Source organism: Bos grunniens, chromosome 5 (genome assembly GCF_055505025.1).
Source record: "Bos grunniens cultivar Pamir isolate PY7600 chromosome 5, Bosgru_T2T1.0, whole genome shotgun sequence".
Taxonomy (NCBI): Eukaryota; Metazoa; Chordata; class Mammalia; order Artiodactyla; family Bovidae; genus Bos; species Bos grunniens.
In genome coordinates this window covers 106,728,896-107,014,827 of record NC_141169.1, presented here as the reverse complement: position 1 = coordinate 107,014,827, position 285,932 = coordinate 106,728,896, and the positions used below count along the sequence as shown (strand labels likewise).

The following is a 285,932-nucleotide window of genomic DNA, read 5'->3' as shown; positions in this document are numbered from 1 at the left end:
TTTACACCTTTGGTTTCCCAAGCACAATTATATTTGCCAATCAAGAAGCACATAACACATTCTATAAGGAAGAAGTCCATCTATGTGTAAAAATAAGGTTAAAAATATAACTCATGCTATTTCCTATTATTTTCCAAATTTTGTTACTTTTCTCCCTCCACCCTCCTAATTGCTGTGTATGAATTTAAAATGTTTTTAATCAAGAATTATGTATTATATAATTTTTGTTGCTTTGTTATTGTTATTTAGCTGGGTTTTTCCAATTAAAAATGACTGCTGCTGCTACTAAGTCGCTTCAGTCGTGTCCGACTCTGTGCGACCCCACAGATGGCAGCCCACCAGGCTCCTCCATCCATGGGAGTTTCCAGGCAAGAGTACTGGAGTGGGGTGCCATTGCCTTCTCCAAAAATGACTAGAAGACCATAAAAATGTCAAGATGTGTTACCTTCCTGGCATTCCTGGAGATCAGAGGGCCCCATAGTAACCCTGGGGAAGGAGTAGGGAGGGTCAGGTCGGATGGAGAAGAACAGAGGTGGCCAGTGAGTGCTGGTGGCCACAGCTCACTAATTCGTGGGATGCGTCAGGATGGATGTGAGAGCGGACCATAAAGAAGCTTGAGCGCCAAAGAACAGATGCCTTCAAAATGTGGTGCTGGAGAAGACTCTTGAGAGTCCCTTGGACAGCAAGGTGATCCAACCAGTCCATCCTAAAGGAAATCAACCTTGAATACTGATTGGAAGGACTGATGCTAAAGCTGAAGCTCCAATACTTTGGCCACCTGATGGGAAGAGCCAACTCATTGGAAAAGACCCTGATGCTGAGAAAGAGTGAGTGCAGGAGAGAAGGGGGCAGCAGAGGATGAGATGGTTAAACATCACTGACTCAGTGAGTTTGAGCAAACTCCGGGAGGTAGTAAAGGACAGGGAAGCCTGGAATGCTGCAGTCCATGGGGTCACAGAATCGGACACAACTTAGCAACTAAACAGCAAGGAACAATTTAGGGATAAGATTTTGAACAAGAGTCCTGCTGGCTGGGATGGGATGGATGGGGGCAGGAGCAGGGCGGGGGTTGGGGAAGGATTCTGACGCAGGTTTGAGAAGGTAACAGAGACTGTGGTGACAGAGAAGAGGAAGGACCTGTGGGGCCTTCACTTCATTTCCCTTGGGTCTTACTCACCTGCCCCTCACATTCCTCCTTCCACCCAGGAACACTCATCTGGCTTTCAGATGTGAACTCCTCATCTGCCCAGCCTCCTCTCTGGACAGTCATCCATTGCCCACTGCCCTATCCCGTCCGCACAGGACTTCCGGGGGATGCAGAAGAGGAGCAAGGGGTGCTTCTCTCAGAGCCTTCCTGCCTCACCTGGGTCTCCAGGGAGAGTCAGTGATGAATTTCAGGCTGAGCAAGGGACTTCCCTGATGGTCCAGTGGTTAGGACTCTGCACTTCCACTGCTGAGGGTGTGGGTTCAATCCCTGGTCAGGGAACTAAGATCCCATAAGTGGCGTGATGCAGCAAAAAAAAAAAAAAGAAAGAAAGAAATTTTAGGCCAAGTGAGAGGGGCGCCCGTACCTGTCTGCAGGTTCTCTGTGGTCGGGGCTGTGCTGGGTACTGTAGCAGCCCTGGTCTATATCCATAAGATACAATAAAAGCCCACACCCCTACTTGTGAAGGTCAAAAATGTCTTCAGAAATCGCCTAAGGTCCTAGTCGTCCTCAACAGAGATTATTGCCTATGTTGTGAGCATGCTCAGTCACCCAGTCGTGTCTGACTCTTCCCTCAGCCCCACCTGCCCCTTCAAACACCTGCAACAGCCTCCCTCCCCTAGAGCATCCATCCTCCCCTGACCTCACCTACCCACTCACTCACCTGAATTCTGACTGACGCCCCTCACAGCTCAGCTCTCGCTGGAATGAGTCCCCTTATCCACCCTGGGCCCTGATCTGTGCCCCCATGGGACCCCTGGACTTCCTCAATCATGCCTCTTAATCACAAATTGCTGAATTATTCCTTTAATATCTGTCTTCCTTGCTAGTATATGAGCCCACAGATAACTGATCACAGCAATATTGTTGGGGCCAGTGTGGTATCTGGGCACACAGCAGGAGCTCAGAGATGTTAACTGCATGGATAAACACAAGGGTGAGATAAAGAGGGCACGGGACCAGGTGGCTCTTCCAGCAGAAAGTGAAAGTGTCCTTCGCTCAGTCGTGTCCGACTCTTTTGCAACACATGGACGGTAGCCTGCCAGGCTCCTCTGTCCATGGGATTCTCCAGGCAAGAATACTGCAGTGGGTTGCCATGCCCTTCTCCAGGGGATCTTCCCCACCTAGGGATCGAATCCAGGTCTCCTGCACTGCAGGTGGATTCTTTACCATCTGAGCCACCAGGGAAGCCCTCTTCTAAGAGTGTAGGTTTATTCAGAACCCATCATTGCTCAGCTGAAGACACACTGCCATTCATCCCCCCCAGGGCCTGTGGAGGAGGCAGAAGAGGGTGGGGTGTGGGTGCAGGGGTGAGGGGTGGGGTGGAGGGGCTGATGATGGTGGGGGCCAGCGCACAGAAAGGAGAGAAGGGGTCTCTCTCTCACCAGGCTGGGTGATCTTGGGTAAGAAACTTACACTCCCTAGCCTTTTTCTTCTTTTAACCCATGAAAAGATTTTTAAAAATGATTTATAAAGTCTCTCTTGGCCCAAATGTTCTACAAGTTCAGTCATCCTTCTAGACCAGGGCTCTGCAATGTCGGGGTTGCCTGGGTAGATTCCTGGGCCCACCCAGGCCTAGATGCTGGGAGTGTGGCTTGGAATCTACACTTTAATACATTCACGGGTGATTTTTATATTTTTAATGCAAGTCCGTGAGAGGCTAGGGAACTGTTTCTGCCTTGTTCACTCACATGCCTGCCCCCAAATCTAGCCCAGGGCAGCCCAGAGACAGGTGCCCCCAAACTATTAATAATCCTGGATGGGCGAATACGTGGATGAGTAACGAAGATGATTGATGGCCCCAGAAGTGTGCACAACCAGGCTCCTGGCACACTGTGTGTGTGCACATGCTCAGCTGTGTCCAAGTCTTTGTGACCCCAGGACTGTAGCCCGCCAGGCTCCTCTGTCCATGGGATTTCCCAGGCAAGAATACTGGAGTGGGTTGCCATTTCCCCCTCCAGGGGATCTTCCCAGCCCAGGGATCGAACCCAGGTCTCCTGCATTGCAGGTGGATTCTTTATCAGCTGAGCCACCAGGGAAGCGTCTGGCCCACCAGGGCTTCCCTGGTCTACCATGGCTGACAGTATCGTCCTTCTCCCTCCTTGGCTGTATTTCCCCTTCTGTAAAATACAGAATGGATGAAGCGACCCATGTGACTACTTCCAGCCTTAAAAATCCACAGCACCATGCACTCCTGCTTTCTCTCTCCAATTTGCCTTCCTCCTCGAGAGGAGAAAAAGAATCCACAGCCCAAAGATTTGTTGTCGGTTTTAATAGGAGGGGTGGAGTCCAACAGTTTAGAGGAACGTATAAAAAGACCTTTTCCTTTTTGCTGGAACACGATATGGTTTGTGCATAGCACATACATATTAAAAAAAAAATAGAAGCATCACATTTTACAAGCACATGACTGAACAAATTCTGCGTTTTCCTACCCGCTAAACCCAGGCTCTGCCCTGGGATGCAGCCTGAGGTACTGATTGATTTATATGAATAGGAAGGAGAACCCACGTGAGGACCCAGCGGTGTGGGTGCTGGACTCTGCCGTTCAGTGGGGCATCCCCACACGGTCTGTGTGAGCTGTCTGCCGGGTGGACCAGATTCGGGAGGCTGTGGGCACAGTCACTCCTGCCTCCTGTCCAGGGCAGAGGACACACCGGTTCTGGGGCAAGCACAGATGCCAGTGTTTCCATCTACTCTTCTGGCCCTGACCCTAACTTTCCTACTGTTGGCATTTTCCTGGGAGGTAGCACAATGAATGGTTGGGTTCTTGCTGAAAGGAGAGTGTAGAAATACTAGCTACCCACTTCGCAGGTGCGGGAGGGGTGGGGGGCAGAGAACACCTCCTTGGTGGTGACGGACCCAGAGCCCTTGGGGGAAAGCGTTGGGATAGAAAGAGGAAGGAGCGATCTAGCTTGTGTCCACGTGAAAAGGGGCAAAAAGGAAAGGGAGAGCAGAGAGCTCATCCCCGAGGCCAGTGCCCGCGTCTGGTTTGTACTCGCAGCCGTGGCCCAGAGTGGGCAAAGGCGAGGGAAGTCCAACTCTGGGGGGAAGGAGGCTGGCAGCTTACGACCTCGTGCATTTCCTTCCTCCCCTAGGACTCTCTCAGGATGAGGAAGGGTCCGAGATCCAGGACGAGAGAGGGGCGGAGCCAGCCTGGGCTGGAGAGTCCCACCTGCCTCTGGATAGGATGGGAACTAGGAGAGAATTCCGGGCCTGGGGAGAAAGCGGTGTGCCTGAAGGAGAGAAGTTTGTCGCCTGGAGCAGAGGACAGGAGAACCTCTCCTCTTTCTTAAGCCCCAGAACAGCCCTGACCACGGGCCTGGGGTGTGCGTTGGAGGTGTGGTGGGATGTGGGGGCGGAGGGGAAGGTACGAAGGAGAAGAATGATGGAGTGTCCATCACAAAGTTGTACGCTGCTTTTCCACTGGGAAGTGGGGATGGAGGGGTCAGGAGGCAGTGAGTGACCTACAGGAACAAGCAGGGCGTTTTCTGGTTTCCTCTGCGGTCCACCCATGGCTGCCCGAGGAGGGGGTAGATTCTTCAGGGGCCTGGCCCCCCTTCTTTGTCCTGAGCTAAGTCGTCCAGCTGAGAAGCCACCTTCAGGGGGTGCACCTTGCTGCTCTCTTCTGCATCGTTTGTTCTTGAAGGGGTAACAAGGCAGTCTCTGGGCTCCTGGAGCCCCGCCTTTGCCTGGAGCTCCTGGAGGTGGTTTGGGATGGAACAGAGGCCATTTAGCTATAAAAACTGCATGAACCAGGGTCACAGCTTAGGATCTGGTGGAGGGAGGACCCAAGACATTCTTAGTCCATGCTTGGCGGGAAGGTGGGGTCCACCTCTGTTCCCCTGCTTCTGCCACCTCCCTGCAGCCGTTTGGATCCAATGGGGCTGACAGCTGAGCATGGGCCTCGGTTGGGGATGAGCAAGGAGAGAACTCTGCACACCGGTGCAGACCTCCCTCTGTTTCTGCCCCGATCCCATGTCTATGGATGGGGGTTGATTTTCCCCTAAGCTCAGTTGCTCACAGGTCAGAGGGAAAGCCCTGGGAGAATTCCTCTGGATGGGAAGGATGTTAAAGAGTCAGTGATTCAGCCGTACATCAGAGGTGATCTTTGAAGTATGGAAACTCTAGTACACCATGGGCCCGGGTACCAGTGAGAACAGACACCCAGCTGCCCGCAGGGACGTCAGACAATGCGTTATACTGGAGTGACGGGCATCAAGCCTGCCCGGTCCCGGGCATTTGAGAGCTTCTCATCCTCCCTTCCAGCATCAGAGATGGGAGTGGACATTTGGGGAAACTCCTGGTCAGGATTTGGGCACTTTTATAAGCCTCTAAGGGGCTGCAGGAAAGATCTAACCATCTGAGGCCTCATGGCTCTCCTTAGAAGAGCCTTCTCCTGCCAAGAGAGTGCAGCACCTGGGGGAGAAGGGAACCAATATTTTGGGACCTGTGACTTCCTTCTCCTCTTCAGATTGTGGTCCATCCGTCCCCACCCAGAACCCCTACACGCCACTGCACCCTATTGGGAGCTGACCCACCACTCAGGTTGTGAGTGCATCGGTTTCCAACGTACCCTGTTAAACAGACCAGTTACTCAGGACAAGACCTCCTGAAGAACAACCTGTTTTGTCCCCTGCCTCCAAGCAGACCTACACTTGAAATATTCCAAACAGTCAAGATGGACCAATGGTTTCCCCTTCTGCTTGACCAAGACCCCAGCTCCATCCAGTTTCTATTCAAGACTTGGCTGTGTTCTCTCTCATCTTGAGCTCTCATTGTCTGTTGTATCTTCGCTCACTTTGGTGCAGCCTCTTGTCCCTCCCCCAGCACATGTCTGCCCTGATATGTGCCGGGCAGAGGAGGTGACCAGCAGGGTGTCTCTCCCTTGGATCGTCAGCCCCTGACTTCAGCTCATCCCGGCTCTATCTATAGCTGGACACATCTGCAAATAGAGAGGTGTGTCAAAGGTGAGGATATTTGCAGCAGAGGAAGGGCTGGTCTTGCTGGCCGGGGCCTCTGAGAGTCACAGAGGGTGTCAGCTCATTTTGTAACCCGCCCGTCCACGTCCGCCGAAAATATGTGTGCTCCGACACGGGTCTCTCTGGTTTCAGATTTAGGAACGTCCCAATGGCTCAGGCATCCAAAGGCTTCAGGCGGACAACATTTATAGTCACTTGGGGCACCTCTGCTTTAAATACTCTCAAAGGCCAGGAGGCAAGAAGGCATTGTGGCAGCAAGGAGCCGCTTCAGCTGGGCTGCTCCATTTCACCGGATTATCACTCTTCTCCTACTGGAGGGGGTTAGGGGGGCAAACTCCGGACATCACGATGCCCAATTCCGCTGCATCCAGGCACCGGTGCGTGTGTGGGGGAGGTCGGCTGAGAAGGAAGTGAGAGTATCAGATGAGAACTTGGGTGAGTTTCCTGGACGTTACTGGAGAGGAATTAGCATCTGAAGTCTGAAACCTCTCTACTTCCTTCATGACCTATTTTGTGCCCCTCGATGCTCGCCAAAGAGGTTGCCATTATTAGGATCCTTGTCATCTGAGGTTAAAATAAGACCCAGTTCAACGTGGAAAAGTTACGGGCAGGCAGCCTGGCCCCAGCTTGTTCTTGGAGCCGCGTGCAGCACTTGAGTCCTCCGGGCAGAAAGGTTCTCTCTAGGACGCCCCATCCACTCTGCTGCTTCTAGCTAGTTTTCTACCAGTTGCCTCACACACTGCTCCGACCTTCTCCTCCAAAAAAAAGGGGACATTGTCTCCCCCAGCTTCCCCAACAATGTGTCCCAGGGCCCCAGAGCCCTCACACCCAGGATGCCTCGAGTGCCCGCTCAGTCTTTCTGTCTGCAGCTAAATCTTACGCCCTGTCACCCTGTCCTCTCTGCACTTTAGAGGACAGCTGCTTCCTGCCCCCGCCTCCGAGGCAACCCATGCGGTCAGCAGCCTCTGCGAGGGAAGGTGATTGGAAAGAGGCAGAATGGGAGCACGCATCGATCCTGCTGGCTGACAGGTGACATTCTTGCAGGCAGATTCCGGTGATGCCTGGAGGAAGAAACCTGTTCGGAGATGCCCAGATGCCTCGGCTCTGATGATATAGACTGAGATGTCTGTACGTATAGACTGAGATGTATGGATATACATCAGCACACACACTTCGTCCCCTCCTTTTCCAGCGCCCAGGGTCCTCTTCCACGAGTTTCTCTGGACTTTCTCCCCTCAGTTGAGGTCAGAGCGTGGGATCAATCCATTGCCATTCTAGGAGCCCGTCTGCAACCCCTCCCTTGGGTGGGTCACACGCCATGGGGTCCGGTGGCTCTGGGTACCGGCTCAGGTCTCCCCTCTCCCAAGCAGAGAAGGAGCTCGACTCAGGAGGCATAGGGGGAAGGGGAACTGTCCACTTGTGCAAAATTCCAACAGAAGACGTTGCTTTCCACCTGTGAGCCTTCCTCCGGGGTCCTCATATCCTAGGGAGGAAGTGCGTGACAGTCATGGTGGGGGACACCTTGCTGCCCCGCTTCACCCTTCCGTATTTGCTCAGCGCGATGTAGGCGCCTCGGTACAGGTCCGACTCGTAGGCATTGTAGTTGTTGGGCAGGAGGGTCTCTCTGAACTTGCACTCTTCTTGGAAGCTGGGCTGTGGAGGAAACGAACAAACGGCAGAGCATCAGTGATGAACGAAGCCCAGCAGGCCTCGGGCTCCTCGCCTCCCTGAATCGGATGACCGCTGGAAGCTCTGAGCTACCCTGGGTAAGCAGAAGCCTGGAGCTGAAAACAGGAGGGCCTTCGGAGCTCTTGTGGGCCCCCCTCACCTTCCCCCTCTTCATTATGAGAAAACTCAGGCCCAGGGATGTGGGTGGACGGCCTGTGTCACATGGAGAATGGGGGTGCTCCGGGCTGCCAGTCGTGGGCACTCAGTCTCCTAAACACCTGGATGATAATTTATTATGTTCAGAGACAGGACCAGGAAGGGACAGAGAAAGCTGTCTTCTCGAGTCTGCTGGGAGAGGATCTAGTGGAGCAGGACTGGGGACTGGGGTTTGATCAATGGCTCCACTTGTGTGGCCTTGGGGCAGCCGTCTCTCCTCCAGACCTGTTTCCCTTCTCTGCACTCCGCGTGCTGGGGGACCATCAAGAGGGGCAGGTGAGTGGAGGTTGAGACGGACAACTTTCTAAGGCCTTCCCAGCACTCCTGTGTCTGGTTATTATGGTAATTCTCTCTGCAGTTGGATCCCTCCTCCCATCTTTCCCAGGTTAAGGCCCAGGTGTGCTGCCCTTCAAAGGCCCATCTTCGGCTTTGATTTTGAGCCCGGAGGTGCCTGGTGTCACCTGTGTGTGCGTTCTCAGTCATGTCCGACTCTTGGCGACCCCATGGACTGTAGCCCACCAGGCTCCTTTGTCCATGGGATTCTGCAGGCAAGAATACTGGACTGGGTTGCCATGACCTCCTCCAGGGGATCTTCCTGACCCAGGGATAGAACCCGTGTCTCATTATGTCTCTTGCATTGGCAGGTGGGTTCTTTACCACTGAGCCACCTGGGAAGCCCTGGTGCCCTCTAGGAATCCACCATTCTCCAGAGAAAGGCAGGAATGAGACGGTGATGGGCAGAGACTTTATGGGGAACAGAGCCTGGTTCCTTCTGTGACCCATGGTGCCGTGGAGTCTGGGGCTGCTGATGAAGGGTCCCTGCTGGAGCGAGTTGTGTGAGGACCAACTTGTTCAGAAACTGAGGGCCAGGCTTCCTGCCACACATCGACAAGTTCAGCCCCAATAAATCACCCACGTCCTCCTTTATTCCTAGAAGAGGGGGCCCTCCATTCAAAACCACCCAGGTCACTGCCCCCGGCTGGGGGGATTTCTGGGCTTCAGGTGGAGGTCGCTCCCTTGGGGGGCCAGAAAGCCTGGGATCTGGTCTTTAGAGAAATGCAGAATGAAACAGAGACAGAGCTGAGCATAATACCTGACTCCTTCCTGCCGGCTGAGGCCATCGGCTATAAAAAACCCACTCAATGGCTGAGCGGCTGTGCCAGGGGTGTCGTCTGACCTTCTCAAGAGGAATCGTACTACGAGCGCCTGGCCTTACCCTGCCGGTGTGGGATGGACGAGAGCCTCTTTCTCTGATGAACAAGGGTGATGAGCTGGCTCCTCAGGACTCCGAGTGGACCAGTCTGACAGCACTGAAAACAATGCACCATCCCAGGGGACTCCTAAACACAGTTCCCTGAGACAAGGACTGCGTCCTTTTGAGCAGGTGACACTGGATGAATGATGCTGTGATAGGGGCTCATGGATGCCCACAAAGGGATAGCTCTTGGATGCAGCGAGAGCCAGTGAGGGGCAATGGGCATTGTCTAGGTAATACGCTGGGTACCACTCACCCATCCCTCTGCCACCCCTCGTTGAATGAAGGTCCCCTCTCTTTCCCTCACACACCCCTGGGTTACTGTTGACAAGGCACCTCCCTGTGATGTTCATTTCCTGGAGACGACCCTGCAAGTCTGCACCAGCCGTGTCAACTGGCTTCTGAATATCGCACCAGGGAGTTCTGTTTTTCACAAGTTTTTATCTTTCTTGCCATGGGTGCTCAAAAATATTTGCAGAATGAAGAAAGGAATGTCCCAAAGCAGGAAAAAGAAACTAATCAAAGTAGGCGAAGCATATGTGACGACTCACCTCTTATTTAGCTATGTGAACTTGACAAGTGATTTCACCTCCTAAACCTCAGCTTCCTCATCCGTAAAATGGGAGCAGTGAGGACAGTTCTGTCACAGAATTGGAGGGAGCATTCACTGAAATAATGCATGGTATAAAGTGAAAAATAATTGCTATTGCCATAATGATTCTCCTCCAACTGATTCATAGATTAGTTGAAAGTAAAAGCACTGAAGGCTTTGTCTTACCTGGGATCATCATTCCTGTAAAACTTGCTGTGGAGGCTTACCTGGTGGTCTAGTGGTTAAGAATCTACCTGCTAATGCAGGGGACATAGGTTTTCCAGACATCCCTGGTCTGGAAAGAGTCCATGCACCTTGGAGCATCTGAGCCCGTGAGCCACAACTATTGAGCCTGTGTTCTAGAGTCTGGGAGTGGCAACAGCTGAAGCCTGCACACCCTAGAGCCCGTGCTCCGAAACAAGAGAAGTCACCACAGTGAGAAGCCCGCGAACCACAACGGAGAGCAGACCCCGCTCTCCACATCTAGAGAAATGTCCCCACAGCAACCAAGACCCAGAGCGGCCAAAAATAAACAAAGTTTAAAAAAAGCTGCAGTGGGTTGTAGGACAAGTTAGCTTCTAAGCCCTGCATTTATTGCCTGAGTGGTGGTAGGGGGTGAGCCTGGGGGAGGGGGGCACAGAGCTGACCGGACTCTGGCCCCACACTCCTGGGGCCTCTCGGGACACAGGGGGTCGGGGGAACCACAGGACCTAAGGCTGTCCATGGGTAAAGCTCCAGGGAAAAGTGAATTTGGGATCAATCCTCAAAGTTGAGCAGAAATAATGCTGCATAAATTAACAGTCTGGTGCAGCTCAACAAACAGAATACGATCCAGAAGTAAATCCAAACATGAACATAAAATGCATATAAAATAAAAGTGGCAATTCCAATCACCGGAGAAAACATGGTGTTGGAAGAACTGGATACTATCTTATATGATAATAATAATGGAATAATAATAAAATTTGATGTATGATTTTATTCCTAACTCTAAAATAAATTCCAAAGGAACAAATAACTTAAATGCTAAAAAGAGAAACTTAAGGAGAGTTCCCTGGTCGCCTAGTGGCGCTTTCACTGCCAAGGCCCAGGTTCAATCCCCAGTCTGGAAACTGAGATACCACAAGCCATGCAGGTGGGACCAAAGACAAGAAAAAAAGAGAGAAGAGAATCTTACAAAAAAGTCAGAAAGCTCTTTCTAAGCAGGACACAAAAACTAGAGGCCATTATTGAAACCCAAGAGGAATAAATTAGACTTCTGCCTGGAAAAAAAAAAATCAACTTAAAGAAAATAAGAATGTAAATAGCAAACTGAATAAAAAAACATTTACAATGCATTATACTTTATAATATAGTTTGCAATAGATTAAATTTTGCTATTATACTCAGAACCATGAACTGACTGAAAAATGGATGTTTTTAGACAGTTCACAGAAAAGGAAATACAAGTAGCATTTAAACATAAGAAAATATGCCTAACTCAGTTGTGTCCGACTCTTTGTGACCCCGTGGACTGTAGCCCGCCAGACTCCTCTGTCCATGGAAATCTCCAGGCCAGAATACTGGAGTGGGTAGCCATTCCCTTCTCCAGGGGATCTTCCCAGCCTGGGAACCTGGGTCTCCTGCATTGCAGGTGGATTCTTTACCATCTGAGCCACCAGGGAAGCCCTAAAGGAAAGATAAACCACAACTGTGTGATCACATTTTTAATTGCCGGATTGCAAAGAGAACTGTGTTGGATAAGAGGCATTCATTGGTGAGGGCATGGGGACTAGGAGTTCTCGTTGGATGTGCTGGTGTGTGTATTGTTGTAACTTCTATCAAGAGAAAATTTACAATATGTATTAGAATAAAATAATAACTACAGTTTTGGTTAGTGCTTCCACTTCTAGGAATTTATCTTACAGGCTCACTCCCACGCGTGTATAAAAGTCACGCACTGCAGCAGCATCTATAACAGTGAGAGACCGGAAACAGCCTTAGCGTCTATCAGGCGGGCGGCGCTCCGCTCAGTGATGGGACAGCCACACACAGAATGCTCTCAGTCATAAAAAACCAGAACCCCTCTGTGCACTGTTTGGAGATGGCCCCTAAGGCATACGGTTCAGTGGAGAAGCAAGATTCAAACACTGAGTAGTTTGCTCCTGTTTGTGTGATTTTAAAATATGATGCCAACATAAGCACACACATAGGGATGCTGGTTCTTCCTAGGATGGTTGGCACACGAGGGCTAGGGACAGTGCTGCCCTGGGGACAGTCTGGGTCTTTGAGACAACACTGTAAGGGACGAACTTCCCTGGTGGTCCAGTGCTTAGGACTCTTGAGCTCCCAATGCAGCAGGCATGGGTTCGCTCCCTGGTCAGGGAACTAAGATCCCATATACTGCATGGCATGGCCAACGCCCCCGCCCCCCCCCCAAAAAAAAAACCCCACAAAAAACAGTGAGAGTGAGACTTCATCTCCATGGTGTATTCTTCTGCACCTCCCCAACTCTTAAACCATGTTCATGTATTGGTATTACCTTGTCATGTTAGTGGATCAGTGAAAATGGGGAGGGAATTGAAGATAGAAGATGGCCCAGAAAATGGACTGAGAGAAGCTTTGTATCAGAGACTGGTCTGTGCTCTCTCTCTAGTCCTGTCCAGCCCCCTGTCCACCCACCAATTTGTTCTAACTTTTTATGACCCTGAAGAGCACCCCGCCCGCCAGTTTCCAGAAGAATTCATTTCTGATCTAAACGGTGGTCAAGGGAGAGGTTTCACGTGAGGCTTGCAAACTCTGATTCCCTCGTGGCTCAGATGGTAAAGCCTTTACCTGCAATGAGGGAGACCTGGGTTTGATCCCTGTGTCGGGAAGATCCCCTGGAGAAGGAAATGGCAACCTGCTCCAGTACCCTTGCCTAGAAAATTCCATGGATGGAGGAGCCTGGTGGGCTGCAGTCCATGGGGTCGCAAAGAGATGGACACGACTGAGCGACTTCACTTTCTTTGCAAACTCTAGAGAGGAAATCAGATCTTGGGCAGAGGTCTCCAGGGACAGGACAGGAAGAGAGAGGAATTGAGCCAGATTGGAGCCAGAAATTCAGAGCATTTGCCCTGATCCAATACAAGAATCTAGCTTTTGCTAAGGTCTAGATCTTCTAAAACATATTTGTTTAAATGTGCACGATGGTGGTGTTATACATGGTGCTTTGGTCTCTGCTCATCAGGTTTTGATATTCAACTTCCACCCCCAGCTTTTCAGAAAGTTTCCAACCTCTGTTTCTTTCCTCCAGCCCACTTCACGTCCCTAGCCTTCCCCACGTTGTGTGAGTTGCTCAGTTGTGTCATAGTCTTTCCAGTCCCACGGACTGCAGCCCTCCAGGCTCCTCTGTCCATGGGATTCTCCAAGCAAGAATACTGGAGTGGGTTGCCATTCCCTTCTCCAGGGGCGCTTCCTGACCCAGGGATCGAATCCGGGTGACCCACATTGCAGGCAGATTCTTTACTGTCTGAAGCCTTCCCCAGAATTCTGTGTGAATCCAAAGTGAGAAGAGACATGGATGAAGTTGCTTTGAAAGCCTCTCTGCCTCTCCCTGGCCCCTTCCTCTCTGAGCCCCTCTGCTCCATCCCTGGTGTTCAGGTGGCCACGCGGCTGGGGGCAGGAGGCCAAGACCGTGGCCCTGAACTCTTCCCTCCAGCTGATGCTCCACGGCCCCACGGATGCTCAGGCTGGCATCGGGACCAGCCCCTCACTTCATCTCACCATTTGTGTCCCTGAGCCGAGTCTCATGGCTCAGGAATGTTGGCTCCTCAGCTCTGGTGAGAAAAGCCAAGCAAACGCCGTGTTAAGAAAAGCAGCTACCGTATATTATTACTTGAACAAATGAAAATAATTCCCCTGGATCACATTGCCGGGGCCTGCCAGGCCCCAAGCTCCAGCATGACAATGTCTTAAATCCCACGTAGGTCTAATCGGACTTCTGAGGACCCGAGCTCTAAAGCGTTTAGCTCTGGCAGTGGAGAGGGGGCATTTTGCATGGGTGGGTGGGACATACAGGGGTCTTGGCATGAGTTACTGCTGGTGGAAATGCCCCTCAGAGTCTGAGGTGGACCAGACAGCCATCCCAGACTCTGGTCTTTGTTCACTAGGTCACCGGACTGATGGAAGTGTCTCCTTGTCTTTAAAGTTCTTTCTTCTAGGGCTGCCTAGGCCATTTTCCCCCTTTACTCTTGGTTGTCTATGGGCATGGGAGTTGGGGAGGGGGTTGCATGGATAAGGAGTGGGGAGGTAAGAAGAAACCCAGAGAACTCTTTGTCCCAAGACCCTCTCCTCCTGGAGCCCAACTGCTGCTTTCTCAGTCCCTAGCTGAAATGGAGAAACAGCACCTCCTGGCTCTGAAGACGCCTGTCCTTTCTAATCCCCGTTCCTAACACACAATTGCATAGGCAACTTGGAAGCGTTTGAAGATGCCTCCACCGGGCCTGTCGTGCTTCTCACTCCTCGTTCCTGCATCGCCCTGGGTAGCAGGAAGGCTGCAGACAAAGCCATTTGGGAGACCGTCTGCAGGGCTCCTCAGGCCCCTGGCTGCAGTGCAAGCCGCCCCCAGCTCTGGGGTCCCATCTCTGACCCTTCCACATATTGTCAGCACCAGTGACCCTTTGCCCCATCCGCTCAGACTCCATCTCCCGCTAGGGGAGAGAAGCAGTTAAGAGCAAGAGAAAGACCTGATCCTCCCCTCCCTGCAGGTTAACGCCCCAGGTAATGACCAAAGGCCTCTGTGGATGAAATAAATGCTGTGTTTCCCTTTTGTCATGATGCCATTGATGAAAAGGATGGAGACAGTTATTCTGAATAAAACCAAAATCACTGAGAAGCATAACTGAATCCCTAGTAGATTTTCATCACTATGTACTTTTCTCAGCTAAAGGATTATAACAGTACCACTGTTACGTGGAGATCTTTGATTTTTTTCTTTTTTAATTTTAAAAAGATCAAGGAGATTGGAACTCACTGATTCCTGCCTCCGTCCCCATCAGAGGGAGCAGAGGTCTGCGCTCAGAGATGGTTAGAGACTTTGCCAGAAGTAAGATAGTGGCTGGAGGCTAGGAGCTGAAACCTGGGTGTCAGTCTGCACAGCTGGTACGTTTCTGCTGCAGGCCTAGGGCATCACCTGTGGAGGCAGGTCTGCACACAAGCCTGATCCACCTGAGACCTCAGAGACCCAGGGTCCCATCTTCAAAACGGAGATGAAAATCAGACACGCCTCCCAGCTGTGCTGAGGGGTGCTGTCCAGAGAGCATCCCCAGGGCACCTGGCAAATAGTAGGTGCTCAATACGGGTGAGCTGTTTATATTGTCTAAACACTGCCACAGGCTCTGCACCCTTCCTTCCAAGGGATGAGACCCGTGGGAGTCCACTCTTTAGGTGGGTTTTCTTGGCGCTTATTTTCCTACCTTGGATTTCCCTGTAAAGAATCTGCCTGCAATGCAGGAGATGTGAGTTCAGTCCCCGGGTTGGGAAGATCCCCTGGAGAAGGGAATGGTAATCCATCCCAGTATTCTTGCCTGGAGAATCCCATGGACAGAGGAGCCTGGTGGGCTACAGTCCATGGGGTTGTAAAAGAGTCTGAGACGACCTAGCGAATAACACTGTTACTCATTTTCCTACCTTGCCCCCTGCCCCTCCGTCTCTCCCCCCAGCAGGGCTCCCCACCCCGAGAAGAAACCCCACTCAGGGACCACAGTAGCAGCTGAGCGTGCAGGGAAGGGAGACAGTTCCAGGGGCTTAAAGGGAAATAGTGTGAATGAAATCACCATCCATCAGGAGTCTTCCTGGCTCCAGAATCAGCTGGCAATTGTTCTTTCAGACTGTGATAACGGTCCCTGGGGGGCACTGCAGGGTAAGGGGAGGGGGTTTAGGAGCATCTGGTGGGTCTGGGACTCCAGGGAGGACATCTCCCCTCCAAGAAGGTGCCCTTGGGCAGACGCCCCTGGGAGGTATATGAGGGGAGGAGGTGGAGGTGTACATGGTGGGCAGGGCTCTTCCCAGGGAAGCCCCCCTTTTTCCTGGACTTTGTCTCTTCAGTGAGTCCTGTGGACCTCCTTTGAAGTCATCTGCCCAGGAGTGAGGGGTCAGCCTATGCTTCAGAGTCTCCCCCTCCTCGTGGTCCCAGAATGCTCTGTCCACTCTCAGTGCTCCTGCTGGTCCCAGTCTCCCTGGCTTCTCCTACGGAGACCCCAGGTTTCAAGTGGGAAGTGGTCACAGTGACCCTCTGTTTGCACCCTTCCCCCACCTCACAGTTAAATTTTTTTCAGGATAAGGAGAAAGAAATACTAAATAGCTTGTTAATGATGGTGGCAGAGATAAGTGTTGATGTAATCTGTGCTTCCTTCCAAAAGATTCACTTTGCGGAGAAGCTCAGAGCCAACTGCCCCCATTCCTGGCTCTGCAACCAGTGGGATCCAGGCAACACTCACGTGGCTGGGAAGGGGCTGTTGGGGACCATCCTCTGTACCAGGCGGGGCACTGGCTCCATCAAAGCCCTGCTGGCCCCAGGGACCACCGCCCTCTCCATCACACATGCAGAGAGCGGTGAAAAGGACATCTGAGGATCCCCGTTGCAGACCAGTTTCATCTCCCTGCAGCCTTCAGCACTGGTGTGACCCTCGGCCAGCGAGAATTCCCTGCCCTGCAAAGCCCATGTAGCCTGGTGGCCCCTAAGCCTGCTTGCACCTCAGAAATACCTGGGAAACTTGAATAAAAACAAACATATGCAGCCCGATCCAGCCCTAATGACTGAGCATCTCTGAGGAGGGACCCAAGAAACCTGGCCTGTGACAAGTTCCCAAGGTGGCGTGGATGCAGAGATTCCTCCCAGGAGACTCATCTCTAGAAGGAGAGAGGTGGAGCCTGTGGCAGTGCTGAGACACCATAAATGATTCCCCTGTACTGAGCACCTACTGTTGGTCAGGAGCCCTGGGGATGCTCTCTAGGCACTCTTCCCCAGCAGCCCCGAGAGGTGCATCTGATCTTCATCCTCACTTTGCAGGTGGGACCCTGGGTCTGTGTGCAGACCTGCCTCTGTGCTCTGCAGGTGATGGCTGTAGGCCCTCAGCAGAAGCGCCTCTCATGGTACAGACTAGGACGCGGTTCCAACTCCAGCCTACCTGCCTCCAGCCACTTGTCCTCAGAGGCTCACGGATTCTGACGCACGCCTGGTCTCCACACAAACCAACACAGACAGAGAGGAGTTAGCGCTGCAGATCACAGGCCGAGGCCACCTGGGCTCCCATTTCGGGCGTTTCACAGCCCTGGTCTGTTGGGACAGCCTCCCTGGACGCCGGCCCTGGGTCCCAGAGCCTCCGCATTCACTTCCTGCTCCCGTCTGTCCCCACGCAGGGGTAGAACGGCCCTCCACGCCCTCCCCAGAAATAGTCACTCTGCTATTCTTCGACCATGGCTCACAGGTCTTCCTTTTTAGCCTTCTTATTTCGGTCGCGAGAACTCCCAGTGTCTCTGCCTTCACAGGAATGCTTTCCCCGTCCACATTTTGGAACATGGCAAAATTATGGGCTGGGAGACCCAGGAAGGAAGGGGTCAGAGAGAGCAGAGAAGTGGGGAAACGTGGAAGTTGGGGAGGTTAACCCAAGTGCTAGCATTGTCCCCACCAGTGGTGACGGGTGATGGGAGAAGGCAGAGGTGGGGGCTGGTGCCAGCCAAGGGGGTACAGTGCGGGGCATGGTTCTCTAGTGGCTGGGATCAGAGGTCAGTGGGCTTAAAATCTTAAAGTGAGATGTCCACACACTGATAAAGGTGAGAAAAAGAGCTTCATCTCTTCCCGAGCTGTGCTTGTGGCTGGAGGGTGGCTCATGGGAGCAGTGTGTCTAGGCTGACACACAGGCCTGCTTCTCTGGGCCTCTCCAGCTCACGGCCTGACCGTAAGCTTGGACAACAGCTTTATGCAGAACTCCGGCTTCCCTTGGACCCTATGGCCCTCTGAGCTACGGTTCCTTTCTTGCTACAAGGCTCTGATGGGTGGGATCAAGAAAAACACGATCCAGCACAGAGTGGCAAGCACCTTACTCGCACCGGCTCCTCCCACAGCCCCCCTCCTCATTCTAGATAAATATGCACATCTCTGCTCAAGAGTTTGCATTACTTTCCTCAATGCACGGGCTTCCTGGGTGGCTCAGTGGTAAAGAGTCCACCTGCCAATGCAGGAGGTACGGGTTCGATCCCTGAGTAGGGAAGATCCCCTGGAGGGGGAAACGGCAACCCACTTCAGCCTGGAGAATCCCATGGACAGAGAAGCCTGGCAGGAGACTGAGCTACTGAGCATGCAGGCAGGCCTCGTGTGCGGCCTGAAAGCTTCCCTTGGCCTGATGGACTCACCGTGGCGTATAATTTTCCTTTACTGTTCATGGCGACGAAGAGGGCGCTCTTCACCCCAAAGAGGCTCACCACGCCTCGCTCCACCGTGGAAATCTCCAGCAGGCCTGCCAAAGAGACAGGGGCTGTGTTACCCCAGGATTGTGCAAAGCGGTGTGGGATGTCAACCTAAAGGTGACCCCCCCCCGCAAGTGCATCTAGGCCCACCCTCCTGCTTCTAGAAAGCCAGGCCTTCTGTCGCCTCCACCCTGATCTCACTTTAGGAGCTGAGTTGCCAGTCTGGTCCATTCTACTGAACTGTTAACAATCGAGTTTTGCAAGGGGGAAGTTCTGACATCGGAGTTAGAGATTCCAGTGGCCACCTGGGCATCAACCTAAGGGTAGCTTCGAATCTGGGCCTAATCACATGAGGTCCTTGACATGGATAAAAAAAATGAATTCTGATTAGCTTTGTTTAAAATGTCTCCTCGCATTTCAACACATCTCAGCCCATCTAATCTTGCAAACACCGCAGCCACACAGACCCTGTCGGCTGCCCTGGGTCCTCCAGCCCCATCCCCTCCTGGGGAGAGCCCATCTAGACATCAACCCACCAACTTGTAGGGCGGGCGTGGGGGGTGGGGGCAAGCTGAACTAGAAAGAAGGATAAGCTGCAGCTGGAAAATCTGCAAATGACTTGCCTTTCCTCTCAAAGAGGGAAGTAAAATAAAAAGCAGCTCATATCTAATCTGGTCTAAGCATCCTTGCCAGTTCTCTCCACCCTCATTTTGTGGCTCCCCCTGGCTGGGGGTTCCCGGTTGTCCTATGAGGCCACAGTGGTGCCTGAAATACTGAAGGAATTAATGCCTCAGGGGCATGCTGATGGCAGAGGATGCTCAGACCTCAGCCTATGCATCCTGCAGGAGCAAAGCGAGTTGGGGGAGGTGGCTAAGCTAGTGGGCACCCAAGTGTAGAATCCCCCCCACTTTATCACAGGACCCCAGGCACCAGAGACCTGCTGGAGTCCCAGCCCCCCGCTTCCCCAACCGGCTGCGGCTGGCACTCACTGTAGGGGTTCTCCTCGTGGGTCCCGCTGATCCGGCCGTCGGGGGGCACCTGAAGGTGGAAGCCGATGCCCACGTTGCAGTACAGCCTCCGCTGCCGCTTGATCCCCACCAAGTAGCCACTCTCCCAGTTCACGCCAGCGATCTCTCCGGCCAGCCCGGCTCGAGACCTGGACAGCAGGGTGCCCCAGCCCCTCGAGGCCAGCAGTGTGCCGTTGGCTCTCGTGCCCGCAGGAGAGGGCACCACCATGCCCACTAGGACGCCGAGGAAGACGAGAGCCCGCAGCGTGCCCTGCGGACGTCCTGCTCCCCGGGACATAGTGATGAGCGGCGTCTGTCCCCGGGCCATCCACCTTGCCTCTCAGGCACGTGGTCAGAATTAATGGCCCTAAAAATACCGCCCTTCTTGTTTTTCTCCCCTCGGCATGGCGGCAGGGGCTTATTTTTGGAAGGCAGTTGAAGGCTGCTGACATGAAACCAAAGCCGGCTTTGGGCACTTGGGTCTGGAGCAGAGGGACCCAGGCTGAGCCGCGGCCGGTAGGGACCATGGCTTGGGGACGCTGCCTGGCTGGCCCGCTCGCTCCGACCCGAGTTGATTATATCGGATTGGACCTGTCTTTATAGTTCAGCCATCCGGCCCTCCCTGCCACCCATCATCACCCTGACGTCAAGTGGGCCACCTCACTTATCCAGGGCTGTAACATTAACCTGCTCCAGGGCCTGGCTGCCTCCCCAGACCCCCGGCACCCCCCCCCAACACACCCCACAGATTCTGGGAGCCGCTGTCATTCCAACTATGAGGCAGGAATGAAGTGAGCAGGGTGCATCTCTGAGGGAGGGGGAGTTGGCTGGGGGCCCAGGGGAAGAGGGAGGCGAGAGGCCACCCAGGACCCAAATTGGGCAGAAGTCCTGGGCCTGGCAGTGCTGGCTTCCTTATTTAGAGGGCAAAGGGTAAAGCCAGGGATGGGGGAGGCGTGGTGGCAGGTGATGACCGGGGCCTTTGAGTCACCCTGTTCATGGAAAGAGCTCACTGTTAAGGGCCACTGAGGCCGGGAGGATGCTGGAAGGTGGCACCCCTTCAGCAAGAGAGGACAGGGATTGGACGGGAGGTCTCCAAGGGTCTTGAGGATTGTGGAGGGAGGTGGGGCTAGGGTTGGGCTTCTGTTCTCCACACAGGTCCTGGCGTGCAGCCAGCCAGAGGGTAGGAGCTAGGTCCAGCCCTGGACAGAGTCACCAGCCCTTTTCCTACCGGGGTTCGCCCTTGGCACCTGACTGCTGTCATTCCCATTTCACAGATGAGGAAGGTGAGGCAGGGCCAAGCTTAAGTGACTTGCCCAAATGATGACAGCTAGTAAGCTGCAAAGCCAGAACATACAAAGTCGGCCGAAGTCCAAAGCCAGTGCTTGCAACCTCTGCATGACGCCTGTCATAGAAGTGAAATGTCCATGAATCGAGTGAGCTTGCTCTAGGCCAAGGGTACCTCATAGAATCATTTCAATAGCACTCACTCACAGTGGAGGCTGCGGGCAGCGTGGGGAAGGTTTCTAGGCTGAGGCCTGCTGCCCAGGGCCTTCGCTAAGACCCCACGCCTTCCCCTCCAACTAGAAGCTCCAGCCTTGGCCTGGGTCCCCACCTGCAGTCCATGGTGTCCACCTGCCTTCTGCCCTGCTGCTCAGTTCACCTGGGTGACGCTTTGGTTAGGATTTTCGCCAAGCCTTGCATGTCCGCTTTGTCCTCTCAGAATCCTTGAAGCCCAGCGGTCTTCTGTGATTACTTTCATCTGGTAAAATGCGGGAAACAGGGGAGGGAATACGTGAACTTCCACTCTGCCATCGGCCTCACCCTTGGGCGCCCAGCCTCCTGGGCCCCTACCCCTGTCACCTGGACCACCATCTTATCCACAAGGAAAGACTGGAACCCAGTGGGTACAGAGCGGGTTGACTATGTAAGCCTTGTTAGAAAATTAGTTTAAATATATATATATACACACACACATGCTGCTGCTGCTAAGTTGCGTCAGTCGTGTCCGGCTCTGTGCGACCCCATAGACAGCAGCCCACCAGGCTCCCCCGTCCCTGGGATTCTCCAGGCAAGAACACTGGAGTGGGTTTCCATTTCCTTATGTAATTTTTAAAAAGTATCTCTCTGCAAAATAGGAAGGTCTTGAATAATCAAAAACAGAACTGTCAAGAAATGGACTTTCAACTTGGACTTCCAGGTAGATTGCACACATTGACCCTTTCAACATCCAGCAGCAGTGGAGGCATCCTCTAACCCGTGGCCACTTTGGAATCTTGTGTTCATGCTGCTGCTGCTTGGACTTCAGGAAGAGGCAGCCCTTCGGATGGTGAGAAGCTAGTTTGAGATGAATGAATGCTTGCCTCGGTTGATTGGAGAGGCGCACATGAGCAGGGGGCCAGAATCTCTGTGGATTTCTTCCTGGAACCCATCCGCTTTGGGACCCCTTTGGAGGAGAGATTCAACCATCACAAGGTGTTTGCCAGGTATCAACAAAAGTAGTGAATCTCTTTAGGTTCGCCTCATTGCAGATTCTTTGTTCAGAGATGGTGGTTGGCATCTTACAAAGCAAAGGGGTTTGGAATGCGGGATGCCTGGATTTAAATCCTGACTCCACCACTTGTTAGCTGTGTGACCTTGGAAAATTTCTGAACATCTCTGAGCCTCGTCTGCAAAATGAGACCATTACCATGCAGGGTTATTATATATTAGTGACGATATATGCAAAGGGCTGGGTGCAGAACACAGTACAGTCTTTTCTCAGAAACACATTGAAAATTGCTCAACCAATTCAAGGAGGACAGACCCAAAGTGAGAAGGACCATCTCTCAGCTCAAGGATGGGAGAGACACGTGGACTTCTACTTCCTAACTGCCGGCCACCCGAGTATATATTGTGATGGCTGCTAACATATGCAGAAGCAGGCAGCTCGGATTCCTAAAATATTCTGAAAACCAGTAATAGCTTTGGTATCGTCCCCTGTTAAATATAAAACTTAAGTAATTCATTCTATTAAAAAGCCTGGGTCTTATTTTTATCGCGTGATGTGATGAGGCCCTGTTCTAAATGCGCCTCCTGGGCCTGTCTCCATAGCAACCCTGCTGTGCTCATATAGCCATAGATTTTTCCTGAAGGCTAATTAAGTTGACAACTGCTAGGGCTTCTTGGTTTACCAGATTTGCACCTGACCCTTCTCCTGGGGCTTAGGGACCCCTATGGATGTGAAGTGATAGAGAAAAAGAGTAACAGGTGGAGGAGGCCTCTCCGTGGACCCCTCTTTCAAATAGTTGCCCAGCAGCCTCTGGGGCTGTCAATCACTCTCTCTGGATGAGCCAAGAGTTGGTAGAGGTGAGCAGAGGAAAAAATGCTAATGTCCATCTCCTTCCATGACAGTCCTTGTCCTTGGGTGGGGTTGGGGGGCAGGTACCACGCAGTAGACATTGATCAAGTTTGACCTGCCTGGTGGAACCCCTTCTATCACAACCAGGTGGGTTGCCTTCTGTGTGCTGTGTGCTCAGTCACTGAGTCGTGTCCAGCTCTTTGCAACCCCATGGACTGTAGCCTGCCAGGCTTCTCTGTGCATGGGATTTCCCAGGCAAGAATACTGGAGTGGGTTGCCATTTCCTTCTCCAGGTGGTCTTCCCAACACAGGGATCGGGCTAGTGTCTCCAGTGTCTCCTTCATTGCAGGCAGATTTTTTATCTGCTGAGCCATCAGGGAAGCCCTGTTGCCTTCTATGCCTCCTAGTTATCACTTCATGAATTTCAAACACCCTAGGAGTGACCATAAGGGAAAGCTCAGAAAGCTCACCTAGACTGTCAAAAGTGCTGTTTACCTGAACTTTTGACATTTGATTTTGAAAAAAGTTAACACTTGCCTTTTTTTTATAATTTGGAAAACACAGAAAGTTATCAGGTATAAAATGACACAGCTATGTTGAGCATTTCTGGTGGTCTTTCTGAGTTACCTGGGCCGTGGGACTGCCGCCTCCTTTACCTTCTCCCTCCCTCTTGCTCAGACACCTGTGCGCTCACACCTGTTCTGCAGAGGTAGTGTTAGCTCAGGGGGCTTGGCGGGTCAGAGGTGGGCTTGGGCTGAGGGGAGGGACTAGCAGGAACCCTGCCCAAAGCCAACATTTAGGGCCTGTGACACTTGCTACAAATAGGAAGATTCAAGGGAGAGAAAACATTTCCAGGGACATCCCTGATGGTTCAGTGTTTAAGACTTTGCCTTCCAATGCAGAGGGTGCGAGTTTGATCCCTGGTCGGGGAGCTAAGATTCCACATGCAGAAAGCTCAAGTGGAGCTTCAGCACACTGTAAGTGGCCCCTAGTTATTTCTGGAAGTCCAGAGTGTGCCTTATATGTGTGGGTGAGCACGTGGCTGCTCCTGCCTGGGACCACTGCAGGGCACCTGTCGGGAGTCCCATCCATCAGCCTTCCACCTCCTGCTTACAGCCAATGGGTATTTCTTTTTCCTCCAACGCTGAAGACCCAAAGCCCTCAAGGAGCCAATGTTCTGTTTCAACACCAGGACGAGTATCTGGGTCCCCTCCTATAGTGATGCTTGTTAGAGAAGTGCCCGACTAGAACTATTGATCCCTGCACCCTGGGGATTCCTCTTTGGGGTTTTATTTCCAGACTCTTCATTTGATATGGGTCAAGCCCAGACACTGAGTTCTCTTCACCTCCAGGATGGATTCTGTCTCGGGAGGCCCCTCAACGCTCAGGCAGGTGGACTTCTGCTGGGCCAGCCCATCAGTAATCTCCAGGCAGGCGTTCAGACTGGAAACCCTGCTCTTCTCCCTGCCATCCCTCACTGGGGACATCCCACCCTGCTCAGCTTTGTGTCCTGGTGGCCCAAGGATTTGCAGAGTCCTCTGGATGGGGGCATGTCCTCCTCTCCACCCCAGAAATCACCACCTTGGATCACAGGGCTTCCTGGTCTGTGCCTCCAGCCCGAGCCTCATCCCGCTGCATCTCCCAGCCTACCCCCACTTGCTTCTCTCCTTCTCACTCCCCTCTCTTCCTGACTATTATTCTCCAGCCACACACACAAGCCTAGAGGGTTCACCAGCTGCCAAGGAGGCGACACCTCAGGGCTGGCTGACCACTGTGGCCACACATCTCAGCTGAATTTGCAAAGGGGCAAAGGAGTCAGATAACTTTCTGGAGCCTTAGAACGTAAGGGGTTTGGCTCTGCTCAGAGTTTTGAGGTTCTCAGGTTTGCCTTTCACGATCATCGTCTAATAATACCTATTGCGTGCTGAGGCGGGCATGCATCCTGCCAGCCACCGTGCAGTTATGTAAAAGACTCAGCCCGCGGTGGCAGGCTCCCCAGTGTGGCAGGACAGGCCCTCCACGTCCTGACCTCTGCTGGCCTCTGCGGCTCCATCCCCTGCCTCTCCTTTGGGAATTTTTACTGAAATGGCCCACGTCTCTCGAGGCCCACTTTGTGCTCCTTCTGCCTGCGTGCTTTCGCTCAAACTGTCCTCTCTTTGCCTGGCGGATGGCTTCCCATCCTTAAAGACTCCGCTGAAATGTCACCACCGGAAGCTATGGTTGACAGCCTTCCACCTGTCCCCAAGCTGGACTTGGTGCCCCTGCCTCGCGTCCTCCTACCCTCTCTTCAATAATGTTGTGTATATTTCTCTATCACTGCCTTTACCAGCTTGTAGCATCATAATCTGATTCGGCACTCATTCTGATAGGGAAATCCTGATGGTAGCAATGGAGCCGTACTCATCTCTCTGTGTTCAGAACCTAGCCCAGTGCCAGCTGCATAATAAAGGCCATGAAATGTCTGAATCAATGGTGTTCAATTAAAGGCTTGGAATCTGGATTTCACTAGATGAGTGATTCTCAAACACATGCCAAGCCCTCTGTGTGTGTGGCGGGGGGGGGGGGGGGGTTGTGATCAGTTTTGATGGGGCATTTTAATTTGTAAAACCACTTTAAAAGTATTTTTATTTATCTATTTGGCTGTGGTACAGTGAGAGATGATTATCTTCAAACCAAATGCTGCTCAATACCTAAAAAATATTAAAAAACAAAACAAACAAACAAAAAAAACCCAAAAGGATTCATGTGTTTCCAAGTATAAAATTCTCTCCAGGAGAAAAGCTCAAGAGTACCCATAAAAATACAAGACCATTCAAACCCCAACAGGGCAATTTTCAAATGTCTGGCATACAATAAAAACGTACCAATGGCTTCCCTGGTGGCTCAGTGGGTGAAGAATCTACCTGCCAATGCAAGAGACATGGCTTCAATCCCTGATCTGGGAAGATCCCACACGCCATGTGTGGAGCACTAAGCCCCGTGTACCACAGCTACTGGGCCTGTGCTCTAGAGCCTGGGAAGCGCAACTACTGAGCCCCCGTGCCCACAACTACTGAAGCCCGAATACCTAGAGCCTGTGCGCCGCCACCAGAGAAGCCACCACGGTGAGAAGCCCGCACACTGTAACTAGCGAGCAGCCCCACTTGCCACAACTAGAGCAAAGCCCACGCAGCAACAAAGGCTCAGCACTGCCAAAGATGAATAAGTAAAAATAATTGTAAAAAATAATGGCTATATTAAAAAAAAAATTACCAGTAATACAAGGAAGCAGGACAGTGTGAGGCATAAGAAGAAAAAAAAATTTTTAAGTAGAAACTAACCCCAAACTGACACACGTGTTAGTATTTTCAGGCGACCACATTCAAATAGTTTCTATTTTATATGTTCAAAATGCTAGAGGCAAAAATAAAAAATGTTACATAGAGATATAGATGATATAAGAAAGACCCAAAATGAACTTACAGATATGAAAACACAATGCTTAAGATGAAAGATGCACTGCGTGGGATCAATGACAGATGAGACAATGCAGAAGAAAAGATCAGTAAAATGAAAGCAACAGAGACTATTCAAAATAACCACAGAGAGAAAAGACAGCTTTTAAAATGTACAGAACATCATTAAAGCAACTTGAAATATGTAGAATTTGAGTCTCGATATATGTAGAATTTGATGAAGGGGAAGGGACAAAAAGTATTTGCTAAAATAATGTTTAAATTTTTCCAAATTCAAAGGAAACTCTAAAGTCATAGATCCAAGAAGCTCAATAAACCCCAAGCATAAGAAATATAAAAGAAAACTATAATGCTATCACGGAGAAGGCATTGGCACCCCACTCCAGTACTCTTGCCTGGAAAATCCCATGGACGGAGGAGCCTGGTAGGCTGCAGTCCATGGGGTCGCTAAGAGTCGGACATGACTGAGTGACTTCACTTTCACTTTTCACTTTCATGCATTGGAGGAGGAAATGGCAACCCACTCCAGTGTTCTTGCCTGGAGAATCCCAGGGACGGCGGGGCCTGGTGGGCTGCCGTCTATGGGGTTGCACAGAGTCGGACACGACTGAAGCGACTTAGCAGCAGCAGCAGCATAATGCTATCATGGAGAAGGAAATGGCAACCTACTCCAGTATTCTTGCCTGGGAAGTCCCATGGTCAGAGGAACCTAGGGCTACATACAGCCCATGGGGTCGCAAAAAATCGGACACACCTTAGCAACTGAACAACAAATAATGCCACCATAATCAGATTACTGGGTGGCTCAGACAGTAAAGAATCCATGGGCTATATAGTCCATGGGGTCCCAAAGAGTCAGACTCGACTGAGCGACTAACTTATTTATGGTCATATAGGATAAAAAAATCACGACAATGGATGCTGCCTGGGAAAAACCCACTGTAAATATAATATTAAAATACATCAAAAATAAATCTCAAACTGGAATGTCTATATTAGTGTCAGTCATAGTAGATTCCATTTTAAAAATAGCATAAAAATAAAGATGGTTGTTTCAAAATGGAAAAAAGATGTTAATCAACAGGACATAAAAACCATAAATCATTATGCACTTGACATTAGAATTTCAGGAAAATGAAGTAAAAGCTGATACAACTACAGAGAGAAATAGGCAAGTCCACAATTACAGCCAAAGATTATAATCTTTGCAATTGTTCATGGAACAAGGAGATAGAAAAGTAAGTAAGGATGGAGAAGACCTGCACAGCCATTTCAACCAACGTGACCTAGCGGACATTTGTAAAGCTCTCCATCCCACAATAGCTGAATGTTGTTATTGTCAGGTACGTCTTCATAATACACAAAAAGATTATATTATGGGCCAGAAAACAAGTATTGGTAGGATCTGAGTCATATAAAGTATGTTCTCTGACAATAGTAAAATTAGAAATCAATAACAAAAAAATCTGGAAGAACCTCAGATGTTCGAAAACTAAATAACACAGTTCTAAGCAATCCATTGGTAAAAGGATAAATCTGAAGGGAAATTTAAAAGTGTTTTGAATTGAATGAAAAGGATAATATGACTTGCCAAAAGTGTGCGGAATTCTATTAAAATAGTGTTTAGAGGAAAATGCATAGCACTGAACACCTATATTTGAAAAGAAGAAAGATTTCAAATCAATGATTTCAGCTTTGTTTTCCAAAAACTAGAAAAAAGAAGAGTAAATTAAACCCAAACTAAGAAAAAGAAAGGAAATAATAAAGATTAGAGAGATCAGTAACATAGAAAACAGGGGGGAAAAGAGAATATCAATGAAATTAAAAGTTGATTTTTTAGAAGATAAATAAAATTAATAACCTTGAGTAAAGTCATGAGGAAAATAAGAGACAAAATGCAAATTAACAGTGTCATGAATAAAAGAGGTAACATCCCTAGAGATTTTGCAGATATTAAAAGGATAATAAGGACTATTATGAACAACTTCATAACAATAAATTTGGCAATTTCATTGAAATGGACATATTCTTTGAAAGACTCAGACTACCAAAGCGCACTCAAGTAGAAATAGATAACTTGAATAGCCCTATATCTAGTAAAAATTTTATAACTGAAAACTTTCCCAATAAGAAGACTTTGGACTCAGATGGCTTCACTAGCAAATTCTACTAAATATTTAAGGAAGATATAATGTCAAACTCTTGCAGAAAATCGATAGAGAGAAAAACTTACCAACTTATTCCATGTCACCAGCATTACCACTTACAAAACTTGATAAAGACATTACAACGGGAAAAAAATGCTGTAGACCAATATCGCTCATGAATGGATGCAAAAGTCCTTAAGGAAGTTTTAGCAAGTCAATTACAATAACATATAGAAACAATAACCATCATGATAAGTGTGGGATTTACCTCAATAATGCAATCTTGGTTTAACATTCAAAAATCAATCATTATAATTCATTGAACAATGCAATTCATTTAACAAACTGAAACATGGTTATCTCAATAAAAGCAGAAAAAAATGTGTCAAAATCAACAACTATTTCTGATTAAATCTCTTGAACAAGTAAGGATAAACTGGAACTTCCTCAGCTTGATAAACGGCATCTATGAAAAAGCTGTGCTCACCTTATACTTAATGGTGAAAACTGAACGTTTTTACCCTAATATCAGGAGCAAGGCAAACATGCTTTCTCTTTCACTTCCACCGAGTGAGAGGTTCTAACCAGTGCAGCTAGGCAAGAAAAAGTAAAAGGTAACCATTGAAAGCGAAGCGAAAGTCACTCAGTCGTGTCTGACTCTTTGTGACCCCATGGACTGTATAGTCCATGGAATTCTCTAGGCCAGAATACTGGAGTGGGTAGCCTTTCCCTTCGCCAGGGGATCTTCCCAACCCGGGGATCGAACCCAGGTCTCCCACATTGGGTGCAGATTCTCTACCAGCTGAGTCACCAGGGAAGCCCTTGAAATCACTGAAAAGAAGTTAGCAAAACTGTTTTTATTTGCAGATGACATTATACTGTAGGTAAAAAATCTCAAGAAGTAAAACACACACACACACACACACACACACATACACACAAACTATTAAAACTAATAAGCAAGTTTCAAAAGGCTATAGGATACAATGTCTACTTACTAAAATCGACTGTATTTCTATGTACTAACAATGAATAGCCTGCAAATGAAAAACTAAGAAAACAATTCCATTCACAATAGCACGAAAAAGAATATAGTACTTAGGAATAAATTTAACTAATGACATTCAAGACTTGTACACTGAAAAAACAAAACACTGCTGAAAGACATTAAAGATGTAAATAAATGGATAGACATTCCATGACTATGGATCCCTAAGAAAATAACAGGAATCACAGACCTGGAAAAGTATTTGCAAATCATCTATCTGATAAAGAACTGATATCTATCTGATAAAGGAGTATATAAAGACCTCTTACTACTCAATTATAAGAGGACAAATAGCACAATTAAAAACAGGCAAGAGATTTTAGTGAATGAGTTACCACTAAAATGTATGAAGAGCCAAAAAGCAAATGAAAGGATGCTTAAGACGCTCAAGTCATTCAAGAAACACAAATTCAAATTACAAGATAAGTCTTCACGCCCACAAGAATGATTCTAAAATTAAAAAAAAAAAAAAAAAAGACAATAACAAGAGTCTGGGAAAAAAATGGAACCCTTAACGTTGCTGGTGGGAACGTAAAATGACGCAATCTTGAAAACTAGATTACAGATCCCCCAAGAGTTAAATATAAAGAGAAATTAAAATATATGTCCATAGAAAGATTCGTGTGTGAATACTCACAGCAGTATCATTCACAGTTGTCCCAAAGTGGAAACCATCCAACGTCCATCAACTGGTGAGTGTGAAAACAACACGTGGTCTGTTCTTACAATGGAATACTATTTGGCAATGAACTGTTACAAAGCACTGACACATGCTACAAAATTGAAGAGCTTTGAAAACCCTATGCTAATGAAAGACAAAAAGTATCACTGCTATGTGACTCTCTTTACCTGAGACGTCCCTAAAAGGCAAATTTACAGAGACAGAGCAGATTACTGATTGCCTGGGGATGGCGGTTGGAAAGGGGAATTACAGCAAATGTACATGAGGAATCCTTTAGGGATGACGGTAATGTTCTAAAATTGAATTGTGATGATGGCTCTATAAACTACTGAAGTTCTTTGGATTTTACCCTTACAATGCATAAATTCTATGGTATGGAAATTATACCTCGGTAAACCTGTTTTCTCCTTAAAAAGAGGGCTTCTTGTTGAAGGTGATGATTTGCTTCTAAAATTTATAGGAAATGTAGAGGACGTCCCTGGTGGTCCAGTGGCTAGGACTCTGCACTTCAGTGCAGGGGGCCTGGGTTCAATCCCCAGACAGGGACCCCAGATTTGTTCCCTGATTAGGGAACTAGATTCCGCGTGACACAGCTAAGAGCCTGTATGCCGCAACTGAAGACCCCACGTGCTGCAACTAAGACTCAGTGCAGCCAAACAAATTAAAAAATTAGGAGCTATATGTCTAAAATTCATAGGACATGTAAAGGTTCTTATAATAGCCAAAAAATTTTTTTTTGAAAGAACAAAATTGGAAAACTTAACACCAGCTGATTTCAATACTTTAAAGCTACAGAAGTCAAGAGTGGGTGGTATTGGCTTGAGACAGATACACAGAATGGTGGAACTGAATGTGGTCCAGAAGTAGATTCATACACGTAAAAACAGCTGATTTCCTCAGAGATGTGAAGGTAATCCCAATTTATTGGGGGTTTTACTGTTACTGACATTTAGGGGGATGTGCCTCACCTGAAACTCACTTTCAGGGCAGGAGAGACATCAAGCTCCATGGTGGTCAGAGTGCCGTCCCTAAGAAAAGGCTCCATTCACGCTTACAGGACTTCTGCTACCAGCCAGTGCTCAGGGATCGTACCTCAACTACCTCAGCCTCAACTCTACCTTTCTAGCTATTCTGCCCTTTGACCTAGAGGCTCTGTTATATAATTACAGTGCCCAAGCTAATTTACGGAGAAGGCAATGGCACCCCACTCCAGTACTCTTGCCTGGAAAATCCCATGGACGGAGGAGCCTGGTAGGCTGCAGTCAGTCTGTGGGGTTGCAAAGAGTCGGACACGACTGAGTGACTTCACTTCACTTCATTTCAAGCTAATTTAGTAATGGGAGAGGAAATTGTGGTATACAGCAAGGTCCCCTGGATTCAATAGAAGGGATGAAAACATCAGATGGAAACTGGACTTGGTGACTCTGAGATCCTGTGGCTCTAGAAAGTTACAAGTGCACTGTTCATATTAGTCAATTCAGTGTGTCACATGTGGCCATATACCTATCAGTTTATTGTGACAAGCAATGTTAGCCAGCTACCCAACAGACTTCCTTTCTTTCTGCTTTCACATGCAGGGGTGTATGCATGTAGTGTGAGCAGCGGCAACCCTTTTGTGACCATGAAGCTTCCATGAAGCCAAGAAGACTGCAGGAGGCTGAACAAGAGCCTGCCACTGTTGAGCTGCTGAATTAAGTGGCCCTGAAATCTCCTGCATCTAGACAGTGAAATAAATCTCATTGTTGAAGCAACTTTAAGTTGGGTGGTATATTTTGCTCTTTCCCTCGATGTAGGCAAACACACATTTGTAGATCCTCCTAACGTGCAGATCCCAGACTGAGACCAGAGACACATCTTTTAGCTGTCCTTGTATTTAGGTGGTAGGTAGCCAGCCTCTAAGATGGGCCCCTTGGCTGGCCTTTTCCCACATTGAATCAAGACAGGTCCCTGTGACCAGAGGAGTACGGCAGATGTGAAGGTGTATGAGGTCTGATGCTGGGTCATGAAAAGACGGTGGCTCCCATTTGGGTCTCTTGGTTTGCTCTGCCCCAGCCATGTGGTGAGGACACTCAAGCAGCACTGTGGAGAGGCCACGTGGAAAAGAGCTGAGGACTCCAGCCAACAGCCGCGCCAGCTGGTCAGGCACTTGGGTGCAACAGCTCCTCCAGTTTCGGTCAAGCCTTGGAAGACAGTGGCTCTGGCTGACCTCTGACTCCACCTTGTAAGAAAACATGAGCCAGAGCACTTGGCCAGGCCACACTTGACTTTCCTGACCCCCCAGAAACATGGAAGATGATCCATATTTATTTATTTATTAAGGGTTGATTATTTATTTCATGGTGGCAAAATATACATAAAATGAAATTTACCGTTTTAACTATTCTAAAGTGCACAATTCAGTGGCATTGAGTACATTTACCTTGTTATGCAACCTCTGCCACCATCCATCTCCACCGAGTTTTTCATCTTCCCGAACTGAAACTCTGTACTCATTAAACAATAACTTCCCACTCCCTCCCAGGTCTTGGCAACCAACCACCACGTCTACCTTCTCTATGAATCTGGGTACTCTGGATATCTTGTAGCAGTAGAATCACACAGTATTTGGATCAAGATTTAAGTCACTAAATTTGGAGTGAATTTGTGGCAATGAATACAGGGACTTGTTATGACAGGACTCTACTCCTCAGCACTTGGTCACAAATGTTCTCCTTGCAACTACTCAAAGCCCCACTTGATTTCCTAAATTTCACCCAGAAACGATTCAAACAGAAATTTTTCTTCCTTCTGCACCCAGCCCGTCAGTCCAGATGCTCCTCCTGGCCCCTGTTCTAAAAACAACTATTGCCCACTCTCCAGCTCTTCCTGGTCTTCCTTTCCTTCTCCTGCCTTTCTATCTTTTAGTCTTGACTCTAAAAGTATCAAGATTTTTCAAAACCGGGTCCTCATAGAATTAAATCGCTTGGGGCAGGAGTCAGGGCAAACTGTCCTGAGGACCGAACCACAGCATCTGCCTGTTTTCGTGCTGACGTTTGTTTGGATCACAGGCATTTGTCTACCTGCTGTCTGTGTCTCCTTTTGCACTACAGAGCTGATTAGTTGTGACAGAGATCAGATGTCTCACAAAGCCTAAAATATGTGCTACTTGACCTTCAATAGAAACAGCTTGCAACCCCAGACTTAGGGTTTCTAATATTTTATATGTGTAGCAAAACTCCAGCGGAGAATGAATCATGACTGCCTTTGTGTGGCAGCGTTCACCTTCCAATTCAGGGAGTCTGTTCCTCTCTGGTCCTCGCCTCCCATTCTACAGATATCAGCTCATCCCAGCCCCCCACCTAATTCAGCTTTTCTGTTCTGTTGATACTGGAGTTATCAATCCGCATGCAGGGTTGCAAGGTGGGGGCATGGCTGTTTCTATTTTCTCCCACGTCCCATACTCCTTCCTCCTTCCCCTCCTGGCCCCTCCTCTCCCCCTCCCAATTCCTTCCTTCTCACCTCCTTCCCTCTTCTCCCTGCCCCTTCTCTTCCCCTTCCTGACTTCCCTCTCCTCTCCTTCCCTCTCTCCATCTTCTCTCTCTCTCTCTCCCTCCCCTCCCCGCCCCCTTTCTCTCCCTTCCTTCCCTTCTTTCCTTCCTTCCACTAAAGATGGGGGAAGAGGCAACAATATTTTAATTCATTCCTTATGAATTAAGAAACCATGCAAGGAGGTGGGAAATTTTTATTCCAGAAGTGCATGCACATGCATATCCACACATGCATGTGCACACCCACACACATGCATACACACACATGTGCGTACACACACACCCTCACACAGCAAACCAGTCCAAGCCTGTCTGGTGTGGAGATGCCATACCCTGAGCCATAATCACAGGGCACTTCTCAGCTCTGGCCCTTCGAGAGGAAGAGGAACAAGGGTAATTCCAGCTATTACAGGCTCCTGGGCACCAAATGACATGCTCTGCTGTAAATTGTATATAATCAGGGAGGAAGACTTTTATTTGTCTGTGGTTATGAATGGAACTTTTCCTTCCTCTCCTCTAGGAGGAAAGGAACAGGTTTAGATCAGTCCGGGGGAGTTTCCTTGAGCTGAGGTGACCAGAACTCTCTCTCTCTGGGTACGAACGGGGCCCCTGTCCTATATTCAGGACGTGTGTAAACAGAGAATCTCATGTCTCTTTTCTTAACCAAGATTTCCCTTCTCCTCACCACACAATTTCTGTCCTTAGGACAAAGCATGCTTACTGCAAGGTAGTGGAGATTTTCAGATGCTTGAAAGTGATGGAGACAGAATATAAGCGCCTGTTCATCCTATAACATTTTTGCAACTTTACCTACATAGTCTCTGCCCTGTGGGAGCTCACAGTTTTGAAGGGGAGACCAATTATTTATAGGAAATGCTGAATTACAGAGGGAAGATGCCCTGGAGAAGGGAACAGCTACCCACTCCAGGGTTCTTGCCTGGAGAATCCCATGAACAGAGGAGCCTGGTGGGCTGTAGTCGATGGGATCACAAAGAGTTGGCCATGACTGAGTGACTTACACACACACAGACCCTTGAGAAGCACAAGCTGGGGGAAGGGGTGCTTCATGCATTTTCTGTGCTGGGGCAGGCTGAACAATCTCCCCTAGACCAAGCTTTTAGAGATGACCCTTCCAGAGGTGACTGGTGATGTCTGGCAGGGAGGAGACAGTGGCAGTTGGAAGTGGGGTTGTCCCCAGGATTCTCACTTCCATTCCAGAACTTTTCCTTTAACAGATTGTCTCCCAACCCCATAGGAGGCAGCATACCAAGAAAGTGTGGAGTGAGGGGTGGACCTATGCTCGTTAGGGAAATAGGCTTCTGGAGCAAAGACAGGAATTGCATCCACAAAGCAATTGGAAAACCAGACAGAAGAGCATCCATTTCTGAACTGCGTAGTACACAGAACGGGGAGTTCCCAAGTGGAGGAGCATGGTGTAGAATCCAGAGAAGACCGGGCTGAGCTCCGAGGAGTGGAGTGGGTGGAGAGGAGGGGGCAGGGCGAGGCAGGGGGCCCAGGCCCCTCCACCCGCAGACTGAAGCCACCAGTTACCTGCTCCTCACCAACACCCTTCCTTTGGTTTTCCCTGTGTGCTTTTTTCCTTTTAGCACCTGAGGCTATTTTCTTGTTTCATTCTGAGTTTATCCCTTGTATTAGTTGATCTCTGTCACGTATCATTGTACCAGTTACTTTTTGCCACTGCTTTTCTACTTCTATAACATTTTCATTATGTGATCTATTTCTCAATCCCATTTTATGTCCTTTCTAACTCTATTTATCGTCTATCTACTATCAGCCATCTATCATCTACCTATCATCTATTTTTCTATCATCTACTAAACCATCTATTTCTCCCTCCTAATTCATCTTCATTCTGTTTTTATTATCTTGTCCTTTCTCCTTCACGTCTAAACAGTTATCTATCTCTTAATTCAGTCTTTCATCATTATTCCCCCTATTTCGCCTCTTTATCCCCTCCACTCTTTTCCCCACCCTTATTTCCACACAATCACACATCAGTTATCTTCTGTCAATGTCTACATTCTTCCCTCCCTCCAACTATTTGTTTTCATCTCATTAGTTAGTGATAACAAGCAAGAACATTGGAGTGAGTTGCTATTCCCTTCTCTAGGGGAATCGTCCTGACCCCAGGATCAAACCCAGGTCTCCTGCATTGCAGGCAGATTCTTAACAACCTGAGGCACCAGTGAAACCTGTAACAAGCAAACTTTTGCATAGCCTTTTTTATGTGCCAGGCAAGGTTGTAACTGTTTTACTTACATTTATTCACTTCACCCCCAGGACAACACTGTGAGGTAGCTGACTCTCATTATCCCCATTTGGAGGAGACCCAGGTCCAGAGAGGTTTATAAGATGCTAAGCTCTCCAGCTAACAAATAGCAGAGCCAAGGCTCAGTCCTCCAGCTCTGCTGTAACCACTACGCTTGCCAGCTCTCGAGAAGGTCCACAGTCCCTCAGCTTGTCGGAGCCCCATCCTGCCCACTGGGTTGATGCAGACTCCATCATCACGGGGGCTCCTCACTCTGCAGGACAGGACAGAATCCTGGGAGTTTTGTGCACAACAGAATGCTTAGGAGAGAGGTCCTTCTGGCCTTTGGTCCACCTGGCTGAGCTGATATGTTCACTTGCAAAAAGGAGTCATTTTGGAGGTTCGGAGCCCTGGAGCTCTAGCACCTGGGGTCATGCTTCTGGGAGGCAGCACCATCACCTTTTCTGAGCTCCCTACTAGTCTCAGAACCAGAGATCACTGATTCTTCAAAGTCTGGGCAAATCTCCTGCCCTGCTCTGTTCTCTCTGATCACTCAGTTTCAGCTCCCACCGTCCCCAGAGGGTCTCCCCTTCCCAACAGAATCCCAACCTTGAGTTCAGAATTTCTAGACGGAAGTCAGGAAGGAGGGTTGTCTACAGGTAACTTGCTTTTGGCCTCACTTCTCATGCTGCATCGATGTGGGGACACAATGTCTGCACCATCTAGGAATGCAAGAGGGTGATACAGAGGGAAGAAGACATAGTTGATCATCTCAGTAAATTACCCTGGCGCCTGTCCTGCTGTCCTGGATGGAGCGAGATGATCGTAGGCAGGAGGTGGCAGCAGGTCCTATTCCATCCAGGCCTCCATGCCTCGGGCCTCTTAGCTTGTTTCCATGTCCTATTTCTCCTCACGTTATCCCTGCTTTTGTAGCTGGGGTGATCTTCTTGAAACAGTTTCACCCCATGCACTTTTTCTTTAGAAATGCACAGAAGGATACTCTCAGTTCTGGAATTAGATCATGGTGATGGTTGCATACCTTTGTGAAGATGGTAAAAACTTACACTTTAAAAAGGTGAGTTTTATGGCATGTGAAATACAGCTCAATTTTTAAAAAGAAGGCTTTTATCATCGTTGGCCTTGGAGTTAAGTGCACAGTCTTCAAGGTCTCCCCTGATCTCTCCAGCCTTACTTCTTTCCACTCACCTTTCTTTTCACCACTCTCAACTCTCCCTGCCTCTGGTCCTGTCACTTCCTTGACCTAAAATCCTCTCCCTCTTCAGTCCATAAATCTCTGTCTCGTAGTTTCTTCAAGACTAGTTCAAGTTCGGCCTCCTTGATGGAACTTTGATGTCAGTCTTCACTGACATCTTCTACTCTAAGCTCCCTTACACGATCGATCTGTTCCTACTTCGGCATAAACTTTAGAAGACGGACCATTCCTTGAGTGAAGGGCTTCTTCTTTTTCATCTTTGTGACTCTGCACCCCACAGTACCTGGCACAGAGGCCACCTTAAAAAGTGATAAATGCATTCTTCTAATCTCTAATTGATTCACATGTGCCTTTTTTGTTGTTGTTTTGTTTTGTTTTCAACTAGATTATAAGATCCTACAGGAAGGGTCCAGGTCTTCACCTGAGATTTAGCACTGGATAAGAAGAGAATACCTGGTTGACCATTCAGCTCCTTACTTACCTGATGGCTCAGCCGAGAAAGTCACCCATTCTATTTCACTGGTGATGGGCGGGAAAGGGAGGATACTGACAGGCAGGGAGAGTCCCCAGGATGCTGGTTGAATGGTGGTTGCTCCACCCTTAACCACAAATGGTTCATTGACCACCGCTTTGGCATCTACAAGGGACTTTGGAAAGAGATGTAGCAATTTCCCCCCTCGCGGCTTATTTTTAAAATCAGTGGCTGAGAAAGCCTTCCAGAAGTGGGGTCAGACAGCCCTGAGCTGCCAGGTGGACGGAATGGGTGCTGTCTGAGAGGAGATGCAGTGGTTGGTCCTTAATTTCGGACCTCTACTTCCCTGGAAGCGGAAGCTGGGTCAAAGGGAAGGAGTGGCTTACCCCAAACAGATCACAGCTTCCATGGTGATACAAGCATCTAGCCAGGCAATTTTCCCAGTCCTGAAGTTTGAAGGCTGGGGCTCGGCCAGCTAGAGAGCTACTGGCCTTCTAGTCACTCGAGCGAAAAAAAAAAAAATAAATAAATAAAAGTTTTATTGAGTTCTTACATATGCCAAGCACTCTTCTAGGCACTAGGGATTGAGGTGTGGACTTGATACAGTTTCTACCCTCCAGAGGCTCATAAATTAGCAGGAGAAGACAGAGAAGTACACATGTAAATACATTAGTAGGTAAACACATCAGCACAGTAAGTGCAACAATGGAGGTAGAGGAGAAAGAGAGTCCCTGGAGTCTTTAAATAAGTGGCATCCAGGTTGAGACCTGGTGATGAATAAAGGTCAAAGGACAAAGGAAAGAGGCATTCCAGACAGCAGACTGTGAAGTGCTCGTGAGATGAAAAAAATGCCTTGTCCACAGGTAGTTCAATTGTTTAAAGCAGGGGTCACCGCATAGTGGCTCAAGAGACAAATTCAGCCAGCTGCTTGTTTTTGTAATTAAAGTTTTATTTTCACATAGTTCCACCCATGTATCTACATATTGCCCATGGCTCATTTGTGTTACAACTGGAGTTGAGTCCTTGTGACAGAGAACATGTGACCCTGAAAGTCTACAATACTATACTGGTCAAAAGAAAGTGGTCTGGGAGAGACTGGAGAGTGGCAACAGGCTGGGAAAGTGAGGGGAGGCAGACTATGAAAGGGCTTGTAACCAAGCTAAAGGGTTCACTCTTTAAACGCTAGGAGGGAGCAAAAGGAGAATGGGCAACCACCTGTACTCAACGTTTACCATTTCACTTTGTCTTCTTCCATCCTGATCTCCTAAGTTTCTTCCTGAATCTCTAATGTCTGAAGAACTTCTTTTAGCGATATATTTAAAGCAGGTCTTCTGACAACAAATTTTCTTAGTCTTTCTTCATCAGAGAAGGCCTTTATTTCACTCAATTCCTGAAGATATTTTCACTAGGTATAGAATTCTGGACAGTCTTTTTCCACTTCTTCCTGCTTCCATGGTTTCTAATGAGAAACCTGATGCCACTTATGTTGGGGTTGCCCTGTGGGTAATGCATTGTTTTTTCCTGGCTGCTTTCAAGAATTTTGTTTGTTTGGTTTTAGCTTTCAGCAGTTTGATGTGTCTGGATGTAGATTTCATTGAATTTATCTTATTTGGGATTTATGGAAATTCTTGAATCTTTAAATTTATATCATTCACTAAATCGGGGAGTTTTCAGCCAATATTTCTTCAAATATTGTTTCAGCACCACAGTCTTTTTCCTCCTGGGACTCTAACAGCATGAATGTCAGACACTTTACTATTTACCCACCGTCCCCTGAGGTTTAGCTTATTTTCCTAATTTTTTTTTTCTGTTGTTTAGCATCAAGAATTTCTTTTTATCTGTCTTCAAGCTCACAGACTCCTCTCTTCATCATCTCCATTCTGCTTCTGACCCTATCCAGTGATTTCTTCCTTTATTTTGGAGATTGAATTTTTCATTTCTAAAGTTTCCCTGTGGTTCTTCTTTATATCTATTTATTGGCTAAGAATTTTTAAATTCATCTTAAGAGAGTTTGTATTTATTTCATAAAGCATTTTTTCCCTAATAGCTTGGTGGTGTAATCCCAACATCTGAGTGATTTTAGGTTGTCTGGGAGTTGAGATTTTTCTTGTTCTTTGTATGGCAAGTGTTTTTAGATTGTGTTCAGGACATTTACAATATTATATTATCAGATTCTAGGTTTTATTTAAATCCTATGGAGAATGTTGTTATTTTTCTCCTAGCAGACAACCAACCCATTTTATAATTTCAGGTCACAAGTTCAGACAAACCTTTTTGTGGGTTATGGCTTGAATGTTAGTTCTATTTTCAAAGCCTTTGAGGTGCTATTTGAAATTTTCTTGCAATGGTGCTGCTCAGCAGACAGCCTGGAATCTGGGTGGTGATCTATCTCATCATTCAGTTCTCAAAGTTTTTAGTAAGATGTTTAAGATCAGATCCATGCTGACACATCTCTGGAGTAAGTCCAGGAGCTCACAAACTATTTCGTGGTACAGGTTCCAGCTTTTCCCTCTCTATGACTTCCCTAGTTCTTTCCGTGTCTCCCATTTTTGGCCCTTTAACCAGAAATCTGCGAATTTATTTTCCCTACTCAGTGTACTTACCTCAACTACTCTTTTTTAAAATTTTTTCTTGTTTCATTTTATTTCCTCAGCCTGGGAAAGCATCTTCCTGTCTGGCTAACTAATATTAATTTTTCAGGTTGTAGCTTATACATCATCTTATCCTAAAAGCCTTCCCTTATTGTCATGTCAATTATGTTTACCCCTTTTCCATAGGACCCAGCATGGTTTATAGTTACATATGTATTTGTTTATTGATCTAATATATCTCTCCTACTAGCCAGGGGATGAGATCATGTGTTTTGTTCATCTTTATGTAACATTTCTATATTTTAAACAGTGTATGACACAAAAGACACACTCAATATTTAATTTCCTTCCATCTACCCACCCACCCATCCATGTCCTGCCTCACCTCCCAAAAGATATTAAGATCCTTGTATTCAAATATGGCTTGGCTTTTAACAATAAAATTAAATCTTATCTTTTTATAACTTTATAATTTATAAAGCATTCTTGCATTTCCTTTTTCTTCTTGCCTGATTTTATGAAGCTGAGAGGGAGAAAGCTAAATGAACAACTTAACCTCACATCTCAAGCAACTAGAAAAAGAAGAGCAATGTAAGCCCAAAGCTAGTAGAAGTAACAAAATAACAAAGATCAGGGCAGAAATAAATGAAATAGACACTAAAAAGAACCATGAAAAAAATAAAGCTAAGAGCTGTTTTTTTAAAATGATAAGCAAAATAGCTAAACCTTCAGTCAAACTTACCAAGAATAAAAGAGAGAAGATTCAGATAAAATTAGGAATGAAAGAAGAGACATTGTAACTAATGCCACACAAATACAAAGAATCATAAGCGACTACTATGAACAACTATATGCAAAAAAAAAAAAAAAATCAGACAACTTATAAGAAATGGTAAAATCCTGGAAACATTAGTCTGCCAAGACTAAATCATAAAGAAATAGAAAACCCGAACAGATCAATTACTAGTAAGGAGACTGAAGCCATAATCAAAAATCTCCCAACAGGGAGTTTCGGGTGGACATGTACACGCTGCTATACTTAAAATGGATAATCAACAAGGACTTGCTACACGGTTTTTAAAATTTCAAACTATATTACAATGCAGGCAATGGCAACCCACTCCAGTACTCTTGCCTGGAAAATCCCATAGATGGAGGGGCCTGGTAGGCTGCAGTCCATGGGGTCGCTAGGAGTCGGATACAACTGAGCGACTTCACTTTCACTTTTCACTTTCATGCACTGGAGAAGGAAATGGCAACCCACTCCGGTGTTCTTGCCTGGAGAATCCCAGGGACAGGGAGCCTGGTGGGCTGCCATCTATGGGGTCGCACACAGTCGGATACGACTGAAGCAACTTAGCAGCAGCAGCAGCATAGTACTCAGAAGAGTATACTACCGGCATAAAAAAATGAAACAGAATAGAGAGCCCAGAAATAGATCCACACATCTATGGTCAATTAATTTATGACAAAGGAACCAAGAATATACAATGGGGAAAGGACAGGCTCTTCAATAAATGGTGTTGGGAAAACCGCACAGTTGCAAGCAAAAGAATAAAATTGCACCTTCATCTTAAACCACTCACAAAATTCAACTTGAAATGGATTAAAAACTCGAATGTTAAGATCTGAAACCATAAAACTCCTAGAAGAAAACAGGGCATAAGCTCCATGACATTGGTCCTGGCAATGATATTTTTGGGTTTGACACCAAAAGGCAGGCAACGAAAGCAGAGATAAACAAGCGGGACTACTCCAAAGCAAAAAGCTGCTCAGAAACGGAAACCATCAACCTTGGGCTTCCCTGGTGGCTCAGACAGTAAAGAATCTGCCTGCAGTGTTGGAGACCTGGGTTTGATCCCTGGGTTTGGAAGATCCCCTGGAGGAGGGCATGGCAACCCACTCCAGTATTCTTGCCCGGAGAATCCCATGGACAGAGGAGACTGGCAGGCTACAGTCAATGGGGTTGCAAAGAGTCGGACAGGACTTAGCAACTAAGCCCAAAGCACAATTAAAAGGCAACTTATGGAATGGGAGAAAATATTTGCAAATCAGTTCAGTTCAGTTCAGTTCAGTCACTCAGTCATGTCCGACTCTTTGCGACCCCATGAATCATAGCATGCCAGGCCTCCCTGTCCCTCACCAACTCCCCGAGTTCACTCAAACTCATGTCCATCGAATCAGTGATGCCATCCAGCCATCTCATCCTCTCTCGTCTGCTTCTTCTCCTGCCTCCAATCCCTCCCAGCATCAGAGTCTTTTCCAATGAGTCAACTCTTCGCATGAGGTGGCCAAAGTACTGGAGTTTCAGCTTTAGCATCAGTCCTTCCAAAGAAATCCCAGGGCTGATCTCCTTCAGAATGGACTGGTTGGATCTCCTTGCAGTCCAAGGGACTCTCAAGAGTCTTCCCAACACCACAGTTCAAAAGCATCAATTCTTCGGCGCTCAGCTTTCTTCACAGTCCAACTCTTACATCCATACATGACCACTGGAAAAACCATAGCCTTGACTAGACGGACCTTTGTGGTCAAAGTAATGTCTCTGCTTTTTAATATGCTGTCTAGGTTGGTCATAACTTTCCTTCCAAGGAGTAAGCATCTTTTAATTTCATGGCTGCAATCACCATCTGCAGTGATTTTGGAGCCCCCCAAAATAAAGTCTGACACTGTTTCCACTGTCTCCCCATCTATTTCCCATGAAGTGATGGGACCAGATGTTATGATCTTTGTTTTCTGAATGTTGAGCTTTAAGCCAATGTTTTCACTCTCCTCTTTCACTTCCATCAGGCTTTTTAGTTCCTCTTTACTTTCTGCCATAAGGGTGGTGTCATCTGCATATCAGAGGTTATTGATATTTCTCCCGGCAATCTTGATTCCAGCTTGTGCTTCTTCCAGCCCAGCTGTTTCTCATGATGTACTCTGCATATAAGTTAAATAAGCAGGGTGACAAAATACAGCCTTGAAGTCCTCCTTTTCCTATTTGGAACCAGTCTGTTGTTCCATGTCCAGTTCTAACTGTTGCTTCCTGACCTGCATATAGGTTTCTCAAGAGGCAGGTCAGGTGGTCTGGTATTCCCATCTCTTTCAGAATTTTCCACAGTTTATTGTGATCCACACAGTCAAAGGCTTTGGTGTCAGGATTCTTCAGCGCCACTGTTCAGGCCCTGTTCAGGCGCCACTTGCCGGGGTCCAGCCCCGGTGGATCCAGGGAATTCGAAGCGGGGACGGCGTCGGCGAGGATCAGGAAACAATTGCTTAATTAAACGTTAATTAAGGATATAAAGAGTAATAGAATGAGGATAGCTCAGTGAGGAAATTCAGTGTAGAAAAGAGGCTGAATAATTCAGCCAGAAGGTAAGAGAAAGAACGACATGGTGAGACCAAGTTTCAGTGAACAAGGCCCGCACTTTATTTTCCAAAGTAGTTTTTATACCTTAAGTTATGCATAGAGGATAATGGGGGAAGGGGTAGAGTCATGCAGTAAGCCAGGCTTTCTTCCTGCAAACTTATCATATGCAAAAGTTTAGGTGATTTGCATCATCTTCTGGCCTGGAGGCCTTTTTCTCTAAAGGTGATTATTCTCAAGTCAGGCGCCAGCCTCCAAAAAGCATTAGATAAAGTTGCATTCCTACAGAGCAAAGGTGTGGTGGGCTATAACAAGAAAAAGAATTAACTCAAGGGTCCCAGGTTACAAACATTAAAGCTACTATTTACACCAATTATATTAATCAATACACTGCCAGGGACACAGCAGGTAAGGGATATGGAGACTTAGCAGCAAACATTGGCCCAACAAGTGAAAATCCCTTCACCAATACAATTTCTAATCAATCTTTTGACTGCTCAAAGGAATCTGTATTTAGACAGTTTAGAACATCTCATGCCTCTCACAGTTTGGAGGCTCTGAGCAATCACATGTGGCCAGAAAAACCTATTCAGGCAGGCTAGAGGACTTCCAAGGGAGTTTGTAGGTTGAAACACTGTCACACCCAGGAATTATTAACTGGAGCTATAAGCTAACTCTTTTTTCAGAGAGGTAGTGGGGGACAGCCCCCCGTAAAGTCAGAAGTGTAGGTGAAAGCACAAAGCAGAAAGTAGGCAGACTCTGGTTTTGGGGGTAGATTGCTCGAGAATTTCCAGGGAGACTCCTGAGGCTTGATCCCGCCTTTGCGTATGCCAAGCCTCCTTCCTCATGACCTTTGCCAGAGGCGGAGCTCGCTCCCCGCACTTTGGCATAGTCAATACTGGACTATAAGCCTATATAATTCAGAGTATTCAAAAATAATATACAGCAGCTGAAATGAAGGAAGTAGCTCTATTTGTATCAATAGGGCTGAATCTCAAAAGCATCGTATTGAGTTTTTAAAAAGTGAGTTGTTAGGATTTCCCTGGTGGTCCAGTGGTTAAAGACTCCACACTCCCAATGCAGGGGATTCCCTGGTGGCTCAGAGGGTAAAGAGTCTGCCTGCAATGCAGGAGACCTGAGTTCGATCCCTGGGTCAGGAAGATCCCCTGAAGGAGGAACCTGGAGGGCTACAGTCCATGGGGTCGCAAAGAGCTGGATATGACTGAGCGACTTCGCTTTCACCTTCCCAATGCAGGGAGCCTGGGTTCCATCTCTTCTATGGAAACCAGATCCCACATGCCAGAGTTAAGAGTTCACATGCCATAACTAAAGATCTCGCATGTTGCAACTAAGACCCAGAACAGCCAAATAAAAAATAATTTTGTAAAAGCAAGCTGTTGAATGATACTCAGAAGATAATGTTTTCCTTATGAAAGCTTTTGCACATCTTGATATGACACACTTTATGGATACACTATATAGAGATGGATATACACTCTACAGACATGCCTTAAAACTATAAATAAGCCCATGAGAATGAAGAACATCGAAACCAAGATGGCAATCACTACTTGGGAGAGACGGATATACTGGCAGCACAAATAGACTCCGTGTTTCTCCCCATCCTGCATCTGTGCTTTTTGCTATGTAACTTCAGGAACACTTCTCATCAAGAAGTGAACCTGTTCCCTCACTCCTAGAAGATACAGTGGGTTTGCGAATTGCTTTAACCGACAGCATGTAGTACAAGTGACGTGTCATTTCTGAATCGAGGCCTCAGAAGCATTGCACGATTCCACTGTCTATTCTAACCAACCTGCTTCCGCAGGGAAGCAAGTCTGGGCCACGTCCTGGAGGAGGAGACCCAGTGAAGGACCATCCAGGTGTCCCAGCTGAGGTCAGCCTATTCCAGCATGCAGCCAGCCGACCTCCAAACACCCGAGAGAGATGATGATCTTCAGAGCTGCCCACCTGACCTCTGAGGCCTGTCTGAAAACTCATGAAAGAGCCCAGGTAAGACCAGAGCAACTGAGGTGACCAAGGAGCTGTAAGGAGTCAGAAGGCTTATTGTCTCGGCCACTAAGTGTCCGGGTAGTTTGTTACTGAGAAGTAGCCGATATAAAGGGGGAGTATGGAATGGGGGAGGGGCAGAAAGGACAAGCGTTCAATTGTATTGCTCATGTTTCATGTCTTCTTAAAAAAAGAGACTTGGGACTTCCCTGATGGTCCAGTGGTGAAGAATCCACCTTGCAATGCAGAGGATGCTGGTTCCATTCCTGATCAAGGAACTAAGATCCCACGTGCCACAGGACAGCTAAGCCCACACACCATAATGAGTCTGTGTGCCCCCAGCGAGGAGCCCAGTCCTGCAACTAAGACCCGATGCAGCCAAATGAACTTTTTTAAAAAACAGAGACCTGAAGCAAACATAGCAAAATGTTAAGATTTCCCATATACAGGGAGTAGAAAAATGAGGACTGGCTATCTAATTCTCCTAATGCTCCTAACTGTATGCTTGAAGTATTTCACATTAAAAGAAAACTTACACAGAAGAGTAAATATCCAGTGTGCTACGCCAGACAAGATGGCCAAGATTTTTTAGAAAGCATTTTTTTTATTATTTTGACTGTACCACCCAGCACATGGGATCCTAGTTTTCTGATCAGGGGTCAAACCTGCGACCCCTGCATTGGAAGCCGGGAGTCTTAACCACTGGACCACCAGGGAAGCCCTGGCCAAGATGATTTTAAAGAGAGGAACAAAAAGAAGCAGCTTCCCTCTCGCCTCCTCCCTACTTCACTGGCACCACACACACAGAGCAGAGCAAGTGGACCAGGGATGGTAGAGTTCCTATCCTCTTCTCTCATCCCCGGGACGTCTTCCCTAACCTCCTGGCACTGGATCCCTTGCCAGCTTTTAATCCTCCAGCCTTAGTGAGTCATTCATGAGACAGCACACATCTGATGAACTCTCAGACAGATCCTCAGAGATGAGCCGGGGGAGCATCACAGGGGTGAATTCTATACGGCTGCTTTGGGGGCAGCGAACCTGAAACCTCATAACTACTTCATACTATTGTTATGTTCAAAATCCAGGTTCACCAGATAAAAATGTGAGTCCTTCCTGCTGCACTCAAATACGGGGTTAGTCACCTCCCCTGTGACTTCCTCCTGACACTCTAACCTGCCCCGTCCTTTGTGTCTGAAGTTGCTGCCACTCCTGGCAAAGGTGGCAGGGTGTGTCTGCCAGGAGACTCGTGCTGGCCCATCAAGAGACGAGGGCTCCCAGGGGATATGCACTTCATGCCAGAGAGAGCCAGGGCCAAGCTGGCTGCTCTCGAGGGGCTCAGCATCCCTCTCGGCCCGATGCATCGCTCCTGTCTCTTCTGATGTCCAAGCCCACTGGGGGCGCCGTGGCCACAGGCCACTGTGTGCACAGCATTCTGTGCTGACTGTGTGAACACCTTCCTGCGTGCATGCTGGTCCTGCAGGTTACCCTGAATGCTTGTCCCGACTCCACTGGGCTGCACGCTGTCCAGGGACACAGTGTGCTAAGTGACTTCGTGTCCTTACCATGCAGTGAAAGGAAAGAAGGAAAAGAGGAGAAAGGTCAGACAGGAAGGAAGAAAGGGAGAAAGGGGAGGCAGCAGGAAGGAAGGATAATAGCAGCGTGTATTTATAGAATGACGATACACCAGGTCGTGTGCACTTTCTTATTCAGTCCTCCAACTACTCGGTGAGGCAGACACTATTATTAATTTTTCCTAGCTTACAGATGAGGAAACATCCTTCCGAGGGTTGGGTAACATGCCCGGTGGTACAAGCCATGGAGACTGAATCGCAGAGGCAGTCTGTGAACAAGGTTTGTTTAACTATGTTCCCATCTCTGACGCCAGACTGTCCAGCTGTGTTCCCATCTCTGCTGCTAGACTGTCATGTTGGGTAGTTTTGAGCACAGAGGAGCAGATAACGGGGAACCAGGACGTGACTCTAAAGAAAGAAAAAGGGAGAGAAGAGAAGGCAGAAGAGAACATAGATGAAAGGGGAGATCTACACACAGATCTCACACTGGGCCTGCGACAGCGTGGTTTCTGCTTCATTCCTCGACATCTCCAGAAAGGAAGCATGTGCTTCCCGATGATGTGTTCCGGGTTTCATTCTCCACGTGCCAAAGGCATCCACAGAGAGCCCGTTCTGCCCGCCTGCCTGTGAGAGAAGACGGGTAGACAGCTGACTGTGGGGCTGTACCCCAAGTCAGCAAGTCCTGGACCACTGCTCGGGGCGGGGAGTTAGGAGAATACAAGGCTCTCATGACATTCTCATCAGCCAATCGATACATAACCTTTCTTATGTTCGTTTCTGTTTAAAGACACCTGATTTTAAGAAATTGTTGACTCACTATGTACAGTGAACTCAGGACCAGCAGCACCATAACTGATGCTTGGGTGGAGCTTGTGCTCCCAGACCTGTATTTCCCCATAAGGCACATCACAGCCTTCTAGCAGTGAGGAATCTTAGATCCTTGCCTGTAAAACCATCAACAAAATTGTCAAAAATGTGGCAGGAAATAGACTGTGTAAAGCACACTTGGTTATGTTGGTGAAGCTGAAATCAGAAGGCAGAGGGTAACCCTGCTCTTCTCGGCTGGGAGTGTGCTTGTCTGCTGACTCAGTTTTCCACCGTTCTGCTTGTGTGTGTGCACATACGATGCCCAAAGTGGTTGCAAAGGCCTCCCATTTCATCCTGAGGGTCAGTTACAACATCCAAGCAACTTGGAATTGATGAGACTATTGCTTTTGCTCAGTGGCTAAGTCGTGTCTGACTCTTTGCAACGTCACGAACTGCAGCATGCCAGGCTTCCCTGTCCTTCACTATCTCTTGGAGTTTGCTCAAACTCATGTCCATTGAGTTGGTGATGCCATACAACCATCTCATCCTCTGTCAGCCCCTTCTTCTCTGGCCCTCAATATTTCCCAGCATCAGGGTCTTTTCCAGGGAGTCATTTCGTGAATCACATGGCCGAAGTATTGGAGTTTCAGCTTCAGCATCAGTCTTTCCAAATGAATATTCAGGATTGATTCCCTTTAGGATTGACTAGTTTGATCTCCTTGCTGTTCAAGAGACTCTCAAGGGTCTTTCCAGTACCACAATTTGAAAGCGTCAATTCTACGGTGCTCAGCCTTCTTCATGATAGATGCCTGATTACTTCTGGGGTTACAAATAAATGTTAGCAAGCTGGAGAATCTGCAAATATAGAGGCCACGATGAATGAAGATTCACTGCAGGCAGTATTAAGATCGACCAGTTCTCAGACTTGGACATTCCAGGAACTTGGCCGTCCTCTGGGAAAACAGGAAAGGAACAGAGCCCTGGGGGGCATGGCAGTAACTGCAGGTGTATGTGTAAGAGGGCATCACATACTTGTCCGGCAGGGACCCTCAAAGGCCAGCCATCCATGCTGGGATTTAGCCAGGATTCTGTTCTGGTCATTAGAGGTGGTCAGCTGCGCAGATCCTAGAAGAGCCTACCAAGTCTTCTCACTTGAATCAAATAGCTCCTTGAATCCATTGTCTTTGTATAGGCTTCTGGAGGCTGGATCTTGCTCAGCCCTGTGCCTGTGTGGAAGAAACTCTGCAAACACAGGCTGTGAATTGAATGAGGCTAGGCCGGATCTGACCCTACACTGTCTTATCCCTCCCCTTCCTTTGTAATGTACCCTCAAGGAAATATTTCTAAGTTTGAGGTTCCTCGAATTGGTAGTCCTTAAAGGTTTCTTAATGATGTCACTGAGCTACTGAAAAAAAATCTTTCCCAAGATACATTTCACCGGGACAAGACTTCACAGGTGAACAGAAAATGTCAAGGATGTTTCTGACTTTGTGAACTTGCCAGGAATGACAGTGAGCATGGCATGCCATGATGCTGCGTACCGCTTGCTGATTCCCATTCAATTTCACCTGAATGGGAAAACTCAATCCTGAAGGAAATCAACCCTGAATATTCATTGGAAGGACCGATGCTGAAGCTGAAGCTCCAATAGTTTGGCTACCTGAGGTGAAGAGCTGACTCACAGGAAAAGACTCTGAAGCTGGGAAAGATTGAGAGCGGGAGAGGGGGACGACAGAGGATGAGATGGTTGGATGGCATCACTGACTCAATGCCTGTGAGTTTGAACAAACTCTGGGAGATAATGAAGGACAGAGAAGCCTGGCTGAGTCCATGGGGTCGCAAAGAGTTGGACATGACTGAGCAAATGAAGAACAGCAGCAACAGAAGAGATATTCTTTACCTAAAAACAACAGGCCCGAGGAGCCACCCTCTCCGCTCTGCTCATTCCTTCAGCACAGCTTGGCTGATTCTTCCGAGGGCCTCTGAAACAGGCCTCTTTCCATGAATTCATCTTTCCTTTGTGGAACGTTTTCTTCCTCCTCGTGAGACTCAGCCAGGATCCAACTGCAGTGACACAGACGGCACGTGCTTTGCCAGATCAGCTCAGCCAGCGCCCAGGCAACCTAAGCTGCGTTTCCCTTCAAATTCCTCTTCATGCCTTTCCCCCACTCCAGTCACACTGCCATGCTGCGCAACAGCTGGGGCCACCCTTCCCCATTGCAGCGAGCTTACAGCCTTGCTGGGTTTTGAGTATGTAAGTGGGGGCAGGGGGGGAGAGGGCAGTAGGGACCAGAGACCTCAGGCTCAGCGCCTGCCTCATCTCCAGGGTGTGCTTTTAAAGCCTTGAGGACATCATCATCTCTCCTCAGGATCCTTAACTGTACAAATTAAGAACCTGAAGCTCACTGAGATGGTCTTTACCATTGCCCCATGGTCTGCGCTGAGGCCCCAGGGTCTGCACAGTATCCCCTGAAGGCCCTTGCAGTCAGTTTGCTTTTCCCAGCTTCCTGGCGGTGTTGCACCACCTCCCTTCACTCCACCCCTGCTCCCGTCTGGACCTCATACAGTAGGCGCTCCTCCTCTTCTCAGCCTGCCAAGCCGCTGCCTCCTCATCATTCATGGAGTGTCTGAAACCACTTCCACCCAAGAAGCTTCCAAGAACACGCCGGGTACAGTCTTAATCTCATCTGTCTCAGTCCAAACGCAACCCCACAGACTCCCTCATCTACTGCTGCACTAAAATCCCTACCATTTGGTACTTTTAACTACACACGTGACCAGCTTAGAGTTTGGCGTGTCTTTGTAAGAATGGAACTCTGCTCAATGTTATGTGGCAGGCTGGATGGGAGGGGAGTTTGGGGGAGAACGGATACATGTGTATGTATGGCTGAGTCACTCTGCAATCCACCTGAAACTACCACAACACTGCTAATCCGCTACACCCCAATACAAACTATAAAGTGAAAAAAACGGTAGGTAGCGTCATTGCTCGACCTTTCCAATTTTGGCTGCCGTCTAGTGGCTAAGTCCTGTCCGACTCTGCGACCTTGTGGACTGTATGGACTGCAGCCCACCACAGAAGCTTGCATCTGCTAATCCCAAACAATTTACTGAATAGGCATACATTTTAACTGTTTTTTTGAGGCAGACCATTTTTCCAGTCTTTATTGAATCTGCTAATATTACTTCTGTTTTACTTTTTTGTTTTTTTGGCCATGAGGCACGGGGAAGCTTTGCTTCTGACCAGGGAGCGAACCCGTACGCCTTGGACTGGAAGGTGAAGTCTTAACCACTGGACCCCCAGAGAAGTCCTGGCATTAATGCCAATGCCTTTTACTGATCACACTACACCACCTCCAACGCGACCTGTCACAGTACGAACCCCAGCAGGCCCTGAGCCCGTACCAGCACACCCCATTTTCTACCTACCTTGCTGTGTGAGAATCAGTCGCAATGGTAGCATTCGTGCTTGGAAGACAATCTCTTGCTCCAAGGGCAGAACACCTACCTTCTTCTCGGGGGGACCGCCAGGCTCTTTGGAAAAGGGTTTGTAAAGTGTTAGTGAGTCGTGGACCCAGCGTGGAGTGGTGCTCTCCTCGGGGCTGTTATTGGACAGTTGCTGCCTTGAGTAGAAGATCAAGACACATTCTGTGTTATGAGAAAGCACTGTCTCTGCCAAATGCGTTTCTGTAAGTGATTATGTGTAGGCGTACCAGTAAGAGTGCTTTTTGTTTCCTGCGGCTTCCCAGATGGCCCGGGTGGTAAAGAACCTGTCTGTCGATGCAGCAGACGTAAGAGACGCACGTTCAGTCCCTGGGTGGGGAAGATTCCCTGGAGGAGGGCATGGTAACCAACTCCAGTATCCTTGTCTGGAGCGTTCTAGCCCGTCAGGCTCTGCTGTCCATGGGATCACATGGAGTAAGACACTCATTGACTCAGCCTTATACCCGGATACGATTCAAACTTTTGGAAAGTCAAGTATTTCCATGAAATTGTAGTGAATAATCTCCTACATCAAATGCCCATGTGTGAAACAGACAAAGTTTTAACTCACTAATATTCACAGATAGGACAGTAGGGAAACAGTAGGGAAAAAAAAACCAAGACTCTTTTTTTTCCCCCGTAAACAGAGCTTAAGAATGAATGTATAAGTAAGGGGCTGATCACCAGTCTGTACAACATATGGGTTTTTGGAATGTTTAGCAGACATTTATCATGATCGGATTTGTGCCTTGGGTGTCAAGTTCTCTTTCTGGGCATCTTTTGCTTGACAGGATCCCAGCATCTTCTTCAGTGTGTTGGTCTGTGGGGACTCAGTGCTTGGAGGTCAAGGTCAGTGTCGATGACACCCGGAAGATCTGGGGAAGCATGTTACTAAGTTGGTAAAACATCTCTTCAGAAATACTCTGTAAGACGTAACAACAAAAAAAAAGAGAAGAGTTTGCATTTGTTAAACTATCAGTGATTTTTTAAAAATGTTTTAAGTGTTTTAAAATATGGAAGTAACGCAAGTAGTTCCGGACATGAGGTGGAACGTGAGAATCTCATCTTCGGGAACTGATTCAACTGCGTGGCTCTGGGCAGGGGCGTATCTCTGAGAACCCACGCTGTGTCTGTCAAGCAGTAAGCCTGATTACCAGAAAAAGCCCTCGATAACACTAGTGTAATCAGAGATAAAAGTACCACTCGTTGTGCTGAATTCTACACAGAAGACAGAATCGTTTCCTGCTCACGTCCTCCTTTATGAACTCTTTGGACTCTATATAACATAAATGTGGGGGAAAAAACAGAAAGAGGAGTCAAGTTCAGCTTTGGGTTAAATCAAAGAACCCTCGAGTGGTAGACGCTAACATCTTCAACAGTAAACGGAGTGCCTTGATAACTCCAAACACTTCTCCCCCTAAAACACAGAAACCTGTGAGCATTTTGTCATGTAGTAATGAGTTGAGGGCAGGGCTTCCCTTCCCACTGTTTCCCTACTGTCCTATCTGTGAATATTAGTGAGTTAAAACTTTCTCAGTGGGTAGCCATTCCAATATTCTTGCCTGGAGAATCCCATGGACAGAGGACCCTGGCGGGCTGCAGTCCATGGGGTCGTGAATAGTCGGACACGACCGAAAGACTAAACGACAACGATGATACCGTGGGCAGGGCAGAGTGCCTGGCCCTGTCTGTAAGGAATACTATAGCAGAGCTGGACTGGGTGAGATCTACCCAGGTCACACACCTGTGGCACCAGAAACTGCACTGTCCTAGAAATCCCTCCGTCCCACGAGGCCATTTCCATCATGAAACCTGGAACAGAGCAACAGATGTGGCTGAATGATGAGCTCTGGTTCAAGCCCACCTGTCCTTTACTGAAAGTAAACTGGACGTTTACAGTCAGGCTACCCGTCTCCACGTTTTAGGTGCCCACTTTCCTGTGGGAGAGGCAAGCCTGAGGGCCAGACACACTTCTGTAATCCTTAATTCTCCACACCAGCACGGTTCCCCACAGTGCTGTCAAAACACCTGGAATGATCATTTCTTGAGTTCTATTTTGTCTCCACACAATGAAGCCAAAACAAGTCATTAAAAATTCCATAAATATGTGGTTCTATTTTCTTTTCGGGAAAATGAAAGGTAGCTGAGAGTAAGTTCTATCAATGTTCAAATACCGTTGCATTTCAAGAGGGTTGGAGACGTCCCTGGTGGCCTAATGGTTAGGACTGGGTGCTTTTCACTGATGCGGCCCAGGTTCAAGCCTTGGTCGGGGAATTGATCTTACAAACTGCATAGTGTGACCCGAAACAAACAAAAAAGAGGGCTGGAGGTTTTGTTTTCTGATTGGAAAAGGTTAAAAAATCCATTATGAAGGATTTGCTCATTAAACCCTACAACTGGGGCACCAGGTGACCACAGGAATGCCCACATTCTTTCACCTGGCTTGCTCAGCTGTCAAGATTTTCGAGGAAGAAATACAGGTCCTTGTTATTAAACATAAGGTTGTATCTTACCTTTGACACACTTAAACACAAGTTCCGCTCTCCTTAAGCACCATGGTATAGTCATTTCCTAAAAACAGAAACAAAATAAATCGTATGTTTTTGATAGGACATTGCAGGAAAAAGACACCTAATTAACCTGTGCTTTTCAAAGTGAAAACAGCGGCTACCCTCGTGGAGGGAACAGTGGAGAGGATGTGGGTTAAGCGGCTGGACGGGAGCCTGGGGCGGCTCCTGGGGTGCTGGCTGGTGACGTTCTGCTTCATCACCTGGGCGCTGCTGATGTCAGTGGTCAGTCGGGGAACGTGCGAGCCGTTTCTGTGTGCTTTTCCCGAGGTGTATTATACGCTGCTGCTGCTGCTGCTAAGTTGCTTCAGTCGTGTCCGACTCTTTTCGACCCCATAGACAGCAGCCCACCAGTCTCCCCTGTCCCTGGGATTCTCCAGGCAAGAACACTGGAGTGGGTTGCCATTTCCTTCTCCAATACATGAAAGTGAAAAGTGAGAGTGAAGTTGCTCAGTTGTGTCCGACTCTTAGCGACCCCATGGACTGCAGCCTACCAGGCTCCTCTGTCCATGGGATTTTCCAGGCAAGAGTACTGGAGTGGGGTGCCGTTGCCTTCTCCGGTATTACATGCTAAGAAAGGTTAAAAGGGCTTCCGGGATGGCTCAGTGGTGAAGAATCCGCCTGCCAATGCAGGAGACGTGGGTTTTCGATCCCTGGGTTAGGAAGATCCCCTGGAGAAAGAAATGGCAACCCATTCCAGTATTCTTGCCTGGAAAACCCCACGGACAGAGAAGCCTGGTGGGCTACAGTACAGGGGGTGGCAAAAGAGTCGGACATGGCTGAGTAACTAAACAACAAGGGAAAGTTAAAAACAAAGAACAACATCCGCGTCTACCACAACCACGACAACTAAAACCTGGCGAGTCCCAAACGAATCAACAAGTTCACAGCACAGACAAGAGGAAAAGCCGGGAACTCGGGCTTCGTGGCCTGCTGGTTCACTCCCCGTACGGCAGGTTAGACTGATTCCAGGATGACACTGTCTCCAGGTCGCAAAGGTCTACGGGGGTAGAACTGCTAAGAGTAGGATGTCTTCCTTCCGGCTGATGGATTATTTTTTCCTTTTTTTTTTTTTAAATTGCAATTCATTTTATCAACCCCAGGCCAGGACCATTTCCAACAGCAGTGTCACCTCACATGTGCTGCAGCGTGGGCATGAGTGGGGCAAGTCTGTCTGTCACAGGAAGAAAACAAGAGACAAAATGCTGTGGGACCCTTTTGTGAAAGCTAAGACAAACACTGCCTCTATATCCTGGGCAGTGTCGTCTGAGTTTGCAGGATAGACTCTGTGACCTGAATGGATGTTTAAATATGACTGATGGGAGGAGTGTGGCTTGATATACTCTTGTGAATTAAAACGGGACTCTGGACGCAGGCTTAATGTTCTGCAGCTGGCCGTCCCGATTTAAAACATGCAACTTCTGTGACACTGTGGGAGAGGGCACACTGCTAGTGTCAGATGTCTGGGAGTGAGGCCGAACCTGGTGACTTTTGGAAATGCTGCCTTCGAGGTCGTTTCCCACCTACATAGAACCATTTTTATAAACTGGTTAACCAGGAGTCCAGCTGCAGGCATGTCTGGATACTTTCGTGGGGCCGGACCTCGTCACAAACTTTCTTTGTTTCTCCCCAAAGACTCTGCTATAGATGGGCTGGTCTGTGATGAGAAGGATGGCTACAAGTTCCTGGTGGGACTGAGACTTTATAAAGCGACAGTGGAAGGAAAGGAAACAACAAAACACGTTGGTCAGTCACTCCTGCTGCCGAATTGGGTATGACTGAGGCTAAGAGGCTGAGAACACGGACGCACTGCTCATTAAATGAGTCAGAGCTCTCTTAATCAAAACGGTGTGTGTCTGGTAAAAACACACATGGATGGTCAGTGGGAAATCATCTAAACCACCCTGTCTTACATGGACTTGAGCTGTGTGTGTGTTTATACAGAGAACTGCATTTAAAGTGAGGCCTCCTGAATACGATGAGTCTAAGCGGGGACTCAGTCACTCTGAAAAGTACAACATAAAATTTTCTGCACCACTTCTTTACGGTAAGAGGGTTTACACACATCTGCTACTCTGGTAAATAACTTTTAATAATCAAGGAGTGAACGCCCTTCCTTTCACAATCTGTCCTTGCCGGCTAGCCATTTTGCTTTTTAAAGAATGCCACTCAAAACCAGCAGCACCGTGCTGCTGATACAGGTCCTTCACCCCGTTGGCCACGGGCTCTCCCGGAAGGACCAGCTGACACCTGCTTGGAGGCTGTTTCACTCCTCCAGACTCTCTTAACTAAAGTTGGATCTAACCTCTGTATTATGTCCACAACTTAGCCCCTCTAACTAGCTTTCATGGAGGGGAGGGAAGAAAGCATGAGAGAAAGCAGTCATGGGAAGAGAGTTTTTTTTTTAATTTAAAAGCATAAAATACAGTCCATCGCAAAAGGAGCGAACGATTGTGCCACATTTTAGTTGTAGAAGCCGCCAGTATGTGCTTTATAGCAACAGTGTCCTTGAGAACCTGGTGAAAGGAGGCTGGCTTCTTCCTGCCAACGAGCAAGCATCTCTTTCTATTGCCTGTCAATGCCTACTCAGAGAGTGCTAAGTAATTTTAACGGTGGTCTAGGCCAATACAAATGTGGAGGTAAACCTGCTGCTGCTGCTGCTAAGTCGCTTCAGTCGTGTCCGACTCTGTGCGACCCCACAGACTGCAGCCCACCAGGCTCCCCCGTCCCTGGGATTCTCCAGGCAAGAACACTGGAGTGGGCTGCCATTTCCTTCTCCAATGCAGGAAAGTGAAAAGTGAAAGGGAAGTTGCTCAGTCATGTCCGACTCTTAGTGACCCCATGGACCACAGCCCACCAGGCTCCTCCATCCACGGGATTTTCCAGGCAGGAGTCCTGGAGTGGGGTGCCATTGCCTTCTCCACAAATGTAAAGCGGATGATGCTTATTCTACAGTGTTGCCACATTCTCAGAAAATGCCGGCACTTTTCCCACCTGCTTACCTCTGACATATCGTGCACCAGCAGGAGGGGAATACTGACGGTCGTGATGTCGTGGGTACAGCAAACCTTGAGGATGTTTCGGAGCCCCATGATGGCGGGGTCCCGAGCAGTGATGTTTCCCGATTTCACGTTGTCATCCACACAAAGGTGGAAAGCGACATGTATTTCTGAGAGGTTAGAGTGCCGTGTGATGTAAAATTCTCCTGTGAACAGCAGATAACAATCGTGACTTTCAGAAACACAAAGCGTGTTCACTAGTGGGCTTCAGAGACGACTGTGACAGGCAGCCAGTGTGCTGAACCAGCAGAGGAGTTTATCAGGGACCTGTGTGGAACTCAGGAAGCAAATAGGATTAGTGCTACTTAATTCTTGGAAAGAAGGTGATGGAAAAGAGAGGTGATGGCCAAATTCATCTTAGGTTCATAAATTGGTATGAAGAGACCACCAAGCAGTATGTAAATCAAATCAGTGCCCATCATCGCAGTTTTGATATAAATGCTCAAAGCGCTCTAATCATTCAAAATTAATATGTCAAGACAGGCTACTTGAAGATCTGTCTTCCCCACACCCTGCACCTGCTCTTCTCCATCTCAGTTTAGGGGCCCAGTTTCCTTCCATTAGCTGCAAAGACAGAAACACACGAGTTGGCCTTCATTACTCTCTTTTTCTCATGACATCCTCCCCAATCCAATTCACCACCAACTATTTTCAGTGTTGTTGTTCAGTCGCTAAGTTGTATCCAACTCTTTGAGACCCCACGGACTGTAGCACAACAGGCTTCCCTGCCTTCCACTATCCCCTGGAATTTGCTCAAATTTCACGTCCATTGAATCCGTGATGCTATTTCATCCTCTGCCACCCCCTTATCCTTTTGCCTCCAATCTTTCCCAGCATCAGGGGCTTTTTCCAGTGAGTTGGCTCTTCACATCAGGTGTCCAAAGTACTGGAGCTTCAGCATCAGTCCTTTCAGTGAAAATTCAAGGTTCATTTCCATTAAGATTGACTGGTTTGATTTCCTTGCTTTCCAAGGGACTCTCAAGAGTCCAGCACCACAATTCGAAAGCATCAATTCTTTGGTGTCAGCCTTCTTCATGGTCCAATTCTCACATGTGTACATGACTACTGGAAAAATCATAGCTTTATCTATATGGGCCTTTGTCGGCAGGGTGATGTCTCTGCTTTTTAATTCGCTGTCTAGGTTTTCATAGCTTTCCTTCCAAGGAGTAAGTGTCTTATTTCATGGCTGTAGTCACTGCCCACAGTGATTTGGGAGGCCAAGAAAATAAAACCTGTCACTGCTCCCATTTTTTCTCCTTCTATTTGCCATGAAGTGATCTATAACAAACCTCTCAACTACCTCAAGTCTGAGCACTCCATTTTTATTGCTATCATCCTAGTTCACAGTACCATCTTATCACCTAGGTTTCAGCAACAGCCTCTGAATTAACCTCTTTGTTCCCATTCTTGCCAACAGATCATATCCACACGTACAGATAAAATGACTTTAAGTATAGACCAGATTACATCACTCTCCCACTTAACATGGTCCAAAAGGCTCACATGACACTCAGGAAAAAAACCCAAACTCCATCCTCTTGTCTTACCCTTTCTCACCCCAGCCACACGGCGTTCCTTAAGGTCTTCACACACACAGGGCTTGTTCCTGATCCAGGGCTGCTTCCTGAGGGCCCTTCCCCCACGGCTCCTGTCCAGATGACTGCTTTTCACCAATCATGTCTCAGAGCGAAAGTCACCTCCTCTCGGAAGTCTTCCTTGATTGACCCATATGATTGATGTAGGACTCCCTCACCCCTCACTTATTCTCTTTCACATTGTTCTATTTTCTCCTCAGCACTGAAATTCTTTTGTTATCTATTTATGAGGTTATTTTAAAGAGAGTACCACTGTTTACATGCCGTGACTGTAAGGACTTTTGCCTCTCTCGTTTACCGTGCTGTCTGTAGCTCATGAAACTACAGGACCTGGTACACAGAAGGTACTTGGTAAACTTTGGTTTGCTGAATGGTAATCAAATGTTTTCAACCAAAAGCTTATTTTATCCAGGCTTTCTACAATCACTCCATTTCCTAGGTAGCCATGCCAGCCATTGGCTTTTATATTCTGCAGTCTCTGTCAATGTAAATAAACAGAAAATATATAAAAATATGTTTTTATAAACACACCTGCCTCACTGGAAATTCTGAGATGTTCTTCGAGGAAAATCTTGCTATTGTAAAACCTAGTCTTCCATCACTAACCCACATCCCCACAAATTCTGCTCATCCTGGCCTCAAGGTCCTTATCTTAGGATTTTACTTTGTATTTACTTATAAACACAGAGTATGTTTAAAGTACTTAACACACGTTGGCACGGTGTTTAACAATTTCCAGTTACAAGTATACATAAGCTGTGTCACTGATAGGCCCTAGTCAAAAGTCTGCTTTTTTTTTTCTTTGACTTACGATATAAGAACTAGATAAGCAGTAAAAGAAATTAGAGAAAGGCCAGTGACAGGCCAAACTAGACAAAAGAAACGTTAAAAAAAAAAACTTGTTTGGCAAGAAGTGGTACGGCTGCCATTTCCCTGGCAGGCAACACGAGACGCGGACTGCTTATCAGAAACCAGGCAGGTCCCAGGAGGCCCCCCGTTTCGAACTCTGGCTGATGGCTTAGGCGGTGGGGGTCACCATGTTGAAACTGGGCCACGGCCAGCACAGGGGCTGATGACTCACTTACTGCACAAGTCAGGTGTTCCTAATCCCCAAGCTGGCACTGCTTCATCCGACCTCAGACGACTTGTCCTGGGCCTCGTTTTACCCGTGAGGAACGTGGGGGTCTCAGTGCTGACAGCGGTGATTGAAATAACAGAAGACGGTAGGAAAAGGGACCAGACTGGGTGTTAAGAAGATCTGGCATCTAGCACTGACTGGTTGAGTGATCTTGGGCAAATCAATTCAATTTACAGATCCTCTGTACTTTATGAATTAGATGGGAAAAATAACTCCTGACTGCTTTCCTTACAAAGATGTTTTAAGAATTAGAGAAGCTGATGTTTAATTCTTAAGATGATACAAGCTACAAGTAATTAGATAATGACGAAGCAAACTCACTGGTTAAAAGAGACATAAATCAAACTCTTTCTCTGTAACTTGAAATCTAGAAGCATTTTGTGATCTGGACCCTTCTAATCTCCTGTCTCCTTCCTGGGTAGGCTGGCAAGCTTTTTCCAAATGGAAACTCAGAAGCTACCAGCATAGCTCACTGAACCCTTAACTCTGCCTTCTCTGATGCTGACTTATAGCACAGTCTCCTGATTTACTACTAATAGCCAGATACTCACCTCCAGGCTTTTCCCAAGAAGGACCAAGAGGGAAAATGCACACAGCAGTAAAGAGTTAAGTTTAAAAAAGTCAGACATTGGTACCTCCAGAACAGATAAGGGTGACACATTTTAAGAAAGCCACAAAATATAGATGATTTAAATTATGCACCTACGAAGAGAGATAAGATAAATCCTGTCTCAATGAAGGTATTTTTAGATGGAGAGGAGGACAGTTTCCTGCTCCACAAAGTGGAGAACCACCTCGTGGTGACACAATCCCCGCCACTTAGCATTATCCACCGGAGTGGGCTCTCTGAGGTGGGCGTGCACTCGGAAGCCGACGACCACAAGCTAGCTGGCCGGGAGAGGAGTGAGCACCAGGATTACGTGGAATGTGGCCTTGGCGTCGAAAATCTGGGGAAGGAAATGGAGCCAGACAACCTTGGCTGCTTCAGCACCTGCGACGTGGTTGAAGAGACTTGACACAGCGTCTCCACACGGGCCTTCCTGTTGTGCCCTGTCACACAGACACTGCTGCAGGCCATCAGAGGGCATGGAACCTGGAAGAACATCAGGGGCCCAACTTCCAGATGATAAGCAATATTCCCAAGAGTCATACAGGAGATTTAAAGAAAGGGAGGACAGGAACATTTATGGGGAGATAGCAATAAAAAAGATTCTAAATCAGATGACTTGTGCTCTTCCCATGTGCTCAATTATTTACATCTCTATCTACTGTTGTTTATATGTCAGAAAAAAAAGTGATTTATTGGCTCATTTAAGAAACTAAGGAACAATGTGTGACGCAGCAAATAATAATAAAAACTTACGCAACGGCTTGAGGAATTTTTCTTGTACGCATCTGGGAAAACTCAGGGCTGGTATAAGAATAAGGATTTAGTTGCTGGACACTATAACAGGGTATCTACAGAGATACAAAGTTCTAGGGTGATACATTTGACAAACTGTATAATGTACACCAAAAGAACCTGTGTTTCAAATCTGTGATTTCAATGCACGTGAGTATAAGAAAACCGCAAGTGAAATAATACTCACCAGGTAAAATATTTAAATAGTTTCTATCTGCAGTTTTAGTCTTATCGTCACTTCCTCCATTTCGGCTTCCAGAATCTATTTATAAGATAATGCAACATGAGAGAATATAGTTAACGTATGAGAACACACTTGTGATGTCCCCCAAACAACCACAACCACAGCAAAAATCTACTAAGGATCTCTAGGTATCAGGTGGTCTGTGACATGCTTTATACGGATGGTCTCTTAATTCTTACAAAACTCCTCTAACCAGAACACTCTACCCTTTTCATCTTATATGTGAGAATAGAGGCTTAGATGGGTTAACTCACTTAAGGAAGGAGGCACAGGTAAGTGGCAGAACCAGGTCTGGAACCCACACACTCAGGTTCCAAATTCTGTGATCTTGACCACAAGAGACTTGCCAAGGCTCTGTTTTTCATTTGGGCCGTTCAGGGCACTAAGTTAACTACACATAAAATAACTTCATTAGGCAGTTGTGGGGTGGCCATCTTTATTTTTAGAATCTGAGTCACTGTTGAGGATATAACTTGTTCAGGATGACAGGCTAATGGTTAGTAGCACTGGGAATCATTTGATATTCAGCCCATCCTTGAAATCTGTCACTTCTTATCTGACACTATATACAATTTCTTCCAAATAGATACTTGAGATTCCATTTCAAATGGAGTCTTCTCCCCCCGCCCCCACCAGATATTCAATAGTTTTTCTTTCTTTTTAGAAGGCATGATATTACTTTGAAGGATAAATGTTGGTAAAATAAAATATAGCACATTTGATTATTCATTATTATGGCTGAACACATTATTTTACTTGTATACATATATTTTTAATAGAAGACACATCGGAATTTTATAAGAATCCTAAGAGAACTGAAAAATGCAGCGTGAATATTATTAGATACCTGTCTTTAAGAAACTATGTATCTATACAAATTAAATCTAAGACTATATCGCAATGGCTTTCAATATGAGAAAATCACTTGAAAACAGTCAGAACTTGAAATGAGTAAACTGAAACTACCAGGGAGTATTATAGTTTAAAAGTTCTGAATAAAAGTAACCTAGTGTTTTACCCACTGACTACTCTGAGTCATTGGTTATAACACTGTACCTTGTAAACGCATATATTTTATAAACACACTGAGGGAGGGAGAGACATAGAAGGCTCTGTGTTGCCAGAATCCACATTTAATGCAATAATGTGATTCTCATACAGACCCCTGAAATTGACGGGCTCTGAATAAATGGCTGCTCACAGCACAGAAAACAAAAACACAGTAAATGAGGAGCCTCTAATTTTGTTCACGTGCAATCTGAAACTGACAAAATCCTTCCTAAGAAACAAAAAAAGAACAGTCTATAGCCCGCCCGCCTTCTGTGTTTCAAAGGTTAATACCCTGTAACACTAAGAAGATGGTTATTTTCAAAAATGGGTATAAAATATGTACAAAAATGAAACTGCTTTTGGCTTATCATGAACCACAGAAACATAAAGATGCTGATATAAAAACACAGTGAGAAAAATAACGGAGTGTCTTAGGATAGACAGACTTCCGTATCAGGATGTAAACGTGCATAACAAACGTGGGCACGCCTCAGAAAAGGAAGAGACGGGGAAAGCATTTTGGCAAAACTCTTCTATAACAACATGCGGGCTTCTCTAAGAAAGGAGTCTTTTATAAACCTACTTGTTTCACTGACTCACTTAAACCACAAAATAGCTGCCCGAACAAGAACAAAATACTACCATGATGTACACACGGTGCCCTAACCGTATGTGGTTTAAAAACTTTCCGTCCCCACACACTTTCTAACCTCTCATAAATATACTCAGCACCCTCTGCCTTCTCCTAACTGTTGTGATCTCCGTCTTCATGCTTTTAGTCACTACAGAGAACAATAGCTGGATGTCTCCGATCACATCCGTGCCACTTTGAATGAGATGGGGGCAGGGGTTGGCAGAAGAATAAGAGGACGGACTGGAATTTGCCCGAAGGTCCTTGTTGGGGTGCGCTTCCAGGCTGATTTTCGAGACTCAGCCGGGGTCTGTTGTGAGTGACATGCATTGCCAGAGCAAAGCCACCGTTACCTATAGTGGAAATACAAACTGGTGGGGTTGCGGTGCAGAGTAACTGCTAACATTATCAGAAGTACAACTGCCTGTGCCCTTTAGCTCAGGAATGTGTTTTTAGGACTCTATTTCAGAGATACGCTCACTCATGCAAGATGATATATGTGTAAGATTATTCATGCATTATTACTTAGAAGAAAAAACTCTGGAACAGATGAAATGCCCATTAACAGGGACGTGATCATTAAGGGGATATCCTGCAGTGGACCCTATCCAGCAGTAACAGGCTCTAAGGATGCTCTGTCTGTACAGATGTGGAAGGATGCCCAAGATAAACTATTCAGTGGAAAAAAAAGCAGAAGACAAAAGAGTGTGCAGAGAAAGCTGCCATTTGCATGAAGCAGGAAAATCTGTAAATACACACAGACATGTGCTCACACACACATTCATAAACGCATGTCTGGAAGGTACACGAGACACGGCACTGGCTGCCCCAGGAGCAGGAAACTGGATGGCTGATGGACAGAGCCACAGAGTCTCTCACTGTACGCTCTTTTGTACAGTCTGAATTGTGAATCTTGAGGTGATACTAGTGGTAAAGAACCCCTCCCAATGCAGGAGACATAGAAGACACGGTTTCGATCTCTGGATTGGGAAGATCCCCTGAAAGACAGCATGGCAACCCACTCCAGTATGCCTGCCTGGAGAACCCCACAGAGGAGCCTGACAGGCTATAGTCCAGGGGGTCACAAAGAGTCAGACACGACTGAAGCGATTTAGCACATACAAGGCTATCTTTACCTATTTCAGCAACGATTACAATTAAAAAAATGTTTTTTTAAGTCTACTGAATGAACATAGACACTATTATGAATGCTGATCAAGTCGATTCTAGAGAACTGCCTTCTATCATCAGGAGAACAGGAGGAATTCTTCAACATACATGGGAGAGAGAATAAAGTCACCAAGCAAAGGTATAGCAGTGTCTCTGTTTACTATAAAAAACAAAACCGGTGAACCCAAAGCACCAGAAAACTCTAAGGGTTTCTCTGAAACACTGCAGCTGCAAAACAAACAAGGCAGACAACCAAAGCACCGGAAGCAGATTTAAAGGTCTGACCAACTATTAAAAACGTGCCTTATTTTATTTCTTGGGCAAGACATCAAGTTTCTGTAAGAAATAATAAAACACTGGGTATGTACTCGAGTCGTATAAGAGCATGTATTGTAATTTTAAGCTTGTGATATACTATGAAATATCAGAAAAATAAGAAAAACAGACCTCATGTATATTCTTGAATGAATATCACCCTTATATATTTAGCTCCTAACTAAACAAACTTATGGCACCAATTTACTTTTTGGAGAGATTCCTTTCTAAACTTTCATTTTTCAATTACAGACAGCAGAATCACTCTGTAACTTGAGCTAGAGTATCTTCTTCTATGTCTCCCCTGTCTTCCCAAAGGTCTTCTTACACGTAATTAAAAATTACTGAAGAGAGACACCATGAACTTTTCCCATAGCTTTTAAACCATCTTCCAGTAAATTTCCTATAAGGATGTTTAGATTGTGGATAAATATAGAAAAAGCAGGATATAGTTCTAAACACAGTAATTTTTAAAAAGAACAACCAAAACCAGTTCTTGTAACTGACTTCATGCTACCTAAGTGGATCAAAGATGGAACATATAAGAAGTGTATATTTCGGGCTGTTTACCCTATGATTTCAATGTCCTTTACAGTTCTAATTATATCCATTGCAGAGATACAGAACTTGAAGCAAAGGATCCCAACTTTCCACTGAGTGCCTACTTCAAGCACAACTACAGAATCAAAATTTTAAAACAGTTTTTCTAAGGATCTTGAACAAAATCAGGCAAAAAGAAAACTAAGAACAGAATTCAAGCTTCTAAAGACTCTGAAATTTGTTCTTAATTTCTTCCTTCCCACAACTTTCTCTATTTCAGGTGGCCAGGATGCTAAGAGAGTGCTTAGAGACAGAACATCCTCAAAGTGAAATTTTTTAAAATCTGAGTTTCACTGACCATGAGATTCTTTCAACTTGCTCCTGCGCTGGGTTCTTGCATAAAGTACAACCTGCTGGACAACCTCCAGCTGCTCTTCAATCCGGGGGAAATGAAAGTCAGTGCATTCTTGGCAAACCGTGGCGAAATCTAGGGGACCCAACATAGTTAACAAACTTGCAAAGGTGAAGTATCAGATCTTTAGTGTTTACTTACAGAGAGATCCATCAGAAATGGAACAGAGTATTCCCAAGGATGGCAGCTCATACTTGTCCCGTCTATGATTATGCCTTAGTAAGTTAAGGGACAACAATTTGGTTCTGATCAGAAACTCACTCTCTCGATGGCTCAAAAGAATACATAATTAACAGGCAAGGAAATTTTAATAAAAGTCCAAACCTTCTTTAAATAGTAGACACTTTGATCATAATCTAGTTCCCAAAAGTGCTAAAAAAAAAAAAAATAGGTTCTTACACTTACGATAGAAAATAAAATATTCGAGCATCTTAAAAGTAGTTCTACATTTCAATGCACTTTCTATGTCAAACTCTTAAAAAATCATCAGAAAAAATGAATTGTACTAGGAGGGAAGGCAGAATTCAACCTAGCATTTTTAAGAAATAGACTATTTAAAAATATAGAGAAAAAACATGACACATGGATGAACTAAAATTCAGTCAGGATCTGCTTCTAAACTGAAAAATGTATTTATGTCTTGATTATTCTTTTTGTGATACCATGAAAAAGGATCCTTTAAAGTATTATCTATGATAGGATTTTAAGAAAAATGAAATATCCTAAAGCGCCCCATGGGTGCTAAAGTATGAAACAAATCCTACACACCTATGTCTGGGTCTGTGTGCTGTTTGGACCACCTGAATACTGGGGTGGCTCAAGCTTTTTTCAGTTCTTTTCCTCTCACTGCTTTCTCTTTCAAATGGCATTAAATGGAGAACTTTGAGGGCGTAACTACGCACAATGTTAACTTACCTCTTTTAATACCACTGTAGGAATTAATTCGATTATCGACCAGCAACACCAGGCCACAAAGGGACGTGGAGTAAAGCGACAACGCCGTCTGCAGTCGGTGGAGCTTCACGCCGCTTCGGTGGTTCCTCTTGTGCTTGCAGAAGTCCAGCATGTCTGCTCTCAGCAACCTCAGGTTATGCATGGTCTTCAGCTGGGCCCCTGGGGGAAGGCAGCAGGCCCAGAAAGATACTTAGACAGCTGCAGAAAGCCAGCAGAGCAGGACGCAAATCTCTGTGGCAGGAATCCTAGTAAATCTGTGCTACGAATACTTTAAGATGGGCTTTTCAATTTTCTATTTTGCTGCTGTTCACTCGCTTAGTCGTGCCCAATGCTTTGCAACCCTATGGACTGTAGCCCACGGGGCTCCTCTGCATCCATGGTGATTCTCCAGGCAATAATACTGGAGCGGGTTGCCATTTCCTCCTCCAGGGGATCTTCCTGACCTAGGGATTGAACTTGTATCTCCTGCATTGGCAGATGGGTCCTTTACCACTGAGCCACCGAGGAAGCCTGTGTTCTATTTTAATAACTATTAATATTTCACCTTTGCATTTGAAAAAAAAATAGATGAGCTAAAATAGAAAACTTATAGCCAATAAACATAGGCCTTCTTGGAGCAGAACCTAATTTTTCATTTTAAATGTGAAGTGGAAGTCACTCAGTTGTGTCTTGACTCTTCGACCCCATGGACTATAGCCTACCAGGCTTCTCTGTCCATGGATTTCCCAGGCAAGAACACTGGAATGGGTTGCCATTTCCTTCTCCAGGGGATCCTCCCAACCCAGAGATCAAACCCAGATCTTCTGCATTGAAAGTGGATTCTTTACTGTCTGAGCCATCAAGGAAGACTTTCATTTTAAAAAGAACCGGGACATATTTTACTTATACGCTAAGGACTTTTCTCTTAAAAACATTAAAAAAGTTTCACCAGTTACAAAGTGGTGACTGTAAAAAATTAACACACTTACCTAAGTGGATGGTAAAACTTTCTTCTAACTTTCTCTGTTCCTCATAAACCCTTCCATTTGCTTCAGCGGATTCTCTGAACTGATTCGGCTGAACTTTAATTTCTTCGCTGCAATTGAGAAAATTATTGATATGCTTTTTTTTGGTATGCCTGTCAAGAAATTTTCCTATAAGAAAGAAAGCTTTATAGTGAAATGAAAGTGAAGGTCACTCAGTCCTGTCTGACTCTTTGCGACCCCATGGACTGTAGCCCACGAGGCTTCTCTGTTCATGGGATTCTCCAGGCAAGAATACTAAAGTGGGTTGTCATTTCCTACTCCAGGAGATCTTCGCAACCCAGGGATCAAACCCGGGTGCTCGCATTGCAGGCAGCGTCTTTACCATCTAAGCCACCAGGTAATGAAACTAATTGCTGAAAGTACCACTTAATTTATTCCTAAATTTATCCTTTATCCATGGGGCAAGGAACACAAGCACTTACAATTTATACAATTCCCACTTATTCTTCCATTTCTTTGGTTATTTCTTTCAGTCAGTGAGGCATAGTTTTTTAGTCATTACAATATCAACTCCTATGCCACTGTGTAATATTTCTTAGTAGCCTAGGGCATGATTAAATAGTGACTAACATTACCTTAAAATGTTTAAAATGACGTTAAAAACATTAATATATCCTTATATCAGGTGGCATCAGTGAAACTAGAGAAAAAGTGAAGTGAGAGAAATGAAAATTAAAAACAAAAAAGTCAAATAAAAGAAAGAATTAAAAAAGAAGAAAGTTCATTTTGACATATTCATATCCTTTTTTTTAAAAACCATTTCCTATTTTTTCACTGCCAAGAGTCTCACATTAAAAGACTTCTCTTAGCTCTAGCCCTTGCACTTCCTGAAAATGTTTCCGTGGAGGCATCAGAACTGTACAACTGCTCAATTCACTTATTACGGTGAGCTGAAGATGATTCAAATCTGTAATAGTCATCTATTCCCCTGACTAGATTTTTTCGATAAATCCAAACAGTCTTATTTGTGTCACTGATGGACTTCATTAGTAAATATAGCCAGTTTCAACCCCCAAATTCATACAGATTTACACAAATTAAATATCAGTTTAGGATTCAGGAAGCCACCAAAGAAAGTTGTTCCTGTTCTAATAACAAGAAAAGCTGGGGTAATCTATACGGCCATAACTGTTCTGAAGCTCATCAGAGATCTGAGGTAACAAGGTGACCAAGAAATTAAATTCTGAAGTGTGGCATGCCTGTCCCAGGGGAGACAGGACACATGGTTTGCAGTTTTGGCAGAGCACCATAGACATGAAATGCTGTCATGTATATAAGAAGGTAAGAAGAAATCAGCTAAAACGCTAACACGTTCTTTAAGGTAAAGTATGGGGTGGCATGTGCATTTAGGACAGCAATGGATGTTACGTGCTCTTGCAAACTCTTTCCCACTGGCCTCCACCAAGTGCTTCCAGGAAAGGCCTGGAGGTAGGGCAGGAGGAGAGACAGGCCACCGGGCGGCACAGGTAGATGTGCTAAGGCTGCCCCGTGCCCTCGGCCCAGACCTGCAGGGTGTGCCCAAGACCACGGGACCACGGAACCTGTCTCTCACCCTCAACGAGGAGCCTGACACTGAACAACAAACAAGGCCAGTCTATTGCTGGGGGCAGAACAGCAGCGCACACAGGGACCTCCTGCTGAGGAGCAGGCCCTCAAAGGCTACTGACAGCTCAGGGTGGGGCAGGGTGGCAGAGGACCGGCTAGAGACCAAAGCCCCACTCTCAACACCAAGTGGCAGCAGCGTGCCGCTGTAGACAGTGAAGCCTGCGGTGGACCGGACTGGAGAACAGAAACCAAACAGCCCGACCACCAACTGCATTTCCATGGCCTTCACCTTAACAGCCTGCCCATTTCTGGGCATAGGCACTATTTATGTAGGCGGTGCTTAGTGGTAGAGAATCCACCTACCAATGCAGGAGATGAGAGACCCAGGTTCAATCCTTAGGTCAGGCCCCTGGAGGAGGAAATGGCAACCCACTTCAGTGTTCTTGCCTGGAGAATTGGACGCATCTGAGCCACATACTACTTCTTTTCTAATACACACAACAGTCTGCATTTTATAGTGGATACGTGTTAGTGTTAGTCACTCAGTCGTGTCCGACTCTTCGCGACCCCACAGACTGTAGCCCGCCAGGCTTCTCTATCCATGCAATTCTCCAGGCAAGAATACTGGAGTGGATTGCCATTCCCTTCTCCAGAGGAACTTCCCAACCCAGGGATTGAACCCTGGTCTCCTGCCTCACAGGCAGATTCTTTACCATTTGAGCTACAGGGAAGTCTTATACATAATGGATATATTTACTTACATTCTAATATATAGTGGATATATTTACTTATATTCATTATAATATATATGAAGTACTAGATCCTGAGTTATATGTTTAAGTTTGAACTATAAAATTTCTAGAAGAAAATGTAGCAGAAAATCTTTGTGATCTTGAATTTTTAGATAAGACACTGCTCTTTGAAAGAAACTGATAAGAAAATGAAAAGACAAGCCACAAGGTGCTAGAACATATTTGTAAAACATATATCTGATTATACATTTGTACCAGAATACATAGAGAACTTTCACAACTCAATAATAAGAAAAAAAATAATAAAGGAGAGCTATGGCTAGAAGATCAGCCATAGCTGATCTGAAAATTGAAAAAATGTTCAGCGTTAGTAGCCACCAGGGGAACGCAAAGACACACAAAATGAGACCCCGCTACAAAACCCACCAGAATGGCTGAATACCACCACCAAGTGCTGACAAGGGTGTGGAGCGTCTAGAACCTCATACGTGGGCGGTGGGGATGCAAAACTGTCACAACCACTTCGGAGAACAGTTGGGCAGTTTCTTATAAGATTAAACACACCATGTATTCTATTTACTGTGTTACCCAGCAATCCCACTCCTAGGTATTTACATAAGAGAATTTTAAACATATGTCTACACATATTATATTATAAACATACGTCCATCCATATGTTCCAGCTTCTCTGTTGGCTCAGATGGTAAAGACTCTGCCTGCAATGTGGGTTACCTGGGTTCAATCCCCAGATCGGGAGGATCCCCTGGAGGAGGGCAACCCACTCCAGTATTCGTTCTTGCCTGGAGAATCCCATGGACAGAGGAGCCTGGTGGACTACAGTCCACGGGCTTGCAAAGGGCTGGACACAACTGAGCGACTGACTTTCATTTTCACTTTCATGACTATACAAAGACCTGTATGTAAATGCTTCAGTCACTTCATTTATAATTGCCCAAATCTGGAAACACTTCAAATGTCCACCATTGGATAAACAAAAAAATAACAGAGCAACAAAAAGGGAAGAACCACTTATAATGGCAACAACACGAGTGGGTCTCAAAAGGGTTGTGTTAAGTGAAGGAGTGAGACATAAGCTGCTGCATACAGTTTGATTCCATTTATATGAGAAAATAAAAATTACAGGGACAGAAATCAGATCAGGTTACCACAAGCTCGGCAAGCAGAAGGGGGGTTAATATAAATGGATAAAAAGGAAATGCTATGTCTTGACTGCAGGGATGACTTCATGACTAAGTCTGTCAAAACTCATCAAAATGCAAATCTAAAACAAGTGACTTTTATACAATTTACCCTTTAATAGACCTGATTTTAAACAAAAAGGCAAAAATAAATGAATTTTAAAAACTGGTCAATTTCATACAATTCCATATGTAGTTACGCTGAAAACAGGTTTCTGCTCCCCCAGGAAATCTACCAAAAAGGAAAGCAAGCTAACAAAGTCACAGTAAAAATACTCTTTCCTAGGAATAGTTGATTTTTTAAAGCAGCAGCAGTGAAAGGTCAATATTTATACAATGGAACTGATCACACAGAATGAATTTCTGAAACTATAGTAGCAAGTGAAAGTGAAAGTCGTTCAGTCGTGTTCGACTCTTTGCGACCCCATGGACTAGTGCGTAGCCTTTCCCTTCTCCAGGGGATCTTCCCAACCCAAGGACTGAACCCAGGTCTCCCACACTGCAGGTGGATTCTTTACCAGCTGAGCCACAAGGGAAGCCCAAGAATACTGGAGTGGGTAGCCTATCCCGTTTCCAGCAAACCGGGGTCTCCTGCATCAAGAGATATTTTTGGTAGCAAGGGGTTTTCTGAGCTTCCATTAGGTCAGTGATTTTCTGCCTTTTTGACCACAGTACAGAGTACATACTTAATATTTTACATTTTGTTCAATACACACATGTGTAATGCACTGATGTCTTTTCCCCTAGTCTACTCTACTCAGATCTGTTCCATTCCATTCCATTCTACTATTAATTTTATCTTTTTTTTTTTCCAGCAAGTAACATGCTTTTATTTTACCATCATGCGTATAAAGAAAGACAAATATATCAATGGTACACTTTTAATTTGACAGAGCAGCTTCACAAGTATTTATGCTATTTAGGAAAAGACACATGAATTACTAAGCTGTTAACCAGGCAAATTATCAAGACAGACAATTAAGCCACATATTTTTAGTAGGCTACTTTTTCATGAAGACAACAATTTCCAAAGTATTAAGAATATGAAAAGAACAAGTGACACAGATTATATTTCTAAGCATACAGTTTAATTATTAACAGAAACAAGCTGAAATTCACTACGATATTCATTTAGGTGTTTATATCATACAGAGATACAGCACATTTTTCCAAATGTTCTCAACTGAAAGCAAAATAAAGCCTGTATAGCTCAATTTTCCCAGTAAACAGAAACAAGGAAAATAACACGATTTTACTAAATACTAGTGAAATAAAGCATGCAGTACTAACCCTCCTTATAAATTAAGTCAAACGAAAACAAGTGAAAGCACTCAGTTGCCTTTTTTACAAAACTCTTTTTTAGGTAATGTACTTAACATTCTAACCCCCTTCAATTCTCACGTGTTAATCCTGGGAAAAGAACCTCTTCTCCCATCACCACTGACAGACAAAGAACCTCCTTGAAGACTCTCCATCTTAATTTAAGGCCCAATTTTAACCTGGCTCATTTTTGCCTATCTGTGGTCTGTTCAGTTTCTCCTGTTTTGGGCACCCATCACAATATCTTCTTCCATCAATTATGGCCTAGATAGTACTTTTCATTTCATCTAAATCTGTCTCCCTTTAAATCCTCTAGATGTTGCTAAAGTGGGTGGAGGATGCAGAAGAGAGCAGAAGAATATAAGAGCTCTGGCAATCTATTAGACAAGACAGCCTGTTCCTTGAAATAATGGAGAGCCAAATTAAAAGACCTGATTTGCATACGCTTATGAGCTAACATTTAAGACAGGAGAGAGACAACGGAGAAGGTGTACTGCCACTCTGGCGCTTAATTACGCTCAGGATGAAAAAAGGAGGCACAAAGAGGTACCCAGCTTTTGGGTGATTCACTAGAGACTGAAAAAGCCTGGTACTTTGAATGGACACCATCTTTAGGCCAACGTGCCATGAGAAGTCTAACTTGTCACCTCAACCACTTGCCTGACAGTTATTAGGGTTCTGCATGATGGGAGCAGAGGAAAGGGAGGTGGGGGCGGGGGATGAGGAACAGAGGATAAGTCTTTTGGGAAAAATGGAAGGGTCTTTTGAGTGCTGGCAGGAAACCTGGAGATTGTTTACCAGAAACCAGAGTGGGGCTGACAAAGTTCTAGAAGACGTCCATCCAGTAGATAGCAGTCAAGGGAACAGCCGGTAGCAGGCAGCGATAGTAGGTGACCAGAGGCGCAAGAAGAGCAATGGAGTCACATAAATCACACAGGCCCAGTGGCCCACTGCAGTTCTCCCTTGATATCATTAATGCCCGGTTATCTACAGGGCATATGCCTGTGCTGTGGAGACGGATGGGTAGAATGGCCTCCTAGACAAATACCTCCAGGTACAAGAGGCAAACCGGAGGCTCTGGGAACTAACAGGGTCCAAGGAGTGCAGATAAAGACTATGCAGTTTACAGCATCACAAGCTTACTCAGGAGTGGTATGAGTCACGGGCCATGCAGCATGTGATATCAATGCAGGAAAGCACGAAGGCCATGTGCAAGTGAAGGAGCATGGCCATGACTGTCTCAATCCTGAGGCTGAGAGAAATGAATGTCCAGAGAAAAAAGGCTCCAGAAATGTCAGAGAAAAAAGTGGGGTTGAGAGGGGTGGTTAGAAGACATATCCGTATCTGTTGCCCAAACACAGGTCCATTAAGAGGCGAAAAGGGACCTTGTACAGAAACCTTCCCAATGGCAAAGTTTAACCAGACTGGAACCCGAAGGGCCTGGGGATTTCCACGGGCTCCCTTACTGGGCGACGTCTGGCTCTACGGACTCCTTCACGCAGCAGGTAGTATTGCAGTGGATCTGGCCACAGGTCCTCTTTGATAATTTCAGCAATCCTGTCAGACTCTGGAAGGCTGTGGTCTGAAAACCAGGTGAAGAAATTGCACACGACCTCTTGGTTCCTGCGAATGAAGGACTGGGGTTCATGGCCCCGGCGCCATATGATTGGAGTGGAAAGAGACACTACTCGGCCAGAGGCTCTGACCTCATATTCTTTGACAATCAGCTGGTTTCGAAAATACGGGTTTCTCCGAAAGAAGAACTTGAACTTGCAGCCTGTTCGCGGGTGTCTGAGCTCCTTCACCTCCAAATTAGTTATGTATCTTAACATCTCTGCATCTTGGCCTCTAATCATGGGAGACAACTGGGGGTGGTTCCGAAAGGCAGTGACCCAGAAGCCCGGGATATTCTGAATGATGTAGTTCCTCCGCTCCAGGTAGTGTCGACGCATCCACCCGAATTTATGCTCTAGTTGTTGAAAGGCCCGGTCAGCCTGAGCGTTCACAGTGTCCAGTTCCAGCTGGATTGCCTCCAGCGGGTTCATGTGGAGATCCATACGCAGAGGCCGGTGCCCCGCCTCCTCCACCACTCTGTTCTCCACAATTTCTATTTCTTCACCGACTGGCCTCTCCTCCACCTCCATTCCCTGCTCCATTGCTTCCTCCTCCTTCGCTCCTTCCTTCCCCACCACCTCCTCATCCACTGCGACCGAGAAGACGGGGCCGTCTTCAGTCTTCACTTCCTCAGCTTTCGCCTCCGCCATCAAGTCAGACCCCAAGTTCTCTGCGCCACAAGTTTCTAGCGGCTTCTCCTGACTCAAGCCCAGCGGCTCTCCGGGCTGACGGCCATTTCCCAGGCTGTCGTCCGTTGCCAGGGACCCAGACGCCATTTCCAGACCCTCCGTAGGTGGAGCCGGCTCTAGCCTCGCTTCGGGCGCTACGTAACCGCCGTCCCCGCCTGCTCGGATCTGGAATGTACTGGCACAGCCTGGATCTGGGGGAGCAGCTGGGGGTGCGTCTTCCTCCTCTGGAAGCTGGGGTGGTGGGAGCGTGACGGCCTCGAAATACCCCTCACCCGTCTCTGCCATCACCTGTGACGCCTCTGTTTTCAGGCACCGGGAAGGGTCCGGAGCTCCGGCGGCACAGTCGGATGTGGCGAGGCTGTGGGTTTCAAGGAGAGGGGTCCTCTCGCCCCCGTCTGGGCTGCTCATGTCAGCAGCACTCAGATAAACCGAAGGCCAACGTCTGTTTTCCTCTCAGAAGCCGCGCTCGACGAAAACTGGTCGCTTGTACCACTCACTCTCTAATCTCTCTATTATTTCTCTATTATTATTTTTAAAGTTCAGTTGGAAAGCAAAGGATCTACCTTGGTTCCTGGCAGACTACAAGCAGCAGTCTGAGAAACACCACTGGACCTTATGGCATATTGTCTATATGGGACAGGATGTTCCCAGCCTGTCCCCGATATCTCTTTTTGTACTGAGTTTAGCACTTTTTTCATTTGAAATGAAGAGTATATACATGTTGGTGTCCAGGGGGTTATCCCATTTCTAATTATAAAAAATTGTTTAAATGTTTCTAAGGTATTGGGGAAAACAACACCACAAATGAAAGATGATAATAGGAGGTGATAATAGATAGCATCAGGTAAACAGCTTAATGATAAGACTCATAAGCCTGTCTATACACCCATCCCATAAGTATTTCTTTACATGCCTGTATCAACAGGGACTATGCCAAAGCCTTTGACTGTGTGGGTCACAATAAACTGTGGAAAATTCTTCAAGAGATGGGAATACTAGACCACCTGATCTGCCTCTTGAGAAATTTGTATGCAGGTCAGGAAGCAACAGTTAGAACTGGACATGGAACAACAGACTGGTTCCAAATAGGAAAAGGAGTTCATCAAGGCTGTATATTGTCACCCTGCTTATTTAATTTATATGCAGAGTACATCACGAGAAACGCTAGACTGGAAGAAACACAAGCTGGAATCAAGATTGCTGGGAGAAATATCAATAACCTCAGATATGCAGGTGACACCACCCTTATGGCAGAAAGTGAAGAGGAACTCAAAAGCCTCTTGATGAGTGGACAGTGAAAAAGTTGGCTTAAAGCTCAACATTCAGAAAACGAAGATCATGGCATCCAGTCCCATCACTTCATGGCAAATAGATGGGGAAATAGTGGAAAGAGTGAGAGACTTTATTTTTTGGGGCTCCAAAATCACTGCAGATGGTGACTGCAGCCATGAAATTAAAAGACGCTTACTCCTTGGAAGGAAAGTTATGACCAACCTAGATAGCATATTCAAAAGCAGAGACATTACTTTGCCAACAAAGGTTCATCTAGTCAAGGCTATGGTTTTTCCTGTGGTCATGTATGGATGTGAAGAGTTGGACTGTGAAGAAGGCTGAGCGCCAAAGAATTGATGCTTTTGAACTGTGGTGTTGGAGAAGATTCTTGAGAGTCCCTTGGACTGCAAGGAGATCCAACCCGTCCATTCTGAAGGAGATCAGCCCTGGGATTTCTTTGGAAGGAATGATGCTAAAGCTGAAACTCCAGTACTTTGGCCACCTCATGCGAAGAGTTGACTCATTGGAAAAGACTCTGATGCTGGGAGGGATTGGGGGCAAGAGGAGAAGGGGACGACAGAGGATGAGATGGCTGGATGGCATCACTGACTCAATGGACGTGAGTCTGAGTGAACTCTGGGAGTTGGTGATGGACAGGGAGGCCTGGCGTGCTGCGATTCATGGGGTCGCAAAGAGTCGGACACGACTGAGCGACTGATCTGATCTGACCTGATCAACAGGGAGCAAGACCATCCCCAAGAAAAAGAAATGCAAGAAGGCAAAATGGCTGTCTGAGGAGGCCTTACAAATAGCTGTGAAAAAGAAGAGAAGCGAAAAGCAAAGGAGAAAAGGAAAGATATACCCATTTGAATGCAAAGTTCCAAAGAATAGCAAGGAGAGATAAGAAAGCCTTCCTCAGTGATCAGTGCAAAGAAATATAGGAAAATAATAGCATGGGAAAGACTAGAGATCTCTTCAAGAAAAACCAAGGGAACATTTCATGCAAAGATGGGCTCAATAAACGACAGAAATGGTATGGAACAGAAGCAGAAGATATTAAGAAGACGTGTCAAGAATACACAGAAGAACTGTGCAAAAAAAATCTTCACCACCCAGATAATCACAATGGTGTGATCACTCACCTAGAGCCAGACATCCTGGAATGTGAAGTCAAGTGAGCCTTAGGAAGCATCACTACAAACAAAGCTAGTGGAGGTGATGGAATTCCAGTTGAGCTATTTCAAATCCTATAAGATGGTGTTGTGAAAGTGCTGCACTCAATATGCCAACAAATTTGGAAAACTCAACAGTGGCCAAGGGACTGGAAAAGGTCAGTTTTCATTCCAATCCCAAAGAAAGGCAATGCCAAAGAATGCTCAAACTACCGCACAATTGAACTCATCTCACACACTAGTAAAGTAATGCTCAAAATTCTCCAAGCCAGGCTTCAGCAATACGTGAACCAGATGTTCAAGCTGGTTTTAGAAAAGGCAGAGGAACCAGAGATCAAATTGCCAACATCCGCTGGGTCATTGAAAAAGCAAGAGAGTTCCAGAAAAACATCTACTTTATTGACTATGCCAAAGCCTTTGACTGTGTGGATCACAATAAACTGTGGAAAATTCTTCAAGAGATGGGAATACCAGACCACCTGACCTGCCTCTTGAGAAACCTGTATGCAGGTTAGGAAGCAACAGTTAGAACTGGACATGGAACAACAGACTGGTTCCAAATAGGAAAAGGAGTACGTACGTCAAGGCTGTATGTTGTCACCCTGCTCATTTAATTTATATGCAGAGTACATCATGAGAAACGCTGGGCTGGATGAAGCACAAGCTGGAATCAAGACTGTCAGGAGAAATATCAATAACCTCAGATATGCAGATGACACCACCTTATGGCAGAAAGTGAGGAAGAACTAAAGAGTATCTTGATGAAAGTGAAAGAGGAGAGTGAAAAAGTTGGCTTAAAGCTCAACATTCAGAAAACGAAGATCATGGCATCCGGTCCCATCATTTCATGGCAAATAGATGGGGAAATAGTGGAAAGAGTGAGAGACTTTATTTTTCTGGGCTCCAAAATCACTGCAGATGGTGACTGCAGCCATGAAATTAAAAGACGCTTACGCCTTGGAAGGAAAGTTATGACCAACCTAGACAGCCTATTAAAAAGCAGAGAGATTACTTTGCCAACAAAGGTCCATCTAGTCAAGGCTATGGTTTTTCCAGTAGTCATGTATGGATGTGAGAGTTGGACTGTAAAGAAAGCTGAGTGCCAAGAATTGATGCTTTTGAACCGTTATGTTGGAGAAGACTCTTGAGAGTCCCTTGGACAGCAAGGAGATCAAATCAGTCCATCCTAAGGAGATCATTCCTGGGTGTACATTGGAAGGACTGCTGTTGAAGCTGAAATTCCAATAGGTTGGCCACCTGAAGCAAAGTGCTGACTCATCTGAAAAGACCCTGATGCTGGGAAAGATTAAGGGGCTGGGGGAGAAGGGGACGACAGAGGATGAGATGGTTGGATGGCATCACTGACTCAATGGACATAAGTTTGGATACTCTGGGAGTTGGTGATGGACAGGGAGGCCTGGCATGCTGCAGTCCATGGGGTTGCAAAGAGTCGGACACGACTGAGCAACAGAACGGAACTGAACGGAACTGCTCAAGAGCTAGACACTTGACAGAGATCTGGGGATTACAAGAGCAGAAAAAATAGACATGGTTTTTTACCTTCAAGACAAGATAAGTAAGGGAGAAGGACATTATATAAATAAAATGCTATATCTAAATGTTTACAGCACACACTAGAAAATCCTGAAAACAGGATTATTATACTGTACTAAGTATATCTCCAATAGAATATACTTTAAGCTTTGAAAAAAGAAAGAAATTCTCAAAGGTGAGTACACAGCCAGGAAATAACAGGCAATATAAGAAACACAGTGCATTTAGCCCATAAGGGACCACACAAATTATGAATTATAGAAAGTCTTCTTCTTCGTTTTGTACCCTGTACGTGCTTCTATTACTGCACATATCATTGTGTACAGTACTATTTACAGGCCAGTCTCTATAGAATATAAGCTCCCCACAGGCAGTTCTTGTTTTTCTGCTTAAAGAGTGCTTGGCATTTAAGATGCATTCAACCACTGTGTACTGCATTGAAAGGAAACCAATTTAAAAAACACAGGAGACAGTAGTCAAGGTATTTAGGTATACATACCCACAAGATTTATAAAGCTAAGTTCTAGGTGGAGAATCACCTTTGTAAAACATCCTGCCCCACATAATCCACATAAAGTCTACAAAATGAAAGGTGTTAAAAAAAGCATATAGTTATCTTGAATTTTCATTGGTGACTTAAAAATATCTACAACTAAAAAGGTCCAATTTCACAATAAATACAAACTGTTACTGATAACAACTTTTTATCTCATAAAAGCGATACCTGATTAATACCTGAGGGAGCTGTTGTTGGGATTTTTTAGGTCTTGATGAAGTTTAATTACCCATTCCTGATACTCTTGTTTTTGAATGGCAGTCGATTGTTTTAATTCATTGGACCACTTATTTTCTAAGTCCTAAAAAGAGACAGTATACCAACTAGTTAATTTTTTTTTTTCTTCACAAAAATAAACAAAGGCACTCTGAAAGTCATTATATATACCTCACTTACCTGCTGGGATTCGAAATGCTGAGCAGCTAGGGTGTTCACATCTTGGTCCGTCAGTGACTTTCCCAACTCCTGCATCACTTTTTCCATTTCAATACCTTGTCTGAAACATAAATAAGTAGATTGAATACAGTCATCACATTTTAAAGGTGCAGAACCACTTTAGATTCATGGAATAACTGCTACGAAGTGCAAAGAACATTTTCTTCTTATAGGAAGGTGCCCAGGAATTGCAACAGTACTGTCTGGAAAGCAGTCTGAAGCCTTGGCAATGGACAGGTGGAAACAATGATGCTAACATCGTATAGTATACATAACATCACGTGTGTAGTTAAGTGGGAAACTAAATTTAGTACATAAAGGAGAACATTCAGAATCCAGGAGATAGTTCAATTTCCATAACTAATATTGAAAAGTCCAGAGCCTTTTTCACTTGCAGATTTTCACAAAGAAGATACTCCGCAATTCAGCTCAAAGTACATTTTTTATTCCTCTGAATGTGAGTTAAAGTGACTTCAACCTTCAAATCACACGTTATAATCAGAAGCTGCCAGTTAGGTTCTAAGAATCAAACTGGTATTAAGTCACAGCGTTCCGTTTCTAGAGGAATGTGAAATACATTCTGAAGATACATTTTAGTCTTAATTTATCCAAATAAACAATGTGCGGAAATTAAAAATGGTATTTCCCCATGAGAAAAACGAATGGTGCTACAAGTTCAGACAGTGGTTATTTAGGAGGAAACAGGTGGGAACTGCTGGATGGGTAGGAGGGAGGCTTCTGCAGGCTGGAGATCACCTCCTTCTTCATCTGGGAGAGGAGCACACTGGTGTGCTTACTTAGTGGAAGCTTACTGAACTGTATACCTACAGTTTATTGCCTTTTTATATGTAGGTTATATTTTAATAAATAAGTTGATTAAAACCTCTCTAATAAAAATGTATTAATCAAGTTTGTTCTAAAACACATTTCAAACAAACTTGGAAGCAGTGAAACAGACATGAACTAAAGGACTTCACTATCATTTTAGTCAGTTGACGTAAATTGCTCTTAAAAGAGAAACTGTACTTACTTCTAAGACCTGATTAACATACTTAAATGTATATCATAAATGAAACTCATTCGTATGTTATATTTTTATACATCTCAATGTAAACCTTCTGGTATCAAATATTCAGTACTACTTAATTCCCACTTAATGATAATGCAGGTGACCTCACTAATTTTTTAATAATTACTAGAGGTCAGGTGAAGATAATGCTTGCAAGTAAGATTTTTATTAAAACAGAAATAACTGCTAAGCATTTATAATTACAAACTTTGATACAATATATTAATATTTTACATTACACATGTTCCCTCTAGTGGATAAAAAGTATCACTGCCACTTTAAAGTTTCAAAGAACTATCTTGAATCTGGTTTGCTAAAAAGAGGGAAATTTTCATTCAGGAAAAAGAAAACTAATAAATAACAATTCAACAAATAAAACTTCAGGAACATTTATTTCACCCTAAATGTGTTAGAAGTGCAAGTACAGTTAATGATATAACATTTATGTCTACGGTTAAGATGAAAGAAAAATTTATTATATGAAATACTATGTAGTGGCTCAGGATGTCTGTCATGATGATTCTGACAACCTGTACGTTATCTTGAAGACATTTAAGAAAAAAGATCATTGTAACTGTGTTGATGTTGTATTGAGACAAATTCTTTTAAAGATGTAAAATGGGATTAAAATGAAAGGAGAGATGAGAAAATGCGTCACTTCTACTCATAATTAGATAAATGAATTAAACACCAAAATTTTGGGTGAACTTCCACTAATGAATTCCAACTTACTATTAGTTATACGATTCAACTTTGCAAAAAATATTACCTGCCTTGAAGAGAACATGGTTTATTTTTATTTATTAAGCTGACAGTTTGGACACGTGAAAAACTATGAAACTGTTCTTAAAATAAATGTTTGCAAACATTTTTAAAGTCTTTATTGAACTTGTTACAATAGTTATGTGTTTTATGTTTTGTTTTTTTGGCCATGAGGCATGTGAGATCTTAGTTCCCCAACCAGGGTTCCAACCTGCACCCCCTGCATTTGAAGGTGAAGTTTCAACCACTGGACAACCAGGGAAGCCCCAAATGCATTCCATTATTATCTGTATGTTTGGGGGTGGGCAAACAAAGCCCCGTCAAGAAGTCTGGCCAAAGGACATTTCAAAAAATAACATAAACCAAAACAAATCCCTATTGAAAAACTATCCTGTAACAGAAAAATATATATATAAAGTACCAGTAAATGCTGATAATTAGTAACTTAATGCAGTTTCCAAAAAAACTGAAGGGTTAAGTGGAATAAGAACCTTCTTCCAACTTAGAAAAAAGAACAATTATAGAACAGTGATGGCCAGAGATGAAATTTTCTGGGAGGTGGAGTGAGCAGGCAGCAAAGAGAACCACAGCTCAGAGCAACTCAGCTGCTGACTGAAAGCAGGAGCGAGCGACAGCCACTGACGTGAACCACAGATGCCGAGCTGTGCATTTTTTAATATCCCTAAACAGGTTGGAGAAGACTCTTGAGAGTCCCTTGGACTGCACGGAGATCCAACCAGTCTATTCTAAAGGAGATCAGTCCTGGGTGTTCATTGGAAGGACTGATGCTAAAGCTGAAACTCCAATACTTTGGCCACCTCATGCGAAGAGTTGACTCATTGGAAAAGAGTCTGATGCTGGAAGGGATTGTGGGCAGGAGAAGGGGATGACAGAGGATGAGATGGCTGGATGGCATCACCAACTTGATGGACATGAGTTTGAGTAAACTTCGGGAGTTGGTGATGGACAGGGAGGCCTGGCGTGCTGCGATTCACGGGGTCACAAAGAGTCGGACACGACTGAGCGACTGAACTGAACTGAAGTGAAACACGTAGAACGAGTGTAGGCCCAGAAAACCTAAGACCTGAGAACAGATTCAGAATGAGAGGAAGATTGTATTATCTGAAGCCCCAGTGGGGAAAAAAATCAAACAAATGAAGTTCAACAGAAGGTAATTAGTGTTGGGTGATGAGCACCATATTTTAAAAACTCTAATCTGTATTTCACACTTATTTTCAAGTATGTTCACAGTATTCCATGTGTGCATGCTTAGTTGCTTCAGTTGTGTCTGACTCTTTGCGACCCAATGGACTGTAGGCCACCAGGGTCCTCTGTCCATGGGGTTCTCCAGGCAAGAATGAATACTGGAGTGGGTTGCCATGTCCTCCACTAGGGGATCTTCCCGACCCAGGGATCAATCCGACATCTCCTGAGTCTCCTGCATTGCAGGCAGATTCTTTACTCACAGAGCCACCTGGGAAGTCTGTGGACAATATTATTGGATATGAAATAAAGAACTAGAGGAAATCCATTTCTGCCTCAGTAAACTGGGGCAGTAACAGTAGGGTTGTGGATCAAATGAGACAGGGCATCTGTTAAGGACTGCATGTTCGTGGCCCCCCAGAGTACAAATGTTGAAACCCTAACCTTCACTGTGATGTTATGTGGAGGTGGGGTCTTTGGCAGGCAATTAGGTTGAGGTAAGCTCCAGAGGTTGGCATCCTCATGATGGAATTAGTCTGGAAGAAGGGGTGCTACTGTTCTCTGTCTATAGCAACATGCCAGGAGCGTGCATGGAGGAAAGGCTAAGGAAGCAATGTCAGGAAGGCACTGGCTACAAGCCAGGCGGTGGGTCCTCACCAGACACTGAGTCTGCTGGCACCGTGACCTTGGACAACTCAGCCTCCAGACTGTAGGAGATCAATTTCTGCTGTTTAAGCCATCCAGTCTGTGTTGTTGTTTTTTTTTTTTTTAATATAGTGGCCTGAATGAAGACAGCATCCAAAGCACTTTGCACAGGGCCTGGAACAAAGCTGACCTTCAGAAGAGATAAGTTCTTCCTCCATCAGAACTAAGAGTAGATAGAGCCATCATAATTCGTTTAGGTAAATCCCTTGAGGAGTTCTATAAACTAGGAGAACCTTACCTGCCCAGGTGAAATGAGAGATCGAAACACACAAGAAAATCACTTTCTAATGTTGAAGATGATTTTCTATTCTATTTTTCAGTTTTATTTAAAAAAAAAAAAGAGAACACGCTGTTCTATAGCCTGTCATTATTTGATGATGTAACATTTAACTACGGTAATGCAAGAACTAGGAAGTACCTCTCCCGTAACTTTTTCAGCTCCACGTCTCTTTCGCCAATGAGTTCAGAGATACTGACGAAGTAGTTGTGTTCCAAGTTTAGGAGAGTTTCAGAGGCTGGAGAATGGATGAGGTCATGGTACACATCCGCGAAGTCTTCATCCCAGCTGGGCTCCTCGGGCCTCGCATGCTCTAGTGTGGTCTGCGAGATGGGACCAGACATTCTTAAATCCTGATGCAGTGCTCTTGGTTAACACACTGCTAGAGAAGTGAGTATACTATGATTCCATTTCGGTACATCAAAGGACAGAAAGGCCCTCTATTTATGTGTTTACCGGTTACATAGGATTATCTGAGCATACACAAAAAATACGGAAAGAAGTGAACTCAGTTGTCAATGTGGGTTACCTGGAGGCAGGGATAAGGGGAAGGTGTTAATGTGAAGCAAGGGATAGAAGTGTCCATAATTTCAAAATAAAAAAAGAAAGGGTGATAAGTAAGCTCTCATTTCCATAAAACACACACACACATTTGAAGGGGCTGTTTGTAGCAGAGCGGGATTTTTAAGTACCTTACTTTGTATTCTAATGTGCCACGTGAGAGAATAACTTGCATATAGTAATTGTATCATCAGAAAAAAAGCTTTTCATTATTAAAAATATATTGATAAAAAAGGTTTTGTAGGCTATATATTTAGAGAATGAGCTTACCTATGTAATAACACTGCCCTTGATAACCCAATTCATTCATAGGATTTTACATCAAGATATACAGGCAAAACTTTCTTACTTTGAACTCAGGTATTGTTTTCTTCATAAAATGTAAGTCCCCTCAATTAAATGTATGAAAACAGTAGTTATCAAAATGATAAAGGGACTGCATAAACACTGAGAAGCAAACAAACAAAAAACCCAGAAACACGCAGAAGCAGCAAAGAGACACCCTGAGTGCACACACAAGCACGTCTGGGGAGACAGATGCCTGGCCCCAGACGCGTGCCATGACAACACATCTGACGCACACAGCGCCCTACAGCGGCAGAAAACTGACATGCTCCGAAGTCCCCCGCCAAAGGTCATACGATACAACGGCAAAGAGGAAATTACACAAAGATTTCAACATTTTTTCTATTTTTGATCTTTGCAACTAGACACCTGTAAAAGAGAACAATCTAAATTCTTCCCTTTTCTTACCAACGAAAATACCCCAAACGGGAATCTATGATAGGACTCAAAATAATAATGCCCCTTACATACAACAAACGGATAAATCATGGAAACAGGTATTCTGAACCGGGACAATCAGGTAAACTCTTCCCCTTGTTCCCTTTCACTTATACTTGGATCAACTCTAGGTCAGGAGGGGAGACTTATTAAGAGAATCAGCCGAATGTAGACAGTGGATTTCATCTGCCCCGCAACTCTGCAAACCCGGACCACGGTCTGATAACTTCTATGTATCCCTAGACCCAGCATCCCTCTAGGAATTATAACCAGTCTATGTGACTTAGGCTCTGTTCCAAATTCACTCCGGGCTTGGGCTGAAGTTGTGTAAGAAGGAGCCAAGGTCAAATCCGAGGGACCTGCTTGGCCATACATAACACCAGACATTCAGTAGCCCCACAAGGTCAGATCAGCTCATTATGTAACTGGCAAGCCTCAGTTTACAACTCAGGCTGGAGTGAGACTTGTGAATAGGGAGAAGCATCTTACTACACGAGATGCACCCAACAGAATTCTTACTCACCCTCAGTCAACCAGAACTCTGGCACCGAGTTTATACACTTCCTCCCTGTCCCACATCCTGAGACCAGCCTGGGCCACTTGGATGTCCTGGTGGATGATTCACTAAGGCCCTGCCTTCCAGTGTCCCTCAACGCTGTATTTTTAATAAGTTCTCCCCTTTGCCTGACACTCATTCCATATCCTCCCTGGGAACAGCTCAGCCACTAAAATTCAAACACTCAGTCACTGATTACAAACTCCAACTGAAACTTCTCGTTCAGCAGCTCCGAGGCAACTGGTTCTGCAGCCTCACCAGGACCTCCGCTTCACAATCTCCACTATCTGAGCTGTTGGCTCTCTCTCACTGCCCTTTCTTCCTGATAAAGCTTACAGTCAATCACTGTCTTGCCCACATCCTCCTTGCCCACCTAACAAAACCACATCGTATTCCTCTAGCTCCACCTGCAGTCAGGCTCTGGGGAGCCGCAGCAGAAAAATCACAGAAGTCCAGACCAAACCCTGTTATTTGCAAGCTTGTGGCTGGATGTATTGTTGTTTACTTGCTAAGTTGTGGCCAACTCTTTTGCGACCCCATGGACTGTGGCCCGCCAGTCTCCTCTGTCCATGGGATTCTCCAGGCAAGAATACTGGAGTGGATTGCCATTTCCTTCTCCAGGGGATCTTCCTGGCCCAGGGATTGAACCCATGTCCCCTGCATTGGCAGGTGGATGCTTTACCACTGAGCCACTGAGGAAGCTCTCTGTGCTGGTTACTAGTTAATAAAAGAGAAGAAGGCAGACGTTTCCAGGTGGATATTCAGATAAGCCAGGTAGGTCAACAGACAATTACAATAAAGGATCTAGTCAAGATTCTGTCTAGGTGTCTTCTCTTCTCAGTCTACCCTGGGCTACTCCATTGAGCAATGAATAATTTTTTAACATAAGCATGCTCCATGTATATGTGGGATATACTCATATGAAAAAATTCATTGTTTATCTGAAATTCTAGTTTATTTATTTATTTACGGCCACACCACACAGCATGTGGGATCTCACTTCCCCAACCAGGGATCAAACCCACAAGCCCCTGCATTGGAAGCACAGATTCTTAACCACTGGACCACCAGGGAAGTCCCTGAAATTCTAAGCTAAATGGGTGGCTGTATTTTTAATGACTAACTCTGGCCACCCTATGCTGGGTAGAAACACAAAAGCAGCGTCTCATTTCACAGGAACATTACAGCAAGCACTGCGTCCTGTGTGCTCACCTCGGTACCAAGAAGGACGCACACAAGCGCTGACACAGGGTGCGTACTACGGAGTAACTCTCTGTACACAGAGCACAGAGGTTCTACAGCTGCTCCAGTGTTACCCTGGCCATTTACACACCCTCGTCATTCTGCTTCAGAAACAAACACACACACAGAAAAAGCCATCAGATCTGTGTTACTTCAGGCTGGGCATGGAGGAAGCGGAAATGGGATGAAGGCAGTCAAAAGACACAAGCTTCCAGTTATAGTAAGTACTAGGCATGTTGTGTGCGATGTGATACATATAATGAACACTGCTGTATGGCACACATGAAAGGTAAGAGAACAAATCCTCAGCACAGGAGGAAACATTTTACTTTCTATTTCTTTAACTCTGTGTCTGTATGAGATGACGGATGTTCAGTAAATTTGTTGTGATAACCATTCCCTGATGTATGTATGTCAAATCATCATGCTGTACACCTTAAACTCATGCAGTGTCATATGCCAACTACATTCCCAACATCTCAATAAAACTGTAAGAAAAAAACCCAAACAAACACATCAGAGTCCAGAACATCCCTGAAATTTAGGGTCTTATCTACTTTCGTACCTCTGCATAGGCTTTGGCCCATGTGCTTGCCAGCTGATGGAGGTCAACTTCACCTGACTTCACAGCTTCCAGGGCAGCTTCGGCCTCTCTGTCATAATCTCTGAGGGATTCTTCTTCGATAAACTGGCTCAGAGCTTCTTTTAAGTCTGTAATATCGATAACAAATACCACCATTGGCAGACATAATTTGGGAACATTTTACCTGGCTAAGCATTCCAGTGTGACACTCCTGTCAAGCTTATACCCTTAAGAGCATGTCTAACTAACATAAATTCAGCTTAGAGGATCATTCAACTAATCTCACACTTATTTTTCTTTATAACCACAGGTTACTGAATGGTCAAAATTCTTAACTCTTATGTAATATAACCCTGATACTAATTAAAAACATTAATTTCTGAAGTCCTCATCTGAAACCGACTAGAGAAAAGCACATAAAGACCTTCTACAGAGGGAGGGTATGAAGCTTTCTGTATTTAAATGAGTTTCCTATATAACTTTCAAGGATATTATTGTTGTGTGTGTGTGTGCTCAGTTGCTTCAGTTGTGTTGAACTCTTGGTGACCCCATGGAATTTAGCCCGCCAGGCTCCTCTGTCCATGGGATTCTCTAGGCAAGAATGCTGGGGTGGGTTGCCATGCCCTTCTCCAGGGAATCTTCCTGACCCAGGGATTGAACCTGAGTCTCTTGTGTTTCCTGCCTTGCAGGCAGATTCTTGACCCACTAAGCTATGTGGGAAGGCCATATATTGTTACATTCTTCGAACCTGAAATACAACTTGAGTGATCGGAATATTAAAACTGATTTATTTCAGATGATCTACAATTCCAACTTCAGAGACACTAAAGACTGCTTTGAGGATGAGAAGATCATGGCTTTCATCTTGGGCACTTCCTTGCTCCCTCCCTCTCTCAGGTTGCTGGCCCTGGGGGAGACCAGCTGCAGGTATGGAGGTGAGCCTATGAAGAGGCCCCATAAGGCCTGAGAACAGCCTCACAAGTGACCTTGGAGATGATCTTGTGCTAGTAGAGCCTTCAGATGAGACTTTGGAGTCCTGACTGACAGTTTGGCTGGAATCCCATGAGAAATCCTGAGCGAGAGGCACCCATCTAAGTTACACTTGGATCCCTGAACCACAGTAATGGTAGCAAGATAATACATACTTGCTGCTTTAAAAAAAAAAAAACAAACAGATTAAAGAGCAGTGAGACAGAAACCAGGATACCTGTGCTCTGGTCTTGGTTCTGACACAACGTCTGTAACTCTGGACCAGAGAGTCTCAGTTGTTAGGATGCATCAGAGCTCCCTGGGGGGCTCACTGGAATAGATGCTGCATCCCAGTCCTAGAGTTTCTGATTCAAAGTGAATGCAGTGGAGCCCAAGAATACACACTTCAAACAGGTTCCCAAGTGATGCTGCTTGGGGAACAATTTTTGAGAACTACTGCCTTGGGCAAATTATTTAACCTTTCTAGGCACCAGTTTCCTTATTTGTATGATGAGATTATGCTAGAAAGTTTCCACGTATCCACAAATTCCCTTGTATCTCTGACTTTCTATGATCCAACATATTCTTAAGTAAAACATTTTCCCTTCTCTGTAGACAGAATGTAGACCTTTTAAAATGGCATAATACAGATGACTCTATGAAACTAATTTAGGTGAGCAAAGATTATTCAAAGATAGGTACCCCCTTCTCTTCCATGACATCTCAGAAACTGAGGACCAGATTGTTAAAAGAGCAAAACATTGAGCACATAACCAATGACAGCCGACATGCCTTATGAATCTATCTAGCTACACGAAGAGGTTACAAAATTCAATAGAAGAAAGATCTGGGGAACCTTTTTATTCTTGAAAGCTTCACATTTTGTGGTTGTTTCCAGTGCTTCTCAGGTTTATGCTAACATGAAACTTCTAATGACGGAGACCAAAAGAAAATAACGAAGTGATATTTTCCAAAAATCAGTCCTCACCTTTTTCTATAAAGCACGGTAAGTTGTGCAGCAGCATTAGACGTCCATGTAAATGACTGGCATTCTCTTGAACAGGAAATTTGAGGGGTACCCTCAGTTCAAAGCACTGACTTCCAACTTTGAATTTATACACAAATTCCCTCTCTCGGTTGCAGAATCTTTCTCTGTTTTTTTTCATCTTTAGCAGGATTCTAGAAAACTAACAACAAAAAATTCAGCCCGTTATTAAGTCCAAAAAAACTTACAATGTTTCCTTATTGCTAAGCCACTTCTGGACTTCCCTATAGCTCAGATGGTAGAGAATCTGCCTGCAATGCAGGAGACCCAGGTTCAATTCTGGGTCAGGAAGATCCCCTGGAGAAAGAAATGGCAACCCACTCCAATATTCTTGCCTGGAGAATCCCACTGACAGAGGAGCCTGGTGGGTTACAGTCCATGGAGTCACAAAAAGCCACTTTTAAGATGGCTCCCTACTCAGAGATTTTATTTGTCTGACACTCAGCTGATTATTCTTTTTTCCTACTTTTATCCCTTCATAAAAGTAGGGATGTTTTCATGATGAAAACAAAGTGCTTCTATTTAAATGAAAAGTCTCTCTTCAACTTCATACATGAAAAAAACTGCCCATTTAGCATTCCTAGGCAGGGTGGCTCAGTCTCTTGGTCATGTCTGATTCTTTGCAACCCCATGGACTATAGTCCACCACGCTCCTCTCTCTGTCCATGGGGTTTTCCCGGCAAGAATATTGGAGTGGGTTGCCAATCCCTCCTGCAAGGGATCTTCCTGACCCAGGGATCGAACTGGCATCTCCTGCACTGCAGGTGGGTTCTTTACCACTGAAGCACCTGGGAAGCCAAGATCCCTAGGCGGAGTTCTCACGAATCGGTAAGGATCATGTAGAGAAGAACAGAGAGGATTCTTTGGAAGAGATGCACGGTAGCCAGATACAGTTCATGAAATAGTTGATGAATATAAAGTCAAAGAAACAGATCAGGGATCGAGGCATCTTGAAGACCCTAGAGACTGTGGGCTTAAGATCTGATTGAGGGGTGGAGGGAAGGGAGGTGGTGCTGGAAAGATTTCTATATGGGGAGAAAATATACATAAAATGTACAGGATAGACCATAAAGCAAAGCAGACAACTACTGGGAAAGAAGAAATCTGGTCAGAAAGAACACATCAATTGAAGATTTCCTTATTAGCCCCCAAACAGGAGTCCTGTTCCTAGGCATTCCCCCATCAAATCAGCTTTCACACTATTCTCTGCACTGAAGTCAGAGTAATCTTTTTCAAGTGCATATCTGGTCATGCTAATTATCTGCTTAAAATCCTTCTATGATATTCCATTGCTTTTAGGATACAATACAAATTCTTTAACAGTTTCTCACCCCTGCTTATACCTCCAGACTCTTCTTTGGGGAGCTGAACCCCCCTCCTCTCCAACACACAAACTGACAAACTTTATTTTCAGTCATAGTGAACCTCTTTCAATACCACACCTCTCTTTCCACTTCCAATCTTTCTGAATGTTTTTCCTTTGCCTAGAGCACGCTTAGTGCTCTTCTTTCCTTGGCTTGTCTCAGATTAGATATGCCCCAGGAAGCCTTTTAACTTGTCGGACTGTCTTCATGTTTAATTAAATAATAAACACGAAGCATCTGGTAAACATAACATGACCAGTAAATGGAAGCTGGTAAAAATAATAAAGAAAGAAAGAAGCTTTTATATAAGAGCATATCAGTTTTTTAAAAAAACCAAAGGCTGCTAAGTACACATGAGGCAGACAGAGGCAGTAAAGGAACATTTTGCAGGGAACTGAAAATTAATTAAATGTGGGCGCATGGTCTCATTTTGTTTAGAGTCAATATTCTAGGCAAACAAAAAGCACTAGCTCTGGTTTCAGTTGATTCACTCTTTAGAATTGTGTCTCAAAAAATTGATACTTTGGTTATCTCTCTCTGGTTTGTTATTACTGCCTGCGTGCATGGGTGTGCTCAGTCGTGCTTCACTCTTTGCAACCCCAGGGACGGTAACCGGCCGGCTCCTCTGTCCATGGGATTCTCCAGGCAAGAATACTGGCGTGGGTTGCCGTTTCCTCCTCCAGGAGATCCTCCCCCCACAGGGATCAATCCGGGGTCTCCTGCGTTGGCAGGCGGATTCTTTTACCACTGAGGCACCTGGACACTCCCCAGTGCTGAAATCAAGGAAGATTTCCATACAACAATGGGATTGGAAGAGGGGAGGTGGACCGAACTCATTCAGCCAACAGAATGGAGGAGGTTCGGAGGCTTGAGTGAGTCAGGGAAGGGAGGGCAGACTGTCGGGCCGAGAAGTCTCAGCCGAGTGAGGGAACAGCCCCCCGACTCGAGGGTTCCAGCCCGAGGAAGCTTCCTCGCTCCGGTCGCGAGCTCACCTCCTCTTGTTCCGAGTTCCCAGCTGTCGGCAGTACGGGTCCTGACCATCGGCCTTGGCGCTGGGCCCATCAGCTGACTGCTGCCTTGTTTTTACAGCCGGAAGATCCGCTACGGCTGATTCTTCCAATTATTTTCCTCTTTCCTGGCACCTCGTGAAAAATTCCTCGGTCTAAATGTTCCCTTTTTCCATCCTACCTATTTTTAATCATTTAAAAACTGTCGGAAGATGTATTTATACTATTATTGTGCATTTTGGAGACGGCGCAGAGTAAACTCTCACGACGAAAGTGAAGCGACGAAACACAATCTCAGTTCGGGCGGACCGGATGCGGAAGGGCGGTGCTTGGGGAAGGCGTGAACTAACTGCGCATCGCAGAACGCATGCGCGGCAGTTGGAATGGCCGGCCAGGATTGGCGATCCGCGGGATAGGCGGAACGCTCTGGATTTGGTTTTGGGCGGGAATTGAAATTGCCGCGGCGGCTGCCTGCTAGAGCCTGAGAGCTGCAGGTTTCCAGCCTCGGAGGGGACCATGGTGCGGCCTGCGAGGTGAGTAGCTCATGGCATCCCGCGAGGGAAGGGAGGAAGGTCAGGACGACGCTGTAGGCTGCGTTACCTGCACGGGATGAAAAGAAGGGCCGGAGGATCAGGTGGCGATAGTGGGACGGACAGGGAAACACTCCAGCCTCCAGCGAGAGCTCCCGCTCCTCGGAAGGGTCCTGTCAACCTAGCCGTTTCCTTCTCTTGGCGTCCTTGACATTTCCTGGCGTTTATTTTACCCACCCCGTTCAACTAAGACCCGATTACCCTTTGCATTGCTATGGTTTTTCCAGTAGTCATGTATGGATTTGAGAGTTGGGCTGTGAAGAAAGCTGAGCGCCGAAGAATTGATGCTTTTGAACTGTGGTGTTGGAGAAGACTCTTGAGAGTCCCTTGGACTGCAAGGAGATCCAACCAGTCCATTCTGAAGGAGATCAGCCCTGGGATTTCTTTGGAAGGAATGATGATAAAGCTGAAACTCCAGTACTTTGGCCACCTCATGCGAAGAGTTGACTCATTGGAAAAGACTCTGATGCTGGGAGGGATTGGGGGCAGGAGGAGAAGGGGACGACAGAGGATGAGATTGCTGGATGGCGTCACTGAGTCCATGGAAGTGAGTCTGAGTGAACTCTGGGAGTTGGTGATGGACAGGGAGGCCTGGCGTGCTGCGGTTTATGGGGTCACAAAGAGTCGGACACGACTGAGCGACTGAACTGAACTGAACTGCTACTTAGGTGTTAATTCACTTGTTCGTCACTATATTTGAGATAGAAAGTTTAGGTCTCTTCAAAACCTCTGGGCCTGAAAGTCAGTTTGCCTGAGTCATATGGCTAGTAAGTTACTAGGTAACAAGCAAATCTAAGCCAGCTGGCGCCATATCCTCTGTGTTTTCCACCAAGTGCTGTTGGAAATTCTTCCTCTACTTTACCTCAGTCGAGCACCTTGGAGACCTAGGGTCAGCCATTCATTTAATAGAGTTTCGAATATACTTACTTCTGCCCTGGAAGTGTGTATTTACTAGGTATATATACATATATTTAGATGCTGGAGGTTGCATTCTAAGGGGCTGAAAATAAACATGGGAGTGTGAGAGAGTGAGAGGAAGGAAAGCCTTACTTTAATTTTAATTAAAAACTTTTTATTGAAGTGTAGTTCTCTATTATCTTGTGTCTCTGGTATACAGCAAAGTGATTCAGTTTTATATGTATATATACACATACACGTGTATTCTTTTCCATTATGGTTTATTACAAGATATTGAATATAGTTCCCTGTGTTATATAAACTTTTTATCTATTTTGTATATAATAGTTTGTATGTGCTAATCCCAAACTCCTAATTTATCCCTCCTACCCCTTTTCCCTTTTGGTAACCCTGTTTGTTTTCCATGTCTCTGAGGCTGTTTCTCAGACTCACCATGTTTTAAATGCCTATTGCATAGTGAGCCATGGAGAAGGAAATGGCAACCCACTCCAATATTCTTGCCTGGAGAATCCTGTGGAGGGCGGAGCCTGGTGGGCTGCTGTCCATAGGGTCGCACAGAGTTGGACATGACTGAAGCGACTTAGCATGCATGCATGCATTGGAGAAGGAAATGGCAACCCACTCCAGCATTCTTGCCTGGAGAATCCCAGGGACAGAGGAGCCTGGTGGGCTGCCGTCTATGGGGTGGCCCAGAATTGGACACGACTGAAGCTCCTTAGCAGCAGCAGCACAGTGAACATGAATTAATATTGGAAGAGATAAAAGAAAATGGCTTTCAGTATCAAGAAGTTTATAATTTAATACATCAGAATTCACATATAAAACAAATACATACAATAGGAAATTCTAAATGCCCAATGGTAATTAAACAGTGTATAAACTTTGTGTTAATTATATTGATTATTCCTACTTTGTTCTCTGAATTAACTTTTTTCCTTATCAAGTATAACAATCTTCTATCTTTGCTGTAAAATGCAAATCATGTTTTTAATTTACATGTGCTTAAGGGAATCCAAACATTTTTATTTACTCAAGAGTATTAATGGCCTTAGAGATTGGAGGTGAGAAGTTGACATTTCTATAAATAAAATTTCTGTCTTGGTCACAGGCATAAGAAGCCAGTCAATTACTCCCAGTTTGAGGACTCTGATAGTGATGGTAAGTAGAGCATCTATTTCTTCATTAAAGGTTTGATAATTTATATCCTTAGTTTATAGGATATATTATGTATGGGGGCGTGTGTGTGTGTGTGTGTATGGCTAAAATATGGTTGTACCAATTGCATATGAGGAAGGTCTGGAGAAATAATTTTTTTAGCATTTAGAATAATTATGCTGATCACTACACTGACAAGAATTAATATTGGCATAAATCATAACCACACAGGGCCAGGAGAAATGATTTTTCAGGTCTAAACTACTCTAGATCCAGGTTCCCCGTGTCTTTCAGAGATGCAGATGTGTTACAGAATGTGTTGTAAAATCCTCATTAATGATAGAGTAAAGCAAGCCCCTGAAGGAATCTCAGCCTTAAGCTTTATCCTACTGTGTTACATTTGTACTTGTCTTTGTTATTAAGAGAACTTTGGTCAAAAACTTTGAGAAACATGGTGTTAGGTTACACTGTACTTCAAAGTAAGTTTTTTGTTTCTTTCTTAGACCTCTGGAGTTTTCTGGGAGTCAAATGTTTAGTAATCCCTTGATTTGAAGGAATCTGTTTTTGCTTGGAGCCCAGTCTTAATGTGCGTCTAAGACTTGGGACCGAAGAGTATAGAACATGACTTGATAGCTTTTTACTCTTGTCATCAGTCTGTCGCAAAATAGGTATAAACTGCTGGCTGTATTCTGGAAACTGTGGTGTGGAGGTGGGGGACAAGTCACAGATTATTGTATTTCTATGTGGAGAAGCATAAAACACTTGTTAATAATGGGAAAGTCCATGATTCAGACTGTGTGTACCTCGAAGGTATACATACGTGTCATGTGTGCGTTTGAAAGTTAGAGCAGCAGTTTTATGTTGAGTGTCAACAGAAGAATCACCTCAGTTCTGAGGATGGTAAGACGAAAAACAATGAAGACAGAATGGCCTGGAAAACAGCATCCCTTTGCCAAAAATCAAGTTACTGTGGTGGGATCGTAGGAGGGCTCTTAAGGTGATGATACCACTGTAAAGACGGCTACTGTAAAGTCCTAAGTAGGAGCTACTTTCTCTTCCTCCAGGTTCCGATGCTTCTTACTTTACTTAGCTTGGTTGTTGTTTTAGGAAAGGTAATGGGGATGAGATGGCTGGATGGCATCGCCAACTCAATGGACATGAGTTTGAGCAAGCTCTGGAAGTTGGTGATGCACAGGGAAGCCTGGTGTGCTGCAGTCCATGGGGTTGCAGAGTCAGACACGACTGAGCGACTGAACTGTACTGAATGGGCCTTTGAAAGAAAGTATTTGGCTGTGTTATGAAATTTCCATAAAAATAATTTTCTTCTACTTGTCAATATGATAAAATTATACATGGAATTTTATTGATTTTTCTAATGGTTTTGGAGGTTTTTAATTAATCGTTTTTTTCTTTGCCACTTATATACGCTAGCTTAGTGGCCCTTATAGTTTTTCAGGGAGTTAGTTTGTGACAGATGGATGTTTTTTTTTTTTTTTAAGTCACTAAAACAAAGTTGAAAAGCTCGAGTGAGAATAAAGACAGTATACCAACTGTCTTTTTTAGATTATGGAAAGCAAACAGTGCTTATCTTTAAAACTTGAACACACATAGTAATGATTCTCAACTACCAAGAAAGTAAGTTTACCTTATTTCTTCCTTGCTGCTGCTGCTGCTAAGTTGCTTCAGTCATGTCCAACTCTGTACGACCCCATGGACTGCAGCCTACCAGGCTCCTCCATGCAATTTCATATATTCTGTTATTTTTAATTCACGCATAGATGATTTTGTTCCTGCAACCGCACCGTTAAATAAGAAATCCAGAACAACACAAAAGGAGTTGAAACTAGAAAAACCAGAACCTAAGCTGAAGAATCTCCAGGAAAAAGACATCTCACTACAAGAGAAAACCCCTAAAAAAAGGTGAGAGGTAAGACATGCAGTGAATATATGACGTTAAATGTGTTAATCTAAAAGAGATAAATTCAAACTCTTGGTCTAAACTCTGAACTTGAGCAGAATCATAGGTCTTATTTAATTCATGTAGGAGAACAGGAATGTACCACTAATCCCCTCTGGCTTTCTGAACTGCTTTAAGTTCATGAATGCATAAGGAAATAAGCATTGAAGTCATAATCTCCAAGTTTACAAGGTTTATCTTGCCCTTACAAGGAGACCTGGCACCTGGCTCTGAAGTCCTCAGGTCTTACAAGACTACCTTGTTTAAAGTTATGTCTGTAAGGATTATAAAATTCAAAGGCAGATTTCTCAATGAGATGATGGATGTTCCCTAAACTTGTCATCATTTCATGATGTATATGAGCCACATCATTGTGTCACACACCTGAAACTTACACAGTGCTGGATGTCCATTGTAGATAGCTCAGGAAAACCAGAAGGAAAAAAAAAGTGAAACCGTGTATTTCTTTACAGATAAAAAATATTTTCACTTTATCTTACTGAGTTTTGTCCAGCAGTGAGAAGGACCCGTAGTTTCAAACTAACCCTGGAGTTCCACTAGTTAGTACTTGGAGGCAGTGGGGGAGATGGAGGGGAGGAGTCTGAGAGGCCCCAGACTTGCAGTGTGGGGAGGAGGTGGCCGAGGAGGGATTCCGACAAGTGGAACATGGCATGTGTGACGCTTCACTGCTCCAGTGGTGTGAGGAAACTTCCTTAACAGAGAAACTTACCCCCACATCATTCTCTTCACTTTTGACTCTTTGTTTTTGAGCTTCTTGTACTATCTTTAAAATATAGTTTAAAAAACGACCAATGGATGGGAAAAAAGATTTGCAAATCATGTGATCCATTAGGGACTTGCATCTAGAATATTTAGAGAACTCTTACAACCCAACACTAAAAAGGATCATGACCCAATTTAGAAATGGGCCACGGACTTGAATAGACATTTCTTTAAGGAATATATACAAATGGCCAATAAGCACATGAAAAGATGCTCACCATCCATAGCCATCAGGGAAATACAAATGAAAACCCCAGTGAGATCATATGCACACCCACAGGAATGGCTGGAAGCAGAAAGACAGATGGTAGCAGGTGTTAAGGAAGATGTGCAGAAATGGACACCCTCATGCATTGCTGCAGGGAATATAAAATGGTGCACCCTCATTGGAAGACAGAGTAGCAGTGCCCCAAAATGTAGGGTTTATTATATGACCCAGCTAGGTATATGCCCGAGAGAAATAAAACTCTGCCCACACACAAACCTGTACACGGGTATTAACAGGAGCATTAATCATAATAGCCAGAAATAAAATGTAAGTAATCCAAATGCCTGTCGATTAGTGATTGGATAAATAAAATGCAGTATACCCACACAGTGGAACCTTATTCAGCAATGAAAATAAATGAAGTCCTGGTACCTGCCACAGCATGGATGAACCTTGAGAACATCATGGTGGGCCAAAGAAGCCAAGCACAAAAGGCCACATGTTACGTGATTCCATTAATATTAACACGGAAGGCCCGAAACAGACAAGTGCATGGAAACAGCACGGAGATTAGTGCTTGCCAGATGTTGGGGCGGGAGAATGGGGGCTGACTGCTAGTGGGTAAGGGGTTTCTTTCTGGGATGATGAAAATGATCTGAAATTAATAGTGGTGGTAGCTTCACCGCTCTCTGAATATACTAAAAACTGCTGAATTGTAGGCTTCGAAGGCTGCATTTGACACTGCATGACTTATATCTCAATAAAACTTGTTATTTTTAAAAAGTACTAAATCCTTCAAGGTGCATCTCAACATCTCCTCCTTTACGTAACCTTTTCTGTCTGTCTTTTTGCATTCCCTTCTTAAACACCGGAGCACTCTTGACCACCTTGAACAGGAGCCATGATAATCTGTTTACATGGGATAATTATTCCAGGACTTTCTTTCCTACCTCCTCATTAACCGCAGACTCTGAGGGCACGTCTAGTATCCTGTCTAGTGCAGTGCCTCACGCAGAGTAAGTACTTACTGAAATACTTGTCAGAATCCAGATTACATGGCAGAGCAGATGTAAAAAAAAAAAAATATATATATATATATATAGAGAGAGAGAGAGAGTAATTTCAGTTTAACGTAGGAGCTGTAATAGCTGCCTAAGGAGGTGTGGGTGAGGTCACAGAAGTGATGTTTGAGCCACGTCTGCTCTCACTTGGGCGGGTGCTTCCCACCTGGACAGAGCTGGTGGTGAGGAAGAGATGTCACAGTGACGTGGACACCGTCACCCACTGCCCGTGTCTGTTCTGTTCTGCTGGGTCCAACATGACACTTACATTTCAGGAGGTGGAACGTTAAAGTCCATTATGATAATGATCATTGTTTAAGAACATCTTCCTGAGGTTGGAAACTCTCAGCTAACCTCTCTCAAGGTTTGCTATTTAGTTGAGACTGATAGTTTAAAAGCTCATTATTATTTGTGTGTGTTTTAGGATGGCTTTGGACGATAAACTCTACAAGAGAGACCTAGAGGTCGCACTGGCTTTGTCAGTGAAGGAGGTTCCAGCTGTCACCATTGATGTGGAGCAGTCTCAAGGCAAGCCTAACTTTATCTTCTGTAATTATCTTTGAAACCTTGTTGAAAGTGAAAGTGAAGTCGCTCAGTCGTGTCGGACCGGGATTCTCCAGGCAAGAGTACTGGAGTGGGTTGCCGTTTCCTTCTCCAGGGGATCCTCCCAACCCAGGGATGGAACCCGGGTCTCCCACATTGGAGGCAGACGCTTTAACCTCTGAGCACCAGGGAAGCCCCGAAACCTTCTTACCCCTTTTGTAATCATTTCTTTGGATGAGCTTGTACAGGGGGAAGGCTGTACTTTTAATACTTTGGACTGTAAAAGGAGCAGTCTGCAGAGGGTACTGTTGGATTAGTTGTTTATTCCATCATAAAACTCGTCCACACACAAATATCTCTGCCTAACACTCAGGGTCCACTTGAGGACATGGACCTTGATCCATGTGACCCTGGATTCAAAGTTCATCTTTGTACACAGTGAAAATGTAATTTCTTGGTCAAATAAATTGACCTTTGCATCCTAACGGCCCACTTCCTTTCCTCCAAATTGCAATTAGTTAAGCATCATCTAATGCTGGTAATCTTTATTATTCAGAAAGATAAAAGTACTAATTTGGTGAGCAAACTCAGTAGACTTGATAGGTTTATGACTGCTGACTTTTTCTGTGGACTTTTCTTTGATTTTTCTGGTAACTAGGAAGCAGATGGCAATATTGATATCCTGAAGAGGCAGAAATCATTATTCTTGGAAAAGACATTCATATTGCTAAAATGCTTTCTGAATTAAACTACTTTGGCCTAACTTCTTTTTTGTTGGAGGTTATTTTAAGCACATTCCCTTATTTAAGGGTAAAGATGTTTAAGTCAAAGCGCCTGCTGTTTGACAATAAGTGAGAGAGTGTTGATTAGAGGGGCCTTTATCAAAGAAACTTAAGAGAATTGTCTTACACCTAAAATTGGGAAAATGAAAATCTCTTTCCTATAAAAGATTGTGACGTGTGTAACAGGATTTCCTTCTCCGAGAGTCATGTATTCCATGGCATTGGGAGCAATACTCTAGATCATTTTAAAGTCACAATAATGATTGAAGAGTTTCTACGTTAGTGAAAGCACGGCTCTGCCTACACAGGGATGATAGTTAACATTTATGAACTGTTTCCTTTGTGTGGGCACCACAACAAGCTATTTCCACATTCAGCCAACATCTCATTCCCCACAGGAGCCTCGTTTAATCCCCACCCTCTTTCTGTGTCCACATTATGGATGAGGAAATTAAATCTTGTAAAGGATAAGCAGCCTCCCCTTCGTACATAGCTGATTTAAGAGCCTGAATTTGAACTTAGGTCCCGTTAAAGTTTGTGTGATTTCCGAGCCAAAAGTCCTAATCTTAGGCTAGCTTCGGCAAGTCAAATCAGTGCGCTACTTTGAGTTTGCTTCATGTGTCTGTATCTAAATGCTATCAGATCTTAGCACTTCTCTTGGTTCTAGTCATTGGTTGATTAGGGTGCATCTGCATGTTCCTTCTTGCTGATATCCAGGCTTTGACAAACATGGCAAGAAGGAAACAGGAGCAACGAGTAAGTCTCCTCATGTCTCCAACTGCAGTGTAGCCGGTGATTATTTAGGTAAGTTTTTTATACTAATATTTACTTTTCCGTCACCATTTTTCTAACTCTTACTTAAATTCTTGAACTAAAACTAGAACCAAGGTCTTCACATTTGTGAAGGTTCTCTTCACCTCTTCTCCTTCGTCTCTTTCTGTGTTCAGTCTTTCACTGCAGACCTGGTTCCTTCCCTGGGTAGGGTCACGGCTTCCCCTGACTTCTAGTTGACAGGAGTTGAACCCTGAAGAAAGGGGCTGCATCTTCCCAGCTCAGCTTGAACACTCTTGGGGAAAGACTGTCAATTTGGGTCTTAGACTTAGGCTTAACCCAGACTGCTGCAAGGACACTGATGTATTGTATTGACCAGACTGGGCTCTGTGGTCTGTTACTAGAAGCACAGGAAAGATGAAGCTGGGCAGATTTTTTAATAAAAGCAGGTGTGATGGAAGTCTACTTTGCAGTTCGTCAGATGTTGTTTAGTCACTCAGATGTGTCCGACTCTTTGCAACCCCATGGACTGCAACCCACCAGACTCCTCTGTTCGTTGGATTCTCCAGGCTAGAATACCGGAGTGGGTAGCCATTCCCTTTTCCAGGGGATCTTCCTGACCCAGGGATCAAACCCAGGTCTCCTGCATTGGCACGTGGGTTCTTTACCACTGAGCCACGTGGAAAGCCCCTCTTTAGATGTTACTGGGCACAAAAACTGTCTTTTTTTTTTTAATGTCCTGAAGATCTGGATAAGATCACTGAGGAGGATGAGTCTCAGGACACTCCACGGAGAAGGAAGGCTGCATCCCAAGCCGTGGTCCAGCAGAGGAAGATTCTCTTGGAAAATGGTTATGACGACGGAGCCAACGACTCTGAGCCAGACTTTGCAACTGGTAGGTTATGTCCTCACTCAAGCTCCACCCTATGGAGAGTCAGTCAGAAGTTCCCGGAGACTCCTGCTGTACGCAGAACACTGCTGAGCGTTGACTGTGCAAATTTGAGGAATACAGGACAATTAAATTCAGCTGTGCCTTTGGTGGAAAAGCTTTATCCAGAGGTGAACTTTAAGCTGTGCCTTGAAAAATGAGTAGCATTTAAGGGTGAAATAGCACTTCTGACTGATGGAAAGGCATAGATCACAGAACAGGGAAGTACATACACAAGAGCTCAGTGACACTAGAGATTTCTCAAAGAAGTAAAAATGGAACTGCCTTACGATCCAGCAGTTCCATTCCTAGGTATTTATCTGAAGAAAATAGGAACAGTGACGAGAAAAGCTACATGCCTGCTGTGTTCACTGCAGCATTATTTACAATAGCCACGACACGGAAGCAACCTAAGGGCCTGTCAGTAGATGAAGGGATAAAGAAGATGTGGTACATATATATGTTTGATGTATGTATATTGGGGTTGTTCGTCCACATTTATCCAGCAGATATTTGGGTTTCTATTTTGGGTGCTGTATTCTTGACATGAGCGCTTACCTTTTAGGGCGGGGACATGGACAGAAAACCAAGATCTGAGGTGTCAAGTGTTGATGGTTTTATGTACTTAAGAATTCATAGATTCCGAGAAGCATCTCTTGTTTTCTTGCTTCACTTGCAGTCCAAAAAGACTGTCTCTTTTCCAGTTCTTTGAGAGCTGGTTTGGTTTTTCTCTGCTGCATTGTTGCAATTCCCCCCAAACTCCCTGGGTGGCTATGCTTCCCATCAAACGCTGTGTGGTCCAGCCCCAAGAACTCCCGGCCTCTCAGGGCAACTCACTGGGGGGAGGTGGTTACCACCGTCCAACCTGTGCTGTAGCTGCACAGCCTAAGCTTTAGGCACAGTCTCCCTCCTCCCAGCCTTCTGACTCCTCCTGAGTCCCCCACCCCAAGAGTGCACAAGTCCACGCTGTCGTGTGGGTCTGGAACCCCCTTCGGATCCCTATCCAAGCCTGCTTTACCTACCATGGAAGGACACCTGTGTTCCCTGTCTTGCTTGATACACTTCAAGGAGTGGTATAGCCAGTTTATTTTCTGCCCTAAGCTGAGAATGGCTCCCTCTCCTATCCCCTCAGAGCTGATGGTTTATTATACTTGAATGTGCTGCTGGAATCATCTCAGACAGCCTGCATTATCTGGAGCAGGGTCCCTTTGTTAAGTGACATTTCAGAATTTCCCACTGCATCGGCTCACCCTAGATGAGAGAAAGTGCCTTTTGTGACCTTCATTAGGGAAAGAAAAGTGAAAAGGAGAGAATCAAGGCTTCTCCTAAGGACATATAAAGCTCTCCGAAATCCATAACCCAGTGTCCGGGTTTTCAGATTCCCCAGGAGGAGATGCTAATGCTTGGGATTCTGGATGTTCCGTCGCTGCCCCTCCAGTTTATGTACATTGAGTCCTAGCCTGTCCTACAGTCTGTCCCCTCAAGCCAAAAGAGAATACGTGAAATACCATAGCTGTTGAGTTTACAGGAAGCTGTGCCTCCTGGACTCTGTGTTCTGAAATTCTAGAGAGGCTTCTCTACCACCTGCCCTTCCCAAATTCAGATCCTCTTGGGACTCCAGAAATAATTACTTGATTTTGCCAGGTGCTATTTATATTAATAGCAGCCTTCATGCAATCTGCTGGCCTTATATAGTAAATTCTGTATAACCCGGTAACTGTTACGTGCATACGTGGGTTGATCATCTGTTTTTAAAATTGTGTTAGTGTGGGAAGAGTGACAGATAAGGACATCACAGTTTGAGATCATAATGACATAGTTGATTTAGGCAGAGGCCATCAGCGAGAGGCTGATGAGCACCTTTACGATGGGGATTCAAGCCAGGCATCCGCTGACCCCACCGGGAGCCGGGCGGCCACATGTTCTGTGCTCTCAGACTCGAGTGACACCATAGGCAGAGCAGAGCATCACCTAGGAAGCGTGTTCATTACCTGCATTAACTCAGTCTGCACAAGAGCCCCGTGGTGGAGGCAGTAGGGTCCTCCCCATCTTATACATGGGAAACTGAGGCACAGTGATGTCAGGGGCCTGTCTGAGGTCAAGGACACGTAAGTGAGGGGCCCGGATGCACACCCAGGCACTGTGCCTTGTTCGGCCCCTGGAGATGGCACGACACAGTGGGGACAGGGATGTGTGTGTGGAAGGTGACGCTGGAGCCCCGGAAGCCCTGCGTCTTCCAGCAGAGGTGAGCAGAGGTGTGATCTGTTTCAGGTGAAGACTCTGAGGATGACTCTGATTTTAGTGGGAGTGAAGATGATGAAAGCTTCACTGTGAGAAAAAGTAAAGTTAAAGAAACCAAACGGAAAGAATTGAAGGCGAAACCTCCAGCTGAAAAGAAAGAGAAGCCTAAACCCAAGCCTGGTGCTAGGGGTAAGCCAGTCCCTCACACGACACTTTACGCCGGAGACGGGTCTGCTTTCCTTAAAGTGCTTCCCACCTCTGCCCTTAGTCCCCCTAACCTGTGGGGTGTTCCTTTCTTGTCACAACCCGGGGAGGATGGCAGGCTGGGCTGGGGTGGCAGAAGGCCGAGGGGGCCCTGAGCAGCTCCTGTCCCCTGCATTTCATAGCCACAAAACTGAGGCTCTCAGAGGTCAAACCACATGTTGGATTCTCACGGCTAAGCGATGGCTGGAGCTAGCCCCCAGCTTTGTCCATGCAGAGCCTGGATCTGTCCATTAGACACATTTTCTCCAAGCAATTGAACGGGGAGGTGGTGTATCTCATTTGCTGCTCTTGCACATGACCGGTCTTGGAGGGGAGAACCCTTCTGTCTGTGTTTAGGGCCCTTTGGTTTCTTCAGAACATATTCAGTTAGAGGAAACCAGTTTTACAAGACAACTTCTGAAACTAGTGACAACCTGAATGTGGAATAGTTTCTTGTGTGCAAGAAGTTGGGATGTTTGTGAGTTCATAATACATTAATAGATTATTGTAAAATATAACTTCCTTAAACCTGATTTGTTTTTCTTACTGATAGAGTTTTTATATCTTAGTTGTTTAATATATTTATAGTATTTGAAACTATCGTTCAGACCCCATTGCTAAGGATGGCCTTAGTCTCACCTCCCCTTAAACAGATCAGTGCTGAGTACTGGTGCCGAGTACTACTGAGAAATGAGAACTAAGTACTGATAGAGTCCCGTAATTTTTCCCTTGGTAGAGAAAATTTTAAGAGCTATGGCATCCAATACAGTAGCCACCAGCCAAAGTAGTTCTGTCACATTTAAGATCATTAAAATTAGGTACAGTTTGAAAGTCAGTTTCTTGGCTTTGCTGCCACATTTCAAGCGCCCGCCTGACTGTGGCTTGTGGCTCCTGATGTGTTGGACAGCACGAAATACAGGACAATCCCCATCACGGCAGAGAAGCCTGAGGGGCAGTGCTGACCTCGGGAGTGTGGATGGTACTGGGAAGAGGAGTGCATGGTGAAGGTGTTCACATCAGGCACTCAAGATGCTGCTGAGGCGTCCTGAAGCAAGCGTTATCTGAAAGAGACAGTGTCTCCTACTTCTTCTCCCTCCATTTCTCCCTCCACCAAAAACAAACCCAAACCCACTCCCATTCTGTGTTCCTTCTCAGATGGTGTGTCCATGGCGAGAGTTTGCGAGCCCTGATTATTCCTGTGTCTCCAGCACCCTCCTTGCTAATGACTGAAAGCCCTCCACTCTGTTTTCCCCACTCTGTCCCACTTCGTTCATTCCTGATTCGTTCCGGATCCCCTCTCACCCGGGCCACCACGGAGCCGCTTAGGTGCTCTGCTTTTACACCGCCCTTGGTGAGATGCTTCTAAGCGTGCCAATCCATACGGCTTGTAGGTTCCCCCAGGCCCACCTCTAGGTTCTGTCCTCTCTCCACACTGCAGTGTAATTATCTCTTTACTTTTCTGCCGTTTCTGCTAGAGTCTAGTGAGGGGACCATAAATTCCCTCGGAATAGGATACTCTGAGACCCTGGAGCCTGATACATTGAATATCTCATGACGCATTGTGATGGGACATTGTTGTGTGAGTTACAAGTGTGGACTCTGGACTCAGACGTGGTTTCCACTTCTGGCTCAGATGCTTACTAGCTCTCAGACTACAGGCTGATTGTCAAATCTGTCTGTTTCCTTACCTGACAGTGGGGAGAGTCATTTCTGTATTGGAGCTGCCCTCAGGGTTAAAGGTAGTGTTAAAGGATACACTTACCATACTTCCTAGCATAGAAGTGCTCAGAAAGAAGGGCTGTTCCTAGGCCCTCTATAAATGTTGATTAATGAAAGTTTTCTGGATTTATGATTCTGCTTTAATTTTTATAAGCTGATGGAACTGTATAATCTTCACACATGCATGCTAGACTTCAGTCTTGCACTGTGACCCCTGTTTTATGTATATTTTCAAACAAGTGACTTCAGTAGACTGCAGTCCAGCTGCCGTCAAGTCAGAATCTCGGTCCTCACCAAGAAAGGAGGCCAGTAGGACGCCTTCACAGATACGCAGTCCTGCAGCAGAAAGCAAGAGACCTAAGTGGGTCCCACCAGGTATGTATAGGGTGTTTATTTACTGCTCAAGGGCAGGGACTTCGAAAATTGCCACAGGTAGGTATTTTTTTCTTGTAAATGTTACGAATGAGTGCTTCCTCATATTATTACTTGAGGATAATAATATGTAATTATTACATATTATTACTTCCTCAAAGCTAAAGGTTTTTAATTGCTGCATTTATTCATCACTTGTTATTCCCTTATATTTGAGCATCCAAGTTGTTTATTATTTCTTCATGGTGATAAATAAGGTTGCAATTAGCACAGACACCCTTACTTTAGAAATCTGGGCACATCCCTGGTTATTTCCTGGGATAAATTCCTAGTAGTAGAATTACAGTGAAAGAGTACCAGCATTTCAGATTCCTGACATATGAATGAATGTTTGTTGACAGATCTCTTTGGTCAAGACATGCTGACCCCTCCAGTGGGACAGAAACCTTGGGAATTCCAGCATTTAGCAAACTCGACCTTCAGTGGTTACATGCTTGGCTTCTCTTTGTTTTCTTTTGCTCCATAGCCCAGTCTCATGATCCTTCATGCTTCTTGACATTCCTAAAACCTAGTCCAGGTTCTGCTCGTGTCATACCCAGACTGGTGGTGACTTCCTGCCAGTCCCTCTCCACTTCCCCTCGTCCCGCCCAGGAGTCCTCTGCAGTGGAACAGATGCTTTCTTTGTTCCGTCAGCACCATGGGTGTGCACTTCTGTCCAGCTTCCTCCCCCTGGGATGGTTTTCTTCACATGTCTGCTCTCCTTTACCGAGTCATTCCAAGTCTCCTGGGGTTTCCTATCCTTCTTCTCCATGATGTCCTTTGGCTGGTCCACAGTGATCACTCCCCTAAGGATGACCGACTAGTCACAGACGGATGCAGGCCTGAGACTCCGTGGTTGCTTCATTTCTCTGTGGCCTCATTTCATCATCTGAAGTGGCAGGCACTGTATAATCTTTAAAGTCTTCTGGTTTCAAAATTATAAGATTTTAGGGAGGACTTAAAAAGTTTTTGGAGAAGGAAAGGAGAAAGGTTATTTACTGAAATAATGATGCTGTTTCAGTTCAAGGGTATCTCTTAGTCTATTTCTTCTGAGAATAATTAGTGATTCCTCAACAGAAGAAATTTTAAAGAATTGATATAATGAGTTACAGAAGTTTGAAGGCAGCATGAGCCAAAAGATAAGAAATAATGGAGTGATGGCTAAAGAGTCATCGTCATAAAACACAGAGTGCTTGCAGACTCGTCATGTGGAAGGTGGGGCAGGTCAGGTGCTGGCGGCAAGGGACCGGGGCTTGAGTGAGCGGGCGTCGTGCCCTCTGTAAGGAGGCCACGCTGCTCTGCTCCCCTTGCTGTTCACATGCAGGGCAATGGGCCATGCATTTCCATGTCTTGAGCTTTTCAAGAGAAGCCAGAAACCCACATTTTAGTGAGAAATCTCCTAGTTCATAAAAGTGAACTTAAAAGTCGACCAATCAATATATATGAGAGCAGGATTTGACTCTCAGGTGGCCAGCTGGTCTCCTGTCACAAAGTTGAGAAGACCAGCGAGGCTCCAATGGGAAAATGAGCCAAGGACATAAACGTACTGCTGCCCCCAAGAAGTACCACCAGAAACAAATATGAAAAGAGCGGCAGTCTCAGTGGCAATTAAGGAAGCATTAAACAATAAAATACAATTTTATACCTCTCAAGCTAGAAAATAATAAAACTCAACCAGGGCATCTGGGTTGTGGGGTAGCAGGTGTAATTATTATAAATTTGTAATCCTTTTATAGGACAGCTTAACAGGAACCATAAAAATAAACCTGTCTTTTCTTTTCAGACCTACTTTTGGGAATTTACTCTTACAAAGAATTCAAAAGAAGAAAAAGTAATAAGTGGTTTTTTTTATAACCATTTATAGAAAAGTGGTGAAAAACTAGAAACAACCCAAAAGTTTGTTGTAGGAATTTTGTCAATATATGACACATACATGCAATTAAGAACGATAAATCAGATGGCTAGAATCATGGAAATGTTTATAAAACCTTTGTATGAAAAAATCATACACAGTTGTGCTTGTTGTGGTTATACTCCATATCAACTGCAAACGTATACGTGGATAAATTCTGAAATTTAGTACTCGGTGGAAATAATCGCTCCGTTAGTGTGGTAGCCTGAATGAAATGTGTAAATAAAGAAAAATGGTACTTGTCAAAGTTATTTACTGTTTGAAAAATAGACTCTTTAAGGAGTATTTGTAAAAGTTACAGAATTTTAAAAAATGTGTTAGATTTGCTGCTACTTTAGAAATTCTAATTACCTTTTTTTTAATGCCTTCACAATCAGTGTTGTTTGCTCCCAACTTTCCTATTTAGCTTTCACATTTAAAGCTGCAGTGTCATTGCACTGGCCTCTGGGGATGTTTGCTATCCGACATACTTTCTGCTCTGTAGTACTTCCCACTCTTTTGCTCTAACTTGGTAGAACCTACATAGCAGGAGAAGGAAATGGCAACCCGCTCCAGTACTCTTGCCTGGAAAATCCCGTGGGAGGAGCCTGGTGGGCTACAGTCCATGGGGTCGTAAAGAGTCCGACACGGCTGAGCAACTTTGCTTGCTTACTTCTGCTGGCCTCTCCTGTTTCATAGACTGATCTTTGTGAAGAGATGTCTGACATGCTCAGCATCAGGTGATGTGCTTTCTTGCAGCCATGTCTGGAAGCAGCAGCCGCAGCCCCCTGGCAGGAGTGGCCGTGAAGTCTCCGAGTCAGAGCCTCCGCCTCGGCCTGTCCCGCTTAGCACGGGTTAAACCTCTGCATCCAAATGCCACCAGTAGCTGCGTGTAGCCACAGGAAGATGTTTGATTAAGAAGCTCTCACTCGTATAAGCGGGTTTAGATTTGAGGAGGGAAATGTAATATAAAGGAATCCTTTAACGTCATATAAATTACCTCTACCTGTTTTGTGACTGTTCTCTGCAAAGCTGCCCAAGACTTCAGCAAGAGTTTTATGTGGATTCTCTTGGAATGTCCTTTCCTTCTGAAGAGCATATTCTCCTCCCTCAGTGTATGTAAGCAGTCACTGTGATCACTTTGCTGTCAGCATGACACGGAAGAGGTCCACGTTACACGCTGCTCGTTGCCAGTAACAGGATGCTGCTTCCTGCCTTTGTCAAGTTGATGGCCCCTGAACTTCGTGTGCAGAGTTTATCTCGCAAGAGGAAGATTCCCGCTTCTCCCAGGGACGTTTCTGCACTGACAACCTCATTGTCAGTTTTATTGCCATGTGTTTCATATTTTAGCCAAATGTTTTTATAATGAGAATTCAGAATTTCCACATTGAAACAGTTGATGTACTATAGTGTATGTCTCCTGCCTAGAAGTATTAATAGATGGTTATAGCAAATAAAATTTCATGACATTTCATGAAGCCTTCATTGTCAAAACCTTTGATATGCACTTTCCCTTGATACCATTGCATCCGTCTGTCTATAACTGTCTGCATTTCATGATAAAATAAGTGCTCTGCAGAAAAAAAAAGTTATCCGTTTTGTTGTAAATACAAAGAGGAAGAGCTGTTTCTTAAAGTCATCACTGTACGTGAAGCCCATGTTTAACAGGTGGCTGTCAAGTTGTCATCCCTATTGTATTAGCATCGCTCTTCAGGAAGCTTAGATACGAGTTCGCTGTGAATAAAAGTAGTAATAGATGTTTTTTATTTACAGTGAAAATTTCAACCAGCTCCTGATCACTTTTTAATAAAAATTCTCTGAATTTTAACCATTAAAAATGTATATAATACTTAATTCTTGGTTTATGAAATATGTTAATGTGAAAGTAAGTAATTCAGACTTATGATTAAAGTGAGCATTTGCCTACTGCCGCTTTGTATATTTTTTCTTGTCTGGTATATAGTTTATACTGTGGTGCACCCCCAACCCACTCCCCCCTCCCTGGCTGGAAGCATGCTTTCCAGGAACACGGGGTGGAGGGACTCTGCAGTTTAACAATGAACATTAAGAGCTATACTGTGCTAGTACTGATGTCATTGATTAATCACCTGGGCCAGCGTGATGAACCTGTTATCTCTGTGGTGTTAGCCCACCTATTGAAAATTACCTTAAAGTGTGCCCAAACTGGCTTTGCAGGAAACACTCATGGCCATTCTGGTGTCAAACCCAGGGTACATTTTCTCACTGTCTCACAGCCCCTGCTCATCGGGCCCTGTTTGACATGCTTTATTTCCTGGGCCATAGGACACCACTCTGGTACTTTTCTCCCCGCCTACTCTTCACTGCTTTGTGGCTTGCTAACGTTCGGTGTTGGAGAAGGCAATGGCACCCCACTCCAGTACTCTTGCCTGGAAAATCCCATGGACAGAGGAGCCTGGTAGGCTGCAGTCCATGGGGTCGCTAGGAGTCAGACACAACTGAGCCATTTCACTTTGACTTTTCACTTTCATGCATTGGAGGAGGAAATGGCAACCCACTCCAGTGTTCTTGCCTGGAGAATCCCAGGGACGGGGGAGCCTGGTGGGCTGCCATCTATGGGGTCGCACAGAGTTGAACATGACTGAAGCAACTTAGCAGCAGCAGTGGCAGCAACATCCAGTGTCACCCACACCCACTGCTCTCACCACCCTATCATACTCCATGTGAGTCCATTCGTTCCCCCTGCTCCTTTTTTCTTTCAAAACATGAGTTAACTTCAAGTTCCGTGGTCACCTAGGTGACTGCTGCCTGCCAGTCAGGCTCTTCAGCCCAGAACTTGCTCTTGACGCAGCTATGTTGCCTGACCCCTTGATCATACGTCATCACTAAATCGGTGACATCCCCCCAACCCAGGTGTCTTCCCTCTGTAGTTCCTATTAGGAAACAGCATCATCATCAGTCAGCTGAGGGACCTGGGGCACTTGTGCCCTTCACATCCCATACAGTCAGCAAGCTCTAGTCCATTTCCTGCTCTCTGTCCAGGTGCCGCCCTTTCTCTGACACTCCCATCACTTACTACTTCTAAGGGGCATCCCTGCCTTGATGAGCAAGCTACTCTGTCCTCCCTTCAACCCATTAGAGCCAGAGGGGGTTTCCTAAAATAAAGTCTGAGCAGAACACCCCTCTGCTTAAAATCTGCACACTCCTCAGCCAATTTAGTTCACAAGCTACTTAGAGTCAGGCTGGCCCCTTGTCCCCTCCTTCAGCCTTGTCCCCTGCTAGCCATGTGCACCTTTGACCGTTGCCACACCACACTGGGTGCTGGCGCCTGTGGCTCTGGGTTTTCAGATTATTCTATTTGCCTTTTTTCCGTTGCTAATGCCTTCTTGTGCTAGAAGACCCATACCCAACTCAGCTGTTTGAAAAAGCTTTATTTGAATGTCCGTTTCCTCCACGGACCACCTTGTATTTCTCCAGGTAACTGCTGTCATTCAGCTATTTAGTTTTCCTGCTTTTAAAAGCTGGTGCAGAGTAACCGCACAGAATGTTCCTCTGATGAATAAATCCTATCCGGAACCTTTACTATGTGCTTCTGATAACCCCAGGGCTTCCCTGGTGGCTCAGAGGTAAAGCCTCTGCCTGCAATGCGGGAGACCCAGATCCCTGGGTCAGGAAGATACCCTGGAGAAGGAAATGGCAACCCACTCCAGTACTCTTGCCTGGAAAATTCTGTGGGCTATAATCCATGGGTCGCAAAGAGCTGGACACGACTGAGCGACTTCACTTTCACTTTCTGATAACCCCACACTTTTGTGAAGGGGGAGACAGTGAGGGGTCACTTCATGAGCCTGTTGCACCAACTCGAATCTCTCTAACCTCAGAATGTCCTTCAATTCTTGTCCCAAACTTGAAAGAACGGAGGCAAGAGAACAGGAGCAGGAGGAAAAGAGCTGTCTCTCCCCGCTGAGGTGAAAGGTGGTTTGGGACCGGCCCAGAGCCCCAGCCTTTCAGCTCAGGAGTCACAAAAAGGGCGGAAACAGTTTCTATAGCGACGCGAGCAGGGTGTGGCCCTCCACCGGCACCAGCGGTTACGGGTCCCAGCCGGCAGCGCCCGCAGTCTGCGCAGGCCCGATGCAGCTCCTCCCGCCTCCCACCCACACCGGCACCAAGTAAGGGGCGGGGGTACACGTCGGGGCCATGAGGGTGGAAGCTGGGGCGCGCGAGAGTGACAGGATGCGGGAAAAGAGAAGGGCTGCGGGTCGGAGGAGAAAAAGGCAGGTGTGAATGCGGGGAAAAGGCAAGTACTATTTCAGATTTCGCTCCGAGCCCAGCTGCATCCTCAGAACCCAATATCAGTGTATTTAGGACTCGTTTTATTTTCAAATCATAATATCAAAGTATGACCCCATTATCACCTTGATGACAAAGTACTCAAATGATAGGCATGTCTCTGAGAAGCATGGATCATCATTGCTGAATACAGTACCTATACATAACCCTTCTCTGACATGTATTCCCCCCCCCACTTTTTTTCTTACTTTTTATTTTATATTGGGGGCTTCCCTGGTAGTTCAACTGGTAAAGAATCTGCCTGCAATGCAAGAGACCCCAGTTTGATTCCTGGGGTTGGGAAGATCCCCTGGAGAAGGGGTAGGCTACCCACTCCAGTATTCCTGGGCTTCCCTGGTGGCTCAGTTGGTGAAGAATCCACCTGCAGTGTGGGAGACCTGGGTATGGCCAGTTAACAAACAATGCTATGGTAGTTCCAGGTGAACAGGGAAGGGACCCAGCCATACATACACATGTAGCCATTCTCCCCCAACTCCCCTCCCATCCAGGCTGCCACATAACATTGAGCAGAGTTCCATGTGCTATACAGTAGATCCTTGTTGGTTATCCATTTTAAATTTAGCCATGTGTACCTCTGACATGTATTTCTTAAGCTAAAAACCTTAAATGTGCCCTATTTTAATTGCTTCCTTATAGAGTTACTAACTTTTGTATAATGCTCTTTGAAAGTCTCACTAACTGCTCTTAAAAGTTTTGGATGTGAGGAGAGTAGAATTTTTATTCCCATTTTCTTATTGAGAAAAGCTAAGTGACTTGCCCAAGGCCTCCTGATTATCAACTGCTTTCTTCTGACTGGTGCTTCTCCCCTTGGCCAGGTGTGTAGATTTATCAATCTGTACGCCCACAGCCTTAAGCAATATGTTATACTTTTCCATTAAGATAATGTTGCATCACTGGCTTGGACTGAGTGCAGGATGGGGAGAGGTGGGTTTTAGAGAACTCATAAGACCTACTGGACATGCTTCTAGCCCTGACCCCAACACCTTGGGGCCCAGAGCTTTCTTCTCCCTTTCTTTTCTTTTTTTAAAAAATTTTATTGGCGTATAGTTGCTTTACAATGTTGTATTACTTTCTGCTGTTCAGCAAAGTGAGTCAGCTACATGTATACATATATTCCCTCTTCCTTGGATTTCCTTCCAATTTAGGTCACTACAGAGCACTGAGTAGGTCCCTGTGCTATACAGTAGGTTCTCATTTGTTATCTATTAGTATCTATAGTGTATACGTGTCAATCCCAACCTTCAAATTCATCCCACCCTTCTATTCTCCCTTGGTATCCATATGTTTGTTCTCTACATCTGTATCTCTATTTCTGCTTTGCAGTTAGGTTCATCTGTACCATTTTTCTCAATTCCACATATATGTTAATATACAATACTTGTTTTTCTCTTTCTGACTTACTTCACTGTGTGACAGTCTCTAGGTCCACTCATGTTTCTGCAGATGGCATTCCTTTTCATGGCTGAGTAATATTCCACCCTCTATATGTGCCACATCTTCTTTATCTGTCCATCTGTTGGTGGACATTTAGGTTGGTTCCATGTCTTGGCTATTGTAAATAGCACTGCAGTGAACGAACATTGGGGCATCTATCTTGGAATTATGGTTTTCAATAGGCAAATGCCCAGGAGTGGGATTGCTGGATCATATGGTAGTTCTGTTCTTATTTTTTTAAGGAACCTCCACATTGTTCTCCATAGTAGCTACATCAACTTACATTCCCCCCAAGAGTGTAGGAGGGTTCCCTTTTCTTCACACCCTTTCCAGCCTTTGTTGTTTGTAGATTTTTGATGATGGCCATTCTGGTGAGGTGATATCTCATTTTAGTTTTGACTTGCATTTCTCTAATAATTAGCAGTGTTGAGCATTTTTTCATGTGTCTCTTGGCCATCTATATCTCTTATTTTGGAAAAAATGTCTACTTAGGTCTTCCACTCATTTTTGACTGGGTGCTTTGTTTATTTGATATTGAGCTGTGTGAGCTGTTCCCTTTCTTGTCTTCACCGCACATCTCATCTGACTTGGTCATAAAGAGTGGGTCCACGACCCCACAGCTCATGTCCAGGGATCTCTGGCTGATAACCACCTCTTCTGAGCAGCCCACATGCCTGCCGTCCATTCCAAGCCACACTGTCCTATTAGGGGACACCTGCCACTCGGGGGTGATTCCCAGGCTTAGCAAAGTTTTTTCTTAGAAGGAGATGAACAGTGCAAAATTCGGGATTTTTTTTTAAGTCTGTAGTTAACTTGTGCTATTGGAAATGTTCCATCAGCCAATTCAGGGCTTAAGTAACCTACGGCCCCTCTGACCTGTTTTGGATGACTGATGATCAACAGTGTTATTAACTCAGGTTTCACTATTCAGGCTTAAATGGAGACTTGGCGCAAGTGTGAGGCTATTTAAACAGGAAGTTCAGACTACAAAAGAACAGTGCAAGTGTCCTCAGTCACCGGTCTTGCTTGAGGGATTTAATTGTCTACATGTAGGTACATAAAATCTAGGCGTTCTAAGGAATTCTCCAAACATGGACTCTGCCAAGTTGGTTCTGAGACTTAAGTCTGTTAGTTCCCTTCTCTGTTTGGACCTTATCAAAGAGAATGATGATAAATGTGAAGGGATTCTGGTATGCCAGCCACTTTCCAAGTGCTATTGTTGTCAGCACCTGAACTGTAATGCACACTTCTCAGCGTGTGGAGAACCAGTGCTGACCACAGACCCAGCATGAATGTGCTGTAACAGCTGGAAAAACCAATACTGGTTTTGTCTGCTTTAATTGAACATCAGTGACCATGTTGATACATGGCAGAAACCAGCACAGTATTGTAAAATGATTATCCCCCAATTAAAAAGAAAAATGAAAAAATCAGTGACCAGGTAAGGGATGCAAAATTCTGGCTGCCTAACAGAGTGTTGATTAGAAGAGAATATTAATTCCAGCAAGCTGTAGGCTTTTTAAGGGAGGTCATTGTTAGTCCAGGCTTTCTCCATCCTGCCTGGATACTCTATCAAATGAGGAGGGATTTGATATAAAAGCACAGAGGCCTGAAGATGAGCAGGTGCTGGGAAAGCAAAAAGCCACTGTTTTGAATATTTAAGAGCTCTTGAGTAGAAGAGGGGGTGAGTGTGCTCTTTGTAGCTCTGCAGAGGAGAACAGATGTCAGCAGAGAAGAATAGGTGTCAGCAGAGGAGAACAGGTGTCAGCAGAGAACAGGTGTCAGTGGAGGAGAACAGATGTCAGTGGAAGAGAAGAGGTGTCAGCAGAGGAGAACAGATATCAGTGGAGGAGAACAGGTGCCAGCAGAGGAGAACAGGTATCAGTGGAGGAGAACAAGTGTCAGTGGAGGAGAACAGGTTTCAGCGGGGGAGAACAGGTGTCAGCAGGGAATAGGTATCAAGGGAAGAGAACAGATGTCAGCAGAGAACAGATGTCAGTGGAAGAGAACAGGTATCAGTGGAGGACACCAAGTATCAGTGGAGGAGAAGAGGTGTCAGCAGAGAATAGGTGCCAGCAGAAGAGAACAGGTATCAGCGGAGAACAGGTGTCAGCAGAGAACAGGTGTCAATGGAGGAGAACAGGTGTCAGCAGAGGAGAACAGGTGTCAGTGGAGGAGAACAGGTGTCAGCAGAGAACAGATGTCAGTGGAAGAGAACAGGTATCAGTGGAGGACACCAAGTATCAGTGGAGGAGAAGAGGTGTCAGCAGAGAACAGGTGCCAGCAGAAGAGAACAGGTATCAGCGGAGAACAGGTGTCAGCAGAGAACAGGTGTCAGTGGAGGAGAACAGGTGTCAGCAGAGAACAGGTGGCAGTGGAGGAAAACAGATATCAGCGGAGGAGAACAGGTATTAGCAGAGAAGAACAGATATCAGTGGAAGAGAAGAGGTGTCAGCAGAGGAGAACAGGTGTCAGCAGAGAACAGGTGTCAGTGGAGGAGAACAGGTGTCAGCAGAGAACAGGTGGCAGTGGAGGAAAACAGATGTCAGTGGAGGAGAACAGGTATTAGCAGAGAAGAACAGATATCAGTGGAAGAGAAGAGGTGTCAGCAGAGGAGAACAGATATCAGTGGAGGAGAACAGGTGTCAGTGGAGGAGAACAGGTGTCAGCAGAGAACAGGTGTCAGCAGAGAACAGGTGTCAGTGGAGAACAGGTGTCAGCAGAGAACAGTGTAAGCAGAGAACAGGTGTCAGTGGAGGAGAACAGGTGTCAACAGAGAACACATTTCAGCGGAGGAGAACAGGTGTCAACAGAGAACAGGTGTCAATGGAGGAGAACAGGTGTCAGCAGAGAACAGGTGTCAGCAGAGAACAGGTGTCAGTGGAGGAGAACAGGTATCAGCGGAGAACAGGTGTCAGCAGAGAACAGGTGTCAATGGAGGAGAACAGGTGTCAGCAGAGAACAGGTGTCAGCAGAGAACAGGTGTCAGTGGAGGAGAACAGGTGTCAGCAGAGAACAGGTGTCAGCAGAGGAGAACAGGTGTCAGCAGAGAACAGGTGGCAGTGGAGGAGAACAGATAACAGCGGAGGAGAACAGGTATTAGCAGAGAAGAACAGATGTCAGTGGAGGAGAACAGGTGTCAGCGGAGGAGAACAGATATCAGTGGAAGAGAAGAGGTGTCAGCAGAGGAGAACAGGTATCAGTGGAGGAGAACAGGTGTCAGTGGAGGAGAACAGGTGTCAGCAGAGAACAGGTGTCAGCAGAGAACAGGTGTCAGTGGAGGAGAACAGGTGTCAGCAGAGAACAGTGTAAGCAGAGAACAGGTGTCAGTGGAGGAGAACAGGTGTCAACAGAGAACACATTTCAGCGGAGGAGAACAGGTGTCAACAGAGAACAGGTGTCAGCGGAGGAGAACAGGTGTCAGTGGAGGAGAACAGGTGTCAGCAGAGAACAGATGTCAGTGGAGGAGAGCAGGTGTCAGCAGAGAACAGGTGTCAGCAGATACCAGGTATCAGTGGAGGAGAACAGGTGTCAGCAGAGAATAGGTGCCAGCAGAGAACAGGTGTCAGTGGAGGAGAGCAGGTGTCAGCAGAGAACAGGTGTCAGCAGATACCAGGTATCAGTGGAGGAGAACAGGTGTCAGCAGAGAATAGGTGCCAGCAGAAGAGAACAGGTATCAGTCAAGAACAGATATCAGCAGAGAACAGATGTCAGCAGAGAACAGGTGTCAGTGGAGGAGAGCAGGTGTCAGCAGAGAACAGGTGTCAGCAGATACCAGGTATCAGTGGAGGAGAACAGGTGTCAGCAGAGAATAGGTGCCAACAGAAGAGAACAGGTATCAGTCGAGAACAGATATCAGCAGAGAACAGATGTCAGCAGAGAACAGGTGTCAGTGGAGGAGAGCAGGTGTCAGCAGAGAACAGGTGTCAGCAGATACCAGGTATCAGTGGAGGAGAACAGGTGTCAGCAGAGAATAGGTGCCAGCAGAAGAGAACAGGTATCAGTCGAGAACAGATATCAGCAGAGAACAGATGTCAGCAGAGAACAGGTGTCAGCGGAGGAGAACAGGTGTCAGCAGAGAACAGGTGTCAGCAGAGGAGAACAGGTATCAGCAGAGGAGAACAGGTGTCAGTGGAGAACAGGTGTCAGCAGAGGAGAACAGGTGTCAGTGGAGGGGAACTGCGTCAGCAGAGAACAGATGTCAGTGGAGGAGAACAGGTATCAGCAGAGGGGAACAGGTGTCAGCAGAGAATATGTGTCAGCGGAGGAGAAAAGGTGTCATCCAGAGAACAGGTGTCAGAGAAGAACAGGTGTCAGCAGAGGAGAACAGGTGTCAGCAGAGGGGAACAGCTGTCAGCAGAGAACAGGTGTCAGCGGAGGACAACAGGTGTCAGCAGAGGAGAACAGCTGTCAGCAAGGAACAGATATCTGCAGAGGAGAACAGGTGTCAGTGGAGGATGCTGTTCAAGATCATTTTCTCCAATCGACATTGATGGAAGTCCAACCATGTGAAGGTTAACAGCTGGATGTGAAATGGGTTGCCTGGGAAAACAGTGAGTTCTGTTCCAGAAATATTCAAGCAGAGATGAGTGGTTACTTGGAATCCTCTTGAGAAGGTTATTCACACCAGCGGTGGGATGAGGGGGAGGAAATAGTTTCTAAAAATTCTTCCAGCTCTTAAGCATCTGTGAATCTGTGGACCATGGAAAGTATCAGGGAGAATTGCATAGAAGCTGAGGAGTTCTCTTTGGCAGAAAAAGTGTGTTAAATACACCATCTCCTGTTTACAGAACTATAAAGGGAGTCCCTGCAAGTTGTATCTTGCCACAATCTCTGCCCTGAATGTGGTCCCTGGGCATAAGGATCTACTGCAGTAGAAATCCTGAAGTTACAACAGATGAATCTCAAAAGATGTATTTCCTTTCTGGGCTTTGAAGTTCGGTCTAGATAGATAATGACTTCCCTGGTGGCTCAGTGGTAAACACCCTGCCTGCTAATGCAGGAGACACGGGTTTGATCCCTGGGTCAGGAAGATCCCCTGGAGAAGGGAATGGCAACCCACTCTAGTATTCTTGCCTGGGAAATTCCATGGACAGAGCAGCCTGGTGGGGTCGGAAAGAGTTGGACAGGACTGAGTGACTAACACTTCTACTTTCATACATAGAGGAAACATTATGTATAAGATTGTTATGCTTAAAATAATGCAGTGCCACTGTTTACAGTCTGTCTTGCCCACCAGGTTCTGAACTCTTTAAAACACGGATTCTGGTTTATTATATGTGATTCTTCTATGCTTGGCACAGTATCTGGCACACGGCGATCTGAACATTTCAGATAAATTAACCTAAGCTGTTTTAGATGTTTTTCCTTTCAGCAAATTCGTACCAAGACATTTCAAATGCAAGCTGCTGTCCTTGTCCCCATGATAAATATAAAACATAAAATAAAATACCAGTTCATCCTTCATGTCCCCAGGAGATTGACAAGATACAAACAGACACATATAAATGGCAACCCACTCCAGTGTTCTTGCCTGGAAAATCCAATGGACAGAGGAGCCTGGCGGGCTATGGTTCATAAGAACGGAAAGTCAGACACGACTGAATCGACTTAACACTAGCACTAACACATGATAATTAACACTAACGCTGTTGACCAAGTGACAAAATGATCTCTATAGACAAAAGTGTTGAAATCCAGAGGAAGGAGATAGTAATGGGCTGTAGAAGCAGGAAAACTCTGACCCATGAAAAATAATAGGAACTTAAAATCTCAGTTCTCAAAGCAGTATTCCTCTGAATAACTTCACAATCGTGATGCTGTCACCACTTATGAGCGTGTCCCCAAGAGCTTATTCCCTGGTGGCTCAGATGGTAAAGAAACTGCCTGCAATGTGGGAGGCCCAGGTTCAATCTCTGGGTTGGGAAGATCCCCTGGACAAGGAAATGGCAACCCACTCCTGTATTCTTGCCTGGAGTACTCCATGGGTAGGGGAGCCGGGTGGGCTGCAGTCCATGGGGTTGCAAAAAGTTGGACGTGACTGAGTGACTAACACTTCACTTCAAGAACTTAATGGCTGGAGTAATTTGCAGAAGCTGTGATAACATTTGCTTTGGTGCCTGATCTGCTCCTATTTTGTGGATTCTTAACTCCCTTGGCTCTTGCTAGAGTGAGGGGCTGAAAAGGGGGCTTCCAAGAGATGGAGTGGAGTCTCAGTGGAGGTCTGCTGACATGACAGGAGATTGATGGTAGCGTGAGAACTCTCTAAGACTCCATCATCCATTTCCTCAAGTCACCACTTTAGCTAGAGTCCATAAACTTATGGGAGTTAGTTTTTCATCTTGCCATGAGTTAATTATTCAGGGAATTGTGCTCAGAAGGAAGAAGGTGTAAATGTGACCCAGTGAAATGCAGAAGAAGCGTGGATCACTTAAGCTACTAAGTGACCATGAATAGGTCCATATTTTAGGAGGAAAGATGCTGGCGGCAGGAGAATGGTTTACTCTGCAGTCAGCAGACAGAGGTGGGGCTTTTTGCTTGATGTCCTGAGCTGCTAACCTCCGTCCTAGCTCCTTGTCCTGCCTTGGCTCTGGTCTCCTTCTGCCATAAGCACGTAAAGACTGATACCCAGTGTCCATGTAGGCCACCAGAAGGGAGACAAGAGGAGCAGTGGTGCCTCAGCCATAATTAGACCTGCCACCTTCTCTTCTCCGAGGTTGCCCAGCATTCTTCCCATCCCGGGGGTGGGGACCATTACTTATACAGTCAGTCCCCTACATGCAAACCAGTTGCCTTCCGAGAGCGCGTTCGCTAAGTCCAACCTATTTGTAAGTCCAGCAAAGTGAGCCTAGGCACCAACTAACACAATCGACTATATAGTGCTACACTGCAATAGCTTTATGATATTTTCGTACAGATAACACATAAAAGACAAAAAATAAACGGAACATTTCTAAGCTTATAGTACAGTGCCTTCAAACATATAATAGGACAGCTGACACACAGGAACAGCTGGCACACTGGCTGGCATCGAGTGACCAGGCGAGAAGAGTTACTGACTGGAGGAGGGAGAGGAGAGGGGAGGTGGTGGAGCTAAAGGATGGTCAACAACAGGAGATGGAGGGCAAGCTGCCGGTTCACTCACGCCTGATGTTGACAGCAGGCTTCTGGTTCCTTGCCAGATTCAATTCTATTGCCCCTCTTGGAAAAAAGATCCAGTGACATCTGGGAAGTAGCTCTTTTTTGCTCATCATAGGTGATGCGGTAGCACTGGACTTGGTTCTGAACGGCTGCTGGAGCCTTTGTGCACTGTTTGACATGGAGGTCCTAAGCCCCCCAAAACTAACAGTGCCTCCCGAAATAAAGAAATTCCCCTTGTCCTCTTCTGCGTCGTGTGTCTCTTCTGTTCTTCAGTTTGTTCATCTTCCTCTTGTCTACATTTGTCCTTTCTCTGGGCCTCCAATTCCATCAGGTCTTCATTAGTAAGGCTCTCATGTTGTACAGCAATAGTCCTGTAAGGTAAAGTCCACAAAAGCACACCCAGCTCTAGAGGACGCATGCACGTGACGATGGACGCCAGACACGTGAACTCACTTCCGTGACTGGATGTGTGAACACACGCTTGCATCTTTGAAAATTCGCAACTTGAAGGTTCCTGTGTAGGGGACTTGCTGTGTTTTACTTCTAATGCCAGTTTACCTTTTCGTCTCCTTCTGCAGGACTGAAATGGATGCTAAAAAGCCAAGGAAAGGCAGTTTGACATCCTTCCCGATGTTGAAAGCAACAAAGAAACAAAATCTCGCCTCTGTGAAGGTAAGGACCCTTGCATTTCATTTGGGAGAAGAAAGGTTTTGTTGTGAAGTTTTGGGGACTCAGGACCCAGTGGGACTGTTGTGCCCTTAGCATATCTGCTGACAGGGGGAGCGAAAGGGGCAGAGCCAGGTCTGGGTGGGCCAGATGGAAAACAAGCTGGATGGCCAGGGTATGGTTTCTTGAACTTGAGGACTTCAAGATAATAATCTAACAGGTGACCTGCGTGTGAGGAATCCTGGGTTAATGTCGCTTCTGCAGCACCTTTTATTCTGCTCTGAATGTTGTTGTTGTTTACTCACTAAGTCGTGTCCAATTCTTTGCAACCCCATGGACTTCCGCCCTGCCCCGTTTATCTGGGCTCAATCCTGGAAGTGTCCTGGTTTCGATCAAATAGCCAAGAACATTTTCAGAAAAGGTCTGTTTCTGTTTTTCCCAGCATGGTCATGCTGTTTTTTTGTTTCACTCTGCCTTGAAAACTAGCAAAATGCCCGGCACTAATATTGTGATGTGGTGACACTGTGACTGCCCTCTGTAAGGTCAACTTCTAAATCAGGTGTATTTTCTAATCTAATGCCTCTAGTATGGATTTTATCACTTACTCACAAGGTCATGTTGTCTGGGATTTTGTTCTGAAAAATTTGCAGCAGACTTTATCCCAGAGCATTCTGGTTTGACTTCCTGAACCCTGCCTGCATCACTGAGTGGGAGGAGCGAGTCCAGCAGCTACCCAAGGCCTAGTGAAGACTCTCCTCTATAGGCCATCACTACCTCCTTCTTACTTTTAGGCCACCTCCTCCAAGCAGTTTTCCAGATTTAACCCTGGCCTTCCCACCTTGGGATTATACTTCATAAAATTGTACCCTAATGGAAAATCCATTGTTCCCCATCCCTACCCCTGCTATTATCATGTACAACAAAAAACATCTTGCATTGTATACATTTGCAAAAGATTTATGAATACCGAAAGCATCTCCTTTGATAAAACAAAAATTAATATAACATATTTGAAACAGTAAATCTACAGCAAATATGACAATATAAGAAAGGTAACAATCTGTTCACATTTTAAAATATGCAAACAGAATGATCTTGGTTGTGATTTTACTTTGGCAAAATTGTTGTGAGTTTTGCGGTTTACATTTTGTGTTTTAGCTGCTTGAGTACTTAGCTTGTTGAGTGTTTAGGTAGCTCCCACAGAAATCTTAGTGGCCAGTACTGTCATTGTCTCCATTTACAGATGGAGAAATTAAGATTCAGGTGAAGTTAACTGGTTCACGGCCATAAACAAGTGAGTGGAGGATAAAATTCAAACCCATATTCTTAACAAGTCTATCCCATGCCTCTTTGATGAGCAATGGCAACTCTGTTATATGTTTCTTCACATATTTATTTAAATTAATTTTAAGGAAAGAAAATTCTGCAGTTACAGTCAAAAAATAACATAAAAAATCACATTCAAGATAAATTGACGTATGTTGTCATTTGTTAACTCACAAATTGACAGCATCATTTAAAAATACTATTTAAATTTATAACTTATGACGGTAGCCTAACAACTGATGCAAACAAGTCTTGAAAAGATTTACATATTTAAATAAACTAATAATAATTTGTATTTATTTCAATATTATGGTATTTAATATTATGTTCTAAAGGTAGCATTATAATAATTTAATATGTAAGTATTTTTAAATGTGGATCTTGATAATATTTCAGTCAAGAAAGTTTTTTAAAATGTGGCTTTTAAAATTGATTTCAGACAATGTGGAGGGGGGAGGGATAAATCAGAAGCTTGGGATTACTTACAGACACTACTGTATATAAGATAGATAACCAAAAAGGACCTACTGTATAGCACAGGGAACTCTACTCAATATTCTGTGATAACTTATATGAGAAAGAAATGTATATAAAAAGAAACTGAAAAAGAATGAATATATGTATATGTATAAATGTAAGTTTACATATAATATGTAATATATGTATAACTGAATCACTTTGCTGTACACCTGAAACTAACACACTGTAAATCAACTATAATCCAATAATTCTTTTTAGAAAATTGATTTCGGCTGTCTTTGAGACATGGGTGATGCTCTAGATAGTAATCAGTTCAGTCGCTGAGTTGTGTCTGACTCTTTGTGATCCCATGGACTGCAGCACGCCAGGCCTCCCTGTCCATTACCAACTCTTGGAGTTTACTTAAACTCATGTCCATTCCTTTCAAATAAACAAGCTCACAGCCACTGCTGGGACTGGAGCAGGTTCGGAACTCTGGGCTCTCAGGTGGGGCCGTCCCAGGGGACTTACCTGGGCGAGGCATGGGCAAGGGAGCTCTGCTAACTTCAATTTCCCAATTGATTGGGTGCCACAGAGTATCTCAGCGCACGTGCTGAGCCTTGGAGAGTAGGCACCCTTTCTGCTACTTCTCTTCTGCCGTTGGGCTGCCCCTGTGGCTCAGTGGTAAAGTATCCACCTGCAATGCAGGGGCCGCAGGAGATGCGAGTTCCATCCCTGGGTCAGGAAGATCCCCTGGAGGAGGGCATGGCATCCCACTCCAGTATTCTTGCCTAGAAAACCCCATGGACATAGGACCCTGATCGGCTACAGCCCATGGGGTCACAGAGTCGGACATGACTAAGTGACTAACACTTTCACTTTCACCATTATTTATGGAGTGAACTGATTTTTTTTATGGGGTGAACTTTGAATATAACCATAAGGAGCCAATCTAGAATTGATGGTTCCATGAAACATCAGCACACCACGCAATATAATATCTGTGTTTGGGTGGACTTGGGGTTCTGAAGTACAGTGCTTACCTGCTGTTTCCCACTTTTCTCCTAGAACCCTACTCTTGCTCCTGAGATCTACTTAGTAAGTACCAGTTGTTTTGTTCCGCATTCCCAGGGTGCTCTCAATTTGGGGAGAGAGGAGGACAAAGATTGGAGTTTACTCTCCACTGCTGTGACCAGGACGTGGGGCAAGCAGGCATGGGGGCATGTCTCTGAGTACCGGAATTAATCAGAGCAAGTAGATAACTCCTGTTGAATACTTCTTCAGGCCATGAAAATTAGCGTTCATCTGCTTGACATTGGAGGTGGGATGAGTTGATGTTAGAAATACAGCCCCAACCCCATATGTGTTTCTATATTTGCTCTTCTCAAGTACATTGAGTGAGTCGGCACCTGCATTTTACAGAGGAGGAAACTGAGAACTAAAGAGATTAAGCAAGTTACCTAATAAAGTAATTCTATTAATAAAGGCTGAAATCAGAATTCAGATTTTATTCTATAATTCATTCACGCTTTTTTAAAAATGTTTTTTTATTACTAAATGTTGAGTATATATAAAAGAATATCTAGGGGTTTCCCTGGTGGTCCAGTGGTTGAAACTTCACCTTCCAATACAGGGGGTGCAGATATGATTCCTTGTCAGACAGCCAAGATCCCACCATGCCTTGTGGCTCAAAAAACAAAACAAAACATAAAACAGATACAACATGGTAACAGATTCAATAAAGACCTTAAAAATGGCCCACATCAAAAAATCTTTAAAAAATAATAATAAAAAAAGAATTTCTAAGTATATGTGTCAGGTCTAAAGGATAGTGTACGGTAGGCACTCTTGCATGTTTCCAACGCACAGTTTAAGAAAGATGGCCCCTGCGTGTCCTTCCCCATCTTATTTCACCCTGTCCATTGACCCCCCTGAGATAACCACTCTTTTGAGTTTTACATTTATCATTCCATTGCTTTTCTAAAACTCTGATCCATGTATTGTTTAATTTTGCATGCTTTTATATGTCTTGAATCGTACTGCTCAGTTTTCTCTTAAAGCACACTTTGTAGCTCCGTACTAACAAACACTGGACAGCATTTGACTGGTTTCACTTGGATTGATCAGGTCTTCACACTGATTGGTCAGTGCCTGTGCCTGCCCTTTAGATATGTGAATATTGTTCTTGGGAACCTGTTCATGAATCAATTTCACTGCCATATTCAGTGGTACGGGTGTACTGTACTTCCTATCAGTTTTGATGGGTGAGTGTTTTTTTCCTTATGTTTTTGCCATTAAAAACACTGCACGTCTCCTGGTGCATACGTGCAGTGGTTTCTAGAGCGTGAATTTAGGAGGGGTATGCTGGGTACCAGGGTATGTGAATGCCTTGCGTTACCAGATGACACCAATATTTTCTAAAGCATCAGCATGAATGTACCTGGCCTCTTGTAGGATGTACACGTTTCTGCTGGTACACACCCTTTTTATTCCTTGATACAGTGTGGCTTCTTAGTTTGCCAGTTTAGAAGAAATGACAATATTTTCTTCTATTTTAATTTGCATTTTGATGATTATCATGAGATTGAACCTCTCTCTCTTCATGTGTTTATTGGCCATTGGTGTTTCTTCTTCTGTGGAGTGCCTGGCTGTGCCTGATTTTGCTTAAATTTTTCTTTTGTGTTGTCTTTTTCTTACTGATTTGTAGAATATTTATATATAATACATAAAACATGTGAATAAAATAGAAATAAAATATACATATATTTACTTAATACATAAAAACTATTTAAAGTATTTACTAATCCTTTGCCAGTTATCATCAGTTCAGTTGCTCAGTCGTTTCCAACTCTGCAGCCCCATGGGCTACAGCACACCAGGCTTCCCTGTCCGTCACCACCTTCTGGAGCTTGCTCACATTCATGTCCATTGAGTCGGTGATGCCATTCAACCATCTCATCCTCTGCCGTCCCCTTCTCCTCCTGCCCCCAATCCCTCCCAGCATCAGGGGCTTTTCCAATGAGTCAGTTCTTCCATCAGGTGGCCAAAATATTGGAGTTTCAGCTTCAGCATCAGTCCTTCCAATGAATATTTGGGACTGATCTCCTTTAGGATGGACTCGTTTGATCTCCTTGAAGTCCAAGGGACTCTCAAGAGTCTTCTCCAACACCACAGTTCAAAAGCATCAGTTTTTCAGCACTCAGCTTTCTTTATAGTCCAACCCTTACATCCATACATGACTACTGGAAAAACCATAGCTTTGACTAGACGGACCTTTGTTGGCAAAGTAGTATCTCTGCTTTTTAATATGCTGTCTAGGTTGGTCATAACTTTCCTTCCAAGGAGTAAGCGTCTCTTAATTTCATGGCTGCAGTCACCATCTGCAGTGATTTTGGAGCCCCCAAAAATAAAGTCTGACACTGTTTCCACTGTTTCCCCATCTATTTCCCATGAAGTGATGGGACCAGATGCCATGATCTTAGTTTTCTGGATGTTGAGCTTTAAGCCAACTTTTTCACTCTCCTCTTTCACTTTCATCAAGAGGCTCTCAGTTCTTCTTCGCTTTCTGCCATAAGGGTTGTGTCATCTGCCTATCTGAGGTTATTGATATTTCTCCCAGCAATCTTGATTCCAGCTTGTGCTTTATCCAGCCTGGCCTTTCACATAATGTACTCTGCATATAGGTTAAATAATCAGGGTGACAATATACAGTCTTGACGTACTCCTTTTCCTATTTGGAACCAGTCTGTTGTTCCATGTCCAGTTCTAACTGTTGCTTCTTGACCTGCATACAGATTTCTCAGGAGGCAGGTAAGGTGGTCTGGTATTCCCATCTCTTTCAGAATTTTCCATAGTTTATTGTGATCCACACAGTCAAAGGCTTTGGCATAGTCAATAAATCAGAAGTAGATGTTTTTCTGGAACTCTCTTGCTTTTTCGATGATCCAACAGATGTTGGCAATTTGATCTCTGGTACCTCTGCCTCTTCTAAATCCAGTTTTAACGTATGGAAGTTCATGGTTCACGCACTGTTTAAGTCTGGCTTGGAGAATTTTGAGCATTACTTTGCTAGCGTGTGAGATGAGTACAATTGTGCAGTAGTTTGAACAGTTATATGTGCAGCCGATACCTGGAATAGGAAATGGCAACCGACTCCAGTATTCTTTCCTGGAAAGCTCCATGGCCAGAGGAGCCTGGTGGGCTTCAGTCCCTGGGGTCATAAGGAGTCAGACAGGACTGAACGACTCAGCACAGCACATGGGTACTCAGAAAACACTGTTTACCTTCACCTAGCATAACGACCTCCAAATCCATTCATGTTGCTGCAAGTGGAAAAATTTTATTCTTTTTAAATGGCTGGGTAGTATTCCATGCATATATTTGCCACTTCTTCTTAATCCATTTATCTCTTGATAGGCACTTCGGTTGTTTCCGTGTCTTGGCTATTGTGAGTAATGTTGCTATGAATTCCGGGGTGCATGTATCTTTTTGAATTAGTGTTTTTGTTTTTTGGGATATATACCCAGGAGTGGAATTGCTGGGTCATATGTTAACTCTGTTTTTAGCTTTTTGAGAAGCTTCCCAACTGTTTTCCACATTGGCTGCACCATTTTACCAATAGTGGTATTTTTAAATTATAAAAGAAGCCTGTGTTCATATAAACACACTCCTTTATTTTATTTGGAAAATAAAGGAGTCTCAAAGTTGAGTTTTGGCTGTTGAGTAGGTCTCCTAGAGCTTTGATGAAATAAAAGGAGGTCCTGAAAACTGCCTGATGGCATTCTCCAAGGCCCCATCTTTTTATCTTCCACCCCCTATCCCTCCAGAGGCTTTCTCCAGCCACCTGCCAGGGCCCAGGTCTCAAACAACACAGGAATCCTCTCCAATGCCATGTACCCTTTGAATAAAATCTGTTTTACACTGCGGATTCCTAATCTGGACTCACAGCTCAAGACTGTTAAAGAGACTCCTGTTATATTGGCTCAGAGATCAGTGAGGGGCCACAGAATAATGCATTAAGTTCATAGTCTTAAAGGAAAGTTTCTATTTGTCCTGGTGGATGCAGGCGATCCACACGCTCTTCTTCCTACCTCCTGGGGATGCTGCGGTACAAGGAGGGTTGTCATGGGCGACGGGTGCCTCTTGAGGAAACTGCCAGAGACAAACAAGCAGGAAGTTCATATACTTGTGCAACCTGCCGGTCCTGTGAGTGGGAGCAGCTGTATAGAGATGCCAGTGGTCCTCAGGGTGGTCAGGCCTGGAGCAGCTGGAACCCGGGGTGGATGGCATCTGTGACCTGCTCCGTCTCTTTACCTGGCTTGTCTTGCAAATATCATTTTTTATGTGTGGTGTACTGTGACAAAGATTGAGAAGCCCTGTTCTGAGCAGAGGTTCTGAGTCTTGGTTCTACAAAAAGATGAAGGTTTGCTTTAAGACACACTCCCAGCGGTCACTTGAATGAATCTTATAGACAGATTGGAACTTTGGAGGTTACACCTACCCACTCACCCCCAACTCTGTGCAAATTTCTCACAAATGCTCACCAGGTGGACTCTGTCCTTCCAGTGATGGGGCGCTCACTAGCTCATGAGCTCTAGACTTTAGAAAATCCTTCCTTTTATTATCCCAGAAACTACTTCCCTCTATATTCCACACATTGACCTGACTCTGTCCTGTAGATCACATGTAATAAGCTTTTATTGTGTCCTAAGTAACAGTCTCAGGGAAAAAGCAAGAGAGTTCCAGAAAAACATCTATTTCTGCTTTATTGATTATGCCAAAGCCTTTGACTGTGTGGATCACAATAAACTGTGGAAAATTCTGAAAGAGATGGGAATTTCTTACCTTACCTTACCTGCCTCCTGAGAAATCTGTATGCAGGTCAAGAAGCAACAGTTAGAACTGGACATGGAACAACAGACTGGTTCCAAATAGGAAAAGGAGTACGTCAAGGCTGTATATTATCGCCCTGCTTATTTAACTTACATGCAGAGTGCAGCATGAGAAACGCTGGGCTGGAAGAAACACAAGCTGGAATCAAGATTGCCAGGAGAAATATCAATAACCTCAGATATGCAGATGATACCACCCTTATGGCAGAAAGTGAAGAGGAACTAAAAGGCCTCTTGATGAAAGTGAAAGAGGAGAGTGAAAAAGTTGGCTTAAAGCTCAACATTCAGAAAACGAAGATCATGGCATCCAGTCCCATCACTTCATGGGAAATAGATGGGGAAACAGAGGAAACAGTGTCAGACTTTATTTTGGGGGGCTCCAAAATCACTGCAGATGATGACTGCAGCCATGAAATTAAAAGATGCTTACTCCTTGGAAGGAAAGTTATGTCCAACCTAGATAGCATATTCAAAAGCAGAGACATCACTTTGCCAACAAAGGTTCGTCTAGTCAAGGCTATGGTTTTTCCTGTGGTCATGTATGGATGTGAGAGTTGGACTGTGAAGAAGGCTGAGTGCCGAAGAATTGATGCTTTTGAACTGTGGTGTTGGAGAAGACTCTTGAGAGTCCCTTGGACTGCAAGGAGATCCAACCAGTCCATTCTGAAGGAGATCAGCCCTGGGATTTCTTTGGAGGGAATGATGCTGAAGGTGAAACTCCAGTACTTTGGCCACCTCAAGTGAAGAGTTGACTCAGTGGAAAAGACTCTGATGCTGGGAGGGATTGGGGGCAAGAGGAGAAGGGGATGACAGAGGATGAGATGGCTGGATGGCATCACTGACTCGATGGACGTGAGTCTGAGTGAACTCTGGGAGTTGGTGATGGACAGGGAGGCCTGGCGTGCTGCGATTCATGGGGTCACAAAGAGTCGGACACGACTGAGCGACTGAACTGAACTGAACTGAACTGAAGTAACAGTCCTTCTGATATTGTCGCTCCCCTCAGACATTTTGGGTGTTTTATTTGTCTTTTAATTTGACTTTTTAAAGAGCAGTTTTACATTTTCTGAAAAATTAAGCGGACAGTACAGAGTTCCCCTAAGCCACTCCATACCCCGTGTCTGTTTCCCCTATTATTATCTTATATTCTTATAGTACTAGTCACAACAGGGAGCCAATATTGATATATTATTAACAAAACTCCATCCACACTTGGGGCAGATTTCCTTGTTTTTTTACCTAACATCCTTAGTCTGTTGCAGGATCCCACCCAGGATATCACATTACATTTAGTTCTGTCTCCTTAAGATAATGATCAAGTGTCTTAACTGGGCTATTCAGTGCCGTCCACAGGCCACCCTCTGCTCCAGCTTAACCAGCGTGAGCCGTGAAGACCTTCAGAGCATGCCCAGATACTGTTTTTTTTCACCCAATGAGCATGTTCCACACCCTCCCTTCCAATAAAGCCTCAGGTCAAGCCACATCCCTTCCAAGGGCCACCCCCTAGATGGACATCTTCCTAGATGGACTGCATTCACAGGGGTCACTTTCTGCTTTGTTGTCACTCACTGCCCATGCTTTTTGTTTGGTATTTAGTTTTGGTTGTGTTTGTAATGTACTTTAAAAAATAATTTTATTTATTTGTTTTTGTCTGCACTGGGTCTTCACTGCTGCACAGGCTTTTCTCTAGTTTCGGTGGGTGGGCTTCTCCTCGCAGTGGCTTCTCTTGTCGCAGAGCATGGGCTCTAGGTCACTCAGGCTTCAGTAGCTGCAGTTCCCAGGCTCTAGAGGATCAATAGTTGTGATGCTTGGGCTTAGTTGCTCCGAGGCATGTGGGATCTTCTTGGATCAGGGATCGAACTGTGTCTCCTGGGATGGCGAGCAGATTCTTTACCACTGAGCCACCAGGAAAGCCCTTGTAATGTTCTTTTAATTTATCCAGTCTTCTCCCAGCTAATCCTCAAAGCCAACTTGTCACCACTGTTGATGGCTAATCCCCAGGAAATTATTTGTTGAGAAGTTGGGACTCAGATTCGCAACTGCAGTTTTTGCTCAGATAGCATCATTGTCCATCCAGTTGGCAACCAAATCCTGCATCTGGTACATGTTAGCCCATTAAATTAGCTTTGTCTGAGGCCATGGTCCATGCTTTATGTAGCCCCCTCTTCTTTAGACCATGTCCCTTTTCTAGGAAATCAAGATGAACTGTTCTAAATAGTCCCATCAGGGACTTCCCTGGTGATCCAACGGTTGAACCCCAAACTCCCAAAGCAGGATGCACTGGGTTCCATCCTTGGTTAGGGAACCAAGATCCTGAATGCTGCACAGTGTGGCAAAAAGATAATAATAAATTGGGGACTTCTCTGGTGGTCCAGTGGTTAAGACTCTGCACTTCCAATGCAGCAGGCAGAGGTTCAGTCTCCGGATGAGGAACTAAGGTCCCACATGTCGTGCCAAATTTTATTTTTTTAAAGTAGTCCCCATCACGACAAGTCTGTGGAGGGCTTAGCTGTGCTGGGTTATATTAAGTTGAAGTATCATACCCAGTTTCTATTTCACTGTGGCCCGGATACCAAATTTTATGGATGTGGATCTGGCACAGGCTATGTCTCAGTTTTTGGACATCATGAGAAACGTTGGGCTGGAAGAAGCACAAGCTGGAATCAAGATTGCCAGGAGAAATATCAATAACCTCAGATATGCAGGTGACACCACCCTTATGGCAGAAAGTGAAGAAGAACTAAAGAGCCTCTTGATGAAAGTGAAAGTGGAGAGTGAAAAAGTTGGCTTAAAGCTCAACATTCAGAAAACGAAGATCATGGCATCCAGTCCCATCAATTCATGGGAAATAGATGGGGAAACAGAGGAAACAGTGTCAGACTTTATTTTTTGGGGGGCTCCAAAATCACTGCAGATGGTGATTGCAGCCATGAAATTAAAAGATGCTTACTCCTTGGAAGGAAAGTTATGACCAACCTGGATAGCATATTCAAAAGCAGAGACATTACTTTGCCCACAAAGGTCCGTCTAGTCAAGGCTATGGTTTTTCCAGTGGTCACGTATGGATGTGAGAATTGGACTGTGAAGAAGGCTGAGTGCCGAAGAATTGATGCTTTTGAACTGTGGTGTTGGAGAAGACTCTTGAGAGTCCCTTGGACTGCAAGGAGATCCAACCAGTCCATTCTGAAGGAGATCAGCCCTGGGATTTCTTTGGAAGGAATGATGCTGAAGCTGAAACTCCAGTACTTTGGCCACCTCATGCTTGACTCATTGGAGTTGACTCATTGGAAAAGACTGATGCTGGGAGGGATTAGGGGCAGGAGGAGAAGGGGACAGCAGAGGATGAGGTGGCTGGATGGCATCACCAAGTCGATGGACATGAGTTTGGGTGAACTCCGGGAGTTGGTGATGGACAGGGAAGCCTGGCATGCTGCGATTCATGGGGTTGCAGAGTTGGACATGACTGAGCAACTGAACTGAACTGAACTGAAGAAAGAGCTGGAAACAGAACCCGTGGGCTCAAAGAGCAGAACCTAGATTCAAACTATAATGTGTCTTTGCTAAACTTGAGTCATTTTGGTGCCACCCTCATGCTTTTTGCCATATCTACATAGTCCTCACACTCTCTTTTTCACTTAAATTTTAGTTCCATCCTATATAATAACAACCACCAAATTACAGGTTTAATGTGCTAGTTATAGTTTTTTAAATGAGTATTAAAGTAAATGCATAACCTTTAGGTAACTGTGATCTGTTATGTTGGGCTTCCCTGGTGGCTCAGTGGTAAAAGAATCTGCTTGCCAATGCAGAAGACATGGGTTGAATCCCTGAGTCAGGAAGATCCCCTGAAGAAGGAAATGGCAATCTACTCCAGTGTTTTTGCCTGGGAAATCCCATAGACAGTGGAGCCTCATGGGCTACAGTTCATGGGGTCACAGGGTCAGACATGACTTAGTAACTAAAAAACCAAAAATTTGTTGTGTCACACACCTGCACTGTGAGCTTACTGCCCTTTAGTGGGCCACGGCTCTGCTATTTGGTCTTTCCCACCCCACCTCTTTCTAGAGGTGAGGTACACTCTGATCAGGTCATTGGTGTCCAGACTGGGCTCCTATATTCTGGTAGGTTCTGCTCAGGTACCTTCAGAGCCACTCTGAGGGGAAAAGAGGTTCTGGGCAAGATTATAGACATTTTCTTCTCTTTAGAAAGAGCAGCTCTGCTTTTATGTCCTCCCATGTCCAAGGCACCTGGTTAAGATTTTATTTGAAGAAAGGATTCTGTGAAATTTTTTTAAGTGTAAAAACTCTTGGGCAAGCCAATTCAGGATAAGCACTGGTAGAAAGATCATTTGTTTTGGTATTTGTTCATTCATTCATTCATTCTGGCCTTTGCGCCTCTCAGCTCTTCCTAGCTTGGGGGTCAGGAGAGCTGGCTTTGTGTGTATCCCATTTATTGTAATGAAGCAAAATAAGCACTGGGCACTGACGATGACACCGAGTTGCATGTTATTCCAATTCTCTCTCACTGGGTCCAGGTTGAGAGTAAGCCTTTGCTTCAAATCCAGAAACCACCTTCCAAGGTCACGAACTTCAGGATGACCCAATTCTTGAATAAGGTAGGAAGTGATGCTTCAGGTCTTTTCTCTAGCAGCAGATGAGGGGAGGTGGGTGGCTGGGGATGGCCTTTAACAGGCATTTTTGGATCAACTCAGCATAGCTTGATGAACATGCTCTACCCGCATCATCACACCCCATCTCTGCCCAATTTTAAATGTTGCTTCACTGATAGACTGTGTGTGTGCATGCTCAGTCACCTCAGTTGTGTCTGACTCTTTGTACCCTCATGGACTGTAGCCCACCAGGTCTTCTGTCCATGGGATTCTCCAGGCAGGAAGACTGGAGTGGGTTACCATGGCCTCCTCCAGGGGATCCTCCCAACCTAGGGATTGAACCTGGGTCTCTTATGTCTCCTCTGTTGGCAGGCAGTTTCTTTACCACTACCGCCACCTGGGAAGCTCCAACATCAGACTACCTCTCTCCTAATCAATCAGTCAATGCAGGGGAGAGCAGGGATCTAGGTGGACAGGTCAAGTCAGTAGTGTAGAGGAGCTAGAGGACTTCCTTGGTGGTCCAGTGGCTAAGACTCTGAGCTTTCAATACAGGAGACCCAGGTTTGATCCCTGGTCAGGGAACTAGGATCCCACATGCTTCCTGGCATGGCCATAAGAAGTATATATATTTGTTAGAAGAGTTGGGCACCTGTACTGCCCCGAGGAAGGTTTGCATTATACAGCAGGAAGAACTTCCCCTGGTCAGGGTGGTGAGATATTGACATGATAATAATAATGGCTAACGTGTCTGGAATATTCTACATAGATTATTTGGTTTATCTCACAGAAGCCTTGTGAGCTAAATCCCAGTTTTATCCCCATGGCAGTGCTGAGACAGTTGAAGCTTACAGAAGGAGTCAGTGTGACTGTCCAGGGTCTGCAGTTAGAAGGTGTAGGAGCAGGGATTTGAACCCAGAGCCCATCTGCAGGACCATTCCACATTTTTCTCCAAGAATTTCAAAGGCAGATTTTGCCTTAGATTTGGCTCATCCTTGCTCTGGGGAGGGTGCTTGGAACACTGGGTCCCCCAAGGTTTCTGTAACTTACCAGCTTCTCCTGTAGAACACTAACACCAGCTTCACATCGCTGCCTTTCGTGGACACCAAGGGGAAGAAGACCATGGTGAACTTCCCACACATCAGCAGTAAACTCCCACTAAAGCAGCCCTTGCTGTATCAGGTGAGTCGGGAGCAGTGGGTGTGGCCTGGGGCAGGCAGGTGAAAAGACCTTTATGCTTTCAGTTCAAGTTCAGAGAGGTCTAGGATGGAGGGAAAAGACCATCTTGAGCTGAAGAGTCGGGTTCCGGTCCTGTTCACCTTCTTTACAATGAACGTGCTCAGTCGTGTCTGACCCTTTGTGACCCCATGGACTGTACTCCACCAGGTTCCTCTGTTCATGGGATTCTTCAGGCAGGAATACTTGAGTGGGTTGCCATGCCCTCCTCCAGGGGATCTTCCTGACCCAGGGATCTAACCCCCATCTCCTGAGTCTCCTGCATTGCAGTCAGATTCTTTACCACTGTGCCACCTGGGAATCTCCCATACTACACTTGATCTTAGCCAAAAGGCTGAGAAGTGATGAATGTAATGTTTATAATGAATGTAAACTTGAACAGTAAGTCGTCGACTTTCTGTATTAAACAGACTCATGATAGGACTGTCAGGGGGATTCACTGAAAAGTGAAGTGTCGAGTGTATTAATGGTAGAAACATGTATAAACAGTACAAAACGTTGGTTTTCCTTCCGTGTCCCCTAATTGTTTTGTGTAAGGACCAAATGAGATCTCGTGAGAAAGTGCCGAGTTAAAGAGCTGTTATATGCACCGATGTTCAAGTGTTTGTGCTCTTGGGCAGGTCATTTTGTCTAGTCAGGAACTGGCCTTCTCCAGGTCAGTAGGAAAGAACCATTCCCATCCTTCCTGCAGGAAGATGTCCTGGGGTTGTCTGCTGCAAACTGTAACGTGCGGGAGTTTCACGGAGAATATGGAGAGTCAGATGGGTCCTTCCTTTGAGAGAAAGATTGTTAAAACCTACTGTCACTTCTTTTTCATTAATTTATTTTTCAGTTATACTGAGTTTTCAATGCTGTGCAAGGTTTTTTTTTTCAGCTGTGGCAAGCAGGGGCTACTCTTCCTTGCTTTGATCCATCTTCTCATTGTGGTGGCTTCTTCTGTTGCGAGGCACAGGCTCTGAGTGCACTGGCTTCAGTAGTCATGGCTCCAGGGGTATAGAGCACAGGCTCTGCGGCATATGGGATCTTCCCAGACTAGGGATCGAACCCTCATCCCCTGCGTTGGCAGGCAGATTCTTAACCACTGGACCACCAGGCAAGTCCCCCTACTGTCTTGCAATCACCGTTTTTCTCCCTGGAGAGAAAAAGCAGAGTCTGGCTGGCTAGGGCTATTCTTGGTCAGACCCGTGGTTTAGGACACCCAGAAGTCGCCCAGAGAGTCCTTGATTGCGAGTGTCTTTCCTTGAACAGGAGAGTCCAGCTCACTGTCAGAAGTCTTCTGAGCTCAAGCCTTCTGAGACGGTCTTCCCTTCGAACGTGAAAACCCAAAACGCCAAAGCAGAGGAGAAGCCGCCGAAGAAGCACAAACACAAGGTCCCTCTGACAGCGGCAGGTGTGGCTTTGGGGCAGCGGCGTGCTGGGGTGGGGTGGTCGTGATGTCCCTCCGGGCCACGTCACTTACTGGGCTGGTCCTGGGTTGGCCAGAGAGTTTGGTCGGGTTTTCCTCTACGAGGTTATGGAAAAACACTAACTTTTTTGCCAACTGAATACGTCAGGGCAGTCCGAGCGAGGGTTGGAAAAGAATTTCCAGACACAGAGCATTTCAGAAGGGGGTGAGTTTATTAAGAACAAAGAGCAGAGGTAATGTGGGCACTTCACACATAGGCCCGTCTCCCATACATCTGCGTTTCCTCGTGAAGTTCCTTCTCTGACTCTTCAGCAGTTTGTCAAAGAATGTGATGTCCCCCCACCTCATCCCTCATCCTGGTTTACCTGCTCTTAACACTGTTTCTCTCTCTCTAATATGACACAATTTAATGCCACCAAATTGCTTTGTTTTAATATGAAATATTCATATATTTTTTTCTTCCAAACATTCTGTAATTACACATTTGATTTCGCGTTGATCCAAGATTTAGGGGAGAGAGTTTGTTTCCAAGTGGCTGTATTTTTGTATTGCTTTGCATCATTGTAGTTGATGCTTCGGCTGTTGTTGGTTTTACCTAATATCTGCTTTGGGATCACTTGGCATATGGAGTCTGAATTCTGTGACCAGGGATTGAACCCCATCCCCCCTGCAGTGGAAGCATGCCAGGAAAGTCCCTCACCATCTCTCTTAAAGCTTGAATCCCACCCCGCCTGCCCCAGACCAGACACCAGCCCCCGATGCAGTGTGGCCAGTATAGCAGATAAGATACAACACACATCCCTTCCCAGACTGAGACCTCCTGGCTCTCTGAAGATTTGAGCTCGAAGACCTCCTGGATTTGAAAGTCGAATTTATGCCACCTGCCTGCTCCCTAGAGGGCATCGTAGTTTGCAAACTCTCTCAGGATAGACTCGGTATAGCCAGTGCCAGATGAACTTAGATGATTTCTGCCTTAACTATACACTTCTGTTGACACAATGCTGACTCCTGGAATCTTCTACCCAAGCTGCTGCACCCATAGCTCTTTGGGGACTAAATCTTCCCTCGACTTCCTTATTTGTTTAAGTCTTTATTGACTGTGTTACAATATTGCTTCTGTTTTATGTTCTGGGGTTTTTTGGCTGTGAGGCATGTGGGATCTTTGCTGCCTGACCAGGGATAGAACCTGCACCCCTGCACTAGAAGGTGAAGTCTTAACTGCAGGACCACCAGGGAAATCCCCCTCCCTACCCTTCTGCTGTGTTTTCCTCCTGGTTGGTTGAAATCAGTACCACACTTTGATACATCCATCCTTGTTCCACTTGGATCCTGTGAGATCCAGGATGTACAGTCCTTAGTGAGGCTCTTAGCCACCTTGTTGAGGAAAGAGCCACCTGGCTCATGAACAGGAAAGGATGCGCTGGTCTATACCTGGGCACATCCTCACATCACCGCATCTTAACTAACATCTGCAGTATTTTTCACACAGAGGCCCTAAAGTTTTTTAAGAAGCAGCTGTCTTCTTACGAGCAAAGCGAGATCCTGGGCTACACAGAGCTGTGGTTCCTGGGTCTGGAAGCCGAGAAGCTCCACATGGCTCCGGAAAAATTCAGCAAGACAAGTTTCGATGATGAACACGGCTCCTACATGAAGGTGATGGGGCAGGGGGTTGTGGAAACTGGCTTTGGGGGTTGGGGCTTAGGGACAAGAGATAATCTGGAAAGGAAGAGCGTGGGGTATATTATAGCATTTGATGCCGATGTATCTGGAGCTGTCCTGAAGGATTCTATTTGGTGCTAAATCGCAGAAATACCAGGTATAAAAATGGGGAAAAACATGTAATTAGTACACAAAGCACTCTGTTCACAGAATATTGATTTTCAAGAGTATTAGCGGTGACAGGTTTGCATCCTGGATGAATCCTCCCTCTCCAGGTTCCTCTCCAGTGCCGCCTGGACCCACTGGGAAGGCCAGATTGTTTCCTCCATACAAGTCCATGCAGCACCTTTTTCTGTTTTATAATAGAGCTCATTTCCTGCAAACAGACAAAAAACGTTTTCCCACTGTCCCCTCGTGCACAGTGCCCCCTTCAGTTTCTTAAAGGTGAGTCCCAGAGACTTCTCCCAGTCTTCTGTGTCCAGGGTTGCTGCCTCTTCCCCCGTCTGCAGGGGGCGTCTGGAGGCTACGAGGTGTTCCTCTCTACCTTGAGGATGTCCAGATGGGAAATGCTTGGTCTGCTAGCCCTGCAGGCTGCTGGGAAATTCCTCCTCCGGACATTTCCTCTTAGATTAGGAGACACAATTGATCTCTGATGATTTTATAAAAGAAGTGGATTTTCTTAATCGAATTCAGGGCTGTGTTTCCCAAGCTTTCTGGTGTGCACAGATCACCTGGGAGTCTCATTACCAATGAAAATTCCTAGCCAGCAGGTCTGGGGTGGGGACTGAGGCTTTACCTTTCTAAAAACCTTCCCAGGGGATGCCCACATAGCTGGTCCTTGGACCAGACCTTGAGAAGCAAGGATTTAGAGTTTCTGGCACACATCTTCTGTCTAGAACAGGGGTCCCCAACCTCCAGGATCTAATTAATGCCTGATTATCTGAGGTGGAGCTGATGTAATAATAATAGAAGTAAAGCGTACAATAAATGTAACGCATTTGAATCATCCCCAAACCATCTCCCCCCCACCCCGCCTTGGTCTGTGGAAAACTGTCTTCCATGAAACCGATCCCTGATGCCAGAAAGGTTGGGGACTACTGGTCTAGAGCCCTGGCTCTCAACATTTTTAGGTCAAGGATCCCTTTGGAAATCTGATAAAAGTTATCAAATCATTATCCCAGAAGAGACCGCAGATATACAAAATTTCAAGGGCGGGGGATCATTCATGGCCATTGGTTAAGAACCTCTGCTCTAAACCTTACCTCCAGTTCAGCCAGAGGCTGTCAACTTCTCCTTCCTCTCATCTCCCTCCCACCAGGGTCTAGAGTCTCTGGGAAGTTCCCCAGGGATGTTAATTCACCGCAACCTAGTTCCTCCATCTCAACTCTTAGAGCACCACGGGACAGAGGAAGGATGTTTGCTTTCTGTATGCTCAGAATCTCCATCCACTGTGTTTCAGCAAATGCACAGTATGCAGGGCACATAGCTACATCCCAACACAGCTGTACTTCCACATTTATTTTGTCAGCAAGTTTCATGGAACACCTATTTACTGGGAGCCTATTGTATGTGTGGGCACCTGCTGGACTCCTGAAATACAGAAGGAGCTATCAGAAATGAATAGGACCTGGCCCTTGGCCCCAGTCAACACAATCAATGTGAATGATGACACGCAAGTGAATAGTTATGACACCGCCACACTGATGATATGTACAAAAAATGCACAAACGCCAAGTGACCTGGAAACCATGGTTTCCTCCTTCACCTCTACTTGACTTTTGCAGGTCCTGCACGACCACATCGCCTACCGCTATGAGGTTCTGGAGATCATTGGAAAAGGGTCCTTTGGACAGGTGGCCAAGTGCTTGGATCATAAAAACAATGAATTGGTGGCCTTGAAAATCATCAGGAACAAAAAGAGGTGTGGCTTGGTGGAAGGCATCAGCTGTGGAGGAAGGGCTACATGACTTTGGCCCCTTCTTTAAAAATTTATTTTTAATTAATTGTTGTGTAGGTTTCTGCGATACAGCAACGTGAATCGCCCATAAGTATACATATGTCCCCTCCCTCTTGAACCTCCCTCCCACTCCCCAGCCCATCACACCCCTCTAGGTTGTCACAGAGCACCAAGTTGAGCTCCTTCTGTTATACAGCAACTTCCCACTAGAAATCTGTTTTACATATGGTAATGTATGTTTCAATGCTACTGTCTCAATTCACCCCACCCTCTCCTTCCCCCGCTGTATCTACCAGTCTGTACTCTACGTCTGCGTGTCTATCGCTGCCCTGCAAATAGGTTCATCAGTATAATTTTTCTAGATTGCAAATATATGTGTTAATATATGATACTTGTTTTTCTCTTTCTGTCTTACTTCACTCTGTGTAACATCAGCCACTCCTTGGTGCCAACCCTTCCTGTCTCTGCTTCTTTCTCTGCTTTTCCTTTTCTTTCCCTCTTTCCCTCTCTACCTGTTGGATTCCATGATGGTGCAGAGAGGAGGCAAGAGTCCAGAGTGTTTAGCACCTCCCGGCCTGTGGGCGTGATGGGGAGGACTGAGAAGGGGGCCACCTGCTGTAGCTGATGCGACACCATGTCTCCTCTCCCCACCCCCACCCTCCCCACCACTCCCCAACCTCTCCAGGTTTCACCACCAGGCCCTGGTGGAGCTGAAGATCCTGGAAGCTCTCAGACGGAAGGACAAAGACAACACCTACAACGTGGTGCACATGAAGGACTTTTTCTATTTCCGGAATCACCTCTGCATCACCTTTGAACTCCTGGGGTCAGCTGCTTCCTCTCTTTAATTCACTTTGTGTTGATAAGTTACGTAAGTGACGAAAAGGAGCCTTGGAGGTCAGAGCACTAGATTTGTCTTTATGTGACTATTTAATGGGGGGGGGCTTCCCCGGTGGCTTAGGGGTAAAGAATCATTCTGCAGTGCAGAAGACGCAGGAGATGCAAGTTCGATCCCTGGGTGGGGAAAATCCCCTGCAGAAGGGCATGGCAACCCACTCCAGTATTCTTGCCTGGAGAATCCCATGGACAGAGGAACCTGGCGGGCTACTTACAGTCCATGGGGTTGCAAAGAGTCAAACATGACTTAGCAACTAAGCACCCATGAACTGGCAACCCACACATAAGCTTTTCTGGTTAAAATGCTTTATATTAGCTTTCAATATTTATAAGTCAGCGTATTTCACTTAATATAGCAAGATTCTATAGGATTCAATATATATTATATATATATATAGGATTCAATATATATTCTATATATATATATAGGATTCTGTATATATTCTATATATAGAGAGAGAGTTATAAGATTCCTGTATGTATATGTATATATACACATACTCAGGATTACTTATATATAAGGATTCTATATTTATTTTATCTGGCAAGAGCCAGTCCTCAGTCCTTTCTGAAAGGCGAGAGGTGGGACCGGGCAGGCAGGCTCACTTAGATGGGGTATGGCTCCTCTCTCAGGCCCTGTCTGCCCACTCCCTTGTCCCCTCATCTACAGGAAGCTGCGTCTTTAGACAGATTTATTCTGTGTGAGCAGGGTTGGTCACTTGGTTGAGTAACTGGAGGGCTCCCTGGATCCCTCTCAAGGGGCTGAAGAACCATGACTATATCAGAAGTTCGATATACTAACCTCTTAACACACACACGTGCAGCAAGGTGATGAAAGGATCCTGCATGTAAGAAACAAGCATCCGAGAGGCCAGCACATTTGAATGTCGCCCTGAATCAACCGTTAGTCAACGGAAAAGTCAAGTTTATAGGACACGAAAGCCCCACCTCCTAGTCTGAGTCTTGCCACTGCCAGAGGGCAGCCAGGTGATAAGGGATTGATGTTGCAGGGTCAGACTCGCCATCATGTACCTTCTACGCTGCTTCACGTCGCTTTCTCTCTCTGTCCCAGCATCAACTTGTACGAGTTGATGAAGAACAACAGTTTCCAAGGCTTCAGCCTCTCCATCGTTCGTCGCTTCACCCTCTCTGTCCTGAAGTGTTTGCAGATGCTCTACATGGAGAAGATCATTCACTGTGACCTCAAGCCCGTGAGTACAGCCTCTGTCTTGTCAGGGAGCTGGTTTCCACCCTCAGAAAGGGTTTGCCCGGTACCCATCCCCAGTGGTAACTGAGCAGGGCTCCAGGGTGGAGGCCAAGTGTTTGCAGGTTGTGTAAACCACGTGAGATGTAGCAAGGACAAGACAGGCATACTGGGACATAGAAAAAAGATGTGGTGTCATCAAGGCAGACGGGACCTGGATGACTGAGCCCAGGCGGTACTCGGAGATGTGTGTCCAGCAGGGAGGTGGATGTCCTAAACCCACCCTGTCCTCTGAGTTGGTCCTGTGTGAGCTCAGTCAGGTCCGACTCTTTGTGATCCCATGGACTGTAGCATGCCAGGCTCCTCATGGGATTCTCCAGGCAAAAATACTAGAATGAGTTGCCATTTTCTTCTCCAGAGGATCTTCCTGACCCAGGGATTGAACCCAAGTCTCTGGCTTGGCAGGCAGATTCTTTATCACTGAGCTGGATCTGGGATACTTCTATTAATTAAAGATTGTCAAGATAGAGATGTTCTCTTGGGGCTGACTGGTGGAGCCCCGACAAGGACAGTGGTACACTGATTTATTCTCCACATCCAAGTTCCTAATCCTCTGCTTTGCACCTCCAAAGGGACCATGGTCTTTGGGCTTAGGGGACTGACTCTCAGCAAGGAACCCACAAGACAGGTGGGTAGCTGAAATATGAGCACATAGACTTGCTTGAGAAGTAGATTAAGTGGACGGGAGTATACATGCTCAATAGGAAAGTAGACATACAAGCAGGAGAGTTTGGTGAGTGTGGATTCAAGAATCAAGCAGTTATTCCTGTGGACTTAGTGGTTAGTATCAGCGAGCTGTGATGGCCTCATGCATCCTATGCCTCGATTCATCAGACATTGAGATCCCTGGAAATACGATTAGGACTCTAACCTTCCAGCCCCAGGTGGGCCACGCTCATGCTCTGAGAGGAGAGCCCAGTGCTCTGCTTTCTCATCCAGGATTCTGCTGGAACACCTGGCTTCACAGTTTCTGCAAAGTCAGCACAACGGTCCCAACTCCGATCAAATCGCCGTGGGGGATTCTTTGTTTCTGTTTCGGTCCCCGATTGTCATACCAGTATGTTGCTGGGGCACTTAATGGAAGCATCCGATTCAGGCAGTGATATTTCTTTTTCTTTCTTTTCTAAAGAATTTATTATTTTTGACTGCACTGGGTCTTCATTGCTGCACAGGCTTTCTGTAGTTGTGGTGAGCACAGGCTTCTCATTGCAGTGACCGCTCTTGTTGTGAAGCGTGGAGCGCGGGCTTGGTAGTTGTGGCACATGGGTTTAGTTGCCCTGCGGCATGTAGAATCTTCCCGTACCAGGGATCGAACCTGTGTCCCCTGCACTGGCAAGCGGATTCTTAACCACTGGACCACCAGGGAAGTCCTGGTCAGTGATATTTCTAAGGCCTTATGCAAGCAAGGCATAGAACAAGGTACCAAGGAGATAAAAAGAAACTCCCCATCTTCAGGAGTCACACCATTTATATCAGTAAAGAGTCAGCATCGATGCAAAAGAAATACTGCAGAGCAGCAAATACTGGGGCCAGACAAGAGATGCAACCCTGGAAGCAGAAGTCAGAGGAGGGAGACCGGGGTGGGGTTGGAGATGGGGGAGGAGCCCACTTGAAGGAGGTTCCAGAAGATTGGTGGACAGTTAGGTAAATGGCGTGCCTCGGCTAACACTGTTAAAACTTGACCTGTGTCTGTCTTCCCTCTAGGAGAATATAGTGTTGTACCAGAAAGGCCAAGTCTCTGTTAAAGTCATTGACTTTGGATCAAGCTGTTATGAACACCAGAAAGGTAGGGCCGTTCCAGTCCCTTTGTCCTAATATCCCCACTGCGATTCTTTCCTTTCCTGAAACAAACAGTTCCCACACGAGGTCACCTGGGTTCTCCTCTGGGCTCAGCCATCACAGCTACTGGTTTGATTTTGAACCAAGCTGGTTCACATCTCTGACCCTAAGTTTCCTCATCTGTAAAATGCGAAGGTTGGTTCAAATACGGTAAGGCTGCTTTGCTGCTTTTATGCTCTGTGACTCTGGACTTATCCAAAGACATTTATCCAAATTATCTTTGGGGTCCAGAGAGCGCTGGGCCTCTGCAAAATGACAGCTTCTGAAGGCTGACCCCAGCTGTCCCAAATAGAAATTTCTGGGACAGTACCTGGGAGGCTGTACTTTAGAAAACACAGCCATTCTGAAGTTTGGGGTTCATGGCCCTAGATTCTCCAGGTTATCTATATATATATCTATAATATTTATATGTTATATATATTATATATATATGTGTATAGTCACAAAAACAAATATATATATATATATATGTGTGTGTGTGTGTGTGTATATTTCAAGCTAGAATCCAGAAAGCTGCCCTAGAGTATTGAATTGGCCAAAAAGTTCTTTCTTGTTTTTCCATAACATCCTACTGAGAAACCTGAACGAACTTTTTGGCCAGTTCATTTCTACAGCTGTCACTGAACTTGACTCCAGTCTTCTGTCTTGGCTTTTGTCAGGTTTGATGTCAAGAACATGCACATTCCACAGAATCTGCTGAGTGTCTGTTGTGTGTCCGTTGCTAAGGCGTGTGCTATGTGCTAAGTCTCCTCAGTCATGTCCAACTTTGTGACCCCATGGACTGTAGCCTACCAGGCTTCTCTGTCCACAGGGATTTCTCATCTAAGAATACTGGAGTGGATTGCCATGCCCTCCTTCTGTATAGGGTATCAGGAACCAAAAATGAGAATTTCCTGTCCTCTGCAGGCTTACTGCCCAATGGAGGAGACAGGAAGATGTGTATAAGATTGTGTACGAGGATGAGAAGTCTATGTATGCACTGAGCTAAGGCATATGAAAGGGGCTTTGGAACGAGCCTTCATGGGGGCAGGGAGAGTCAGAGGAAGTCCCCTGAAGCTGAAGGAAAGACTATTAAATGGATGTTTCCGAATATTCTCCAAAACCATTTTTGGAGACACAAGTCCTTTATTGTTTACGTATGGAAGCCGTAATAAATTCCAGCTAGAAAACATTATTCCTCCCAGAAAGAAAGAGTATGCTCACCCTCCTTGGAGATGAACTCTCTGTAACCCATTACTTAAGATTTATCTTGGCTGCCAAGATGCTCAGAACTGAACTTGTAATGATCTTACCCTTGGTTTCCAGGTGTTTCCCTCCACTTTTTATGTTTTCTGACTTCCCTTGATCTTTATTTTAACCACAAAACAGTAGAGAGAGTGGATGCTCAATCAGAACTGTTTGAGTTCAAATCCCAGCTCTGCCATCTGCAGTTGAGTAGCCTTGGGAGTTTATTGAATCTCTGTATGCCTCAGTTTCCTCATTTTAAAATGGGTATGATAATAATACCTGCTTCAACCTAATAGTCCATCGACAGAGGAATGGATAAGGAAGATGTGGTACCTGTATACAATGGAATATTACTCAGCCATATAAAGGGAATGAAATTGAGTCATTTGTAGTGATGTGGATGGATCCAGAGCCTGTCATACAGAGTGAAGTAAGTCAGAAAGAGAAAAACAAATATCATGTAATAATATGATAATAATAGAAAAACGGTACTGATGAACCTGTTTGCAGGGCAGGAATATAGATGTAGACACAGAGAACAAACCTGTGGACACAGCGGGGGAAGGAGAGGGTGGGACGAATTGGGAGAGGAGCACTGACATACACACCCTCTTATGTGTAAAATGAAGAGCCAGTGGGAAGCTGCGGCACAGGGAGCCCGGCCCGGTGCTCTGTGATGACCTAGAGGGTGCGGTGGGGCAGGTGAGCGAGAGAGAGGTTCAAGCGGGAGGGGGTGTATGCATACATATGGCTGATTCACGTTGTACAGCAGAAACTAGCACAGTGTTGTAAAAGAATTACACTCCAATTGAAAACAACTAAAATAAAATTATAACTGTTGTAGGGTAGTTATAAGGATTCAAAGAGTTAATCCATAAGAATCACTTGGAACAGTGCCTGACACATGTAAGCATCATGTGAGTATCCATTAGATTTACTTTTAATTTTTCTCTCTTATTGACTTATTTTTCATTGAGGTATAGTTGACCTTCAGGATAAGTTAGATTCAGGTGTACAATATACTGATTTGACTTTTACTTATATATATGAAATGATCACTGCGATAAGTCTAGTAACAATCTGTCCCCATAAAAATTATCGCAATATTATTGATTGTATTCCATATGCTGTGTATTAATTACATCCTGTGGCTTATTTATTTTAGAACTTTTCAGACTTAAGTTTGTACTTCTTGATCCCCTTTGGCTAGTTCATTCCTCCCCACCCTCACCCCTTCCCTCTACTTTCCCGTCTATTTGTACTTTGATTGCCAAGGGCCTCAAGTCCATTTTGGAAGCAGACAGGGTATAAAAGTCATTTTTGTGAGATCTTCACTTTGTTTTAAATTACAAAAAATTATTACATCCTTACTGTACCCAATCCAAACAATAGAGAAGTGACTGGACTTCCTCTGTGGTCCAGAGGTTAAGAACCTGCCTGTAGGGGGCTGGGTTTGTTCCCTGGTCATGGAACTAAGATCCCACATGCCAGAACACACACACACACACACACACACACACACACAGTGAAGTGACTACAAAAGCCCTGCCCTGCCCTGCCCCCATCTAGGTAACCAATTAACAGCATTTGCAAAAAACCGTAATGTCCCATTCTTTCGTCTCAGTCTTCTCAACTATAAAATCTAGGCTGCCCACAGTACTGCCTTTCATACATCCTCCTCTGCTGAGATTTTGTTAAGCTTTTCTTTCTGTACTTTACATTATACAACACAGTGCACATAATATATTGAATATGCATGTTAAAATTATGCATTTTGCGTGCTACTTTTTCGGTTCTTATACACCTCTTCCCTTGCCAAATTGCAGTATTTTCAGAGCATGTCTACCCCAGATTAATCAAACAGTGTGAAAACTTAGCTTTACATTTGCCTTACGTTTTCTTTTTTAAAAGCTCGTCTTGGTATCCATATGTTTGTCCTGTACATCTGTGTCTCTGTTTCTACTTTGCAAATAAGGTCACCCATCCCATTTTTCTAGATTCCACATATACACGTTGACACACGATACTTCTTTGTCTCTTTCTGAGTTACTTCACTCTGTGAGGGGGAAGGCGATGGGATGAGTCGGGAGTTTGGGACTGACACCTATAAACTATTGATACTGGGTGTAAAAGAGATAACTGATGAGAACCTACTGTGTGGCACAAGGAACTCTTCTCCGGGCTCTGTAGTGACCTACATGGGAAGGAAATCCAAACAAGAGGGCATATATGCTAAAGCTGAAACTCCAGTACTTTGGCTACCTCATGCGAAGAGTTGACTCATTGGAAAAGACTCTGATGCTGGGAGGGATTGGGGGCAGGAGGAGAAGGGGACGACAGAGGATGAGATGGCTGGATGGCATCACTGACTCGATGGACGTGAGTCTGAGTGAACTCCGGGAGTTGGTGATGGACAGGGAGGCCTGGCGTGCTGCGATTCATGGGGTCTCGAAGAGTCGGACACGACTGAGCGACTGAACTGAACTGATAGCTGATTCATACGGGCATAAACTTGGGCAAACTTCAGGAGATGGCGAGGGACAGAGAGGCCTGGCATGCTGCAGTCCATGGGGTCTCAAAGAATCGGACATGACTGTGCGACTGAACAACAACAACATCATAGCTGCTCCACTTTGCCGTGCAGCAGAAACTGTCACAGCAATGTAAAGCAACTATGCTCCAATAGGAGATCATTTAAAAAGCTCGCCTGACAAATTTACTTGCTTAGAACAATGCCTTCCTTAGATCTCTTTATCAACAACTTGAGGATAACGACCCCTCATGATAATCAGGCTGCTGTGATGATGTGATGAGACAGATGTGGGGGAGACTCATAAGTCATGCTTTTGAACTGTGGTGCTGGAGAAGACTCTTGAGAGTCCCTTGGATCACAACGAGATCAAACCAGTCAATCCTAAAGTAAATCAACCCTGAATATTCATTGGAAAGACTGATGCTGAAGCTGAAGCTCCAATACTTTGACCACCTGATTCAAAGAGCAGACTCACTGAAAAAGACTCTGATGCTGGGAAGGGTTGAAGGCACAAGGAGAAGGGGATGACAGAGGGTGAGATGGTTGGATGGCATCACCAACTCAATGGCCATGAGTTTGGGCAAACTCCAGGAGATGGTGAAGGACAGGGAGCCTGGTGTGCTGCAGTCCATGAGGTTGCAGAGAGTCAGACAGGACTGAGTGACTGAACAACAATAGATGAGTCATAAGTGCTGCAGATATGTGCTCTGGGAGGTTTCCATGTGAGGTTTCTCTTCTCTCCCCCGCAGTCTACACCTACATCCAGAGCCGGTTCTACCGATCCCCAGAGGTGATCCTGGGCCATCCATACAACATGGCCATTGACATGTGGAGCCTGGGTTGCATCATGGCCGAGCTGTACACGGGCTACCCTCTGTTCCCCGGGGAGAACGAGGTGGAGCAGCTGGCCTGCATCATGGAGGTGAGGGGGCCGGGCTGCCTTCCAGCCGACACCCTCGGGGCCGGTAACTTCTGTTCTCAGACGTTTCTGTTCTCAGACGCCAGGTGGCATCTGGCTTGCTGTAGAGCGGTGGCCAGCGCCTGTTAACAGGGGGAGGGTTGGATGTTTTGAAATTATGTACGTTTGAGTTGACATCTAACATTTTTATCAGAAATTTAACTAGTTGCAAAGGATGTAATTTCCAGCATATAATGGATCATGATGTTTAAAATAAGACTGTTATACCAGGCTTTCCAGGTGGCTCAGTAGTGAAAAAAAAAAATTCCTCCTGCCAATGCAGGAGACATGGGAAATGCGAGTCTGATTCTTGGGTCAGGAAGATCCCCTGGAGGAAGAAATAGCAAGCCACTCCAGTATTCTTGCCTGGAGAATCCCATAGACAGAGGAGCTTGGTGGACTATAGTCCATGGGGTCACAAAAGAGTTGGACACAACTTAGCAACTAAACAACTTTCCTATATATATTCAAAAGAATCTAAGAACCAGACTGACACAACACCCAGCAAAATCTGTATACCGTTCAGTCATTAGTTATCATCTTAACTTTCTGGGAAGAATATCTCCCAGTGAAAAGGTTTTACCAAGACTCTCATATAATCACATATTATGCCTGTTATTCTCTTACTTAAAGGCATCTTGTTATGAGGCCAAATTAGATGACAGAGGAAGCTGGTGGGCTACAGTCTATGGGGTTGCAAAGATTCAGACACAACTGAGCGACTAACACTTTATTTTCACTAGGAAGACAAGTTAGACAGTGCGGGAAAAAGTAATCCCCAAAAGTGGAAATTTCACATTTTAGGATTTTCCCAGTGATATTTTGACTGTGAACAAAGGTATAACTAATTTCTTACTGTCTATCTGTTTATCTATTCATCCATCCCAAATTTGTATTTTTAGATTTTCTTAAAGATGGTTGGGGAGACACATATAGCCTTGAGAATTAGTATAGAGATTCATCTCATGGTTGAAACTAATAATAGAGTATTTAACTGCTTTAGGTATTAGTGCTATGATGATAGCCATGGTGGGATGAACACTACCCTGGAAATCAGTAAACCTGGAAGTTACTCCTCTTTCTCTTTGACAATTCACTTCCATGCTCTGGGTCTCTGTAAAGTGAGGGGACCAGAGTCCATGGCTTCTGAGGCTGATTGGATGATGATGGACGATTTAATGAAACATCCCTGAGCCAATCATCTTCCAATTTCCAGGAGAATTGGGGATGGGGCAACAGATCCAAGTGGAGGTTCCCACTGCCCCAGAACTGATTCAGCTTCCTTGTGATCTCAAGCTGAGGAGCACGAGGGGAAGGGACATGGCTGGGAACGCAGGGCTGACGGGGACACCCTTTGTTTCTCTCTGTGCAGCCCTGTAGGTTGCTGTGCAGATAAGGTCACCAGGCAGGCGCTGCTCTTTTCTTTTCAGAAGGTCATCCTGTGGTCTGATGTCCATCTGGTGGTTTCCGTCTGCGTTTCCTCCCCTTCCCTTTGATGCTCTGAGCTGGGAGGTGTCACTCCTTCATTCACGGGTGGTGCGCAGCTGCACTGGTTTACTCGCTCTGGCAGTGAGAGCTGGCAGCCACATCGAGTGCCCACCTGGCCGGTGCTGATGCCCGTTTAGGGTAACGTGGGCAATGCCGATAGATTCTCAGGATACTGGAACGGCCCTGGAGTAGGAGTTGAGCCTCAGGCTGTGGTCCTGCTCCATCACTGGCTTGAGGTTATCCCTTCATGCTGCTGTGTGTTGTTTACTCACTCAGTCCCGTCCGACCCTTTGCGTCCCCATGAACTCTAGCCCACCAGGCTTCTCTGTCCACGGGATTTCCCAGGCAAGCATATTGGAGTGGGTTGTCATTTCCTCCTCCAGGAAATCTACCTGACCCAGAGATCGAACCTGCGTCTCCTGCCTTGGCAGGCTGATTCTTTACTGCTGAGCCACCAGGGAAGCCTTCTTAACTTCATATCTCGGGTCCTTGTCTGGAGAAGCCAGTTTGGCCAAAGTCCCACCCGCTTCCAACAGTCTTGGCAAGTGTGACCCCAGGAGGGTGAGTCCACCACTTTGCCCTTGTTGCAGGTGCTGGGCCTGCCACCATCCCGCTTCATCCAGACGGCCTCCAGGAGACAGATGTTCTTTGGTGAGTCCCGGGTCTGACTCTCTTTTTTACCACGGTGGCTGATAAGATTCCCTAGCCCTTGAAGATACCTTCCATGCCCACCCCAAAGGGCAGGCTGTGCTTAGAGGTTTCGTTCAGAAAAGTGAAAAGATGCTGAGAATGGTACCAGGTGCGTGATGGAGGTGGGTGGGGAAGTCATACCAGGAATGAGGTCTTGGCAGGTGCCTGAGAGTGACCAGGTTCATGCCTAGAAGACCCATCAGTGGATCTCAAACCCTCAAACATTGGAACTCTACCCTCTTTTATAAACTCTCCCCACCTCCGCTAGCAGCTTGCCTACCCACTCACATGATGCACTATGAAGGGAAATCAAAGAGCAGAAGAGTCCTCGCAAGAACAGTGGAAAATTCCATCATTCCATTTCATCATTAATGGACCCCTATTCTTTCCTGCTGAAATTTTCTTAATTGCCCAGCTGCTTACTGTTCCAGGTTCACTGCATCTTCGCTATAAAACGGATAAGCAAGGGCTGTCAGAACAGTTTTGCTGTGGATATGCAATGGCTTGTCAGTTATGTACAGGACATCTGCCTAATTGCTGGAATTCAGCCTCATCCACGGTCCCTAGGCTGCCCCCGCCCCATCACAGTTCCCAGGCTCTGGATTTTAGGCTTCTCTGCCCTTCCAGCCAAGTCGTGCTGTGCAGGACAGACAGATGAATGAATGAGGTGCAACTGAGGCAGGGCTTCTGGGCCGCTCTGAACAAGGTGAAGCCAGTCCCAGGTCTGCAGTCCTTTTCCTAAGGGAGTCGCATGGAACGAAAGCCACAGTGGCCCTAGTGACAGCCAAGAGGAGCAAAGCCAGGTATGAGGGAACGGGGCTCCTTGAAAGGACTCCCCGCCATCCGAATGACACATCTTGTCCCATCAATAGCACAGTCAAAAAACCACTGCCCTGGGGGAATCCTCCTGGACAAAAAGATTGCAGTCGTGTCAATGATCAGTCCATGTATATTGATTCAGCCACGTGGGGGTTAAAATGTAGTCTATTTCCATATCATTTGGTGAAAAAGCCATGGCCCTGAGCCCCTGCCACAGCCACAGGTTCTCTGGCATCTCTCCCAGCATTCCTTGGAGCCATGAGCCAGAAACTAAAAGTTTAAGGTCGGGCAAGAAAGAGTCTTCCAGGATCCCCCTCCAATGCCAAAGCTGTCGTCCACTCTGATTGGTTGGTCCTGCGCCATCCCAATGGTTACATCTTGTAAACGTCAGCATGTAGTCATAGCCAGAGGCGTAAAGACTGCCTCTCTGAGTAGGGTCATTGTTGGTGTCCCGGCTGCCTTAGGAAAGTGCCCACAGGCTAGATCTTTGAAAGTAGTCTGATGAAAGCAGACCTTCTTTGAAAGACTCACTGGTGTAACTTTTGCACAGGGTGACAGAACTGGTTGTTTGATGCCAAATATACTTTTCCCCTTCACCACTTTTAACTCAGCCTTTTGGATGTCAAAGTATTTTAGGGAAAGATGAGTAGGCACATGCTGCTCCCTCCTGCTTGACAAAGACATTGTGGGGAGACTCACCTCTCAAGCCTATAACCCTGAACTCAGGAGACTGTATTTGGGGGAATCAAAAGGAAGGGAATAGAGGGCATTTTTGGTAAGAGGATAGCAAAGGCTCACACATGTCCATTTCATTGAGAACCTGACTTTTACCATCAGCACCAGGCTTCAGAAGGAGTGATGTGGTTTTGGTAGCAGCATCATGCATCTTCCCTTCCCGCACAAGAAAGGACTTCATTGGGAGCCGCGTCTTCTTCTGTGCTTCCCAACTTTATCTGACTATGAGAATCATCTGGGTTCTTGGAAATAGTGCTAATTCCCATCACCCTCCTGTGATATGGTGGCTTTGAGATGGGAGTTAGGAGCCTGTATGTTTTTACAGCAGCTTAGGATGAGGCGAATTTGTGAAACACTATGCCGACTTTAGTTCTTGTATCTCGGGCTGTCAACAGGTCCTTGACCACCCCAGCCACTCCAAGTTAATATCTCTAATTAGCAGCAAAGTGATGTTGCTTCAAGGACAGCAAGAGATGTAGGTGGTCCAGGCAGCAAGAAGGAGGTGGGGAGGAAAATGGGGTAATGGAGAAGAGAGAGGTGGGAAAAACTTGTACAAGAAAAGCAGTCAAGGTGGCACGAATACACAGAAGAACTGTACAAAAAAGATCTTCACGACCCAGATAATTACGATGGTGTGATCACTGACCTAGAGCCAGACATCCTGGAATGTGAAGTCAAGTGGGCCTTAGAAAGCATCACTATGAACGAAGCTAGTGGAGGTGATGGAATTTCAGTTGAGCTATTTCAAATCCTGAAGGATGATGCTGTAAAGTGCTACACTCAATATGTCAGCAAATTTGGAAAACTCAGCAGTGGCCACAGGACTGGAAAAGGTCAGTTTTCATTCCAATCCCAAAGAAAGGCAATGCCAAAGAATGCTCAAACTACCGCACAATTACACTCATCTCACATGCTCATAAAGTAATGCTCAAAATTCTCCAAGCCAGGCTTCAGCAATACGTGAACTGTGAACTTCCAGATGTTCAAGCTGGTTTTAGAAAAGGCAGAGGAACCAGAGATCAAATTGCCAACATCCGCTGGATCATGGAAAAAGCAAGAGAGTTCCAGAAAAACATCTATTTCTGCTTTATTGACTGTGTCAAAGCCTTTGAGTGTGTGGATCACAATTAACTGTGGAAAATTTTGAAAGAGATGGGAATACCAGACCACCTGACCTGCCTCTTGAGAAATCTGTATGCAGGTCAGGAAGCAACAGTTAGAACTGGACATGGAACAACAGACTGGTTCCAAATAGGAAAAGGAATACGTCAAGGCTGTGTATTGTCACCCTGCTTATTAAACTTATATGCAGAGTACATCATGAGAAACGCTGGGCTGGAAGAAGCACAAGCTGAAATCAGGATTGCCAGGAGAAATATCAATAACCTCAGATATGCAGATGACACCACCCTTATGGCAGAAAGTGAAGAGAAACTCAAAAGCCTCTTGATGAAAGTGAAAATGGAGAGTGAAAAAGTTGGCTTAAAGTTCAGCATTGAGCAAACGAAGATCACGGCATCCGGTCCCATCACTTCATGGGAAATAGATGGGGAAACAGTGGAAACAGTGTCAGACTTTATTTTTCTGGGCTCCAAAATCACTGCAGATGGTGACTGCAGCCATGAAATTAAAAGACACTTACTCCTTGGAAGGAAAGTTATGACCAACCTAGATAGCGTATTCAAAAGCAGAGACATTACTTTGCCAACAAAGGTTCGTCTAGTCAAGGCTATGGTTTTTCCTGTGGTCACGTATGGATGTGAGAGTTGGACTGTGAAGAAGGCTGAGCGCCGAAGAATTGATGCTTTTGAACTGTGGTGTTGGAGAAGACTCTTGAGAGTCCCTTGGACTGCAAGGAGATCCAACCAGTCCATTCTGAAGGAGATCAGCCCTGGGATTTCTTTGGAAGGAATGATGCTAAAGCTGAAACTCCAGTACTTTGGCTACCTCATGCGAAGAGTTGACTCATTGGAAAAGACTCTGATGCTGGGAGGGATTGGGGCAGGAGGAGAAGGGGACAACAGAGGATGAGATGGCTGGATGTCATCACTGACTTGATGGACGTGAGTCTGAGTGAACTCTGGGAGTTTGTGATGGACAGGGAGGCCTGGCGTGCTGCGATTCATGGGGTTGCAAAGACTTGGACACGACTGAGCAACTGAACTGAACTGAACTGAAGGATGACTATAGAGTTTGTGTTATTGTAAGCCCATGAGTTTGATTCTTCTTTGATCATCTGTCAAAAGACAGCATAGGATAAGGTGGGAGCCTGGTGCCACAGTCAAAAGGAAAGTGGGGATTTGATGAGATGGTAGGATGGCATCACCAACTCAATGGATGTGAGTTTGAGCAAACTCCAAAAGATGGTGAAGGACAGGGAAGCCTGGTGTGCTGCAGTCCGTAGGGTCACAAAGTCAGACACCACTGAGCAACTGAACAACAAAAACAGGACCCCTGCCCTACGCAGTACCCCCAGCCCATTTGTGTCTGTATAAGCACACAGAGATGCCCACGTGTGTATACACACACACACACACACACATTTGTAGGCTCCTTCAGGAAATCAGTAAAAAGAGCAGGTGTTCTGTTGGACACACTGCAGATTGCATGGAGTGCATAACTGGAAGCACTTCATGTGTGCCTTTCATTGTATGAGCCCCACTGAGTTTTTGTGAGAATTCCATGGAGTGTGTCAATTGTGTGTGTGTGTTTATATATCCACCCTTTTACATGCATGTTTGTAGGGTGTGAGCATACACAGTCATCTTTATGAACGCGCTCACTGGTGGATGTCCAAACGAGTGGTCTCACCTGCAAAGCACTGTACTAGGTGTTCTCCGGCCACCTTTGGAGCTGTCTCCAGGGCTGCTTTTCAGCAATGACAGATCATACATTTGGTGAGGGCTTTAAAAACAGTGGAAATGGCTGAAGAAAGGCATTCTAAGCTGTGTCTTAAGTCACCAGCCAAGTTTGGTCATTGCAATTATGGACAAAATGTTCACATGATTGTAAAAAAAAAAAAAAGAAATTAATTTGCTTGTGTGGTTTGTACATGAGTTCTAAGAGAAAATTCCTTCTCCTAAAATGACTTTCTTGTTATTCCCCATGGATGTCCCAAATTCTCACATTTTGGGATAAGTGAAGGAAGGAACAGGGGCAGAGATAAGCCAAGAATGGACAGTATCCTTTTTGTTCAGAGCTGAATGTTTCTGTCATTTCATATTTACTTTAAAATGTTTTATTATTTTATTATTATTGTTATCGTCATCATCATCATTATCATCATAATGATTATTTTACGTTGGTTGAGGTTAAATCATTGAAATCATTTAATTGATGCTGGGAGGAGGTGGTGGGAAGGAGGCTCAGAACTTATGGAGTAGTAGGAAACGTTGTTTGTAAATTGTGTTCATTGGATTGGTTTACACGTGGTTATTTCACACCGGCTGGGGCTTCGGGATGTGTTTGTGTGGGGGTTGGCGGGGGAGGGGGCGGTGTGGGACCGAGCAGGGGAAGGCTGCAGAGACCTCGCCAAGAAGCAGCCCGGTCGAGTGAACAGCTGTGATGTGATCAGTGCGTATTTACACCTGGAACTAAACACAGAATGTTGTATCTCTAAAGATTCCAAAGGTTTTCCTAAAAATATAACCAACAACAGGGGGAAAAAGAGATACCCGGATTCCAAGGATCTCACCGTGTTGCTGAAAACCTGCGACACCAGCTTCCTGGACTTCCTCAGGCGGTGCTTGGTGTGAGTTTGTCAGGGTGTCTTTGATTCTGGGGTTTCCTCTTCAGCTCTGTCCTTTCCCACACGTTTGCGGGTGAAAGTCTGGGAGGCAGTGATGACAGCACAATGAACACAGACCATAGAGCTTCAGGGTCTACAAGGTGCTTCCCCATCCATTGCCTGATCAGGCTGCATCCACCCACCCGTCGTCCTGTGTGATCGGTGGGGCAGATGACTTAATCTGTTTTGAGACTCAGAGGCTGACGCTCAGAGAGGTTAAGTGACTGCCGTGGAGCACGCAGCGTGTGGGTTGAGCTCTCTTGCTTCCTTGGCCTGACTGTCTGGCAGCGAGGTTGTAGGCACGTCCTCAGTGTCTCCTACTTCACGAACTGAAGCCAAGGTCTTCACGGAGCCTGTTGTAACTGTTTGAATCCACACCCAATATAAGCTGGTTTTAGTGCCCTCCCTGGAGAAGGCGATGGCACCCCACTCCAGTACTCTTGCCTGGAAAATCCCATGGATGGAGGGGCCTGGTGGTCTGCAGAGTCGGACACGACTGAGTGACTTCACTTTAAGTTTTCACTTTAATGCATTGGAGAAGGAAATGGCAACCCACTCCAGTGTTCTTGCCTGGAGAATCCCAGGGATGGGGGAGCCTGGTGGGCTGCCGTCTATGGGGTTGCACAGAGTCAGACACGACTTAAGTGACTTCACTTTCACTTTTCACTTCCATGCATTGGAGGAGGAAATGGCAACCCACTCCAGTGTTCTTGCCTGGAGAATCCCAGGGATGGGGGAGCCTGGTGGGCTGCTGTCTATGGGGTCGCACAGAGCTGGACACGACTGAAGAGACTTAGCAGCAGCAGCGCCCTACCCACCCATTCCCCTATAATTTAGAATCTAAATCCTCTCATGTGAGAGAATTAGGGAAAGGGTGATCTAGAAAACATTTAATATGTACAGTTTTTTAGTATCTATAGGCATATTTTGAACCTTAGAAAGTAGGTACTTCTGTACTTCAGTCAAGTCATAGGAAAAAAAAAACAGCACAGAAATCATTTTAGAACAGGACCTAGTTTAGAAGGTATTTAGAAAGTACTAGCTATTGTCACTAGTTTAAAAAGTCTTTTTTACTTGGCTGTTCTGGGTCTTAGCTGTGGCACGTGGGATCTTTGATCTTCATAGACTGTGCAGGATCTTTCAGCTGTGGCATGTGGGCTCTAGGGACAGATCAGGGATCGAACCCAGGCCCCCTGCATTGGGAGTGTGGAGTCCTAATTACAGGACCCCCAGGAAAGATCCTATGGTCACTATTTTTACAGAGGTTGAGACTTTCCTGGCGGTCCAGTGGTCAGGACGCTTCGCTTCCCATGCATAGCATGCAGGTTCAATCCCTGTTTAGGGAACTAAGATCTCACAGGCTGTGTGGTGTGGCCAAAAAATCAAAATTAAAAAAGAACTTTAGAGAATATAAGAAAAGGTTCCTGAGAAGTGAATCTCGGCTCAGTCAAAATGAAGAACTTTTAAAGAACTGGAGTATTTAAAAGTTAGAATAGCTAGTTCTGTGAGTTAGTGCCTGCTCACCAAAATTACTTTTTTTGCCTTTCTTAAGGCAAGATGACTCCGTGGTGGGTGTTCTGTCAAATATATTTTGTTACTACATTAGAAGTTTGGATTATCACCAAGTCCCCCTTACAATCTTAATATTCTAGCATTCTTTCATTTTCTTTGTGATGTATTTGGAGGTCCAAATTCCATAGTTTTGGAATAGCAATTAAGTATCTTCATTTTGGTATTCTTAGTCTATTAGATCCTGAGGTCCATTGGTTTAGACGTTCTATACTATTTCTTGGAATTGCTAGGAACTCCGGAAGCCTTGGGCTCTGAGATTTTCCTTGGCTTGTTATACACATTTTCTAAAAAGATCACTTCTACTTGTTGCTTCCAGGTACTTCAAAATGAGGGCTTCCCTGGTGGCTCAGCAGTAAAGAATCCGCCTGCAATGCAGGAGACCTGGGTTCAGTCCTTGGGTCGGGATGATCCCCTGGAGGAGGGCATGGCAACCCACTCCAATATTCTTGCCTGGAGGGCTCCATGGACAGAGGAGTCTGGTGGACTATAGTCCACGTGGTCACAAAGAGTCAGACACACACACACACACACACACACACACACTTTAACATTGTATGTCATAATCTCTGTTCTGTGGTATCTCTGAGTTACAACATAGCTTAAATGGGTTCTGTAAAAATGAACCATCTTTATATTTTATTTAGGTTCTTTTTGGGGTCTTTGAGAGTATTTCATTATTAAAAAGGGAAATAGAACCCTAACCGGTCCTGGGCTTTGTTGGTGTGTAGCTGGGAGCCCTCTCTTCGCATGACCCCTGACCAGGCGCTCAAGCATGCTTGGATTCATGAGCCTCGGAACCTCAAAGCTCGGCCCAGGCTTCAGACCTTGAGGAAAACGAGTCTCTGTTTCCCCTCTGAATCCAGGAAGGACAAGGTTCAAGCACAGCATCACTCTGGCAAAAAAGGTACAGCCCCTCGAATAGCCCATTCTGTCTTCATAATCCCAAGGAAATCAGGTGGCTCTGGAGGACCACATGTCAATTTCTCTGAGCTCAGCTTTGGTTAATTACTCTGGTTTCATCACGACCAGCCAGCCATTTCTTTCTTTTTTTAAAAGATTTTTGATGTGGACCATTTAATGTCATTATTGAATTTGTTACAACATTCCTTGCTTCTGCTTTTCTTTTTTTTTCATGTTTTGAATTTTGGCTGCGAGGCATGTGGGATCCTAGCTCCCCAACCAGAAATGTAACCCACAGCCCCTGTACTGGGAGGCAAAGTCCTAACCACTGGATCTCCAGTGGCAGTCCTGGCCTGCCATTTCTTCATTTGGGAATTTTCCTCTTTCAGGAAACTTGGTTGTGGCCAGGTTCTCCTTTTTATCCCCTCTCATCATTAGGAATTTCCATTTTTCTCCTATCTTCATTCTCTTTCCTCCCCTTTTCTTTCAATCTGCCCTCCTGTGCGTACCCTATAATTACCTTTTGAATTTTTACCAGACAGATTACAAAACTATGCAAATATCTTTTATCAGCAATATAACCTCGGGGTTATGTACTTGATCACTGGAGTCAGGATATCTGGGATAAATTCTTGCCCCACCACTCACCAGGAGTGAGCCCTTGGGCAATTTACTTAACCTCTCTGTTCCTCAGTTTCTCCATTTATGAGAATGAGAGTAAGGCTGATTCTGTCTAGCTGAAGGAAAGAGTGAAGCAATCAGTAACTGTCAAGAGCTTAGAATGATGGGCTTCCCCTGTGGGTCAGTGGTAAAGAATCCACCTGCAGGAGATGCAGGAGACCCGGGTTTGATCCCTGGGTTGGGAAGATCCCCTGGAGAAGGGCATGGCATCCCACTCCAGTATTCTTGCCTGAAGAATCCCATGGACAGAGGAGCCTGGTGGGCTACAGTCCATGAGGTTGCAAAGAGTCAGACAGGACTCAGTGACTGAGCACGCATGCTTAGAAGGATGTCTGGCACGTAGAATGTGCTTTACCAATGAACCGCTTTTGTATCGTTACCACCAGGGTTTCCCAGAAGTGATTTAGAACCTGTTGGACAGTTAGGACATAACTCATGTTTGAGCACTTACTTGTTCCCGCTGTCTTCTCCTTGGCAGATGTGGGCCTTCAGGTAGAGGCTAAAGACAAAATCAAAGATGGCGCCACCAAACAGGATGAGAATCGAGGCAATCAGCAAGGCTCTGGCCAGCACACGGCAGAGGTGATCCAGCTGCCTCATCTGGCAGAAGCTTCCGGAAAGCCAGAGGTGGCTGTTGGGCCAGTGGAATCCAAGACCTCCGCAGGACAACAGAACAAAAAGTCCTCCCCCAAGAACACAAATGCTTTACCGCCTATTGTGTGACCCGAGCGGAGGGTGTGTCTGCTCTTTCCCCACCCTCCCTGTGATTTGTATTAGAGACAGTGCTTATATTGTACAATACTTAAGATGGTTGGTTTTTTGTTTTTTGTTTTTTTTTTTTAACCCATAAAGGTTTGTTTAAAAAAAAAAAAAAAGGACCTCTATTCACCTGGCTGATTGGCATGATTTCTGTGATGAGGGATTGGAAAGAATGTCCTTGCACCCAGGCTTCTTCCTTATGCCCTTAACCAAATAAACAATGGGTGCATGGGGTAGGGTGGGGATTGGGGGGTGGTGGGAATGTTACTGACCAGAGTTCTTGGCCCTCCCCAATAACTAGAAATTGACTGGAGGCCAGAGAGGAAATTCAGGCAAAGTTTTATCGGGGTCCCTGCTGCTGGAGTGGGGGGCAAGCACAAACAGCAGATTCCCTTGCTCACTCCCTGGGTGAAGGGAGCTGGGTCCTTAAGTGTGGGGTAAGGGTACAGGGTATGGGTGTGTCCAGGGTTTGGGCTGGAGGAGTGGCTTGCCCAGCTCTTAGGTGGTGGTGTGGGCAGGGGATATGCTCAGTACCCTGCTTTTGCTCCTGACGCCTGTTTTGGCTCCAGGCCCTTCAAAGCTGACAGTGGATTTGTTGGTCTCTTTGTATCTTTTGGGTCCAGAATTTGCCCCCAGCTGTGCATCAGATCAGATCAGATCAGTCGCTCAGTCGTGTCCAACTCCTTGCAACCCCATGAATCGCAGCACGCCAGGCCTCCCTGTCCATCACCAATTCCCAGAGTTCACCCAGACTCATGTCCATTGAGTCAGTGATGCCATCCAGCCATCTCATCCTCTGTCCTCCCCTTCTCCTCCTGCCCTCAATCCCTCCCAGCATCAGAGTCTTTTCCAATGAGTCAACTCTTCACATGAGGTGGCCAAAGGACTGGAGTTTCAGCTTTAGCATCATTCCTTCCAAAGAAATCCCAGGGCTGATCTCCTTCAGAATGGACTGGTTGGATCTCCTTGCAGTCCAAGGGACTCTCAAGAGTCTTCTCTAACACCACAGTTCAAAAGCATCAATTCTTCGGCACTCAGCCTTCTTCACAGTCCAACTCTCACATCCATACATGACCACAGGAAAAACCATAGCCTTGACTAGACGGACCTTTGTTGGCAAAGTAATGTCTCTGCTTTTGAATATGCTATCTAGGTTGGTCATAACTTTCCTTCCAAGGAGTAAGCGTCTTTTAATTTCATGGCTGCAGTCACCATCTGCAGTGATTTTGGAGCCCAGAAAAATAAAGTCTGACACTGTTTCCACTATTTCCCCATCTATTTCCCATGAAGTGGTGGGACCGGATGCCATGATCTTCGTTTTCTGAATGTTGAGCTTCAGGCCAACTTTTTCACTCTCCACTTTCACTTTCATCAAGAGGCTTTTGAGTTCCTCTTCACTTTCTGCCATAAGGGTGGTGTCATCTGCATATCTGAGGTTATTGATATTTCTCCCGGCAATCTTGATTCCAGCTTGTGTTTCTTCTAGTCCAGCGTTTCTCATGATGTACTCTGCATATAAGTTAAATAAACAGAGTGACAATATACAGCCTTGACGAACTCCTTTTCCTATTTGGAACCAGTCTGTTGTTCTATGTCCAGTTCTAACTGTTGCTTCCTGACCTGCATACAGATTTCTCAAGAGGCAGATCAGGTGTTCTGGTATTCCCATCTCTTTCAGAATTTTCCACAGTTAATTGTGATCCACACAGTCAAAGGCTTTGGCATAGTCAATAAAGCAGAAATAGATGTTTTTCTGGAACTCTCTTGCTTTTTCCATGATCCAGCGGATGTTGGCAATTTGATCTGTGGTTCCTCTGCCTTTTCTAAAACCAGCTTGAACATCTGGAAGTTCACGGTTCACATATTGCTGAAGCCTGGCTTGGAGAATTTTGAGCATTACTTTACTAGCGTGTGAGATGAGTGCAATTGTGCAGTAGTTTGAGCATTCTTTGGCCTTGCCTTTGTTTGGGATTGGAATGAAAACTGACCTTTTCCAGTCTTGTGGCCACTGCTGAGTTTTCCAAATTTGCTGGCATATTGAGTGCAGCACTTTCACAGCATCATCTTTCAGGATTTGGAATAGCTCAACTGGAATTCCATCACCTCCACTAGCTTTGTTCGTAGTGATGCTTTCTAAGGCCCACTTGACTTCACATTCCAGGATGTCTGGCTCTTACACATGGTTGTCTTTAGTCCCATACAGTTTCTTTGTATTTTGTTGCTGGAGGAGAGGTGTGTCCAGGTGCAAGCACTGCAGCTAAGGGTCCCAGGTCCCAGTCTGTCTCAGGAAGAGAGCTAAGTATTCAATGTTACAGCATCACTAGTAAAAGTGAAAGTGTTAGTTGCTCAGTCATGTCTCTCTGTGACCCCATGGACGATAACCCACCAGGCTCCTCTGTCCATGGGATTCTTTAGGCTCCTCAGTCCAATACTGGAGTGAGTTGCCAATTTTCTTCTCCAGGGGATCTTCCCGACCCAGGGATTGAACCTGGGTCTCCTGCATTGCAGGGAGATTTTTTACCATCTGAGTCACCAGGGGAGCATCACTAAAGAGTACTAAAAGAACAGCATCACTAAGAGAACCCTAAATAATAATCAACTTTTCCCCTCTTGTCCGAGTTAACCTATGCCAGTTAGAATTCTGGTATGGGAATGATAGAAGCCAAGTTCCAACTCATTTAAACAACAGGGCATTTATTGGTTTTAATGACTGTGGGGAATCAGGATGGGTAAACGGAGACACAGCAGGACCTAGGAATTCAGACAAGATCATGGAGGTCAGATGCTCTCGCCCCCTGTTAGTCTTGCTTCATTTATGGTTGACTTCATTCTGAAGAGAAGCTCTGCCCAGAAGTTAAGATGACCACTATCTTCCCATCAAAAGTAGCAGTCTTCCTGCTCGGAGGAAAGTCTCAGAAGTAATTGGATTTGAACCCATCACTGCGCCTGAGATATTGGGGTCCTCCAGTTGGCCAGCCGGGATTACAAGCCCACAGTGTGGTGGTGGCAATACCATGACTGATGCTTCTCTAAGACCATGTGGAGCCGGGGATGACAGGTTTCCCGAAGGTCGGAAGATGAGCAAGCTACTGGATGTGTCCACTCATCCACCACCTGCCCTTCTAGTCTGCCTATGTGAACTCACAGTTTGTATATCGTTGTAATTACAGTACAGATAAATGTGTGCAAAAGAAACTCAAGATCATAACATCAGAAAGAGCCTGGGATATATACCTGGCTTCATAGTTTTCTCACTGTGTCATAGTCCATGAAGGGAGGCATTGGGTGATTGAAGCCACTGGGTTTGGGTGAGATCACCTGGGGAAGATGACTGAGAACAGTGGAGGGTCAAGAGGGTGAACTCCTGGGAGAGAGAAACATGTAAGGGGTTGAGTAGAGCCCCAGAGACATGCAGAAAAATAGGAAACCTAGAAACCAGAGGAGGAAGTTTCTAGAAGGAAGGATGGAGAATGTAAAATTGCTGGAGAACATATAATCCAGAAAGTGCTTCTAAAGCGGGGTGATATGGACATTAAGTCAGAGCAGTGTCCTAACAGGTGACTTGTCCCACGTCTTCTATCTGGAGAGGTACAGGACTGGCCACTGAACCCAGGTCCTCTGGACCTTTTTGGACCCCGAGAGTCTGCAACCAAGGATAAAGGTGAGATGGACAGTTCTGGGGAGAATAGGACAAGGAGCCAGGTCCTGGTAGCCTAATTTAAAGGATTCAGATTGGATATTGAAAAGTACGTGCATGGTTACAAAGGGCTGAAATAACTCTTGACAAACTGTGGCTTATTTAGGGACCCCTTTAAAGCAGGGAAGTCACAAGTCATGGATGGGTCGATGGGAAGTGTGTATCCATAGACAACAGGCCCACCAGTGTTTGGCTGGGCTCTCAGGCAGGCAGTATTTTTACTCTGCTACACTGGACTGGACTGGACTCTTTCATTCCTGAGACTGCTTCTCCTTGCTGTCCCATTGGGGCTTCCCAGGTCTCGAACCGACTAATTGGAAAAGACCCTGATGCTGGGAAAGATTGAAGGCGGGAGGAGAAGGGGACAAACAGAGGATGCGATGGTTGGATGGCATCACCGACTCAACGGACACGAGTTTAGGTAAACTCCAGGAGTTGGTGATGGACAGGGAGGCTTGACGTGCTACAGTCCATGGGGTTGCAAAGAGTCAGACACGACTGAGCAACTGAACTGACTAGGTCTCGCTAGGAGTAAAGAACTGGCCTGCAAACACAGGCGACATGACGAGACATGGGTTTGATCTCTGGGTCGGGAAGGTCCCCTGGAGTAGGAAATAGCAACCCACTCCGGGATTCTTGCCTGGGAAATCCCATGGACAGAGAAGCCTGGTGAGCTATATGTGGTTGCAAGAGTCAGACATGACTGTAGTGACTTGGCATGCATGCAAAAGGTTAAATAATAAAGGACATTCTCCTTGAAGAGACTTAATTGACCATATTTGTGGCTCAGATGGTAAAGCATCTGCCTGCAATGCGGAAGATCCAGGTTTGATCCCTGGGTCAGGAAGATCCCCCTGGAGAAGGAAATGGCAACCCACTCCAGTACTCTTCCTGGAGAATTCCATGGACTGAGGAGCCTGGTGGGCTACAGTCCATGGAGTCACAAAGAGTCGGACACGACTGAGTGATTTAGCACACAGGCATTGGTCGCACTGGATCCCAAGGAAACCAGACACTCGGAGCCATTTATCTGTAATTTTTACTTTACGTCCTTGCTCGCATGGACAAGAATATCTGCAAAATCCAGGGACTAGCGCACGATGACGTGTCTTAGATGTGAGTGGTATGAAGATAATGTTGGGGCTCTGTGAGGAGGCGGGAGAGGGGGGCCGCGGCAGTGAGGACGAAGGGAGGGGCGAGGGCGGGGCCCACTGCGGGAAAGAGGGGCGGCGGCGGGCCCCCATCACAGGTTCACCATCAGCCAGTCCAGCAGCTGCAGCCGTGTGACGTTGCCCACCGCCTCGTCCAGCTGTCGCTCCTTCTCGTACCGCAGCACCGACTGTAGAACCTCACCTACGCTGCGCCCCTTTTCCACGGCAGCTGCCGAGAGCTGAAGTAGCTGAGGGAGGAAAAGAAAGCGGAAGTCGAGGAGGCAGAGCATCCCACAGAGGGTCCGGCGGGGCCTTCAAGGCCAGAGAGCTGGGGGAGGTCCCTGGCCGCAGGACGGCCTCCAGGGAGGTGCTGAGACTACTTCCAAAACTGAGACACTCGCTGGCTTGTCTGACAAAAGAAAGTGGGTTCCATCGCCCTTCATTTAAACGACAACCCCCTGCCCGTGATATGGAAGATGTCCCATAAAGACTAAAACTTTCTGCTTCCAGTGGCTGTTTGGTCAATGGTGTTCATGCCTTCTAAGGATTCTGAAGTTCTTAAGCTCACTGTAACATCATAAAATGGGCTCCCATCACCGCCCAGAGACCAACACAGACAGGAGAGAAAGAGCCATAGGACAATGTAGATGCTGCTTTCTCAGCCCTGTAGGCCAGAGAGCCCTGGGATGATACAGCAGGAAGGTGACTCAAAGATGCATTCAACCCCCATGAAAATGTTGCCCTGAGAGGTGACGGTTGTCAGTAATACAGTGCCAGAAATCAGCGGAGGCACTGCTCATACCCAAGTCTCTGAACCCTATGTTTAATCCTCTTCCCAGGCATAAAATGAGAAAAGCCCAAGCAAGTATCCTCATATGAGCCCAGTATACTGCCATTCATCTGGAATCCGTGTGGCAACAAAGGAACCAGCTTTCCATTTTGTGCGTTCTGCAACTGACTCTATGAGAAGTTCAAAGGGCAGATTAACAGGCCAAATATCAGGTGTTTTTTCAGGGGAAATTTCAGGCAGAGACTGAAGTGCATAAGGATACTCTTGAAACAGATGGAAAGACAAGTCTCTGCAAAGAGGAGACAGAATGAAGACTCATTTTACAGCTGGTCACCGTACAGTTAAACATGGTCATTGTACAGCTAAACAATAATACCAAATCCAAAATGAAGACTAAATAGATGGAGATGAGTAAGGAAACACAGGAAAACCAAAGACACAACAATAGAAATTAACGGTATTGAACAGTGTAAGAGATAGAATAAGCCTCCTTCAAAAAGATTGAGAAAATAAGCAGAGTTCAGGGGCCTGTGGGACAGTTCCAGAGGGTTTTACATTTATGTCCTTAGAGAATGAAAAGGGTAGTGCAGAAATATATTTAAAGAAATAATGCATGAAAGCTTCCCCAATTTTCTAACAGACATACAGACAAACTCAAGAAGCATAGTGAACTTGAAATATGATGAACCCCCGTAATTCACAAGACCTATCACCATCAAATTGCTGAAAACTAATACTTTGGCCACCTGCTGCGAAGAGCTGACTCATTTGAAAAGACCCTGATGCTGGGAAAGATTGAGGGCAGGAGGAGAAGGGGACAACAGAGGATGAGATGGTTGGATGGCATCACCGACTCAATGGACATGAGTTTGGGTAAACTCCGGGAGTTGGTGATAGACAGGGAGGCCTGGCGTGCTGTGGTCCATGGGCTCGCAGAGTCGGACACAACTGAGCGACTGAACTGAACTGAAAGAAAAAGAGGAAAAGATCTAAAAGTGGCCAGTGACAAATGGCACATTATACATGAGGGAACAACAGTGCCAATGACAGCGAATTTCTCATCAAAAACCACAGAGGACAGAGGAGTGAAACAGCACTTTTTAAGCACTAAAAGAAAAGAACCATCAAACCAGAATTCTATGTCCAGCAAACATATGCCTCAGGAATGAAGGTCAAATAAAACTTCAGATTAAATTAAGATAATTCATCGCGAGAAAAGTGCATTCTGTTTCCTTGCACAGAAGGAAAATGGTATCAGAAGGAAACTGGGAAGATGAGGAGCAAACCAACAACAACAGAAATGGTAAAAATCTCAGGATAAATGATGAACGATTTGCCTCCATTCTTTAAAATATGTTTTATGGTTGAAAGCAAAAATAATATTGCCTAAGGATTTTAGGCAATAAAATTAAATAGATTTTAGGCAGCTAATTTTAAATTAGGCTGTGGTTTTTCCTGTGGTGTATGGATGTGAGAGTTGGACTGTGAAGAAGGCTGAACGCCAAAGAATTGATGCTTTTGAACTGTGGTGTTGGGGAAGACTCTTGAGAATCCCTTGGACTGCGAGGAGATCCAACCAGTCCATTCTGAAGGAGATCAGCCCTGGGATTTCTTTGCAAGGAATGATGCTAAAGCTGAAACTCCAGTACTTTGGCTACCTCATGCGAAGAGTTGACTCATTGGAAAAGACTCTGATGCTGGGAGGGATTGGGGGCAGGAGAAGGGGATGACAGAGGATGAGATGGCTGGATGGCATCACTGACTCGAGGGACGTGAGTTTGAGTGAACTCCGGGAGTTGGTGATGGACAGGGAGGCCTGGCGTGCTGCGATTCATGGGGTCGCAAAGAGTCAGACACGACTGAGCGACTGAACTGAACTGAACTGAACTGAGGCAGCTAATTACATAAAATAACAGCAGTCTCAGGCAGAAGGATGAAGGGCCCCATAGGGCAGGAAGATTTCTACATTCTAGCCTAAGTGGTCACGGTTGACTCTAAGTAGACTCTGACAAGTTAAGTACATGGATTGTGGTGCCCAGAGAAACCACTAAAAAACTACACAAAGAGATATAGCAAAACCCAACAGATGGATTACAATGGAAGACTGAAAAATGTTTAAAAATAATTCAAAAGAAGACAATAAAAGGAAAAACAAAAAGGAAAAGCAGACTAAACATAACTAGCTGTTCAATCCCTGGGTTGGGAAGATCCCTTGGAGAAGGAAATGGCACCCCACCCCAGTATTCTTGCCTGTGGGGTCGCAAACAGCTGGACAACGACTGAGTGACTAACACTTTCACTTTCACTTGGCCTTTCCCTGCTAAACTCCCCTCCCTTCCCAGCTGTGACAACAAAATACGTCTCCAGGCATTGCCAAATGTCCCTTAGGGGCAAAACTGCCTCCAGTAGAGGACAGTGGAGTTAGGCAAAGATTTATTTGATATGACATCGCAAGTACAAGCAATGAAGGTAAAAACTAAACTAGATGTCATTGTTAAGAACTTCTGCTCTTTGAAACACTCCATTAAGTAAAAAAAAAATAAGCTCCAGACTGACAGAAAGTATTTGCAAAATATATATATCCGGTGAAGGACTTGTATCCAGAATACATCAAGAATTCTTGTAACTTTCTAACAACCCAGTCAAAGTACGGGCAAAAGATTTACAATTTACATAGACAACTCACCAAAGATTATATATGAATGGCTAATCAGCACATAAAAAGATGCTCAACATCTTTAGTCATTTTAATGTATGTATGTCAAATTAAATCCACAATCAAAAACCACTATAACAGTTATAATTAAAAACAGAACATAATCCATCAACAGAATGTTGATGAGGATATGGAGAAATTGAAATCAATGAAATTGCTGGTAGGAATATAAAATGGTACAGCTTCTTTGGAAAACAGTTGAACAGTTTCTTAAGAAATTATACTTACCATAAAATGCAGCAGTTACACTCCTTGTCAACCAAGAGAAGTGAAAATATATATCCATACAAAGACTTGTATGTGACTGTTCATAGAGGCATTAATCATAATAGCAAAATAATGGAAATAACCCCAATGTCTCTTAATTGGTGAATCAATAGAGAAAACATATACAATGAAATTCTATTCATCAATAAAAGGAATGAACTGCTGATACATACTGCAACATGGATAAACCTCAAAAACCTTATGCTAATAGTCGAGAGCCAGATGTAAAAAGCTACATACTTTACGACTCCATTATTTTCTAAAATGAAAGGCAAATCTGTAATGATAGAAAGCAGGTTGATGATTACCAGTGGCTGGGGGTGAAACTGAGAAACATAGCCTAGAAAATTCTGAGACAGAGAAAAAGGAGTGTCTAGTCCTATCAATATTAAGACATATGACAGAATTACAATAATTAAAGTAATATGCTATTAAAATAGTATTAAACTGGTAAGAACAGATGAATGACTCAATGGAATAGAACAGAAAGCTTAGGGAAAAAACAAAGACATATAGGTATCTGGAAAAAAATAAGACTGAATTCCTATGTCACACCTTGTATAAAAATGAATTTGAAGTGGACCAAAGCCTTAAACATTTAAAAAAAAATCATAACTGTGCTAGGAGAAAGGACACAGGGGGAAGTTTTGTTACTATCTTGTAGTGGAGAATGTTTTCCAAAATATGACACAAAATCTAGGAAAAATAAAAGATGAACTATCATATTTGACCATGTAAACATTTAAAATAATACTTCATGGCAAAAGCAACAAAACGAAACATCAATCAAAAATCAAATGATTAAAAAAATCATATCTAATATCACAAAGACTATTTTCTTTGTATTATGTAAAACTCTCACAGATCCATAAGAAAAATACCAACAACCTGGCAGAAAAAAAAGGGCAGAGTTTACAAACAAATGATTCATCCATGAAAAAGGAAATTCAAAAACGGCTCTTAGGAACTTCCCTGGTGGCCCAGTGGCTAAGACACTGAGCTCCCTAGGCAGCGAACCTGGGTTCAATTCCTTGTCTGGGAACTAGATTCCAGATGCCACAACTAAAGGTTCACAAAAAGGGCTCAGTGCAGCCAAATACATATTTTTAAAAAACAAAAATGGCTCTTAAACACATGAAAAGATATTCACCATCATTCCTAAAAAGATAAGTGCAAAGTAAGGCAACACTTGGCAAAGACCAAAAGTTTGGCATGGACTGTAGGTTAGTTGCTATGTGGGAAACAGGTGCTCTCATTTTCTTTTAATAGGTGTGCAAATTGGTGTACCCTGGAGAGAGAAATGGCAACCCGTTCCAGTATTCCTGCCTGGGAAATCCCAGGGACAGAGGAGCCTGGTGGGCTACAGTCCATGGGGTCGCAAAGATTCAGACACGACTTAGCAACTGAACAACAAATATGTATTAACTTGTATGCTGCATAAGCATTTTTGGAAAGATAAACAAGAAATTGATCAGAATGGTTTTCTCCAGGGAGGGCAATGGAATGGGGAGATAAAAATGAGAAAAAGTCCTTAATTTTAATTGTGCATCTTTTTTTGTGTGTGCCTTTGGATTTTGAAGTATGTACACATTACCTATTCAAAAATGGATACAGGGACGTCCATGGAGGTCCAATGGTTAAGACTCCTCACTGTCAGTACAGGGGGCCTGGGTTCCAGCCCTGGCCAGGGAACCATGATCCTACATGCTGCAGGGTGTCACCAACAGTTTTTTTAAAATGGATACAAATTTGTTTAAAGGAATTGGGCTCATGGGTATGCTGGTATTGCCAGATTTAATCACCAGCATTAGCATGAAAATAGTTGCCTATATTAAGTCTCTTTCCAAAAAAAATTTCGCAACTCATATTTACATAGTTTCTTTGATGTATACGCCATCCAACTTTTCTTAAAAATATGCTGCTGCTCAGGACAAATCTACTCACTAGGTGACATTTGCATGTGCTGTTGGTCATGTTTCCCACTCTTTTCCTTTAAGAAAATGTGTGTGTGTGTGTGTGTGTGTGTGTAGAAGGAAGCCTGCAAGTCTATTGTCTCATTCTAGAGAATTGTAGCATAGACATTCTAATTCAAAATAATCTAGAATGTATTATGATTGTTACATAGGATGAGGTAGACTTAAAAGATGGTGTCAGAACAAAGCCTGTTTCACATACTGTACATGTGAAAGCTATGCTTCTTTTTAGATTTTTTCATTAGTCTAAAGCTTTCCTCAATATTGGCTCCTCTGCTAATTGCAACTTATGAAAATAATTTGGTGGCTCAGAGAGTAAAGAATCTGCCTGCCATGCAGGAGACCTGGGTTGGATCCCAGGTTTAGGGAGATCCCCTGGAGAAGGGAATGGCAACTCACTCCAATATTCTTGCCTGGAGAATCCCATGGATAGAGCAGCCTGGCAGGCTAGAGTCCATGGGGTCACAAAGAGTCAGAAACGACTGAGTGACTAAGCACACACACACAAAATAATTTGTTTTACAGACTGGAAAAACTGTGAACAGACAGAACTTGCCAAGCAAGTACTCTTAGGGGTAAATCTAAGATTGGATCTCCATGTTCTGTCCTCTGGCCCAACATGGAACAGGCACACAGATCAACTGGAGGTTTTGCTAAAGGTTCTGATTCTGTAGGTCAGGAGTGGAGCCTGAGGTTCTGCACTGGCCAACACTGTTGGTGCACAGACACGCAAGGAACAAGCCTACAGAGTACTGTTGCTGCAAAAGGAGCAAGTCGACAGGAGAGACAGTTTCTCATTTAGGCTGAGTGTAGCCTATTCTGTGTGCAGTACAGTCCTGTGTCTTCCTGGTCATCAGATACACCAAGTAACCCAGTTATAAGCGCTACTAACCCCATGCATCAAACAGAGAAAGCCTCTTCCTCCATATCCTCTGGTTTCTAAGAAGACGGATGCTTTTTATAATAACCCCAGCCTCTGGTGCCACCTCCTATTACTTAATTAGTAAATGCCATTGTTCTACTTCTCTTAATTGAGAGGAAGTAATGTTGAGAAAACAACAACAACAACAACCCTGAGAGAGAGAAAGAGAGAGAGACTGTGTATATTGTGGGGGTGGTCTCTCAATTCCCCTTCATTAGCATGGAGCACCAACTACGTAAAGAAAAGCTTCCCAGACTCAAAATTTCCCTTCCATGAGCAGTTTTGAGGCCTAAATTGGGAGAAGAAAGGAGGCAGAAAGCACACTTACCTTTATCAGTAACAACAATAATAAGCTGATTTTCTGTCTGCCTTATTCTTTAGTCTTACTTATCAATTGATTCGGAACTTAGGGTGAGGGGAAGCTGCTACTGCTAAGTCGCTTCAGTCGTGTCCGACTCTGTGCGACCCCATAGACGGCGGCCCACCAGGCTCCCCCGTCCCTGGGATTCTCCAGGCAAGAACACTGGAGTGGGTTGCCATTTCCTTCTCCAATGCATGAAAGTGAAAAGTGAAAGTGAAGTCGCTCAGTCGTGTCTGACTCTTCTCGACTCCATGGTCTGCAGCCTACCAAGCTCCTCCGTCCATGGGATTTTCCAGGCAAGAGTACTGGAGTGGGGTGCCATTGCCTTCTCCACGGTTGAGGGGAAGAGGGATGCTATTTATTGAATCCCTTCAAATCCCTAATGGCTCCTAGATCACCAGCAAAGAGAGGTATGATAGGCTTGAAAACACTATGAATCTAAACCCTTTGCCCCCAGCCAACACATCCCCAGGATGCTTCCCAGCATCTCCTTCTCATTCTTTGGGCAAAGCTGTCCTACCCAGAGTTCAGTCTGAGCCCAGGCCTTACTCTGATCCTTTCACCAACTCACTTGGAGGCTCCTTATTTGTGCATTCCCATCTAGATACACAGAAAGAAAGAGAAAAAAAACGTGTATATCTTCTTTTCCCTTTGATACACCTCTTATTGGGAAAAATCTAGTTTTAATTTACTCATTGGCTAGGCTATGAGTTTTGAGCTTCAAATGTTTACTGTTCCCATCCTACCCTTCTTGGAGCTATCTTCCCATTTAGAAAGAAAAAGTACTTAAAACCCTCATTAACCCTAATCAATCTTCCTCAAAGCCCTGGCTCTACCGCCTTACCTTCTCCTGGATTCCTTCGTCATCACCCGCAAAGTACAGAATGGGGACGTTGAGCTCAGAGGCGGCCACCCACTGAAGAACGGCTTGGAGCTGCTTGTTCTGCACGGTGTCAGTCAGGTTGTGGTTGCTGACGATCACTTTGGGCGCTGTGCACCCTTCTGGGGGCTGTGCTGATAGACTCCTCAGTTCGTTGTGGATAGCCTGATAGGCATTCTGTAGGAGTGTCTCTGCAGTCCCTGTGCCCTTGGTGGACAAACACTCATATAAACTCTCTGGGAAGGCTGATGTTGGCCTGCTGGCATCCCCAGACTTGTCGTCTCCCAGTTCTGCCAACGGAGAGTCGCAGGACTTGGCAATGATGAGACACAACTTCATCACTGAGTCCATCAGATGGTCTACCATCTGCCCGTTCATGTGGCCATCAAGTTTGTTAGCCACCATCTTGGTGAGCCCTGCAAAAGCACCCCCAGTCTCATCACATTCATTTAATTTGGCAGGAGAAGGGGTGACGGGTCTTTCACACTGGGGGCTGTTGTCTTCCTTGGTTGCTTTGGGATCACAGCTATGGTCGCTCTTGAAAATGGTCTCACTGAGCAAGTTCCGGATAAAGTTGAAGAAAACGCTCATTAGGTCCTTCTTCTCCACTTCTTCTGGGTCAGCTCCCACTTGGGGAGACCGGAGGCTGGACTCATGGGAAACGGCTGGAGACTTAGTGGGATACAGGTTGGAGGTGCCAGCAGCTTCGAGAAAGCTCTGTGCATCCATGTTTCCTCCCTGGGCCAGGTGGTACTGGATCAGAAGTAAGGCAGACACAAGCAGGTCCTTGGCCCAGGAGTCTGAGTCGCACATAAAATTCTCAGGTTTTTCTGGGCATTGCATAGGGAGGCTGAAGTTGCAGGGGTCAAAAGGGAACCCCAGGGGAAAGTCCGGCACAGGTTTATACTGTCTTTTGGGAGTGATGAAGGGTGAGCCCTGGAGGCATGCAGATATGCCTTCCTTCTGCTGGCTGTTGTGCCACAGGGTCAGCCCCTCTTTGATAATGTGTTCCCCCAGAGTTTCCACACAGGACTTCTCGGGTTTGGGCGTGGGGGTGCATACTCTCTCCCTCACTTTACCTTCTGATTTCATGGAGGCGAAGTTGACGTTTCGGTGTTTAGGGTCACCCATCCCTTTCATAGAGACGAGGGAGTAACTTTCAGACTTATCCTTGGTTTTCCTGACTGTCTCAGGGGGTTTCTTGGCAAATATCACCGAATAGAGTTTCCCCAGCATGGCGTCCATGATGTCCGTGGCCTTCTGGCTTCCATGAGAGAAGAAGCTTCTTTTCACGGCCGAGACAAAGTCCGTGTCCGTCATGAGGGTCCCCGTGACGTTGTGGAGGTTCTTCATGAAGGAGTCGATGAGGTCGGAGACCACCTCTTTGGCGTGCTTGATCAGGACCTTCTTCAGCACGATGGTGGCAATGGTCGTGTCCTTCACCTGGATCTTCAGGGTCTTCATGATGGAGACCATCATGTCGGACACCACACTGTTGGCATAGGTCATGATCCCTTGACTGATGGAAGCTGTGAAGTCATCGGGCCTTTCATACCCTCTGAACATCTTTCTCTCCGCCGGTAAGGTCCTTCCTCCCTCTTTGGCATCACCCGCGTTACGAGATTCGAATACTTCCTTGTAGAAGAAAGACTTCTTAGAGCTAGGCCTGTCGTCTGGACCCCTGCCTCCCTTGTTGCTTTCCTTGATCTTCAAAGTGCTTTTGTATTTTAAATTTGGGGGACTCTGTAATGTCCCCGAGGCTCTGTCACCAGAGCCCGGAGCCTTATCTGATGGGGTGTTTTTGGAGCAGGCAGTGACGGTCTCATTCACCAGCTCCGACGCCACCTTGCTCAGGCTCTTGTTGGGTGGAGGCTCATCCCCCATGTACACTGATTGGTGGACACACCTGTTTTCAGAGCCGTCAATCTTCTCGTTGATCTCCTTGCGGGCCATGGCGATGACAAGATTTGTGAGGCGGTTGGCGTAGAAGGAGACTTCATCTACGGAGCTCCCATTGCAGGTGGGGCCCTGGTGTGGGTTCTCTCTGTGACTCATCTCAAAATGCAGCCTCCCTGGACTTCCCCTGGAGGTGGTGTTGTAATAGTCCACGCAGAAACCTTTGCGTGGGTCTCCTGAGCTGACCATTTCCCTGCCGAGCGATGATTCTCCGGGCTTGAACCTAATGTCTTGGAATCCTGCTGTGCTTTTTTCCAGGTCTCTGCGGAGCCAGCTGAGCACTCTGATGGGATCGTGTGAGGCTTCCTTAAAAATAGACAAGGATTCATCCGACTATAACAAAGTAAAGACACAGGATATTCAGGACAACCTCAAAGAGCAGTCACAAAAATGGTCGCCCCTCTCACGTCTCAACTCCTCCATCAACCCAACAGATGGAAGCAACATTTACTGAGTGCTTACTATATATCAGCCTTCCCTAGTGGCTATCAGTAAACAATCCGCCTGCAATGCAGGAGACCAGAGTTCAACCCCTGGGTTGGGAAGATCCCCTAGAGAAGAAAATAGCAACCCATTTCAGTAATCTTGCCTGGGAAATCCCATGGACAGAGGAGCCTAGAGGGCTACAGTCCATGAGGTTGCAAGAGTTGGACACGACTGACTGACTAAACCACCACCACCACCTACTATATATCAGGCACTGTTCTGAGTACTTTAAAACTAGGACCTCATTTAATATTATTCTGTGTGTGCACATGTGTGCTCAGTTCATGTCTGACTCTACCAGCCCATGGACAGTAGCCCACCAGGCTCCTCTGCCTGGATTTCCCAGGCAAGATTATTGGAGTGTGTTGTCATTTCTTCCTCCAGCGGATCTTCCTAACCCAGGCATTGAACTCGCATCTCCTGCATCTCCTGCATTGGCAGGCAGACTACCACAGAGCCACCTAGAAAGCCACTATTATTCTGGCAATAAACTTAAATGCTGCTGCTGCTGCTGCTGCTAAGTCGCTTCAGTCATGTCCGACTCTGTGCGACCCCATAGATGGCAGCCCAACAGGCTCCCCCGTCCCTGGGATTCTCCAGGCAAGAATACTGGAGTGGGTTGCCATTTCCTTCTCCAGTGCATGAAAGTGAAAAGTGAAAGTGAAGTCGCTCAGTCGTGTCCGACTCTAGCGATCCCATGGACTGCAGCCTACCAGCCTCCTCCATCCATGGGATTTTCCAGGCAAGAGTACTGGAGTGGGGCTAGCTTTCTTATTATCCACATTTTAACAGAAGAGGAAATTGAAGAACTGAGGGATTAAGTTAGTTACTTACCAGAGGTTACACAGCTAATCACTGATGGAGGAGGAGTTCCAATTGGACCAGTGACTCCTGGGCCCTTGCTCTCAACCACTGTACTGTGTCACCTCTAACAACATAGATCCTTAAGATCTGACAATCATCAGCTACAGAGTTCCAATTTGCACTAAATCAGATTTTTCATGTATTGCTATTCATTACTATTTTTATGGTTGATCTGTTTTATTTAGGTCTCTTATGACAAGTATAGGGCTTCCCTGGTGGCTCAGACAGTAAAGAATCTGCCTGCAATGATGGAGACCTGGGTTCGATTGCTGAGTCAGGGAGATTCCTCTGGAGAATGGAATGGCAACCGACTCCAGTATTCTTGCTCGGAGAATCTCGTGGACAGAAGAGCCTGGCAGGGTACAGTCCATGGGGTTACAAAGAGTTGGACACGACTGAGTGACTAACACTTTCACTTTCATTACAAGTATAGTTTTCAAAATATCAGAAAATTCAAGGACTGTGGTGCATAATTAATCACTTTGCCGGGCTACACAAGCACAATCTTGATATGCTCAGTGGCTTCCAGTGGACTACTGGGGATGCTTTAGATTAAGAATCTGATTTGTAAATAAGGAATTAATATCTGTGGGACAATTGATTAGTTTTGAGTGAATGCAGAGTCTTTGGTGGATGCTAGCTGTGCTAAGCATATGCATATGTTTATATGTTGACCTAATTTATAATCTTCACTTGAACATAGGCTAAAATAAGAATGTATGTGAAAGTGTCCTGCTGCTGCTGCTGCTGCTAAGTCGCTTCAGTCATGTCCGACTCTATGCGACTCCATAGACGGCAGCCCACCAGGCTCCCCAATCCCTGGGATTCTCCAGGCAAGAACACTGGAGTGGGTTGCATTTCCTTCTCCAATGCAGGAAAGTGAAAAGTGAAAGTGAAGTCGCTCAGTCGTGTCTGACTCTTAGCGACCCCATGGACTGCAGCCTACCAGGCTCCTCCGCCCATGGGATTTTCCAGGCAAGAGTACTGGAGTGGGGTGCCATTGCCTTCTCCAGTGAAAGTGTCCTATTTACCATCAAATCTAAGGGATCACTGTAACTACTGGAGTTACATCTCTCTGAGGATAACCACAAGTACTGCTCATCTTTAAAGAATAATTTGGTATTTTAAAAGGGGAAACGGGGAGGTGGTGGGGATTGGGAGATTGAGATTGACACATATACACTACTGGTAGTATGTGTAAAATAGACAACTGATGGGCACATACTAAACAGCACAGGGAACTCTACTTAATGCTCTGTGGTGACCTAATGGGAAGAAAATCCAAAAGGGAGAGGATGTGTGTGTGTGTGTGTGTGTCTGTGTGTATATATATGCACTAAGTGCTAAGTCACTTCAGTCTCGTCCGACTCTTTGCAACCCTAAGGACTGTAGCCCTCTAGGCTCCTCTGTCCATGCGAGTCTCGAGGCAAGAATACTGGAGTGGGTGGCCATTTCCTCCTCCAGGGGGATCTTCCCCACCCAGGGATTGAACTCACGTCTCTTGTGTCTCCTGCACTGGGAGGCAGGTTCTTTACCACTAGCGCCACCTGGGAAGCTCTGTATACATACACACACACACACACACACACACACACACACACACACACACACACACACACACATATATGCAGCATCTCACAGCTAGCGCATGCTGGGGGCCAGGATTCAAATCCAGTTCAAACTCTGAAATTGGTTCTCTCCGCCCCTACAGTCAGCAGTCTACTGTAATGTCTGGATGATTTGGGAAGAAGACAAAAGCAGCTGGACCTCTACAGCCTGGTTTAAGCTGCTTGTGGGCCACAGAACTTGGTTCAAAGCCCTCTAAATTATTCTCCTAATTTGAATAATAGCTACTATAGGGAAATTTGTAGAAAACTCTGCACAATCTATAGCATACTCCTCCACGTTTTCTGATTCTGATTCTCTTGGAAATACCTGATAACTCTGAAAACTATAGATAACTGTTAGCAATGCAGTATAATTTTTGTCTACACACATGTTAATTCTGACCAGGAAAGAATGACTGACTTTCTCTCCCACTTTGGAAGATGTCCATTTGGCTTCCATTTGCACAGTTCATTCCAATACTCCTGATCTACATACAGGTCTCTTTTTTCTGGACTTTTCTTAGAACTGCACCATTAATGAATTAAATAAAATCTCATTAATGAGTTCAATAAAATCTTTCACATGAGTCTATTTTATTTTCATGGGAGAGTCATTATTTCACCTTTCTCTGAAAATAATCTTTTAACAGTTTTGCAAATCTTTGTCAAGATGTCCAGCAGATTTTGCTTAACAGAGGTGAAGGTCATCGTGGGAGTACTGTACCCAGTGTGTTCCTTCTTGGCCCCCCTGAGATGGTGTTCTAGGCACCGTTTACATTTTCCTCTCTACTAGTTTAGTTTTTGGTTTTCATTTTTGTCCTTCCACAGCCACCAATCATTGGTGGCAGCAATGCTTGAGAATTTTGGTTTCATTATCTCACCACTTGGTGATTTCTTTAATGGATTAGTGGTTTACAGAGATCTGTTCTCTGTTGGTAAGAGACAACAGAAAACCTACTTGGCTAGTATTTTTTGCTCATCTTAAGGCTCAAATCAGTGTGGAACTTTATGGCCAGTTGGAAGGAGAAGGGTTCTTTAATCTCTGGACAGGTGAGTCTAGTTTTGTATCTCTGACCCTAAGACTCAGCGCAGTGTCTGCACCAGTCATTCACTACTGTCTCTCAAGTCCACGTCTACCCGTTTTGGTCTTGCTTTGTGAGTCTGGAGCTGGACCCTTTAAACATTTCTCCTTGGGTGGCTGGCTTTGTTGGCAGAGGGCACTGGAGGGGCGCTACCTGTTCATCACAGGAGGGAGGGGCTTCCCTTCTGGTCCCCTGTGCCCTCTGGCAAGTGTCTTGAGCGCCACTGGGATGCAGGCTGCTGTCCTGCTGCAGGGCACACTCTCCAAGGAGATCTGAAGCAGCTTTTCTTGAGGGCAAGGGGACTTCGTGAGCCTTAACTTTCTTCCTCATTCACTCTTTCAGCCTAGGGGTAGTAGCTGCTTTCTGCATTTGCTGCTTCTGGATCTCTTATTAGAATCCTCTTTCAAAGCTTTTAGTAGTGAACTTAGTTAAATACCTCTTACTGAGTAGTTTTTTAGTATTAAATTACTGACATGGTTTCCCTTTTCTGACAGGACTCTGACTTAACAGTGCCTGATACTATGTAAGTAAGTGTGGAATAAATGTTTGTTGAAGGATGAGGGAGAACAATATCACTTAGATGAGAGTTTATAATTCTGAGAATTTTGAGGCATCCTACACATCTATAAACTTTGAGGACATTTCTGTTTGAGTCTCTTTCTGTTAGAAGACTAAAGTTTTACAACTGTTGTACATTTTTTTTCATTAACTGTGGTGTATTTCTCGTACTAAGTATCATATTATAGGATTTTTTTACCCCCCAAAATTATACATGGAATTTTTTTGTTCTAAAGGAGTTCATTTTTCCCCCCAAGAATTTCATCTTCAAAAATAAGAGGTGGTGGGGCTTCCCTGGTGGTCTGGTGTTTAAGATACTGCACTTCCACTGCAGGGGGCATGGGTTTGATACCTGGTCAGGGAACTAATTCTTTTTGGTAATTACCCATAATGTTTCGCATAACAAAAATAATAAACCTGCTTGTTGTTGTTGCTTAGTCGCTCAGTCGTGCCCGACTCCTTGCGACCCCATGCTGCAGGCAGCGTGGCCAAAAATATGAAGGAAAAAAAAAGAGGTGGCAGTGGAGAGAATAAGGCTACTCTTAATGGCACGCCACATATTCCTAACTCCATATTTATAAGGAGGCTGACCCTTACCATTTTCCAGTCTTGGGGTTGGCTGTCTCCGGGGGAATAGACGTCAACTTTGCATACTCCATTTTGGCTTTGTAACCAGTCAACCCTATCCGACATCTGGAAGTAGAAAAAAGGAGAAGGATCATCAAAAGGGCTAGTTTCATGGAAGTGAGGAGGAGTAAGACAAATGACTGAGATGAGGAAAACAGGAGTGATGCTCTCCACAGACATCTGTCCTGAGAGTTACTTCAGACCCACTTAACTCTGGACCTCGGCATTCTCAGCTCCAAACCACAGAAAGATTTCCTTAGAACATGTGTCTCTAGTGCAAGACCAGAGGCTGGTGTCTTCTCAGTTCAGTTCAGTTCAGTCGCTCAGTCGTGTGTGACTCTTTGCGACCCCATGAATCGCAGCACGCCAGGCCTCCCTGTCCATCACCAACTCCCAGAGTTCACTCAGACTCACGTCCATCGAGTCAGTGATGCCATCCAGCCATCTCATCCTCTGTCGTCCCTTTCTCCTCCTGCCCCCAATCCCTCCCAGCAACAGCCTCTTCTCCAATGAGTCAACTCTTCGCATGAGGTGGCCAAAGTATTGGAGTTTCAGCTTTAGCATCATTCCTTCCAAAGAAATCCCAGGGCTGATCTCCTTCAGAATGGACTGGTTGGATCTCCTTGCAGTCCAAGGGACTCTCAAGAGTTTTCTCCAACACCACAGTTCAAAATCATCAATTCTTCAGCACTCAGCTTTCTTCACAGTCCAACTCTCACATCCATACATGACCACTGGAAAAATCATAGCCTTGACTAGACAGACCTTTGTTGGCAAACTAATGTCTCTGCTTTTGAATATGTTATCTAGGTTGTTCATAACTTTTCTTCCAAGGAGTAAGCATCTTTTAATTTCATGGCTGCAGTCACCATCTGCAGTGATTTTGGAGCCCACAAAAATAAAGTCTGATACTGTTTCCACTGTTTCCCCATCTATTTCCCATGAAGCGATGTCTTCTAGAGGTGCTTAGTACGGTTTGCTCATGAACGAACCTGAACATATTCTGTGTCCTAGCTTGACCACCCTTTCACATCTTGGATTTTCAGTATATGCTCGAAGCTCAACTTGATCAAAATAGAATTAACTGACTTTTCCCTCTCTGTTCTTGCCCCACCAACTTTTCTAAGTAATGCAGGCTTTGTCGTAATTGATTTCTAGAGGACTAACTTACTTATATTAGCAATAAGTGTAGGATGGCTTCCTTAAGAATAATCCCTCTTCCAGTTAGTCAAAAGTCCTGGGGAATTCTCAGCCTCCATGGTTCCACCAAACTTCTGAATGGCAAGAGAAAGGAGATGTCTTATGCACCATCCAAAGGGCCTTGGAGGTAGTGATGTCCTGGCTGATGTTGGTTTTTTCATAACCCTCCCAACTCTTTGCTCTATTTCTTAATTTCTGTCATGGCACCACCATCTACCTGGTCTTCCAGAAAGCTGATCTTTATTTTACATGTATTCTTCCATCCCAAGCCTTCCTCTAGCTACTGTTTCTCTTTTTTCTTATTTGTAGTCATTTTTCTTGAAATAATTGCTTATGCTTACTGCTTTTACTACTTCCTCTCACCAGTGAGCACCAACTCCTAATCCATGGAGGATTAGACTGTGGGCTTAGTCTCATCGACTTTCTGCAACACTGCATCTTATCTGATAGTTCTTGGAAATGTGACTAATTATCATACTTGCCCACCGATAACCTACAAGTATGAAAAGCTTCTCTTTGCCCTCTTTTGTCAAGTCAGAATTCCATTATCAGGCTTCCTCACCGAAGTTTCCTTTTTTTTTTGCGATAAGTGTTGCTTAGGCCTATATTTCTCGATAAACAAGGAGGAATGAGATGGCCAACTTTTTCTCCTCAGTGCCCCCAAAACATCTTTGTGAATAGATACACATATTTATATCTTATTTTTAACAAATACATTGGCTTAAAATTCTGTCAAAATAAAGTCCAAAAGCGCTTGAAATAAATGGAACATTATTTGTGATTGAATGTCTGGTTAATTGGAAATATTTGTTTTAAAGGACTTTAGGTTTTATTTGTGGAGGGTAGACATCTCCCCCACAAACAAAACCAACACAATGCAAACACAGATTATACACAATTTAAACTTATTTATATGTGGGTTTCCAGGTGGCTCAGTGGTAAAAAAAAAAAAAAAAAATCCGGTTTAATTCCTGGATTGGGAAGATCCTCTGGGGAAGGAAATGGCCACCCACTCTGGTATTTTTGCCTGAGAAATTCCATGGATGGAGGAGCCTGGTGGGCTACAGTCCATGGGGTGGCAAAGAGTTGCACACGACTGAGTGACTGAACAATGACAATAAGTGGGTTTATTATTTTTGTTGCACAAAACATTATGGGTAATTATTAAAAAGAAAATATAAGATCTTTCCAGAGAAGGCAATGGCACCCCACTCCAGTACTCTTGCCTGGAAAATCCCATGGGCGGAGGAGCCTGGTAGGCTGCAGTCCATGGGGTCGCTAGGAGTCGGACACGACTGAGCGACTTCACTTTTCACTTTTCACTTTCATGCACTGGAGAAGGAAATGGCAACCCACTCCAGTGTTCTTGGCTGGAGAATCCCAGGGACGGGGGAGCCTGATGAGCGTCTATGGAGTCGCACAGAGTAGGACACGACTGAAGCAACTTAGCAGCAGCAGCATAAGATCTTTCAAGAGCTACCTATTCATGCTCCCAAAAGGATGTGCAGTTGTTTTTATCCCCCAATCACTAACTTAGGTCACTGATCTGGGGAAAGAGCTTTCACTCTTCCTAATACTGTGATACAATAGATTCCTTGAACAAGCCATGGGTTTTACATTGTGATTAGACCTTAGAAGGATCTTGCTTAAAAACCCTGAATCAACTATTTTAAAATACCGAATCTGAGAGACTAATCCTCAGAGAACCTTATTTCACTGGTTTTAGGGTTTGGAAACAAGTGGATAAAACTTTCTTTTTTCTTTTTAATATTTATTTGACTGCACCAGGTCTTGGGCTTCCCAGGTAACTCAGTGGTAAAGAATCTCCTTGCCAATGTAGGAGCAGAAGGAGGCAGTGGGTTTGATCCCTGGGTTTGGAAGATCTCCTGGAGGAGAGAATGGCAACCCACTACAGTATTCTTGCCTGGAGAATCCCATGGACAGAGGATCCTGGAGGGATGCAGTCCATGGGGTCGCAAAGAGTCAGACACGACTGAGGCGACTGAGTATGCACACGCACACCGGACCTTAGTTGCAGCGTGGGATCTAGTTCCCTGGCCAGGGATTAAACCCAGGCCTCCTGCATTGGGAGCCCAGAATCTTGCCACTGAACCACCAGGAAGTCACAGCATTGAATTTCTTAAAAACTCCTTGGGTGATTCTAACAGACACCTAGAACTGAAAATCCCTGGGCTTATATGGAGAGATCCTCTCTGCAACAGACTCGCCAGCTCCAGAAAGACAATCGTTTATTCTTTGAAACATTTTTTTCTGAGATTTTGTAAGCTTCTTGGTACCTTATTTTAATGTTTTTTTAAACCCCTAACAATGAAGTTTTTACTGTCTATGAAGTTAAACCTTGTTTTGTCTCTCAGCAGCTCATTGTTTTATGTAAATATTCATATGCTTGAATCATCACCATGAATAAAGAAATGGAAGGCACTGTTCCTTGGCCAAAAAAAAAAAAAAAGGCATAGAAACAGGTTGCCTAGACTGTTGACAGTGTGAGTCTCTTAATCTCTGATTTACATTTCATCTTAATGCATGACTTCTAATGGAACATGATGATGTCAATAGGATCTACTGATTTATTTAGGCTACATGCTCAGTTGCTCAGTCGTGTCTGACTCTTTGCAACCCCATGGACTTCAGCCCACCAGGCTTCTCTGTCCATGGGATTTCCCAGGCAAGAACATTGGAGTGGATTGCCATGCCCTCCTCCAGGGGATCTTCCTGACCCAAGGATCGAACCCGCATCTCTTGTGTCTCCTGCATTGGCAGGCAGATTCTTTACCACTAGTGCCACGTGGAAAGCCCTATTTAGGCTATACTGGAGAAGGCAATGGCACCCCACTCCAGTACTCTTGCCTGGAAAATCCATGGACAGAGGAGCCTGATAGGCTGCAGTCCATGGGGTCGCTAAGAGTCAGACACGACTGAGCGACTTCACTTTCACTTTTCACTTTCCTGCATTGGAGAAGGAAATGGCAACCCACTCCAGTGTTCTGGCCTGGAGAATCCCAGGGATGGCGGAGCCTGGTGGACTGCGGTCTATGGGGTCGCACAGTCGGACACGACTGAAGTGACGCAGCAGCAGCAGCAGCACAGTTAAACGGAGAAGACAATGGCACCCCATTCCAGTACTCTTGCCTGGAAAATCCGTGGACAGAGGAGCCTGGTAGGCTGCAGTCCATGGAGTCGCTAAGAGTCGGACACGACTGAGCGACTTCACTTTCACTTTTCACTTTCATGCATTGGAGAAGGAAATGGCAACCCACTCCAGTGTTCTTGCCTGGAGAATCCCAGGGGCGGGGAAGTCTGGTGGGCTGCCGTCTATGGGGTCGTACAGAGTGGGACACAACTGAAGCGACTTAGCAGCAGCAGCAGCACAATTAAAAAGCAGGGATGAAAACGAAGAACAGAAAGTACGGAAGTTGTGTGGTCACTTACTCTTACTGAGGACAGGTTCTGAGATATGAGGAAAGCTCTGGATTAATTTCTTGTTGTCTTCACTATTCCTAAGTTTACCCACTCCTTCCATGAAATATAAGGAATCTGCAATGGAAAGACACAAATAAAAATGACTAATATTACCTCTGAACTTTATTGCTCTCATTACCAAATGATTTTGACCTATTATTTTTCACATATGATACACAAATGATGAGCACAAAATGATATTCACATTCAAAGTACAGATATCATTTTTGCTGTCTCGTGGTTCCTACATGACAATGACCGAGTCATTTCCTAGGCAGGTTGATAAGAAGTCCAGGGGTCCCCAAGGAGAGAGAGGTCTGGAATTCTCAATGAGGAAGAAAGGACAAACTTTTTTCCCCCTCTACATGCCTTAGGATTATGTAACAATAATGTATCCTGCTTGAGGACAGTCTCTGGGAAAAACCTTCTGGCTAATCCTGTTATCTTAAAATGTAAATTATGGGAGTATGTCTAGTGAGGTCTTTACAACCTCCAGACATTCTTTTGACTCACTATAATAAGTAATTGGAGAGTATATAACTCCACTGCTAACACTAACAAGGGGGTACTCTTTCTGCCCCTTCTGATGTCTATGTCAGAAGCTCTCTCTATCCCTTTTATACTTTAATAAAACTCTATTGGACAAGAGCTCTGAGTGATCAAGCCTCGTCTCTGGTCCCAGATTGAATTCTTCTCCTCTGGAGGCCAAAAATCCAGGCGTCTTTTCGTGGTTCAGCAATAACCTTTCAACAACAAGGGTTTTATCATCTGACCAATTGTTTCTGAAATGACTATCATTATTCTCCACTTTCCAGTCATTGGCAGACAGACTTATTTAACAACAAGGACACTGAAAGTTTTTAGCCTAATTTCAAACTTGGCTTGAACAGGAAGTCAGAAGTTCAGTAGCTAGAATGGAGAGTAAGTGCCCTGAGTTTGTGGATCTCAAAACACTTCGTAAGTTCTCCTCTGAGGATTCAGGAGAAATGAGTCCTTTTGTGACAAAGCGAATTCACAATTAATGTCAAAACCAGCTTCCAGATCAATTATCTTCCTTACAATTATCGGCTGAATGAATATATATGAATACCGCCTATTGCTAATTCTGGATAGCTCAATTTTTCTTTCTTTCTTAAACTTGAGAATCTGAGAAAAAAGAAATGACTTGCTCAAGTTTGATAGGGTGGTAAGGCTTTCACAAAGCTTGACTCCTTTTGAGAATATGCTCACCCCAGAGACTTGCCAAAGGTATAAATATTTATCCAATAATTTATTAGAGGATCTTCTATCCGCTGGATCATGGAAAAAGCAAGAGAGTTCCAGAAAAACATCTATTTCTGCTTTATTGACTATGCCAAAGCCTTTGACTGTGTGGATCACAATAAACTGTGGAAAATTCTGAAAGAGATGGGAATACCAGACCACCTGATCTGCCTCTTGAGAAATTTGTATGCAGGTCAGGAAGCAACAGTTAGAACTGGACATGGAACAACAGACTGGTTCCAAATAGGAAAAGGAGTTCGTCAAGGCTGTATATTGTCACCCTGTTTATTTAACTTATATGCAGAGTACATCATGAGAAATGCTGGACTGGGAGAAACACAAGTTGGAATCAAGATTGCCAGGAGAAATATCAATAACCTCAGATACGCAGATGACACCACCCTTATGGCAGAAAGTGAAGAGGAACTCAAAAGCCTCTTGATGAAAGTAAAAGGGGAGAGTGAAAAAGTTGGCTTAAAGCTCAACATTCAGAAAACGAAGATCATGGCATCTGGTCCCATCACTTCACGGGAAATAGATGGGGAAACAGTGGAAACAGTTTCAGACTTTTATTTTTCTGGGCTCCAAAATCACTGCAGATGGTGACTGCAGCCATGAAATTAAAAGACGCTTACTCCTTGGAAGGAAAGTTATGACCAACCTAGATAGCATATTCAAAAGCAGAGACATTACTTTGCCAACAAAGATTCATCTAGTCAAGGCTATGGTTTTTCCTGTGGTCATGTATGGATGTGAGACTTGGACTGTGAAGAAGGCTGAGCGCCGAAGAATTGATGCTTTTAAACTGTGGTGTTGGAGAAGACTCTTGAGAGTCCCTTGGACTGCAAGGAGATCCAACCAGTCCATTCTGAAGGAGATCAGCCCCGGGATTTCTTTGGAAGGAATGATGCTAAAGCTGAAACTCCAGTACTTTGGCCACCTCATGTGAAGAGTTGACTCATTGGAGAAGAGGCTGATGCTGGGAGACACTGGGGGCAGGAGGAGAAGGGGATGACAGAGGATGAGATGGCTGGATGGCATCACTGACTCGATGGACGTGAGTCTGAATGAACTCCGGGAGTTGGTGATGGACAGGGAGGCCTGGCGTGCTGCGATTCATGGGGTCGCAAAGAGTCAGACACGACTGAGTGACTGATCTGATCTGATCTATCCCAGTAATAAAAATGAATCAATTATCTCAAAAGTGCTCTTAAACTTATTTCACACTTACTCGTTACATAGATTCAGCAAACACTTCCACCTACATATGTCCAGAGGTTTTTATTTTATTTTCTATATCCTCTGCATGTTTGTTTGTATCCATGAAGTTGTTTTAGACTTTAAATTCCCTAAATTTTCCTGGATAATAGTGTATATACCAAGGTACTTAAATGCCTTTTGATGGTAGTGCTGTTCAGACTTCTAAATTTGTATACATGTCTCATAATGAAATGGAAAAGAGAGAAGGAAAATCTAGAGATTTGAGTTAATTAACGGATTCATCCATTTCCTAACTTCAAAGTGCGTGAGTAATATCCTGGAATTAAATGGAAAATAAATGAGACAAATGATGCTGTTATCTATTAAGTTTGATGAGGAAAGAAGGCTAACTATACACAATGTGAAGATAAATGGACCTTGAGAATCATTTATTGTAACATTCTCATTTTAAAGATAAGGAAACTGACACCCATAAAAGGACTATTAAAACCAATCAATAGATTCATTGAGATATTTACAGCTCTGCAGGTTAACCTTCTGGAAGCTAAGAATTTTTCCTATGGCCGATAGGGGGACCCAATGCAACAACAGAAGGACTGACCTAAAATGTTCCTTTAAAATGTCCATATGATTATCACCTCAGTGATAAGTGAGGAGTGCAAACCATGAACGCCAGCCAGGGAGGCATAAATAATAGAGGGGCTTGTTTATGGAGCTGTATCCCAGACCCCAGTTCCATCTCAGGACATGTTTCCTGTGTTCATCATAAGCAAGAGCTCCTGTTTACTCAAGGTTCCTAAGCTCGAAGAAATACGCAAATTACAGGCAGCATATGTGAAGCTTTCGTAGAGTTGATATGTATCTGATCAAGTTTTGAAATTTACTAGGCCGCTTTTTATTACTAATTTTAAAAAGGAAGAATATATTCTAATATGTTTTATTTTTCTCTCTCATTCCCTTTCTCTAAATGCAAAGCATACAGTAGACACTCTGTAAATGTGGCCGTTGATGAAATCAGTCTCATGCAATTTTGTTTAAATTAAGGATTAGAAGACTGTGAGTCTCTCTGTGTGTATCTTTTTCTCAGTGGTACCATTCAGTGTAAAGCTTTCCTGTGGATTTCCTATATTTTCACTTCCCTTTGTTAATAACTTCTTTCTCCATTGCCCTGTTAGTACAGATGTTGTCTCCACATAGCTATATATGTTCTGCTTCGCCCCAGTTCTCTGTTGTCTAGCCAAGGAGTCAGAAATAAGAGAGGATGAAAGTGAATGAGAATTGGGACTCAGAGCAGTACTAATCTGATTTTGTTATTAGAGCGCTGGAAAAAAAATCAATCAAAAAAACAGACAAAAAAATCTACCCCACCCCCAACTTTTGGAATAGCCCACACATGAATAGGAAGTCAGCAGGTAGTCAAGCTTCCAGTCACATCATGAAATTGAAAAGCAGACGCCCTCATGTCTGCAAAAGTATGGCCAAGGACATCTAGTCCATCTGAAACAAAATTAAAACTTTAACAGCAAAGATGGTAGGTAGCTACCATCTACTATCATTGTGCTGAAGGAGAGGCTCATTTATTTCCAGAAGAATCTGACTTGACATTAACTGGGACAAGAGGGAGGTGAGGTTGACTGTTAAGAGTTACCCATTCCTTGTCACTGAATTCTCCCTTTTAACCACAGAATATCAGAAAATGGGCTGTCTCGTCAGTCCAGTGGGATCTCCTACCTCTGCAGCACCGGAAGAGTGAACCACAGAAGGCTCTAGAAGATACTTTTAAAGTCAACGAAGATGCTGGGATGTTCGTGCTCAGCTCAAGATCTTGTTTCCTCCCCCAGCCTTCCATGTACCTCCCCCTAGCTGGGACTGGAGAGTGACATCAGAATCACAGCTGGTGATATCACTGCTTCTATAGCAACAGCGGTGACACTAGCAGAAATTGAGTGATCATCAGACAAGGGGAGGGGTGAGGATACACTGCAAGGCCCTGATGCTTAGTTTGGAAGAACTGAGCTTGCTTTCTCCAGATTGATTTTCTTGTTGAAGTGTCTAATTTTTGGTAGGGAATACGGGAGGGGGAAGGGGCTTCCCAGGTTGGCTCACTGGTAAAGAATCCACCTGCCAATGCAGAAGACCCAGGCTCCATCCCTGTGTCGGGAAGATACCCTGGAGAAGAGAATGGCAACCCACTCCAGTATTCTTGCCTGGGAAGGAGTCTGGCGGGTTACAATCCATGGAGTCACAAAGAGTTGGACATGACTGAGCACACACGCATAGGAGAGGGGTGTGCATAGTTTCGGAGAAGGCAATGGCACCCCACTCCAGTACTGGAAGGCTGCAGTCCATGGGGTCGCTAAGAGTCGGACACAACTGAGGGACTTCACTTTCACGCATTGGAGAAGGAAATGGCAACCCACTCCAGTGTTCTTGCCTGGAGAATCCCAGGGACAGGGGAGCCTGGTGGGCTACCGTCTGTGGGGTCGCACAGAGTCGGACATGACTGAAGTGACTTAACAGCAGCAGCAGCATGCATAGTTTATGCCAAGGGATAGGCATAGTTATGCCAAGGGATTGCACTAAAAAGAAGAAAAAGTAGTAGGTATTATCACATCCAGATGGGTGCAGAGAAAAAAGAATTGAGGGTCTACTAAATTTTTTATGCAAAGCCCATGGAATCCCTTCATTCTGTGGGATCCAGCTTGGACTTATATGAGTCCCTTTCATTAAAAAAACATTCTGAGATAGTTTGCCTAAACTGACCATCTCTGGGTTATAATAAATCTGAGGTCAGAGATATAGTAGCACTACAACTCTCGACTTGATAAACAGTACTGAGATTAATTGGTCCAAGAGCATTTAGTTGGCAAATTTCTAGGCTTGAGGAGACTTTGTTAGTTGTACATTCTCTATGGAATGTTATAATACCTTAGGTACGCTTAATGACTCTCTGAGCAAGGCAATAGGATAAAGATTAAAATTGTTAATGAATTTAAAAATGACTTACTGGTTTATTACAAGCTCCCTTCAACAATGTTATGTATCAATGACCTTTTATATTATGGTTCAGTTTCTTTACCTTTAAAAGAAATTGGGTTTGTTGGTCTCTTAAGAACCCTTCCAGCTCTGACATTCTGTGATCCCATGTGTTCGTTCAGACACTCAGTCATGTCCAACTCTTTGGGACCCCTTGGACTGTGGCCCCCAGGCTCCTCTGTCCGTGGGATTTTCCAGGCAAGGATACTGGAGTGGGTTGCCCTTTTCTCCTCTAGGGGATCTTCCCAACCCAGGGATTGAAGCTGAGTCTCTTGTATCTCCAGCACTGAAAGGTAGATTCTTTACCACGGCACTAAGATCCCTTCCAGCTCTGACAGTCTATGATCCTGACACTTGAGTGGTATGAAAATGGAAAGCATGTACACAGGCATGACACTTTGTAGCTGACAAGGCACCTTCACATCCATGTCATCTGATCCTCAGAATAACGTTTTGAAGAAACAGGACAGGTGTTCTTTTGCCTGTTCGCCAGGTGCAGAATCTTTTTTTAATTTTTATTTTCTTAACACCAAGAACATTTTGTATTGGGGTACAGCCGATTAACACTGTGATAGTTTCAGGTGAATAGTGAAGGGACTCAGCCATACGTATACATGGATCCATTTTCCCCCAAACACTCCTCCCATCCAGGGAGGCAGGTGTAGAACCTCACCCAGTTCACCACACATACCTGGTCGGCTGGAACTGGGCTCTAATAATCTGATTTTTAAGTCGATAATCTTTCAACAGTATCATGACACCTTTAAACTAGTATTGAGCATACATGGCACTGTTTGACTTGGAGATGAAACATAGTTGACAATAATACACAGGTGTTAGGATTGTGACTGATGACAGTGGGATCTGTCAATTTACCAGAGCCAGGAAATTGTTTCTATTCATATGGACTCCGAAACCAAATATTAGCAAAATGTAAGTGCTGAGTGTACACAGGATGAGGCCATGAAATATAAGAGTGCAGCATTAGGAGACATCTTTGATATAATCAAATTACTTTCCTCTTCCAATTCACTTGGCAGATGACAGGTCAGTAAGTGGTGGGGGTGAGGCAGAGTGGGACCAACCAACCTTGCAAACCTAGAACAAGCCACTTCCACTCACTATATGTCTTTTGTTCATCCTAGCAAGGCACCCTCCTTTCTTCCTGAAAACACAAAGCACTGAAGAAATGACCAAGTCTGGAAAGATTCCCCCAAACCCAAAGGAGCTTGTTTTCTGATATGCTTTAGGTAGATGTCTCAGGACATGTTGCTGATGGCTGTTCTTATTCCGGGATCTTGAGAGGCCGCCACAAAGAAAGGATTTAAAAACTGAAGTCTTCATCTTCTCTTTCTGGAATTTCGGCAAGCTCTAGATACTACTTTCTGGAACAATGCAAACGGCCAAGGATCCACAATTAAAATATTACACACCGGTTGCTCTAGAGAGAGCCATCTTGTTTCTTCCTAGAAAAATGTGCAGATGGCGTGTTCGAACCATCTGTCATGTCCGACTTTGCGACCCCATTGACTGTAGCCCCCCAGGATACTCTATCCATGGGGATTCTCCAGGCAAGAATACTGGAATGGGTTGCCATTTCCTCCTCAGGGGGAGCTTCTCCAACCGAGGGATCAAACCTGTGTCTCCTACAGGTCTCTTGCATTGCAGGCGGATTCTCTACCGCTGAGCCACCGGGGAAGCCCTACTAACTTTTACAGGACATTTCGGGAGGTTCACAGATTTCCGGAAGCTCGCTCCTGTATCAGAGTCCAAGTTAAGAATCCCTGGATTCATGTTGGGTGGTGAGATAAGGGCTTTGGTAAATCATAGTACTTAAAACACAGGTGGAATGACACAACACGTCAGAGAAGTCGTCTTTGAGGTCATCCACGAGCAGAGACTTGAGCTCGTGACACCTGCAGGAAAAGGGAACAGCAAGAGCCAAGGCCCTGGGGGACGTAACCTGGTCTTCGGACTCCACGAACGCACCCTTCCTCACGTTCTCTCCCTCACGTTTTCTCTCCGCGTCCCCGCCCCCTCCAGTCCCCGGGGCCCCGGCCCTCTCCTGGAAAAGCTTCCAGGGCTCAAGGGCCGCCCCAGCGGACACTTTCAGGGAGCGATGAACTAAGAGTTGGGGAAGCTGAGCTGCTGCCCTGGATTTGGTCTGTGGTTTACCCTGAACTTCAGGTTCCTCGATACTCCGACGTCATCTTTACGGTCAGCTCCTGACATGGAACTCCGATCTCAAGACTCCTCTTTCTCCCCCTTTCCTCACGGCCTCCCTCACATCCCTCAACCCCTCCCCGCGGTTTCCTATGAGCTCTTCTGAGCCACCGTCCACCCCACCCTCCGACTCGCCCCTTTCATTCCAGGTTGGCGCCTGCGCAGATGGCCGAGAGGCTGCCTTTTGACCCAGCCTGGTAGCCGTAGTCGGCTGGAGCGCCTGCCGCGGGGGCTTCTGGGAGAATATGGCGGCCGCCGTTCACCCCCGAGTTGTCCGGGTCCTGCCAATGTCACGTAAGTGTCACCGGGAACGGCGGCCCCGGATGGGGAATCCGAGATGCAGATCTAAAGTTTTGGGAGTGGCGCCGTGCTGCAGCGGTCGCGTTGAGTCCCTGGGCCCCCTGGTTTTTCTAAGTCTGCAACTGCCTCTGTCCGGTTTCTCCTTTCTCTCTCCTCCGGCTCATATACTAAGTTGTGCCCTTGGGAAAGGGCCTTCTCGGAGAGAACGTGAGCAACGCGAAGGGAAGAGGAGAAAAGAGGAGAAAGTTGGGGGGGGGGCATGTAAAGGATCCAGAGACTCAGAGTACTGATACGGCTGTAAGGTTGCTGTTTTAACTTGCTTAGTCGTCTCCGACTCTTTTGAGACCCCAAGAACTGTAGTCCATCAGGCTTCTCTGTCTATGGGATTCTCCAGGTAAGAATACTGGAGTGGGTAGTCCCTTCTCCAGCTGGTCTTTCCGACCCAGGGATCGAACTCGCGTTTCCGGTGTCTCCTGCATTGGCAGGCGGATTCGTTACCTCAGCCACCGGGGAAGCCTTGAGTTTGGTGTTATAAGAAATATTGGGCAGAGAAAGAGACATGCCCTATGATACAGTTTATATGTAGAATCTAAAAAATAATAATGTAAGTGATGAACTTATTTACAAAACAGAAATAGACTCACAGACATAGACAAGGAACTTAATGGTTACCAGGGGAAAGGATGGGTGCGGGGGGATAGCGAGTTTGGGATTGACACGTACACACTGCTATGTTTAACACAGATTGGCTCAGATGACAGAGAATCCGCCTGCAATGTGGGAGACCTGGGTTCGATCCTGGGTTGGGAAGATCCCCTGGAGAAGGGCATGGCAACCCACTCCAGTATTCTTGCCTGGAGAATTCCCATGGACAGAGGAGCCTGGCGGACTACAGTCCATGGCGTCGCAAAGAGTCTGACAGAACTGAGCGACTAAGCACAGCACAACCAACAGGGACTATTGTGCAGTGCAGAGAACTCTGCTCCACATTATGTAACAGCCTAAATAGGAAAAGAGTGTGAAAAGAATAGATGTAAGTATATGTATAACTGAATCACTTTGCTCTACACCTGAAACTAACACAGCATTGTTAGTCAACTATACTCCAATATACAGTACATTTTTTTTTTTAAAGAAATATTGAGGGGCAGGATAGGAATCTGAAATGGATGGGAAAAAAGGGATAGTGGAGGAAAGATTGACTTTATGACTTTGTGAAAACTCTGAATCAGTCTTAACTTCAGATTCTGTGTATGACAGTGGAAATGATCATACCACAACATCAGGGAGTTTCTGAGAAGATTCAGTAGATTCAAGTAGTATTTATAGTAGTACTTTTCCAAATCAAAATAAAGGAAGAAGAATAAAGGAATACCTGAAGATTTGTCTAAGTAGAGTTTATTGTCCCTTCTGTTCTGATTGGATCTTCTGTGGTCCTCAAGTTGAAAGCACACAGTTGCTCTTCCAGTCACTAAGAGAGACCAGAAAAGCAAGGAAATTGGGAGTACAGCTTCATCATTATTTCACTCTCCTGTCCTTCACAAACATGCCCTGTGTCAGTCTCCAAAAATTGCATTTTCCCATTATGTATTTCAGTTATTACAGAATATCATTTGCTCTCAAAATTAGGTGCATGTCAGAATCATTCTTAGAGCTTTATAATATTAAACAGAAATAGGGACTCACTGAAGAGCTATTGAATCAGAATTTTTGAGACTGGCTCCTTCCACTTTACATTTTAAAAAGCTCCACAGGTAGTTCTAATGCTCAGCTGAGTTGAGAGCAGCAGTATTTGGGGGATTCCTTTTTATTTTCCATCTTGGGTAGAACAACTCCACACCACTGGGCAGGTGCTTGGTACACACCATTTACAAAGGATGGTTTCTTAGCCTGACTTCTTTGCAGAGACATTTGCTGGCTCTTGTTAAACTGTTACGTTGGTGTCACGTAATGTAGATTGTGAATCAAATAACTGCGATTTATTGAGTACCTGCTGTCGGCTAACCACAGTCATAGACATTTATATACATTTCTTTTCCCCTTTAACTAAATGTTTTTTTCCTAACTGATGCCATACCTTATGCTCTTTACCACTCTGCTTTGTTGTCTCTGATAAAGTAAGCTTTTGAGTAAACTCTGGAGAGTTCAGTCTAGTGTGTAACGTCATCAAAACACTACAGAACTGTGTAAAACACGGTGAAATGCAGGGAGACTACTAAGTACCAGAGGAAGTCAGAAAAAGGAAAGATTAAATGGCAACCCACTCCAGTGTTCTGGCCTGGAGAATCGCATGGACAGAGGAGCCTGGTGGGCTATACAGTTCATGGGGTTGCAAAGAGTCGGACACGACTGAGCGACTTCACTTTCACTTAGATCATTTGAAATTGGGAGGGAAAATTGAAAGGCTTGTGGAGAATTTCAATACTTCCACTGATTTTTGTTTGTTAGAGCTGTTATTATCTGGAGAGTCAGAGGGGTTGGGCTTCTTCCTGGCACTGGCAAGGACAAGGGGGTGAGAAGGGAAGCAGGAAGTAGAATTCTTTGGAGACAGTGAAATGACTTCCTGAAGATCTGAATCAGTAGGGAAGGAGGTTGAATACCTCCTTGGCATGTACGCCAAGTCGCCTCTGTTGTGTCTGACTCTTTGTGACCCCATGGACTGTAGCCCGCCAGGCTCTTCTGTCCATGGGATTTCCCAGGCAAGATTCGGGAGTGGGTTGCCATGCCCTCCTCCAGGGAACTTCCCAACCCAGGGATCAAATCCTTGTCTCTTACCTCTCCTGCATTGGTAAGCAGGTTCTTTACCACTAGTGCTACCTGGGAATCCCCATTAGATGGAATCAAATAATGGAGACCTTTGAAAGTCAAGTAGAACGTAGACCAGTGGTCATCCAAATGGGTTTCTAAGAGGAACCAATGATATATAAAAATACAGTATTAGGGCTTAAAAAAAATGTTTTCTGTAATAGTAATACTTAACACATAGTTCAAACTATATAGTAGACACTTTTCTAAGTGCTTTCATATATATTGCATAACGTGTATAACATACTGGAACTACATAGAAGGTGCATGTAATTTACAAATGATACTTAAAAAAAAAAACCCACTGATGCAGTGTGCCAGCAAATGTGTTTGGAGACTATTGGTTTAGATATTAAGTAGGAAGCCAAAGTAGGTTTAATGAATAAAGAATATTATTCCCCTGATGGTGTTCCCAGTAAATGGAAGGAGATGGAGAGCCTGGGGTCAGGGGGTAATAACTTGTATTTGTGGAGGACCCCAGGTGGCGCTAGTGGTAAACTTGCCTGCCAATGCAGGAGACAGAGGAGACCCCGATTCGATCCCTGAGTCAGGAAGATTCCCTGGAGGAGAAAATGGCATTCCACTCCAGTATTCTTGCCTGGAGAATCCCATGGACAGAGGAGCCTGGCGGGCTACAGTGGTGAAGAGTCAGGGGTCGTGAAGAATCAGGCAGACTGAGCTACTGAGCACCCATGAGCGTGCATACAGTGTGCAAGGTACATACATGTGCGAGGTACTTACTCATTTATTATTAATGTTCTCATCAGCCCTCTAAAATGTAAGCTCCATGCAGCCGGGACTTTGTCTGTTTTACTGTGCTACTCACAGTTTCTTGAATAGTGCTTAGTCTGTAATTGTTGAAAAAACAAACTGTGTGAGATGAGTGTAACATTACCTTCTGGGGATTTTCACAGTAATAGTATCAATAAATGAAAGTAACTGTTACTCACGGAATGCTTCATGTGTGCGGGGTAACGTACTACATGCTTTGTACACGTGTACTCCAATCTTCTAGGACCCCTGGAGATGTTCATACCTTGCTCTGGTAATTCTCCTGATTTTGTTTGCTCTGGTCTTATCCTGTGCCCTATCTTCCTTACTCATTATTCTGATCATTCCCTTTCATACATTCTCAACTCCCCAATCTGTATCCCTTTGTCGTAAAAGAAAAAAAAAAAAAAATCAATGCTGATTAAATCAAGGTTTCTACATATTTCCTGCCTGCCCCCGAGCAGTGGAGAGCTGAGGTAAGGAACACTCCACATGAATTGACTGTTCTTATTTTAAATTCATAAATAAAAATCTCAAGTTAATTTTGAGCATATTTTTCTAGGAAATTTGCTTTCCCTTTCTCCATATGACCAGTTGATGTTGCCAGTCTCCTAAGACTTCTAGCACATGCTCCTGTCTCACGTCCTCCTATTCTCAGCTTTACAGAGAATGCAAAGGAATCAGATGGGAACCATCCTTTCCCCACTAAAAATCTAAGGGCTGAGTTGGGGTGATTCTCTGCTCTCCCTCCTCTTACAGTGGATGAGCTTCTCCTGGTCTGATGGAAGGCCAGTCAGTTCCCTCCCTTGGTCTTTGGTTTCTTCCTCCCTTACCTCTTCTTCCCTCTCCTGGGTCGTTGACATTTTCCCTCTGCTGGGGGTTTTCCGTTAGCATATAAGTATGCTATAATAGCCCATGTTAAGCAAACCCTTCCTTGTCTTCTTGTTCCTCTAGTCCTGTTTTTCTTAGTCCCATTACACCACATCCCCCAAGAAGAATTTTCAGTACTCGTCTTAGGACCTCCCCACTGTACTCCTACTCCAGGAAAATTGTTCTTGTTCAGGCCACTTACAGCTAACATCTTCTAGATCCTAGCTATCTGCCCTCTGCTTATTTCCCTTTTCAGCAGCGTTTGATAGAGTTAACTATTCTCTCCATCCATCACTTTCTTCATTTGACTTCTGGATTACCATTTTCTTTTGTTTTCTCTCTTTTTCAATCTCCTTTGCTGGCTCTTTGGTTTAGTCACAGAACCTCCCCGAGCTATGGTTTTCTGGTCTACAAAGTGGCAGTAAAGAGAATGTGAAATAAAATATTACCTAAGAGTGATGCTGGATGCCTCTGTAAGTTTAGGTGTTATTTAGATGTTATTATTTTGTTACTATTATGTGTTTGTTTTTAATGTCTGTGGTTTCAGTAACTGTTCGGTAAGCTAGGCTCTTTCTCCAATTCCACACATTTGGATAGGGAAAAACAGTGGTTTCTGGGCAGTCATCTCAAGTAAGCAGACACAGACTTACTTTCTTAGCGGCTTACTCATCAACTTTGGATGATTTTCAGTAGTGTTGTACTAAAGAGTACAGTCTGAATTGCACTCTTAAAAAAAAAAATCATCTTTCATCTCTGCGTCCGGCCCATATCATCAGCTCTACTTTGATTCATCATCAGTTTCACAGTCTGTTCCAGGCACGTCTTTTGCTGTTCCCTGCAGTACTCTTGCCTAGAAAATCCCGTGGACGGAGGAGCCTGGTAGGCTGCAGTCCATGGGGTCGCTAGAGTCAGACACGACTGAGCAACTTCGCTTTGACTTTTCACTTTCATGCATTGGAGAAGGAAATGGCAACCCACTCCAGTGTTCTTGCCTGGAGAATCCCAGGGACGGGGGAGCCTGGTGGGCTGCTGTCTATGGGGTCGCACAGAGTCGGACACGACTGAAGCGACTTAGCAGCAGCACGTCTTTTGTTGTTCCCTGCACCGGGCTTATTCATTTCTACTCCTACGTTGTTAGATGTGTTAGGTGTTGCACATGGAAGTCTCTCTTTTCTGTCATTACTCCTCAAACCTTTCTCAGAATGCTTTATTCAGGAATCCTTCCTCAAGGTCATGTAACTTATGGTGCCTTTAGTTTGCATTCTTTCTACTCCTTTCATGGGGAGGTTTATACCCTCTTAATTTGTAATTGCTGATTATTTTTCATAAGGTGATTTATCTTTCTAGGTAAATTATAGCCTATAGGACAGAGTTTGTTCTAATCTTTATACGGTTTCTGTATGTCCTGTGGATTCTTTGTTTCAGTCATTTGTATTTATTGTTGCGGTTGGCACTTCAGTTATAACTTGTAATTCAAAAGTTAGCTTTGCACTGTTACCTAAGTAAGTGAAAATACTGAGAGCAAAATAATGTTGCATTTCCAGAAAGAGAAGCTCTCTGTATTCATGGTCACTTTTGTGTGTGTTCTGGGTTTTCTTCAAGGTTCTTCTGTTCCTGCCCTAGCCGCCTCTGTGTTTCACAGCCCACCCCAGCGCCAGCTTCATCATGCAGTCATACCACATGGGAAAGGTGGGCGTTCCTCCGTCAGTGGAATTGTGGCCACTGTGTTTGGAGCAACGGGATTCCTGGGCCGCTATGTCGTCAACCACCTTGGTAAGTCAAGTTCCTCAAGTCCAACAAACTCCAGAGCTCTTTATGATGTTTCCCTACTGAGAAGCTGTGAGCTCTGTTTCTTTTCATTGTCACAGTGTTGTGAATTCCTCCTATCTTGGATTTATGACGTTTTGGACTCCTGTACATTCAGAGTAGGCGCAGGCTTCTTGTACAGGACGTTAATACAGAAATAGTTAATACAGAAAAGTTACGATATTTCTGTTGCTGTTATGTGCTCCGTTGTGTTTGACTCTTTGCAGTCCCATGGATTGTAGCCTTCAGGCCCCTCTGTCCATGAGATTTCCCAGGCAAGAATACTGGAGTAGGTTTCCATGCCCTTCTCCAGGGGATTTTCCCCACCCAGGGATCAAACCCTTGTCTCTTGTGTCTCCTGCTTTGGCAGGTGGGTTCTTTATTGCTACGCCACTTGGGAAGCCCTATGACATCTTGAGCATAATGGCAAAATATATTTTTTAAAGTAAGGATAGAAGTGATTCACGTAGCATACTAGAATATTCATTGGAAGGACGCATGATGAAGCTGAAGCTCCAGTACTTCGGCCGACTGATGCAAAGAGCCAACTCATTAGAAAAGACCCTGATGTTGGGAAAGGTTGAAGGCAGGAGAAGGGGATGACAGGATGAGCTGGTTGGATGCCATCACTGACTCAATGGACATGAGTTTGCGCAAGCTCCGGGAGATAGTGAAGGACAGGGAAGCCTGGCGTGCTGCAGTCCATGGGGTGGCAAAGAGTCAGACACAACTGAGCGACTGAAGAACAAAAACAGTCATACTAGAACTGAATGTTTACAAAATCACTGCTATATAATGTAATTGTATTATGTTAATGTTGACCCTTGCTTCAACCCGTTCTTTTCTAGGTCGCATGGGGTCACAGGTGATTGTCCCCCACCGCTGCGAGCCATATGACACCATGCACCTTCGTCCCATGGGTGACCTGGGCCAGATCATCTTTATGGTGAGAGCCCGGCTTACTGATCGTTGGAGCCGACTAATGTAAACTGCTAAGGTCATTTCTGGGAGAGAGAGGTAGTATAACCAAGCAGCAGTCTCCTGCCAAAGTGGACCAAGGGCAATCTCCATTCACAGGCCATTCTTGTAAACCCTAGTCCAGCACTTAGCAGACTTTTTTCCCTAACGAACCAGACAGGAAATACTTTAAGCTTTGCAGGTCATGGTTACCCAGCTCTGCCCTTGTAGTTTGAAAGCAGCCATGTGTGTGCTTAGTCGCTCAGTCGTGTTTGACCCTTTGTGATGCCATGGACTGTGTCCCGCCAGGCTCCTCTGTCTGTGGAATTTCCCAGGCAAGAATACTGGAGTGCATTGTCATTTCCTTCTCCAGAGGATCTTCCTGACCCAGGGATTGACCTGCATCTCCTGCATTGGCAGGAGAGTTCTTTACCACTGAGCCACCTAGGAAGCCCCCAAAATAGCCATAGACAGTGTGTGAACAAATGGGAGTGGCAGTGTTCTGATAAAACTTTATTTATAAAGTTAGGTTGCAGGCTGGGTTTGCCTGGGGTCATAGTTTGCCAGCCCCTGCTCTTAACCCATGCCGGACAGTAACCTTTGGCCACATTGGCTCTTGAGCCCTTGAAATGTCACTTGGTCTGGATTGAGGTATGCTGTAAATGAAAGACTTGGTTCAAAGGCAATACTATTCAATATATCATTAGTAATTTTTCACATTTATTACATATTGAAATAGTATTTTGAGTATGTTGGGTCCAATAAGGTAAGTTATTAAAGTGAATTTCACCTGTTTCTTTTCATTCTTTTAAATGAGGCCAATAGAAAAATCAGAATTACATGTGTTCCTCATGTTATATTTCTCCTGGACAGTGTTTCTCTAGACAGAGAAGATTACAAACAGGGTGATTTATAACCTGGCTAGCTTTGCATAGACTTCACTTGAAACACTTCTTGCTGAGCGTTCAGTGTTGTTACTCTTCAGCCTTCAGGTTCTTCCTTTAGGCCAGTAGTTGCCAGTAGGGCAGGGCAGTGGTGTGGGCCGGGGAGAGCCTTCAAGGGAGTGGTGAAAAATGTGTGCCCTTTTTGGTTGTCATGTGACTGGAGTCCATATGGTTTATTAGGTGGGGACCAGGGATGCTGAGCATTCTCAAGTGCACAGAATGGTCCTTTCCACGAAGAACTATGCTGTCCCAGTGCCCGCAGTTTCTGTAGAGGAAACACTCGGGGCCTCGATGCCTGGCTCAGCTGTTCACATAGCTGACTTCTCTTTCATCATCCTCTCTGGGCCTGCACTCTTCCACTGACACATTTTGCTCTTTTAAAAAATGTTTGTGTTACAGGACTGGAACGGGAGAGACAAGGACTCAATCCGAAGAGCTGTGGAGCACAGCAGCGTGGTCATCAATCTGGTCGGGCGAGAATGGGAGACCCAGTGAGTCTCGGCCTCCTGTTTCCTGTCTCTTCTTTGCAGAGGGCTGAGGGTGTAGTGGGTGTTTCTTGGGCACGTAACATGCCAGGGATTGTAGCTGTGACATTTTAGGTCGTTTGTCAGTGTTGACTGAACACCCTTTTCACACCTAGGGGCCACACTCCCCACTTGACCCCTCCCTTCTTCCCACACACCCCGACCAATGTGCAGACATTGTGACATGCTGCTCGTGAAAAACCAGTATAAGTCATGCGAGCGCAGTGGGTGTCATCCCCTTGCCTGCATCGCCCCGTGGGTCCTGTGTTAGGATCTTTCCAGCTGGGATGGGCTAGGAAGGATGGTTCTCCTGTTCCCCAGACTGACAAGCTACACACTGGCTTTCCTCGTGTGAGTAGTGTTCTCAGTCTGTTCTCCTGTTGTTAATCAAGGATAGCATGAGTGCCTGTTTGCAAGTGATTTTTAGCCCCTATGTGTGTTGTTTATCAACAGGTAAGGTTGTGGTTTTTTTAACTTTTCATTTTGTATTGAGGTGTAGCCAATTAACAGTGTTGTGACAGTTTCAAGTGCGCAGCCAAAGGGGTTTGAATCCTCTGGTTCCGCAGCTCTTGGTTTATGCCCCTTTCTCCGCACTTGTGAGAGTTTAACTTAGATGTGTTCAAGGTGTGTCTGCCTTGTCACGTGTTGCTAAGTTCTCTGATGACTTGCGGGTCCTACTCAGCCTTCCTAGCCCCGAGCTGACTGTCACAGCCCTGATGACTTGCGGGTCCTACCCAGCCTTCCTAGCCCCGAGCTGACTGTCACAGCCCTGATGACTTGCGGGTCCTACCCAGCCTTCCTAGCCCCAAGGTGACTGTCACAGCCCTGATGACTTGCGGGTCCTACCCAGCCTTCCTAGCCCCAAGGTGACTGTCACAGCCCTGATGACTTGCGGGTCCTACCCAGCCTTCCTAGCCCCAAGGTGACTGTCACAGCCCTGATGACTTGCGGGTCCTACCCAGCCTTCCTAGCCCCGAGCTGACTGTCACAGCCCTGATGACTTGCGGGTCCTACCCAGCCTTCCTAGCCCCGAGATGACTGTCACAGCCCTGTGTACAGAGCAGGCACGTAGTTTATGTTATTGCATCGAATTGGTGAGTGGTGTGTGTTTTTTTTAGTTTCCTTTTTTCCCTCTGAGGGAAACAAAGGCCCAGGAATAAGAAATGATCTCCCCTCCAGCACCCAGCGCTTCCTCCCTCCCCACCCAAACAGTGCAGCCAGACGTTGTTAGAGGGCCTCAGCCTTGGGGAGCCTTGAGGGCAGAGGACAATACCTATGCTGTTTGATCACTTATAGTCAGCCTGACATTATGTGTGGTAATGACAGTGAGCAGGCCTGTAAAATTAAAAAAAAAAAAATTATTACCTTTGACTTTGGGTTAAATCGTTGCTATTTAAAAGCTTAACTATTATGAATCCCAGCAATCATGGAAACCAGCTTATCATAGAAAGCTTTGCAATCCCAAGTCAAGTGTCCTTAACCACCCCCTGTTTTTTCCTTCCAGAAACTTTGACTTTGAGGATGTTTTTGTCAAGATTCCCCAAGCCATTGCTCAAGTGTCCAAAGAAGCTGGAGTTGAAAAACTTATTCACATTTCACATCTGAATGCTGATATTAAGAGCTCTTCTAAGTATCTGAGAAGCAAGGTACAGAACAAGTCAATTTGAAAAGTGGTTCACATAGCTTGGGTTTCTTGGCCCCTTAGGGGCGTGAGTTAAGTGAGAAAGGTTTCTCACCCACATGTCCAGAATTAGGGGATTTCTAGTTCTCATGTCTAGGGTGTGATTGTTGTGTGGGTGAGGCGTGGTTGGGTGTCTTCTGTTTGCAGGGAACTGTGCTAAGTGGCTGCAGAGATGGGTGGCTCATCCTGTTACCTGCCCTCAAGAGTGTAAAGTTTCTTAGCACGTAACAGAATTACAGGCTAAACACAAAAGGTAGAGTCTGATTCCTGTACCAGAGTCATACCCGTGTCACCCAAGCTCCGTGTCACCCAAGCTCAAGGACCGTCTTTCTTTCCCTGACCCCTGCATAGTCTTTCCTTAAGCCTTTGGAGGGGTGATGTGAAGGCTGGGGTGACAGGATAAATATTTGCGAGGGAAGATGGCTGTTCACGTTGTAGTTAGCCTTCCTGGACTCCCAGAAGCCCCACTGTGGTCCCAGTTGTGCCTGGAGATGGACCAGCCTGGTTTGGAGTCGGTCTGTAACCAGAGATGTTTTATCATCATGGACGCAGGAGGGGTTGTGGTGCCTGGAGCTGCCTTCGGCATTTGGTTCCTGCCATGAGGAGTCTGCTTGGGGTCCGGCTGATAAGGACCTCAGAGTTCCTTGACACTGGCTCCAGCTGTTGGATCCACTGTAATCTCTAACTGAACAAATCATTTATTAAGCACCTTCCATGTGCTCCATGGTGTAGTGGGTGCTGGGGAGACATGGTCTTAGCTCACATCTAGTTTCTAATCCATTAACGAAAATAATTCCACATGCACCAGGTGTTGCTGAGTAGCTTGGGGAATCTTAATCCTCAATATCAACATTCCTGGCAAGAAAAAATAGGGATTGGTTAAGAATACCTGACTCAGGATTTCAAAGCTATCTGTGAGAAGCTGGTTTTCATACTGTTGCTCGAATTCAGAATATAATAATTAAACTTTTAAATGGCAGTGGTTTAACCCAAAGTCAGGAGAGTGAAGGCAGAGGTGGGCCATGGACTCTAGTCTGGAGCAGATGTCAGCGAGGGTTGGTATGGAGGAAGGCAGAAACAGTGGACTGGGGTCCTGGGCAGATGAAGGGTTGCGTCTCAGGAGCAGAAGAGCAGGGAACAGGTAGGCTGGCAGCCCAGGAGCTTGTCAGCGGAGAGTAGCTCAGAGGAGGGGTGCTTGGGGATGCTCTGATCTGTGGCATCCAAGTTGAGAGTTGGGGGAGTGGGGTGGAGACGAGGTTTTTGGAGTTGAGAAGCTCAAGAAACTGAGGTCTGAGTCCTCTGGGCTCTGATGCCACCCCTGGCGGGCATGGGTGGGAGGGAAGGCCAAGCTAGGTGCTGACAGCTACACTGACCAAGGGGCCTTATCTCAGAAGGGACAGAAGATCCTGAGAGAGGGTGTCGCAGCAGAGGAGGTGAGGAAGGAGGGCCCCATGCCCAGTCCTCTGGGCCGGCATGCCCTGCTGCCACTTCCGTTGCTGTAGCCTCCTGCACTCCACCCTCCTTTCTCTGGCAGGTTGCTCATAATTGACGCAAAGCAGAGAATCTGTGATTGGAAGGAAAAATGGAGGCCAGAAAAAAATCTGTTCTGATTTTTCTCCTTCCTTCTTCTGCATAAGGTTCCCTGGAATCAATATGGAAAGAAGCCCAGCAAGAGCTAAACGCTGCAGGGCTCTTTTGTGTGTCATTTTCTTTTTAAATTCTGTGTACACGAATCCCCCCACTTACTGCTGGGATTACATTCCCAGACCCCCAGTAGATGCCTGAAACCAGGGATGGTACAGAGCTCTCTAGTATACGCTTTGCTTATCCTGTACATACATGCCTGTGATCAAGTTTCACGTATAAATTAGGCACAGAAAGAGATTGACAACAGTAACTACTAATAAAAAAGAGCAGTTATAATCAGTTCAGTTGCTGAGTTGTGTCCGACTCTTTGCGACCCCATGAATCGCAGCACGCGAGGCCTCCATGTCCATCACCAACTCCCGGAGTTCACTCAAACCCATGTCCATCGAGTTGGTGATGCCATCCAGCCATCTCATCCTCTGTCCTCCCCTTCTTTTCCTGCCCCCAATCCCTCCCAGCATCAGAGTCTTTTCCAATGAGTCAACTCTTCCCATGAGGTGGCCAAAGGATTGGAGTTTCAGCCTCAGCATCAGTCCTTCCAATGAACACCCAGGACTGGTCTCCTTTTAGGATGGACTGATTGGATCTCCTTGCAGTCCAAGGGACTCTCAAGAGTCTTCTCCAACACCACAGTTCAAAAGCATCAGTTCTTCGGCGCTCAGCTTTCTTCACAGTCCAACTCTCACATCCATACATGACCACTGGAAAAACTATAGCCTTGACTAGACGGACCTTTGTTGGCAAAGTAGTGTCTCTGCTTTTGAACATGCTGTCTGGGTTGGTCATAGCTTTCCATATAATAGGTTGTAATAAAAGTGGTGTGAATGCAGCACCCCCACCCTGTCTTTTGCTCCGTCTGCTCACTGTGCTCACCCTTCTTCTCGTGATAATGTGAGATTCATGTGCCAGCAGGCCTGAGGAGGAGGACCTGAGATTTCCCCACACCACTCAGAGCAGCGTGCACTTTAAAAACTTAGCCAGTATTTCTGGAATTTTCCATTTAATATTTTTAGGTTACAGTTGACTGTGGGTAACCGAAAGTGGGAAGCAAAACTGCACATAAGGTGGGGCAGGGGGTGGTGGTGCCTCTAACTGAGTGTTATCATAGGATGCCCTTAGCCTGGAGGCACACATGACCTGGAAGGACCCGTGGTGTTCTGACAGCGGAAGGACGTTCTGATAGTGGAAAGATGGAGCTTTCGCTCACTTACTGCAGAGCTCTTTTGTGTTTGGCTGTCTAGGCTGTTGGAGAGAAGGAAGTGAGAGAGACGTTTCCAGAAGCCACCATCATAAAGCCGGCTGAAATCTTTGGCAGAGAGGACAGATTCCTCAATTATTTTGCAAGTAGGTTTTCTCCCTTCAAATAGGAGAATGGCCGTCTTGGCGTCATCTATTCAGTACTTCCATTTCCTGCGTATCTGTGGTGCTACACTGATCACACACTACACGTCTGTTTCCACCTGTCTTTTTCTGGGCTTCTTGTGTTGCCGACCTGTGGATTAGAACAGCTAATAGAGCTGCGCCTCGGGAGTGGCCGTGCGCCCAGCAGTGCAGAGCAGACGACCAGTAGCCAAGCCGTGGTCCTCTGTCCTTGTTCCTCCTGTCCCTAAGTATTGGGCCACCCTCTCACTTCCTATGTTTGTTGTGTGAAGAACAAATAAAGGTGGCTGCCTCTTAATAAGATCGTTCACTCCCGCAGAGTCAGCTACATTTATTTATTTTTACTACACAAAATAGTTATACCAGCTCGGAACACCCAGAGACAGGAGGGTCTTCAGGCAGGTGAGGCCTTCTAAGATGGTGCTTTCTTCTGCCAGATATCCGCTGGTTTGGTGGCGTCCCTCTTATTTCCCTGGGCAAGAAGACTGTGAAACAACCAGTATATGTAAGTACCCTGGATAAAGGAGCTTTTGCCGAATTCAAGATCGAAGTGATCAATTTTCAGGTTTTCTCCTACTTCTGTAAGTTCTGACATTTTTGTCTCTGTCAGATTGCTTTGACTGACTGTTTCTCAGTGTACTGGAGAGGTACAGGTACCCTGTGCGTTTTCACTTGTTCATTCACCCAAGAAGTGTCTTGAGTATCACTGGGATATTCACAGTGTCACTGGGCATATCTGTGAGGACACAGATATGTGCTGCCTCACGCTGGCCCCAGTCAGGGACAGGTCAGCATGGCCGTCGTCAGGCAGTGTGATAGGTGCGGGCAGGGAGGGGGTTTCACGTAGGTACGGCAGAGGACAAATTTGGAGGTCAGGGAAGGCCTCCAAGGAAGTGACATCTTAGGGGAGACCCTGAAGATGACTCGCAACTGGTCAGAGGCAGTGGGTGGGTGGAGTGGCCCAGGCAGAAGGGACCAGATGTCAGGGAGCAGAGGTGAGAACCGTGTGGATTCCGTGTGGTGATGAACCAGGGTTTCTCAGCTGGAACACTGCACTTTCTGGGTGGGATTACGCTTTGTTGTGGGGCTGCTGTGGGACGGCCTCCAGCCACCAGATAGCAGTAGCTCCCCTGCAAACTGTGCCAATTAAACCTCTCCAGGCGTTTGCCCGAGACTCCTGGGGCCAGAATCAACCCCCCAGTGAAAACCGTGGGGTCTGATATCATATGGATTATTATGTTATATGTATATTATATATTATTATATATCATAAGATTATTCTGAAAGTCAAAATGGTAGAATATTGGGTGTTCCCTGTGGTTCAGCCTCATGGTTTGTGACAGCGTGGTGACAGACGAGGAAGAGGAGAAGGATGATGACGACGGGGTGAGACGAGTTGGTGGGACAGGCCTGGGCATGGCCTGGAGATAAACATGCTCCCACTGGAGAAAGTATTGATTTCGGTGACCTTCCACATGGAGCTGATTTGAGTCCTTGAGAAGTGGCTTTTAGAAGTTTTCTGAAAGCAGACAGTGATGTCATTTTAATTGCATTATTTTGTGGTGATCGATGTGGCTTGCTCTCCTCCTCCCTCCCTTTTTTAAATTCTCTCCCACAGCTCTCTATTGCTCTCTCTTTCAGCAATTACTGAAACGTGTTATAATTTCTCGTAGATTGTGGATGTCACCAAAGGAATTATTAATGCAATTAAAGACCCGGATGCCAGAGGGAAAACTTTTGCCTTTGTTGGGTGAGTGACTGGAGTTTGACTTTAAAATCGTACAGCCTATTAAAATAAAAGGATTGTGACTTAAACAACAGTAATTTCTAGACATGTTACTCACAGGCTTATTGTTGCCTTTTTCAGAAATGAACAACTTGAAAATACATAAAATAAGTTTATTTACAATGCCATCAAAAAGAATAAAATACCTATGTATAAATTTAACAAAAGAAACACAAGACTTGTATACTGAAAATTACATAGCATTGAGGAGGAAAATGAAGGAAAACCAAAATAAATGGCAAGACATTGTGTATCCTTGGGTTGGAAGAGTCGATATTGTTAAAGTGGCAATTTTCCCCAAATTGATCTGTCTATTCAACTTGATGTTACCAAATTTCAAGCAGGTTCTTTTTTTTGCAGATATTGACAAATTTATTCTAAATATATACGGAAATACAAAAGACCCACCATAGCAAAAACCATTTTGACCAAGAAAAATAAATTTGGAGCACTTAAGCTTTCTAATTTCAAAACTTACTCGAACGTTCTAAAACAGTGTGACACTGGCATAGAGTAGACGTGTAGGCCAGTTAAACAGAACTGATAGTCTAGAAACCAGACTTCATGTTTATGGACAATGGATTTTCGAAGAGGCGCCATGACACCGCAATGGGGAAAGTAATCATCTTTTCAACAAATGGTACTATCCACATGCAGAACGATGCCACAGATTCTGATTTCACACCATACGTGAAAAAATTAACTCAAAATAGACCAGAGACCTAACTGTAAAGGTTAAGCTAGAAAACTTTTGGAAGGAACATTTGGACCTGGGGTTAGGCAGAGATGTTGTAGATGTGACATCAGAAGCATACTCCACCAAAGAAACAAGTGGATAAATTAGACTTCATGGAAATTAAAAGCGTTTGTGCTTCATAAGGTATCATTACGTAAAGGATGAAATAACAAGATCATCAGCTAAAAGGCAGAATGGGGTGGCAGAGAGAGGTATATGGAAAATTTGAGGATGCAGAGGAAGATAGGAGGCACCCCCTGAGAAAAGAGGGAAAGAGCACCCCCCGTCCCCCAGGAGCACCCAGTAGGACTGCACAGCAGAGCTGAGCTTCTTGAAGCTCATGATCAGAAATCTAAGGGGAGGCCCAGGAGTTTGTTCTCTGCAACTCTGTCTTGCTGGGGGCTCAGGTGCAAAGAAAACAGATACTTGGATTAACCAGAGAAGGGTTTTGCTCTGCAAGGATGGGAGAGGAGCCGGGGATGAGGTTTTGTCAGGACATGTACAGAGGAGTTACTACGGTGCTGAGCCATGTGATCTACGCTGGGAAGGACACAGCCTTCAGTGTGCCTTTCTCTGTGAGCAGAGACACTTAGACCATTCTGAGTCACAGTTAACGGAACTCAGAATGATGGGGGTTTGATGTTAAATGAAAAAGACATTAAGGAATAGGATGACCTGTGTAATCTTATATTTATAAAAGCAAAAAATGAATAAGGGGAATAAGAAGGATATATTAAGTTTATTAGCTTCATCTTTGGCGGATGGTTTTTCCTTGTGCTAATCTATAGGACATACATGTTTTCCATTTTCACAAGAATGATGTTATCTTGTTAAACTAAAAGCAGAAGTGTGTGAGGAGCAGGTAATCTGGAGAACTGTGAACCTTCTGTCCGTAGGCCCAGTCGGTACCTGCTGTTCGACCTCGTGCAGTACGTCTTTGCTGTGGCTCACAGGCCCTTCCTGCCGTACCCTCTGCCACACTTTGCCTATCGGTAAGTAAAGCGCTGCTTTTTGTGCTTCTGCGGATACTTCCCTTTGTGATGCTCCCCCCCAGGGGTTATAGGGAGTGTGTCCCTTGCGGTGAAATCTCAGAATCTCTAACCAGGAGGGGCTCCTGACGCCTTCTTGATGTCCATCTGGGAAAGAACCAGAGGAGCTTAAGAAAGGGAATGTGGCTTCATGGGTGAATAAACACCGTGATGGAAGATGGAATCTGTAGATCTTCACATTCTCCTACTAGAAGTCCTAGGTGTAATTGGCAGTGTCTTGCTTGGCAGATTGTATAAAGGAGCAGTTAGGTTTCCCTGTTTTGTCCACTTGCCCAGGAGTGGGAAAGGGACCCTCCTTCATCAAGGCAGTCTGATCACATGGCTGGGGAAAGGAACTTGGCTAATGTAGCCGCTTCCTGCAGTTGCCTTGTCTGTTTTTCCTGCTTCTTGCCTCACTCTTTCCCATGTAGGTGTGTTGTTGTTGTTTAGTCGTTAAGTCGTGTCTGACTCTGACCTCATGCACTGTGGCCCACTAGGCTCCTCCGTCCATGGCATTTCCCAGGCAAGAATACAGGAGTGGGTAGCCATTCCCTTCTCCAGGGCATCTTCCTGACCCAGGGATCAAACCCACATCTCCTGCATTGGCAGGCGGGTCCTTTACCCCTGAGCTATCAGGGAAGCGCTGTAGGTTTAGCACCTTGGAATGATCACGTCACACACTAAGGTCATGGTTAGGGACACTTTCACGTCCAGTTTGCCAGAGATTGATGAACCAACATGGCAGCTGAATTCTTCATTTGCTTGATCACTCAGCCACTCTACAAACATGTCTTGAATGCCAGCTGTGTCTTAGGCAATGTTCTAGGCACTCAGGATGTTAACAGGAAATCCTCAAAAAGCCTGTACACTAACAGGTGTCAGAAAAATAGAAAATTAGAAGGCTGTGTGGTGGGAAGATTCACTGCTGTGTTAGCATAGAACCAGGGCACAGAGCTGGAGGACTGTAAGCGGTGTTTTTTGGTTGTTTTTGTTTTGTTTTGTTTTAAGCCAAAACTGTCCTTTTTGCCAGTGAAGCAGGTTGGACAGAATCTGAGGCTTGCTGAGTTCTTAGAGAACTTTTGACCTGTCTTCAGCTTCCTTTTCATTTTTTTCTTACCTCCCACTGGAATGATGTTTTTCAGGCTTTTAAAAAGCAGCAGAAGCCCGGGTTCAATGACTTTTTGCATAAAGGCCCCTTAGGACAAGCAGATTGGAGTAGAGCTGGCCCCATGGTTGCCCCTGGGGCACATGCTCCTTGCTCCACCTCCAGTCCTCTGTGGGATGTGGGGGCCCCCAGGAATTCCTCGCGTGCCTCCTGACCCAAGGACACAGAAGACAGGAGCTCAGGTGACAGATGAGGAATCCCCCAGGTTTCAGTAGGATGAAGAGATGGCACCCAGGAGGCAGGTGGCCCTCTCGTCTGGGTTTTCTCTTGGCTTCCTGATTCAAACCCTAGATCTTAGGCGTCTCCTCACTTTTGGATCTCCTGCATCCTCAGGGCCCCTGCCTTAAGGCTTACGCTTTCTATCTTGCACAACGCCTGCCTCTCCCCTTAATGGAAGCATATCTGAATATCTGGGGCTTAACTCTAATTGAGTTTGACAGGCGTCACTCAGCTGGATCTGTTTTGTTTGTCTTGTGGGTGGGGCGGCTGCACTCTGTCTTGGTTTTCCTGATTCACTGTCCCTTTGGTGGGGCCAAGGAGAGCTGGCCTTGGGGCAGGCAGGCGGGCCATCGGCTTGAAAGGAGAGGTGACCTCCCAGGCTGGGAGCCAGGAAGTTTGGGTGCTCATTAGTTTCTTTAAACACACTCAGTGACTTCCCAGCTCCCTGGCAGCATGCCATGCCTGGCGTGAACAGGGAGCAGAGATGCTCACCACGTGTGCCCTGTTCGTTCCTCTTCCAGATGGATCGGTCGGCTCTTTGAAATTAGTCCATTTGAACCTTGGACCACGAGGGATAAAGTGGAGCGGGTGAGTATGAGGGTGACCAGCTCTTGCTGGGTGAGTGATGGATGAGCGAATGTTGAGTTCGCTCCGGGGACCTCCTGGGTCAACTCCATGCGCAGTCTGCAGTCCCTGTGTCTCAGGTCAGCCCCGCCCATGTGCATGAACCTCACCCACACCCAGCCTCTCCGGGCCCTGTCTTGGAGGTTTTCAGTTTTTCTCTCTCCCCTGGATCATCTCCACCCACGTACAGACATGCCTTCCTAGCTCTGTGTGTTAAAGCCCAGAGTCCCGCCCTCGGCCCATCCCATCTGCTGCTGCCCTGATCCGCTGTGTCCTTGTACGTCAGACTTCCTGGAACAGCGGGCTGTACCTGGGGCTGCCAGCTTCTCACCTTCTCCCTGCTTAAATCCATTCCTTTCAGCTTTTATCTCCACTGTCCCCTTAAACGCTGCTCGTCCCAGGTCACCCGCGGTCTCTGCTGCCAGGCCCGGTGGTCAGCGCCCTGACCTCCTCTCATCTTGCTTCTCCTGCCCCCTCGATCTCCCTGGCTCACCCTCTGTCCTTGGTCTCTGGTACTGGGGACAAGGGCTCTGTCTTCTGCCCTTGTCTGTCCTGGCTCTTCCTCTGGAAGACTCTCACCTCATTCCGTCTGTGCACTCATGGCGGCAGATTCAGTTCCCCACCTGGACTGCCTCCCGCCCACCCAGCGGCAAGCCTCCCATCTGTTTAGCCGTGTAGTCATCATCTGAAACCTGGCTTGTCAGCCGCAAACCCGCTTTTCTCCCAGGCCCTCTCAGCTCAGTTGATGGTATCACTGTTCTCTGATACTTAAACCCAAAATCGAGGCTTCCCCCTTGATTCCTTCCTTTCCTAACCCCTCTCCATGTAGACAGGACTGCCCTGTCCTTCCTGCTGGGCTGGGAGTGTTCTGTCCTTGAGTGTGCTGGAAAAGCAGCCCCCACAGCAATGACTGCAGAGCACTTGAGACGTGGCTTGTGTGACGGCAGAAATAAGATTTGAATTTGGTAAAATTGTAATGTAATTCAAGTCACTGCTTTGGCTGGTGGCTGTTGTTCTGGACAGCAGAGACCAGCCTGTCGGTACTGCTGGGTGACACTCAAGTGTGCACCTCCCTCTTCCTACCCTTTTGTTTAACGTTTTATTATGGAACTGTTTATCACAGTATTGATAATTTTCCACTTCTAGAAAAGTGGAGGATTGTCTCTCCTCTACCCACTCCAGTTCAGGCGGTAGGTCATTCCATCCTCTGGCCTGACTCTGGGTACCTCTCGTCCCCTGCGGTGCGCTGGTCGCTCCCTGTCTCACTGTCTCCATGCTGGTCTCCCTCACTGGTCATTTGCCCACTGTGCATAGAAGTGTTTCTAGAGAGGAAACAAAATAGATATACTCTGCTGCCTCTACCTTTGAAAACCTGTTCCCTCTTACTGACAAGCAGCAGCCATATTGTCCTCTGAGTGGTGTTTAGTCGCTCAGTCGTGTCTGACTCTGTGCGACCCCATGGACTGTAGCCCGCCAGGCTCCTCCGTCCGTGGGATTCTCCAGGCAAGAATACTGGAGTGGGTTGCCACGCCCTCCTCCAGGGGATCTTCCCGACCCAGGGATTGAACCCTCTTCTCCTGTATCTCCTGTACTGGCAGGTGGATTCTTTATCACTGAACCACCTGGGAAGCTCCCTCTGAATGTTACCTAAAAGAGAAGATGAAACAGTCCTTGGAGAACGATGTGAACAGGCAGCCATTGTCCCTGCTCTGATGTGCTGGGTCTAGAATCCAAGACCAGTTTCCAGGTGTCCTTTCTATGTTCAAGAAGGATGGGGCGGGAGAGCTGGTGGGCAGGACGCTCCAGCGTGTCTGACAGCTGCACCTTGTACATTTGTCACTGAGAAGTGTTGGGGCAGCAGGCCGGTGGGTTTTGGATTTGGTCTGGGGGTCACTGGGCAGCTCTCGGGGAAGGATGGTGGACGTGTCTGAGCTGGAGAGGTTGATGCTGCTGCAGGTATACACCCAGCCTCCTCGTTTGCTCGCGGATGAGCTGGAGTTTTTGGAATCTCCAGGCTTAACCTCTTTCCCTCCAAACAATGTGGGTTTAGGTTTTGAGATCCATAGTCAGCATTAGTCAGCCAGGTTAAGAAGAGCTGGAGCATCAAGGTTCACAGATTATTGCTGAGTGATCTTGATTCAGCAAAACCGAGGCAGAAAGCCATGCCTAGACAACCCGCCGGTCCCATTTCTCTGCTGAGCTTATGGATCTGACAGTCTCTCCGCTCCGTCCCAGACTGACTGCTCCTTCCCCTCACCTGAGCCCTGCTCTGTGCTTGGGGATAGACCTGGAGCTGACCCATGGGGCCTTGCCTTTCCCTCCGCGTGCAGGCCCTTCTCTGTGCTCTGCTTCCGGTGGTCTCTGCCCCCTATCCACCAAAGCCAGTGAAGTCTCAGCGGCGGGACTCAGGCTGGCTCGTGGGTTGGAGCGTCTGCGAGGCCGGCCCTCAGTGCTCTCTGTGCCTCTCGTCTATCCGCAGATTCACACCACAGACAAGATCCTGCCTCACCTGCCAGGCTTGGAAGACCTGGGCGTTGAGGCCACGCCCCTGGAACTCAAGGCCATCGAGGTGCTGCGGCGTCACCGCACCTACCGCTGGCTGTCTTCTGAGATCGAGGACGTGCAGCCGGCCAAGACGGTTCCCACTAGTGGCCCCTGAGCTGCCCGCGGCTTTTGGTGTTGTTTGGGTCGCTACCAACCAGGCCACCTTTGGCGGAAAATCCTGTATATAGTGAATGAGAGCCTCTATTAAAACCTGAGATGACATTCTGTGGGCGCGTTTTCTTTCTTGATTTACAAAGGGAGAAACTCAACCACCTAGAATTTGAGCACAATTTTCCTTAATTATATATATTTAATCCACGTACATCTTTTATTCTCTGAAATGCTGGAGGATTTTAATTTTCTTATTATTTATAATAGTGACACATACATCTTTCTGTTCTCTGAAATGCTGGAGGATTTCAGTTTCCTTCCGTCAGGCCACTTCTTGTGAATGTTCTAGAAGACGAAAACCCCTTTTTAAGGTCAGAATATTGTGAAGGCCCCATGTGATGTGTGACTGCCTGTTGACACACGTTAGTTGAGAAAATACGTAATGTCCTATAAGTAATCCAAGTTCATCCACACTTTGGGTATTTAAAAAAAATTATCTTAATGATCTCTACACACACTTAGAATATCCTGCGTACACAGAAAAACATTGTCCGTAGCCATGGGTCCTCAGACTGCCCGCAGTAATCCCCCAGTCCCCTGCTCAGATCTGAACTTGTCAGGGCTTCCACCCCGCCACGGTCAGGACAACACCCAGGCGATTTCAGACGGGAAATCATGGGTGGACGGGACCCACCCCCACCCACCTGTGGTGTAAAGGAGCCAGTGCTTCAGAATTAGGATCACTGTATAAGCTTTAACATCATGGCCAAGACCCAGACCCAGAGTTGGTTTCTTGTCAGCAGATCCCTGCTCATACTGTGAGCAGAAGCCCCTAGGATTTGTGGTGAAGCTAACGCACCGCCCTTCTCGGCAGCCCAGGCTCGGTCACTTGGTCACCACCCTTCTACACGGCCCAACCCCTGGCAGTGCAGCCCTCCATCTGTGGAGCGGGAGGGTCAGGCAAAGCCCTGTTCAGTTACAGCAACACCTGTCTCATCCTCGTGGAGAGAGGAACACGAGGGCTGAAGTGAGCGCTCTTCCCTGCCCCCTCTGCAGGCTCCACAATCTTTCGTCCCCAAGTGGACAGAAGTGTGCTATTCAGAACATGGTTTCTGGACCAGCATCCCCTGGAAGCTTGTTGGAAATGCAGAATTCGAGGCCCTCTCCTGGCCTGTTGAATCAGGATCTGCCTTTTAAAAGTCTTTTAAAAAAGTTTTGACCACACCACACAGCATGTTGGATCTTAGTTCCTCGACCAGGGATCGAACCCGTACCCGTTGCATTGGGAGCATGGAGTCTCATGAATGGGACCAGCAGGGAAGTCCCAGGATCTGCGTTTAAAAACTATCCCTGGGAGATGTGTGTGCACGCTGGTGTGAAAAGCACGGATATGCAGAAACCCTGGGTCTTAATGACTGAGCCCCTGCTCAGACCTGCTGAGTCAAGAATCTCTGGAGACAGCACTGCCTGCCAGCTAAATCTCAATAAAACTGGAGGATAAACAGAAAACAATAATACATGATGAATCTGGGAAATTCAATGGACCGAGGAGCCTGGTGGGCTACAGTCCGTGGAGTCACAAAGAGTTGGACATAACTGAGACTAAACATACATATGATGAATGTGAAAAATGATCTGGAGAAAGAGCCCAGGTATTAAACGTGGATTTATCCTCATGCACACGCATACATGAGAGTCGGTGTTCTAGGAAAAGGAGCCCAACCTCGCGTTTTTCTTTAGTTGAGAGAGCTCTTGGTTTGGATGGTATTTCTGCTGGCCACAAGCCAGCCAGCAGGCACAAAGGTGGTTTTGATTTGCAAACAGTAACTGTAAGTACGGTATCTGCATGTTCCAGTGATGCGATGGCTCGTCAGTTTGTATTGTAACTCATGACGCTGCACACATGCTTTCTCTAGAAGTGTAGTTTACCCAGGAGGGTGCTTTCCTGTCACACCCAGTGCCCCCCTTTTATATTTTATAATACATCTTTTATTAGCCTTATGTGAAAGTTGTATTATTATAACCTATCTAATAACATGCAATCAAAATACAATGCCTTATCTCATATATAATAAAATAATATTGCCAGTAATAAAAAGGCTTCCCTGGTAGCTCAAAGGGTAAAGAGTCTGCCTGCAATGCAGGAGATCCAAGTTCGATCCCTCGGTAGGGAAGATCCCCTGGAGAGAGGAATAGCAGCCCCATCCAGTATTCTTGCCTGGAGAATCTCATGGACAGATGAGCCTGGCGGGCTACAGTCCATGGGGTAGCATAGAGTTGGAAACAGCTGAGTGACTAAAACACACACTCACCAGTAATACCATGTGAGCACAGCTGCACTGAAGGACAAACTGAAGTGGTCGACAGCTTTCGGCCAGTGGGCAGCCGGCACAGGCACGCTGGTACGCTGGCCAGATGTAGGGCTGACTCGGCCCCTTGAGTAACTGGAGCCTCATTGTTCTTTCTGACATCAGCTTCTGAATCAGTGAGCAGCTTCCTGTAAAGTGAAAGTCGCTCAGTCATGTCCAACTCTTTGGGACCCCATGGTCCATGGAATTGTCCAGTCCATGGAACTGTCCAGGCCAGAATACTGGAGTGGGCAGCCTTTGCCTTCTTCAGGGGATCTTCCCAATCCAGGGATCTAAGCCAGGTCTCCCATATTTCAGGTGGACTGTTTACCAGCTGAGCCAAAAGGAAGCCCAAGAATACTGGAGTGGGTAGCCTATCCCTTCTCTAGCGGATCTTCCCAACCTAGGAATTGAACTGGGGTCTTCTACATTGCAGGTGGGTTCTTTACCAAGTGAGCTATCAGGGAAGCCCTTCTTGTAAACTGCAGAACAAAACAGAATAGAATTTGTTTTAGATTTACAGAGTAGTTGCATTCTTAGAAATCTCAGCATATACTAACTATATATGCCAGAAATCCTTTTTAACTGTTAAACAGTTAAATTTCCACTTCAGTTGACTTGAAGTTGGCCCTTAAGTCACGAAAGATGTGTTTCATGTCTTCATTTCTGTGTTCTGACTTATTGTGCCATGTTGACCACTCCAGGTCCCCTGCCAACTGCTCCAAATGCCCATCAGTTCAGTTGAGTTCAGTCGCTCAGTCGTGTCCAACTCTTTGCGACCTCGTCAACTACAGCACGCCAGGCCTCCCTGTCCATCACCAACTCCCGGAGTCCACTCAGACTCACGTCCATCGAGTCAGTGATGCCATCCAGCCATCTCATCCTCTGTCATCCCCTTCTCCTCCTGCCCCCAATCCCTCCCAGCATCAGAGTCTTTTCCAATGAGTCAACTCTTCGCATGAGGTGGCCAAAGTACTGGAGTTTCAGCTTTAGCATCATTCCTTCCAAAGAAATCCCAGGGCTGATCTCCTTCAGAATGGACTGGTTGGATCTCCTTGCAGTCCAAGGGACTCTCAAGAGTCTTCTCCAACACCACAGTTTAAAAGCATCAATTCTTCGGCACTCAGCCTTCTTCACAGTCCAACTCTCACATCCATACATGACCACAGGAAAAACCATAGCCTTGACTAGACGGACCTTTGTTGGCAAAGTAATGTCTCTGCTTTTGAATATGCTATCTAGGTTGCTCATAACTTTCCTTCCAAGGAGTAAGCGTCTTTTAATTTCATGGCTGCAGTCACCATCTGCAGTGATTTTGGAGCCCAGAAAAATGAAGTCTGCCACTGTTTCCACTGTTTCCCCATCTATTTCCCATGAAGTGATGGGACCGGATGCCATGATCTTCGTTTTCTGAATGTTGAGCTTTAAGCCAACTTTTTCACTCTCCTCTTTCACTTTTCATCAAGAGGCTTTTGAGTTCCTCTTCACTTTCTGCCATAAGGGTGGTGTCATCTGCATATCTGAGGTTATTGATATTTCTCCCGGCAATCTTGATTCCAGCTTGTGCTTCTTCCAGCCCAGTGTTTCTCATGATGTACTCTGCATATAAGTTAAATAAACAGGGTGACAATATACAGCCTTGACGTACTCCTTTTCCTATTTGGAACCAGTCTGTTGTTCCATGTCCAGTTCTAACTGTTGCTTCCTGGCCCGCATACAGATTTCTCAAGAGGCAGGGCAGGTGGTCTGGTATTCCCATCTCTCTCAGAATTTTCCACAGTTTATTGTGATGCACACAGTCAAAGGCTTTGGCATAGTCAATAAAGCAGAAATAGATGTTTTTCTGGAACTCTCTTGCTTTTTCGATGATCCAGCAGATGTTGGCAATTTGATCTCTGGTTCCTCTGCCTTTTCTAAAACCAGCTTGAACATCTGGAAGTTCACGGTTCACGTATTGCTGAAGCCTTGGAGAATTTTGAGCATTACTTTACTAGCATGTGAGATGAGTGCAATTGTGCAGTAGTTTGAGCATTCTTTGGCATTGCCTTTCTTTGGGATGGGAATGAAAACTGACTTTTCCAGTCCTGCGGCCACTGCTGAGTTTTCCAAATTTGCTGGCATATTGAGTGCAGCACTTTCACAGCATTGTCCCCTTCAATCACTGCAATAACCAGACATGCACCCACAGAATTCCTGGGTGCCCTCCAGAGGCTGTGCCACTCCTGAGAATGACCACTATGACCCTTGCCAGGGACACCTTTGAAGGTGTGCTGCCATCCTGACTTGGGGGCTGAGTTTAGGTGAGGTGACTGTGGCTTAGTGCAAATGTATGAGACACGCTTTGAGCAGAAGTGTGGGATTCCAGTGACGTCCCCACCAGTCATGCAACACAACATAGTTTCCTTGGCTTTTCCATCAGGTGAGCCTGATCTCCGCGAGGCAGCAGTGAGCGGTGGCGTGAAGTGAGATCTTCTTTTCCTGTCCAGGAGGTGAACCTGGGTAGCCTGGATGAAAACCAGGAGTCCTAGCCACGAGACCAGCAAAGGTTAGAGGCTAGAAGCTATTTGTCCCTGGATCTTTGCCTCCAGTGAAAAATGCATTTATTCCAGAGGCAGAAAATGTAAGTTCAGTTCAGTTCAGTCGCTCAGTCGTATCTGAAGTTTTGCGACCCCGTGAACTACAGCACGCCAGGCCTCCCTGTCTATCACCAACTCCCGGAGTCCATCAAAACCCATGTCTATCGAGTCAGTGATGCCATCCAACCATCTCATCCTTTGTTGTCTCCTTCTCCTCCTGCCCTCAATCTTTCCCAGCATCAGGGTCTTTTTGAAATGAGTCAGCTCTGCGCATCAGGTGGCCAAAGTATTGGAGTTTCAGCATTAGCATCAGTCCTTCCAATGAACACCCAGGACTTTAGAATGGACTGGTTGGATCTCCTTGCAGTCCAAGGGACTCTCAAGAGTCTTCTCCATCACCACAGTTCAAAAGCTTCAATTCTTCGGCACTCAGCTTTCCTTATAGTCCAACTCTCACATCCATACATGACCACTGGAAAAACCATAGCCTTGACTAGATGGACCTTTGTTGGCAAAGTAATGTCTCTGCTTTTTAATATGCTGTCTAAGTTGATCATAACTTTCCTTCCAAGGAGTAAGCGTCTTTTAATTTCATGGCTGCAATCACCATCTGCAGTGATTTTGGAGCCCCCCAAAAATAAAATCAGCCACTGTTTCCCCATCCATTTGCCACGAAGTGATGGGACCAGATGCCATGGTCTTAGTTTTCTGAATGTTGAGCTTTAAGCCACCTTTTTCACTCTCCTCTTTCACTTTCATCAAGAGGCTTTTGAGTTCCTCTTCACTTTCTGCCGTAAGGGTGGTGTCATCTGCATATCTGAGGTTATTGATATTTCTTCCAGCAATCTTGATTCCAGCTTGTGCTTCTTCCAGCCCAGCGTTCCTCATGATGTACTCTGCATATAAGTTAAATAAGCAGGGTGACAATATACAGCCTTGACGTATGTACTCCTTTTCCTATTTGGAACCAGTCTGTTGTTCCATGTCCAGTTCTATCTGTTGCTTCCTGACCTGCATATCGATTTCTCAAGAGGCAGGTCAGGTGGTCTAGTATGCCCATCTCTTTCAGAATTTTCCACAGTTTATTGTGAGAACACACATTAAGACATAAAGAAAATTGTCTTTCTTCACCATCATTTATGTTGCCAGATTAACAGATGTTTTGTAAATGACCAAGTGCATTCCATAAAAACCCAAAGAAAGTGTTTAATTCAAAACTATAGCCCCAATCCTAAACTTTTAATTTAGAATTAATAGTAAAACAGTAAATATTCCAGATAAAATTAAAGTTGAGCCATCTAGATGTCAAAATCTCCTGAAAAGACCAGAAGTGATGTTACTTAGAAAACAAGAAATGAAATTGGAATCTTAAGATGGATTCGTTAGACTCCAGAATGCTAAATTTTTAAAAGTTATGGATAGTTTCAATCCCAAATACACACAGTTTATCCCCAAATTTAACATAAATATGAATCGAGCTTTGAATTCATTCCATGTATTTAATTTTAAGTTGTCTGGAGGTTGAAGACTTTTACCAACTTGGGAAACAATTGTTCCATCCCAAGCTTTTTTTAGAAGTTTCTTTCTTTTTAAAAAAATTTTTTTTCTTTTTGGCTGTGCTGGGTCTTCATTGCTGCGCTCAGGCTTTCTCCAGTTGTGGCAAGTGGGGGCTGTTCGCTAGCTGCTTTGTGAGGGCTTCTCATCGCAGTGGCTTCTCTCGTTTCAGAGCACAGCCTGAGTGGTTGTAGCTCCCAGACTCTAGAGCACAGGCTCAAAAGTTGTGGCACATGGGCTGAGCTACAGAGGGCTTAGTTGCTCCGCAACATGTGAGATCTTCCCAGATCAGGGATCGAACCCGTGTCTCCAGTATTGGCAGGCAGATTCTTTACCACTGAGCCACCAGGAAAACCCAGGAATTCCCTTCTTAGTGCATGGAGATTGCGTGCAACCAGGGATGTGCCCTGGGTGCAAGATCTCGACCCTCAAGTCCAGGGTGATTCTTTTCACGACAAAGAAGAATGAGCTAATGTCCATCCGTAGGGGCTCTTCCTAAAGGGACTTGGAATCCTGCTCTCTGAGGGGTGCTCTTGTAGCCCACATTCTCTGGCTTCAAGCTGCATATGACTTAATCATCAAAGCTGATTTCAGCCACCGCATTTACCTGCATGAGTCATTACCTGTGTCATTTACACTTTACCTGCGTGAATTATTATACTTTAATGCAACATATCTACTTACCCTGTGACCTTATTCTAAGTTCTACACCAGACTCTAAAGTCCTGTCTTCCTCGGGCCTCCTGTGTATCTATCTCCCTTGGCTTTGCTTGGCTCTTTGAACTTATTCTAAGGACAGTTACCAAGTCCTGGAGTGGAAGGGACTGTGGCAAAAGTGTGAAGAGTGTGGAGAAGAGACTTGCTGACAGGGTTAGGGAACACTAACAGATCCAGAAATGGATCTGTAAAACTCTCTCCAGAATAACCAGGGGGCAGGTACGAGCTTGTGTGAGGAGGGAGCAGCCACTGGGAGGGAAGAGAACCTTGTGAGCAATGCCCTGGGTCTGGAGAGATGCCCTGGGGTGTGGGAGCATAGGTGGTTACAATGGCAGGCAGGGTTAGGGGGTGGGGGAGGAGAGGAGGGAAGAATTTAACCCTTACCTTGGGAGTGATACCCAATGATTTAGCAAGCAAGCTCTGTGCAAAACTCCACCCCCTAGCTGTGAGATTTGGATAAATTCCCAACCTCTGTTTCTCAACCTCAATATCCTTGTCTGTAAAGTGAAAAATAATGATAATAATAGCTACAGACACTACATCAGAGGATTGTGGTGAGGAATTAAATGAGATAATGGGTCTAAAATGCTGAGCCTGGCCCACAGTAAACTCTAAGTAAATGCGAGCTCTAATCCTTTAAGTAGCAATGCCATGACTGAGTTCTCACATTCATTTCCTGAACAAACAGCCGCCTTTCTTGTGGGAGGGAGTGTCCCTATTTTTGAAATGATGGAAAAAGTAGCTTAATGACAGTACCTTATACAATTAGCAAATAGTTGAGCTGGTTCTGACCTTCTAGGAAAGTCTTATGGATTCTCGGGAGAAACACAGGCCCAGATTTACATTCTAGAAGGTTGTGTGGTGTGTGGGAGGTGGAGGGGACAGAAGGGAGAGTTGAAGACAGGTCTAGGCACCTACTTGAGCAGCTTATGTGTGCTCAGTAGCTCAGTCATGTCTGACTCTTTGCGACCCCGTGGACTGTGGCACACCAGGCTCCTCTGTCCATGGGATTCTCCAGGCAAGAATACTAGAGTTGGTTGCCATTTCCTTCTCTAGGGGATCTTCCAGACCCAGGGATCAAACCCAAGTCTCCTGCATGGTAGGCAGATTCTTTACCATCTGAGCCACCAGGGAAGCCAGAAGTTAAGTATTTTTCCAGTGGTCATGTATGGATGTGAGAGTTGGACTGTGAAGAAAGCTGAGCGCCGAAGAATTGATGCTTTTGAACTGTGGTGTTGGAGAAGACTCTTGAGAGTCCCTTGGACTGCAAGGAGATCCACCCAGTCTATTCTGAAGGAGATCAGCCCTGGGTGTTCTTTGGAAGGAATGATGCTAAAGCTGAAACTCCAGTACTTTGGCCACCTCATGTGAAGAGTTGACTCATTGGAGAAGAGGCTGATGCTGGGAGGGATTGGGGGCAGGAGGAGAAGGGGACTACAGAGGATAAGATGGCTGGATGGCATCACTGAGTCCATGGACATGAGTCTGAGTGAACTCTGGGAGTTGGTGATGGACAGGGAGGCCTGGCGTGCTGCGATTCATGGAATCGCGAAGAGTCGGACACGACTGAGTGACTGAACTGAACTGAACTGAACTGAATGAAACATCACCCATTAATGCCTTAGTACTAACGAAGGCAGCTCCTGCTCACCGACAAGAAAGTAAATAAGGATGAATAATTTATGCAAGTAATGTGTGTTGGAGGGTGTTGGGTGGAAGCTGCACTGAGAAATTTGAATTAAAGAGTTGTGAAATAGTTTAGAGATTATCTAGTCTGATCTTTACATTCTATCACTGAAGAAATTGGGTAGAAACAAGAGAAATGCCAGCTCTAGAGGATCTGGGTGGACAAACGCTTCTGGGACCAGGCAGACCATACAGGACAAGCGGAAGCAGAAGGGTGTGGGGAATTCTGTGCTTCTATGGAAAGCTGCGTTTTCTGGACTTTAGACTGGATGAGCACACACAGGTCCAGTTTAGCTGATTCTAACTCCAGGGAGCTGCTTTGCAATTCTGTAAGCTGTAGATAACCAACAGCAGTGCTGTCAATGAAAAACAGACACGTGCGTGCTCAGTCACGTCCGAGCCTTTGCAACTCTATGGGCTGTAGCCTGCCAGGCTCCTCGGTCCATGGAATTTTCCAGGCAAGGACACTGGAGTGGGTTGCCATTTCCTACTCCATAAAAACATATATTCACAACCTAAAAGTTGAGAGTTATGTTTTATTTGGCCAGAATTTTTAGGACTTCAAGCCTGGGAAACAGCATCTCAAGTGACCCTGAGAGAACCACTCTAAGGAGGTGAAAGGGAAGCTAGGATATATGGGAGTTTTGCAACAAAGCGCAGGCAGTCGGAACAAAGGATTACTTGTTAATAAGAGAAAACTAGATATCTCAAGGAATTCAGTGCTTTTCTCTGTACGGGAAAATTCAAGAGTCTGGGGTCTTTGAAATCATTCCTTTCATATGCACCTCAACTATCCTGGGCCAGTCTCCCGCGTTTTCACATCCTGCTTTCCTCAGGGTTCACTGTGGGGAGTAGAAGCAGTCTGACGGCTGCTGTTGTTCAGTCAGTCAGTCTTGTCCGACTCTTAGCGACCCTGTGGACTGCAGCATGCCAGGCCTCCCTGTCCTTCACTATGTCCTGGAGTTTGCTCAGACCCATGTCCATTGAATCGATGACGCCATCCAACCTGTCGCTACCCTGCAGCTACTCTTTTCTTCCTTAGTTTCTTCAGAGCTCGCCAGTTTACCATCTGCTATGACTGCAATCGGGAAAAGCGACATTCCTTTTTTTTTCACTGACATGGCAGGCAATATTCCATTTATCAATGCAAAATAATGTAACCGAGCATGACCCTGTGGGTTCCTCTGTCAAGTTTATAATTAACCTCCTTATCTGAATCTGTATTCCTTTCTTTGTTCAAAACTTGTTCTTCTCAAGATTGAGGTCTTTGTGACCCCATGGACTGTAGCCTGCCAGGATCCTCTGTCCATGGAATTCTTCAGGCCAGAATACTGGAGTGGGTAGCCTTTCCCTTCTCCAGGGGATCTTCCCAACCCAGGGATTGAACCCAGGTCGCCCGCATTGTAGGCATATTTACCATTTGAGCCACCAGGGAAGCCCTAAGATTGAGGAGTATCAAAGAAAAGGAGGGAACTGTAACTGAGCGGGACCCATGGGGCCTTTGAGGGGGCAAAGGCCTCCCTACATCCTCTTCTCTAGCTCCTCTCTGAAGTACCTCAGTTCAGTCACTCAGTCATATCCAGTTCTTTGTGACCCCATGGACTGCAGCATGCCAGGCTTCCATGTCCATCACTAACTCTTGGAGTGTGTTCAAACTCATGTTCACTGAGTCGGTGATGCCATCCAACCATCTCATCCTCTCTTTTCCCCTTCTCTCCTGCCTTCAATCCTTCCCAGCATCAGGGTCTTTTCTAATGAGTCAGCTCTTCTCATCAGCTGGCCAAAATATTGGAGCTTCAGCTTCAGCATCAGTCCTTCCAATGAATATTCAGGACTGATTTCCTTTAGGATGGACTGGTTAGATCTCCTTGCTGTGCAAGGGACTCTCAAGAGTCTTCTCTAACACCACAGTTCAAAAGCATCTACTCTTCAGTGCTCAGCTTTCTTTATGGTCCAACTCTCACATCCATACATGACGACTAGAAAAACCATAGCTTTGACTAGACGCACCTTTATTGGCAAAGTAATGGGCCAATGGTGAGGCAGTAGGTGGTGTCACAGGGGTAAACATTATCAGTCCTTAGGCTCCAGGAGGCCTGGGGCTGTGTGCTGGTGGTCATCAGGTAGTTAATACAAACCTCCCCAGCTTCAACACGTGGAAGGTGTTAGCACACACACGTGCACACACACATTCATGTGACTTGTTGGTCTATGAAAAAGGGCAATATAATTAGTAAACAAAGAAATACAAGTATAAGTGGCAATAGTGTACTTCCTGTGCATCGTATCAGTGAATAATAATGAGCATTATTATGGGTATACAAAACTGGCACAGAGCCGTGCCGTGGGCGCTTCTCTATGCTGCTGGAAGAGCGGGCTGGCGGCACGCAAAATGAAACGAAGAGCAGTTTGGGAATACGGACAAAAACAACACTGCGAAGCATTTACCTCGGGGAAATAACCTTGGATGCAGGCAAAAAATTGAATCGTGCTTCAAAGACATTTATTGTTGCGTTGTTCATAGTTGTAGTAAATTGGAAATAATTGCCAACTCTCAAGGCTTGAATGAACGGCTGTGGTAAAATCGCATTCTGCTATTCAAAATAAGGTTTCTGAAGAGTGCTAAATCGAAAGATATGCAAATAGATCATTAAATTGAAAAAGAAAAGCAAATTAAAACTTCACATGATCCCATTTTTATCATTAAATGACTGCAAGGATGCAATCAAAATGTCCTCACTGGTTCTCACCAGGTGTTGGGATTACAGATGTCTTAAATTTATTTATTTATTTTTTGATTTAGCTTCTCTCTATTTCATAAGATTTCTGCAATGAGCATATCTGATTTTTATAAAAATAAAACTAGTAAATAATAGCAAATAAATTAATTGCAAAAAGCCATCTTAGTTATTTTTAAAGAGCATTGCCAGGGCATAATGCTATTTAAAACTGTTGCCAGTGTGGGCCAGGAAAACAGAAAAGGGAAGGACCAGCCTGAAGCACAAGTACAAGGTCTGTCATTCGACTGAGATTGGTTTGCTCTGGTTTCGGCCACTCTGTGGGACTTCCAGGATTTTAGTTCCCCCATCAGGGATTGAGCCAAAGCCCCAGCGGGGAAAACTGGGGTTAGGAGTCCTAACCACCGGACCACCAGGGAAATCCCTTGATTGAAATGATAAACAATTTTTTGCTTTTATGTATATATACATTTGTGTATTTTCTACAAGAAAGGTTTGATCAAAAGTTCTTCCTCAGATAAGAGAAAGCTTTAATCAAAAGTTCTTCCTCAGATAAGGATCAAATATTTATGCCCAAGAGTAAGTGCGTGCTAAGTCAGTTCAGTCATGTCCAACTCTGCAACTCTTGGACTGTAGCTCACCAGGCTCCTCTGTCCATGGGATTTCCCAGGTAAGAATACTGGAGTGGGTTGCCATTTTCTCCTCCAGGGGATCTTCCTAAGTAAGAATAAATAAGTAAATATTCTTTAAACCAGTAGAGAAACAATATGGTTGGAGAAATAAGCAGAAGTTTCTGGAAATATGGTTTTCAACACAATTATTCTAGGAAGACCATCTTCCAACATTAGAATGTTATTGGTTTCAATATCTCCTTTTGGAGAACTGTAACACTTTCTTCAATAGAAATCTTCCTTCTCTGGCTGCTAATATATGAAACAGGTAAAATCAAGATGCTTCCCTGGTGGCTCAGCAGTAAAGAAACTGCCTGCCAATGCAGGAGATTCGGGTTCAATCCCTGGGTCAGGAAGATCCCTTGGAGAAGGAAATGGCAACCCTCTCCAGTATCCTTGTTGGGAAAATCGCATGGACAGAGGAGCCTGGCCGGCTACAGCACATGGGGTCACAAAAGAGTGGGACACGACTCAGTGACTAAACAACAGCAAAAAGCAAAACATACTTTGCGAAGGCAGGAAGCGGTGAAGGCGATAGAAGTTCAGGGCCTCTGCGAGCCTGCTGTCCCGCTTCTGGTCTTACAATCAGCCCTGAAGGCATCTATATGGGGTCCCTGGGCTTCTCAGAGGATAGTGGGAAAAACCCTTTAGAGCTATAGGGTTAAAAAATCCATGTTCCGGAAAGGTAGAACTAGCCTGAGTAGCTGGGAGGAGAGTGAGCTGAGAGCAAACTGCCCAGGCAGAGCAGGCCAGAAGGACTTCATCACAGCGGAGGGGAGAGGAAGAGACACTCAGGGAAGGGGAACCCAGTGGTTTCCCAGGACCCACCTCCGCCCTGAAGCTCGGAGCCTCTCACAGAGCCACTCTACCAGTTTGAAAGTCATGCCATTACTTGCAGAAGAAATCCCCCAGATTCAGAATCTGCACTAAATCAGCCAAGATAACAATCATTGGCACACAGACAACAGAGATATGCGCACCCTGTCTCCTGCTTCGAGTCATGCTGCCTTCCTCAAAAGGCGTGAGGGGGAAAAATGCTTTTTAAAGGAGAGGAGCTCCTTTTAAAACATCATTTATTTATTTTTGGCTGTGTTGGATCTTCGTTGCCGCGGACTTTCTCTAGTTGTGGCGAGTAGGGGGGCTAGTCTAGTTGCTGCGGTGCTCCGGCTTCTCATTGCGGTGGCTTCTCTTGCTGCAGAGCACGGACTCTAGGGCTCGTGGGCTTCTGTAGTCATGGCTCGTGGGCTCAAAAGCGCAGGCTCAATAGTTGTGGTGCATGGGCTTAGTTGCCCCAAAGCATGTGGTATCTCCCCAGACCAGGGATAGAACCTGTGTCCCCTGCATTGGCAGACTGATTCTTAACCACTGGACCATCAGCAAAATCCAGGTAGGAGAAAATTTCTATTTTGTAGCTCCTAAGAGATGGAGGGAGAGTCTATTCCTAAAGAACTAGAAATAGGACAAAATCCCTAATAAAGTTTTTTCAAACATTTCCTTTCCTCCCCCCGCCCGCCCCCTCCCACCAAGAATAATCCCATCATGGCAACATTAAAGATGGCTTAGAGAAATCACAGCAATAGTTAATAATCATTAGCAATAGCTGTCCCAGAAGCACTCCACAGCCAGGCTGCCTCCCACAAGTCGTGGAAACAGTGTTACCAAACCTGGAGTCTCCTCCCCCGCAATGCAGTAAAGTCAATCTACTGACACTGGGTTGGGATGAAGGAAAAATCAGTGTTTACTGTAGGGCACCAAGCAAGCAGAATGGGCAACTCATGCTCAAAAGACCCAAAGTCCCTGATGGCTTTCAGAGGTGGGTTTCTTTTAATCAATTAGTTTGTTGGTCACACCAGGAGGCATGCGGGATCTTAGTTCTCCGACCAGGGATCAAACTCACGCCCCCTGCCTTTGGAGTGCAGAGTCTTAACCACTGGACCACCAGGGAAGTCCTCAGTGAAGGGTTTTTAAAGGCATTATTTTGGGTGAGCCTTGCAGCTTGCAGTCTTTCTTTTGATTGGTTGCTGGAGAGTTGACAAGGTTATGTTTTGAGAATCTTAATCATCAGACGTCTGGTCCCAACCAATCTGGGGTCACCGTGCTGGTGGTCCGCATGTGGTCAGCATCTTCCACCTGGGTGGGGGACAGCAGTCTCAGGGCAACTCAAAGATAGGTGTCAAGTGGCTATGTACATCCCTTGGGAAGGCACTAGGGCTCTGTTTTATCCTTGAACTATTGTTTGGGCTCTCATTACTTTTGTTGCTTCACAGCTTTTCCTTTGTTTCTGTGTCCCCTCACTTTCCTAATCAGTAACTGCTTGAGACTGCTCTCTGGAACTCAGAGAAGGCTTAGGAGACTGAAGCCTTTTTCCACAAACAAGAAACGGGACCCAGAGGGGCTTTGGTCCTGCGGAAGGCACCGGAGGGTCCTGCCTGGTTTCAGTAACAATGTCCACTCATTCCATCACACAGGAGGTCACGCACACCACCACCACCACCACCACCACCACCACAAAGCCGTGGAGTCCTTCTGAAGGAGGAAACAGACAGAACAGGTTCCATCTTGAAAGCAGGACTCCATCTTCGGCCGGTCTGTGGACTTTGAGCTATATGCCCTGTATCCATGGAAACGACATACAAACTGGAAAATCAAACCAACCCCGCCATGGAAGAGCCCCAGTGCTCGTTCCTAGACTGTCTGTCGCCTAAAAAAATATCCTAATTATCTGTGTAACCAAATAGAATAATAAATTCTATTTTTCTTATTGGGGTATGACCACAGGCCTATTGATAACTGTCCACTGTTAACTACCTAGGCTTAAGGCGTACGAATCACAGGTTAACTTTGTTTCTTTCTTTTCCTTTGTTCAGACTAGTTTCAGAGAATTTGGGGAGGTGGGTTTGAGCACATAAACTTAGGGTACATAAGGTTTTCACAAATGCTGGTCAGGGTCCTTGGCTAAGAGGAGACTCTGCCTTGGGCCCACGGTGTAATAAACTGCACTCCACTATCTGCATTGTCCTTCTGAGTGAGTTTGTTTCCCGGAACGCGTGGCTACAACATTTGGTGCACGGGCCAGGCAACTCCTCACTTTGAGGAGACAAGTCCCATTTGGGACTCCGAGGCCTTGTGGCTTGAATCTTGTAGAGGTGGGGAGGCTGCTCACCCTTCTGGAAGGATTCCGCTTCTCAACGCCAGACCTTTCATGTTTGCAGGTAGTGGATGGCAGCAGGGGAACTGAGCGCTCAGGTGAGGAAACCCACCGGGCAGTGTAGAAGAGGGGCCCTGATCACCCCTATGGGAGGGACTAGAAGGGGCACGGACTCACAAGAGCCTGGAATAGGCAGGTGGCAGCGATTGCTTGGTACACAGCTTGATGAGCTTGTTAGGGCTTAGGAAGGAAATTTGTGAATGTCATTCAGGAGGTGATGACCATGCCATCTTGGGGAAAATTATTACCAAGCAATCGCCAGGGGATTTTTAGGAGAAGAAACTTGGTCTTTGTGTGCTCATATTCTGTTCTCTCCAAGGAAGTGTCCCATCTGCTGTGAAATTCTTGACCCCCTTGGAATTGTCAGGCTGGAAAGAGGGGGGATACGTAAGTGAGTACAAATTGGCTTTTCCGGAGATGGCCTGGGATGTGGGATAGTTAAGCCATCTGTGTTTTCATCTGCACCTGATCAAGCCTACCAAGGCAGAACGGACTTTATAAGTTAAGGGAGAAAGAGTCTTGGACCACGTGGTGTTCTGGTTTGGCCATGCTGACCGGCAGGTGAAGACATGCCGATCCCCCTTCTCCCTCTGGGATCTGGCAGGTGAGGCTCTTCTCACCCCAATTAGGAAGGAGGCGGAATGGCAATTTAAGTATTTCATTGAGTGGAAATATCAGAATTACATAGGGTACTGAGAACTTCATAGACAGAACGAAAAGGAAAAATAGAAGAAGGTTCAAGAAGGTAAGCAAGATGGGGGCAAGTGAATCTAAGGCAACTGTATTGGAGTGCATGATTAAAAAATTAAAGAAGGGATTTGGAGGAGACTTTGGGGTGAAGATGAAGCCTAACAGCCTCCACATACTCTGAGAGGTCGAATGGCCCCCTATGGGAGTAGGATGGCCACCAGAGAACACCATGGACTTAAAAATAGTGGAAGCAGTCTATACAGTAGTCACAGGAGAGCCAGGACACCGGATCAATATCCATATATTGACTCATGGCTAGGGTTAGCTCAAGACCCTTCTACTTGGATAAGGTTCTATATCCAGAAGGTAAAGGGAAAAATATTAATGGCACAAAAATTGACTGATGATAAAAAAGGAAATTCTACAGGATTTGGATGGGGATGACCTGACCCCTCCCCGACTCGGGATAATGATGCACCTGCCTCCCAGTGCTCCACCAGGACCGGAGGCTGCCTTAATGCCCGATCCAGGGCCAGGTGAAGTTCCTGCAGCAGCTGCTGCTCTTCCACCAGCTCTCCCGGAGATTGTAGAGCCACCATTTCGGCAGGCTCTGATCCCATCGATGGAGACCTCTGGTCAACGCCCCCAGAATTCCACCTCAGCCGGACCTCCTAGATTGTATCCACGGCTCCTGGTGAGTACTGATGGGAAGAGGAGAGAAAACACAGGAATTAGAAGCTGTGCTCTGCCAAGGAAAAGGGGGAAAGAATCCCACTACAGATGCCCCTCAGAGAGCTACAACAGCTGCCAGTTCAGGACGCATGGGGCACTACTGTCCACCCCCTGTAGCCTATAATTACCAGCCATTTCCTCTATGGATATATTAAACTGGCAGAGACACGCTCCACCCTACTCGGGTGAGCCACAAGCCATGATTAGGCTAATGGAGACTATTTTTTGAACATACTTCCCTACATGGGATGACATAATCCAACTACTAGTCTCCCTTTTCATCACTGAGGAAAGATACAGGATCCTAACTGAGGCCAGAAAATGGTTAAGAGAAACGGCACCTTGGGGTACCGCAAACCCACAGTGCTGGGCAGAAATAGCCACCCCCGATGAGAGGCCCAGCTGGGACTGTAACACAGAAGAGAGGGGCCACCTGGAGAGATATCAGGTGGCTATTTTACAAGGTCTCAAGAGGGGGCCCGAAAAGCTATGAGTATCTCAAAACCCTCCTAAGTGATTCAAAGGGAAAGCGAATCACTCTCTGCTGCTGCTGCTGCTGCTAAGTCACTTCAGTTGTGTCCGACTCTGTGTGACCCCATAGATTGCAGCCCACCAGGCTTCCCTGTCCCTGGGATTCTCCAGGCAAGAACACTGGAGTGGGTTGCCATTTCCTTCTCCAGTGCATGAAAGGAATCACTCTCTGAGTTCCATGAAAGACTGTTCGAGGCCTGTAGACTTTATATGCCAATAGATCTAGAGGCTGCTGGGTCTCAGATGGTGATAAATGCACACTTTGTGTCTTAAGCCTACCCTGAAAATGTCAGATGGGGGGACACCAAGTGACTCATGAATTTTTATACATGCCTGAATGCCCAGTGCCTTTGTTGGGAAGAGACTTGCTGTCTAAATTGGGGGCACAAGTGACCTTTCCCCCCAATGAAAGACCTACTCTTTGAGTGGGCTCAACAACCTATTTACTCTTCCTCTCGGTAACCCCTCAAGATGAATGGAGGTTGCACGATTTCCTGGAAGGGAAACCAGACAGGCTAAACAGTCAAGAGAGTTAACTCAACAATTCCCTGAGGACTGGGCAGAAGACAACCCCCCCAGGCTTGCAAAACAAGTCTCAATGCTAATAGAACTCAAACCCAGTACAATTATGTCAGTACCCGCTTTGGGCCTGCCAGACCTTGCTAAGCTGTTTATTCTTTACGTGACTGAAAAGGCCAAGGTGGCTATGGGAGTGATGTCCCAGACTTTGGGGACATGGGGCAGACCCATGGCTTATCTCCCGAAACGGCTGGACAATGTTGCCACTGGGTGTCCAGGATGGTTACGGGCAGTTGCTGCAGTTGCCTTCCTGGTCCGGGAGGCAACCAAGCTGACTGTGGGCCAAGATTTGATCGTAGAAGTCCTGGATAAGGTCAACACTCTCCTAAGGGGACAGCCCCATAAATGGCTGTCAACATCCTGGATTACTCAATACCAGGGACGATTATGTGAGAACCCTTATGTTACTACTGAGCCTTGTCAGGCCCTGAATCCAGCCACTCTCCTTCCTGTGGGAGAAGGGGGGCCTTCACATGATTGCAAGGAAATATGCCCGCAGACCTGACTTGAGAGACCAGCCAATCCCAGACCCAGATTTGGTCCTGTACAGCAATGGCACCAGCCTGATGAAACAAGAACAAGGACTGTGGGATATGCAGTAGTCATGGAAGAAAGCATCGTTGAGGCTAGCTCTCTGCCATCACACTGGTCTGCTCAACAGGCCGATTCATGTGCTCTAATCCAGGCTCTCCAGCTGTCAAAAGGCAAGAAGACAAACACTTACACAGACTCCAGGTATGCTTTTGCCACACTACAGGGCTCTGTATAAGGAGAGAGGCCTTTTGACAGCTAATGAAAATGATATTAAAAATAAGGAAGACATTAAGACCCTATTAGATGCTGCCTGGGAACCAGAAAGTGTTGTAGTCATGCACTGCCAAGGACATCAAAAAGAGGATACCCTCCCCAACTGGGATCGGGGAAACAGCCTGGCAGATAAGACCACTAAACAAGCAGCCGAGGGCTTGGGCTTGACAAGTGAAGCCCCTATTAAAGCTCTCATACTGGCGGAGCTGCCTGAGCTAACGCTGGACTCTCCAAAATACAATGAAGCCCAAAACCAACTAGCCAAAGCAGAAGGGGCCATCAAGAGTAAAAAGGGATGGTGGGAATTGCCAAGTGGCAAATTATTGGTACTGGAGGAGCTGGCACCCACTCTGATAAACCAAACACGCCAAGCGACCCACCTAGGCCATGATAAACTGGAAGAGCTAATTCAAAAATATTTCTTGGTTCCCCGCATCTCTTCCCTATGCAGGACAGAATCTTAGAACTGCACTGCCTGCTCATACGATCAGTGCTGCCTCTTGGCACAGACAGAAACCTCCGGGGATTCAGCTGAAAAGCACGCTGCCTTTTGAACACCTGGAAGTGGACTTCACTGAAATGAAACCTCACCGACACTACCGTTACCTGCTGGTCATGGTATGTACATTCTCGGGATGGTTAGAAGCTTTTCCTACCTGGACTGAAAGAGCGTCAGATGTAGCCCGGTGTCTGCTTAGGGAGATAGTTCCCAGATTTGGATCTCCACCAGTATTGGATCAGACAATGGCCTGGCTTTTGTAGCTGATTTAGTACAACAAGTAAGCAAAACTTTAAACATCAAGTGGAAATTACATACAGCATATAGGCCCCAGAGTTCTGGGAACCAACCGGACACTTAAAAGAGATATTCTCCAACTGGATCATAGAGACTGACTGTGGGGGGACTTGTTTCCAATGGCTCTGCTCAGACTCAGGATGACCCCACGGTCCCATGACTATTCTCCATATGAAACAGTGTATGGGAGGCCCCCTCCCATAATAAAACAGGTGTCAACAAATTTGCCTCAGGTAAGGGAGATGAGATTTCGCAGCAGATGGAACAACTGGGTAAGGTAATAAATCAGGTAACTAACTTTGTATAAGAAAGGGTGCTATTCCCCCTTGGGAACGAATTTGTGCCTGGGGGTCAGGTGTGGGTCGAGGAGTGGAAACATGACTCCTTGGCCCCACGTTGGAAGGGTCCATACACTGTTGTTCTAACCACCCCTATGGCAGTTCAAGTTGCAGCTGTCACTCCCTGGATCCACCACATGAGGATGAAGAGAACGTACCATGCAGACTCAGAAAATGCTGGGTGGACTGAGCAGAGGGACCCCACTGACCCTCAAGAGACTAAGATCATCCTTAAGAAGAAGGAAAAGAAGATCCTGGACGAGCCCCTTCAGGATGAAGCCACATAACCAACTCCTGCTGCTTGGTCTCATCAACGTGATTTTGGATTTAACTTCCATTTCCATTGAGGACAATGTTTTCATCTCATGGGCACATTCCTACGCGGACTTCCACAACACCTCCAACTACTGGGTACATGGGGCTATGCCTCTCTCTGTGACAGACGGACTTCCTTGGTGGGTGTCACCGCTCCACCAACGAGATTTTAAACCACTCTGCTCTTTTCTGGAATGACAAAAAGAGACTTTCCTTTCTCTTGTCAATCATAATCTCTCCTTGCTTTCTTGGTGTAAGCCAGACCTACAGTCAGTAGACTTGGATCACTGGGTGACATTTGATGTAAACACCAGTTTCACAGAGGTAACAAAAGCCTATAACTCATATTTAAAGAACAAAAAGGAAAAAATCTCCCTGACCAGCAAGGGAGGACAGGCCTCTAGGTATGTTGAACAATTTTACCAAGTCTGGGATGAATAGTTCTGGATGACCCCAGAAGAGGGTCAATTAATTACTCCCACCGCTGTATTCTGGGAACAAAAAGAACAAACAGTAGGGTTTGGTGACCATGCATTAGACCCAAAAGAACTAAAATATAGGGGGTACCTATCCCCAGAACAATGTAAAAGAACATTTGAGGTCACATACCGCCCCAACCAGCCCATCCATTGGCTAGGCTCTGATTGGAAATATAACCCTGGAATCCGCTGGGTGGCGCTCAATGGAACCCAATGGCTTTGTGGGCCTAACCTTTGGCCTTGGTTACCAATTGGCTGGGTAGGCCACTGCACACTGGGATTCACTTTTGCCCATGGCACCATAAAGCCTAACCCACAATAAGCCCTGGTAAATCTGCCTTATTTACATGCTAGGTGGATAAGTCTGTGTTTCAATGGTATGAGTATCAGTTCAGTTCAGTTGCTCAGTTGTGTCCGACTCTTTGTGACCCTATGAATCGCAGCACGCCAGGCCTGCCTGTCCATCACCAACTCCCGGAGTTCACTCAGACTCACGTCCATGGATTCAGTGACGCCATCCAGCCATCTCATCCTCTGTCATCCCCTTCTCCTCCTGCCCCCAATCCCTCCCAGCATCAGCCTCTTCTCCAATGAGTCAACTCTTCGCATGAGGTGGCCAAAGTACTGGAGTTTCAGCTTTAGCATCATTCCTTCCAAAGAAATCCCAGGGCTGATCTCCTTCAGAATGGACTGGTTGGATCTCCTTGCAGTCCAAGGGACTCTCAAGAGTCTTCTCCAACACCACAGTTCAAAAGCATCAATTCTTCGGCGCTCAGCCTTCTTCACAGTCCAACTCTCACATCCATACATGACCACAGGAAAAACCATAGCCTTCACTGGACAGACTTTTGTTGGCAAAGTAATGTCTCTGCTTTTGAATATGCTATCTAGGTTGGTCATAACTTTCCTTCCAAGGAGTAAGCCTCTTTTAATTTCATGGCTGCAGTCACTATCTGCAGTGATTTTGGAGCCCAGAAAAATAAATTCTGCCACTGTTTCCACTGTTTCCCCATCTATTTCCCATGAAGTGATGGGACCGGATGCCATGATCTTCGTTTTCTGAATGTTGAGCTTTAAGCCAACTTTTTCACTCTCCACTTTCACTTTCATCAAGAGGCTTTTGAGTTCCTCTTCACTTTCTGCCATAAGGGTGGTGTCATCTGCATATCTGAGGTTATTGATATTTCTCCCGGCAATCTTGATTCCAGCTTGTGTTTCTTCCAGTCCAGCGTTTCTCATGATGTAATCTGCATATAAGTTAAATAAGCAGGGTGACAATATACAGCCTTGATGTACTCCTTTTCCTATCTGGAACCAGTCTGTTGTTCCATGTCCAGTTCTAACTGTTGCTTCCTGACCTGCATACAAATTTCTCAAGAGGCAGATCAGGTGGTCTGGTATTCCCATCTCTTTCAGAATTTTCCACAGTTTATTGTGATCCACACAGTCAAAGGCTTTGGCATAGTCAATAAAGCAGAAATAGATGTTTTCTGGAACTCTCTTGCTTTTTCTATGATCCAGTGGATGTTGGCAATTTGATCTCTGGTTCCTCTGCCTTTTCTAAAACCAGCTTGAACATCAGGAAGTTCACGGTTCACATATTGCTGAAGCCTGGCTTGGAGAATTTATGAGTATATTGCTGCCTTATTCGTACCTTCTATAGGGACAACAGATATTACGATTAAAGTAGAGGCCTTGACTAATTTCACAAAACAGGCCCTCCTAGATAGTGATAAAGCCATCCAAATCTTAAATGAAGAACAAATCCAAATGAGAAAAGCCTTCAGTGTGGGAGACCCTAGTTTGATCCCTGAGTGGGGAAGATCCCCTGGAGAAGGAACTGGCAACCCATTCCAATATTCTTACCTGGAGAATCCCATGGACAGAGGAGCCTGGTGGGCTACAGTCTATGGGGTCGCAAAGAGTTTGGACATGACTTAATGACTAAACAACAAGCAACAACAACTGGATCAGGAGAATAAGGCAAGGGCCCTGCGTATCATTTAGGCAGGAAAATAATACATGGAATACGCAGTGAAAGATTGAAAGGGGCAATTAAAGAAGGAAGAAAAACCTACAGATGTGGAGGAGAATGATGCCAAGATGTTCTAACAAGCGGTCTCCAGTAGACCAGAAAGCTCTCTGCTGAGCTGGACATTCGAAGGAAAGAGAGACAAGCCAAAGAGATGCGTGAAAGGAAATGAAACAAGGAAGAAGAGACCGCAGCTCAAGAAAATGATTTAAAAATCATTTTTAATCTTTTTTTTCCTTCACATTGGATAATTTCTATTGATAGGTCTGGAAATTTATGATCTTTTTTGTCTGAAGTTGCCAGTCTGCTATTAAGTACACCTGGTAAATTTTTAATTTCAGATACTTATAAATTTCAATTCTAGAATTCTCATTTGGTTCCTTTTTAGAGTTTCTGCTTTTTTCATTGAGAGTTCACCACCTCTTCATTCATATGCCCATCTCTTTCTTTAAGTTCCTGGACATTTTTTATAATAGCCATTTTTAAGTCCTAATGTTTGAATGACCACATCTGAGTCTTCTTCTGTCGGTTTCTATTGACTTGTGTTTTAATTTTTTCTTCTTCTCCATATGTCCAGTAATCTGCAATTGTATCCTTGACTTTGTGAATGAATCCCTGTAAAGCATCTTGTTTGTGTTGTTTTCCTTTAAAGAATGTTGAGTTTTGTTCTGGCTGTCAATATACTGGAAACTTACCTTGATACTGTTGAGACTTGTTTTGGTCTCTGTTATGACCAACCTAGATAGCATATTGAAAAGCAGAGACATTACTTTGCCAACAAAGGTTCGTCTAGTCAAGGCTATGGTTTTTCCAGTAATCATGTATGGATGTGAGAGTTGGACTGTGAAGAAAGCTGAGCGCCGAAGAATTGATGCTTTTGAACTGTGGTGTTGGAGAAGACTCTTGAGAGTCCCTTGGACTGCAAGGAGATCCAACCAGTCCATTCTGAAGGAGATCAACCCTGGGATTTCTTTGGAAGGAATGATGCTAAAGCTGAAACTCCAGTACTTTGGCCACCTCATGCAAAGGATTGACTCATTGGAAAAGATTGATGCTGGGAGGGATTGGGGGCAAGAGGAGAAGGAGACGACAGAGGATGAGATGGCTGGATGGCATCACTGAGTCCATGGACGTGAGTCTGAGTGAACTCCGGGAGTTGGTGATGGACAGGGAGGCCTGGCGTGCTGCGATTCATGGGGTTGCAAAGAGTCGGACACGACTGAGTGACTGAACTGAACTGAACTGAACTGATAGTGGGTTTTCCAGAGAAAGCAATGGCAACCCACTCCAGTACTCTTGCCTGGAAAATTCCATGGACGGAGGAGCCTGGTAGGCTGCAGTCCATGGGATCCCTAGGAGTCGGACATGACTGAGTGACTTCACTTTCACTTTTCATTTTCACTTTCATGCATTGGAGAAGGAAATGGCAACCGACTCCAATGTTCTTGCCTGGAGAATCCCAGGGACAGGGGAACCTGGTGGGCTGCTGTCTCTGGGGTCGCACAGAGCAGGACACGACTGAAGTGACTTAGCAGCAGCAGCAGCAGCATAGTGGGTTTTCAGTTCAGTTCAGTTCAGTTCAGTCACTCAGTCGTGTCTGAAGCTTTGTGACCCCATGAATCACAGCATGCCAGGCCTCCCTGTCCATCACCAACTCCTGGAGTTTACCCAAACTCATGTCCATTGAGTCAGTGATGCCATCCAACGATCTCATCCTCTGTCATCCCCTTCTTGTCCTGCCCTCAATCTTTCCCAGCATCAGGGTCTTTTCAAATGAGTCAGCTCTTTGCATCAGGTGGCCAAAGTATTGAAGTTTCAGCTTCAACATCAGTCCTTCCAATGAACACCCAGGACTGATCTCCTTTAGGTTGGACTGGTTGAATCTCCTTGCAGTCCAAGGGACTCTCAAGAGTCTTCTCCAACACCACAGTTCAAAAGCATCAATTCTTTGGCACTCAGCTTTCTTTACAGTCCAACTCTCACATCCATACATGACTACTGTAAAAACCATAGCCTTGACTAGACAGACCTTTGTTGACAAAGTTATGTCTCTGCTTTTGAATATGCTATCTAGGTTGGTCATAACTTTCCTTCCAAGGAGTAAGCATCTTTTAATTTCATGGCTGCTATCACCATCTGCAGTTATTCTGGAGCCCCCCAAAATAAAGTCAGCCACTGTTTCCACTGTTTTCCCATCTATTTGCAATGAAGTGATGGGATTAGAGTGTCCTATATCCTTGGGCATGGTTGTTACATGTAAGCAGTGGTTTTCCTACTGTCTTAGCAGAATACTCAGGGTGTTTTTACTAAGATGTCTCCTTTGTGACTCAACCAGAATTCCTGTATCTACCAAGGCTGTGTGATCTCTAGTATTTTTGTTATGCCTCACAGCTGTAGCAGTTTCCTAACTAGACCTTGTGGAGTTTTTCCCTGGGCTCATTCCCTTGTCTGGGAATCTGGAGGGACTCCTCAGAAATCTCCCTCTTTCTATGTAGCTTCTTGAACTGTTTGGTTCCTTGCCTTGAAATTTAAAGATGCTTTAGTAACTCCCAAACTCTGCTCTCTGATTCTGCTTGGGGCTTACCATCCTGCTCCATGGTTGCAAAATTGTGTCCGGATTGGGAGATGGGGGTAAATGTAGGCCTCATCTCATGTTTCTGTTCTTTGAGGGATCACAGTTCACTGGTGCCTACTGCCTGAAAGCCGGTGTCTCATATATTTTGTTCAGTTTTATAGTCTTGTCAAGAGGGACAATCTGATTCCAAATACTCCATCATAGCTGGAAGCAGACACTGATTCCAGAATTTTTTTTTTTAAAGCATCATGGTGTTTTCTTATATGTTTTCAACTGTGTGTGTGTGCTCAGCTGGGTCTGACTCTTTGCGACCCTATGGACTGCAGCCCGCCAGACTTCTCTATCCATGGAATTTTCCAGGCAAGAATACTGGAGTGGGTCATCATTTCCTATTCCAGGGAATCTTCCTGACTCAGGGATCAAACACACATGTCTTTGTCTCCTGCATTGGCGGGTGGATGCTTTACCATTGAACCACCTGGGAAGCCCTTGTTTTCAGCTGAATCTTCAGAAAATTCAATGTAAGGTAGAGATACCACTTTCTCAAACCCAACAAACTAACCAGCACTTGTATGAAATTCCTAAATATCTTTTCCTAAGTGCTTCTTCCATTTTTTTTTCCCAAATGGCTAGTTTCACCTTGAATTATTTAAAGTCTCACTAGAATGCCTAAATGAAACAGAAGCTGAGCTGTTGCTGGCAGATGGCAGCTGGTAACTAAGATAGTGCTTCAAATATCATCCATCAGATAACATTTGAAGAACTGAGTTTAAAGGTTTATGAAAGTGAATTACAAGGACAAGTCTGGGCTACATAAAACTTACATCTACTCTAGTTCTGATGATAATGGCCAAGACTTTCTTGCTAGGTCTCTGATGACACTCACAACCAGGTATGATTAAAAAACAAAGAAAAAAGCCAGACATATTTTGGTTGTGAGTACAGATCCTCCCTTCTTGTGTTGCTTTGTTTTGTAATCTATACTGGTCCATTTTTCAGGCTATTTTTTTTTTCCTTGGCCCAACTCTATTCTATGATAAGCACTCAGAACTGATGAATTAATTGCAAGGAATCCTGTTGCTCTGCTATTTCTCAAAGTTAAGTGTTTATCAATTGTATTGATTACACTGTTGGCTTTTCCTAATTATGTACAAATGCATTAGATTTTACAGTGCTAATTCTGCAGTGTGATTCTCTTTCCTCTGTTGTTCTGGTGGAAAAACTTGTCTAAGCCTCTTGATTATTGATGGGAAAGACATCTTTAAAGTGAATTTCTTACTCTACAATTTTGCTCACCTTATGATTTTGAGGGGGGTGTGGAGGGAAGGGAATCATCTTATGATCTTACAGTCCCACTCCTGGCTAAGCAACTGAAGTGAAAAACTCTTGCCTTGAAACTCTTGTTTCTGCATCATACATACACTTTACCATAATGACAAATATATACGCAACCAGTCCAGGAGGTCAGGAAGGACATTGGAACATGGATATCTGTGCAAAAGAAAAACTCTGCAGTTTATCTGTACTAATCCCCAAAACTACAGCATAAAAAATTGAAAGTGATAGTCGCTCAGTCATGTCCGACTCTTTGCAACCCCATAGACTGTAACAGTCCATGGAATTCTCCAGGCCAGAATACTGGAGTGGGTAGCCTTTCCCTTCTCCAGGGGATCTTCCCAACCCAGGGATCGAACCCAGGTCTCCTACATTGCAGGCGGATTCTTTACCAGCTGAGCCACAAGGGAAGCCCCATAGCGTAAAAAAGTATGATTAAAAAACTGAAACAAATACAACCTGACCTCCTGATTTTGTTTCCTTATCTGGAATATGGAGTAATAGTCCTCCCATCACAGGGTGATTATGAAGACCAGATGAGATCACGTGCATCCAGCGCCTACCACTGGCTGGCCCATAGAAGGTGCTCACAAGATATTTATTTTCTCTTTCCTTCCAACACATGCTCACAAGCCACAAATCAGCTTTTTCTTAGCCACTGTCATCAACCCTATTCCTTGTCAAGTGAATGAATCCTCTGAAATTACGCAGATATTTGTAACTGGTTAAGAAAGGGTACAGTTTAACCTATTGAGGACATACTCTCCTTTAATGATCATAGAATGAGCAGAAATTTTAGTGGTAAAGTATGGAAGGGGGCTGGAATTTCCTTCTAAGAAGTCAGCATTTATGATCGACAAAAGCAACCTGTTCTGAAATGTTTGCTGTCTGGCTGGAGGTTGTATGCAAGGGAAAGAAAAGACAGACATTATTTGTTGGGGGCGAAAGTGAGGCACTCCGCCCGTGGCAAAGGTCATGAGGAAGGAGGCTCGACATACGCAAAGGCAAGATCGAACCTCAGGAGTCCCCCTGGAAATCCTCGAGCATCTACCCCCATAACCAGAGCCTGCCTACTTTACTACTTTGTGCTCATCTACACCTCTGACTTAACGGGGGGCTGTCCCCCACCACCTCTTTCCGAGAAGGAGTTAACTTAGAGCTCCAGTTAATAAAAACTCCTGGGCATGACAAGAGTGTTTTAACCTACAAACTCCTCTGAAGGTTCTCTAGCCTGCCTGACAGGCTTGTCCAGCCACATGTGATTGCTCACAGCCTCCCAACTGTGAGAGGCACGAGATGCTTTAAACCTTCTAAAAACAGGTTCCTTAGAAAAGTTAGAAAACTATTAGAATAAGTATAATGGGCTGATTAGAAATTGTGTTGGTGAAGGGTTTTTCATTTGTTGAGCCAATGTTTGTTGCTAAGTCTCCATATCCCCTGCCCTTACACACATTAATGAATATATAGAAGAAATAAGTATTAACCTTTAATATTAATCACGTTAGACCTTAGGCTAAATAAATTCTTTTCTTAATTAAAACCCATTACACCCTCACCCTATAGGAATGTAACTTTATTTGGGTGGCGTCTGTTTTAAGAATAATCACCCCTGGAGAAATAAGTGTCCTGGTTGACTGACTGCTGTCACAAGGAGAGGGTCATAAATTGTCAGCAGGCCCCCTGGCCAGAAGATGATGTAACACCCCTAAGACCTCTGTATACATTTGTATGAAGCACCTGACTTTAATAAAAGTCAGGACTGCTGACCCTGCGTGATTTTTGCATAACATCTTAGTGTATAAAAGTAGACCATGGAAAATATAGAATTGGGATCAGTTCCTCGAAATACTGGTCTCCCCATATCACTCTGGCTGAGTCTCCATCTGGAGCGCAGAACCCACCATGCTTACTAATTATGCCTGGGCTTCTAAGATCCGACCGGGGAGGCCTCAGTGTCTCCTCTCCTTCGGGAGAACGGAAGGACGCCTGTGGCCTACGTAAGTGGTGCAAGCTTCTTGTCTTGAAGTTTTATTGGTCTCCCGCGTAAACCAAGCTACTCAGCCTCTTTTCTCCACTGAATTTTCCCACTGAGCTATCCTTATTCTATTACTCTTTATATCTTTAATTGATATCTAATTGAAGCTATTGTATCCTGACCCTCGCCGACGCCGTCCCCGCTTCGAACTCCCTGGATCAGCCGGGGCTGGACCCCGGCAATTATTAATGATTGAATCACCATTTTTTTCCCCAGGAGGATTTAAGACACTGTAATTGAAGGGAATGACAATGCACTCCAGTATTTTTGCCTGGAGAATTCCATGGACAGAGAAGCCTGTGGGGCTACAGTTCATGGGGTTGCAAAGAGTTGAACACGACTGAGCGACTAACAGACAGACAGAAACCATTTAAAATTTTTATTTATTTTACTTTCCAGTTAAAAAATTTCCATCTGGTTCTCCTTTATGTCTTCTATTTCTTTCCTGAGATTTTCTACTTCTTTGCTGAGACTTACTATTTTTTTCGTTTCTTTCAAGCACATTTGTTAACTGCTTGTCAAAGTACTTTTCTAATGGCTGCTTTAAAACCCTCATAAAACAGTTTCAACATCTGTGTCCTACTGCTGTTAATGTCTGTTGATTGCCTTTTCTCATTCAAGTTGAGATTTTCCTGGTTCTTGGTATGGCACATAATTTTTTTTATTGCATCCTGGACATTTTGGTATTATATCATGAGATTCTGTATCTTGTTTAAATTTTCTGTTTTAGCAGGACTTTCTGACACTGCTCTGGTAGGCAAAGGGAGATGCCACTGCTTTATGACATGTGGGGTGAAAGTCTAGGCTTCCACTTGGCCTCCATTGACACCTGGGGGAGGGAGGCCTCATTATTGTTGTGGGGGAGGGAGGAAGCTCAGTTTCCCCTTGAGTTCTCTGCTGACACCACACTGGCTGAGAGAGGGAGGGGCACTTCAGTGCTGTTCTTACAGACATCACAGGGAACAAGGACAAAAGTTATGGCTCTCTGACACCATCCTGAAGGGGGATGGAAGGCGCCCCTTGTCACAGCTGGAGAAGGGGGTAGAAGTGAAGGCTTCCCGTGTGGTCTTTATTGATGACTGGTCCTGATGCAATGGGTTTTCAGGGGTGTTTGGCTGGAAAATGACAGTTTTTTTGTTGTCGTTGTTTTGGTTTTTTAAAAAAATTTGCTTACTTGGCTGCACTGGGTCTTAGTTGCAGCATGTGGGATCTTTAGTTGCACATCCTGTGGGGTCTAGTTCCCTGACCAGGGATTGAACCCGGGCCCCCTGAACTGGAAGTGCAGAGTCTCAGCCACTGGACCATCAGAGAAGTCCCTGGAGTAGGGCAGTTATTATTTGAAGGTTTTCTATCTTGCTAGACTTCTCCTTTGTGTATAGACAGCAGGCATTTCTCGGTGCTTTCATAGTCTTTGCCTGTTAACATGGACAGGTTGGCAACTTCTCAGTGTTCAGTCTAAGACCTCTCAGCTGAAAAGCGAACCCGGGGAACTCACTGCTGAGTTTTTCCTCAGATCTCAAGATCTCTAGCTGGTCTGCTCTATTCTCTCTACCTTTTAGAGTCTAATGTACAGTGTCCAGAGCTTTTGGTTGTTCTTAATGGAGAGGACTGGTCCCAAATAGGAAAAGGAGTATGTCAAGGCTGTATATTGTCACCCTGCTTATTTAACTTCTATGCAGAGTACATCATGAGAAACGCTGGGTTGGAAGAAGCACAAGCTGGAATCAAGATTGCTGGGAGAAATATCAATAACCTCAGATATGCAGATGACACCACCCTTATGGCAGAAAGTGAAGAGGAACTAAAAAGCCTCTTGATGAAAGTGAAAGAGGAGAGTGAAAAAGGTGGCTTAAAGCTCAACATTCAGAAAACGAAGATCATGGCATCTGGTCCCATCACTTCATGGGAAATAGATGGGGAAACAGTGGAAACAGTGGCAGAGTTTATTTTTTGGGGCTCCAAAATCACTGCAGATGGTGATTGCAGCCATGAAATTAAAAGAGGCTTACTCCTTGGAAGGAAAGTTATGACCAACCTAGATAGCATATTCAAAAGCAGAGATATTACTTTGCCAACAAAGATCCGTCTAGTCAAGGCTATGGTTTTTCCAGTGGTCGTGTATGGATGTGAGAGTTGGACTGTGAAGAAAGCTGAGGGCCGAAGAGTTGATGCTTTTGAACTGTGGTGTTGGAGAAGACTCCTGAGAGTCCCTTGGACTGCAAGGAGATCCAACAAGTCCATTCTAAAGGAGATCAGTCATGGGTGTTCTTGGAAGGAATGATGCTAAAGCTGAAACTCCAGTACTTTGGCCACCTCATGCGAAGAGTTGACTCATTGGAAAAGACTCTGATGCTGGGAGGGATTGGAGGCAGGAGGAGAAGGGGACGACAGAGGATGAGATGGCTGGACCGCATCACCGACTCAATGGATGTGAATTTAAGTGAACTCCGGGAGTTGGTGATGGACAGGGAGACCTGGTGTGCTGCAGTTCATGGAGTCACAAAGAGTCAGACATGGCTGCAACTGAACTGAACTGAATGGAGAGTAATAGAGACAAGTGGGTCCATTCTACGTTGCATCAGAAACGGAAGCAATCAGCCATTTCAAATTTCTTTTGACTCTAATTTGCATGTGAATGCAAGGGAAAAACTGATGAAAACAAAAGAACTGATTACTTTTCATTTGGTTCTTTCTCTTTCCACCTGCGTTTCCTAAAACTGTATGTCTTTGCTGTAATCCACATGTCTGCCTCAGCTCTCATCAGCATGTGCTGTGTCTGGGGACCTGGGACAGAGTGGGTGATATTATGAAGCAATTCAACCCTTAATTGAGAATTTTGAACTTTGGGGCTCTGGGTAACTATTTTACTATTATTATTTTTTAAATATTTATTTATTTTATTTTTTTCTCTGCTGGGTCTTCATTGCTGCACGCAGGCTTTCTCTAGTTATGGCCAGCAGGGGCTTCTCATTCCAGTGGCTTCTCTTGTTGGGGAGCACAGACTCTAGGGCACTCGGATTTCAGTAGGTGAGGCTCGTGGGTTCTAGAGAGCAGGCTCAAGAGTAGTTGTGGCACACGGGCTTAATTGCTCTGAAGCTTGTGGGATTGTCCCTGACCGGGGATTGAACCTGTGTCCCCTGCATTCACAGGTGGATTCTTAACCACTGGACCACCAGGGAAGCCCTGGGGAACTATTTTAAATGTTAACCTGTGATGACGATAATCAGGTGATTTGTCCAAAGCATATAGTGGGTGCAAGGTGTGGGGCAGAAGAGTTACCGGAAGCTGAGGGTCAGGGGAGGCTAGCACCTCAGTGTGCAGAGCTGGGCAGTGACTAGTGAAGCAAGTCTGAGCCCTGGGGCTTACCCCAGTGGGCCCCCTCCAGCTCACTCATCTGCTTCTAGGTAGAACTCGCAGGAAGTTTTACAGAACTGACAACTGTTACAGACCTATAATTTTCAAGACTCTATGTGCAAGCGAGCTCAGTCACTCAATTGTGTCCAACTCTTTGTGACCCCATGGACTGTATCCCTCTAGGCTCCTCTGTCCATGTGACTCTCCAGGCAAGAATACTGGAGTGGGTTGCCATTTCCTCCTCCAGGGGATCTTCCCGACCCAGGGATTGAACCTGCATGTCCTGTGTCTCTGGCAATGGCAAGAGTGTTCTTTACCACTGAGCCACCGGCAAAAAAGACATCTCAGACACCATCCTTGCTCTCAAAAAGCACGTGGTCCAGAGACTTCTCATGCAGTGGCTTCTTCCCTCCTACTGTTTCTTCTCTGCTACACTCACAGGTCCAGACCTCACACGCCCTTTCGGAGAGTCTTCTAAGGGCTCCTACCAGAGAGAAGAAACATTCAGAAGCAAAATGAAATCAAACAAAACCAAGAGAGAAGAGCCTCCACTGGCTCCGGGAGCAAGCAGTAACCTGACTTCTGCATAAGGTGTGCCCAGGTGACTTGCCCATCCTTGGGCCGCTGCCATGACACATTCCGCAAGCCTGACGCTGCCCGGGGAGAACCAGGCAGCCCGGTACGGCTTTCCTACTCAGAGAACATCTGGCTCAGTGGGCAGGGTATCCTCTATGCAGCCAGCACCGTCAGGGCTCAGCTCACTGTGATCCTCAGCTTGCCTGGGCAGTGACACTACCCTCAGCCCCCAGGGAGCAGCAGAGCCAGGGACAGAATAACATGCTCAGGAGAAATGTCCTCGGAGTCCTCAGCATCGGGCTGCTGCTGGTCTTCGCTCTCAATCTCCTCCTGATATTTTACACTAAGAGGATTGTACAGGAGTTGATCCTGGGGGATCGCCAGAATAAGCTGCATTTTGCTCCGTCTGAACTTAACTGGACAGTGATGGACAGACTCTCTCGACTAGAGGCGAATTTGCAGCATCTGAGTAAGTCGACGGCACTGACATGGAGGGGACAGTGTGTATGCCTGTCTGTGCCTGTGAGTATGTGCTTAGGGGCACAGAATAAAGAGGTGTGGAGGGGAAAAGGAGGGAGAATTAGTGGGAATCAGAGCCAGCAGCTGATGGAGGGAACAGGTTGTGTGTGTGTGTGTGTGTGTGTGTGTGTGTGTACCTCAGGGCGGGCACACACCCTGGTGAAGTCTGTGCAGAAAGAGCCCCCTGGCTGATGTGCCCTACATGTCAACCTCTTTTTAAAATGGACTTATAGTTGGCATATGCTGTTGCTGCTTATTTGCTCAGTTGTGTCTGACTCTGTGCCACCCCCAAGGACTGTACCCTTCCAGGCTCCTCTGTCCATGGAAGTCTCCAGGCTAGAAGACTAGAGTGGGGTGCCATGCCCTCCTCCAGGGGATCTTCCCGACCCAGGGATAGCACCCATTTCTTCTGAGTCTCCTGCCTTGGCAGGCAGATTCTTTACCACTAGCACCACCTGGGAAGCCCAGTTGATGTTTAGTTTGGTTCAGTGCAGTCACTCAGTCGTGCCCAACTCTTTGCGACCCCATGGACTGCAGCGCGCCAGGCCTCCCCGTCCATCACCAGCTCCCAGAGTTTACTCAAACTCATGTCCATTGAGTCAGTGATGCCATTCAACCATCTCATCCTCGGTCATCCCCTTCTCCTCCAGCCTTCAATCTTTCCCAACATCAGGGTCTTTTCAAATAAGTCATAAGATTACATTAATTTCATGTGTAGGACATAAGGGTTCAATATTTGTGTATTTCGCGAAATGATCACAAAATAAATCTGATTAACATTTGCTGTCTCACATAGTTCTACATTTTTTCCTTGGGATGAGGACTTTTGAGATTTACTCTGTCACCAGCTTTTAAACATACAATACAGCATTATTGACTATAGTTGCCACACTGTACATTACATATCCAGGATTTATTTATTTTATAACTGGGAGTGTGTAGCTTTTGCCCTTCTTTACACACTTTGCTCACCCCCCCACCCTGCCTCTAGCAACCACTAATCTGTTCCCTGTATCTTTAAAATATATATATATATATATATATATATATATATAACTGTACCACACCTTGCTTATGGCATATGAGATCTTTGAGAATCTTCTTTTAATTGCAGCACGCAAACCTCTTAGTTGCAGTATGTGAAATCTAGCTCCCTGACTAAAGATCAAACCAGGGCCCCTTGCATTGGGAGTGTGGAGTCTTAGCCACCGGACTGCCAGGGAAGTCCCTGTTCTTTGCATCTATGAACTCATTTCCCCCCATTCTTATTCGATTCCACACATAAATGAGACCCAATAATATTTGTCTTTGGCTTTTTTCACTTAAGATGATGCCCTCAGGGTCCAGCACATTTTAACCTCTTCCCAGGAATTCTGGGGTTTGTTTTTGAAACTCACCATGAAACTCTACCTCCTGTGAATTTCTTGTATCTTGGCATCTGCTTCCAGTGAAGGCAGGACTCACGGGCTCCCGCATGATAAGAATCTTGTGCTCATGCCCTGGGGGAGAGGGGTCTGGAATGTGAGAGCAGGGAATTGACTGCTCAGATGTGTGGCTGTGTGCCCATGGAGCCTGGGTGGTGGGGAGTGTCTTTTTTTTTCGGTTTAATTAAAAAAAAAAAAGGATTATTTAATTCTTTGGCTGCATTATGTCCCAGCTACGGTGTGTAGCATCTCTGATCTACATCGCAGCATGCAAGGCCTTCAGTTACGCCATGTGATACCTTTTAGTCATGGCATGTGGAATCTAGTTTCCAGACTAGCGATCAAACCCAGGCCTCCTGTATTGGGAGTGCAGAGTCTTAGCCACTGGACCACCAGGAAATTTCCTCTTTTTAATTTTTTTAATTTTTAAATTTTTATAGAATTTTAAAGGTTATTTTTCATTTACATTTATTATAAAATATCGGCTATATTCCCCGTATTGTACAGTACATACATGAGCTTATGTTACATCCAGTAACAATCTGTGCCTCCCCTTGCCCTACTCCTGTGTTGCCGGCAAACACTGGCAACCACTAGTCAATGGCACCCCACTCCAGTACTCTTGCCTGGAAAATCCCATGGATGGAGAAGCCTGGTGGGCTGCAGTCCATGGGGTTGCTAAGAGTCGGACATGACCGACTTCACTTTCACTTTTCACTTTCATGCATTGGAGAAGGAAATGGCAACCCACTCCAGTGTTCTTGCCTGGAGAATCCCAGGGATGGGGGAGCCTGGTGGGCTGCCGTCTATGGGGTCACACAGAGTCGGACACGACTGAAGCGACTTAGCAGCAGCAGCAGCAGCAGTGTGTTCTCTATATCTGTGAGTCTATTTCTCTTTTCTCTTTTGTTATATTCACTAGTCTATTGTATATATATTTTTTAGATTCCACATATAAGTGATGTCATACAGTACTTGTTTTTTTCTGTCTGACTTATTTCACTTAACATAATAGCCTTGGGGAGTGTCTTTTTAAAAAAATAATTATGTTTACTAATTTCAGTTATTTTGGCTGCACTGGGTCTTTGTTGTTGCAGTTAGTCTTTCTCTAGTTGCGGAGAGTAGGGGCTACCCACTAGGTGCAGTGCGTAGGCTTTTCGTTGCAGTGGCTTCTCTTGTTGCAGAGCACGGGGTCTAGAACACCCAGGCTTCAGTAGTTTCCGCCCATGGGCTCCGTAGTTGCAGCACCTGGGCTCTAGAGCACAGCCTCAATAGTTCTGGTGCACGCATGGGCTTAGTTGATCCACTCCATGTGGAATCTTCCTGGACCAGGGATCGAACCCATGTCCCCCTGCATTGGCAGGAAGATTCTTAACCACTGGGCCACCAGGAAAGCCTACGGAGTGTCTTTTAAAAAACAAGAACTGAGCCTTGTCAGGGTTCAGGGTGAGACAGAGGGATAGATGGAAGGTCAGACAGGAAGAGGAAAAGGAAGGGTGGAAATCAGAGAAGGGGAGATATGGAGAGGGGACAAGAAAGGAGAAAAGAGATGAGCACAGAAAAGGAGGCCAGAGTGAAAATGTCGAGGGCGGAGGGTGGAAGAATTGATACGGAGGAAAAAAGGGAAAATAGATGAGGGGAGAAGGAGGCATGAAGCATGGTTTCCATCCCCCATCACAAGACTCTTATGTTATTGTGGTTCAGATTTCTGGAAGGCAGTTTTCATAAAGTGAAAGTGTTAGTCACTCAGTCGTGTCCAACTCTTTGCAACCCCATAGACTGTAGCCCACAAGGATCCTCTGTCCATGGGATTCTCCAGGCAAGAATACTGGAGTGGGTTGCCATTTCCTTCTTCAAGGGATCTTCCCAACTCAGGGATTGAACCTGGGTCTCCTCCATTGCAGGCAGATTCTTTACCATCTAAGCCACCAGGGAAGCTTTCTTACGGGACGGTTCAGTTGATGAGTGTCTTGTGATGTGCTTTACCACTCTATGCCCTGGGCCTGGCACAGAGAAATTAAATAGATGAGTGAGTGACTGAGTGTAGGAAGGAGAGAACAGAAGACTCTGAGCCTGGGCTGAAGGGATGGGCAGCCAGGGATGAAGAGAAGGGTGATCCAGGGGAAAGAGTTAGAGACAACAGAGAAGATCATCAGCTCCTGAGGCCCTGGCTTTGAGAGCCCTTGGCTGGTTTGCACGTTGACTGTGCAAACATTCCCAGGGCAATTTCACCACAGGATGTCTGTGTACCTTGGCCATCACTGTCACTCCTTGGCTGAACACGCAGACCACACCAGCTCTCTGGCTCACCCATCCTGTGTCAGCCTCCTCAGGCCTTAAAATAGCAGGAGTTCTGCCAAGAGCCTGGCTAGTCTTTCTTCCGGCTGGGACACAATGTGCCCCGAGAAGCCATCCAGAGCCGTCAAGTTTATTTCCATCTCTCTGCACAACCGGTTCCTCCTTGGCTTGTTGTTCTCTGTGCTCTACACGTTCTATTCACTCTGAAATGACGTGGTGTCAGGGACTCCCTACCCGCTGAGATGAATTTCAAAATGCTTTCTGGACCCCGTTTCCAGATCACAAACGCTTTTCTTTCCGGAAGGGCTTGCTGAAATGGAAAGCTGGTTCAATGACCCTCCTTCTGGTTGCTCTTTACCTCCGAAAAGACTGAAGAAAATCATGACAGTGAGGACACCTGAGCAAATAATGAAGTCTGTGAAGAGCCAAAGCAAACACATAATGATAATCATATCCTTACTGTGGAAGGGCTTAATAACTCTAAACCAATTTTCTGGAACTTCCCTGGGGGTTCTTAAAAGGCCCGATCAGAGCGACACACTTGGGTGTGTCCCCTTTGGGTCTTGGAGAGTTTTAGTGTAAGTCATGTGGGTGGTTTAGTAACACAGTCTCTGTCCCGCTGGGTTCTGTGCTTCCATCGTCAAAATTTCCCACTGACAGCAATGAATGAGAGTGGAAGATCAGATAACGCCCAGAGCGGAGTGTGAAAAGAGAAAATGTTAGTTGCTCAGTCATGTGCGACTCTTTTGCCACCCTGTGGACTATAGCTTGCCAGGCTCCTCTGTCCACCGGATCCTCCAGGCAAGAATACTGAAGTGGGCTGCCATTTCCCTCTCTAGGAGATCTTCTAGAACCAGGGACCGAACCCAGGTCTCCTGCATTGCAGGCAGACTCTGTACCATCTGAGCCACCAGGGAATCTCCAAAGAGGAGTATAAGGGAGTTTAAAGGCCCACGGAATCCAAGGCCATCCTGTGATCCCCGTGCTTAGCATAGAAGAGTTTGAATCAAAATATGGTTTGATTTGGAATACTGTGAAAATCTTGCTCCCATTTTTATTTTCTGCCTGAGCAAATATGAGAGCTAGTCCCCAGGAGTCTTCTCTGAAATATCCTCCATTTATTTTTCTTTCCAGATTTGCTTTGACCATCCTCTTTCCGTCTCATAGGCACTTCTATGGTTGACTCTTCTCATTCACGGGCCAGGTTTAGGTCATCTTCCAAAAATACCCTCCCCCCACTTGTAAGGTTTCCCTGCATCCCTCTTAGGGGCTGGGCACCTAGCTGAAATTCTGCCCACGTTTTGTACACCAAACCACACTCTGTGGTGTGGGGCTGCCTCTGCCCAGAGGGGTTCACACAATGGGACCATCCTCTCCTGAAGCTGGTACCCCAGGGTTGCAATCATCTGAAAAAGGGATTCTCTCTTCTAACTTGCAGAATGGTACTACATGAGCTAGAGGTGATCCCATCAATTTGGTTGGAGTTTAATGTGTGTAAGGGAGGACTGGGGCTTCCCTGGTGACTAGGTGATAAAGAATTGCCAACCAGTGCAGGAGACGCAGGTTTGATCCCTGGGTCGGAAAGATCCCCTGGAGTAGGAAATGGCAACCCACTCCAGCATTCTTGCCTGGGAAATTTCATGGACAGAGGAACCTGGTGGGCTATAGTCCATGGGGCTGAAAAGAGTCAAAATCAACTAAAGTGACTGAAAAACAACAAAGGGAGGATTGGTGGGAACTTAAGCAAGCCCCTCTGGTGGAGTGCCTTTGAATTGAAGCCACTGGATGGGTATTTTGGGGGGCTTTGAAGAGCTTTGGTGCTTTATGTCTTAAAGCAGAAAAAATTCTGCATGAGAGAGGCAAAGTGATAGGTAAGGAATTTATTAGAATAGGAATTGAGAGTCCCTTTATTAGAATAGAATTAAGAGTCACTGCAAGGAGATCAAGCCAGTCAATCCTAAAGGAAATCAACCTTGCATATTCATTGGAAGGACTGATGCTGAAGAAGCTCCAATACTTTGGCCACCTGATGTGAAGAATTGACTCATTGGAAAAGACCCTGATGCTGGGAAAGATTGAAGGCAGGAGGAGAAGAGGGTGACCGAGGATGAGATGGTTGGATGGCATCATTGACTCAATTGACACGAGTTTGAGGAAGCTCCGAGAAGCCTGGCATGCTACAATCCATGGGGTCCCAAAGAGTTGGACACGACTGAGCAAATGAAATGAACTGAGCTGAACTGATTAGAATAGGATGCTTGAGAGGCTTAAAGTGGGCAGGCCAGAGGGTGCTTCCGCAAGACCTTAGTGGGCTACAGTTTTATAATCAAAGGAAAAGTGGGGAGGGGGAGAAGACCTTCTTCCTCATTCTTGAGTAGATGTCATGTTTCCATCATCAGCCCCTTCTCCAGGTTGGGTAGCAGAGTTTTCCTGTCCCTCCATGGTCAAGCCAGGACTGTCATGGCACTATGGGAAAATTATTCCAGGTCTCAGCACAGTGAGTGCCTTTCACTTTGAAATGTCACCTTTCCACAAACTGTTGTTTCGATGTGTGGAGAGAGCACGTCCTAAGGATCATTAACTTGTTGAGCTCACTGGGCAGGATGTGGGGCTCATGCCACTGTTTTATCATCTGGGGGCATGTCTCATGCTTCTTTTGCTTGGGTTTGTGGCTAAGGAAGCCTGCTTGCTTCTGTGGTTAAGCAAACCTGCTTTCTTAAGTGACCATTAACTTACAGAGGTCTCCCATATTTTTTTCCTACTTACACCCCGCTAGTGGGATTAACCATTTAATCACCTTCTTCGGTCCCTTTACTCTGTCCCTATCACCTTGATTAACATTTTGGGGCTGAATGCTGAGGAGTATCATAGTCAATGTAGGACTTGGGAAATACTAATCAGTCAACTCTAGCTTTCATTCAATCGAAAGTTCCCAAGTATGGCTTCTGCCAGTGTCTCTGTCCCCAAAGTGACAGCACCCCCACCCCCAGGAAACTCTCTAAGACCAATGGGTAGGTCTGCCCAGGCTCCTATTAAATGACTGCTTTTGCTCTGGGTCCTGGTGTGCATGAGATTTTGTGTGTGTGTCCTTTAAAAGTGAAATCTCTATTTCTCCTGGCCCTTTGGGACTTCAAAATTAAGCCTTTCTGGTCTTCAAAGCCAAATGCTCTGGGGGCTCATTTTCCTGGTGTGGGACCCCTGGGCTGGGAAACCCTACATGCAGCTCAGAACTCTCACTCCTGGAGGAGAACCTCGGCAATATAATCATTCTCCAGTTTGGGGTCCTCCAATTTCTTTCTTTGGGTGTGCTGGGTCTTAGTTGCAGTACGTGGGATCTAGTTTCCTGACAACAGATCGAATCCAGGTCCCCTGGACCACCAGGGAGGTCTGTCCAGTTTTTTGACGCCTTTAGCTGTGGAAGATCTTTTCTGGTCTTTGTCACCCATGGTTGCTCTGCAGATGGTAGTGATGTTGGTGTGCTCGAGAGAGAGAGGGTAATCTCGGGCTCTTTGTATTCCACCATCTAGGGTGATCCCAAACGTCCTTCTGTTCCATTGAAGGAAGGAGTCAGAAGACTTGTTGAAACAGCCCTTTACTTATCACGAAAGCCTGACTGTCCTCTTTCCTCAGCTGACACTTCCCTGCCAATCTCAACACACTCTCTCCCTCCTTACAGGCCTTGCCACAGCCATCCATTCACAGTCTCCATCTGACCCAAGTCCTGCTGTCACCTGGGCCCCTGCAGCACCCTGTGGTTAACCGATCCAATCCCTTAGCCTCCCCCTCTGTAAAGTCCTTTACCTGCCTCCTGCCTCACACTTTCACAGTGTGCTCTGGGCTTTGTCATCGTCCCAAACTGCTCCCCTCGAAAATGACAAATGCACACTATCTAGCCCTGACCACAACCTCAGGACCCTGGAGCAAGCTCATTCAACTTCTCCATAATGATACCATCTCTCCAGGTCTTCTCTTGCCAATGTCTACAACTTCTTGCACACTTTTTCTGTTGCACCCTCCTAAAAATCTGGGAAGAAAAACATTTCAAGGAAATGGGGATGAGAAAGTAACGCCCGGGTAGCTAACACCTGGCTGAGATGCTTTCTCCCCTGCCCTTCATTTGCAGAACAAACTATGAAGCTGGCTACAAAACAATCAGAAGATGGGATTTGCACGCTGGCAATGGTGAAAGACGAAAAGCTCTATCCTTTTCCAGATAGAGCTCACGCCAAGGAGGGTGGCTTCTTCAAGGAAAATCCCCACAAGGTTCTCTTCCCAGACTCAGAACTTTTCAAGAAGTGGGGTAGGGACCTTTCTGAGGCTCAGCAGAAAGAGGCTGAGGACCTCTTCCAGAAGTTTGGCTATAACGTGTACCTCAGTGACCGGTTGCCCCTGGATCGTACCCTCCCGGACACTCGCGATTCCAGGTAAGATGGACCAAGGCAGGCTTCCTAGGGACCTCAATGTAGCTTGGAGACAAGCTGTGGGAAGTGGCTTAGATGGTAAAGAATCTGCCTGTGATGCAGGAGACCCAGGTTCAATCCATGGGTCGGGAAGATCCCCTGGTAAAGGGAATGGCTATCCACTCCACTACTCTTGCCTGGAGAATTCCATGGACAGAGGAGCCTGGTGGGTTACTATCCATGGGGGTCGCAAAGAGTAGGATGCAACTGAGTGACTAACATTTTGAAAGCAGCAGAAGTCAAGGGTTGAAAAGAAGGGAGGGAGAGTGAGAAATTCGTGAGGAAGTGGGTCGGGATGTAGAAAGTTCTGGAAGACTGACAGAGCAGAATTCTTGACTTTAATCCATTTTATAATGGCAGCTCTGAGACGATAACTGACTGATTTAAGTATTTACAGCCCCTCAGAGCTGAGCAGAGGTATCAGAGACACACAGATCCTTGAGAATTCTGATAGGATGGGTCTAACTCATAATTTTACAGATGAAGAAACCGAGGCTGAGAGAGAGAAACTTGGGCAAGTTGAAGGAAGTTAACAGTGCTACTCGTCTCCCTGATGTTTCTCTCCAAGTCTCTGCTTGGACCCGTCTTTATTTATTTAAACAAATATTTATTTATTTGGCTCTGCTGAGTTTTCCTTGTGGCAGGCAGGACCTTTAGTTGCAACACGTGGGAACTAGTTCCCTGACCAGGGATCAAACCCCGGGGCCCCGCATTAGATGCACAGAGTCTTAGCCACGGGACCACCCGGGTCTTATTAACTTTAACTTAAAGAAACTTTCCTCTCTCCTTCTGTTTTCCCTTCCTATTTTTTTTCTCATTCTGCCTCTCCTTAGTAAGTTTTTTCTGCCTCCTTAATTAGTTTTAAAAATAGCAGTTTTTAGAGATAAATTCACATACCATACAATTTACTAAAGTGTATGATTTAATGATTTTTAGTTTATTCATCACCATTATCAATTTCAAAACATTTTCACCTCTTCCGAAAGAAAACCTACCCATCCTAACAGGCCCTCCCCATCTGCCTACAACTTCCTCATCCTTAGGAAACCACTAATCTGCTTTTTGTCCCCATGGACTTGCCTCTTCTGGACATTTTGTATAAATGGAATCGTATAACATGGAGTCTTCTGTATGTAGCATAATGTTTTCAAGTGTCATTCATGTTATAGCATTCATTACTACTTTATTTGTCAGTATTGTTCCTTTTATGGTAAAATAAAATTTCATTGTCCAGTTGCATACCACCTCTTCTCTATCTGTTTACCAGCTGATGGACATTGGGATTATTTCCACTTTTTGACTACTATGAATAATTTTGGCTTGAACATTTATGTACAAGTTCTTGTGTGGACATGTGTCTTCATTTTTCTTGGTTATACCCCAGGAGTAGAATTGCTGGACCATATGATGACTCTATATTTAAACTTCCAAGGAACTGCCAGACTGTTTTCCAAAGTGGCTGCATCATTTTCTATTCCCTCTAGCAGCATATGAGAGTTTTGATTTCTTTTAACATACTTATCAAGGTTTGTTTTTGTTTTTGATCATAGCCATCCTAGTGAGTGTGAAAGCGCAAAGCACAAGTCACTCAGTCGTGTCTGACTCTTTGCCACCCCATGAATCGCAGCACGCCAGGCCTCCCTGTCCATCACCAACTCCCAGGGTTCACCCAGACTCATGTCCATCAAGTCAGTGATGCCATCCAGCCATCTCATCCTCTGTCATCCCCTTCTCCTCCTGCCCCCAATCCCTCCCAGAATCAGAGTCTTTTCCAATGAGTCAACTCTTCGCATGAGGTGGCCAAAGTACTGGAGTTTCAGCTTTAGCATCATTCCTTCCAAAGAAATCCCAGGGCTGATCTCCTTCAGAATGGACTGGTTGGATCTCCTTGCAGTCCAAGGGACTCTCAAGAGTCTTCTCCAACACCACAGTTCAAAAGCATCAATTCTTCAGTGCTCAGCCTTCTTCACAGTCCAACTCTCACATCCATACATGACCACAGGAAAAACCATAGCCTTGACTAGACAAACCTTTGTTGGGAAAGTAATGTCTCTGCTTTTGAATATGCTATCTAGGTTGGTCATAACTTTCCTTCCAAAGAGTAAGCGTCTTTTAATTTCATGGCTGCAGTCACCATCTGTAGTGATTTTGGAGCCCCCCAAAATAAAGTCTGACACTGTTTCCGCTGTTTCCCCATCTATTTCCCATGAAGTGATGGGACCAGATGCCATGATCTTCGTTTTCTGAATGTTGAGCTTTAAGCCACCTTTTTCACTCTCCTCTTTCACTTTCATCAAGAGGCTTTTTAGTTCCTCTTCACTTTCTGCCATAAGGATGGTGTTATCTGCATATCTGAGGTTATTGATATTTCTCCCAGCAATCTTGATTCCAGCTTGTGCTTCTTCCAGCCCAGCGTTTCTCATGATGTACTCTGCATAGAAGTTAAATAAGCAGGGTGACAATACACAGCCTTGACATACTCCTTTTCCTATTTGGAACCGGTCTGTTGTTCCATGTCCAGTTCTAACTGTTGCTTCCTGCCTTGCCCCTTTCCAGGGGATTTTCCCAACCCAGGAATCAAATCCAGGTCTCCTGCATTGCAGGCGGATTCTTTACCAGCTGCGCCACAAGGGAAGCCAAGTGGTATACAAGTGTAGTTTTGATTTAAATTTCCCTGTTGTCTAGTTATGCTGAACATTTTTCATGTGTATACAGGCCATTTGTATATTTTCTTTGGAGAAATGCCCATTTAGACACTTTCTACTTTTAAGAAGGCAGTTGTCTTTTCATTATTGAGTTGCAAGTGTTTTTTAATAGGAATTTGCCAATTTCACCTAAGTTTTTAAATTTGTGGGTGGATAGTTGTTTATAGTATTTCCTATTTCCTAATTTTACTTGTAACTTTTTTCTTTGACCCAATGACTATTTAAGAATGTGTTCTTTAATTTCCACCGATTTGTGAATTTCTAATATCTTTCTGTTTTCATCTCTCATGCCACTTTGCTGTGATCAGAGAATCACACTTCGTATGAATTTAGTCTTTTAAAATTTATTGAGGGTTATTTTATGCTCTAGCACACAGCCCCTCCTGGAGAACGTTGCATGTACAGTTGAAAGCAACCTGCTGTTGTTGTGTGGACTGTTCTTATGGACACCACTAGGTCTCTCTCATTGGTTGCAATGTTGTTTAAGTCTTACATTTCCTTGTTTGTCCTTTTTTTTTAAAGACATTTCTGTATTTTATTTTTTTGGCTGTGGTGGGTCTTTGTTTTTGCACGCAGGCTTTCTCTAGTTGCAGTGAGCGGGGTCTGCTCTTCCTCGTGTTCGGGATTCTCCTTGCGGTGGCTTCCCTTGCTGTGGAGCACAGGCTCCAGGCACACGGGCTTCAGCAGTTGCAGCACGTGGGTTCAATAGTTTCAGCTTATGGGTTCTCGAGTGCTGGTTTCAGTAGTTGGGGCACGTACTTCATTGCTCTGAGGCATGTGAGGTCTTCCTGGAATAGGGATTGAACTGGTGTCCCTTGCACTGCAAGGTGGATTCCTAACCACTGGACTACCAGGAAAGCCCTCCTTGTTGATCTTGTGTTTAGTTGTTCTATGGGGCTTCCCTGGTGGCTCAGACAGTAAAGAATCTGCCTGCAATGCCGGAGACCTGGTCCGATCCCTGGGTCTGGAAGATCCCCTGGAGAAGCAAATGGCAACCCAGTCCAGGATTCTTGCCTGGAGAATCGCATGGACAGAGGAGCCTGGCAGGCTGCAGTTCATGGGCTTGAAAAGAGGTGGCCACGACTGAGTGACTAACACTCTCCTTTCTACTCTCCTTGAAAGTAGGGTATTGAAATCGGCAGGGATTGATGCTGATTGGTCTGTTACTCCCTTCAGTCTGTCAGATTTTGTTTCTTTCATTTCAGCACTCTGTTGCTGGGAATATATGTTTAAAATTGGCATATCTTCCTGATGGTTATATCCTTTTATGGTTACAAAGTCTCTCCCTTTATAACTAGCAATGTCTTTATTTTACCATCTATTTTTCCTGATATTAGTATAACCTCTTTAACTTTTTATGGTTGCTGCTTGCTGATATATCCTTTACTTTCAACCTACTTGTATCTTTTGATCTAAAATGTTTCCTAAAGACAACATACAGTTGGACCTTTTTTAAAAAATGCAATCGGATAATATTTACCTTTTGACTGGATTGCTTAATTCACCCACAGTCATTGTTTTATTGACATAGTCAGATTTACGTCTGGCATTCTATTTTTGTTTTCTAATGTCTCTCATGTTTTCCCTTTGTTCCTCCATTACTGCTTGTTTTTTACATTAAGTGGCTATTTTCTAATGTAACAGTATAATTCTTTAAATAATTTTTCAGTATATTTGTATAGTTGTTTTCTTAATGGTTGTTCTAGGGCTTGTCACATGCATCTTAACTTATCAGAGTCTATTTAGACTTATTTGAGTGAGATATAGGAAGATTATATTTATAGCTCTATTCCCTCTTCCTCCTTTTTTCCTATTATTTTCATACATATTTCAAATTGTATGGCACAAACTCCAAAATATACTATTATAATTACATTACATAATTTTATGTCTATTAAAGAAGATGAGAAAAAAGGAGAGGAAGTATAAATTTACAGTGTGTTATAGTTATCTTATTTACCATGTCTGATTCTCTGCACTTATTCCTGTAGATTCAATTTACCATCTGGTGTTATTTCCTCACTTCAATACAGTTCTTCTCCCATCCATTTCTTTTGTGCTGTTTTGTCAAGTATATTAAATTGCTATATGTTATAGTCCCAATAATACAATTACATACACTTTAAAAATACAATTGCTTTTAAAATTAGTTAAGAGAAGAAATATACTGTCTTTTCTGATTACACAGTTACCTTTACTGGTGCTCTTTGTTTTTGCCTGTGTGTGTATGTGTGTGTATTTGCATTATGGCCCCAAATCATTTGCTTTTAGCCTAAAAAGACCCACAGACTTAGAGAATGGACTTAGGGTTACCAGATGGGAAGGAAAGAGGAAGAGATAGTTAGGAAGTTTGGTCTTAACAAGGACCTACTGTATAGCACAGGGAATTCTGCTCAATATTATGTAACAATCTAAATGGGAAAATAATTTGAAAAATAAGAGATAACTGAGTCACTTTACTGTATACGTGAAGTTATCACAAAATTGTTAATCAACTACACTCCAATGTAAAATAGAAAGTTAAAAAATGTTAAAATAATAAAAAAAAAAGTATATATAAAAAAAACTTGTATTTCTTTTAAAGTAGTCTGCTGCTGCTGCTGTTGCTAAGTCCCTTCAGTCGTGTCCGACTCTTTGCGACCCCATAGACGGCAGCCTACCAGGATCCCCCATCCCTGGGATTCTCCAGGCAAGAACACTGGAGTGGGTTGCCATTTCCTTCTCCAATGCATGAAAGTGAAAAGTGAAAGTGAAGTCGCTCAGTCGTGTCCGACTCTTAGCGACCCCATGGACTGCAGCCTACCGGGCTCCTCCATCCATGGGATTTTCCAGGTAAGAGTACTGGAGTGGGGTGCCAGTGCCTTAAAGAGGAAATAAAAGCAAGTAAACATTGAGAGAATTTGTTGGTAGACTACTTCCAACAAATTCTCTCAATGTTCACTTGCTTTTATTTCCTCTTCACATTTGAAAGATGTAAGATGCTTTGTTGACAGTCTTTTTTCTTTGGACAATTTCAGTATGTTGTCCCACTACCTTCTATTTTTATTGTATTTGATGAGATGTCAACTCTTAATATTGTTGAGCGTCTCCTTGTATGTGGTGAGTCATTTTTCTCTGACTACTGTCAATATTTTATCTTTGGCTTTCGGTATTTGGACTAAGGTGTGTCTGGGTGTGCATCTCTGCATTTCTCCTACTTTCCTTGGAACCTGCCTCAAATTCATCATTTAAGTCTTTAGGTGTGTGGATAATATGCTGAGATCAGTGGGTAACTGACGCACTTGTGGAGCATTAAGGTTGAATTCTGTAGAGATTAAGTCATGAAACTGCTTGTTAGAAAGTATTAGTGTGGATGCAAACTATGTCTGATTCAAGTACCCTTCTATTCTTGAATAACATGAGTCATGTCTGCTGCTTACAAATCAAATGAGTGCTCTTCCTTCCTGCTGACCATAAAAAAAAAATCCATGTGGCTCCGATGGATGGATTCCAGAACTAAGGCATCCTGGAAACCACCACACTTGGAGAACTATAGGAAGACCACTCCCTGGACTTTTAAAATTTTATTTTATTTACTATTTATTTCTGACTGTGCTGGGTCCTCACTGCTGCATGAGGGCTCTCTCTAGTTGTGACCAGCTGGGACTATTCTTTGTTGAGATGCGTGGGTTTCTCATTGCGATGGCTTCTCTTGTTGTAGAGCACAGGCTGTAGAGCACTGGCTCAGTAGCTGTGGCACATGGGCTTAATTGCTCTGCGGCATATAGAATCTTCCCCCATCAGGGATCAGACTGTGTCCCCTGCATTGGCAGATGGATTTCTATCCACTGGATCACCAAGAAAGTCCTCCTTGGATTTTCTCTGAGGAAGAAGTAATTTAGTGATTCAGAGCCATCACATAAATTATAAGATAATATGAGGACGGACCTTCTATGTCTGCTACTGCTGCTGCTAAGTCACTTCGGTTGTGTCTGACTCTGTGCAAACCCATAGACGGCAGCCCAGCAGCAAGATGCAAAGTGGTGGTCACTACTGGTTTCCCCAGTTTTGGGATGGTTGTCTGATACCAGAAACATGCCAGCCCTGGCATTCTCCAAGTGGTCACATCCTCCCTTTAACTTTCAGAGACCAGAGAAAGGCCATTCAGGGGAATCAATAAACTTTATTGAGTTTTAAGTAGATCCTGCATGCTCAGTTGCTTCTTTCGTGTCCAACTCTTTTCAAGTCCATGGACTGTAGCCCACCAAGCTCCTCTGTCCATAGGATTCTCCAGGCAATAATACTGGAGTGGGTTGCCATTTCCTCTTCCAGGGGATCTTCCTGATCTAGGATCAAACCCATATCTCCTGTGTCTCATGTATTGGCAGGCAGATTCTGTACCACTGAGCCACCTGGGAAGCCCTAAGTACATATTAAGTTCCAATAAACAAACTCATGGAAAGGCAGGCCTTCAATAGTTAATCTTTAATAGGGAGTTCAGAAAAATGCCATGACCAGTTTAGTTAGAAAATTTGCAGGGCCTGGTACAAAATAAAAACGTGGGGCTTGTTATTTAAAAATTACTTAAAAATATTTCAAGATGGTGACAGCAAATTATCGAGTTAATTCACAAGTGTCAGGACCTGTGTGCTTGCACAAGTCACACACCCAGGAATCTGGCCTTGCTGCGCACCTAACTTGCCTCAGGAAATCCCGATGTTCAATAAGAAGATGTTTGGCAACTGTTGCATGGGTGCATATCAGTTTATTTACTTTCCACAACAGCAGTTTCTGGCAAAGTTGTAATTTGCATACAACTTGTCTTTCTAGTTCTAACATCTGGGATCTGGCTGTGGTGCTAGTGGTAAAGAACCTGCCTGCCAGTGCAGGAGACATAAGAGACATGGGTTTGATCCCTAGGTCAGGAAGGTCCCCTGGAGAAGGGCATGGCAACCCACTCCAGTATTCTTTCCTGGAGAATTTCATAGACAGAGGAGCCTGGTGGGCTATAGTCCATTGGGTAGCAAAGAGTCAGACATGACTTAAGCGACTTCGCACACACTTATAGCTCTAACATCTAGAAATTGCTCACGTTATATATTTCTCTCTTTGTATCCTCCTGATGCTAAGGGTGAGTGAGCACATGTGGGTGTGCAGAGCTGTATCTGCCTCTCTGCGACCCCATGGACTGCGGCCTGCCAGGCCCCTCTGTCCATGGGATTCTCCAGGCAAGAATACTGGAGTAGGTTGTCATTTCCTCCTCCAGGGGATCTTTCTGACCCAGGGATTAAACTCACATCCCTTGCCTCTCCTGTTTGACTGGTGGATTCTTTACCACCAGGGAAGCCCACTAAGTGAGGGGCAATTGTAATTCTATACTGGAAGTATTTGCTAAAGATTAATTCCTCCAGCTGTTAACCAACCAATGAATATTTTTTAGTATATTTTACTGCACTATCCAATATGGTAGCGTCAGTCACATGTGGCTATTTAAATTAATTAAAATTGGATTAAATTAAAAAGCAGGTTTTTTAAGTTTACATAGCCTTGTTATAATGCTTACTAGCCACACGTGGCTAGTGTAGATCAGAATGAACAGCATATACAGAACATCTATATCATGGTAGGAACTGGTCAGAACTGGACCAGTTCTACTGGACAGAACTGGTCCACACATGCCAGTCAGGTGCTAGGAAACAAGGAGAAAGGAGAGATCCTTCTTGCAGACTTCTGTATGCTTTTCAGTGTTACTTGAAATTCCTTGCATGGCCTTTTGGAGTCCCTTGATGTGTCTCCAGAGTTAATCTCGATTACTCTGCATTTCATCAATGTTGGAGTGGCAAGAGAAAGGAGGAACTGATTTGGGGAGAAAAGCTTAGACTATGAAATTCCTCTTTTTAATTTTTTTTCCAACTTGTGTTTATTTATGTTTTACTTTTATGTTCTGTTTCCTGATCTCTCAAAGCCTTATAATGTTCCTTTTTGCCTTCTGAGAATTTGTTTTTTTGACAGTTCTGTAATCAGAGGAAATGTGTTCTAATTCTTTAAAAAAGTTTTTTTATTGGAGTACAGTTGCTTTAAAATGTTGTGTTAGTTTCTGCTCTAGGCAAAGTGAATCAGCCATGAAGTGAAAATTGAAAGTGCTAGTCACTGAGTCATGTCTGAGTTCACCCCATTAGTTATGTTCACATCGTTGGTTATTAGGGAAATGGAAATCAAAGCAATGGTAAGACAATACTTCATACTCTTGGAAGGCTATCATCCCAATGACAGATAATGCAAATATTGTCCAGAACATGGAGAAAAATTGAAGGCATCATTTATTATTGGTGGGAATGTAAAATGGTGCAGCCACTTTAGAAAACAGTATAGTAGTTCACCAAATTGTTAAATATAGAGTTACCACTTGACTTAACACCTTCTCTCTTCAATTCTGTTCAGTTCAGTCACTCAGTCTCGTCCAACTCTTCGCAACCCCATAGACTGCAGCTTGCCAGGCTTCCCTGTCCTTCACCGACTCCTGGAGCTTGCTCAAACTTGTCCATTGAGTCGGTGATGCCATCCAACCATCTCATCCTCTGTCGTCCCCTTCTCCTCCTGCCTTCAGTCTTTCCCAGCATCATCACGGTCTTCTCTAATGAGTCAGCTCTTCACATCAGGTGGCCAAAGTATTGGGAGCTTCAGCTTCAGCATCAGTCCTTCCAATGAATATTCAGGGTTGATTTCCTTCAGGATTGACTGATTTGATCTCCTTGCAGTCCAAGGGACTCTCAAGAGGATCCTTCTCCAAGGATCTTCACCTAGGGTTAAGTGTGTGTATAAGTAAAATAAAAACATGCCAACATAAACACTCATTCAAGAATTTTCATAGTGGCATTTATAACAGCCAAAAAGTAGAAGCATGCTAAATGTCCCATTTTGGATGAACAGATAAATATGTGACATATCCATGCAATGTAATATTATTTGACAATAGAAAGAAATGAAGTGCTGACATGTGGTACAACATTGATGAACTTTGAAAACATTATTCTAGGTGAACACAAAAGACCACATATTGTATGTTTCCATTTATACAGAAAGTCCAGAATGGGCAATTCTATAGAGATAAAAAGTAGATTAATCATTGCCTATGGCTGAGGGGGAATGGGACTGGGGAGAAATGAAGAAATACTGCTAGTGGATATGGGGTTTCTTTCTAGCATGATGAAACTGTCCCAAAATTAGATGGTGGTGATGGTTGCCCAACTCTGTGAATATTATTAAAAAACAATGAATTGTGCAGTTTTAAATGGGTGACTTTTATTGTGTGTGAAATATATCTTGATGAGGATGTTAAAAAAAAGAGTAAGCCAGTGCTTCACATATGGTGAGCATTTACTAAATGTAAGCTCTGACATTAAAACTTTATTACACACACACACACAAAAATAAAAATAAAAAATAAAACGTGTGTCAAGCACACTTCTTCGGACAGTTTGCCACCTCTCTATAGTGGTGAGGTTGAGGCATGTGTCCAAATGATGGGAGGTCTGAGAACATGTGGAAAGGGAGGCAGAAAGAGGACTTCTGGCAAAGAAGCTACTTTGGGGCAGGGGAAGGAACGGGAATTCTTTGTGGGGCAGGTTGACTGTTCAAGGGGAAATGTCTACTGATGATTAATCAAAAAGAAATGAAGTTTATCCCCACAACAGGAGAACTTTGGACAAACAAATGCAAAATCTTTCTACTGTGAAAAGCAACTGACAGTTTCCCTTCCTATCGAGTTTGAGAGCTGGTGAACTGATTGAATTATTATAACATCCTATGTAGTGAAGGGGGACTTCGGAGAACAATGTTTAAGTAATTAAAAGAGTGATATGGTTATTATAAAAGGTCTCTTACAGGTGCCATTGGAAGCAGTATCCTTCACAGCTCCCATCTCTCAGCGTCATCCTCATATTCATGGATGAAGCTCTGACTGTCATCCAGCGAGCCATCACCAGCATCATCCAGCGGACCCCCCCTCGACTGTTGAAGGAGATCATCTTAGTGGATGATTTTAGCTCACATGGTGAGCAACTTGATCAAGCAATAGTATAAAAAATGACTGTATATGGATTGTGCTAGGATAAAGGGGTTTTAGCTTAGCTTCCCAGGTGGCACTGCGGTAAAGAATCTGCCTGCCCACTCAGGAGATGCAGGAGATGCCCATGCAGGAGATGCAGGTTCTATCCCTGAGTCAGGAAATTCCCCTGGAGGAGGGCATGGCAACCCACTCCAGTATTCTTGCCTGGAGAATCCCATGGACAGAGGAGCCTGGGGGATAACAGTCCATAGGGTTGCAAAGAGTCAGACACAACTGAGCATGCACACACCTACACACACACACACACACACACACGAGGACAGAAAGTTGGATTTCTCATGGAGGGAAAAGAGAGGGACTGTTTATTGACTGTGCTGGGCACATTAATCTTCCCATAGTTGAGATAGGGGATGATCCTCTTGGTCACACAGAAGAAGAAACTAAGAGAGGTCACACAATGTGCTCCAATCACGTGGTGAATCTGCAGTCAGTCGGGCCCACGCACTATGAGGGAGGCAGCAGGGAGAGAGGTGGGTCCAAAGGAAAACCCCAGATACCAGGAAGAGATTCAGAATCATCCCCTAGGAGGAAACCCCAATCTTCCTGGGTATTTAAGCCTGGAGGGAAGGGAGCTCTAGGTGCTGAGACTCTCCACAGTGGCTGGGTCTCTTGCTCAGGCCCTGCCCTCTCCCGCAACCTGGTCCAGTCCCCCCTGAGATGACAAAGGAAGTGGAAGGCAGTGCACTTGAGTCTTCATTTTATGGAATCTCAGTTCCTCCCTTACAAGCTCTATCCCTTGAGTGACTTACTTCTCCACTAGTTTCCTTATCTGCAAAGCATGGATGTTGAGAATAATCATGATCTCATGGACTAGAGTGAGAATTAAAGAGGTAGTAATAGCAGTTAACATCATTTATTCTAAATACCTTATATTCGTTAACTATTTGAAGCCAAAGAAAGTTCTAGGCTGTTCCAGACCCTATGTATAACACAACCTGCTCACTTGGGTCAGGAACCCATTTGTGTCTTCCAAGGGGATAATTTGATTGGGAAGGCATGGCAGAGGGAACTGTTGGTCATTCTTTGACCGGTGTCGTTAGGGCAGCAATCACCTTCTCTCTCAGTAACCATGGAAACAGCAGCCAGTTTGAGCCTGCACTGAATTATGTATTGTGTTAAAATCTTTTTTGTGTGTGTTAAATTGAGGAAAATGATCGGAAGTCTCTACCACATCAGCCACAGGAGAAGCTTACTACTCATGTGACTTTAGGTGGCGGCGAGTCACTCAGTTACTTCATGTCTCCAGTGTCGCCATCTGTAAAATAATAGTGCTTCCTCACAGGGCTGTTTGGGAATTAACGCATGTAGAGTCCTCAGCCCAGGGCTTGTCCCTAGTAAATGTTAGCTAGCATAATTCTCCTTGTCCTCACCATCAATAGTAGTAAGATTGAAATGCTACACATTGACATGAGGGGTATACCCACTTCCTTTGTCCCCTCTAGATATGAAGCTTAATTTGCATCAAGTTAAATATTTCAAAGGTCAACGGATTTAATCCAAGCTTTTCAAAAATGATAGGAATACATAGACATATTTTTTAAAACAGAGGAGAGAGAGAAGAAGAAACTGTGAACAGTGTGGAATAGCGAATCTTGTTTGTATATTTTGGAGATTGTTGTTCAATCATTCAGTTGTGTCTGACTCTTTGTGACCCCATGGACTGCAGCACACCAGGCTTCCCTGTCCATCACCATGTCCTGGAGCTTGCTCAAACTTTTGTCCATTGAGTCGGTGATGCCATCCAACCATCTCTTCCTCTGTCATCCCCTTCTCTTCCTGTGTTCAATCTTTCCTAGCATCAGAGTCTTTTCCAATGAGTTGGATCTTCACATCAGGTGCCCAAAATATTGTAGCTTCAGCCTCAGCATCAGTCCCTCCAGTAAATATTCAGGACTGATTTCCTTTGGGGCTGACTGGTTTGATCTCCTTGCAGTCCAAGGGACTCTCAAGAGGCTTCTCCATCACTACTGTTCAAAAGCACCAATTCTTTGGCACTCAGCCTTCTTTATTTGGGGGATAAACTTATTAGATAGAAGCTGAAAAGTAGATTCATCTGGGCATTCCATCCCAGTTGAGCCTCAGCAGATCAAATAGGAATATCTAAAAGAAGATGAAACAATTTCAGTTGTTTATGTGCCCTCTGTAAAATCTTGAGAGTTTAGCGGTGAAGACGATGCTCCAGGCTGTATCTGCAATGTCTGTCCATCAGCAACCCTACGTTAGTTAGGTCAGGTGTGTCCCATTCATTAAAAAAAAAAACTTTTATTGGAGTATAATTGCTCTACAATGTTGTGTTGGTTTCTACTGTACAGCAACATAAATCAGCTCTATCCCCTCTTTTTTGAATTTCATTCCCATGTAAGTCACCGCAGAGCACTGAGTTCCCTGACCCAGGGATCAAACTCCTGTCTGCTGCATTGCAGGCAGATTCCTTACTGTCTGAGCCACCAGGGAAGCCCCAGGTTCTCACTAGTTATCCATTTTACACATAGTGTCATAGTGCATATATGTCGATCCAAGTCTCCCAGTCCGTCTCACCCACACTTTCTCTCCTTGGTGTCCATGTTTGTTCTCTATCTGTGTCTCTATTTCTATTTTGCAAATAAGATCATCTATATCATTTTTCTAGATTCCACATTATGTGTTAATATGATATTTATTTTTCTCTTTCTGACTTACTTCATTCTGTGTAACAGTCTCTAGGTACATCCATGTCTCTGCAAATGACACAACTTCATTCTTTTTTATGGCTGAGTAATATTCCATTGTATATATGTACCACATCTTCTTTATCCATTCCTGTTGATGGACGTTTTAGGTCACTTGCACATTCTGGCTATTGTAAATAGTGCTTCAGTGAACATTGGAGTGCATGTGTCTTTTCAAATTATGGTGTTCTCTGATCCCATTCATTCTTATAGTAATTTCTCAATACACTTAAAGTACCTGTAACAGTGCCCAACACAGCAGTTTTACTGTGCTAAGACAGTTTAACCTCAAGAGAAAGATTAGGAATGGGAACATTAATTCTGAGGATGGAAGGCAGAGGAGAAGTTGGTGTAGAGGAAAGACTATTTTCTCAGTCAAGGCTGTAGAACTGCCCACCCTATGCTGGAGGTAGTCCAACCATTACAGTATCCTAGTATAAAATTTCTGCACCGTGTTGATTATTGCACTCAGAATTTCTACAGGTGTGCCTTTGGTTGGCAGGAGAATTAAAGGCAGACTTGGATGAGAAGATTAAGCTTTACAACCAGAAGTGTCCAGGACTCCTGAAGATAGTACGACACACAGAGAGAAGAGGTCTGGCTGCAGCTCGCAACACCGGCAGGGAGGCGGCCACGGCTGATGTGGTTGCCATCTTGGACGCTCACATTGAAGTGAATGTTGGGTGGTAAGGCTCCAGGGGCTCCATGTGGGGAAGCGGAGAGAGGAGAAATTGTAAATACAATGAGTAGAGACGGGATATTGTGGAAGTAGGGAAAGTCAGAACTTAAGAAAAGGGAAGCTCCAAAAACAGGATGTTTCTATTCAAGGACTTTGGTTGCCTACAAGAAGTAGTCTAGAGAAAAAACAATAGGCTTGGAGTATTGACAACTGAATACAAACCCTGACTATGCCAGATATTTTGTGACTTTGAATGAGTCACAACTTAGGGCTTCCCTGGTGGCTCAGCGGTAAAGAATCTGCCTGCCAATGCTGGAGATGCAGGTTCGGTCCCTGGCTTGGGAAGATATCCTGGAGTAGGAGATGGCAACACACTCCAGTATTCTTGCCTGGATCCCCAAGGACAGAGGAGCCTTGTAGGTTACAGTCCATGGGGTTGCAAAAGAGTCGGACACAACTTAGCAACTAACAAACAAATTACTTTATCTGTAAAATGAAGAGACTCCGTTCAGTTCAGTCGCTCAGTCATGTCCAACTCTTTGTGACCCCATGGACTGCAGCATGCCAGGCTTTCCTGTCCATCACCAACTTCCAGAGCTTGCTGAAACTCATGTCCATTGAGTCAGTGATGCCATCCAACCATCTCATCCTCTGTTGTACCCTTCTCCTCCTGCCTTCAGTCTTTCCCAGCATCAGGGTCTTTTCCAATGAGTCAGTTCTTCACATCAGGTGGCCAAAGTATTGGAACTTCAGCTTCAGCATCAGTCCTTCTAATGAGTATTCAGAATTGATATCCTTTAGGATTGCCTGGTTTGATCTCCTTGCAGTCCAAGGGACTCTCAAAAGTCTTCTCCAGCATCACAGTTTAAAAGCATCAATTCTTCAGCACTCGGCTTTCTTTATGGTCCAACTCTCACATCCATGCATGAAGAGACTACATTTTGGTAATTCTTAAGGTTTTCCCATGAAGTTACGTGATACGAAGAGCTGTGTTACTCAAAGAATGTGGGGAATCGGATAGTAAAGAGATGTTATTTTGGAAGCAGGGAGACTCAAGAAGTAAGACAAATTCAGGCAGATACTGATAGCACTGCTCACAGTGGCTTGGGGTTGGTAACTGGGTACCCCAGTTTCAAATGTGCTCTTGACTGGGGTCAGCTGCCAGCAGCCCCAGCTATTTCTCAAACCTGCAGATTCTCGGGACTCTGGAGAATTCTGCCTACTAGCCAGTGTGGCCTGAGTGAAGAAGGTGGTCAGGGTCAGGACAATGGGATGGGATGGAGCAGCTTTGTCTGCTCACTTTGACTATTATCCTCAAATCCCACCTGGGTCTGTTACACACCCTTCTTGCAGGGCTGAGCCCATCTTGGCTCGGATTCAGGAAGACCGCACCGTGATCGTATCTCCTGTGTTTGACAACATTCTTTTTGACACCTTTGAACTGATTAAATATGCACTGGCAGTTGACGGGTTTAACTGGGAACTCTGGTGCCGCTATGATGCACTGCCGAAAGCCTGGGTTGATCTCCACGATGTCACTGCTCCTGTGAGGTCAGTCTGCATGAGCTTAGGAAACTTGATTAGTCTGGGGGAAGTCAGGGATGGATAGTCTGGGCTTTGTTTGTCCTTCGTGGTAGTCTTAGGAGTGGGGTGAGAGGAGCAGAGGAGTTGGGGTGAAGGACAGGATATAGAGAAAAAAAGAAGCAGATCTCATAACCGACAAGGACCTATTGTAGAGCACAAGGAACTCTGCTTGATGTTATGTGGAAGCCTGGATGGGAGCAGAGTTTGGGGGAGAATGGGTACATGTCTGTGTATGGCTGAGTCCCTTCACTGTTCACGGGAAGCTATCACAATGTTGTTAACTGGCTATACGCCAATACAAAATGAAAAGTTAAAAAAAGAGCTGATCCCAGAAAAGAAATCACAGATACTTTGGCTATTTAAGGAATTTTAAGCAAAATAAAGCAAAATGTATAATGTTTTAGAAAACATATCAGCCCCTTTAAGCATTTATCAGGCTATGAAGTAGGGATACCAAGATGGATTTCAATATAATCTGGGACAGGAAGGCTCCATGCACTTAGTTCAGTCTGAGGGTTTGGGGAAAGCCTTCAGGATAAGAAGAAGCTTTGGTAGAGAGAGTTCCAAAGGCTACATCATCGCTGAGCTTGCTACCTGTCACCTTCATCCTGATGTTCTGCATCCAGGGTGAGTGACTCTCTCGCCATGTGCTCCACAGAAGTCCTTCCATCATGGGCATCCTGGCTGCCAACAGGCTCTTCTTGGAAGAAATTGGCTCTCTGGATGGTGGGATGCTGACCTATGGAGGAGAGAATGTGGAACTTAGCCTGAGGGTAGGTATGTTTCCATTCTCATTAAGGGACAAAGCAGAAGGGTAAGGTAGAGGACCTCTGGAACCTTGGAACAAGGATGGATGCCACTGGCTCAAGAGGTGAACAAATTCTCATGTTTCCAGGTCACTAAGGAGAGGTTGTGGAACTTCTAGAGTGGAGCGTCTTGGTATAGGTCTGTATAGTCTGGGAGATATTGCTGGAAAGATGGTGTCCCTATTTTCTTGAGGACTTCAGGCATTTTCCAAACATCCCCTGACATACACCAACTTTGGGGTGGGTGGTTCTCTGCAAGACCAGTCAGAAACTGGAATGGGCAGAGAGACCAGAGGATAAAGATGTGTGGGCAGCCAATCTGTCCCCCTGTGGACAGTCAAGCAGCTGACAGGATGACATGAGTTCATGTCCATTTTCTTTCATGGTCTGTTCCCCAGTTTTGTTGTTTAGTCCCTAAGTCAGGTCCAACTCTTTTGCATCTCCATGGACTGTAGCAACTAAACACTTGAGTGGACTGTAGCCCTTCTGGATCTTTTGTCCATGGGATTTTCCCAGGCAAGAATCCTGGAATGTGTTGCCATTTTCTTCTCCAGGAGATCTTCCTGACCCAGGGATCGAACCCTCATCTCCTGCATTGCAGGCAATTCATTTCCCATGAGCCACCAGGGAAGCTCCAGTTTATTTCCCTCCTAAGGATGACAGTGCAGGTCAAACGTGATAAATAACTTGAAATGATTTATAAACGTGTGAGAATTAGAATCCTTGTTTGATTTCTGTGACAGAGGCCAAAATAACAGAGATTTGAATGAGATATAAATTAATTCCTGTAACAATTTGAACATGAGCAGTCCAGGATTCAGATGACAGTTCCAGTCTTCCCTGGTGGCCCAGCAGTAAAGAATCTACCTACAACCCAGGAGACCGCCTACAACGCAGGAGACATGGGTTTGATCCCTGGGTTGGGAAGATCCCTGGAGTAGGAAGTGGCAACCCGCTCCAGTATTCTTGCCTGGGAAATCCTAAGGACAGAGGAGCCTGGCTAGCTACAGTCCATGGGGTCACATGAGTTGGACATGACTTAGTGACTAAATTACCACCAGCAGGGTGTTGGGAACCAAGTCTCCTCCATCTTATTGTTCTGATACACTCAACACCACATCTGTATTCTCATCGGTATGAAGAGAACAGCTTCTCAGGTGGCTCAGTGATAAAGAACTTGCCTACCAAAGCAGGAGATGTAAGAGACGCAGATTTGATCCCTGGGTCAGGAAGATCCCCTGGAGGAGAGCATGGCAACCCACTCCACTCATTCCAGGCTCCTTTGTCCATGGCATTCTCCAGGCAAGAATACTAGAGTGAGTTGCCGTACCCTCTGAAGAGTCATTCTTCCCCTTTCTTGATAAAACAGTTTACCCGCATTCAGCTTCCGTGGTTTGTGCGTGTGGCCATTTGTCCTTTCAAACCTCTAAGCATTTGCTAGGATGTACATTTCTCTAGGAACAGACCTTGGAGAACATCAGAGCTGCATGTGATGTTTTATTCTGACACCTAGAGGCCACGGCAGTGATGGTGCACCTGGATGTGTATAAATACAGAAGAGTTTTGGTCTGATGGGAGAGAAAGTACACCCACTCTGGTTCAGCACCCTGTGTATCCCTGGCACTGTGCCACAGCATCACAGAATCCTTCTGGCTTTGTCATTTCTTAGCTGGTAAGGTTGGGCCCATTACCTTAATAGGAATAATCATAATACCTACGTGGTGAGGGCTAACTTCCTGAAAAATGTCAGGATGGTTTGTGATGCAAAGTAAGCTACTATAATCAGAAACTTCCTGTTTCTTTTCGTGTGTTTCAGAGAAAGAGTGAGGGGGTGGAGGGTGGGTGTGTGGGGGGACATCTGGCAAGTGGGAATAAATTGAGACAGAAAAATCTGAAGGCTGTTGGTCTAGGATAACCCTTCCCAAGGTGTTTTAACTGAGCCACTGGACCTGTGATGTTCAGGGATTTGCAGACATGAGTGCGGTAGGTTGCTAACCACTGCTGGAAGGGCTTCCCTGGAAGCTCAGACAGTAAAGAATCCTGCAATGCTGGAGACCTGTGCACAATCGCTGGATCGGGAAGATCCCCTAGAGGAGGGCATGGCAACCCACTCCAGTATTCTTGCCTGAATCCTCATGGACAGAGGTGCCTGGCGGTCTGCAGTCCATGGAGTCACCAAGAGCTGGACACGACTGAGCGACTAAGCATAGTAACTGGACCGGCTAGTGCTGGGGTCCAGCCCTGGCTGATCCAGGGTATTCGAAGGGGAGACGGCTTAGGCGACTATTTAAATATTCATCAAAGATATAAAGAGTAATAGAATAAGGATAGCTCAGTAGGAAAATTCAGTGGAGAAAAGAGGCTGAGTAGCTTGGTTTATGCGGGAGACCAATAAAACTTCAAGACAAGAAGCTTGCACCACTTACGTAGGCCACAGGCGTCCTTCCATTCTCCCGAAGGAGAGGAGACACTGAGGCCTCCCCGGTCGGATCTTAGAAGCCCAGGCATAATTAGTAAGCATGGCGGGTTCTGCGCTCCAGATGGAGACTCAGCCAGAGTGAGAGAGAGAGAGAGAGACATGGGGAGACCAGTCTTTCGAGGAACTGATCCCAATTCTTTATTTTCCAGAGTCTGTTTTTATACACTGAGATGTTATACAAAAGTCACGCGGGGACAGCAGTCCTGACTTTTATTAAAGTCAGGTGCTTCATACAAATGTATACAGAGGTCTTAGGGGTGTTACATCATCTTCTGGCCGGGGGGGGGGCCTGCTGACAATTTATGACCCTCTCCTTGTGACAGCGGTCAGTCAACCAGAACACTTTTTTCTCCAAGGGGGATTATTCTTAAAACAGACGCCACCCAAATAAAGTTACATTCCTATAGGGTGAGGGTGTAGTGGGTTTTAGTTAAGGAAAGAATTTACTTAGCCTAAGGTCTAACGTGATTAATATCAAAGGTTAATACTTATTTCTTCTATATATTCATTAATGTGTGTAAGGGCAGGGGATATGGAGACTTAGCAACAAACATTGGCTCAACAAATGAAAAACCCTTCACCAATACAATTTCTAATCAGCCCGTTATACTTATACTAATAGTTTTCTAACTTTTCTAAGGAACCTGTTTTTAGAAGGTTTAAAGCATCTCGTGCCTCTCACGGTTGGGAGGCTGTGAGCAATCACATGTGGCCGGACAAGCCCATCAGGCAGGCTAGAGAACCTTCAGAGGAGTTTGTAGGTTGAAACACTCCTATCATGCCCAGGAATTATTGTTAACTGGAGCTCTAAGTTAACTCCCTCTCCGAAAGAGGTGGTGGGAGACAGCCCCCCTTAAAATCAGAGGTGTAGGTGAGAGCATAAAGTAGTAAAGTAGGCAGGCTCTGGTTATGGGGGTAGATGCTCAAGGATTTCCAGGGGGACTCCTGAGGCTCAATCCCGCCTTTGCGTATGTCGAGCCTCCTTCCTCATGACCTTTGCCATGGGTGGAGTACCTCACTCTGGCCCCCAACAGGCTAGTGTTTCCCAGAAAATGCAGCTCACTTGGACATCCATGAAGAGAACACACTCATCATTAGATGTATCTTCTACAGGGATGAAGTAGTAAATCTACATCTACTAGTTCTATCGTCTACTGGGACAAAGGCAGTATTTTTAAATATTTTAAGCCACATATTAGAATGTATGGACTGACAAGTATGTGTGTTTCCATCAGGATAAGAAGAAAGAATGTTAACGACTAGATCATAAGTCAGGGTATCTCTTGGTCAAGAATTACCTGTATTAGTTATCAATTGCAGTGTAACAAAATTATCACAAACTTAGTGGCTCAAAGCAAGATCCATTGATTATCTCACAGTTCCTGTGGGCCAGAGCCTACACCTGGTGGGATTCTGGAGCTTCTGAGCGATAAGGAGAGGAGCACTATTTTTTCAATGAATAGGTTGGGAGGCTCATAGAGACAGGTAGAAGGACTGAATTTACACTCTATTAAAAAAAATTTTTTTTAATGTGGACCATTTTCTGTCTTTATTGAACTTTTTACAATATTGCTTCTGGTTTATGTTCTGGATTTTTGGTTACCAGGCATGTGGGATCTTAGTTCCCCGACCAGGGATCAAACCCTCACCCCCTGCAGTGGAAGCGTGGAGTCTTAACCACTGGACTGCCGGGGAAGTCCCTACACTCTTTAAAAAGTGGTTCTGAAGAGTGGTGTCCCCGTCAACAGGCTGTGCTCTTACGTCTGTGTGTCCAGCTTGCCCGGGCGATTTTGTTTTTCCTTCCCTTGCAGGTGTGGCAATGTGGAGGTAAGATTGAAGTCTTGCCCTGCTCCCGAGTCGCCCACCTGGAGAGACACCACAAGCCCTACTCTTTAGACCTGAGAATTCCCTTGAAGCGGAACGCCCTGAGAGTGGCTGAAATCTGGATGGACGAGTACAAAGACATGGTCTACATGGCCTGGAACATACCTCTCCAGGTTCGTCCTGGATGGGACAGAAGCTGAGAAGGATGGAGGAGGAGGAAAGGGAGGTGGTCCTGGTGGGAATGGGAAGGGACAAGAGCCCAAGCTTAGGCTGCTCACGGCACGATGGGCCAATGAATCCAAGAGATGAGGCGTTGAGGCAAGGAATATGACTTTATTCACCAGAAGACGGCAAAGGAATGTCTCAAAGTAGCCATCTTATGCCGTCTGGATGTCCCGTTCTTTTATAGATCAGAGATGGAGGGGAGGAAGGTGAGGAAACAAAGTAAAGAGGCCATTAATCTTGCAAACATCTCCTAGGACTGCAAGCCTTAGGCAAGGAGTGTGTTAATTTCTTCCTTCCTGCCATCCACGGGTGGACAGGTTTCTCAACAGACGCACTTTAAGAGTCAGGCAGAGGGGCAGGATTCTCTGAGGCAGCCCATTAGGTGTGATTACAACAAGAGCAAGGGAAAGCAAGTCAAAGAAGCAGTTTCAGCCTGGAGTCAGAATTGGCTTCTCTCTGCAACAGGGCCACTCCAGCCCTAAAGACCTGAAGTCACGTCCTCCCTATGAGGGCAATGGCATTCGCGTTTGTGTCCCAGGACTAAGTTTCTGGCACGCATGGCTATCATCACGTAGCTCTGGCATAAGGTTTATTTTTTATTATTCTAAGTTTATCAATGAAGAGACGGACACACAGAGAATGGAAGGGGAAAAGCCGGTTAAAGTAAGAAGGTCCTAAGAGCAGAGATGGGATTCAAACCAAGGAAACTTCTAGATTCTGTGCTCTTCATCCATCATCTATACCAGGGGATTCCTTGTGGGGCAGGAGTGGACAAGGATTCACTGTCTTAAGAGAAAACGAACACGGTGGTGGGGTGAGGAATGGTGGTAGAAGGCTGTGTAATTCTACTGGACACACGTGAACAAGGAAAGCCTCCTTGGCTAAGGTCGCATGGTTGGCCTTAGTCCCTGAGGCTGATGTGACATGCTGTCTCTGTCCCTGAGCTGCGGCTCTGGGTTCAAGCATCCTTCCACTTTGATTCCCCACAGATACCACTTCTAGGACATCTCCTTTAACCTCCCAGTCTTGCGGCCAGCATGCTCCTTTTGGGAGCCTTTCCTGGCCATCATGAGAACCATTTTGTGCCTGATTGATGTGCATATCATCTCAAACAGGAGCAGTCTGCATCAGCTTGCTACTGATGAGACATAAACCTGGATACGCAAGCCTTGAAAGTGCCTCTGAGACCAGCAGAAATTCCTAGGGGTCAAGCTTCTTCCAATTTCCCTGGAAAACTATACATGAGAAAGGTTATCTTACAGGGAATCAGGAAAATACTTGCTTCCCTCCTGCACTATCTGTTTCCCTGATGCCTTAGTGGTAAAGAACTTGCTGGCTAATGCAGGAGACACAGGTTCGATTCCTGGGTCAGGAAGATTCCCTGGAGGAGGAAATGGCAACCCACTCCAGTATTCTTGCCTGGGAAATCCTATAGACAGAGGAGCCTGGCGGGCTACAGTCCATGGGGTTGCACAGAGTCAGACACATCTGAGCACACCCACATGGTGGAGTCCAGGGTGTTACAGAGTGCAACCATGTTCCATGTTTTCTTTGCAGAACTCTGGAATCGATTTTGGAGACATTTCTTCCAGAATGGCACTCCGGAAGAAACTGAAATGCAAAACTTTTGACTGGTATCTGAAAAATGTTTATCCTCTCCTGAAACCAGTCCGCAGCATTGTGGCCTATGGAAGAGTACGTTTTATGAAACTGCATTGCAGGTTTTAAACATTTGCCTGTAAAAGATGAAGAGATCTGAGTCTCATGACTTTCCGAACAAGGGTTTTCAAAACCCATTCCCCCCATTCTCTTCCTACCCCCAACTCTCTCCTCCAACCCTCTTGGTTTTCTTTCCTCTCTCACTCTCCAGTCTCCTTTTCCTTCCCTCTGTCTCTGGTTCCTTAGCTTGTAAACATCAGCCCTTGCTCTGACCCTCACAGTTCCTCGATCCACCAGGGTGTGTGGCCTCACCCCTCTCAATGCGGGTATAAGAGCCCTTCCTTTACCTGTGCTATAATGGTCTGAGGAGTGGATGTTCCTGTTGTAGCTACGAGTTCTGGGAAACAAACTCACTCAGAAGGACAATGCAGATAGTGGAGTGCAGTTTATTACACCGTGGGCCCAAGGCAGAGTCTCCTCTTAGCCAAGGACCCTGACCAGTTTTTGTGAAAACCTTACATACCCTAAGTGTACGTGCCCAAACCCCCCTCCCCAAATTCCCTGAAACTAGTCTGAACAAAGGAAAAGAAAGATACAATCAAAGTTAATCCGTGATCCGTATGCCTTAAGCCTAGGTAGCTAACAGTGGACAATTATCAATAAGCCTGTGGTCATACTCCAATAAGCATAATAGAATTTATGATTCTATTTGGTTACACAGATAATTAGGGTATTTTTTTTAGGCAATGGGGAGTCTAGGTACAAGCCGTGGGTCTCTTCCATCCGGGGGGTCTGGTTTTCCAGTTGGTATGTTGTTTCCATAGATACTGGGCATATAGCTCATATAAGTCCACAGTCTGGCCCAAGATGGAGTCCTGCTTTCAAGATGGAGCCTGTTCTGTCTCTTTCCTGCTTCATTCCCAGGAAGCGCATCACAGCAGAGTTTCGCTTTGGCATTTGTCTAGTGCTTAGAAAGTGGCTGCCAGGATCTCAAACCCTTGCCCCTTTTGGGTACTCTTGGAGTGCTGGCAAAGGTGCAGGGCCCTGGGAGGGTCGGGGAACCTCCTTCTCTGGCTCTTTCCAACCGTGTTGCTGTGTGCTTTGCTCCCTCAGATGAAAAACACGTTGGATGAACGCGTCTGCCTGGACCAGGGAGCTGTTCCAGGCAACACCCCCATCATGCATTACTGCCATCAATACAATTCCCAGGTATCGTCCTGCTCCGGCCCCCTGGTCAGCCTGTTGTAGCTCGGCCCCTGGCAGGTTTGGACTTGGTGTTAGGTGATGGGGAGACAGGAGCTAAGTGGCCTGGGTAGTGGGTCAAGGAGAAGCCCAAACTTGTGCTTGTAACTCAGCCCTTCCGAGCTCACCTGAGAGGTCATTCCATCTCAGGTACAGGAAGGGTGCTTAGAAAGACTGCAGTCTCTATGGCAATACCTTCACTGAAAACAACCTCCAATCCCTTCCTTTCCTCCTCCTCCCCTGCCCCCTGCCATCCTCTTGCTGCCCCTTGTATGTCTTGGAAGGTGGACAGGTGATGCTCCCTGTGGCTTCTTCCACAGAGAAGGAAACAGAGGGTTAGGGAAGAGAGAAGCTGAATGGAAGCCCCTCCGTGGGGTAGGAGAGATCGGGGACCATGTGGAGGGTGCACCCAGGGGACTTTTTCCAGCTCTCATGTTACTTTGCATGTTGCCCTCACGGGAACCTTTTGAGGTCTGCAGGGTAGATAACATTGGGAAAAAAAAAAAAACAGAGACACGAAAACAACCAGTTTGTCCAAGTTCACAGAGCAAGGTAGGGAGTGATTGAGCATTTGAAAGGTTTTCTGACAACAAGTCCTTAGCTGGGGTTTATAATGACAGCTTCTGAAGTTGAGTTGTGTTGCTTCTATTTTCCAAGATAAGCTCCCTCGTCCAGTAGGAAATGATTCTATTGGAGCCCTGTGGAAGGAAGCAGGCTAGTGTCTTTTTGTCATGCCTGGTCTTCTTTCTCGAATCAGCTGGGGATGGGGAAGAGAACAGAGGAGACTCCTTGTTACCCAGGAATGCTCAAGGATTCCTCCATGGTGACTGGGTGTCTAAGGGACCCAAGGCAGTCTTTATGTCCTCTGTGAGGTCAAGGGCATCCCTGACTGAGTGTCCATGGCAGATCCCTTTGTTCTCTTGCAGAACGTCTACTATCACGTAACTGGGGAATTCTTTGTGGGACCACTGATTGCACAGAGAGACACTGATGATCGATGTCTGACAGACCCCGGTAAAGGGGAGAAGCCCACTTTAGAGCCATGTTCCAAGGCAGTCAAAGACAGACTGAACATACATTGGGATTTTAAACCGGTGAGTCACATGTTTTTGTTTCTTTTTAAGATAAATATATTAATGTATAGTCTGAGAGCTGGACCATAAAGAAGGCTGAGCGCTGAAGAATAGATACTTTTGAATTGTGATGCTGGAGAAGATAGCATCACTGATTCAGTAAGCATGAATTTGAGCAAACTCTGGGAGATAGTGGAGGACAGAGGAGCCTGATGTATTTCATTCTGTAGTCGCAACAACAACAACAACAAGGACGAAAAACAATATAGTCTGAGAAGTTCAGGTTTGATCTGGTAGTGTTTTTGAAAGACTAGTTTTGTGGCAGTGTGTAGTGAAAAGCCTAGAAATTTTTCTAGTCTGAGCATGAAACACTGGGCATAAAATACTGAGTGTGTTGACCCAAGTGGCATGGCCAAGGTAAAAAATATTGGAATCTGTTGTAACTTAATTCAGAGTTTGCCTTCTAATCCTAATTCGGTCTTCTTTAGCTATTCTGCTATCCTTTTTTGAGACTCAGTTTCTTCATCTTGATGATAATTTCTACTTTACAAATCTGTGGAGATGACTTAATGAGATGATGTGTGTAAATCAATTATGGTTTGTGGCTCATATAGAGGGTTCAACAATATTAGCTTTTGTGATCATCAGAGAGTCTGGAGCATTGGGCTGAAAATCAACAGGAACTGAAGTAAAAGCTCTGATTTAACCTCATCGTCAGTTGACTAAGAACAGGGTAGAGGGAATGCTGCAGGAGTCACGTTGCAGTGGCTTGAGGGATGCGCCTGACCACGATCTATGTGTGAATCTACTATGTGGGGAGGCTACGTTCTTAAGCCACATTGACAGGAATGGGATGTCCTGAGGGAGGAGGGTAGGCAATGTTTTGCCGTGAGAGTATCTTTGAGCATCTTGGTGCTGTGTTAGGTTCACAGACATGGAGACATGAGACATGAGACAAGAGACAAGGACTTATCTAGCAATGAGTCTTAAAGCTAATAACCCCTTGAGGAATGCTATGGACTGTCTCCAGGAAAACATACATACATACCTAAAGCAGAGACATTACTTTGCCAACAAAGGTCCATATAGTCAAAGCTACGGTTTTTCCAGTAGTCATGTATGGATGTGAGAGTTGGACCATAAAGAAAGCTGAGCACCGAAGAATTGATGCTTTTGAAATGTGGTGTTGGAGAAGACTCTTGAGAGTCCCTTGGACTGCAAGGAGATCCAACCAGGCCATCCTAAAGGAAATTCTGAACGATGATGAAGCTGAAGCTCCAATACTTTGGCCACCTGATGTGAAGAGCTGATTCATTGGAAAAGACCCTGATGCTGGGAAAGATTGAAGGCAGGAGGAGAAGGGGAGCACGGAGGATGAGATAGATGGATGGCATCACCGATGTGATGGACACGAGTTTGAGCAAGCTCTGGAAATTGGTGATGGACAGGGAAGCCTGGTGTGTTGCAATCCATGGAGTCACAAAGAGTCGGACACAACTGAGCAACTCAACTGAACTGAACGTGCACAGTTTTTCAAGTATTTTGTTGAAGTCTTTTTTTTTTTGGTCTGAGTTCATTAGAGATAATGGTCTGTATCAGGGTGATTTTTGTTGTTGTTTGGTCACCAAGTCATGTTTGACTCTTTTGAGACCCCCATGGAATGTAGCCCGTCAGGCTTCTGTGTCCTTGGGATTTCCCAGGCAAGAATACTGGAGTGTGTTGCCATTTCCTCCTCTAAGGGATCTTCCAAATCCAGGGTTCAAATCCACACCTCTTGCATTGGCAGATGGTTTCTTACACACTGAGCCTCCAAGGAAGCCTATACATTGTAATAACCAAGATTTATTGAGTATATATTTAAGTACCAAACATTGGAATAAACACTACCTAATTTAATTCTTACCCAAATCTTATAAGAGATGTATTACCATTTGCTCAACTTTATCTATGAAGTAACTAAAGCACAAAGAAGTCAAACAACATCCCCCAGGTCACACAGCGTATCCAGGATTCAAACACAGAATCATATCCATTGTTTTTGCCTCACTGCTTGGGAAGTTTGATTCTTAAAGGGAGAAAAATACTGAGTGTTGGTTGAAAAAGATGGTAGAGTTAGGAGCTTTTTTTCCCTTCTCGAATATTAGAACATTTGGATATATTTAAAGTCAGTCTGAAAGGAATCTGCCAAGAGGGAGAAATAAGAGAAGGATGTTAGACAGGAAGGGTGTTTCTTCAGCATTAGGGATGGCTGGGCTCCGAGCACAGGGAGGCTGACAGCAGAGACAGAGACAGGGCAGTCCTCTGAGACCACCCCTGAGATTGCTCATGGCACTTGGGGTGGGGCTAGATTGGCTGGAAGCAAGGTCTTTTGACAAAGGAACAAATAAAGGCGTTTAGTGAAGGTGGTTGAGGGGTAAAAGTGTGTTGAGGAGGCCTGGGCGAGGAGCCCGCAGGAGTCAGCCAAGCTCTGAGGCCAGGCTGCTACAGGCACTTCTGGGGACAGGCTACTCGGTTAATGGACCCTCTCCAGGAGTGCTCTGTGGTCCAGGAATGGGGCCCAGAGAATGGAGCGATGGGAGTGATGGAGGCAGCTGAAGAACGGGAGGGCAGCCCTGAATGACCGATGCTGGATGGATACACCCAGGGAGGTGTGGAGGTGGCCGAGAGGGTCCCAGGTGGCGAGGGAGCAGTCAGGTGAGACTGGGGGAGCAGGGTCATTGGGGGCAGCCTGTGGTTGGAAGAGATGAGAGGCACGAATGCGGGGGTCAGAGAGGGAGCAGAGATTTGGACGTTCAGTTCAGTCCAGTTCAGTCGCTCAGTCGTGTCCAACTCTTTGCGACCCCATGAATCGCAGCACGCCAGGCCTCCCTATTCATCACCAACTCCTGGAGTCCACTCAAACCCATGTCCATTGAGTCAGTGATGCCATCCAACCATCTTATCCTCTGCTGTCCCCTCTCCTCCTGCCCTCAATCTTTCCCAGCATAAGGGTCTTTTCCAATGAGTCAGCTGTTGGCATCGTAGAGAGCAGCAACCCATTCCAGGATTCTTGCCTGGAGAATCCTATGGACGGAGGAGCCTAGCGGGCTATAGTCCATAGGGTTGCAAAGAGTCAGACACGACTGAGCGACTAAACAGCAGCAGCTCTGCTTGGTGTCAAGGAAATACGTGGGGAGGGGTAGGTCATGGATGGGGAGCAGTGAACTTCTCACCAGACATCTGCCTGGATGCTGTGAACTCTGAGGCTATAGGGAACTGTTTGACCCAGGCACTGAGGCAGATTCCGGCAAAGCAGTGGAGAGTGGGGTGGGGAGTAGAAAAGCTAGGAGAGGGGGACAGGATCAGGAGAGATGGCATGACCCTCAGTGTCAAGGTGAGCAGGTAAGGAGCAAAGAGGTTGGGGGTGATGAAGGTGGCACAAGGGGCACAGAGTAGGACGCCGTCCCTCCCTCGGCCCCGTGAGGATGGGGAAAGGCAGAGACGAGCTGAGATCTGTTGCACGTCTTCCCTGTCAGGCAGAGTTCAGTCAGTATCAACCTTGGAATGGTCATCTGCCCACATCTCTCTCTCCATTAACGGAGCAAGCATTCAACCCAGACTCTTTGACTTTAAAGCCTTCAGTGTTTCCAGCAGTAAACCCTGGTGAAGCCCCCATAACAAGGGGGCAGAAACGGCCCCTCGGAGAAAGCAGGTGGAGAAAACAGGCTGAGATTCTTGAATGGGGCTTTTGCTCCTGTCCCACCAGAGAGCCTTGCTGGTGGGAGGGAGGGCCCGGATGAGTTTCATGAGCTCAGTGGTGAAGATGTAGAAAGGAGACCTAATAGAGGACCGTGGTTCTCCAGGCTGCAGGCTGCCTTGCCAGCTGTGCTGACCTGATGCTTCCAGCTCAGGAGGGGTGGAGGAGAACAGAGGAACCAGCCCGGCACTGTTCACTCCCGGGTCTGGGGTTAGCTCACTCTGGGGGGGAGGAGAGAAGGTTTTGGGTGATCTAACTCTGCGCTTGGCTTCCTGTCTCCTCTGGATGACTTGCCGAGGACTGAGGGAGCCCTCGGACTTGTATCGGAGCATGGCAGGCAGACTGGGAGCAGGCGAAGGGATGTTCTTCCAGGGTGTGTTCATAATTTCACTCTTTCTCCTTCCATCCAGGGAAGAGCCGTTATCAACAGAATCACCAAGCGATGTCTGGAGATGAAGAAAGACATCTGGGGTGGCTACACGCTTGTTCTCCAGGCCTGCACCACGCAAGTGTGGACAATCCAGTACGCTGTCCGAAACTGGGGGTCAGACTGAGGTCCAGTGATGCTCAGAGAGCCTGGCTTCTTGCCACAGCTCCCAATGCTGCTCAAAACAGAGAAGGGGGAGAGAAAGTGCGTGTGTGTGTGTGTGTGTTTACTGTAATTTCAGCTAGGCCTATCCTGAAAGGTGCAAATCGACCAGTAATTTTTTTTAAAAAAGCCCTCCATCCATCCAGCCCCACACCCCATAGCAGATTTCTTTGGATTACCCCGTCTCTGCCACAGGGGCTGAGGGTATGAGGGGACACATATAACTAGCCAGTCCCGCTCTGCTCAGTGCGTGAATATAGTGGAAAAATATCGAAGCCCTTAAGGGTCTTTCTCTAAGGAGCTTATCACATTTAATAGGCTTGATTACCTGCTTCCTGCTACTATCCCTGAAAATTACAGAGAAAATGAGGCTTGAAACAGAGGGGCATCACTTATTGGGACACAAAGAAGGGATTGTAGGTAAATAACTAAAACCAGGGGGTCCTTCCTGCTGCCCGTTGGATAAATCCTTTCCTATAGGTGGTGAGTTAGGCGGATCCGTCTAGGGGTGTCAGCTTCCATGAGGACTTAGAAGCTGGTAGGAGTGGGCATCAGGGTGGGAGAGGAAGCAGAACGTGTGTGTGCTGTGTTGCTGGGTTTGCCTTTTAGGACATCCTTTCATCTTTTCACATCAGGGTTACTTGGGTGTGATTCTGGGAATCATCAGGCTTCCTTTAAGCATCGGGCAGACGAGATACTCATAATTTAGCACAGAATTAAGTCAGCTCAGGGTTTTTCAAGTAACTTTTTAGAGATGTACAAGTCATACATGTACAGCTTGA

The 285,932-nt window shown here is 45.5% G+C and overlaps 8 protein-coding genes, 1 long non-coding RNA gene and 1 pseudogene across 19 annotated transcripts; 5 read left to right on the top strand and 5 right to left on the bottom strand.

Annotated features, from left to right (window-relative positions):
• Positions 1-3,461: 3,461 nt before the first annotated feature.
• Positions 3,462-19,957, bottom strand: FGF6 (fibroblast growth factor 6). Its single transcript, XM_086402372.1, has 3 exons — positions 19,334-19,957; positions 18,291-18,394; positions 3,462-7,839 (listed from the first exon to the last, which is right to left on the bottom strand). Exons 1-3 carry the CDS (start codon positions 19,677-19,679, stop codon positions 7,663-7,665), a joined length of 627 nt encoding a protein of 208 aa, XP_086258498.1. The 5' UTR covers positions 19,680-19,957; the 3' UTR covers positions 3,462-7,662.
• Positions 19,958-49,750: 29,793 nt separating this feature from the next.
• On the bottom strand, positions 49,751-51,673 carry LOC147372938 (uncharacterized). Its single transcript, XR_015164394.1, has 3 exons — positions 51,540-51,673; positions 51,335-51,449; positions 49,751-49,890 (listed from the first exon to the last, which is right to left on the bottom strand). It is a non-coding gene; the product is annotated as an uncharacterized LOC147372938 (long non-coding RNA).
• Positions 51,674-51,778: 105 nt separating this feature from the next.
• FERRY3 (FERRY endosomal RAB5 effector complex subunit 3) lies at positions 51,779-91,692 on the bottom strand. Of its 3 annotated transcripts, none has more exons than XM_086402361.1 (14): positions 91,631-91,692; positions 89,218-89,416; positions 87,243-87,388; positions 83,677-83,858; positions 79,481-79,580; positions 79,253-79,385; positions 67,355-67,461; positions 66,348-66,545; positions 65,379-65,507; positions 61,258-61,332; positions 56,879-57,081; positions 53,823-53,880; positions 53,054-53,121; positions 51,779-52,232 (listed from the first exon to the last, which is right to left on the bottom strand). In XM_086402361.1, the coding sequence occupies exons 8-14, from the start codon at positions 66,526-66,528 to the stop codon at positions 52,140-52,142; spliced, it is 807 nt and encodes a 268-aa protein (XP_086258487.1). In that variant the 5' UTR covers positions 66,529-66,545; positions 67,355-67,461; positions 79,253-79,385; positions 79,481-79,580; positions 83,677-83,858; positions 87,243-87,388; positions 89,218-89,416; positions 91,631-91,692; the 3' UTR covers positions 51,779-52,139. The 3 variants fall into 3 exon arrangements, with proteins under 3 accessions (XP_086258487.1, XP_086258485.1, XP_086258486.1); XM_086402359.1 differs by having other exon boundaries at positions 79,264-79,385; XM_086402360.1 differs by lacking the exons at positions 51,779-52,232; positions 53,054-53,121; positions 53,823-53,880; positions 56,879-57,081 and adding exons at positions 60,371-60,761; positions 61,032-61,079 and having other exon boundaries at positions 79,264-79,385.
• Positions 71,775-78,688, bottom strand: LOC147372937 (testis-specific Y-encoded-like protein 1). Its single transcript, XM_086402363.1, has one exon. It carries the CDS (start codon positions 74,936-74,938, stop codon positions 73,643-73,645), a length of 1,296 nt encoding a protein of 431 aa, XP_086258489.1. The 5' UTR covers positions 74,939-78,688; the 3' UTR covers positions 71,775-73,642.
• RAD51AP1 (RAD51 associated protein 1) lies at positions 91,612-109,774 on the top strand. 7 transcript variants are annotated; one of them, XM_086402370.1, is made up of 11 exons: positions 91,778-92,178; positions 94,262-94,311; positions 96,087-96,228; positions 98,192-98,272; positions 98,742-98,845; positions 100,360-100,446; positions 101,159-101,308; positions 103,613-103,771; positions 105,785-105,919; positions 107,739-107,796; positions 108,606-109,771. In XM_086402370.1, exons 1-11 carry the CDS (start codon positions 92,162-92,164, stop codon positions 108,703-108,705), a joined length of 1,083 nt encoding a protein of 360 aa, XP_086258496.1. In that variant the 5' UTR covers positions 91,778-92,161; the 3' UTR covers positions 108,706-109,771. The 7 variants fall into 7 exon arrangements, with proteins under 7 accessions (XP_086258491.1, XP_086258492.1, XP_086258493.1 ...); XM_086402367.1 differs by lacking the exon at positions 107,739-107,796 and having other exon boundaries at positions 91,634-92,178; positions 96,087-96,235; positions 98,131-98,272; positions 108,606-109,774; XM_086402368.1 differs by lacking the exon at positions 107,739-107,796 and having other exon boundaries at positions 91,656-92,178; positions 96,087-96,235; positions 98,224-98,272; positions 108,606-109,774.
• Positions 109,775-110,218: 444 nt separating this feature from the next.
• DYRK4 (dual specificity tyrosine phosphorylation regulated kinase 4) lies at positions 110,219-160,145 on the top strand. 2 transcript variants are annotated; one of them, XM_086402357.1, is made up of 16 exons: positions 110,219-111,994; positions 121,328-121,421; positions 124,269-124,298; positions 133,626-133,706; positions 134,763-134,879; positions 136,182-136,323; positions 137,828-137,991; positions 139,782-139,918; positions 140,640-140,780; positions 141,924-142,062; positions 143,820-143,901; positions 148,464-148,636; positions 150,751-150,811; positions 156,026-156,155; positions 158,492-158,667; positions 159,823-160,145. In XM_086402357.1, exons 1-16 carry the CDS (start codon positions 111,957-111,959, stop codon positions 160,065-160,067), a joined length of 1,950 nt encoding a protein of 649 aa, XP_086258483.1. In that variant the 5' UTR covers positions 110,219-111,956; the 3' UTR covers positions 160,068-160,145. The 2 variants fall into 2 exon arrangements, with proteins under 2 accessions (XP_086258483.1, XP_086258484.1); XM_086402358.1 differs by lacking the exon at positions 124,269-124,298 and having other exon boundaries at positions 111,847-111,994.
• A 4,676-nt stretch (positions 160,146-164,821) lies between these two features.
• On the bottom strand, positions 164,822-184,824 carry AKAP3 (A-kinase anchoring protein 3). The gene is made up of 4 exons (XM_086402356.1): positions 184,691-184,824; positions 180,011-180,106; positions 172,825-175,149; positions 164,822-165,199 (listed from the first exon to the last, which is right to left on the bottom strand). The coding sequence occupies exons 2-4, from the start codon at positions 180,104-180,106 to the stop codon at positions 165,044-165,046; spliced, it is 2,577 nt and encodes an 858-aa protein (XP_086258482.1). The 5' UTR covers positions 184,691-184,824; the 3' UTR covers positions 164,822-165,043.
• A 7,866-nt stretch (positions 184,825-192,690) lies between these two features.
• Positions 192,691-214,472, top strand: NDUFA9 (NADH:ubiquinone oxidoreductase subunit A9). Its single transcript, XM_086402355.1, has 11 exons — positions 192,691-192,757; positions 198,812-198,982; positions 199,864-199,961; positions 201,316-201,407; positions 202,945-203,086; positions 206,010-206,112; positions 206,586-206,653; positions 207,822-207,898; positions 209,567-209,662; positions 211,604-211,670; positions 214,186-214,472. Exons 1-11 carry the CDS (start codon positions 192,709-192,711, stop codon positions 214,363-214,365), a joined length of 1,143 nt encoding a protein of 380 aa, XP_086258481.1. The 5' UTR covers positions 192,691-192,708; the 3' UTR covers positions 214,366-214,472.
• Positions 214,473-230,630: 16,158 nt separating this feature from the next.
• On the top strand, positions 230,631-235,807 carry LOC147372931 (endogenous retrovirus group PABLB member 1 Env polyprotein-like; annotated as a pseudogene). Its single transcript, XR_015164393.1, has 3 exons — positions 230,631-231,243; positions 233,650-233,816; positions 234,435-235,807. The product of XR_015164393.1 is annotated as an endogenous retrovirus group PABLB member 1 Env polyprotein-like (transcript).
• Positions 235,808-247,108: 11,301 nt separating this feature from the next.
• On the top strand, positions 247,109-285,192 carry GALNT8 (polypeptide N-acetylgalactosaminyltransferase 8). The gene is made up of 11 exons (XM_086402353.1): positions 247,109-247,502; positions 255,398-255,698; positions 266,305-266,471; positions 269,757-269,940; positions 271,287-271,484; positions 272,176-272,290; positions 276,614-276,799; positions 278,409-278,546; positions 279,624-279,719; positions 280,679-280,846; positions 284,972-285,192. Exons 1-11 carry the CDS (start codon positions 247,295-247,297, stop codon positions 285,113-285,115), a joined length of 1,905 nt encoding a protein of 634 aa, XP_086258479.1. The 5' UTR covers positions 247,109-247,294; the 3' UTR covers positions 285,116-285,192.
• The last annotated feature ends 740 nt before the right edge of the window (positions 285,193-285,932 follow it).

Bases quoted from the DNA above. Each gene is read 5' to 3' on its own strand.
- FGF6 (XM_086402372.1), bottom strand. From the start codon at position 19,679: ATGGCCCGGGGACAGACGCCGCTCATCACTATGTCCCGGGGAGCAGGA. The intron at 18,395-19,333 runs GTGAGTGCCAGC...TCTCTTTGGCAG, and splicing joins CCACGAGGAGAACCCCTACA to GCCTGCTGGAGATTTCCACG. The intron at 7,840-18,290 runs GTGAGTCCATCA...TTTCCTCCACAG, and splicing joins AAGGAAAATTATACGCCACG to CCCAGCTTCCAAGAAGAGTG.
- GALNT8 (XM_086402353.1), top strand. From the start codon at position 247,295: ATGCTCAGGAGAAATGTCCTCGGAGTCCTCAGCATCGGGCTGCTGCTG. The intron at 271,485-272,175 runs GTCAGTCTGCAT...TGTGCTCCACAG, and splicing joins GATGTCACTGCTCCTGTGAG to AAGTCCTTCCATCATGGGCA. The intron at 280,847-284,971 runs GTGAGTCACATG...CCTTCCATCCAG, and splicing joins TACATTGGGATTTTAAACCG to GGAAGAGCCGTTATCAACAG.
- NDUFA9 (XM_086402355.1), top strand. From the start codon at position 192,709: ATGGCGGCCGCCGTTCACCCCCGAGTTGTCCGGGTCCTGCCAATGTCA. The intron at 206,654-207,821 runs GTAAGTACCCTG...AATTTCTCGTAG, and splicing joins CTGTGAAACAACCAGTATAT to ATTGTGGATGTCACCAAAGG. The intron at 209,663-211,603 runs GTAAGTAAAGCG...TTCCTCTTCCAG, and splicing joins CTGCCACACTTTGCCTATCG to ATGGATCGGTCGGCTCTTTG.
- RAD51AP1 (XM_086402370.1), top strand. The intron at 105,920-107,738 runs GTATGTATAGGG...TTTTCTTTTCAG, and splicing joins ACCTAAGTGGGTCCCACCAG to ACCTACTTTTGGGAATTTAC. The intron at 107,797-108,605 runs GTTTTTTTTATA...GCTTTCTTGCAG, and splicing joins AGAAGAAAAAGTAATAAGTG to CCATGTCTGGAAGCAGCAGC.
- FERRY3 (XM_086402359.1), bottom strand. From the start codon at position 89,395: ATGAAAAAAAACAGAGAAAGATTCTGCAACCGAGAGAGGGAATTTGTG. The intron at 83,859-87,242 runs GTACGAAAGTAG...CCCATCTCGCAG, and splicing joins GGGCCAAAGCCTATGCAGAG to ACCACACTAGAGCATGCGAG. The intron at 79,386-79,480 runs GTAAGTGAGGTA...GTCTCTTTTTAG, and splicing joins AGCATTTCGAATCCCAGCAG to GACTTAGAAAATAAGTGGTC.
- AKAP3 (XM_086402356.1), bottom strand. From the start codon at position 180,106: ATGTCGGATAGGGTTGACTGGTTACAAAGCCAAAATGGAGTATGCAAA. The intron at 175,150-180,010 runs GTAAGGGTCAGC...ACTTTGTTATAG, and splicing joins AACCCCAAGACTGGAAAATG to TCGGATGAATCCTTGTCTAT. The intron at 165,200-172,824 runs GTAAGGCGGTAG...TTCCTCCCTCAG, and splicing joins ACGAAGGAATCCAGGAGAAG to CTACTTCAGCTCTCGGCAGC.
- DYRK4 (XM_086402357.1), top strand. From the start codon at position 111,957: ATGCAGCTCCTCCCGCCTCCCACCCACACCGGCACCAA. The intron at 124,299-133,625 runs GTAAGTACCAGT...CACTGGGTCCAG, and splicing joins TTGCTCCTGAGATCTACTTA to GTTGAGAGTAAGCCTTTGCT. The intron at 156,156-158,491 runs GTGAGTTTGTCA...GTTGGTGTGTAG, and splicing joins TTCCTCAGGCGGTGCTTGGT to CTGGGAGCCCTCTCTTCGCA.
- LOC147372937 (XM_086402363.1), bottom strand. From the start codon at position 74,938: ATGAGCAGCCCAGACGGGGGCGAGAGGACCCCTCTCCTTGAAACCCAC.